Here is a 288358-nt window from a genome sequence, read left to right on the forward strand (position 1 = left end):
AATTTTCAGGAGAAACGAGACAGACATCCCCTCCCTCTGCCTCCCACCCGCCCAACTGACAGCCAGCCATTAGACATGCACAGATAGTTCTGAGGGTCTTTCTGTGATGTCATAAAGGGCCTGCTGATCAATGGGCAGCTTTCTGATTGGCTGCTGTATTTGATTGACAGGTGGAAGCTGGCAGCTGATTGGCTGTCTAGCCTAAAGTGCTTTACACACCTCCCTGATGGTACCACTGGCTAAGACTCCACCTCAGCTCATTGGGTAATGAAAAATTTAGAACAATTGATGGATGAAAGCAGGCAGGCCGGCCATTTTGGGACACTCAGTGGACTTGTTTAATGCAATGTACCTTTGTATATTCACATGCATTCGCTTCATGCTGTAACCACTGTGCATAAAAATTTGTAAACACGGCAAACAGTGTATCATTTGCTGTCTAAGTCATGTTTCCCATATTTTCCCTTCCCAGATACAAGCCCGTTTGAGTGTTTGGGGCACTTTTTAGCTAAAATCATCCTACGGGGCCTAACTGCATATGCTAAAGCCTGCCTATTTTGAATGGTGTAGTGGCCCCTGCAACCTCCAAAAATATCAGGACTTACTTCCCCAATAACCTGCTAACTCACCCCTGAAAACATACTTATTCATCCTATTTTGTTCATTGGACTCATTTCTCATTTGAAATGCCCATTTTTGGGGGGCCAGAAATGTGCGTCTTTAAAAGGTGATTTCTACGATACCCCACTTTTGCGCGTCGGACCTCAACTTTTCCCGTAAACGCAGAAAAAGCGCAATTTTCAGGAGAAACGAGACAGACATCCCCTCCCTCTGCCACCCACCCACCCAACTGACAGCCAGCCATTAGACATGCACAGATAGTTCTGAGGGTCTGTCTGTGATGTCATAAAGGGCCTGCTGATCAATGGGCAGCTTTCTGATTGGCTGCTGTATTTGATTGACAGATGGAAGCTGGCAGCTGTTTGGCTGTCTAGCCTAAAGTGCTTTACACACCTCCCTGATGGTACCACTGGCTAAGACTCCACCTCAGCTCATTGGGTAATGAAAAATTTAGAACAATTGATGGATGAAAGCAGGCAGGCCGGCCATTTTGGGACACTCAGTGGACTTGTTTAATGCAATGCACCTTTGTATATTCACATGCATTCGCTTCATGCTGTAACCACTGTGCATAAAAATTTGGAAACATGGCATTTAGTGTATCTTTTGGTGTCTAAGTCATGTTTCCCATATTTTCCCTTCCCAGATGCAAGCCCGTTTGAGTGTTTGGGGCACTTTTTAGCTAAAATCATCCTACGGGGCCTAACTGCATATGCTAAAGCCTGCCTATTTTGAATGGTGTAGTGGCCCCTGCAACCTCCAAAAATATCAGGACTTACTTCCCCAATAACCTGCTAACTCACCCCTGAAATACATACTTATTCATCCTATTTTGTTCATTGGACTCATTTCTCATTTGAAATGCCCATTTTTGGGGGGCCAGAAATGTGCGTCTTTAAAAGGTGATTTCTACGATACCCCACTTTTGCGCGTCGGACCTCAACTTTTCCCGTAAACGCAGAAAAAGCGCAATTTTTAGGAGAAACGAGACAGACATCCCCTCCCTCTGCCACCCACCCACCCAACTGACAGCCAGCCATTAGACATGCACAGATAGTTCTGAGGGTCTGTCTGTGATGTCATAAAGGGCCTGCTGATCAATGGGCAGCTTTCTGATTGGCTGCTGTATTTGATTGACAGATGGAAGCTGGCAGCTGATTGGCTGTCTAGCCTAAAGTGCTTTACACACCTCCCTGATGGTACCACTGGCTAAGACTCCACCTCAGCTCATTGGGTAATGAAAAATTTAGAACAATTGATGGATGAAAGCAGGCAGGCCGGCCATTTTGGGACACTCAGTGGACTTGTTTAATGCAATTTACCTTTGTATATTCACATGCATTCGCTTTATGCTGTAACCACTGTGCATAAAAATTTGTAAACATGGCAAACAGTGTATCATTTGCTGTCTAAGTCATGTTTCCCATATTTTCCCTTCCCAGATACAAGCCCGTTTGAGTGGTTGGGGCACTTTTTAGCTAAAATCATCCTACGGGGCCTAACTGCATATGCTAAAGCCTGCCTATTTTGAATGGTGTAGTGGCCCCTGCAACCTCCAAAAATATCAGGACTTACTTCCCCAATAACCTGCTAACTCACCCCTGAAATACATACTTATTCATACTTTTTTGTTCATTGGACTCATTTCTCATTTGAAATGCCCATTTTTGGGGGGCCAGAAATGTGCGTCTTTAAAAGGTGATTTCTACGATACCCCACTTTTGCGCGTCGGACCTCAACTTTTCCCGTAAACGCAGAAAAAGCGCAATTTTCAGGAGAAACGAGACAGACATCCCCTCCCTCTGCCACCCACCCACCCAACTGACAGCCAGCCATTAGACATGCACAGATAGTTCTGAGGGTCTTTCTGTGATGTCATAAAGGGCCTGCTGATCAAGGGGCAGCTTTCTGATTGGCTGCTGTATTTGATTGACAGATGGAAGCTGGCAGCTGATTGGCTGTCTAGCCTAAAGTGCTTTACACACCTCCCTGATGGTACCACTGGCTAAGACTCCACCTCAGCTCGTTGGGAAATGAAAAATTTAGAACAATTGATGGATGAAAGCAGGCAGGCCGGCCATTTTGGGACACTCATTGGACTTGTTTAATGCAATGCACCTTTGTATATTCACATGCATTCGCTTCATGCTGTAACCGCTGTGCATAAAAATTTGGAAACATGGCAAACAGTGTATAATTTGGTGTCTAAGTCATGTTTCCCATTTTTTTCCTTCCCAGATACAAGCCCGTTTGAGTGTTTGGGGCACTTTTTAGCTAAAATCATCCTACGGGGCCTAACTGCATATGCTAAAACCTGCCTATTTTGAATGGTGTAGTGGCCCCTGCAACCTCCAAAAAATATCAGGACTTACTTCCCCAATAACCTGCTAACTCACCCCTGAAATACATACTTATTCACCCTATTTTGTACATTGGACTCATTTCTTATTTGAAATGCCCATTTTTGGGGGCCAGAAATGTGCGTCTTTAAAAGGTGATTTCTACGAAACCCCACTTTTGCGTGTCGGACCTCAACTTTTCCCGTAAACGCAGAAAAACCGCAATTTCAAGGAGAAACGAGACAGACATCCCCTCCCTCTGCCACCCACCCGCCCAACTGACAGCCAGCCATTAGACATGCACAGATAGTTCTGAGGGTCTTTCTGTGATGTCATAAAGGGCCTGCTGATCAATGGGCAGCTTTCTGATTGGCTGCTGTATTTGATTGACAGATGGAAGCTGGCAGCTGATTGGCTATCTAGCCTAAAGTGCTCTACACACCTCCCTGATGGTACCACTGGCTAAGACTCCACCTCAGCTCATTGGGTAATGAAAAATTTAGAACAATTGATGGATGAAAGCAGGCAGGCCGGCCATTTTGGGACACTCAGTGGACTTGTTTAATGCAATGCACCTTTGTATATTCACATGCATTCGCTTCATGCTGTAACCACTGTGCATAAAAATTTGGAAACATGGCATATAGTGTATCATTTGGTGTCTAAGTCATGGGTCCCATATTTTCCCTTCCCAGATACAAGCCCGTTTGAGTGTTTGGGGCACTTTTTAGCTAAAATCATCCTACGGGGCCTAACTGCATATGCTAAAACCTGCCTATTTTGAATGGTGTAGTGGCCCCTGCAACCTCCAAAAAATATCAGGACTTACTTCCCCAATAACCTGCTAACTCACCCCTGAAATACATACTTATTCACCCTATTTTGTACATTGGACTCATTTCTTATTTGAAATGCCCATTTTTGGGGGCCAGAAATGTGCATCTTTAAAAGGTGATTTCTACGATACCTCACTTTTGCGTGTCGGACCTCAACTTTTCCCGTAAACGCAGAAAAACCGCAATTTTAAGGAGAAACGAGACAGACATCCCCTCCCTCTGCCTCCCACCCGCCCAACTGACAGCCAGCCATTAGACATGCACAGATAGTTCTGAGGGTCTTTCTGTGATGTCATAAAGGGCCTGCTGATCAATGGGCAGCTTTCTGATTGGCTGCTGTATTTGATTGACAGGTGGAAGCTGGCAGCTGATTGGCTGTCTAGCCTAAAGTGCTTTACACACCTCCCTGATGGTACCACTGGCTAAGACTCCACCTCAGCTCATTGGGTAATGAAAAATTTAGAACAATTGATGGATGAAAGCAGGCAGGCCGGCCATTTTGGGACACTCAGTGGACTTGTTTAATGCAATGCACATTTGTATATTCACATGCATTCGCTTCATGCTGTAACCACTGTGCATAAAAATTTGGAAACATGGCATATAGGTCCTTATTCTGGTTGGTGCGGGCGGGCCGTACGCGTACGTCCCGGGGTTTTTCATGATCTGCGCATGTGCAGATACGCTAATGCGCAGGCGCGACCACTGACTAACGTTTACGGACGGGTCTCAACGTGCGAAAAAACCTGTACGCGAGTGTACGGGTATTGGGGGCGGCATAGGGGCGTGTTGATGGGAGCGGCCGAAATAATGAGGGAAAATGGGCGTAAATATGGGCGTACACGGGGGTGTGCACCAAAAATGAGCGGTGCTACTACCGCACGATCGCCTAAAGCACCGTTCATTTCGGACACCAGACAGGCGCCCGGCAACCGCCAGCTCAGACCACCCCTACAGATACCGCATGCCAGCGTGCGCCTGGGTTTGCTAATTAACGCTGATTCCTACTCAAACACATACACCTGAATGTAATAAGCAATGCTGCAGTCTATTAAGTCCAAACCATTATTTCACTACCTGCAAGCCACACACAGCACGCAAACACATTGGAAGCTTATTTTTCTTTACTTCTCCACATTTAAAGGTTTGTTTAATTTAAGGTAAGAATCTTTTTAAGACCTGCTTATATACGCTAAGGTAGCTATTTGCTAAACAGTTAGACACATTCACTACGTGCTTTCATAGACTTTACACAGTAGCACACTCAATCTACACAAGTCGACATGTGTCAACGTGTTCACTGTAATACAAACATAGGTTTTGTATTTAGGATACAATAACATAAACCACATCTAACACCTACAAAGGATGTTTCAGCAATGTTTTAAGGCCATGACCACTATTTTGCACACAATCTTTGTATAGTACCCAAAATACTGAACTGTACCACTATCTTATCTGCTATGAATTGGATTTGACTACACTCTGGATGTAAGATGCCACCAATCACATTATTGCACTCACATCTCTCTAACAAAGGATTCCTACATCTGCTTATGACACTGTCAAATCATATATATTTAAAAAGTTATGCATGTTTGTTCACAAGCTATTTTATCATGTTTGGCCCATTCACACATCTTTTTTTAGGGAGGACACATATGCATTCCTACACAAATGTACCTTTTCACCCTTGTTTGTCTGCCTCACCCACTCCATGAGGAAAGCATTGTTCTGGACCTGCTTTTACCTACTACTGTAGGAGCTACCTCACCTGCACACAAACTGCTTTCTCACCTATGAAGTTGCTCTGCACATGTGCTGACACAAACTAATTAGCTGGGAAAAGTTGGATAGGAACATGGTAATGGCCATGGAGAGGGTTACACATGGGAAACTTCTACCACACTTCAACAAATGTTCAAAAATACCCTGGTCAGTAAGTACACATAAATCTAGTATTTGTTTCACACCAGAAATTACACATACCACAATTTTGATTTAATTGGGAAAATATATTTATTTGCTGTTCAGCATCACAGCTTATTTCACACTTTAATGTAAGAAATCAAATAAACAAATAAAATAGACACAAAAATAAAAAAAACTGCCAGAACAAGAGGTTGCATATCTCCAAACATGTGTTACCCTGCAAATGCAATGGTGAAAGAAATGGGGACACCAGAATACATACTGCAACAACCAGGGTGAATACTAAGCAAGATACACACCACCCAAAAAAAATATCCTGCATTTGTAGAGGTCAAAATACGAACTTTCATGCCCATGGCACGCAAATGGATCGATGGCCAACTCAGGAAGCGGATGTCCAGTGCAATTTAAACCTTTGGGGTCCAACCACAGAGGAAGTGAACCAGGTCTCATTTGGGCCCTTTTTTGCCCCTTTTAGATGGGGCCTTGGGGACAGGGGCCTTTGGCTCAGCTGGCTTGCGGCGTCTTCCCCTAGTCGACACAGGAGGGTCAGCAGAGGTGGAAGGTTGGGGAGCAGCTTGGGGTGGGGCAGCAGATGGGGGATTGTCCCTTAGGGACCTGGCGGTGGACAGCTGCTCCGCAAGAAGTTCATTCTGGCGGCTGAGGTGTTGGCCAATGCTTACTATGCCAGCCGCCAGAGTTTCATTAATGCGGTTCAAGGCCTCAACCTGCAGCCTGTTTGTGGCCTTCCACTCCGCCATAAATTCCCCCACCTGCTGCTGACGGATCGCAGCATCCAACCCTTGCTGCTCGATCCTCTCCAGCATTGCCAACATACTCTCATCCCATGTCTCCTGTGGCTGGGGCTGGGGGCGACGTCTTGGTGGAGGCTGGACCACTTGCTCCACCTGTGGCTCTGCAGAGGAAGATGCTGCCGGTACATCCTGGGTTTCTGCTTCTTCTAGGATAAGAATTGAAAACAATGTCACCATCACATACGCACTAAAAAATATCTTTCTAAATACAATGCATTACTGTGACTTACCATCAAAAGCAGCAGCAAAGACCTCCGCCGGGAGCTCACTGTCCATATTGGAGATCCCCCTGACCTCGCCCACATCTATCACGTCCAAGGAGTCCTCCTCCAGGGGGGTATACTCCAAATGGTCGGGCATAGGACCTCTCCCGGTGGACATGCTGTGGTTGTACCGGTCAGTCATCTTCCTCTTCATTGCCGTTTTGAAGTCAGTCCACCTACAAGTTTAAAAATACAAATATCACCATGAGATATGTGCACCACTGTGCTACGTGTAGGGTTACCACCTAGTCCCTTAAATTCCGGACACATGTTAATTACACAGGTTCTGTGGCAGTTTAAAATTAGGTGAAGTGGAGTCTTGAAGTCAGCCAGCCACAGAACCTGTGTAATTAATATGTGTCCGGAATTAAAGGGACTAGGTGGTACCCCTAGCTACGTGACATTTCCTAGTGTGGGTGATCTTATGTTTTTTTGCCATATGTGTCCCACACACACACTCATGTCTCCATTAGGAGGCATTTCAGTGTCTCATCTCATTCATTAGGCCACTAAATGCACATACATACATCACTATGCAGAAATGACATCATCCATGGCCAAATTATGCACCTCCACCTGGTGTGAAACTACACATTCCACCATAGCTTGACAATGTGGTTATTATGGAGTCATTTAACTATGGGATGGCATACTGGGATGTGTAGTTTCTCACCAGCTACATGTGCACAGTTTGGTCATTCTTGTTTCAGTAGCATCATATGGAACATGTTACAACAACTCTTTCAAAAAAACACTTTCTCTTGTCCCATCACATACTTCACATGAGCAGAACTGTGCCTATAACCTCACATCACACCAATGGTGCATGTTTCATATATCAATGTGGGTTATTAGACATGGTTGTGTTCACATGTGACATTGAAGTGTAGCACTATCTACAAACACACCTTTCTATTATTCTCAAAACATACATGTAACATATGTACACACGTATGACATCAGGGGGACAAAGACCAGGGCAATTTTTCAGCAGTCTTCAGCAGGAACTGAGGCCCTTATTCTAGTTCACTCTTTCTGCCCAAATATTTCTTTGATGGACAAAACCATGTGCACTGCAGGTGAGGCAGGTGTAAAACCCCACCCAAATCTGATTATCTCTGCACAAGTAACACCTGCCTCACCTGCAGTGCACATGGTTTTGTCCATCTAAGAAATATTTGGGCAGAAAGAGTGAACTAGAATAAGGGCCTCAGTTCCTGCTGGAGACTGCTGAAAAATTGCCCTGACAAACACACTAACCTTTTCTTCACCGCGTCCCAATTTCTGACCACTGGTGCCACCTGGTTCACTTCCTCTGTGATCTTCTCCCAAAGTTGTCTCCTTGCACTGGCACCCGGCTTCCTGGATAGCAATTCAATCCATTCGCGTGCCCTGGGCACTAGAAATCACATTTCGGCCTCTACAAATGCAGGGTTTCTCTTTCTGGTGGTGGTATCCTGCTCAGTCCTCACCCTCGATGTTGCAGCTTGCTTTCTGGTGGCCCCAGTTCTCTCACCATGCACCTGCTGGGTCACACCTGTTTGGAGAGATGCAACCTCTTGTTCTGGCTGGTTGCTTGGCCCTTGTGGAGCTGGTGGAGGTTCAACAGGGCCTGTTACTGAGGGGCCCGCCTGGTCTTGCAGGCTACTCCTCTCTTGGGCCCTCCTTCTCCGCTCCTGTTCCCTCTTGTTCAGTGCATCAAGCAGGGATTGTGCTGTAGCTCTCTGCAGAGCGTCCTCAGCTGCGGAATCGTCTGAGTCAGACATGTTTGCAGCAATTGTGGGCTGCATCTGACTGAATATTTATATGTTAATCTCCCGCCATGAACAAGGGGGCGTATATTTTTCTACGCAATGTAGATGCAAATTTACGCCGATATTTCCCGCCGATAATTCCCGCTTAAATTACGCAGGTCTCAACGCACCTGATCAATCACCTGTATATGCACATACACAGGTTGTGGAGCATTGTGAGCTACATCGTGAAATGTGTGCACCTGTCATTCCTATGATGAGTGTTGTCAGCTGGTATCTGTTGGAGTTCGTGTATGCTTTCCTTACATATGTCATGAGTATGAAATTGTCATACACCAACATGTTGCATTGTGCCCCCTTTAACCAGCGTATTTATAAGTAGATGGTTGCGTGCATTATTTTCCGCCTCTGTATATACAGTACTTCTCTCCATGGAAATCGGTGTATTGTGCCCCCTTTAAGCAGCGTAGTTATAAGTAGACGGTTGCGTGTATTATTTTCCGCACACTGTATATACAGTACTTCTCTATACATTGAATGCTTGCTGTTGGTTTTGGTCTGTGTATATCGAAACGGTCCGAGTAAGTTTCTATTCGCATCCAGTTTGTTAATGTAAGAAGGATTAATAAAGTTAATACCAAACAAACAATTTTTTAGACCAATCAGCAAGCACCAAAAGTGATATATGTACCTGCAATTATTAACTGCGCCATAGGCACTATGACTACTACCAGGGCTAGGCCGTTTTCCACACCGGAGCTGTTGGCCCTGGTTCACGTAATGGACCGTCACCTGGGGCCCAGGGGCCCATATGTCTCAAATATGGACAAGCGGCGGGCGTATACTGCTGCCCGCCGCCTGATCTACTCCACGACCGGCGTCCGCAGGAGCCTGGGGCAAGTTGAGCGGCGCTGGTCTGACCTGCGCCGGCGGCAGCCAGTTTTGCCAGGAGTATGGGGGTATATATGGGGGTGTATATGGGTGTATATGGGGGTGTATATGGGTGTATAGGGGGGGGTATATGGGTGTATATGGGGGTGTATATGGGGGTGTATATGGGTGTATATGGGGGGTATATGGGTGTATAGGGGGGTATATGGGTGTATATGGGGGTGTATATGGGTGTATATGGGGGTGTATATGGGTGTATATGGGGGGTATATGGGTGTATATGGGGGTGTATATGGGGGTGTATATGGGTGTATATGGGGGGTATATGGGTGTATATGGGGGTGTATATGGGTGTATATGGGGGTGTATATGGGTGTATATGGGGGGTATATGGGTGTATAGGGGGGTATATGGGTGTATAGGGGGTGTATAGGGGGGGGTTTAAGTAGTTGCTCAGTTTTTGGGTGTAGGATATCAATTAGTTTGCATGATAAATGTCTGAAATATCACAGCAATGATAATTTTGAAGGTTATGAGCATGACTAATGTGAATTTTTTTACCCCCTTTTTTATGAAACCCAATCTTCGATTTCTATGCCATCAACATGAACATTTCAGCACGGGCAACAGCCCGCAGAGAAGCCCGGGAGCAGGCACGCCGGGACCAGGCAGCCCAGGAGCAGCCGGAAGAGGAGGAGGAAGAGGAGGAGGAAGAGGAGGAGGAAGAGGAGAAGAAAGAGGAGGAGGAAGAGGAGGAGGAAGAGGAGAAGAAAGAGGAGGAGGAAGAGGAGGAGGAAGAAGAGGAGGAAGAAGAAGAGGAGGAGGAAGAAGAGGAGACACTGGCTGAAGCTGGGGCCCACCCAATTTCCCCATCCCCTTCCCCCTCCCCAACCCCCACCCCCACCCCCTCCCCAACCCCCACCCCCACCCCCTCCCCCTCCCCAACACTGGAGACACTGGGTGAAGCTGGGGCCCACCCAATTTCCCCATCCCCTTCCCCCTCCCCAACCCCCACCCCCACCCCCTCCCCAACCCCCACCCCCACCCCCTCCCCAACACTGGAGACACTGGGTGAAGCTGGGGCCCACCCAATTTCCCCATCCCCTTCCCCCTCCCCAACCCCCACCCCCACCCCCTCCCCAACCCCCACCCCCACCCCCTTGCTCATGACCCCCCCAAACACCGCACAGCCAACCAGCGGGGACCAGGATGGCTCAAGTAGCCGTAAGTAAATAATGTGTATAATGTTGACCTACACATTTCTACACATCAACAATCACAACAACCACATATGTGTATCCAACATCAACATTAGTTGCAACATATCACTGCAGGGCGACCATGAGGTGTGTCCTGTCCTTCTCCAGGAACAAGGGTCCCCTTGGTGGTTTTTTTGAGTGTGGCCATGCCTCACCCCTTGAATAATTGACATAACAGTACATCCAATGAGATATCCGACATTAGTGGTGTGGTAGTTATGTGGCTCCAGGTGTTGGGTAACTCCAGTTCCCAGCATGATGTGCAACACTGCAACATAAATGTAGAGATTGTTTTGTTAATAGTGTGTGAGGCCATGCGGATGCATGCTTTACAAACATAGCTGTAGGCCTATAATTTATACAGCAATGTCCTAAATTTAAAATAGTAAGGAGTGCTTAAGCCAAAACAATGTCATAACCCTTAAATAGCACAGCCTAATTGTGAGGTTAGAGGACAGTCCCCCAAAACCAAAGTACCAATTGGGATACAGCATACATTCATCCATGAAGGAGTAATTGAATTAATGTTATTTACTATGTACAGTATGTGTGTGTTAACATATAATTTTGTAGTACTGTGTTTACAGCAGACCCATCTTCAATGTAGTTTAAAAATGTATGTGGCCTTCACACATAACTCTGAACTTTTTATTATGTACAAATACAACAAACATTTGTTATATATTAATTTTTTTTTTTTATCCCTTCACTACAGACACTGAACAGCAGCAGGAGGAGGTGGCAGCCCTAATGCGGGAGATTGTACTGACCCTCCTGTACCTCCAGATACTGTTTGGACTTCTGGAGGCCCGAATTTAATTTTTTTTTATCCCCCCCCCCCCCTTATTATTTTTGCCCGAAATAAAAGTTTATGTACAGTTCGAAATTGCCTGTGTTTTTACTAATAAATATGTTAGAGGGCTTGTAAGGGTAGGTACATACAGATGTGTACTGTACGTTATACTTGTAATTTGAGGTGAGGGGTAATGATTGATGTGTGAATGTGTGTGTTTTTGATTAAAATAACACATAGTGAAAATGCATGAATGTTTAATGTTGTTAGATTAAAACATCACACATAACATCAGGGTAGGTATACATGTTACACATTGTGGACAAAGTAATTATGGACATAATTTAGTACATATACAGAAACACCAACATAACTTGATGTAAAAGTAACAGCAATATGGGGACACATAGATAGTGATTAAAATGCCACATTAGAACATAACAAATATACATGTAATGAGGGTTCAAATGTTGTTTTATTAGGTCTTTATTAAGGTAGACAATTGAGTTAATAGAAAACAATAATTGAATAACAAATAGATTAATTAATCAATTGTCAGATTTGTAGTTGAAAGGCAAGATTTGCAGGTCCATATATGTGAAGGGTATGGCAGCGTACACGGACGTACGCTCACTCTCACGAGCGGTGACATAAGCTGTGTTTTCCATTGAAAACAATAGGGACCCGTCCGTGCAAGCTGGCGTACGCTCAGATCTCCGCAAGAAGTCGGTGGGAAGACGGACGAAAGAAGTCCGTAAACGGCGCCGTACGCTCGGTTGTACGCCTGTTGTCGGAGTGCAAGGGCTGGCCCGTCCGCGTACGTTGCCGTACGCTCATCTGTACGCCACTCCCCTTCTACGGTATTTCTGCCCGTACGTAAGCGGCTGATTTGTGGGAGGACTTAACCCTAACGGCCGCGTACGGCTAGCGTACGGTAATAGCGAACGTACGCACGTTTGGCCGCTCCGATCAGAATAACCTCCATAGTGTATCATTTGGTGTCTAAGTCATAGGTCCCATATTTTCCCTTCCCAGATACAAGCCCGTTTGAGTGTTTGGGGCACTTTTTAGCTAAAATCATCCTACGGGGCCTAACTGCATATGCTCAAGCCTGCCTATTTTTAATGGTGTAGTGGCCCCTGCAACCTCCAAAAATATCAGGACTTACTTCCCCAATAATCTGCTAACTCACCCCTGAAATACATACTTATTCATCCTTTTTTGTTCATTGGACTCATTTCTCATTTGAAATGCCCATATTTTAGGGGCCATAAATGTGCGTCTTTAAAAAGTGATTTCTACGATACCCCACTTTTGCGCGTCGGACCTCAACTTTTCCCGTAAACGCAGAAAAACCGCAATTTTCAGGAGAAACGAGACAGACATCCCCTCCCTCTGCCACCCACCCGCCCAACTGACAGCCAGCCATTAGACATGCACAGATAGTTCTGAGGGTCTGTTTGTGATGTCATAAAGGGCCTGCTGATCAATGGGCAGCTTTCTGATTGGCTGCTGTATTTGATTGACAGATGGAAGCTGGCAGCTGATTGGCTGTCTAGCCTAAAGTGCTTTACACACCTCCCTGATGGTACCACTGGCTAAGACTCCACCCCAGCTCATTGGGTAATGAAAAATTTAGAACAATTGATGGATGAAAGCAGGCAGGCCGGCCATTTTGGGACGCTCATTGGACTTGTTTAATGCAATGCACCTTTGTATATTCACATGCATTCGCTTCATGCTGTAACCACTGTGCATAAAAATTTGGAAACATGGCATACAGTGTATCATTTGCTGTCTAAGTCATGTTTCCCATATTTTCCCTTCCCAGATACAAGCCCGTTTGAGTGTTTGGGGCACTTTTTAGCTAAAATCAACCTACGGGGCCTAACTGCATATGCTAAAGCCTGCCTATTTTGAATGGTGTAGTGGCCCCTGCAACCTCCAAAAATATCAGGACATACTTCCCCAATAACCTGCTAACTCACCCCTGAAATACATACTTATTCACCCTATTTTGTTCATTGGACTCATTTCTCATTTGAAATGCCCATTGTTGGGGGGCCAGAAATGTGCGTCTATAAAAGGTGATTTCTACGATACCCCACTTTTGCGCGTCGGACCTCAACTTTTCCCGTAAACGCAGAAAAAACGCAATTTTAGGGAGAAACGAGACAGACATCCCCCCCCTCTGCCACCCACCCGCCCAACTGACAGCCAGCCATTAGACATGCACAGATAGTTCTGAGGGTCTTTCTGTGATGTCATAAAGGGCCTGCTGATCAATGGGCAGCTTTCTGATTGGCTGCTGTATTTGATTGACAGATGGAAGCTGGCAGCTGATTAGCTGTCTAGCCTAAAGTGCTTTACACACCTCCCTGATGGTACCACTGGCTAAGACTCCACCTCAGCTCATTGGGTAATGAAAAATTTAGAACAATTGATGGATGAAAGCAAGCAGGCCGGCCATTTTGGGACACTCAGTGGACTTGTTTAATGCAATGCACCTTTGTATATTCACATGCATTCGCTTCATGCTGTAACCACTGTGCATAAAAATTTGTAAACATGGCAAACAGTGTATCATTTGGTGTCTAAGTCATGTTTACCATATTATCCCTTCCCAGATACAAGCCCGTTTGAGTGTTTGGGGCACTTTTTAGCTAAAATCAACGTACGGGGCCTAACTGCATATGCTAAAGCCTGCCTATTTTGAATGGTGTAGTGGCCCCTGCAACCTCCAAAAATATCAGGACTTACTTCCCCAATAACCTGCTAACTCACCCCTGAAATACATACTTATTCACCCTATTTTGTTCATTGGACTCATTTCTCATTTGAAATGCCCATTTTTGGGGGGGGGCAGAAATGTGCGTCTTTAAAAGGTGATTTCTACGATACCCCACTTTTGCGCGTCGGACCTCAACTTTTCCCGTAAACGCAGAAAAAACGCAATTTTAGGGAGAAACGAGACAGACATCCCCTCCCTCTGCCACCCACCCGCCCAACTGACAGCCAGCCATTAGACATGCACAGATAGTTCTGAGGGTCTTTCTGTGATGTCATAAAGGGCCTGCTGATCAATGGGCAGCTTTCTGATTGGCTGCTGTATTTGATTGACAGATGGAAGCTGGCAGCTGATTAGCTGTCTAGCCTAAAGTGCTTTACACACCTCCCTGATGGTACCACTGGCTAAGACTCCACCTCAGCTCATTGGGTAATGAAAAATTTAGAACAATTGATGGATGAAAGCAAGCAGGCCGGCCATTTTGGGACACTCAGTGGACTTGTTTAATGCAATGCACCTTTGTATATTCACATGCATTCGCTTCATGCTGTAACCACTGTGCATAAAAATTTGTAAACATGGCAAACAGTGTATCATTTGGTGTCTAAGTCATGTTTACCATATTATCCCTTCCCAGATACAAGCCCGTTTGAGTGTTTGGGGCACTTTTTAGCTAAAATCAACGTACGGGGCCTAACTGCATATGCTAAAGCCTGCCTATTTTGAATGGTGTAGTGGCTCCTGCAACCTCCAAAAATATCAGGACTTACTTCCCCAATAACCTGCTAACTCACCCCTGAAATACATACTTATTCACCCTATTTTGTTCATTGGACTCATTTCTCATTTGAAATGCCCATTTTTGGGGGGGGGGCAGAAATGTGCGTCTTTAAAAGGTGATTTCTACGATACCCCACTTTTGCGCGTCGGACCTCAACTTTTCCCGTAAACGCAGAAAAAGCGCAATTTTCAGGAGAAATGAGACAGACATCCCCTCCCTCTGCCACCCACCCGCCCAGCTGACAGCCAGCCATTAGACATGCACAGATAGTTCTGAGGGTCTGTTTGTGATGTCATAAAGGGCCTGCTGATCAATGGGCAGCTTTCTGATTGGCTGCTGTATTTGATTGACAGATGGAAGCTGGCAGCTGATTGGCTGTCTAGCCTAAAGTGCTTTACACATCTCCCTGATGGTACCACTGGCTAAGACTCCACCTCAGCTCATTTGGTAATGAAAAATTTAGAACAATTGATGGATGAAAGCAGGCAGGCCGGCCATTTTGGGACGCTCATTGGACTTGTTTAATGCAATGCACCTTTGTATATTCACATGCATTCGCTTCATGCTGTAACCACTGTGCATAAAAATTTGGAAACATGGCATACAGTGTATCATTTGCTGTCTAAGTCATGTTTCCCATATTTTCCCTTCCCAGATACAAGCCCGTTTGAGTGTTTGGGGCACTTTTTAGCTAAAATCAACCTACGGGGCCTAACTGCATATGCTAAAGCCTGCCTATTTTGAATGGTGTAGTGGCCCCTGCAACCTCCAAAAATATCAGGACTTACTTCCCCAATAACCTTCTAACTCACCCCTGAAATACATACTTATTCACCCTATTTTGTTCATTGGACTCATTTCTCATTTGAAATGCCCATTTTTGGGGGGCCAGAAATGTGCGTCTTTAAAAGGTGATTTCTACGATACCCCACTTTTGCGCGTCGGACCTCAACTTTTCCCGTAAACGCAGAAAAAAACGCAATTTTTGGGAGAAACGAGACAGACATCCCCTCCCTCTGCCACCCACCCGCCCAACTGACAGCCAGCCATTAGACATGCACAGATAGTTCTGAGGGTCTTTCTGTGATGTCAAAAAGGGCCTGCTGATCAATGGGCAGCTTTCTGATTGGCTGCTGTATTTGATTGACAGATGGAAGCTGGCAGCTGATTGGCTGTCTAGCCTAAAGTGCTTTACACACCTCCCTGATGGTACCACTGGCTAAGACTCCACCTCAGCTCATTGGGTAATGAAAAATTTAGAACAATTGATGGATAAAAGCAAGCAGGCCGGCCATTTTGGGACACTCAGTGGACTTGTTTAATGCAATGCACCTTTGTATATTCACATGCATTCGCTTCATGCTGTAACCACTGTGCATAAAAAATTGTAAACATGGCAAACAGTGTATCATTTGGTGTCTAAGTCATGTTTCCCATATTTTCCCTTCCCAGATACAAGCCCGTTTGAGTGTTTGGGGCACTTTTTAGCTAAAATCATCCTACGGGGCCTAACTGCATATGCTAAAGCCTGCCTATTTTGAATGGTGTAGTGGCCCCTGCAACCTCCAAAAATATCAGGACTTACTTCCCCAATAACCTGCTAACTCACCCCTGAAATACATACTTATTCACCCTATTTTGTTCATTGGACTCATTTCTCATTTGAAATGCCCATTTTTGGGGGGGGCAGAAATGTGCGTCTTTAAAAGGTTATTTCTACGATACCCCACTTTTGTGCGTCGGACCTCAACTTTTCCCGTAAACGCAGAAAAAACGCAATTTTCAGGAGAAATGAGACAGACATCCCCTCCCTCTGCCACCCACCCACCCAACTGACAGCCAGCCATTAGACATGCACAGATAGTTCTGAGGGTCTGTCTGTGATGTCATAAAGGGCCTGCTGATCAATGGGCAGCTTTCTGATTGGCTGCTGTATTTGATTGACAGATGGAAGCTGGCAGCTGATTGGCTGTCTAGCCTAAAGTGCTTTACACACCTCCCTGATGGTACCACTGGCTAAGACTCCACCTCAGCTCGTTGGGAAATGAAAAATTTAGAACAATTGATGGATGAAAGCAGGCAGGCCAGCCATTTTGGGACACTCATTGGACTTGTTTAATGCAATGCACCTTTGTATATTCACATGCATTCGCTTCATGCTGTAACCACTGTGCATAAAAATTTGGAAACATGGCATTTAGTGTATCTTTTGGTGTCTAATTCATGTTTCCCATATTTTCCCTTCCCAGATGCAAGCCCGTTTGAGTGTTTGGGGCACTTTTTAGCTAAAATCATCCTATGGGGCCTAACTGCATATGCTAAAACCTGCCTATTTTGAATGGTGTAGTGGCCCCTGCAACCTCCAAAAAATATCAGGACTTACTTCCCCAATAACCTGCTAACTCACCCCTGAAATACATCCTTATTCACCCTATTTTGTACATTGGACTCATTTCTTATTTGAAATGCCCATTTTGGGGGGCCAGAAATGTGCGTCTTTAAAAGGTGATTTCTACGATACCCCACTTTTGCGTGTCGGACCTCAACTTTTCCCGTAAACGCAGAAAAAACGCAATTTTAAGGAGAAACGAGACAGACTTCCCCTCCCTCTGCCACCCACCCGCCCAACTGACAGCCAGCCATTAGACATGCACAGATAGTTCTGAGGGTCTTTCTGTGATGTCATAAAGGGCCTGCTGATCAATGGGCAGCTTTCTGATTGGCTGCTGTATTTGATTGACAGATGGAAGCTGGCAGCTGATTGACTGTCTAGCCTAAAGTGCTTTACACACCTCCCTGATGGTACCACTGGCTAAGACTCCACCTCAGCTCATTGGGTAATGAAAAATTTAGAACAATTGATGGATGAAAGCAGGCAGGCCGGCCATTTTGGGACACTCAGTGGACTTGTTTAATGCAATGCACCTTTGTATATTCACATGCATTCGCTTCATGCTGTAACCACTGTGCATAAAAATTTGGAAACATGGCATATAGTGTATCATTTGGTGTCTAAGTCATGGGTCCCATATTTTCCCTTCCCAGATACAAGCCCGTTTGAGTGTTTGGGGCACTTTTTAGCTAAAATCATCCTACGGGGCCTAACTGCATATGCTAAAACCTGCCTATTTTGAATGGTGTAGTGGCCCCTGCAACCTCCAAAAAATATCAGGACTTACTTCCCCAATAACCTGCTAACTCACCCCTGAAATACATACTTATTCACCCTATTTTGTACATTGGACTCATTTCTTATTTTAAAATGCCCATTTTTGGGGGGCCAGAAATGTGCGTCTTTAAAAGGTGATTTCTACGATACCCCACTTTTGCGCGTCGGACCTCAACTTTTCCCGTAAACGCAGAAAAAGCGCAATTTTCAGGAGAAACGAGACAGACATCCCCTCCCTCTGCCACCCACCCACCCAACTGACAGCCAGCCATTAGACATGCACAGATAGTTCTGAGGGTCTGTCTGTGATGTCATAAAGGGCCTGCTGATCAATGGGCAGCTTTCTGATTGGCTGCTGTATTTGATTGACAGATGGAAGCTGGCAGCTGATTGGCTGTCTAGCCGAAAGTGCTTTACACACCTCCCTGATGGTACCACTGGCTAAGACTCCACCTCAGCTCATTGGGTAATGAAAAATTTAGAACAATTGATGGATGAAAGCAGGCAGGCCGGCCATTTTGGGACACTCAGTGGACTTGTTTAATGCAATGTACCTTTGTATATTCACATGCATTTGCTTCATGCTGTAACCACTGTGCATAAAAAATTGTAAACATGGCAAACAGTGTATCATTTGCTGTCTAAGTCATGTTTCCCATATTTTCCCTTCCCAGATACAAGCCCGTTTGAGTGTTTGGGGCACTTTTTAGCTAAAATCATCCTACGGGGCCTAACTGCATATGCTAAAGCCTGCCTATTTTGAATGGTGTAGTGGCCCCTGCAACCTCCAAAAATATCAGGACTTACTTCCCCAATAACCTGCTAACTCACCCCTAAAATACATACTTATTCATCCTATTTTGTTCATTGGACTCATTTCTCATTTGAAATGGCCATTTTTGGGGAGCCAGAAATGTGCGTCTTTAAAATGTGATTTCTACGATACCCCACTTTTGCGCGTCGGACCTCAACTTTTCCCATAAACGCAGAAAAACCGCAATTTCCAGGAGAAACGAGACAGACATCCCCTCCCTCTGCCACCCACCCGCCCAACTGACAGCCAGCCATTAGACATGCACAGATAGTTCTGAGGGTCTGTTTGTGATGTCATAAAGGGCCTGCTGATCAATGGGCAGCTTTCTGATTGGCTGCTGTATTTGATTGACAGATGGAAGCTGGCAGCTGATTGGCTGTCTAGCCTAAAGTGCTTTACACACCTCCCTGATGGTACCACTGGCTAAGACTCCACCTCAGCTCATTGGGTAATGAAAAATTTAGAACAATTGATGGATGAAAGCAGGCAGGCCGGCCATTTTGGGACGCTCATTGGACTTGTTTAATGCAATGCACCTTTGTATATTCACATGCATTCGCTTCATGCTGTAACCACTGTGCATAAAAATTTGGAAACATGGCATACAGTGTATCATTTGCTGTCTAAGTCATGTTTCCCATATTTTCCCTTCCCAGATACAAGCCCGTTTGAGTGTTTGGGGCACTTTTTAGCTAAAATCAACGTACGGGGCCTAACTGCATATGCTAAAGCCTGCCTATTTTGAATGGTGTAGTGGCCCCTGCAACCTCCAAAAATATCAGGACTTACTTCCCCAATAACCTGCTAACTCACCCCTGAAATACATACTTATTCACCCTATTTTGTTCATTGGACTCATTTCTCATTTGAAATGCCCATTTTTGGGGGGGCAGAAATGTGCATCTTTAAAAGGTGATTTCTACGATACCCCACTTTTGCGCGTCGGATCTCAACTTTTCCCGTAAACGCAGAAAAAGCGCAATTTTCAGGAGAAACGAGACAGACATCCCCTCCCTCTGCCACCCACCCACCCAACTGACAGCCAGCCATTAGACATGCACAGATAGTTCTGAGAGTCTTTCTGTGATGTCATAAAGGGCCTGCTGATCAATGGGCAGCTTTCTGATTGGCTGCTGTATTTGATTGACAGATGGAAGCTGGCAGCTGATTGGCTGTCTAGCCTAAAGTGCTTTACACACCTCCCTGATGGTACCACTGGCTAAGACTCCACCTCAGCTCATTGGGTAATGAAAAATTTAGAACAATTGATGGATGAAAGCAGGCAGGCCGGCCATTTTGGGACACTCAGTGGACTTGTTTAATGCAATGCACCTTTGTATATTCACATGCATTCGCTTCATGCTGTAACCACTGTGCATAAAAATTTGGAAACATGGCAATCAGTGTATCATTTGCTGTCTAAGTCATGTTTCCCATATTTTCCCTTCCCAGATACAAGCCCGTTTGAGTGATTGGGGCACTTTTTAGCTAAAATCATCCTACGAGGCCTAACTGCATATGCTAAAGCCTGCCTATTTTGAATGGTGTAGTGGCCCCTGCAACCTCCAAAAATATCAGGACTTACTTCCCCAATAACCTGCTAACTCACCCCTGAAATACATACTTATTCACCCTATTTTGTTCATTGGACTCATTTCTCATTTGAAATGCCCATTTTTGGGGGGCCAGAAATGTGCGTCTTTAAAATGTGATTTCTACGATACCCCACTTTTGCGCGTCGGACCTCAACTTTTCCCGTAAACGCAGAAAAACCGCAATTTTCAGGAGAAACGAGACAGACATCCCCTCCCTCTGCCACCCACCCGCCCAACTGACAGCCAGCCATTAGACATGCACAGATAGTTCTGAGGGTCTGTTTGTGATGTCATAAAGGGCCTGCTGATCAATGGGCAGCTTTCTGATTGGCTGCTGTATTTGATTGACAGATGGAAGCTGGCAGCTGATTGGCTGTCTAGCATAAAGTGCTTTACACACCTCCCTGATGGTACCACTGGCTAAGACTCCACCTCAGCTCATTGAGTAATGAAAAATTTAGAACAATTGATGGATGAAAGCAGGCAGGCCGGCCATTTTGGGACACTCAGTGGACTTGTTTAATGCAATGCACCTTTGTATATTCACATGCATTCGCTTCATGCTGTAACCACTGTGCATAAAAATTTGGAAACATGGCATATAGTGTATCATTTGGTGTCTAAGTCATGGGTCCCATATTTTCCCTTCCCAGATACAAGCCCGTTTGAGTGTTTGGGGCACTTTTTAGCTAAAATCATCCTACGGGGCCTAACTGCATATGCTAAAACCTGCCTATTTTGAATGGTGTAGTGGCCCCTGCAACCTCCAAAAAATATCAGGACTTACTTCCCCAATAACCTGCTAACTCACCCCTGAAATACATACTTATTCACCCTATTTTGTACATTGGACTCATTTCTTATTTTAAAATGCCCATTTTTGGGGGGCCAGAAATGTGCGTCTTTAAAAGGTGATTTCTACGATACCCCACTTTTGCGCGTCGGACCTCAACTTTTCCCGTAAACGCAGAAAAAGCGCAATTTTCAGGAGAAACGAGACAGACATCCCCTCCCTCTGCCACCCACCCACCCAACTGACAGCCAGCCATTAGACATGCACAGATAGTTCTGAGGGTCTGTCTGTGATGTCATAAAGGGCCTGCTGATCAATGGGCAGCTTTCTGATTGGCTGCTGTATTTGATTGACAGATGGAAGCTGGCAGCTGATTGGCTGTCTAGCCGAAAGTGCTTTACACACCTCCCTGATGGTACCACTGGCTAAGACTCCACCTCAGCTCATTGGGTAATGAAAAATTTAGAACAATTGATGGATGAAAGCAGGCAGGCCGGCCATTTTGGGACACTCAGTGGACTTGTTTAATGCAATGTACCTTTGTATATTCACATGCATTTGCTTCATGCTGTAACCACTGTGCATAAAAAATTGTAAACATGGCAAACAGTGTATCATTTGCTGTCTAAGTCATGTTTCCCATATTTTCCCTTCCCAGATACAAGCCCGTTTGAGTGTTTGGGGCACTTTTTAGCTAAAATCATCCTACGGGGCCTAACTGCATATGCTAAAGCCTGCCTATTTTGAATGGTGTAGTGGCCCCTGCAACCTCCAAAAATATCAGGACTTACTTCCCCAATAACCTGCTAACTCACCCCTAAAATACATACTTATTCATCCTATTTTGTTCATTGGACTCATTTCTCATTTGAAATGGCCATTTTTGGGGGGCCAGAAATGTGCGTCTTTAAAATGTGATTTCTACGATACCCCACTTTTGCGCGTCGGACCTCAACTTTTCCCATAAACGCAGAAAAACCGCAATTTCCAGGAGAAACGAGACAGACATCCCCTCCCTCTGCCACCCACCCGCCCAACTGACAGCCAGCCATTAGACATGCACAGATAGTTCTGAGGGTCTGTTTGTGATGTCATAAAGGGCCTGCTGATCAATGGGCAGCTTTCTGATTGGCTGCTGTATTTGATTGACAGATGGAAGCTGGCAGCTGATTGGCTGTCTAGCCTAAAGTGCTTTACACACCTCCCTGATGGTACCACTGGCTAAGACTCCACCTCAGCTCATTGGGTAATGAAAAATTTAGAACAATTGATGGATGAAAGCAGGCAGGCCGGCCATTTTGGGACGCTCATTGGACTTGTTTAATGCAATGCACCTTTGTATATTCACATGCATTCGCTTCATGCTGTAACCACTGTGCATAAAAATTTGGAAACATGGCATACAGTGTATCATTTTCTGTCTAAGTCATGTTTCCCATATTTTCCCTTCCCAGATACAAGCCCGTTTGAGTGTTTGGGGCACTTTTTAGCTAAAATCAACGTACGGGGCCTAACTGCATATGCTAAAGCCCGCCTATTTTGAATGGTGTAGTGGCCCCTGCAACCTCCAAAAATATCATGACTTACTTCCCCAATAACCTGCTAACTCACCCCTGAAATACATACTTATTCACCCTATTTTGTTCATTGGACTCATTTCTCATTTGAAATGCCCATTTTTGGGGGGGCAGAAATGTGCATCTTTAAAAGGTGATTTCTACGATACCCCACTTTTGCGCGTCGGATCTCAACTTTTCCCGTAAACGCAGAAAAAGCGCAATTTTCAGGAGAAACGAGACAGACATCCCCTCCCTCTGCCACCCACCCACCCAACTGACAGCCAGCCATTAGACATGCACAGATAGTTCTGAGAGTCTTTCTGTGATGTCATAAAGGGCCTGCTGATCAATGGGCAGCTTTCTGATTGGCTGCTGTATTTGATTGACAGATGGAAGCTGGCAGCTGATTGGCTGTCTAGCCTAAAGTGCTTTACACACCTCCCTGATGGTACCACTGGCTAAGACTCCACCTCAGCTCATTGGGTAATGAAAAATTTAGAACAATTGATGGATGAAAGCAGGCAGGCCGGCCATTTTGGGACACTCAGTGGACTTGTTTAATGCAATGCACCTTTGTATATTCACATGCATTCGCTTCATGCTGTAACCACTGTGCATAAAAATTTGGAAACATGGCAATCAGTGTATCATTTGCTGTCTAAGTCATGTTTCCCATATTTTCCCTTCCCAGATACAAGCCCGTTTGAGTGATTGGGGCACTTTTTAGCTAAAATCATCCTACGAGGCCTAACTGCATATGCTAAAGCCTGCCTATTTTGAATGGTGTAGTGGCCCCTGCAACCTCCAAAAATATCAGGACTTACTTCCCCAATAACCTGCTAACTCACCCCTGAAATACATACTTATTCACCCTATTTTGTTCATTGGACTCATTTCTCATTTGAAATGCCCATTTTTTGGGGGCCAGAAATGTGCGTCTTTAAAATGTGATTTCTACGATACCCCACTTTTGCGCGTCGGACCTCAACTTTTCCCGTAAACGCAGAAAAACCGCAATTTTCAGGAGAAACGAGACAGACATCCCCTCCCTCTGCCACCCACCCGCCCAACTGACAGCCAGCCATTAGACATGCACAGATAGTTCTGAGGGTCTGTTTGTGATGTCATAAAGGGCCTGCTGATCAATGGGCAGCTTTCTGATTGGCTGCTGTATTTGATTGACAGATGGAAGCTGGCAGCTGATTGGCTGTCTAGCCTAAAGTGCTTTACACACCTCCCTGATGGTACCACTGGCTAAGACTCCACCTCAGCTCATTGGGTAATGAAAAATTTAGAACAATTGATGGATGAAAGCAGGCAGGCCGGCCATTTTGGGACGCTCATTGAACTTGTTTAATGCAATGCACCTTTGTATATTCACATGCATTCGCTTCATGCTGTAACCACTGTGCATAAAAATTTGGAAACATGGCATACAGTGTATCATTTTCTTTCTAAGTCATGTTTCCCATATTTTCCCTTCCCAGATACAAGCCCGTTTGAGTGTTTGGGGCACTTTTTAGCTAAAATCATCCTACGGGGCCTAACTGCATATGCTAAAGCCTGCCTATTTTGAATGGTGTAGTGGCCCCTGCAACCTCCAAAAATATCAGGACTTACTTCCCCAATAACCTGCTAACTCACCCCTAAAATACATACTTATTCATCCTATTTTGTTCATTGGACTCATTTCTCATTTGAAATGGCCATTTTTGGGGGGCCAGAAATGTGCGTCTTTAAAATGTGATTTCTACGATACCCCACTTTTGCGCGTCGGACCTCAACTTTTCCCATAAACGCAGAAAAACCGCAATTTCCAGGAGAAACGAGACAGACATCCCCTCCCTCTGCCACCCACCCGCCCAACTGACAGCCAGCCATTAGACATGCACAGATAGTTCTGAGGGTCTGTTTGTGATGTCATAAAGGGCCTGCTGATCAATGGGCAGCTTTCTGATTGGCTGCTGTATTTGATTGACAGATGGAAGCTGGCAGCTGATTGGCTGTCTAGCCTAAAGTGCTTTACACACCTCCCTGATGGTACCACTGGCTAAGACTCCACCTCAGCTCATTGGGTAATGAAAAATTTAGAACAATTGATGGATGAAAGCAGGCAGGCCGGCCATTTTGGGACGCTCATTGGACTTGTTTAATGCAATGCACCTTTGTATATTCACATGCATTCGCTTCATGCTGTAACCACTGTGCATAAAAATTTGGAAACATGGCATACAGTGTATCATTTGCTGTCTAAGTCATGTTTCCCATATTTTCCCTTCCCAGATACAAGCCCGTTTGAGTGTTTGGGGCACTTTTTAGCTAAAATCAACGTACGGGGCCTAACTGCATATGCTAAAGCCTGCCTATTTTGAATGGTGTAGTGGCCCCTGCAACCTCCAAAAATATCAGGACTTACTTCCCCAATAACCTGCTAACTCACCCCTGAAATACATACTTATTCACCCTATTTTGTTCATTGGACTCATTTCTCATTTGAAATGCCCATTTTTGGGGGGGCAGAAATGTGCATCTTTAAAAGGTGATTTCTACGATACCCCACTTTTGCGCGTCGGATCTCAACTTTTCCCGTAAACGCAGAAAAAGCGCAATTTTCAGGAGAAACGAGACAGACATCCCCTCCCTCTGCCACCCACCCACCCAACTGACAGCCAGCCATTAGACATGCACAGATAGTTCTGAGAGTCTTTCTGTGATGTCATAAAGGGCCTGCTGATCAATGGGCAGCTTTCTGATTGGCTGCTGTATTTGATTGACAGATGGAAGCTGGCAGCTGATTGGCTGTCTAGCCTAAAGTGCTTTACACACCTCCCTGATGGTACCACTGGCTAAGACTCCACCTCAGCTCATTGGGTAATGAAAAATTTAGAACAATTGATGGATGAAAGCAGGCAGGCCGGCCATTTTGGGACACTCAGTGGACTTGTTTAATGCAATGCACCTTTGTATATTCACATGCATTCGCTTCATGCTGTAACCACTGTGCATAAAAATTTGGAAACATGGCAATCAGTGTATCATTTGCTGTCTAAGTCATGTTTCCCATATTTTCCCTTCCCAGATACAAGCCCGTTTGAGTGATTGGGGCACTTTTTAGCTAAAATCATCCTACGAGGCCTAACTGCATATGCTAAAGCCTGCCTATTTTGAATGGTGTAGTGGCCCCTGCAACCTCCAAAAATATCAGGACTTACTTCCCCAATAACCTGCTAACTCACCCCTGAAATACATACTTATTCACCCTATTTTGTTCATTGGACTCATTTCTCATTTGAAATGCCCATTTTTGGGGGGCCAGAAATGTGCGTCTTTAAAATGTGATTTCTACGATACCCCACTTTTGCGCGTCGGACCTCAACTTTTCCCGTAAACGCAGAAAAACCGCAATTTTCAGGAGAAACGAGACAGACATCCCCTCCCTCTGCCACCCACCCGCCCAACTGACAGCCAGCCATTAGACATGCACAGATAGTTCTGAGGGTCTGTTTGTGATGTCATAAAGGGCCTGCTGATCAATGGGCAGCTTTCTGATTGGCTGCTGTATTTGATTGACAGATGGAAGCTGGCAGCTGATTGGCTGTCTAGCATAAAGTGCTTTACACACCTCCCTGATGGTACCACTGGCTAAGACTCCACCTCAGCTCATTGAGTAATGAAAAATTTAGAACAATTGATGGATGAAAGCAGGCAGGCCGGCCATTTTGGGACACTCAGTGGACTTGTTTAATGCAATGCACCTTTGTATATTCACATGCATTCGCTTCATGCTGTAACCACTGTGCATAAAAATTTGGAAACATGGCATATAGTGTATCATTTGGTGTCTAAGTCATGGGTCCCATATTTTCCCTTCCCAGATACAAGCCCGTTTGAGTGTTTGGGGCACTTTTTAGCTAAAATCATCCTACGGGGCCTAACTGCATATGCTAAAACCTGCCTATTTTGAATGGTGTAGTGGCCCCTGCAACCTCCAAAAAATATCAGGACTTACTTCCCCAATAACCTGCTAACTCACCCCTGAAATACATACTTATTCACCCTATTTTGTACATTGGACTCATTTCTTATTTTAAAATGCCCATTTTTGGGGGGCCAGAAATGTGCGTCTTTAAAAGGTGATTTCTACGATACCCCACTTTTGCGCGTCGGACCTCAACTTTTCCCGTAAACGCAGAAAAAGCGCAATTTTCAGGAGAAACGAGACAGACATCCCCTCCCTCTGCCACCCACCCACCCAACTGACAGCCAGCCATTAGACATGCACAGATAGTTCTGAGGGTCTGTCTGTGATGTCATAAAGGGCCTGCTGATCAATGGGCAGCTTTCTGATTGGCTGCTGTATTTGATTGACAGATGGAAGCTGGCAGCTGATTGGCTGTCTAGCCGAAAGTGCTTTACACACCTCCCTGATGGTACCACTGGCTAAGACTCCACCTCAGCTCATTGGGTAATGAAAAATTTAGAACAATTGATGGATGAAAGCAGGCAGGCCGGCCATTTTGGGACACTCAGTGGACTTGTTTAATGCAATGTACCTTTGTATATTCACATGCATTTGCTTCATGCTGTAACCACTGTGCATAAAAAATTGTAAACATGGCAAACAGTGTATCATTTGCTGTCTAAGTCATGTTTCCCATATTTTCCCTTCCCAGATACAAGCCCGTTTGAGTGTTTGGGGCACTTTTTAGCTAAAATCATCCTACGGGGCCTAACTGCATATGCTAAAGCCTGCCTATTTTGAATGGTGTAGTGGCCCCTGCAACCTCCAAAAATATCAGGACTTACTTCCCCAATAACCTGCTAACTCACCCCTAAAATACATACTTATTCATCCTATTTTGTTCATTGGACTCATTTCTCATTTGAAATGGCCATTTTTGGGGGGCCAGAAATGTGCGTCTTTAAAATGTGATTTCTACGATACCCCACTTTTGCGCGTCGGACCTCAACTTTTCCCATAAACGCAGAAAAACCGCAATTTCCAGGAGAAACGAGACAGACATCCCCTCCCTCTGCCACCCACCCGCCCAACTGACAGCCAGCCATTAGACATGCACAGATAGTTCTGAGGGTCTGTTTGTGATGTCATAAAGGGCCTGCTGATCAATGGGCAGCTTTCTGATTGGCTGCTGTATTTGATTGACAGATGGAAGCTGGCAGCTGATTGGCTGTCTAGCCTAAAGTGCTTTACACACCTCCCTGATGGTACCACTGGCTAAGACTCCACCTCAGCTCATTGGGTAATGAAAAATTTAGAACAATTGATGGATGAAAGCAGGCAGGCCGGCCATTTTGGGACGCTCATTGGACTTGTTTAATGCAATGCACCTTTGTATATTCACATGCATTCGCTTCATGCTGTAACCACTGTGCATAAAAATTTGGAAACATGGCATACAGTGTATCATTTGCTGTCTAAGTCATGTTTCCCATATTTTCCCTTCCCAGATACAAGCCCGTTTGAGTGTTTGGGGCACTTTTTAGCTAAAATCAACGTACGGGGCCTAACTGCATATGCTAAAGCCCGCCTATTTTGAATGGTGTAGTGGCCCCTGCAACCTCCAAAAATATCATGACTTACTTCCCCAATAACCTGCTAACTCACTCCTGAAATACATACTTATTCACCCTATTTTGTTCATTGGACTCATTTCTCATTTGAAATGCCCATTTTTGGGGGGGCAGAAATGTGCATCTTTAAAAGGTGATTTCTACGATACCCCACTTTTGCGCGTCGGATCTCAACTTTTCCCGTAAACGCAGAAAAAGCGCAATTTTCAGGAGAAACGAGACAGACATCCCCTCCCTCTGCCACCCACCCACCCAACTGACAGCCAGCCATTAGACATGCACAGATAGTTCTGAGAGTCTTTCTGTGATGTCATAAAGGGCCTGCTGATCAATGGGCAGCTTTCTGATTGGCTGCTGTATTTGATTGACAGATGGAAGCTGGCAGCTGATTGGCTGTCTAGCCTAAAGTGCTTTACACACCTCCCTGATGGTACCACTGGCTAAGACTCCACCTCAGCTCATTGGGTAATGAAAAATTTAGAACAATTGATGGATGAAAGCAGGCAGGCCGGCCATTTTGGGACACTCAGTGGACTTGTTTAATGCAATGCACCTTTGTATATTCACATGCATTCGCTTCATGCTGTAACCACTGTGCATAAAAATTTGGAAACATGGCAATCAGTGTATCATTTGCTGTCTAAGTCATGTTTCCCATATTTTCCCTTCCCAGATACAAGCCCGTTTGAGTGATTGGGGCACTTTTTAGCTAAAATCATCCTACGAGGCCTAACTGCATATGCTAAAGCCTGCCTATTTTGAATGGTGTAGTGGCCCCTGCAACCTCCAAAAATATCAGGACTTACTTCCCCAATAACCTGCTAACTCACCCCTGAAATACATACTTATTCACCCTATTTTGTTCATTGGACTCATTTCTCATTTGAAATGCCCATTTTTGGGGGGCCAGAAATGTGCGTCTTTAAAATGTGATTTCTACGATACCCCACTTTTGCGCGTCGGACCTCAACTTTTCCCGTAAACGCAGAAAAACCGCAATTTTCAGGAGAAACGAGACAGACATCCCCTCCCTCTGCCACCCACCCGCCCAACTGACAGCCAGCCATTAGACATGCACAGATAGTTCTGAGGGTCTGTTTGTGATGTCATAAAGGGCCTGCTGATCAATGGGCAGCTTTCTGATTGGCTGCTGTATTTGATTGACAGATGGAAGCTGGCAGCTGATTGGCTGTCTAGCCTAAAGTGCTTTACACACCTCCCTGATGGTACCACTGGCTAAGACTCCACCTCAGCTCATTGGGTAATGAAAAATTTAGAACAATTGATGGATGAAAGCAGGCAGGCCGGCCATTTTGGGACGCTCATTGAACTTGTTTAATGCAATGCACCTTTGTATATTCACATGCATTCGCTTCATGCTGTAACCACTGTGCATAAAAATTTGGAAACATGGCATACAGTGTATCATTTTCTTTCTAAGTCATGTTTCCCATATTTTCCCTTCCCAGATACAAGCCCGTTTGAGTGTTTGGGGCACTTTTTAGCTAAAATCATCCTACGGGGCCTAACTGCATATGCTAAAACCTGCCTATTTTGAATGGTGTAGTGGCTCCTGCAACCTCCAAAAATATCAGGACTTACTTCCCCAATAATCTGCTAACTCACCCCTGAAATACATACTTATTCACCCTATTTTGTTCATTGGACTCATTTCTCATTTGAAATGCCCATTTTTGGGGGGCCAGAAATGTGCGTCTTTAAAATGTGATTTCTACGATACCCCACTTTTGCGCGTCGGACCTCAACTTTTCCCGTAAACGCAGAAAAAGCGCAATTTTCAGGAGAAACGAGACAGACATCCCCTCCCTCTGCCACCCACCCGCCCAACTGACAGCCAGCCATTAGACATGCACAGATAGTTCTGAGGGTCTGTTTGTGATGTCATAAAGGGCCTGCTGATCAATGGGCAGCTTTCTGATTGGCTGCTGTATTTGATTGACAGATGGAAGCTGGCAGCTGATTGGCTGTCTAGCCTAAAGTGCTTTACACACCTCCCTGATGGTACCACTGGCTAAGACTCTACCTCAGCTCATTGGGTAATGAAAAATTTAGAACAATTGATGGATGAAAGCAGGCAGGCCGGCCATTTTGGGACACTCAGTGGACTTGTTTAATGCAATGCACCTTTGTATATTCACATGCATTCGCTTCATGCTGTAACCACTGTGCATAAAAATTTGGAAACATGGCAAACAGTGTATCATTTGCTGTCTAAGTTATGTTTCCCATATTTTCCCTTCCCAGATACAATCCTGTTTGAGTGATTGGGGCACTTTTTAGCTAAAATCATCCTACGAGGCCTAACTGCATATGCTAAAGCCTGCCTATTTTGAATGGTGTAGTGGCCCCTGCAACCTCCAAAAATATCAGGACTTACTTCCCCAATAACCTGCTAACTCACCCCTGAAATACATACTTATTCATCCTATTTTGTTCATTGGACTCATTTCTCATTTGAAATGCCCATTTTTGGGGGGCCAGAAATGTGCGTCTTTAAAATGTGATTTCTACGATACCCCACTTTTGCGCGTCGGACCTCAACTTTTCCCGTAAACGCAGAAAAACCGCAATTTTCAGGAGAAACGAGACAGACATCCCCTCCCTCTGCCACCCACCCGCCCAACTGACAGCCAGCCATTAGACATGCACAGATAGTTCTGAGGGTCTGTTTGTGATGTCATAAAGGGCCTGCTGATCAATGGGCAGCTTTCTGATTGGCTGCTGTATTTGATTGACAGATGGAAGCTGGCAGCTGATTGGCTGTCTAGCATAAAGTGCTTTACACACCTCCCTGATGGTACCACTGGCTAAGACTCCACCTCAGCTCATTGAGTAATGAAAAATTTAGAACAATTGATGGATGAAAGCAGGCAGGCCGGCCATTTTGGGACACTCAGTGGACTTGTTTAATGCAATGCACCTTTGTATATTCACATGCATTCGCTTCATGCTGTAACCACTGTGCATAAAAATTTGGAAACATGGCATATAGTGTATCATTTGGTGTCTAAGTCATGGGTCCCATATTTTTCCTTCCCAGATACAAGCCCGTTTGAGTGTTTGGGGCACTTTTTAGCTAAAATCATCCTACGGGGCCTAACTGCATATGCTAAAACCTGCCTATTTTGAATGGTGTAGTGGCCCCTGCAACCTCCAAAAAATATCAGGACTTACTTCCCCAATAACCTGCTAACTCACCCCTGAAATACATACTTATTCACCCTATTTTGTACATTGGACTCATTTCTTATTTTAAAATGCCCATTTTTGGGGGGCCAGAAATGTGCGTCTTTAAAAGGTGATTTCTACGATACCCCACTTTTGCGCGTCGGACCTCAACTTTTCCCGTAAACGCAGAAAAAGCGCAATTTTCAGGAGAAACGAGACAGACATCCCCTCCCTCTGCCACCCACCCACCCAACTGACAGCCAGCCATTAGACATGCACAGATAGTTCTGAGGGTCTGTCTGTGATGTCATAAAGGGCCTGCTGATCAATGGGCAGCTTTCTGATTGGCTGCTGTATTTGATTGACAGATGGAAGCTGGCAGCTGATTGGCTGTCTAGCCGAAAGTGCTTTACACACCTCCCTGATGGTACCACTGGCTAAGACTCCACCTCAGCTCATTGGGTAATGAAAAATTTAGAACAATTGATGGATGAAAGCAGGCAGGCCGGCCATTTTGGGACACTCAGTGGACTTGTTTAATGCAATGTACCTTTGTATATTCACATGCATTTGCTTCATGCTGTAACCACTGTGCATAAAAAATTGTAAACATGGCAAACAGTGTATCATTTGCTGTCTAAGTCATGTTTCCCATATTTTCCCTTCCCAGATACAAGCCCGTTTGAGTGTTTGGGGCACTTTTTAGCTAAAATCATCCTACGGGGCCTAACTGCATATGCTAAAGCCTGCCTATTTTGAATGGTGTAGTGGCCCCTGCAACCTCCAAAAATATCAGGACTTACTTCCCCAATAACCTGCTAACTCACCCCTAAAATACATACTTATTCATCCTATTTTGTTCATTGGACTCATTTCTCATTTGAAATGGCCATTTTTGGGGGGCCAGAAATGTGCGTCTTTAAAATGTGATTTCTACGATACCCCACTTTTGCGCGTCGGACCTCAACTTTTCCCATAAACGCAGAAAAACCGCAATTTCCAGGAGAAACGAGACAGACATCCCCTCCCTCTGCCACCCACCCGCCCAACTGACAGCCAGCCATTAGACATGCACAGATAGTTCTGAGGGTCTGTTTGTGATGTCATAAAGGGCCTGCTGATCAATGGGCAGCTTTCTGATTGGCTGCTGTATTTGATTGACAGATGGAAGCTGGCAGCTGATTGGCTGTCTAGCCTAAAGTGCTTTACACACCTCCCTGATGGTACCACTGGCTAAGACTCCACCTCAGCTCATTGGGTAATGAAAAATTTAGAACAATTGATGGATGAAAGCAGGCAGGCCGGCCATTTTGGGACGCTCATTGGACTTGTTTAATGCAATGCACCTTTGTATATTCACATGCATTCGCTTCATGCTGTAACCACTGTGCATAAAAATTTGGAAACATGGCATACAGTGTATCATTTGCTGTCTAAGTCATGTTTCCCATATTTTCCCTTCCCAGATACAAGCCCGTTTGAGTGTTTGGGGCACTTTTTAGCTAAAATCATCCTACGAGGCCTAACTGCATATGCTAAAGCCCGCCTATTTTGAATGGTGTAGTGGCCCCTGCAACCTCCAAAAATATCATGACTTACTTCCCCAATAACCTGCTAACTCACCCCTGAAATACATACTTATTCACCCTATTTTGTTCATTGGACTCATTTCTCATTTGAAATGCCCATTTTTGGGGGGGCAGAAATGTGCATCTTTAAAAGGTGATTTCTACGATACCCCACTTTTGCGCGTCGGATCTCAACTTTTCCCGTAAACGCAGAAAAAGCGCAATTTTCAGGAGAAACGAGACAGACATCCCCTCCCTCTGCCACCCACCCACCCAACTGACAGCCAGCCATTAGACATGCACAGATAGTTCTGAGAGTCTTTCTGTGATGTCATAAAGGGCCTGCTGATCAATGGGCAGCTTTCTGATTGGCTGCTGTATTTGATTGACAGATGGAAGCTGGCAGCTGATTGGCTGTCTAGCCTAAAGTGCTTTACACACCTCCCTGATGGTACCACTGGCTAAGACTCCACCTCAGCTCATTGGGTAATGAAAAATTTAGAACAATTGATGGATGAAAGCAGGCAGGCCGGCCATTTTGGGACACTCAGTGGACTTGTTTAATGCAATGCACCTTTGTATATTCACATGCATTCGCTTCATGCTGTAACCACTGTGCATAAAAATTTGGAAACATGGCAATCAGTGTATCATTTGCTGTCTAAGTCATGTTTCCCATATTTTCCCTTCCCAGATACAAGCCCGTTTGAGTGATTGGGGCACTTTTTAGCTAAAATCATCCTACGAGGCCTAACTGCATATGCTAAAGCCTGCCTATTTTGAATGGTGTAGTGGCCCCTGCAACCTCCAAAAATATCAGGACTTACTTCCCCAATAACCTGCTAACTCACCCCTGAAATACATACTTATTCACCCTATTTTGTTCATTGGACTCATTTCTCATTTGAAATGCCCATTTTTGGGGGGCCAGAAATGTGCGTCTTTAAAATGTGATTTCTACGATACCCCACTTTTGCGCGTCGGACCTCAACTTTTCCCGTAAACGCAGAAAAACCGCAATTTTCAGGAGAAACGAGACAGACATCCCCTCCCTCTGCCACCCACCCGCCCAACTGACAGCCAGCCATTAGACATGCACAGATAGTTCTGAGGGTCTGTTTGTGATGTCATAAAGGGCCTGCTGATCAATGGGCAGCTTTCTGATTGGCTGCTGTATTTGATTGACAGATGGAAGCTGGCAGCTGATTGGCTGTCTAGCCTAAAGTGCTTTACACACCTCCCTGATGGTACCACTGGCTAAGACTCCACCTCAGCTCATTGGGTAATGAAAAATTTAGAACAATTGATGGATGAAAGCAGGCAGGCCGGCCATTTTGGGACGCTCATTGAACTTGTTTAATGCAATGCACCTTTGTATATTCACATGCATTCGCTTCATGCTGTAACCACTGTGCATAAAAATTTGGAAACATGGCATACAGTGTATCATTTTCTTTCTAAGTCATGTTTCCCATATTTTCCCTTCCCAGATACAAGCCCGTTTGAGTGTTTGGGGCACTTTTTAGCTAAAATCATCCTACGGGGCCTAACTGCATATGCTAAAACCTGCCTATTTTGAATGGTGTAGTGGCTCCTGCAACCTCCAAAAATATCAGGACTTACTTCCCCAATAATCTGCTAACTCACCCCTGAAATACATACTTATTCACCCTATTTTGTTCATTGGACTCATTTCTCATTTGAAATGCCCATTTTTGGGGGGCCAGAAATGTGCGTCTTTAAAATGTGATTTCTACGATACCCCACTTTTGCGCGTCGGACCTCAACTTTTCCCGTAAACGCAGAAAAAGCGCAATTTTCAGGAGAAACGAGACAGACATCCCCTCCCTCTGCCACCCACCCGCCCAACTGACAGCCAGCCATTAGACATGCACAGATAGTTCTGAGGGTCTGTTTGTGATGTCATAAAGGGCCTGCTGATCAATGGGCAGCTTTCTGATTGGCTGCTGTATTTGATTGACAGATGGAAGCTGGCAGCTGATTGGCTGTCTAGCCTAAAGTGCTTTACACACCTCCCTGATGGTACCACTGGCTAAGACTCTACCTCAGCTCATTGGGTAATGAAAAATTTAGAACAATTGATGGATGAAAGCAGGCAGGCCGGCCATTTTGGGACACTCAGTGGACTTGTTTAATGCAATGCACCTTTGTATATTCACATGCATTCGCTTCATGCTGTAACCACTGTGCATAAAGATTTGGAAACATGGCAAACAGTGTATCATTTGCTGTCTAAGTTATGTTTCCCATATTTTCCCTTCCCAGATACAATCCTGTTTGAGTGATTGGGGCACTTTTTAGCTAAAATCATCCTACGAGGCCTAACTGCATATGCTAAAGCCTGCCTATTTTGAATGGTGTAGTGGCCCCTGCAACCTCCAAAAATATCAGGACTTACTTCCCCAATAACCTGCTAACTCACCCCTGAAATACATACTTATTCATCCTATTTTGTTCATTGGACTCATTTCTCATTTGAAATGCCCATTTTTGGTGGGCCAGAAATGTGCGTCTTTAAAAGGTTATTTCTACGATACCCCACTTTTGCGCGTCGGACTTCAACTTTTCCCGTAAACGCAGAAAAAGCGCAATTTTCAGGAGAAACGAGACAGACATACCCTCCCTCTGCCACCCACCCACCCAACTGACAGCCAGCCATTAGACATGCACAGATAGTTCTGAGGGTCTGTCTGTGATGTCATAAAGGGCCTGCTGATCAATGGGCAGCTTTCTGATTGGCTGCTGTATTTGATTGACAGATGGAAGCTGGCAGCTGATTGGCTGTCTAGCCTAAAGTGCTTTACACACCTCCCTGATGGTACCACTGGCTAAGACTCCACCTCAGCTCATTTGGTAATGAAAAATTTAGAACAATTGATGGATGAAAGCAGGCAGGCCGGCCATTTTGGGACACTCAGTGGACTTGTTTAATGCAATGCACCTTTGTATATTCACATGCATTCGCTTCATGCTGTAACCACTGTGCATAAAAATTTGGAAACATGGCATATAGTGTATCATTTGGTGTCTAAGTCATGTTTCCCATATTTTCCCTTCCCAGATACAAGCCCGTTTGAGTGTTTGGGGCACTTTTTAGCTAAAATCATCCTACGGGGCCTAACTGCATATGCTAAAACCTGCCTTTTTTGAATGGTGTAGTGGCCCCTGCAACCTCCAAAAATATCAGGACTTACTTCCCCAATAATCTGCTAACTCACCCCTGAAATACATACTTATTCACCCTATTTTGTTCATTGGACTCATTTCTCATTTGAAATGCCCATTTTTGGGGGGCCAGAAATGTGCGTCTTTAAAATGTGATTTCTACGATACCCCACTTTTGCGCGTCGGACCTCAACTTTTCCCGTAAACGCAGAAAAACCGCAATTTTCAGGAGAAACGAGACAGACATCCCCTCCCTCTGCCACCCACCCGCCCAACTGACAGCCAGCCATTAGACATGCACAGATAGTTCTGAGGGTCTGTTTGTGATGTCATAAAGGGCCTGCTGATCAATGGGCAGCTTTCTGATTGGCTGCTGTATTTGATTGACAGATGGAAGCTGGCAGCTGATTGGCTGTCTAGCCTAAAGTTCTTTACACACCTCCCTGATGGTACCAGTGGCTAAGACTCCACCTCAGCTCATTGGGTAATGAAAAATTTAGAACAATTGATGGATGAAAGCAGGCAGGCCGGCAATTTTGGGACACTCAGTGGACTTGTTTAATGCAATGCACCTTTGTATATTCACATGCATTCGCTTCATGCTGTAACCACTGTGCATAAAAATTTGGAAACATGGCATACAGTGTATCATTTTCTGTCTAAGTCATGTTTCCCATATTTTCCCTTCCCAGATACAAGCCCGTTTGAGTGTTTGGGGCACTTTTTAGCTAAAATCATCCTACGGGGCCTAACTGCATATGCTAAAACCTGCCTATTTTGAATGGTGTAGTGGCTCCTGCAACCTCCAAAAATATCAGGACTTACTTCCCCAATAATCTGCTAACTCACCCCTGAAATACATACTTATTCACCCTATTTTGTTCATTGGACTCATTTCTCATTTGAAATGCCCATTTTTGGGGGGCCAGAAATGTGCGTCTTTAAAATGTGATTTCTACGATACCCCACTTTTGCGCGTCGGACCTCAACTTTTCCCGTAAACGCAGAAAAAGCGCAATTTTCAGGAGAAACGAGACAGACATCCCCTCCCTCTGCCACCCACCCGCCCAACTGACAGCCAGCCATTAGACATGCACAGATAGTTCTGAGGGTCTGTTTGTGATGTCATAAAGGGCCTGCTGATCAATGGGCAGCTTTCTGATTGGCTGCTGTATTTGATTGACAGATGGAAGCTGGCAGCTGATTGGCTGTCTAGCCTAAAGTGCTTTACACACCTCCCTGATGGTACCACTGGCTAAGACTCTACCTCAGCTCATTGGGTAATGAAAAATTTAGAACAATTGATGGATGAAAGCAGGCAGGCCGGCCATTTTGGGACACTCAGTGGACTTGTTTAATGCAATGCACCTTTGTATATTCACATGCATTCGCTTCATGCTGTAACCACTGTGCATAAAAATTTGGAAACATGGCAAACAGTGTATCATTTGCTGTCTAAGTCATGTTTCCCATATTTTCCCTTCCCAGATACAAGCCTGTTTGAGTGATTGGGGCACTTTTTAGCTAAAATCATCCTACGAGGCCTAACTGCATATGCTAAAGCCTGCCTATTTTGAATGGTGTAGTGGCCCCTGCAACCTCCAAAAATATCAGGACTTACTTCCCCAATAACCTGCTAACTCACCCCTGAAATACATACTTATTCATCCTATTTTGTTCATTGGACTCATTTCTCATTTGAAATGCCCATTTTTGGTGGGCCAGAAATGTGCGTCTTTAAAAGGTTATTTCTACGATACCCCACTTTTGCGCGTCGGACCTCAACTTTTCCCGTAAACGCAGAAAAAGCGCAATTTTCAGGAGAAACGAGACAGACATCCCCTCCCTCTGCCACCCACCCACCCAACTGACAGCCAGCCATTAGACATGCACAGATAGTTCTGAGGGTCTGTCTGTGATGTCATAAAGGGCCTGCTGATCAATGGGCAGCTTTCTGATTGGCTGCTGTATTTGATTGACAGATGGAAGCTGGCAGCTGATTGGCTGTCTAGCCTAAAGTGCTTTACACACCTCCCTGATGGTACCACTGGCTAAGACTCTACCTCAGCTCATTGGGTAATGAAAAATTTAGAACAATTGATGGATGAAAGCAGGCAGGCCGGCCATTTTGGGACACTCAGTGGACTTGTTTAATGCAATGCACCTTTGTATATTCACATGCATTCGCTTCATGCTGTAACCACTGTGCATAAAAATTTGGAAACATGGCAAACAGTGTATCATTTGCTGTCTAAGTCATGTTTCCCATATTTTCCCTTCCCAGATACAAGCCTGTTTGAGTGATTGGGGCACTTTTTAGCTAAAATCATCCTACGAGGCCTAACTGCATATGCTAAAGCCTGCCTATTTTGAATGGTGTAGTGGCCCCTGCAACCTCCAAAAATATCAGGACTTACTTCCCCAATAACCTGCTAACTCACCCCTGAAATACATACTTATTCATCCTATTTTGTTCATTGGACTCATTTCTCATTTGAAATGCCCATTTTTGGTGGGCCAGAAATGTGCGTCTTTAAAAGGTTATTTCTACGATACCCCACTTTTGCGCGTCGGACCTCAACTTTTCCCGTAAACGCAGAAAAAGCGCAATTTTCAGGAGAAACGAGACAGACATCCCCTCCCTCTGCCACCCACCCACCCAACTGACAGCCAGCCATTAGACATGCACAGATAGTTCTGAGGGTCTGTCTGTGATGTCATAAAGGGCCTGCTGATCAATGGGCAGCTTTCTGATTGGCTGCTGTATTTGATTGACAGATGGAAGCTGGCAGCTGATTGGCTGTCTAGCCTAAAGTGCTTTACACACCTCCCTGATGGTACCACTGGCTAAGACTCCACCTCAGCTCATTGGGTAATGAAAAATTTAGAACAATTGATGGATGAAAGCAGGCAGGCCGGCCATTTTGGGACACTCAGTGGACTTGTTTAATGCAATGCACCTTTGTATATTCACATGCATTCGCTTCATGCTGTAACCACTGTGCATAAAAATTTGGAAACATGGCATATAGTGTATCATTTGGTGTCTAAGTCATGTTTCCCATATTTTCCCTTCCCAGATACAAGCCCGTTTGAGTGTTTGGGGCACTTTTTGGCTAAAATCATCCTACGGGGCCTAACTGCATATGCTAAAACCTGCCTTTTTTGAATGGTGTAGTGGCCCCTGCAACCTCCAAAAATATCAGGACTTACTTCCCCAATAATCTGCTAACTCACCCCTGAAATACATACTTATTCACCCTATTTTGTTCATTGGACTCATTTCTCATTTGAAATGCCCATTTTTGGGGGGCCAGAAATGTGCGTCTTTAAAATGTGATTTCTACGATACCCCACTTTTGCGCGTCGGACCTCAACTTTTCCCGTAAACGCAGAAAAACCGCAATTTTCAGGAGAAACGAGACAGACATCCCCTCCCTCTGCCACCCACCCGCCCAACTGACAGCCAGCCATTAGACATGCACAGATAGTTCTGAGGGTCTGTTTGTGATGTCATAAAGGGCCTGCTGATCAATGGGCAGCTTTCTGATTGGCTGCTGTATTTGATTGACAGATGGAAGCTGGCAGCTGATTGGCTGTCTAGCCTAAAGTTCTTTACACACCTCCCTGATGGTACCAGTGGCTAAGACTCCACCTCAGCTCATTGGGTAAGGAAAAATTTAGAACAATTGATGGAGTGAAAGCAGGCAGGCCGGCAATTTTGGGACACTCAGTGGACTTGTTTAATGCAATGCACCTTTGTATATTCACATTCATTCGCTTCATGCTGTAACCACTGTGCATAAAAATTTGGAAACATGGCATACAGTGTATCATTTTCTTTCTAAGTCATGTTTCCCATATTTTCCCTTCCCAGATACAAGCCCGTTTGAGTGTTTGGGGCACTTTTTAGCTAAAATCATCCTACGGGGCCTAACTGCATATGCTAAAACCTGCCTATTTTGAATGGTGTAGTGGCCCCTGCGATCTCCAAAAATATCAGGACTTACTTCCCCAATAATCTGCTAACTCACCCCTGAAATACATACTTATTCACCCTATTTTGTTCATTGGACTCATTTCTCATTTGAAATGCCCATTTTTGGGGGGGGGGCAGAAATGTGCATCTTTAAAAGGTGATTTCTACGATACCCCACTTTTGCGCGTCGGATCTCAACTTTTCCCGTAAACGCAGAAAAAGCGCAATTTTCAGGAGAAACGAGACAGACATCCCCTCCCTCTGCCACCCACGCACCCAACTGACAGCCAGCCATTAGACATGCACAGATAGTTCTGAGAGTCTTTCTGTGATGTCATAAAGGGCCTGCTGATCAATGGGCAGCTTTCTGATTGGCTGCTGTATTTGATTGACAGATGGAAGCTGGCAGCTGATTGGCTGTCTAGCCTAAAGTGCTTTACACACCTCCCTGATGGTACCACTGGCTAAGACTCCACCTCAGCTCATTGGGTAATGAAAAATTTAGAACAATTGATGGATGAAAGCAGGCAGGCCGGCCATTTTGGGACACTCAGTGGACTTGTTTAATGCAATGCACCTTTGTATATTCACATGCATTCGCTTCATGCTGTAACCACTGTGCATACAAATTTGGAAACATGGCAAACAGTGTATCATTTGCTGTCTAAGTCATGTTTCCCATATTTTCAATTCCCAGATACAAGCCCGTTTGAGTGATTGGGGCACTTTTTAGCTAAAATCATCCTATGAGGCCTAACTGCATATGCTAAAGCGTGCCTATTTTGAATGGTGTAGTGGCCCCTGCAACCTCCAAAAATATCAGGACTTACTTCCCCAATAACCTGCTAACTCACCCCTGAAATACATACTTATTCACCCTATTTTGTTCATTGGACTCATTTCTCATTTGAAATGCCCATTTTTGGGGGGCCAGAAATGTGCGTCTTTAAAATGTGATTTCTACGATACCCCACTTTTGCGCGTCGGACCTCAACTTTTCCCGTAAACGCAGAAAAACCGCAATTTTCAGGAGAAACGAGACAGACATCCCCTCCCTCTGCCACCCACCCGCCCAACTGACAGCCAGCCATTAGACATGCACAGATAGTTCTGAGAGTCTTTCTGTGATGTCATAAAGGGCCTGCTGATCAATGGGCAGCTTTCTGATTAGCTGCTGTATTTGATTGACAGATGAAAGCTGGCAGCTGATTGGCTGTCTAGCCTAAAGTGCTTTACACACCTCCCTGATGGTACCACTGGCTAAGACTCCACCTCAGCTCATTGGGTAATGAAAAATTTAGAACAATTGATGGATGAAAGCAGGCAGGCCGGCCATTTTGGGACACCCAGTGGACTTGTTTAATGCAATGCACCTTTGTATATTCACATGCATTCGCTTCATGCTGTAACCACTGTGCATAAAAATTTGGAAACATGGCAAACAGTGTATCATTTGCTGTCTAAGTCATGTTTCCCATATTTTCAATTCCCAGATACAAGCCCGTTTGAGTGATTGGGGCACTTTTTAGCTAAAATCATCCTACGAGGCCTAACTGCATATGCTAAAGCCTGCCTAGTTTGAATGGTGTAGTGGCCCCTGCAACCTCCAAAAATATCAGGACTTACTTCCCCAATAACCTGCTAACTCACCCCTGAAATACATACTTATTCACCCTATTTTGTTCATTGGACTCATTTCTCATTTGAAATGCCCATTTTTGGGGGGCCAGAAATGTGCGTCTTTAAAATGTGATTTCTACGATACCCCACTTTTGCGCGTCGGACCTCAACTTTTCCCGTAAACGCAGAAAAAACGCAATTTTCAGGAGAAACGAGACAGACATCCCCTCCCTCTGCCACCCACCCGCCCAACTGACAGCCAGCCATTAGACATGCACAGATAGTTCTGAGAGTCTTTCTGTGATGTCATAAAGGGCCTGCTGATCAATGGGCAGCTTTCTGATTGGCTGCTGTATTTGATTGACAGATGAAAGCTGGCAGCTGATTGGCTGTCTAGCCTAAAGTGCTTTACACACCTCCCTGATGGTACCACTGGCTAAGACTCCACCTCAGCTCATTGGGTAATGAAAAATTTAGAACAATTGATGGATGAAAGCAGGCAGGCCGGCCATTTTGGGACACTCAGTGGACTTGTTTAATGCAATGCACCTTTGTATATTCACATGCATTCGCTTCATGCTGTAACCACTGTGCATAAAAATTTGGAAACATGGCAAACAGTGTATCATTTGCTGTCTAAGTCATGTTTCCCATATTTTCAATTCCCAGATACAAGCCCGTTTGAGTGATTGGGGCACTTTTTAGCTAAAATCATCCTACGAGGCCTAACTGCATATGCTAAAGCCTGCCTAGTTTGAATGGTGTAGTGGCCCCTGCAACCTCCAAAAATATCAGGACTTACTTCCCCAATAACCTGCTAACTCACCCCTGAAATACATACTTATTCACCCTATTTTGTTCATTGGACTCATTTCTCATTTGAAATGCCCATTTTTGGGGATCCAGAAATGTGCGTCTTTAAAATGTGATTTCTACGATACCCCACTTTTGCGCGTCGGACCTCAACTTTTCCCGTAAACGCAGAAAAACCGCAATTTTCAGGAGAAACGAGACAGACATCCCCTCCCTCTGCCACCCACCCGCCCAACTGACAGCCAGCCATTAGACATGCACAGATAGTTCTGAGGGTCTGCTTGTGATGTCATAAAGGGCCTGCTGATCAATGGGCAGCTTTCTGATTGGCTGCTGTATTTGATTGACAGATGGAAGCTGGCAGCTGATTGGCTGTCTAGCCTAAAGTGCTTTACACACCTCCCTGATGGTACCACTGGCTAAGACTCCACCTCAGCTCATTGGGTAATGAAAAATTTAGAACAATTGATGGATGAAAGCAGGCAGGCCGGCCATTTTGGGACGCTCATTGGACTTGTTTAATGCAATGCACCTTTGTATATTCACATGCATTCGCTTCATGCTGTAACCACTGTGCATAAAAATTTGGAAACATGGCATACAGTGTATCATTTTCTGTCTAAGTCATGTTTCCCATATTTTCCCTTCCCAGATACAAGCCCGTTTGAGTGATTGGGGCACTTTTTAGCTAAAATCATCCTACGAGGCCTAACTGCATATGCTAAAGCCTGCCTATTTTGAATGGTGTAGTGGCCCCTGCAACCTCCAAAAATATCAGGACTTACTTCCCCAATAACCTGCTAACTCACCCCTGAAATACATACTTATTCATCCTTTGTTCATTGGACTCATTTCTCATTTGAAATGCCCATTTTTGGGGGGCCAGAAATGTGCGTCTTTAAAAGGTTATTTCTACGATATCCCACTTTTGCGCGTCGGACCTCAACTTTTCCCGTAAACGCAGAAAAAGCGCAATTTTCAGGAGAAACGAGACAGACATCCCCTCCCTCTGCCACCCACCCAACTGACAGCCAGCCATTAGACATGCACAGATAGTTCTGAGGGTCTGTCTGTGATGTCATAAAGGGCCTGCTGATCAATGGGCAGCTTTCTGATTGGCTGCTGTATTTGATTGACAGATGGAAGCTGGCAGCTGATTGGCTGTCTAGCCTAAAGTGCTTTACACACCTCCCTGATGGTACCACTGGCTAAGACTCCACCTCAGCTCATTGGGTAATGAAAAATTTAGAACAATTGATGGATGAAAGCAGGCAGGCCGGCCATTTTGGGACACTCAGTGGAGTTGTTTAATGCAATGCACCTTTGTATATTCACATGCATTCGCTTCATGCTGTAACCACTGTGCATAAAAATTTGGAAACATGGCATATAGTGTATCATTTGGTGTCTAAGTCATGTTTCCCATATTTTCCCTTCCCAGATACAAGCCCGTTTGAGTGTTTGGGGCACTTTTTAGCTAAAATCATCCTACGAGGCCTAACTGCATATGCTAAAGCCTGCCTATTTTGAATGGTGTAGTGGCCCCTGCAACCTCCAAAAATATCAGGACTTACTTCCCCAATAACCTGCTAACTCACCCCTGAAATACATACTTATTCATCCTATTTTGTTCATTGGACTCATTTCTCATTTGAAATGCCCATTTTTGGTGGGCCAGAAATGTGCGTCTTTAAAAGGTTATTTCTACGATACCCCACTTTTGCGCGTCGGACCTCAACTTTTCCCGTAAACGCAGAAAAAGCGCAATTTTCAGGAGAAACGAGACAGACATCCCCTCCCTCTGCCACCCACCCACCCTACTGACAGCCAGCCATTAGACATGCACAGATAGTTCTGAGGGTCTGTCTGTGATGTCATAAAGGGCCTGCTGATCAATGGGCAGCTTTCTGATTGGCTGCTGTATTTGATTGACAGATGGAAGCTGGCAGCTGATTGGCTGTCTAGCCTAAAGTGCTTTACACACCTCCCTGATGGTACCACTGGCTAAGACTCCACCTCAGCTCATTGGGTAATGAAAAATTTAGAACAATTGATGGATGAAAGCAGGCAGGCCGGCCATTTTGGGACACTCAGTGGACTTGTTTAATGCAATGCACCTTTGTATATTCACATGCATTCGCTTCATGCTGTAACCACTGTGCATAAAAATTTGGAAACATGGCATATAGTGTATCATTTGCTGTCTAAGTCATGTTTCCCATATTTTCAATTCCCAGATACAAGCCCGTTTGAGTGATTGGGGCACTTTTTAGCTAAAATCATCCTATGAGGCCTAACTGCATATGCTAAAGCCTGCCTATTTTGAATGGTGTAGTGGCCCCTGCAACCTCCAAAAATATCAGGACTTACTTCCCCAATAACCTGCTAACTCACCCCTGAAATACATACTTATTCACCCTATTTTGTTCATTGGACTCATTTCTCATTTGAAATGCCCATTTTTGGGGGGCCAGAAATGTGCGTCTTTAAAATGTGATTTCTACGATACCCCACTTTTGCGCGTCGGACCTCAACTTTTCCCGTAAACGCAGAAAAACCGCAATTTTCAGGAGAAACGAGACAGACATCCCCTCCCTCTGCCACCCACCCGCCCAACTGACAGCCAGCCATTAGACATGCACAGATAGTTCTGAGAGTCTTTCTGTGATGTCATAAAGGGCCTGCTGATCAATGGGCAGCTTTCTGATTGGCTGCTGTATTTGATTGACAGATGAAAGCTGGCAGCTGATTGGCTGTCTAGCCTAAAGTGCTTTACACACCTCCCTGATGGTACCACTGGCTAAGACTCCACCTCAGCTCATTGGGTAATGAAAAATTTAGAACAATTGATGGATGAAAGCAGGCAGGCCGGCCATTTTGGGACACTCAGTGCAGGGCCGGTGCTAGGGTGTCTGGCGCCTCCCTGCAAACTGAAATTTTGCGCCCTTCCTTCCATAGCCCATACAGGAAAAACTCATGCTTCAAGAAAAGGTGCGCCCTATCATTTTCGATTCACGCTGGACATCAGACCGGGAAAGTGACACAGAGAAGAACACATTCAACATCACAAGATAGTGACCTGTCACTACTTTTACTTTCCTGATCTAACGTCTGGCGTGAATTAAAACTGCACGATAGGACGCACCGCAGGAGGGAAATCCTAAAATATACACCTTTAAATCCTATTTTCACAGAGGTAAGGGTGAGTTTTACCTTACTTAAGATACTGTATACTTGAATATATTTTTAGCATCCGGGAAGCACAGGTCTTATGTACACTAAATAACATTTTCCTATTTTCCCATTTAAAATAAATAAATAAGTGAGTGCTATGGGGGAGTTCATCAGATAGATAAATAGACAGAAAGACAGAGATAGATATCAACAGACAGACAAATCTAGATATTAGACACAGATATTGATAGATATAGACAGTCTAATATCTATCTATTTCTGTCTGTCTAATATATATGTCTCAGTCTGACATAGATAGATAGATAGATAGATAGATAGATAGATAGATAGATAGATAGATAGATATTAGACAGACAGGCAGATATAGATAGATATTAGACAGACAGGCAGATATAGATAGATATTAGACAGACAGGCAGATATAGATAGATATTAGACAGACAGGCAGATATAGATAGATATTAGACAGGCAGATATAGATAGATATTAGACAGGCAGATATAGATAGATATTAGACAGACAGGCAGATATAGATAGATATTAGACAGACAGGCAGATATAGATAGATATTAGACAGATAGGCAGATATAGATAGATATTAGACAGATAGGCAGATATAGATAGATATTAGACAGATAGGCAGACAGATATTAGAGAGACAGCCAGACATAGATAGATATTGGAGAGACAGGCAGACATAGATAGATATTAGAGAGACAGGCAGACATAGATAGATATTAGAGAGACAGGCAGACATAGATAGATATTAGAGAGACAGGCAGATATAGATAGATATTAGAGAGACAGCCAGACATAGATAGATATTGGAGAGACAGGCAGACATAGATAGATATTAGAGAGACAGCCAGACATAGATAGATATTGGAGAGACAGGCAGACATAGATAGATATTAGACAGACAGGCAGATATAGATAGATATTAGACAGATAGGCAGATATAGATAGATATTAGACAGATAGGCAGCTATAGATAGATATTAGACAGATAGGCAGACAGATATTAGAGAGACAGCCAGACATAGATAGATAGATATTGGAGAGACAGGCAGACATGAATAGATATTGGAGAGACAGGCAGACATAGATAGATATTAGAGAGACAGGCAGACATAGATAGATATTAGTGAGATACACACACATAAAACACTCACTCAGCTCCTCTGTAGGGTCCCGGGCCATCTCCATTGATCATGGCACGGCATAGCTCCACAGCACTGGGATCAGCTGGGGGCATCTAGTGGCACCTGGCAGTACTGCAGTCAGCAGTAACTCCAGAGCCGTCCACAGATCACTGTCTGCCTCCCCCGACCCTCACGCTTCCCGCAGCGCTGGTAAGTGCTTCATGTTGCCGGCGCTGCTGCAGTTTGACAGACAGCGGCAGCCAGCAGTAAGAGGGTGCAGAGCGGGGAGAGCGCCTCTACTAGCCAGCGCCTCCCTGCTTTGCATCCCTCGCTGAGCGGGTTCCGCCGGCCCTGACTCAGTGGACTTGTTTAATGCAATGCACCTTTGTATATTCACATGCATTCGCTTCATGCTGTAACCACTGTGCATAAAAATTTGGAAACATGGCAAACAGTGTATCATTTGCTGTCTAAGTCATGTTTCCCATATTTTCAATTCCCAGATACAAGCCCGTTTGAGTGATTGGGGCACTTTTTAGCTAAAATCATCCTACGAGGCCTAACTGCATATGCTAAAGCCTGCCTATTTTGAATGGTGTAGTGGCCCCTGCAACCTCCAAAAATATCAGGACTTACTTCCCCAATAACCTGCTAACTCACCCCTGAAATACATACTTATTCACCTTATTTTGTTCATTGGACTCATTTCTCATTTGAAATGCCCATTTTTGGGGGGCCAGAAATGTGCGTCTTTAAAAGGTTATTTCTACGATACCCCACTTTTGCGCGTCGGACCTCAACTTTTCCCGTAAACGCAGAAAAACCGCAATTTTCAGGAGAAACGAGACAGATATCCCCTCCCTCTGCCACCCACCCGCCCAACTGACAGCCAGCCATTAGACATGCACAGATAGTTCTGAGGGTCTGTCTGTGATGTCATAAAGGGCCTGCTGATCAATGGGCAGCTTTCTGATTGGCTGCTGTATTTGATTGACAGATGGAAGCTGGCAGCTGATTGGCTGTCTAGCCTAAAGTGCATTACACACCTCCCTGATGGTACCACTGGCTAAGACTCCACCTCAGCTCATTGGGTAATGAAAAATTTAGAACAATTGATGGATGAAAGCAGGCAGGCCGGCCATTTTGGGACGCTCATTGGACTTGTTTAATGCAATGCACCTTTGTATATTCACATGCATTCGCTTCATGCTGTAACCACTGTGCATAAAAATTTGGAAACATGGCATTTAGTGAATCTTTTGGTGTCTAAGTCATGTTTCCCATATTTTCCCTTCCCAGATGCAAGCCCGTTTGAGTGTTTGGGGCACTTTTTAGCTAAAATCATCCTACAGGGCCTAACTGCATATGCTAAAGCCTGCCTATTTTGAATGGTGTAGTGGCCCCTGCAACCTCCAAAAATATCAGGACTTACTTCCCCAATAACCTGCTAACTCACCCCTGAAATACATACTTATTCATCCTATTTTGTTCATTGGACTCATTTCTCATTTGAAATGCCCATTTTTGGGGGGCCAGAAATGTGCGTCTTTAAAAGGTGATTTCTACGATACCCCACTTTTGCGCGTCGGACCTCAACTTTTCCCGTAAACGCAGAAAAAATGCAATTTTCAGGAGAAACGAGACAGACATCCCCTCCCTCTGCCACCCACCCGCCCAACTGACAGCCAGCCATTAGACATGCACAGATAGTTCTGAGAGTCTTTCTGTGATGTCATAAAGGGCCTGCTGATCAATGGGCAGCTTTCTGATTGGCTGCTGTATTTGATTGACAGATGAAAGCTGGCAGCTGATTGGCTGTCTAGCCTAAAGTGCTTTACACACCTCCCTGATGGTACCACTGGCTAAGACTCCACCTCAGCTCATTGGGTAATGAAAAATTTAGAACAATTGATGGATGAAAGCAGGCAGGCCGGCCATTTTGGGACACTCAGTGGACTTGTTTAATGCAATGCACCTTTGTATATTCACATGCATTCGCTTCATGCTGTAACCACTGTGCATAAAAATTTGGAAACATGGCAAACAGTGTATCATTTGCTGTCTAAGTCATGTTTCCCATATTTTCAATTCCCAGATACAAGCCCGTTTGAGTGATTGGGGCACTTTTTAGCTAAAATCATCCTACGAGGCCTAACTGCATATGCTAAAGCCTGCCTAGTTTGAATGGTGTAGTGGCCCCTGCAACCTCCAAAAATATCAGGACTTACTTCCCCAATAACCTGCTAACTCACCCCTGAAATACATACTTATTCACCCTATTTTGTTCATTGGACTCATTTCTCATTTGAAATGCCCATTTTTGGGGATCCAGAAATGTGCGTCTTTAAAATGTGATTTCTACGATACCCCACTTTTGCGCGTCGGACCTCAACTTTTCCCGTAAACGCAGAAAAACCGCAATTTTCAGGAGAAACGAGACAGACATCCCCTCCCTCTGCCACCCACCCGCCCAACTGACAGCCAGCCATTAGACATGCACAGATAGTTCTGAGGGTCTGCTTGTGATGTCATAAAGGGCCTGCTGATCAATGGGCAGCTTTCTGATTGGCTGCTGTATTTGATTGACAGATGGAAGCTGGCAGCTGATTGGCTGTCTAGCCTAAAGTGCTTTACACACCTCCCTGATGGTACCACTGGCTAAGACTCCACCTCAGCTCATTGGGTAATGAAAAATTTAGAACAATTGATGGATGAAAGCAGGCAGGCCGGCCATTTTGGGACGCTCATTGGACTTGTTTAATGCAATGCACCTTTGTATATTCACATGCATTCGCTTCATGCTGTAACCACTGTGCATAAAAATTTGGAAACATGGCATACAGTGTATCATTTTCTGTCTAAGTCATGTTTCCCATATTTTCCCTTCCCAGATACAAGCCCGTTTGAGTGATTGGGGCACTTTTTAGCTAAAATCATCCTACGAGGCCTAACTGCATATGCTAAAGCCTGCCTATTTTGAATGGTGTAGTGGCCCCTGCAACCTCCAAAAATATCAGGACTTACTTCCCCAATAACCTGCTAACTCACCCCTGAAATACATACTTATTCATCCTTTGTTCATTGGACTCATTTCTCATTTGAAATGCCCATTTTTGGGGGGCCAGAAATGTGCGTCTTTAAAAGGTTATTTCTACGATATCCCACTTTTGCGCGTCGGACCTCAACTTTTCCCGTAAACGCAGAAAAAGCGCAATTTTCAGGAGAAACGAGACAGACATCCCCTCCCTCTGCCACCCACCCAACTGACAGCCAGCCATTAGACATGCACAGATAGTTCTGAGGGTCTGTCTGTGATGTCATAAAGGGCCTGCTGATCAATGGGCAGCTTTCTGATTGGCTGCTGTATTTGATTGACAGATGGAAGCTGGCATCTGATTGGCTGTCTAGCCTAAAGTGCTTTACACACCTCCCTGATGGTACCACTGGCTAAGACTCCACCTCAGCTCATTGGGTAATGAAAAATTTAGAACAATTGATGGATGAAAGCAGGCAGGCCGGCCATTTTGGGACACTCAGTGGAGTTGTTTAATGCAATGCACCTTTGTATATTCACATGCATTCGCTTCATGCTGTAACCACTGTGCATAAAAATTTGGAAACATGGCATATAGTGTATCATTTGGTGTCTAAGTCATGTTTCCCATATTTTCCCTTCCCAGATACAAGCCCGTTTGAGTGTTTGGGGCACTTTTTAGCTAAAATCATCCTACGAGGCCTAACTGCATATGCTAAAGCCTGCCTATTTTGAATGGTGTAGTGGCCCCTGCAACCTCCAAAAATATCAGGACTTACTTCCCCAATAACCTGCTAACTCACCCCTGAAATACATACTTATTCATCCTATTTTGTTCATTGGACTCATTTCTCATTTGAAATGCCCATTTTTGGTGGGCCAGAAATGTGCGTCTTTAAAAGGTTATTTCTACGATACCCCACTTTTGCGCGTCGGACCTCAACTTTTCCCGTAAACGCAGAAAAAGCGCAATTTTCAGGAGAAACGAGACAGACATCCCCTCCCTCTGCCACCCACCCACCCTACTGACAGCCAGCCATTAGACATGCACAGATAGTTCTGAGGGTCTGTCTGTGATGTCATAAAGGGCCTGCTGATCAATGGGCAGCTTTCTGATTGGCTGCTGTATTTGATTGACAGATGGAAGCTGGCAGCTGATTGGCTGTCTAGCCTAAAGTGCTTTACACACCTCCCTGATGGTACCACTGGCTAAGACTCCACCTCAGCTCATTGGGTAATGAAAAATTTAGAACAATTGATGGATGAAAGCAGGCAGGCCGGCCATTTTGGGACACTCAGTGGACTTGTTTAATGCAATGCACCTTTGTATATTCACATGCATTCGCTTCATGCTGTAACCACTGTGCATAAAAATTTGGAAACATGGCATATAGTGTATCATTTGCTGTCTAAGTCATGTTTCCCATATTTTCAATTCCCAGATACAAGCCCGTTTGAGTGATTGGGGCACTTTTTAGCTAAAATCATCCTATGAGGCCTAACTGCATATGCTAAAGCCTGCCTATTTTGAATGGTGTAGTGGCCCCTGCAACCTCCAAAAATATCAGGACTTACTTCCCCAATAACCTGCTAACTCACCCCTGAAATACATACTTATTCACCCTATTTTGTTCATTGGACTCATTTCTCATTTGAAATGCCCATTTTTGGGGGGCCAGAAATGTGCGTCTTTAAAATGTGATTTCTACGATACCCCACTTTTGCGCGTCGGACCTCAACTTTTCCCGTAAACGCAGAAAAACCGCAATTTTCAGGAGAAACGAGACAGACATCCCCTCCCTCTGCCACCCACCCGCCCAACTGACAGCCAGCCATTAGACATGCACAGATAGTTCTGAGAGTCTTTCTGTGATGTCATAAAGGGCCTGCTGATCAATGGGCAGCTTTCTGATTGGCTGCTGTATTTGATTGACAGATGAAAGCTGGCAGCTGATTGGCTGTCTAGCCTAAAGTGCTTTACACACCTCCCTGATGGTACCACTGGCTAAGACTCCACCTCAGCTCATTGGGTAATGAAAAATTTAGAACAATTGATGGATGAAAGCAGGCAGGCCGGCCATTTTGGGACACTCAGTGCAGGGCCGGTGCTAGGGTGTCTGGCGCCTCCCTGCAAACTGAAATTTTGCGCCCTTCCTTCCATAGCCCATACAGGAAAAACTCATGCTTCAAGAAAAGGTGCGCCCTATCATTTTCGATTCACGCTGGACATCAGACCGGGAAAGTGACACAGAGAAGAACACATTCAACATCACAAGATAGTGACCTGTCACTACTTTTACTTTCCTGATCTAACGTCTGGCGTGAATTAAAACTGCACGATAGGACGCACCGCAGGAGGGAAATCCTAAAATATACACCTTTAAATCCTATTTTCACAGAGGTAAGGGTGAGTTTTACCTTACTTAAGATACTGTATACTTGAATATATTTTTAGCATCCGGGAAGCACAGGTCTTATGTACACTAAATAACATTTTCCTATTTTCCCATTTAAAATAAATAAATAAGTGAGTGCTATGGGGGAGTTCATCAGATAGATAAATAGACAGAAAGACAGAGATAGATATCAACAGACAGACAAATCTAGATATTAGACACAGATATTGATAGATATAGACAGTCTAATATCTATCTATTTCTGTCTGTCTAATATATATGTCTCAGTCTGACATAGATAGATAGATAGATAGATAGATAGATAGATAGATAGATAGATAGATAGATAGATATTAGACAGACAGGCAGATATAGATAGATATTAGACAGACAGGCAGATATAGATAGATATTAGACAGACAGGCAGATATAGATAGATATTAGACAGACAGGCAGATATAGATAGATATTAGACAGGCAGATATAGATAGATATTAGACAGGCAGATATAGATAGATATTAGACAGACAGGCAGATATAGATAGATATTAGACAGACAGGCAGATATAGATAGATATTAGACAGATAGGCAGATATAGATAGATATTAGACAGATAGGCAGATATAGATAGATATTAGACAGATAGGCAGACAGATATTAGAGAGACAGCCAGACATAGATAGATATTGGAGAGACAGGCAGACATAGATAGATATTAGAGAGACAGGCAGACATAGATAGATATTAGAGAGACAGGCAGACATAGATAGATATTAGAGAGACAGGCAGATATAGATAGATATTAGAGAGACAGCCAGACATAGATAGATATTGGAGAGACAGGCAGACATAGATAGATATTAGAGAGACAGCCAGACATAGATAGATATTGGAGAGACAGGCAGACATAGATAGATATTAGACAGACAGGCAGATATAGATAGATATTAGACAGATAGGCAGATATAGATAGATATTAGACAGATAGGCAGCTATAGATAGATATTAGACAGATAGGCAGACAGATATTAGAGAGACAGCCAGACATAGATAGATAGATATTGGAGAGACAGGCAGACATGAATAGATATTGGAGAGACAGGCAGACATAGATAGATATTAGAGAGACAGGCAGACATAGATAGATATTAGTGAGATACACACACATAAAACACTCACTCAGCTCCTCTGTAGGGTCCCGGGCCATCTCCATTGATCATGGCACGGCATAGCTCCACAGCACTGGGATCAGCTGGGGGCATCTAGTGGCACCTGGCAGTACTGCAGTCAGCAGTAACTCCAGAGCCGTCCACAGATCACTGTCTGCCTCCCCCGACCCTCACGCTTCCCGCAGCGCTGGTAAGTGCTTCATGTTGCCGGCGCTGCTGCAGTTTGACAGACAGCGGCAGCCAGCAGTAAGAGGGTGCAGAGCGGGGAGAGCGCCTCTACTAGCCAGCGCCTCCCTGCTTTGCATCCCTCGCTGAGCGGGTTCCGCCGGCCCTGACTCAGTGGACTTGTTTAATGCAATGCACCTTTGTATATTCACATGCATTCGCTTCATGCTGTAACCACTGTGCATAAAAATTTGGAAACATGGCAAACAGTGTATCATTTGCTGTCTAAGTCATGTTTCCCATATTTTCAATTCCCAGATACAAGCCCGTTTGAGTGATTGGGGCACTTTTTAGCTAAAATCATCCTACGAGGCCTAACTGCATATGCTAAAGCCTGCCTATTTTGAATGGTGTAGTGGCCCCTGCAACCTCCAAAAATATCAGGACTTACTTCCCCAATAACCTGCTAACTCACCCCTGAAATACATACTTATTCACCTTATTTTGTTCATTGGACTCATTTCTCATTTGAAATGCCCATTTTTGGGGGGCCAGAAATGTGCGTCTTTAAAAGGTTATTTCTACGATACCCCACTTTTGCGCGTCGGACCTCAACTTTTCCCGTAAACGCAGAAAAACCGCAATTTTCAGGAGAAACGAGACAGATATCCCCTCCCTCTGCCACCCACCCGCCCAACTGACAGCCAGCCATTAGACATGCACAGATAGTTCTGAGGGTCTGTTTGTGATGTCATAAAGGGCCTGCTGATCAATGGGCAGCTTTCTGATTGGCTGCTGTATTTGATTGACAGATGGAAGCTGGCAGCTGATTGGCTGTCTAGCCTAAAGTGCTTTACACACCTCCCTGATGGTACCACTGGCTAAGACTCCACCTCAGCTCATTGGGTAATGAAAAATTTAGAACAATTGATGGATGAAAGCAGGCAGGCCGGCCATTTTGGGACGCTCATTGGACTTGTTTAATGCAATGCACCTTTGTATATTCACATGCATTCGCTTCATGCTGTAACCACTGTGCATAAAAATTTGGAAACATGGCATACAGTGTATCATTTTCTGTCTAAGTCATGTTTCCCATATTTTCCCTTCCCAGATACAAGCCCGTTTGAGTGATTGGGGCACTTTTTAGCTAAAATCATCCTACGAGGCCTAACTGCATATGCTAAAGCCTGCCTATTTTGAATGGTGTAGTGGCCCCTGCAACCTCCAAAAATATCAGGACTTACTTCCCCAATAACCTGCTAACTCACCCCTGAAATACATACTTATTCACCCTATTTTGTTCATTGGACTCATTTCTCATTTGAAATGCCCATTTTTGGGGGGCCAGAAATGTGCGTCTTTAAAAGGTTATTTCTACGATATCCCACTTTTGCGCGTCGGACCTCAACTTTTCCCGTAAACGCAGAAAAAGCGCAATTTTCAGGAGAAACGAGACAGACATCCCCTCCCTCTGCCACCCACCCACCCAACTGACAGCCAGCCATTAGACATGCACAGATAGTTCTGAGGGTCTGTCTGTGATGTCATAAAGGGCCTGCTGATCAATGGGCAGCTTTCTGATTGGCTGCTGTATTTGATTGACAGATGGAAGCTGGCAGCTGATTGGCTGTCTAGCCTAAAGTGCTTTACACACCTCCCTGATGGTACCACTGGCTAAGACTCCACCTCAGCTCATTGGGTAATGAAAAATTTAGAACAATTGATGGATGAAAGCAGGCAGGCCGGCCATTTTGGAACACTCAGTGGAGTTGTTTAATGCAATGCACCTTTGTATATTCACATGCATTCGCTTCATGCTGTAACCACTGTGCATAAAAATTTGGAAACATGGCATATAGTGTATCATTTGGTGTCTAAGTCATGTTTCCCATATTTTCCCTTCCCAGATACAAGCCCGTTTGAGTGTTTGGGGCACTTTTTAGCTAAAATCATCCTACGAGGCCTAACTGCATATGCTAAAGCCTGCCTATTTTGAATGGTGTAGTGGCCCCTGCAACCTCCAAAAATATCAGGACTTACTTCCCCAATAACCTGCTAACTCACCCCTGAAATACATACTTATTCATCCTATTTTGTTCATTGGACTCATTTCTCATTTGAAATGCCCATTTTTGGTGGGCCAGAAATGTGCGTCTTTAAAAGGTTATTTCTACGATACCCCACTTTTGCGCGTCGGACCTCAACTTTTCCCGTAAACGCAGAAAAAGCGCAATTTTCAGGAGAAACGAGACAGACATCCCCTCCCTCTGCCACCCACCCACCCTACTGACAGCCAGCCATTAGACATGCACAGATAGTTCTGAGGGTCTGTCTGTGATGTCATAAAGGGCCTGCTGATCAATGGGCAGCTTTCTGATTGGCTGCTGTATTTGATTGACAGATGGAAGCTCGCAGCTGATTGGCTGTCTAGCCTAAAGTGCTTTACACACCTCCCTGATGGTACCACTGGCTAAGACTCCACCTCAGCTCATTGGGTAATGAAAAATTTAGAAAAATTGATGGATGAAAGCAGGCAGGCCGGCCATTTTGGGACACTCAGTGGACTTGTTTAATGCAATGCACCTTTGTATATTCACATGCATTCGCTTCATGCTGTAACCACTGTGCATAAAAATTTGGAAACATGGCATATAGTGTATCATTTGGTGTCTAAGTCATGTTTCCCATATTTTCCCTTCCCAGATACAAGCCCGTTTGAGTGTTTGGGGCACTTTTTAGCTAAAATCATCCTACGGGGCCTAACTGCATATGCTAAAACCTGCCTTTTTTGAATGGTGTAGTGGCCCCTGCAACCTCCAAAAATATCAGGACTTACTTCCCCAATAATCTGCTAACTCACCCCTGAAATACATACTTATTCACCCTATTTTGTTCATTGGACTCATTTCTCATTTGAAATGCCCATTTTTGGGGGGCCAGAAATGTGCGTCTTTAAAATGTGATTTCTACGATACCCCACTTTTGCGCGTCGGACCTCAACTTTTCCCGTAAACGCAGAAAAACCGCAATTTTCAGGAGAAACGAGACAGACATCCCCTCCCTCTGCCACCCACCCGCCCAACTGACAGCCAGCCATTAGACATGCACAGATAGTTCTGAGGGTCTGTTTGTGATGTCATAAAGGGCCTGCTGATCAATGGGCAGCTTTCTGATTGGCTGCTGTATTTGATTGACAGATGGAAGCTGGCAGCTGATTGGCTGTCTAGCCTAAAGTGCTTTACACACCTCCCTGATGGTACCAGTGGCTAAGACTCCACCTCAGCTCATTGGGTAATGAAAAATTTAGAACAATTGATGGATGAAAGCAGGCAGGCCGGCAATTTTGGGATACTCAGTGGACTTGTTTAATGCAATGCACCTTTGTATATTCACATGCATTCGCTTCATGCTGTAACCACTGTGCATAAAAATTTGGAAACATGGCATTTAGTGTATCTTTTGGTGTCTAAGTCATGTTTCCCATATTTTCCCTTCCCAGATGCAAGCCCGTTTGAGTGTTTGGGGCACTTTTTAGCTAAAATCATCCTACGGGGCCTAACTGCATATGCTAAAGCCTGCCTATTTTGAATGGTGTAGTAGCCCCTGCAACCTCCAAAAATATCAGGACTTACTTCCCCAATAACCTGCTAACTCACCCCTGAAATACATACTTATTCATTCTATTTTGTTCATTGGACTCATTTCTCATTTGAAATGCCCATTTTTGGGGGGCCAGAAATGTGCGTCTTTAAAAGGTGATTTCTACGATACCCCACTTTTGCGCGTCGGACCTCAACTTTTCCCGTAAACGCAGAAAAAGCGAAATTTTCAGGAGAAACGAGACAGACATCCCCTCCCTCTGCCACCCACCCACCCAACTGACAGCCAGCCATTAGACATGCACAGATAGTTCTGAGGGTCTGTCTGTGATGTCATAAAGGGCCTGCTGATCAATGGGCAGCTTTCTGATTGGCTGCTGTATTTGATTGACAGATGGAAGCTGGCAGCTGATTGGCTGTCTAGCCTAAAGTGCATTACACACCTCCCTGATGGTACCACTGGCTAAGACTCCACCTCAGCTCATTGGGTAATGAAAAATTTAGAACAATTGATGGATGAAAGCAGGCAGGCCGGCCATTTTGGGACGCTCATTGGACTTGTTTAATGCAATGCACCTTTGTATATTCACATGCATTCGCTTCATGCTGTAACCACTGTGCATAAAAATTTGGAAACATGGCATTTAGTGAATCTTTTGGTGTCTAAGTCATGTTTCCCATATTTTCCCTTCCCAGATGCAAGCCCGTTTGAGTGTTTGGGGCACTTTTTAGCTAAAATCATCCTACAGGGCCTAACTGCATATGCTAAAGCCTGCCTATTTTGAATGGTGTAGTGGCCCCTGCAACCTCCAAAAATATCAGGACTTACTTCCCCAATAACCTGCTAACTCACCCCTGAAATACATACTTATTCATCCTATTTTGTTCATTGGACTCATTTCTCATTTGAAATGCCCATTTTTGGGGGGCCAGAAATGTGCGTCTTTAAAAGGTGATTTCTACGATACCCCACTTTTGCGCGTCGGACCTCAACTTTTCCCGTAAACGCAGAAAAAATGCAATTTTCAGGAGAAACGAGACAGACATCCCCTCCCTCTGCCACCCACCCGCCCAACTGACAGCCAGCCATTAGACATGCACAGATAGTTCTGAGAGTCTTTCTGTGATGTCATAAAGGGCCTGCTGATCAATGGGCAGCTTTCTGATTGGCTGCTGTATTTGATTGACAGATGAAAGCTGGCAGCTGATTGGCTGTCTAGCCTAAAGTGCTTTACACACCTCCCTGATGGTACCACTGGCTAAGACTCCACCTCAGCTCATTGGGTAATGAAAAATTTAGAACAATTGATGGATGAAAGCAGGCAGGCCGGCCATTTTGGGACACTCAGTGGACTTGTTTAATGCAATGCACCTTTGTATATTCACATGCATTCGCTTCATGCTGTAACCACTGTGCATAAAAATTTGGAAACATGGCAAACAGTGTATCATTTGCTGTCTAAGTCATGTTTCCCATATTTTCAATTCCCAGATACAAGCCCGTTTGAGTGATTGGGGCACTTTTTAGCTAAAATCATCCTACGAGGCCTAACTGCATATGCTAAAGCCTGCCTAGTTTGAATGGTGTAGTGGCCCCTGCAACCTCCAAAAATATCAGGACTTACTTCCCCAATAACCTGCTAACTCACCCCTGAAATACATACTTATTCACCCTATTTTGTTCATTGGACTCATTTCTCATTTGAAATGCCCATTTTTGGGGATCCAGAAATGTGCGTCTTTAAAATGTGATTTCTACGATACCCCACTTTTGCGCGTCGGACCTCAACTTTTCCCGTAAACGCAGAAAAACCGCAATTTTCAGGAGAAACGAGACAGACATCCCCTCCCTCTGCCACCCACCCGCCCAACTGACAGCCAGCCATTAGACATGCACAGATAGTTCTGAGGGTCTGTTTGTGATGTCATAAAGGGCCTGCTGATCAATGGGCAGCTTTCTGATTGGCTGCTGTATTTGATTGACAGATGGAAGCTGGCAGCTGATTGGCTGTCTAGCCTAAAGTGCTTTACACACCTCCCTGATGGTACCAGTGGCTAAGACTCCACCTCAGCTCATTGGGTAATGAAAAATTTAGAACAATTGATGGATGAAAGCAGGCAGGCCGGCAATTTTGGGATACTCAGTGGACTTGTTTAATGCAATGCACCTTTGTATATTCACATGCATTCGCTTCATGCTGTAACCACTGTGCATAAAAATTTGGAAACATGGCATTTAGTGTATCTTTTGGTGTCTAAGTCATGTTTCCCATATTTTCCCTTCCCAGATGCAAGCCCGTTTGAGTGTTTGGGGCACTTTTTAGCTAAAATCATCCTACGGGGCCTAACTGCATATGCTAAAGCCTGCCTATTTTGAATGGTGTAGTAGCCCCTGCAACCTCCAAAAATATCAGGACTTACTTCCCCAATAACCTGCTAACTCACCCCTGAAATACATACTTATTCATTCTATTTTGTTCATTGGACTCATTTCTCATTTGAAATGCCCATTTTTGGGGGGCCAGAAATGTGCGTCTTTAAAAGGTGATTTCTACGATACCCCACTTTTGCGCGTCGGACCTCAACTTTTCCCGTAAACGCAGAAAAAGCGAAATTTTCAGGAGAAACGAGACAGACATCCCCTCCCTCTGCCACCCACCCACCCAACTGACAGCCAGCCATTAGACATGCACAGATAGTTCTGAGGGTCTGTCTGTGATGTCATAAAGGGCCTGCTGATCAATGGGCAGCTTTCTGATTGGCTGCTGTATTTGATTGACAGATGGAAGCTGGCAGCTGATTGGCTGTCTAGCCTAAAGTGCATTACACACCTCCCTGATGGTACCACTGGCTAAGACTCCACCTCAGCTCATTGGGTAATGAAAAATTTAGAACAATTGATGGATGAAAGCAGGCAGGCCGGCCATTTTGGGACGCTCATTGGACTTGTTTAATGCAATGCACCTTTGTATATTCACATGCATTCGCTTCATGCTGTAACCACTGTGCATAAAAATTTGGAAACATGGCATTTAGTGAATCTTTTGGTGTCTAAGTCATGTTTCCCATATTTTCCCTTCCCAGATGCAAGCCCGTTTGAGTGTTTGGGGCACTTTTTAGCTAAAATCATCCTACAGGGCCTAACTGCATATGCTAAAGCCTGCCTATTTTGAATGGTGTAGTGGCCCCTGCAACCTCCAAAAATATCAGGACTTACTTCCCCAATAACCTGCTAACTCACCCCTGAAATACATACTTATTCATCCTATTTTGTTCATTGGACTCATTTCTCATTTGAAATGCCCATTTTTGGGGGGCCAGAAATGTGCGTCTTTAAAAGGTGATTTCTACGATACCCCACTTTTGCGCGTCGGACCTCAACTTTTCCCGTAAACGCAGAAAAAATGCAATTTTCAGGAGAAACGAGACAGACATCCCCTCCCTCTGCCACCCACCCGCCCAACTGACAGCCAGCCATTAGACATGCACAGATAGTTCTGAGAGTCTTTCTGTGATGTCATAAAGGGCCTGCTGATCAATGGGCAGCTTTCTGATTGGCTGCTGTATTTGATTGACAGATGAAAGCTGGCAGCTGATTGGCTGTCTAGCCTAAAGTGCTTTACACACCTCCCTGATGGTACCACTGGCTAAGACTCCACCTCAGCTCATTGGGTAATGAAAAATTTAGAACAATTGATGGATGAAAGCAGGCAGGCCGGCCATTTTGGGACACTCAGTGGACTTGTTTAATGCAATGCACCTTTGTATATTCACATGCATTCGCTTCATGCTGTAACCACTGTGCATAAAAATTTGGAAACATGGCAAACAGTGTATCATTTGCTGTCTAAGTCATGTTTCCCATATTTTCAATTCCCAGATACAAGCCCGTTTGAGTGATTGGGGCACTTTTTAGCTAAAATCATCCTACGAGGCCTAACTGCATATGCTAAAGCCTGCCTAGTTTGAATGGTGTAGTGGCCCCTGCAACCTCCAAAAATATCAGGACTTACTTCCCCAATAACCTGCTAACTCACCCCTGAAATACATACTTATTCACCCTATTTTGTTCATTGGACTCATTTCTCATTTGAAATGCCCATTTTTGGGGATCCAGAAATGTGCGTCTTTAAAATGTGATTTCTACGATACCCCACTTTTGCGCGTCGGACCTCAACTTTTCCCGTAAACGCAGAAAAACCGCAATTTTCAGGAGAAACGAGACAGACATCCCCTCCCTCTGCCACCCACCCGCCCAACTGACAGCCAGCCATTAGACATGCACAGATAGTTCTGAGGGTCTGCTTGTGATGTCATAAAGGGCCTGCTGATCAATGGGCAGCTTTCTGATTGGCTGCTGTATTTGATTGACAGATGGAAGCTGGCAGCTGATTGGCTGTCTAGCCTAAAGTGCTTTACACACCTCCCTGATGGTACCACTGGCTAAGACTCCACCTCAGCTCATTGGGTAATGAAAAATTTAGAACAATTGATGGATGAAAGCAGGCAGGCCGGCCATTTTGGGACGCTCATTGGACTTGTTTAATGCAATGCACCTTTGTATATTCACATGCATTCGCTTCATGCTGTAACCACTGTGCATAAAAATTTGGAAACATGGCATACAGTGTATCATTTTCTGTCTAAGTCATGTTTCCCATATTTTCCCTTCCCAGATACAAGCCCGTTTGAGTGATTGGGGCACTTTTTAGCTAAAATCATCCTACGAGGCCTAACTGCATATGCTAAAGCCTGCCTATTTTGAATGGTGTAGTGGCCCCTGCAACCTCCAAAAATATCAGGACTTACTTCCCCAATAACCTGCTAACTCACCCCTGAAATACATACTTATTCATCCTTTGTTCATTGGACTCATTTCTCATTTGAAATGCCCATTTTTGGGGGGCCAGAAATGTGCGTCTTTAAAAGGTTATTTCTACGATATCCCACTTTTGCGCGTCGGACCTCAACTTTTCCCGTAAACGCAGAAAAAGCGCAATTTTCAGGAGAAACGAGACAGACATCCCCTCCCTCTGCCACCCACCCAACTGACAGCCAGCCATTAGACATGCACAGATAGTTCTGAGGGTCTGTCTGTGATGTCATAAAGGGCCTGCTGATCAATGGGCAGCTTTCTGATTGGCTGCTGTATTTGATTGACAGATGGAAGCTGGCATCTGATTGGCTGTCTAGCCTAAAGTGCTTTACACACCTCCCTGATGGTACCACTGGCTAAGACTCCACCTCAGCTCATTGGGTAATGAAAAATTTAGAACAATTGATGGATGAAAGCAGGCAGGCCGGCCATTTTGGGACACTCAGTGGAGTTGTTTAATGCAATGCACCTTTGTATATTCACATGCATTCGCTTCATGCTGTAACCACTGTGCATAAAAATTTGGAAACATGGCATATAGTGTATCATTTGGTGTCTAAGTCATGTTTCCCATATTTTCCCTTCCCAGATACAAGCCCGTTTGAGTGTTTGGGGCACTTTTTAGCTAAAATCATCCTACGAGGCCTAACTGCATATGCTAAAGCCTGCCTATTTTGAATGGTGTAGTGGCCCCTGCAACCTCCAAAAATATCAGGACTTACTTCCCCAATAACCTGCTAACTCACCCCTGAAATACATACTTATTCATCCTATTTTGTTCATTGGACTCATTTCTCATTTGAAATGCCCATTTTTGGTGGGCCAGAAATGTGCGTCTTTAAAAGGTTATTTCTACGATACCCCACTTTTGCGCGTCGGACCTCAACTTTTCCCGTAAACGCAGAAAAAGCGCAATTTTCAGGAGAAACGAGACAGACATCCCCTCCCTCTGCCACCCACCCACCCTACTGACAGCCAGCCATTAGACATGCACAGATAGTTCTGAGGGTCTGTCTGTGATGTCATAAAGGGCCTGCTGATCAATGGGCAGCTTTCTGATTGGCTGCTGTATTTGATTGACAGATGGAAGCTGGCAGCTGATTGGCTGTCTAGCCTAAAGTGCATTACACACCTCCCTGATGGTACCACTGGCTAAGACTCCACCTCAGCTCATTGGGTAATGAAAAATTTAGAACAATTGATGGATGAAAGCAGGCAGGCCGGCCATTTTGGGACGCTCATTGGACTTGTTTAATGCAATGCACCTTTGTATATTCACATGCATTCGCTTCATGCTGTAACCACTGTGCATAAAAATTTGGAAACATGGCATTTAGTGAATCTTTTGGTGTCTAAGTCATGTTTCCCATATTTTCCCTTCCCAGATGCAAGCCCGTTTGAGTGTTTGGGGCACTTTTTAGCTAAAATCATCCTACAGGGCCTAACTGCATATGCTAAAGCCTGCCTATTTTGAATGGTGTAGTGGCCCCTGCAACCTCCAAAAATATCAGGACTTACTTCCCCAATAACCTGCTAACTCACCCCTGAAATACATACTTATTCATCCTATTTTGTTCATTGGACTCATTTCTCATTTGAAATGCCCATTTTTGGGGGGCCAGAAATGTGCGTCTTTAAAAGGTGATTTCTACGATACCCCACTTTTGCGCGTCGGACCTCAACTTTTCCCGTAAACGCAGAAAAAATGCAATTTTCAGGAGAAACGAGACAGACATCCCCTCCCTCTGCCACCCACCCGCCCAACTGACAGCCAGCCATTAGACATGCACAGATAGTTCTGAGAGTCTTTCTGTGATGTCATAAAGGGCCTGCTGATCAATGGGCAGCTTTCTGATTGGCTGCTGTATTTGATTGACAGATGAAAGCTGGCAGCTGATTGGCTGTCTAGCCTAAAGTGCTTTACACACCTCCCTGATGGTACCACTGGCTAAGACTCCACCTCAGCTCATTGGGTAATGAAAAATTTAGAACAATTGATGGATGAAAGCAGGCAGGCCGGCCATTTTGGGACACTCAGTGGACTTGTTTAATGCAATGCACCTTTGTATATTCACATGCATTCGCTTCATGCTGTAACCACTGTGCATAAAAATTTGGAAACATGGCAAACAGTGTATCATTTGCTGTCTAAGTCATGTTTCCCATATTTTCAATTCCCAGATACAAGCCCGTTTGAGTGATTGGGGCACTTTTTAGCTAAAATCATCCTACGAGGCCTAACTGCATATGCTAAAGCCTGCCTAGTTTGAATGGTGTAGTGGCCCCTGCAACCTCCAAAAATATCAGGACTTACTTCCCCAATAACCTGCTAACTCACCCCTGAAATACATACTTATTCACCCTATTTTGTTCATTGGACTCATTTCTCATTTGAAATGCCCATTTTTGGGGATCCAGAAATGTGCGTCTTTAAAATGTGATTTCTACGATACCCCACTTTTGCGCGTCGGACCTCAACTTTTCCCGTAAACGCAGAAAAACCGCAATTTTCAGGAGAAACGAGACAGACATCCCCTCCCTCTGCCACCCACCCGCCCAACTGACAGCCAGCCATTAGACATGCACAGATAGTTCTGAGGGTCTGCTTGTGATGTCATAAAGGGCCTGCTGATCAATGGGCAGCTTTCTGATTGGCTGCTGTATTTGATTGACAGATGGAAGCTGGCAGCTGATTGGCTGTCTAGCCTAAAGTGCTTTACACACCTCCCTGATGGTACCACTGGCTAAGACTCCACCTCAGCTCATTGGGTAATGAAAAATTTAGAACAATTGATGGATGAAAGCAGGCAGGCCGGCCATTTTGGGACGCTCATTGGACTTGTTTAATGCAATGCACCTTTGTATATTCACATGCATTCGCTTCATGCTGTAACCACTGTGCATAAAAATTTGGAAACATGGCATACAGTGTATCATTTTCTGTCTAAGTCATGTTTCCCATATTTTCCCTTCCCAGATACAAGCCCGTTTGAGTGATTGGGGCACTTTTTAGCTAAAATCATCCTACGAGGCCTAACTGCATATGCTAAAGCCTGCCTATTTTGAATGGTGTAGTGGCCCCTGCAACCTCCAAAAATATCAGGACTTACTTCCCCAATAACCTGCTAACTCACCCCTGAAATACATACTTATTCATCCTTTGTTCATTGGACTCATTTCTCATTTGAAATGCCCATTTTTGGGGGGCCAGAAATGTGCGTCTTTAAAAGGTTATTTCTACGATATCCCACTTTTGCGCGTCGGACCTCAACTTTTCCCGTAAACGCAGAAAAAGCGCAATTTTCAGGAGAAACGAGACAGACATCCCCTCCCTCTGCCACCCACCCAACTGACAGCCAGCCATTAGACATGCACAGATAGTTCTGAGGGTCTGTCTGTGATGTCATAAAGGGCCTGCTGATCAATGGGCAGCTTTCTGATTGGCTGCTGTATTTGATTGACAGATGGAAGCTGGCATCTGATTGGCTGTCTAGCCTAAAGTGCTTTACACACCTCCCTGATGGTACCACTGGCTAAGACTCCACCTCAGCTCATTGGGTAATGAAAAATTTAGAACAATTGATGGATGAAAGCAGGCAGGCCGGCCATTTTGGGACACTCAGTGGAGTTGTTTAATGCAATGCACCTTTGTATATTCACATGCATTCGCTTCATGCTGTAACCACTGTGCATAAAAATTTGGAAACATGGCATATAGTGTATCATTTGGTGTCTAAGTCATGTTTCCCATATTTTCCCTTCCCAGATACAAGCCCGTTTGAGTGTTTGGGGCACTTTTTAGCTAAAATCATCCTACGAGGCCTAACTGCATATGCTAAAGCCTGCCTATTTTGAATGGTGTAGTGGCCCCTGCAACCTCCAAAAATATCAGGACTTACTTCCCCAATAACCTGCTAACTCACCCCTGAAATACATACTTATTCATCCTATTTTGTTCATTGGACTCATTTCTCATTTGAAATGCCCATTTTTGGTGGGCCAGAAATGTGCGTCTTTAAAAGGTTATTTCTACGATACCCCACTTTTGCGCGTCGGACCTCAACTTTTCCCGTAAACGCAGAAAAAGCGCAATTTTCAGGAGAAACGAGACAGACATCCCCTCCCTCTGCCACCCACCCACCCTACTGACAGCCAGCCATTAGACATGCACAGATAGTTCTGAGGGTCTGTCTGTGATGTCATAAAGGGCCTGCTGATCAATGGGCAGCTTTCTGATTGGCTGCTGTATTTGATTGACAGATGGAAGCTGGCAGCTGATTGGCTGTCTAGCCTAAAGTGCTTTACACACCTCCCTGATGGTACCACTGGCTAAGACTCCACCTCAGCTCATTGGGTAATGAAAAATTTAGAACAATTGATGGATGAAAGCAGGCAGGCCGGCCATTTTGGGACACTCAGTGGACTTGTTTAATGCAATGCACCTTTGTATATTCACATGCATTCGCTTCATGCTGTAACCACTGTGCATAAAAATTTGGAAACATGGCATATAGTGTATCATTTGCTGTCTAAGTCATGTTTCCCATATTTTCAATTCCCAGATACAAGCCCGTTTGAGTGATTGGGGCACTTTTTAGCTAAAATCATCCTATGAGGCCTAACTGCATATGCTAAAGCCTGCCTATTTTGAATGGTGTAGTGGCCCCTGCAACCTCCAAAAATATCAGGACTTACTTCCCCAATAACCTGCTAACTCACCCCTGAAATACATACTTATTCACCCTATTTTGTTCATTGGACTCATTTCTCATTTGAAATGCCCATTTTTGGGGGGCCAGAAATGTGCGTCTTTAAAATGTGATTTCTACGATACCCCACTTTTGCGCGTCGGACCTCAACTTTTCCCGTAAACGCAGAAAAACCGCAATTTTCAGGAGAAACGAGACAGACATCCCCTCCCTCTGCCACCCACCCGCCCAACTGACAGCCAGCCATTAGACATGCACAGATAGTTCTGAGAGTCTTTCTGTGATGTCATAAAGGGCCTGCTGATCAATGGGCAGCTTTCTGATTGGCTGCTGTATTTGATTGACAGATGAAAGCTGGCAGCTGATTGGCTGTCTAGCCTAAAGTGCTTTACACACCTCCCTGATGGTACCACTGGCTAAGACTCCACCTCAGCTCATTGGGTAATGAAAAATTTAGAACAATTGATGGATGAAAGCAGGCAGGCCGGCCATTTTGGGACACTCAGTGCAGGGCCGGTGCTAGGGTGTCTGGCGCCTCCCTGCAAACTGAAATTTTGCGCCCTTCCTTCCATAGCCCATACAGGAAAAACTCATGCTTCAAGAAAAGGTGCGCCCTATCATTTTCGATTCACGCTGGACATCAGACCGGGAAAGTGACACAGAGAAGAACACATTCAACATCACAAGATAGTGACCTGTCACTACTTTTACTTTCCTGATCTAACGTCTGGCGTGAATTAAAACTGCACGATAGGACGCACCGCAGGAGGGAAATCCTAAAATATACACCTTTAAATCCTATTTTCACAGAGGTAAGGGTGAGTTTTACCTTACTTAAGATACTGTATACTTGAATATATTTTTAGCATCCGGGAAGCACAGGTCTTATGTACACTAAATAACATTTTCCTATTTTCCCATTTAAAATAAATAAATAAGTGAGTGCTATGGGGGAGTTCATCAGATAGATAAATAGACAGAAAGACAGAGATAGATATCAACAGACAGACAAATCTAGATATTAGACACAGATATTGATAGATATAGACAGTCTAATATCTATCTATTTCTGTCTGTCTAATATATATGTCTCAGTCTGAGATAGATAGATAGATAGATAGATAGATAGATAGATAGATAGATAGATAGATAGATAGATAGATAGATAGATAGATAGATATTAGACAGACAGGCAGATATAGATAGATATTAGACAGACAGGCAGATATAGATAGATATTAGACAGACAGGCAGATATAGATAGATATTAGACAGACAGGCAGATATAGATAGATATTAGACAGGCAGATATAGATAGATATTAGACAGGCAGATATAGATAGATATTAGACAGACAGGCAGATATAGATAGATATTAGACAGACAGGCAGATATAGATAGATATTAGACAGATAGGCAGATATAGATAGATATTAGACAGATAGGCAGATATAGATAGATATTAGACAGATAGGCAGACAGATATTAGAGAGACAGCCAGACATAGATAGATATTGGAGAGACAGGCAGACATAGATAGATATTAGAGAGACAGGCAGACATAGATAGATATTAGAGAGACAGGCAGACATAGATAGATATTAGAGAGACAGGCAGATATAGATAGATATTAGAGAGACAGCCAGACATAGATAGATATTGGAGAGACAGGCAGACATAGATAGATATTAGAGAGACAGCCAGACATAGATAGATATTGGAGAGACAGGCAGACATAGATAGATATTAGACAGACAGGCAGATATAGATAGATATTAGACAGATAGGCAGATATAGATAGATATTAGACAGATAGGCAGCTATAGATAGATATTAGACAGATAGGCAGACAGATATTAGAGAGACAGCCAGACATAGATAGATAGATATTGGAGAGACAGGCAGACATGAATAGATATTGGAGAGACAGGCAGACATAGATAGATATTAGAGAGACAGGCAGACATAGATAGATATTAGTGAGATACACACACATAAAACACTCACTCAGCTCCTCTGTAGGGTCCCGGGCCATCTCCATTGATCATGGCACGGCATAGCTCCACAGCACTGGGATCAGCTGGGGGCATCTAGTGGCACCTGGCAGTACTGCAGTCAGCAGTAACTCCAGAGCCGTCCACAGATCACTGTCTGCCTCCCCCGACCCTCACGCTTCCCGCAGCGCTGGTAAGTGCTTCATGTTGCCGGCGCTGCTGCAGTTTGACAGACAGCGGCAGCCAGCAGTAAGAGGGTGCAGAGCGGGGAGAGCGCCTCTACTAGCCAGCGCCTCCCTGCTTTGCATCCCTCGCTGAGCGGGTTCCGCCGGCCCTGACTCAGTGGACTTGTTTAATGCAATGCACCTTTGTATATTCACATGCATTCGCTTCATGCTGTAACCACTGTGCATAAAAATTTGGAAACATGGCAAACAGTGTATCATTTGCTGTCTAAGTCATGTTTCCCATATTTTCAATTCCCAGATACAAGCCCGTTTGAGTGATTGGGGCACTTTTTAGCTAAAATCATCCTACGAGGCCTAACTGCATATGCTAAAGCCTGCCTATTTTGAATGGTGTAGTGGCCCCTGCAACCTCCAAAAATATCAGGACTTACTTCCCCAATAACCTGCTAACTCACCCCTGAAATACATACTTATTCACCTTATTTTGTTCATTGGACTCATTTCTCATTTGAAATGCCCATTTTTGGGGGGCCAGAAATGTGCGTCTTTAAAATGTGATTTCTACGATACCCCACTTTTGCGCGTCGGACCTCAACTTTTCCCGTAAACGCAGAAAAACCGCAATTTTCAGGAGAAACGAGACAGATATCCCCTCCCTCTGCCACCCACCCGCCCAACTGACAGCCAGCCATTAGACATGCACAGATAGTTCTGAGGGTCTGTTTGTGATGTCATAAAGGGCCTGCTGATCAATGGGCAGCTTTCTGATTGGCTGCTGTATTTGATTGACAGATGGAAGCTGGCAGCTGATTGGCTGTCTAGCCTAAAGTGCTTTACACACCTCCCTGATGGTACCACTGGCTAAGACTCCACCTCAGCTCATTGGGTAATGAAAAATTTAGAACAATTGATGGATGAAAGCAGGCAGGCCGGCCATTTTGGGACGCTCATTGGACTTGTTTAATGCAATGCACCTTTGTATATTCACATGCATTCGCTTCATGCTGTAACCACTGTGCATAAAAATTTGGAAACATGGCATACAGTGTATCATTTTCTGTCTAAGTCATGTTTCCCATATTTTCCCTTCCCAGATACAAGCCCGTTTGAGTGATTGGGGCACTTTTTAGCTAAAATCATCCTACGAGGCCTAACTGCATATGCTAAAGCCTGCCTATTTTGAATGGTGTAGTGGCCCCTGCAACCTCCAAAAATATCAGGACTTACTTCCCCAATAACCTGCTAACTCACCCCTGAAATACATACTTATTCACCCTATTTTGTTCATTGGACTCATTTCTCATTTAAAATGCCCATTTTTGGGGGGCCAGAAATGTGCGTCTTTAAAAGGTTATTTCTACGATATCCCACTTTTGCGCGTCGGACCTCAACTTTTCCCGTAAACGCAGAAAAAGCGCAATTTTCAGGAGAAACGAGACAGACATCCCCTCCCTCTGCCACCCACCCACCCAACTGACAGCCAGCCATTAGACATGCACAGATAGTTCTGAGGGTCTGTCTGTGATGTCATAAAGGGCCTGCTGATCAATGGGCAGCTTTCTGATTGGCTGCTGTATTTGATTGACAGATGGAAGCTGGCAGCTGATTGGCTGTCTAGCCTAAAGTGCTTTACACACCTCCCTGATGGTACCACTGGCTAAGACTCCACCTCAGCTCATTGGGTAATGAAAAATTTAGAACAATTGATGGATGAAAGCAGGCAGGCCGGCCATTTTGGGACGCTCATTGGACTTGTTTAATGCAATGCACCTTTGTATATTCACATGCATTCGCTTCATGCTGTAACCACTGTGCATAAAAATTTGGAAACATGGCATACAGTGTATCATTTTCTGTCTAAGTCATGTTTCCCATATTTTCCCTTCCCAGATACAAGCCCGTTTGAGTGATTGGGGCACTTTTTAGCTAAAATCATCCTACGAGGCCTAACTGCATATGCTAAAGCCTGCCTATTTTGAATGGTGTAGTGGCCCCTGCAACCTCCAAAAATATCAGGACTTACTTCCCCAATAACCTGCTAACTCACCCCTGAAATACATACTTATTCACCCTATTTTGTTCATTGGACTCATTTCTCATTTGAAATGCCCATTTTTGGGGGGCCAGAAATGTGCGTCTTTAAAAGGTTATTTCTACGATATCCCACTTTTGCGCGTCGGACCTCAACTTTTCCCGTAAACGCAGAAAAAGCGCAATTTTCAGGAGAAACGAGACAGACATCCCCTCCCTCTGCCACCCACCCACCCAACTGACAGCCAGCCATTAGACATGCACAGATAGTTCTGAGGGTCTGTCTGTGATGTCATAAAGGGCCTGCTGATCAATGGGCAGCTTTCTGATTGGCTGCTGTATTTGATTGACAGATGGAAGCTGGCAGCTGATTGGCTGTCTAGCCTAAAGTGCTTTACACACCTCCCTGATGGTACCACTGGCTAAGACTCCACCTCAGCTCATTGGGTAATGAAAAATTTAGAACAATTGATGGATGAAAGCAGGCAGGCCGGCCATTTTGGGACACTCAGTGGAGTTGTTTAATGCAATGCACCTTTGTATATTCACATGCATTCGCTTCATGCTGTAACCACTGTGCATAAAAATTTGGAAACATGGCATATAGTGTATCATTTGGTGTCTAAGTCATGTTTCCCATATTTTCCCTTCCCAGATACAAGCCCGTTTGAGTGTTTGGGGCACTTTTTAGCTAAAATCATCCTACGAGGCCTAACTGCATATGCTAAAGCCTGCCTATTTTGAATGGTGTAGTGGCCCCTGCAACCTCCAAAAATATCAGGACTTACTTCCCCAATAACCTGCTAACTCACCCCTGAAATACATACTTATTCATCCTATTTTGTTCATTGGACTCATTTCTCATTTGAAATGCCCATTTTTGGTGGGCCAGAAATGTGCGTCTTTAAAAGGTTATTTCTACGATACCCCACTTTTGCGCGTCGGACCTCAACTTTTCCCGTAAACGCAGAAAAAGCGCAATTTTCAGGAGAAACGAGACAGACATCCCCTCCCTCTGCCACCCACCCACCCTACTGACAGCCAGCCATTAGACATGCACAGATAGTTCTGAGGGTCTGTCTGTGATGTCATAAAGGGCCTGCTGATCAATGGGCAGCTTTCTGATTGGCTGCTGTATTTGATTGACAGATGGAAGCTCGCAGCTGATTGGCTGTCTAGCCTAAAGTGCTTTACACACCTCCCTGATGGTACCACTGGCTAAGACTCCACCTCAGCTCATTGGGTAATGAAAAATTTAGAAAAATTGATGGATGAAAGCAGGCAGGCCGGCCATTTTGGGACACTCAGTGGACTTGTTTAATGCAATGCACCTTTGTATATTCACATGCATTCGCTTCATGCTGTAACCACTGTGCATAAAAATTTGGAAACATGGCATATAGTGTATCATTTGGTGTCTAAGTCATGTTTCCCATATTTTCCCTTCCCAGATACAAGCCCGTTTGAGTGTTTGGGGCACTTTTTAGCTAAAATCATCCTACGGGGCCTAACTGCATATGCTAAAACCTGCCTTTTTTGAATGGTGTAGTGGCCCCTGCAACCTCCAAAAATATCAGGACTTACTTCCCCAATAATCTGCTAACTCACCCCTGAAATACATACTTATTCACCCTATTTTGTTCATTGGACTCATTTCTCATTTGAAATGCCCATTTTTGGGGGGCCAGAAATGTGCGTCTTTAAAATGTGATTTCTACGATACCCCACTTTTGCGCGTCGGACCTCAACTTTTCCCGTAAACGCAGAAAAACCGCAATTTTCAGGAGAAACGAGACAGACATCCCCTCCCTCTGCCACCCACCCGCCCAACTGACAGCCAGCCATTAGACATGCACAGATAGTTCTGAGGGTCTGTTTGTGATGTCATAAAGGGCCTGCTGATCAATGGGCAGCTTTCTGATTGGCTGCTGTATTTGATTGACAGATGGAAGCTGGCAGCTGATTGGCTGTCTAGCCTAAAGTGCTTTACACACCTCCCTGATGGTACCAGTGGCTAAGACTCCACCTCAGCTCATTGGGTAATGAAAAATTTAGAACAATTGATGGATGAAAGCAGGCAGGCCGGCAATTTTGGGATACTCAGTGGACTTGTTTAATGCAATGCACCTTTGTATATTCACATGCATTCGCTTCATGCTGTAACCACTGTGCATAAAAATTTGGAAACATGGCATTTAGTGTATCTTTTGGTGTCTAAGTCATGTTTCCCATATTTTCCCTTCCCAGATGCAAGCCCGTTTGAGTGTTTGGGGCACTTTTTAGCTAAAATCATCCTACGGGGCCTAACTGCATATGCTAAAGCCTGCCTATTTTGAATGGTGTAGTAGCCCCTGCAACCTCCAAAAATATCAGGACTTACTTCCCCAATAACCTGCTAACTCACCCCTGAAATACATACTTATTCATTCTATTTTGTTCATTGGACTCATTTCTCATTTGAAATGCCCATTTTTGGGGGGCCAGAAATGTGCGTCTTTAAAAGGTGATTTCTACGATACCCCACTTTTGCGCGTCGGACCTCAACTTTTCCCGTAAACGCAGAAAAAGCGAAATTTTCAGGAGAAACGAGACAGACATCCCCTCCCTCTGCCACCCACCCACCCAACTGACAGCCAGCCATTAGACATGCACAGATAGTTCTGAGGGTCTGTCTGTGATGTCATAAAGGGCCTGCTGATCAATGGGCAGCTTTCTGATTGGCTGCTGTATTTGATTGACAGATGGAAGCTGGCAGCTGATTGGCTGTCTAGCCTAAAGTGCATTACACACCTCCCTGATGGTACCACTGGCTAAGACTCCACCTCAGCTCATTGGGTAATGAAAAATTTAGAACAATTGATGGATGAAAGCAGGCAGGCCGGCCATTTTGGGACGCTCATTGGACTTGTTTAATGCAATGCACCTTTGTATATTCACATGCATTCGCTTCATGCTGTAACCACTGTGCATAAAAATTTGGAAACATGGCATTTAGTGAATCTTTTGGTGTCTAAGTCATGTTTCCCATATTTTCCCTTCCCAGATGCAAGCCCGTTTGAGTGTTTGGGGCACTTTTTAGCTAAAATCATCCTACAGGGCCTAACTGCATATGCTAAAGCCTGCCTATTTTGAATGGTGTAGTGGCCCCTGCAACCTCCAAAAATATCAGGACTTACTTCCCCAATAACCTGCTAACTCACCCCTGAAATACATACTTATTCATCCTATTTTGTTCATTGGACTCATTTCTCATTTGAAATGCCCATTTTTGGGGGGCCAGAAATGTGCGTCTTTAAAAGGTGATTTCTACGATACCCCACTTTTGCGCGTCGGATCTCAACTTTTCCCGTAAACGCAGAAAAACCGCAATTTTAGGGAGAAACGAGACAGACATCCCCTCCCTCTGCCACCCACCCGCCCAACTGACAGCCAGCCATTAGACATGCACAGATAGTTCTGAGGGTCTTTCTGTGATGTCATAAAGGGCCTGCTGATCAATGGGCAGCTTTCTGATTGGCTGCTGTATTTGATTGACAGATGGAAGCTGGCAGCTGATTGGCTGTCTAGCCTAAAGTGCTTTACACACCTCCCTGATGGTACCACTGGCTAAGACTCCACCTCAGCTCATTGGGTAATGAAAAATTTAGAACAATTGATGGATGAAAGCAGGCAGGCCGGCCATTTTGGGACACTCAGTGGACTTGTTTAATGCAATGCACCTTTGTATATTCACATGCATTCGCTTCATGCTGTAACCACTGTGCATAAAAATTTGTAAACATGGCAAACAGTGTATCATTTGCTGTCTAAGTCATGTTTCCCATATTTTCCCTTCCCAGATACAAGCCCGTTTGAGTGTTTGGGGCACTTTTTAGCTAAAGTCATCCTACGGGGCCTAACTGCATATGCTAAAGCCTGCCTATTTTGAATGGTGTAGTGGCCCTGCAACCTGCAAAAATATCAGGACTTACTTCCCCAATAACCTGCTAACTCACCCCTGAAATACATACTTATTCACTATATTTTGTTCATTGGACTCATTTCTCATTTGAAATGCCCATTTTTGGGGGGGCAGAAATGTGCGTCTTTAAAAGGTGATTTCTACGATACCCCACTTTTGCGCGTCGGACCTCAACTTTTCCCGTAAACGCAGAAAAAGCGCAATTTTCAGGAGAAACGAGACAGACATCCCCTCCCTCTGCCACCCACCCGCCCAACTGACAGACAGCCATTAGACATGCACAGATAGTTCTGAGGGTCTTTCTGTGATGTCATAAAGGGCCTGCTGATCAATGGGCAGCTTTCTGATTGGCTGCTGTATTTGATTGACAGATGGAAGCTGGCAGCTGAGTGGCTGTCTAGCCTAAAGTGCTTTACACACCTCCCTGATGGTACCACTGGCTAAGACTCCACCTCAGCTCATTTGGTAATGAAAAATTTAGAACAATTGATGGATGAAAGCAGGCAGGCCGGCCATTTTGGGACGCTCATTGGACTTGTTTAATGCAATGCACCTTTGTATATTCACATGCATTCGCTTCATGCTGTAACCACTGTGCATAAAAATTTGGAAACATGGCATACAGTGTATCATTTGCTGTCTAGGTCATGTTTCCCATATTTTCCCTTCCCAGATACAAGCCCGTTTCAGTGTTTGGGGCACTTTTTAGCTAAAATCAACCTACGGGGCCTAACTGCATATGCTAAAGCCTGCCTATTTTGAATGGTGTAGTGACCCCTGCAACCTCCAAAAATATCAGAACTTACTTCCCCAATAACCTGCTAACTCACCCCTGAAATACATACTTATTCACCCTATTTTGTTCATTGGACTCATTTCTCATTTGAAATGCCCATTTTTGGGGGGGCCAGAAATGTGCGTCTTTAAAAGGTGATTTCTACGATACCCCACTTTTGCGCGTCGGACCTCAACTTTTCCCGTAAACTCAGAAAAACCACAATTTTCAGGAGAAACGAGACAGACATCCCCTCCCTCTGCCACCCACCCGCCCAACTGACAGCCAGCCATTAGACATGCACAGATAGATCTGAGGGTCTTTCTGTGATGTCATAAAGGGCCTGCTGATCAATGGGCAGCTTTCTGATTGGCTGCTGTATTTGATTGACAGATGGAAGCTGGCAGCTGATTGGCTGTCTAGCCTAAAGTGCTTTACACACCTCCCTGATGGTACCACTGGCTAAGACTCCACCTCAGCTCATTGGGTAATGAAAAATTTAGAACAATTGATGGATGAAAGCAGGCAGGCCGGCCATTTTGGGACACTCAGTGGACTTGTTTAATGCAATGCACCTTTGTATATTCACATGCATTCGCTTCATGCTGTAACCACTGTGCATAAAAATTTGTAAACATGGCAAACAGTGTATCATTTGCTGTCTAAGTCATGTTTCCCATATTTTCCCTTCCCAGATACAAGCCCGTTTGAGTGTTTGGGGCACTTTTTAGCTAAAATCATCCTACGGGGCCTAACTGCATATGCTAAAGCCTGCCTATTTTGAATGGTGTAGTGTCCCTGCAACCTCCAAAAATATCAGGACTTACTTCCCCAATAACCTGCTAACTCACCCCTGAAATACATACTTATTCACCCTATTTTGTTCATTGGACTCATTTCTCATTTGAAATGCCCATTTTTTTTTGGGGGGGGGGCAGAAATGTGCGTCTTCAAAAGGTGATTTCTACGATACCCCACTTTTGCGCGTCGGACCTCAACTTTTCCCGTAAACGCAGAAAAAGCGCAATTTTCAGGTGAAACGAGACAGACATCCCCTCCCTCTGCCACCCACCCGCCCAACTGACAGCCAGCCATTAGACATGCACAGATAGTTCTGAGGGTCTGTTTGTGATGTCATAAAGGGCCTGCTGATCAATGGGGAGCTTTCTGATTGGCTGCTGTATTTGCTTGACAGATGGAAGCTGGCAGCTGATTGGCTGTCTAGCCTAAAGGGCTTTACACACCTCCCTGATGGTACCACTGGCTAAGACTCCACCTCAGCTCATTGGGTAATGAAAAATTTAGAACAATTGATGGATGAAAGCAGGCAGGCCGGCCATTTTGGGACGCTCATTGGACTTGTTTAATGCAATGCACCTTTGTATATTCACATGCATTCGCTTCATGCTGTAACCACTGTGCATAAAAATTTGGAAACATGGCATACAGTGTATCATTTGCTGTCAAGGTCATGTTTCCCATATTTTCCCTTCCCAGATACAAGCCCGTTTCAGTGTTTGGGGCACTTTTTAGCTAAAATCAACCTACGGGGCCTAACTGCATATGCTAAAGCCTGCCTATTTTGAATGGTGTAGTGACCCCTGCAACCTCCAAAAATATCAGAACTTACTTCCCCAATAACCTGCTAACTCACCCCTGAAATACATACTTATTCACCCTATTTTGTTCATTGGACTCATTTCTCATTTGAAATGCCCATTTTTGGGGGGCCAGAAATGTGCGTCTTTAAAATGTGATTTCTACGATACCCCACTTTTGCGCGTCAGACCTCAACTTTTGCCGTAAACGCAGAAAAACCGCAATTTTAGGGAGAAACGAGACAGACATCGCCTCCCTCTGCCACCCACCCGCCCAACTGACAGCCAGCCATTAGACATGCACAGATAGTTCTGAGGGTCTTTCTGTGATGTCATAAAGGGCCTGCTGATCAATGGGCAGCTTTCTGATTGGCTGCTGTATTTGATTGACAGATGGAAGCTGGCAGCTGATTGGCTGTCTAGCCTAAAGTGCTTTACACACCTCCCTGATGGTACCACTGGCTAAGACTCCACCTCAGCTCATTGGGTAATGAAAAATTTAGAACAATTGATGGATGAAAGCAGGCAGGCCGGCCATTTTGGGACGCTCATTGGACTTGTTTCATGCAATGCACCTTTTGTATATTCACATGCATTCGCTTCATGCTGTAACCACTGTGCATAAAAATTTGGAAACATGGCAAACAGTGTATCATTTGCTGTCTAGGTCATGTTTCCCATATTTTCCCTTCCCAGATACAAGCCCGTTTCAGTGTTTGGGGCACTTTTTAGCTAAAATCAACCTACGGGGCCTAACTGCATATGCTAAAGCCTGCCTATTTTGAATGGTGTAGTGACCCCTGCAACCTCCAAAAATATCAGAACTTACTTCCCCAATAACCTGCTAACTCACCCCTGAAATACATACTTATTCACCCTATTTTGTTCATTGGACTCATTTCTCATTTGAAATGCCCATTTTTGGGGGGGCCAGAAATGTGCGTCTTTAAAAGGTGATTTCTACGATACCCCACTTTTGCGCGTCGGACCTCAACTTTTCCCGTAAACTCAGAAAAACCGCAATTTTAGGGAGAAACGAGACAGACATCCCCTCCCTCTGCCACCCACCCGCCCAACTGACAGCCAGCCATTAGACATGCACAGATAGTTCTGAGGGTCTTTCTGTGATGTCATAAAGGGCCTGCTGATCAATGGGCAGCTTTCTGATTGGCTGCTGTATTTGATTGACAGATGGAAGCTGGCAGCTGATTGGCTGTCTAGCCTAAAGTGCTTTACACACCTCCCTGATGGTACCACTGGCTAAGACTCCACCTCAGCTCATTGGGTAATGAAAAATTTAGAACAATTGATGGATGAAAGCAGGCAGGCCGGCCATTTTGGGACGCTCATTGGACTTGTTTAATGCAATGCACCTTTTGTATATTCACATGCATTCGCTTCATGCTGTAACCACTGTGCATAAAAATTTGGAAACATGGCATACAGTGTATCATTTGCTGTCTAAGTCATGTTTCCCATATTTTCCCTTCCCAGATACAAGCCCGGTTGAGTGTTTGGGGCACATTTAGCTAAAATCAACCTACGGGGCCTAACTGCATATGCTAAAGCCTGCCTATTTTGAATGGTGTAGTGGCCCCTGCAAGCTCCAAAAATATCAGGACTTATTTCCCCAATAACCTGCTAACTCACGCCTGAAATACATACTTATTCACCCTATTTTGTTCATTGGACTCATTTCTCATTTGAAATGCCCATTTTTGGGGGGACAGAAATGTGCGTCTTTAAAAGGTGATTTCTACGATACCCCAGTTTTGCGCGTCGGACCTCAACTTTTCCCGTAAACGCAGAAAAAGCGCAATTTTCAGGAGAAACGAGACAGACATCCCCTCCCTCTGCCACCCACCCACCCAACTGACAGCCAGCCATTAGACATGCACAGATAGTTCTGAGGGTCTTTCTGTGATGTCATAAAGGGCCTGCTGATCAATGGGCAGCTTTCTGATTGGCTGCTGTATTTGATTGACAGATGGAAGCTGGCAGCTGATTGGCTGTCTAGCCTAAAGTGCTTTACACACCTCCCTGATGGTACCACTGGCTAAGACTCCACCTCAGCTCATTGGGTAATGAAAAATTTAGAACAATTGATGGATGAAAGCAGGCAGGCCGGCCATTTTGGGACACTCAGTGGACATGTTTAATGCAATGCACCTTTGTATATTCACATGCATTCGCTTCATGCTGTAACCACTGTGCATAAAAATTTGGAAACATGGCAAACAGTGTATCATTTGCTGTCTAAGTCATGTTTCCCATATTTTCCCTTCCCAGATACAAGCCCGTTTGAGTGTTTGGGGCACTTTTTAGCTAAAATCATCCTACGGGGCCTAACTGCATATGCTAAAGCCTGCCTATTTTGAATGGTGTAGTGGCCCCTGCAACCTCCAAAAATATCAGGACTTACTTCCCCAATAACCTGCTAACTCACCCCTGAAATACATACTTATTCACCCTATTTTGTTCATTGGACTCATTTCTCATTTGAAATGCCCATTTTTGGGGGGCAGAAATGTGCGTCTTTAAAAGGTGATTTCTACGATACCCCAGTTTTGCGCGTCGGACCTCAACTTTTCCCGTAAACGCAGAAAAAGCGCAATTTTCAGGAGAAACGAGACAGACATCCCCTCCCTCTGCCACCCACCCACCCAACTGACAGCCAGCCATTAGACATGCACAGATAGTTCTGAGGGTCTTTCTGTGATGTCATAAAGGGCCTGCTGATCAATGGGCAGCTTTCTGATTGGCTGCTGTATTTGATTGACAGATGGAAGCTGGCAGCTGATTGGCTGTCTAGCCTAAAGTGCTTTACACACCTCCCTGATGGTACCACTGGCTAAGACTCCACCTCAGCTCATTGGGTAATGAAAAATGTAGAACAATTGATGGATGAAAGCAGGCAGGCCGGCCATTTTGGGACACTCAGTGGACATGTTTAATGCAATGCACCTTTGTATATTCACATGCATTCGCTTCATGCTGTAACCACTGTGCATAAAAATTTGGAAACATGGCAAACAGTGTATCATTTGCTGTCTAAGTCATGTTTCCCATATTTTCCCTTCCCAGATACAAGCCCGTTTGAGTGTTTGGGGCACTTTTTAGCTAAAATCATCCTACAGGGCCTAACTGCATATGCTAAAACCTGCCTATTTTAAATGGTGTAGTGGCCCCTGCAACCTCCAAAAATATCAGGACTTACTTCCCCAATAACCTGCTAACTCACCCCTGAAATACATACTTATTAACCCTATTTTGTTCATTGGACTCATTTCTCATTTGAAATGCCCATTTTTGGGGGGCTGGAAATGTGCGACTTTAAAAGGTGATTTCTACGATACCCCACTTTTGCGCGTCGGACCTCAACTTTTCCCGTAAACGCAGAAAAACTGCAATTTTCAGGAGAAACGAGACAGACATCCCCTCCCTCTGCCACCCACCCGCCCAACTGACAGCCAGCCATTAGACATGCACAGATAGTTCTGAGGGTATGTCTGTGATGTCATAAAGGGCCTGCTGATCAATGGGCAGCTTTCTGATTGGTTGCTGTATTTGATTGACAGATGGAAGCTGGCAGCTGATTGGCTGTCTAGCCTAAAGTGCTTTACACACCTCCCTGATGGTACCAGTGGCTAAGACTCCACCTCAGCTCATTGGGTAATGAAAAATTTAGAACAATTGATGGATGAAAGCAGGCAGGCCGGCAATTTTGGGACACTCAGTGGACTTGTTTAATGCAATGCACCTTTGTATATTCACATGCATTCGCTTCATGCTGTAACCACTGTGCATAAAAATTTGGAAACATGGCATATAGTGTATCTTTTGGTGTCTAAGTCATGTTTCCCATATTTTCCCTTCCCAGATGCAAGCCCGTTTGAGTGTTTGGGGCACTTTTTAGCTAATATCATCCTACGGGGCCTAACTGCATATGTTAAAGCCTGCCTATTTTGAATGGTGTAGTGGCCCCTGCAACCTCCAAAAATATCAGGACTTACTTCCCCAATAACCTCCTAACTCACCCCTGAAATACATACTTATTCACCCTATTTTGTTCATTGGACTCATTTCTCATTTGAAATGCCCATTTTTGGGGGGCCCAGAAATGTGCGTCTTTAAAAGGTGATTTCTACGATACCCCACTTTTGCGCGTCGGACCTCAACTTTTCCCGTAAACGCAGAAAAAGCGCAATTTTCAGGAGAAACGAGACAGACATCCCCTCCCTCTGCCACCCACCCACCCAACTGACAGCCAGCCATTAGACATGCACAGATAGTTCTGAGGGTCTTTCTGTGATGTCATAAAGGGCCTGCTGATCAATGGGCAGCTTTCTGATTGGCTGCTGTATTTGATTGACAGATGGAAGCTGGCAGCTGATTGGCTGTCTAGCCTAAAGTGCTTTACACACCTCCCTGATGGTACCACTGGCTAAGACTCCACCTCAGCTCATTGGGTAATGAAAAATTTAGAACAATTGATGGATGAAAGCAGGCAGGCCGGCCATTTTGGGACACTCAGTGGACATGTTTAATGCAATGCACCTTTGTATATTCACATGCATTCGCTTCATGCTGTAACCACTGTGCATAAAAATTTGGAAATATGGCAAACAGTGTATCATTTGCTGTCTAAGTCATGTTTCCCATATTTTCCCTTCCCAGATACAAGCCCGTTTGAGTGTTTGGGGCACTTTTTAGCTAAAATCATCCTACAGGGCCTAACTGCATATGCTAAAACCTGCCTATTTTAAATGGTGTAGTGGCCCCTGCAACCTCCAAAAATATCAGGACTTACTTCCCCAATAACCTGCTAACTCACCCCTGAAATACATACTTATTAACCCTATTTTGTTCATTGGACTCATTTCTCATTTGAAATGCCCATTTTTGGGGGGCTGGAAATGTGCGACTTTAAAAGGTGATTTCTACGATACCCCACTTTTGCGCGTCGGACCTCAACTTTTCCCGTAAACGCAGAAAAACTGCAATTTTCAGGAGAAACGAGACAGACATCCCCTCCCTCTGCCACCCACCCGCCCAACTGACAGCCAGCCATTAGACATGCACAGATAGTTCTGAGGGTATGTCTGTGATGTCATAAAGGGCCTGCTGATCAATGGGCAGCTTTCTGATTGGTTGCTGTATTTGATTGACAGATGGAAGCTGGCAGCTGATTGGCTGTCTAGCCTAAAGTGCTTTACACACCTCCCTGATGGTACCAGTGGCTAAGACTCCACCTCAGCTCATTGGGTAATGAAAAATTTAGAACAATTGATGGATGAAAGCAGGCAGGCCGGCAATTTTGGGACACTCAGTGGACTTGTTTAATGCAATGCACCTTTGTATATTCACATGCATTCGCTTCATGCTGTAACCACTGTGCATAAAAATTTGGAAACATGGCATATAGTGTATCTTTTGGTGTCTAAGTCATGTTTCCCATATTTTCCCTTCCCAGATGCAAGCCCGTTTGAGTGTTTGGGGCACCTTTTAGCTAATATCATCCTTCGGGGCCTAACTGCATATGTTAAAGCCTGCCTATTTTGAATGGTGTAGTGGCCCCTGCAACCTCCAAAAATATCAGGACTTACTTCCCCAATAACCTGCTAACTCACCCCTGAAATACATACTTATTCACCCTATTTTGTTCATTGGACTCATTTCTCATTTGAAATGCCCATTTTTGGGGGGCCCAGAAATGTGCGTCTTTAAAAGGTGATTTCTACGATACCCCACTTTTGCGCGTCGGACCTCAACTTTTCCCGTAAACGCAGAAAAACCGCAATTTTAGGGAGAAACGAGACAGACATCCCCTCCCTCTGCCACCCACCCGCCCAACTGACAGCCCGCCATTAGACATGCACAGATAGTTCTGAGGGTCTGTCTGTGATGTCATAAAGGGCCTGCTGATCAATGGGCAGCTTTCTGATTGGCTGCTGTATTTGATTGACAGATGGAAGCTGGCAGCTGATTGGCTGTCTAGCCTAAAGTGCTTTACACACCTCCCTGATGGTACCACTGGCTAAGACTCCACCTCAGCTCGTTGGGAAATGAAAAATTTAGAACAATTGATGGATGAAAGCAGGCAGGCCGGCCATTTTGGGATGCTCATTGGACTTGTTTAATGAAATGCACCTTTGTATATTAACATGCATTCGCTTCATGCTGTAACCGCTGTGCATAAAAATTTGGAAACATGGCAAACAGTGTATCATTTGGTGTCTAAGTCATGTTTCCCATTTTTTCCCTTCCCAGATACAAGCCCATTTGAGTGTTTGGGGCACTTTTTAGCTAAAATCATCCTACAGGGCCTAACTGCATATGCTAAAACCTGCCTATTTTAAATGGTGTAGTGGCCCCTGCAACCTCCAAAAATATCAGGACTTACTTCCCCAATAACCTGCTAACTCACCCCTGAAATACATACTTATTAACCCTATTTTGTTCATTGGACTCATTTCTCATTTGAAATGCCCATTTTTGGGGGGTCAGAAATGTGCGTCTTTAAAAGCTGATTTCTACGATACCCCACTTTTGCGCGTCGGACCTCAACTTTTCCCGTAAACGCAGAAAAAGCGCAATTTTCAGGAGAAACGAGACAGACATCCCCTCCCTCTGCCACCCACCCATCCAACTGACAGCCAGCCATTAGACATGCACAGATAGTTCTGAGGGTCTGTTTGTGATGTCATAAAGGGCCTGCTGATCAATGGGCAGCTTTCTGATTGGCTGCTGTATTTGATTGACAGATGGAAGCTGGCAGCTGATTGGCTGTCTAGCCTAAAGTGCTTTACACACCTCCCTGATGGTACCACTGGCTAAGACTCCACCTCAGCTCATTGGGTAATGAAAAATTTAGAACAATTGATGGATGAAAGCAGGCAGGCCGGCCATTTTGGGACACTCAGTGGACATGTTTTATGCAATGCACCTTTGTATATTCACATGCATTCGCTTCATGCTGTAACCACTGTGCATAAAAATTTGGAAACATGGCAAACAGTGTATCATTTGCTGTCTAAGTCATGTTTCCCATATTTTCCCTTCCCAGATACAAGCCCGTTTGAGTGTTTGGGGAACTTTTTAGCTAAAATCATCCTACGGGGCCTAACTGCATATGCTAAAGCCTGCCTATTTTGAATGGTGTAGTGGCCCCTGCAACCTCCAAAAATATCAGGACTTACTTCCCCAATAACCTGCTAACTCACCCCTGAAATACATACTTATTAACCCTATTTTGTTCATTGGACTCATTTCTCATTTGAAATGCCCATTTTTGGGGGGCTGGAAATGTGCGACTTTAAAAGGTGATTTCTACGATACCCCACTTTTGCGCGTCGGACCTCAACTTTTCCCGTAAACGCAGAAAAAGCGCAATTTTCAGGAGAAACGAGACAGACATCCCCTCCCTCTGCCACCCACCCACCCAACTGACAGCCAGCCATTAGACATGCACAGATAGTTCTGAGGGTCTGTTTGTGATGTCATAAAGGGCCTGCTGATCAATGGGCAGCTTTCTGATTGGCTGCTGTATTTGATTGACAGATGGAAGCTGGCAGCTGATTGGCTGTCTAGCCTAAAGTGCTTTACACACCTCCCTGATGGTACCACTGGCTAAGACTCCACCTCAGCTCATTGGGTAATGAAAAATTTAGAACAATTGATGGATGAAAGCAGGCAGGCCGGCCATTTTGGGACACTCAGTGGACATGTTTAATGCAATGCACCTTTGTATATTCACATGCATTCGCTTCATGCTGTAACCACTGTGCATAAAAATTTGGAAACATGGCAAACAGTGTATCATTTGCTGTCTAAGTCATGTTTCCCATATTTTCCCTTCCCAGATACAAGCCCGTTTGAGTGTTTGGGGCACTTTTTAGCTAAAATCATCCTACGGGGCCTAACTGCATATGCTAAAGCCTGCCTATTTTGAATGGTGTAGTGGCCCCTGCAACCTCCAAAAATATCAGGACTTACTTCCCCAATAACCTGCTAACTCACCCCTGAAATACATACTTATTAACCCTATTTTGTTCATTGGACTCATTTCTCATTTGAAATGCCCATTTTTGGGGGGCTGGAAATGTGCGACTTTAAAAGGTGATTTCTACGATACCCCACTTTTGCGCGTCGGACCTCAACTTTTCCCGTAAACGCAGAAAAACTGCAATTTTCAGGAGAAACGAGACAGACATCCCCTCCCTCTGCCACCCACCCGCCCAACTGACAGCCAGCCATTAGACATGCACAGATAGTTCTGAGGGTATGTCTGTGATGTCATAAAGGGCCTGCTGATCAATGGGCAGCTTTCTGATTGGTTGCTGTATTTGATTGACAGATGGAAGCTGGCAGCTGATTGGCTGTCTAGCCTAAAGTGCTTTACACACCTCCCTGATGGTACCAGTGGCTAAGACTCCACCTCAGCTCATTGGGTAATGAAAAATTTAGAACAATTGATGGATGAAAGCAGGCAGGCCGGCAATTTTGGGACACTCAGTGGACTTGTTTAATGCAATGCACCTTTGTATATTCACATGCATTCGCTTCATGCTGTAACCACTGTGCATAAAAATTTGGAAACATGGCATATAGTGTATCTTTTGGTGTCTAAGTCATGTTTCCCATATTTTCCCTTCCCAGATGCAAGCCCGTTTGAGTGTTTGGGGCACCTTTTAGCTAATATCATCCTACGGGGCCTAACTGCATATGTTAAAGCCTGCCTATTTTGAATGGTGTAGTGGCCCCTGCAACCTCCAAAAATATCAGGACTTACTTCCCCAATAACCTGCTAACTCACCCCTGAAATACATACTTATTCACCCTATTTTGTTCATTGGACTCATTTCTCATTTGAAATGCCCATTTTTGGGGGGCCCAGAAATGTGCGTCTTTAAAAGGTGATTTCTACGATACCCCACTTTTGCGCGTCGGACCTCAACTTTTCCCGTAAACGCAGAAAAACCGCAATTTTAGGGAGAAACGAGACAGACATCCCCTCCCTCTGCCACCCACCCGCCCAACTGACAGCCCGCCATTAGACATGCACAGATAGTTCTGAGGGTCTGTCTGTGATGTCATAAAGGGCCTGCTGATCAATGGGCAGCTTTCTGATTGGCTGCTGTATTTGATTGACAGATGGAAGCTGGCAGCTGATTGGCTGTCTAGCCTAAAGTGCTTTACACACCTCCCTGATGGTACCACTGGCTAAGACTCCACCTCAGCTCGTTGGGAAATGAAAAATTTAGAACAATTGATGGATGAAAGCAGGCAGGCCGGCCATTTTGGGATGCTCATTGGACTTGTTTAATGAAATGCACCTTTGTATATTAACATGCATTCGCTTCATGCTGTAACCGCTGTGCATAAAAATTTGGAAACATGGCAAACAGTGTATCATTTGGTGTCTAAGTCATGTTTCCCATTTTTTCCCTTCCCAGATACAAGCCCATTTGAGTGTTTGGGGCACTTTTTAGCTAAAATCATCCTACAGGGCCTAACTGCATATGCTAAAACCTGCCTATTTTAAATGGTGTAGTGGCCCCTGCAACCTCCAAAAATATCAGGACTTACTTCCCCAATAACCTGCTAACTCACCCCTGAAATACATACTTATTAACCCTATTTTGTTCATTGGACTCATTTCTCATTTGAAATGCCCATTTTTGGGGGGTCAGAAATGTGCGTCTTTAAAAGCTGATTTCTACGATACCCCACTTTTGCGCGTTGGACCTCAACTTTTCCCGTAAACGCAGAAAAAGCGCAATTTTCAGGAGAAACGAGACAGACATCCCCTCCCTCTGCCACCCACCCACCCAACTGACAGCCAGCCATTAGACATGCACAGATAGTTCTGAGGGTCTGTTTGTGATGTCATAAAGGGCCTGCTGATCAATGGGCAGCTTTCTGATTGGCTGCTGTATTTGATTGACAGATGGAAGCTGGCAGCTGATTGGCTGTCTAGCCTAAAGTGCTTTACACACCTCCCTGATGGTACCACTGGCTAAGACTCCACCTCAGCTCATTGGGTAATGAAAAATTTAGAACAATTGATGGATGAAAGCAGGCAGGCCGGCCATTTTGGGACACTCAGTGGACATGTTTAATGCAATGCACCTTTGTATATTCACATGCATTCGCTTCATGCTGTAACCACTGTGTATAAAAATTTGGAAACATGGCAAACAGTGTATCATTTGCTGTCTAAGTCATGTTTCCCATATTTTCCCTTCCCAGATACAAGCCCGTTTGAGTGTTTGGGGAACTTTTTAGCTAAAATCATCCTACGGGGCCTAACTGCATATGCTAAAGCCTGCCTATTTTGAATGGTGTAGTGGCCCCTGCAACCTCCAAAAATATCAGGACTTACTTCCCCAATAACCTGCTAACTCACCCCTGAAATACATACTTATTCACCCTATTTTGTTCATTGGACTCATTTCTCATTTTAAATGCCCATATTTGGGGGGGTAGAAATGTGCGTCTTTAAAAGGTGATTTCTACGATACCCCAGTTTTGCGCGTCGGACCTCAACTTTTCCCGTAAACGCAGAAAAAGCGCAATTTTCAGGAGAAACGAGACAGACATCCCCTCCCTCTGCCACCCACCCACCCAACTGACAGCCAGCCATTAGACATGCACAGATAGTTCTGAGGGTCTTTCTGTGATGTCATAAAGGGCCTGCTGATCAATGGGCAGCTTTCTGATTGGCTGCTGTATTTGATTGACAGATGGAAGCTGGCAGCTGATTGGCTGTCTAGCCTAAAGTGCTTTACACACCTCCCTGATGGTACCACTGGCTAAGACTCCACCTCAGCTCATTGGGTAATGAAAAATTTAGAACAATTGATGGATGAAAGCAGGCAGGCCGGCCATTTTGGGACACTCAGTGGACATGTTTAATGCAATGCACCTTTGTATATTCACATGCATTCGCTTCATGCTGTAACCACTGTGCATAAAAATTTGGAAACATGGCAAACAGTGTATCATTTGCTGTCTAAGTCATGTTTCCCATATTTTCCCTTCCCAGATACTGTACAAGCCCGTTTGAGTGTTTGGGGCACTTTTTAGCTAAAATCATCCTACAGGGCCTAACTGCATATGCTAAAACCTGCCTATTGTAAATGGTGTAGTGGCCCCTGCAACCTCCAAAAATATCAGGACTTACTTCCCCAATAACCTGCTAACTCACCCCTGAAATACATACTTATTAACCCTATTTTGTTCATTGGACTCATTTCTCATTTGAAATGCCCATTTTTGGGGGGCTGGAAATGTGCGACTTTAAAAGGTGATTTCTACGATACCCCACTTTTGCGCGTCGGACCTCAACTTTTCCCGTAAACGCAGAAAAACTGCAATTTTCAGGAGAAACGAGACAGACATCCCCTCCCTCTGCCACCCACCCGCCCAACTGACAGCCAGCCATTAGACATGCACAGATAGTTCTGAGGGTATGTCTGTGATGTCATAAAGGGCCTGCTGATCAATGGGCAGCTTTCTGATTGGCTGCTGTATTTGATTGACAGATGGAAGCTGGCAGCTGATTGGCTGTCTAGCCTAAAGTGCTTTACACACCTCCCTGATGGTACCACTGGCTAAGACTCCACCTCAGCTCATTGGGTAATGAAAAATTTAGAACAATTGATGGATGAAAGCAGGCAGGCCGGCCATTTTGGGACGCTCATTGGACTTGTTTAATGCAATGCACCTTTTGTATATTCACATGCATTCGCTTCATGCTGTAACCACTGTGCATAAAAATTTGGAAACATGGCATACAGTGTATCATTTGCTGTCTAAGTCATGTTTCCCATATTTTCCCTTCCCAGATACAAGCCCGGTTGAGTGTTTGGGGCACATTTAGCTAAAATCAACCTACGGGGCCTAACTGCATATGCTAAAGCCTGCCTATTTTGAATGGTGTAGTGGCCCCTGCAAGCTCCAAAAATATCAGGACTTATTTCCCCAATAACCTGCTAACTCACGCCTGAAATACATACTTATTCACCCTATTTTGTTCATTGGACTCATTTCTCATTTGAAATGCCCATTTTTGGGGGGACAGAAATGTGCGTCTTTAAAAGGTGATTTCTACGATACCCCAGTTTTGCGCGTCGGACCTCAACTTTTCCCGTAAACGCAGAAAAAGCGCAATTTTCAGGAGAAACGAGACAGACATCCCCTCCCTCTGCCACCCACCCACCCAACTGACAGCCAGCCATTAGACATGCACAGATAGTTCTGAGGGTCTTTCTGTGATGTCATAAAGGGCCTGCTGATCAATGGGCAGCTTTCTGATTGGCTGCTGTATTTGATTGACAGATGGAAGCTGGCAGCTGATTGGCTGTCTAGCCTAAAGTGCTTTACACACCTCCCTGATGGTACCACTGGCTAAGACTCCACCTCAGCTCATTGGGTAATGAAAAATTTAGAACAATTGATGGATGAAAGCAGGCAGGCCGGCCATTTTGGGACACTCAGTGGACATGTTTAATGCAATGCACCTTTGTATATTCACATGCATTCGCTTCATGCTGTAACCACTGTGCATAAAAATTTGGAAACATGGCAAACAGTGTATCATTTGCTGTCTAAGTCATGTTTCCCATATTTTCCCTTCCCAGATACAAGCCCATTTGAGTGTTTGGGGCACTTTTTAGCTAAAATCATCCTACAGGGCCTAACTGCATATGCTAAAACCTGCCTATTTTAAATGGTGTAGTGGCCCCTGCAACCTCCAAAAATATCAGGACTTACTTCCCCAATAACCTGCTAACTCACCCCTGAAATACATACTTATTAACCCTATTTTGTTCATTGGACTCATTTCTCATTTGAAATGCCCATTTTTGGGGGGACAGAAATGTGCGTCTTTAAAAGCTGATTTCTACGATACCCCACTTTTGCGCGTCGGACCTCAACTTTTCCCGTAAACGCAGAAAAAGCGCAATTTTCAGGAGAAACGAGACAGACATCCCCTCCCTCTGCCACCCACCCACCCAACTGACAGCCAGCCATTAGACATGCACAGATAGTTCTGAGGGTCTGTTTGTGATGTCATAAAGGGCCTGCTGATCAATGGGCAGCTTTCTGATTGGCTGCTGTATTTGATTGACAGATGGAAGCTGGCAGCTGATTGGCTGTCTAGCCTAAAGTGCTTTACACACCTCCCTGATTAGGGAGGCCAATCCCGGGATCGGGATCGGCGGGATCCCGGGATTTAAGGCCAAAATGTGCGGGATTTGAATCCCGGGATTGTACTCTTCAATCCCGGGATTTCGGGATTTGCTGTACCTGCACCAGCGCCGCCATTTCACATCTCCGGGTCTCTGCTGTGAAGCCGGAGCAGCGCTTCAGTATGTACGCGGCTGAGCGGGGCGGGGCTGAGCACTGCGTGACGTCAGAGGGTCAAGCGGCGCAGCCCCATGATGACAGTCCGCCCCTTCAGCCGCGCCCGCCCGCCATTTTAAGCGCGGAGGAGGACTCGCCGCGTGACAGCAAGACTGGGGGGATCGTCGTCGTGCTGCCGCGTGACAGGCAGCAGGCAGAGGCGGCAGACGGTGGAGGACGGACGCTGTGCACAACAAGGGCTGCTGGACTCGGAGCTGCTGGAGTGTAGGAACCGCTGCTGCCAGCCTGCCACTCTGATTACTGCAGTGCTGCTGCTAGTGCCTGCCGACTGGGGAGACTGCATTTGGGGACTGGTGAGCGTTGTGCTGAGGGGCTTAGTTGGGCCTTTCTTTGGGGACTGCTGCTGAGGGGCTGCTAAGTGGGCCTGACGGGCCTTCATTTGGGCAGGCAGCTCTAGTTGGGAGTGGGTCTTGGAAGTTGGGAGCACTTACAGACCCCCATACTGCAGTGCTGAAGCTTGGCTGGTGAGAGGGCCAGAACCTGAGGACTTTCATTGGGGAGCTGGGAGGCATTAGGGCACTGCTGCCAGTGCCAACACACACAGACCCACCACCACTGAATTGGGCCTAGTACAGTACTCAATCTTGGGTACTGGCTGCAGACAGTGCTCATGATGTGACCGAGAATTTAGACTTAATCTGCTGCCATTTGTGATTGACCAGTTGGTGTGTTTCCGCACACAGCCAAGAAGAGCCAGCGAGCCAACCCCTTATTGACTGGGCCCAGCACGAAGGAGGCGGAGTGAAGACTGAGTCTGCTGCAGGTGGAACTGTATCCTGAGTCCGACCCGGACCCAAACTGTGAACAGGACTGGACTGGAGACCGTGACCTGACCCGGGCCATCACCCAACCCCACCCCCCCCCTGTTCTTTTGGAGAAGTTGAAGGGGCTGGTGAGTTTGTGAATATTTAATATTTATTATTTTATTTGCTAAAACCCCGTACACACTGGGCGACTTTCATGTGAAAGCCGCCCAGTGTGTACGGGCAGGGCAGCGATGTGCTGTGCAGTGACGTGAGCGCCTGCATCATTAATGTTTAATCAATGTCTTGGTTTTTTTTTTCAGTGGGACTGTGCAACAGTACTCAAACTTGGGTACTTGCTGCAGTGCTCATGATGTGACTGAGAAATTAGACTGCTGCCTGCTGTGACTGAGTGACCCAGCAGCAAGTCTGGCCAAGAAAATCTGCTGCCAGTCTGATTGACCAGTTGGTGTGTTACCGAACACAGCCAAGAAGAGCCAGCGAGCCAACCCCTTATTGACTGGTCCCAGCACGAAGGAGGCGGAGCGAAGACGGAGTCTGCTGCAGGTGGAACTGTATCCTGAGTCCGACCCGGACCCAAACTGTGAACAGGACTGGACTGGAGACCGTGACTTGACCCCGGCCATCACCCAACCCCCCCCCCTGTTCTTTTGGAGAAGTTGAAGGGGCTGGTGAGTTTGTGAATATTTAATATTTATTATTTTATTTGCTAATACCCCGTACACACTGGGCGACTTTCATGTGAAAGCCGCCCAGTGTGTACGGGGCAGCGATGTGCGGTGACGTGAGTGCCTGCATCATTAATGTTTAATCAATGTCTTGTTTAGGCCGAGGGCCTTAAAGATGTTTGTTTTTTTCCAGTGGGACTGTGCAAGGGCCTTAAATGTTGTTCAGTTTTGTGCACCTGTGGTGGTCTTGCTGGTCCTCCCACACCACAAGAATAGAACAACATTCATGGCCCAGCACAGGCCTACAAGAAAAATACTTATTTGTATTTTATTTCATTTTTTCTGTGGCTCTGTGCAGCGCCGCCTGCATCATTAATGTTTAATCAATGTCTTGTTTAGGCCGAGGGCCTTAAAGATGTTTTTTTTTTTTTCAGTGGGACTGTGCAAGGGCCTTAAATGTTGTTCAGTTTTGTGCACCTGTGGTGGTCTTGCTGGTCCTCCCACACCACAAGAATAGAACAACATTCATGGCCCAGCACAGGCCTACAAGAAAAATACTTATTTGTATTTTATTTCATTTTTTCTGTGGCTCTGTGCAGCGCCGCCTGCATCATTAATGTTTAATCAATGTCTTGTTTAGGCCGAGGGCCTTAAAGATGTTTGTTTTTTTTCCAGTGGGACTGTGCAAGGGCCTTAAATGTTGTTCAGTTTTGTGCACCTGTGGTGGTCTTGCTGGTCCTCCCACACCACAAGAATAGAACAACATTCATGGCCCAGCACAGGCCTACAAGAAAAATACTTATTTGTATTTTATTTCATTTTTTCTGTGGCTCTGTGCAGCGCCGCCTGCATCATTAATGTTTAATCAATGTCTTGTTTAGGCCGAGGGCCTTAAAGATGTTTTTTTTTTTTTCAGTGGGACTGTGCAAGGGCCTTAAATGTTGTTCAGTTTTGTGCACCTGTGGTGGTCTTGCTGGTCCTCCCACACCACAAGAATAGAACAACATTCATGGCCCAGCACAGGCCTACAAGAAAAATACTTATTTGTATTTTATTTCATTTTTTCTGTGGCTCTGTGCAGCGCCGCCTGCATCATTAATGTTTAATCAATGTCTTGTTTAGGCCGAGGGCCTTAAAGATGTTTGTTTTTTTCCAGTGGGACTGTGCAAGGGCCTTAAATGTTGTTCAGTTTTGTGCACCTGTGGTGGTCTTGCTGGTCCTCCCACACCACAAGAATAGAACAACATTCATGGCCCAGCACAGGCCTACAAGAAAAATACTTATTTGTATTTTATTTCATTTTTTCTGTGGCTCTGTGCAGCGCCGCCTGCATCATTAATGTTTAATCAATGTCTTGTTTAGGCCGAGGGCCTTAAAGATGTTTTTTTTTTTTTCAGTGGGACTGTGCAAGGGCCTTAAATGTTGTTCAGTTTTGTGCACCTGTGGTGGTCTTGCTGGTCCTCCCACACCACAAGAATAGAACAACATTCATGGCCCAGCACAGGCCTACAAGAAAAATACTTATTTGTATTTTATTTCATTTTTTCTGTGGCTCTGTGCAGCGCCGCCTGCATCATTAATGTTTAATCAATGTCTTGTTTAGGCCGAGGGCCTTAAAGATGTTTGTTTTTTTCCAGTGGGACTGTGCAAGGGCCTTAAATGTTGTTCAGTTTTGTGCACCTGTGGTGGTCTTGCTGGTCCTCCCACACCACAAGAATAGAACAACATTCATGGCCCAGCACAGGCCTACAAGAAAAATACTTATTTGTATTTTATTTCATTTTTTCTGTGGCTCTGTGCAGCGCCGCCTGCATCATTAATGTTTAATCAATGTCTTGTTTAGGCCGAGGGCCTTAAAGATGTTTGTTTTTTTTTCAGTGGGACTGTGCTGGGGCAAAACACTTTCAAATATTTTCATTTTATGTTTGTCAGGATGACACAGAATTTGGAGTTAGAAAGAGGAGCATCGGATGTGTTCTGCTGTGGATGCCTGAGCATTTTGCCAGCTGTGGATGTCTGTTACTGGCTACTGGAAGCTGACTCTGTCCTGACTCCTCCTTGATTGACATCACTTCTTCCCACCTCCTAAGCCCCCCCTGGGGCCCTAGTTCACTACTTCCACCACCACCACCACCAAGTCCACCGCCAATTGTACTCTGTTGACCTGCACGCACCTTTTGCCAGCCTCAATGACGACCCCAAACACAAAAAAAACAACCACGGAATATGTGGTTTATAAATCTGAAGGGGTTTGGAATTATTTTTTACGGGACAAAGCCACTGGAGAAGCAGCTCAGTGTAAAGATTGCGGAAAAATTTTAAAATGCGGTGGCGGCTCTACAAAAGGCCTGCATGTACATCTCAAGACAATGCACAAAATTTATTTACATAGTCAAAAACGGTCAAATGAGTCTGACACAACGAGTCAAAGTTCAACAGAGTCTGCATGGACTACTGCAGCCAAAAAAAAAAATGCTGCAGATGGCGGGCCTATGTTGAAATTTCTTGTAAAAAATGTTGAAAATTCACTACAGGCTACTCTTTCCAGGATGGTTGCCTGTGATGGACTGTCATTCCGTATATTTATAATGTCACCTGATATTCGAAAAGGTCTTGAGATGCAGGGCTTTACGCCACTACCAAAATCAAAAGAAACAATAAAACAACTTGTTATGGAACATGGAGAGATGACAAGAAGGTTCGTAACAAGTAAACTTGTGAAGCTAAAGGAAGATGGTAAACGCTTCAGTTTAACTTTTGATGAGTGGACATCGAGTCGCAACCGACGTTACATGAATGTCAATGTACATGTTGGTCAATCTTTGTTCTGGAGCCTCGGTATGGTTCGGGTCTTTGGATCAATGCCTGCTGAGAAATGTGTGAACCTGCTTGAAATGAAACTCTCTGAGTTTGGACTTTCGCTCCAAGATGATATAGTGGCAATTTGTACGGATGGTGCAAGTGTCATGAAAAAGGTGGGTCGACTTATAACCGTCAAACAACAGCTATGCTATGCTCATGGCATTCATCTAGCTGTTATGGATGTATTGTACAAGCGTCCTGAAAGTCCAGCTTTAACAGTTAACATACAATCTGATGATTCTGATGATGAAGATGAAGAGGATGAATTTAAGGTCAATGACCACAATATTGATGACATCGCTGAACTTTCAGATGACTACTTGCACCTGATCCAGAAGGTTAGGAAAGTCGTAAAAATCTTCAGACGGTCACCAACAAGGAATGACGAGGTGCTACAAAAGTATGTAAGAGCTGAACTTGGCCAGGAGTTAAACTTGATACTGGACTGTAAGACACGGTGGAATAGCCTCTTTGAAATGCTAAGTCGATTTGCACGTTTGAGGAGCTGTATCCTGAAGGCCATGATCGATGTAAAGTCTCAAGTTCATTTAACAGATGCTGATTTTGAGAGTGTGCTAGAAATTGTGTCAGCGATGCAGCCAGTCAAACTTGTTGTAGAAGCTCTATGTCGTCGAGACATTAACCTCATCACAGCTGATGCTGCAATGAAATTTGCACTTCAACAACTGGAAAAACAATCTTCGTCAATGGCAAAGAACCTCGCTGATGCGATGCGTAAAAGGATTATTGAACGAAGAAATGAATATTCAGGCATTCTACAATACTTAAACAATCCAAGGGCCATAAATGACACAATATTCACAGTTGCAAACTCAGCAGAGGTCAAAAGAACTGTGGTAGCATTGTTGCTACGTCTCCATTATTTAAATCTGTCTACGTCTCAAGGTGGTGGTGGTGGTGGTGACGACTCATCATGTGAATGTGATCAAGTCACAGAAGCTTGTTCTTTAAGAAATCTCAACAACCATTCGGAAGATGGACAGTCCTGTGAAGTGGAACTAAGTCTACAAGAGCAACTTGAATTGGCAATGAAAGATTCTTTGACACAACCTTCTTTTCAACAGAGTCAGACTGATGAGGAGAAGGATCTAATAAAAGCTGTTAAAACAGAGATGGTTTTATTTGAAAGTAATGGAAAGCGTGGCTTGTGTCTTCAAAAGGCGTATGAGTTCATGATGACTGTACCAGCTACTTCTGTTGAGGCAGAGCGGGCATTCTCTGCAGCTGGCATCATCTGCACTAAAGTACGCACACGTCTGGGAGATGATACTATAGACACACTTTGTTTTCTACGCTCCTATTATAAGGACTTGCGCAGTAAATAGTCTTACCATCCATGCTTGATTGCATTTTTTGTCTTTAATTCTTTTTAGTCTTTAGAAGCTGTTTAACAGTATTGCTGACACAGTGTTGGGGACAGAGCGGGCTCAGTTACTCAGGCCAGGGCCTGTAAACCATAGTCCACTCAAATCTTGATTGCACTTTTTGTCTTTAAATCTTTTTGGTCTTTAGAAGCTGTTTAACAGTATTGCTGACGGGGACAGAGGGGGCTCAGTTACTCAGGCCAGGGCCTGCAAACTTTAGTCAAGTCCATTCTTGATTGCATTTTTTGTCTTTAAAACTTTTTGGTCTTTAGAAGCTGTTTAACAGTATATTGCTGACACAGTGACGGGGGGGCTCAGTTACTCAGGCCAGGGCCTGTAAACCATAGTCCACTCAAATCTTGATTGCACTTTTTGTCTTTAAATCTTTTTGGTCTTTATGGTCTTTAGAAGCTGTTTAACAGTATTGCTGACAGGGACAGAGGGGGCTCAGTTACTCAGGCCAGGGCCTGTAAACCATAGTCCACTCAAATCTTGATTGCACTTTTTGTCTTTAAATCTTTTTGGTCTTTATGGTCTTTAGAAGCTGTTTAACAGTATTGCTGACGGGGACAGAGGGGGCTCAGTTACTCAGGCCAGGGCCTGCAAACTTTAGTCAAGTCCATTCTTGATTGCATTTTTTGTCTTTAAAACTTTTTGGTCTTTAGAAGCTGTTTAACAGTATATTGCTGACACAGTGACGGGGGGGCTCAGTTACTCAGGCCAGGGCCTGTAAACCATAGTCCACTCAAATCTTGATTGCACTTTTTGTCTTTAAATCTTTTTGGTCTTTATGGTCTTTAGAAGCTGTTTAACAGTATTGCTGACAGGGACAGAGGGGGCTCAAGTTACTCAGGCCAGGGCCTGTAAACCATAGTCCACTCAAATCTTGATTGCACTTTTTGTCTTTAAATCTTTTTGGTCTTTAGAAGCTGTTTAACAGTATTGCTGACAGGGACAGAGGGGGCTCAGTTACTCAGGCCAGGGCCTGTAAACCATAGTCCACTCAAATCTTGATTGCACTTTTTGTCTTTAAATCTTTTTGGTCTTTAGAGTCTGACACAACGAGTCAAAGTTCAACAGAGTCTGCATGGACTACTGCAGCCAAAAAAAAAAATGCTGCAGATGGCGGGCCTATGTTGAAATTTCTTGTAAAAAATGTTGAAAATTCACTACAGGCTACTCTTTCCAGGATGGTTGCCTGTGATGGACTGTCATTCCGTATATTTATAATGTCACCTGATATTCGAAAAGGTCTTGAGATGCAGGGCTTTACGCCACTACCAAAATCAAAAGAAACAATAAAACAACTTGTTATGGAACATGGAGAGATGACAAGAAGGTTCGTAACAAGTAAACTTGTGAAGCTAAAGGAAGATGGTAAACGCTTCAGTTTAACTTTTGATGAGTGGACATCGAGTCGCAACCGACGTTACATGAATGTCAATGTACATGTTGGTCAATCTTTGTTCTGGAGCCTCCACTCAAATCTTGATTGCACTTTTTGTCTTTAAATCTTTTTGGTCTTTAGAAGCTGTTTAACAGTATTGCTGACAGGGACAGAGGGGGCTCAGTTACTCAGGCCAGGGCCTGTAAACCATAGTCCACTCAAATCTTGATTGCACTTTTTGTCTTTAAATCTTTTTGGTCTTTAGAAGCTGTTTAACAGTATTGCTGACGGGGACAGAGGGGGCTCAGTTACTCAGGCCAGGGCCTGCAAACTTTAGTCAAGTCCATTCTTGATTGCATTTTTTGTCTTTAAATCTTTTTGGTCTTTAGAAGCTGTTTAACAGTATTGCTGACGGGGACAGAGGGGGCTCAGTTACTCAGGCCATGGCTTGCAAACTTTAGTCAAGTCCATTCTTGATTGCATTTTTTGTCTTTAAATCTTTTTGGTCTTTAGAAGCTGTTTAACAGTATATTGCTGACACAGTGACGGGGGGCTCAGTTACTCAGGCCAGGGCCTGTAAACCATAGTCCACTCAAATCTTGGATGCACTTTTTGTCTTTAAATCTTTTTGGTCTTTAGAAGCTGTTTAACAGTATTGCTGACGGGGACAGAGGGGGCTCAGTTACTCAGGCCAGGGCTTGCAAACTTTAGTCAAGTCCTTTCTTGATTGCATTTTTTGTCTTTAAATCTTTTTAGTCTTTAGAAGCTGTTTAACAGTATTGCTGACACAGTGTTGGGGACAGAGGGGGCTCAGTTACTCAGGCCAGGGCCTGCAAACTGTAGTCAAGTCCATTCTTGATTGCATTTTTTGTCTTTAAATCTTTTTGGTCTTTAGAAGCTGTTTAACAGTATATTGCTGACACAGTGACGGGGGGGCTCAGTTACTCAGGCCATGGCCTGTAAACCATAGTCCACTCAAATCTTGATTGCACTTTTTGTCTTTAAATCTTTTTGGTCTTTAGAAGCTGTTTAACAGTATTGCTGACGGGGACAGAGGGGGCTCAGTTACTCAGGCCAGGGCTTGCAAACTTTAGTCAAGTCCATTCTTGATTGCATTTTTTGTCTTTAAATCTTTTTGGTCTTTAGAAGCTGTTTAACAGTATATTGCTGACACAGTGACGGGGGGCTCAGTTACTCAGGCCAGGGCCTGTAAACCATAGTCCACTCAAATCTTGGATGCACTTTTTGTCTTTAAATCTTTTTGGTCTTTAGAAGCTGTTTAACAGTATTGCTGACGGGGACAGAGGGGGCTCAGTTACTCAGGCCAGGGCTTGCAAACTTTAGTCAAGTCCTTTCTTGATTGCATTTTTTGTCTTTAAATCTTTTTAGTCTTTAGAAGCTGTTTAACAGTATTGCTGACACAGTGTTGGGGACAGAGGGGGCTCAGTTACTCAGGCCAGGGCCTGCAAACTGTAGTCAAGTCCATTCTTGATTGCATTTTTTGTCTTTAAATCTTTTTGGTCTTTAGAAGCTGTTTAACAGTATATTGCTGACACAGTGACGGGGGGGCTCAGTTACTCAGGCCATGGCCTGTAAACCATAGTCCACTCAAATCTTGATTGCACTTTTTGTCTTTAAATCTTTTTGGTCTTTAGAAGCTGTTTAACAGTATTGCTGACGGGGACAGAGGGGGCTCAGTTACTCAGGCCAGGGCTTGCAAACTTTAGTCAAGTCCATTCTTGATTGCATTTTTTGTCTTTAAATCTTTTTGGTCTTTAGAAGCTGTTTAACAGTATATTGCTGACACAGTGACGGGGGGCTCAGTTACTCAGGCCAGGGCCTGTAAACCATAGTCCACTCAAATCTTGGATGCACTTTTTGTCTTTAAATCTTTTTGGTCTTTAGAAGCTGTTTAACAGTATTGCTGACGGGGACAGAGGGGGCTCAGTTACTCAGGCCAGGGCTTGCAAACTTTAGTCAAGTCCATTCTTGATTGCATTTTTTGTCTTTAAATCTTTTTGGTCTTTAGAAGCTGTTTAACAGTATATTGCTGACACAGTGACGGGGGGCTCAGTTACTCAGGCCAGGGCCTGTAAACCATAGTCCACTCAAATCTTGGATGCACTTTTTGTCTTTAAATCTTTTTGGTCTTTAGAAGCTGTTTAACAGTATTGCTGACGGGGACAGAGGGGGCTCAGTTACTCAGGCCAGGGCTTGCAAACTTTAGTCAAGTCCTTTCTTGATTGCATTTTTTGTCTTTAAATCTTTTTAGTCTTTAGAAGCTGTTTAACAGTATTGCTGACACAGTGTTGGGGACAGAGGGGGCTCAGTTACTCAGGCCAGGGCCTGCAAACTGTAGTCAAGTCCATTCTTGATTGCATTTTTTGTCTTTAAATCTTTTTGGTCTTTAGAAGCTGTTTAACAGTATATTGCTGACACAGTGACGGGGGGGCTCAGTTACTCAGGCCATGGCCTGTAAACCATAGTCCACTCAAATCTTGATTGCACTTTTTGTCTTTAAATCTTTTTGGTCTTTAGAAGCTGTTTAACAGTATTGCTGACGGGGACAGAGGGGGCTCAGTTACTCAGGCCAGGGCTTGCAAACTTTAGTCAAGTCCTTTCTTGATTGCATTTTTTGTCTTTAAATCTTTTTAGTCTTTAGAAGCTGTTTAACAGTATTGCTGACACAGTGTTGGGGACAGAGGGGGCTCAGTTACTCAGGCCAGGGCCTGCAAACTGTAGTCAAGTCCATTCTTGATTGCATTTTTTGTCTTTAAATCTTTTTAGTCTTTAGAAGCTGTTTAACAGTATTGCTGACACAGTGTTGGGGACAGAGGGGGCTCAGTTACTCAGGCCAGGGCCTGTAAACCATAGTCCACTCAAATCTTGATTGCACTTTTTGTCTTTAAATCTTTTTGGTCTTTAGAAGCTGTTTAACAGTATTGCTGACAGGGACAGAGGCGGCTCAGTTACTCAGGCCAGGGCCTGCAAACTTTAGTCAAGTCCATTGTTGATTGCATTTTTTGTCTTTAAATGTTTTTGGTCTTTAGAAGCTGTTTAACAGTATTGCTTTGACAGCTTTAAAACTTGTATTTTGAGAATGTTAATAAAAACAAGCTATTTTCACAACTTTATTTGTACTGGTCACTCATTTTTACATTGGAAAAAGTACAGAATAAATAATATTTTCATTGACCAACTCAATCCCGGGAATCCCGGGAATCCCGGGATTGAGATTTTTTCAATCCCGAATCCCGGGATTGAAAAAATGACACGGGATTGGCATCCCTATCCCTGATGGTACCACTGGCTAAGACTCCACCTCAGCTCATTGGGTAATGAAAAATTTAGAACAATTGATGGATGAATGCAGGCAGGCCGGCCATTTTGGGACGCTCATTGGACTTGTTTAATGCAATGCACCTTTGTATATTCACATGCATTCGCTTCATGCTGTAACCACTGTGCATAAAAATTTGGAAATATGGCATACAGTGTATCATTTGCTGTCTAAGTCATGTTTCCCATATTTTCCCTTCCCAGATACAAGCCCGTTTGAGTGTTTGGGGCACTTTTTAGCTAAAATTAACCTACGGGGCCTAACTGCATATGCTAAAGCCTGCCTATTTTGAATGGTGTAGTGGCCCCTGCAACCTCCAAAAATATCAGGACTTACTTCCGCAATAACCTGCTAACTCACCCCTGAAATACATACTTATTCACCCTATTTTGTTCATTGGACTCATTTCTCATTTAAAATGCCCATTTTTGGGGGGGCAGAAATGTGCGTCTTTATAAGGTGATTTCTACGATACCCCACTTTTGCGCGTCGGACCTCAACTTTTCCCGTAAACGCAGAAAAATCGTAATTTTAGGGAGAAACGAGACAGACATCCCCTCCCTCTGCCACACACCCGCCCAACTGACAGCCAGCCATTAGACATGCACAGATAGTTCTGAGGGTCTTTCTGTGATGTCATAAAGGGCCTGCTGATCAATGGGCAGCTTTCTGATTGGCAGCTGTATTTGATTGACAGATGGAAGCTGGCAGCTGATTGGCTGTCTAGCCTAAAGTGCTTTACACACCTCCCTGATGGTACCACTGGCTAAGACTCCACCTCAGGTCATTGGGTAATGAAAAATTTAGAACAATTGATGGATGAAAGCAGGCAGGTAGGCCATTTTGGGACACTCAGTGGACTTGTTTAATGCAATGCACCTTTGTATATTCACATGCATTCGCTTCATGCTGTAACCACTGTGCATACAAATTTGGAAACATGACAAACAGTGTATCATTTGCTGTCTAAGTCATGTTTCCCATATTTTCCCTTCCCAGATACAAGCCCGTTTGAGTGTTTGGGGCACTTTTTAGCTAAAATCAACCTACGGGGCCTTACTGCATATGCTAAAGCCTGCCTATTTTGAATGGTGTAGTGGCCCCTGCAACCTCCAAAAATATCAGGACTTACTTCCCCAATAACCTGCTAACTGACCCCTGAAATACATACTTATTCACCCTATTTTGTTCATTGGACTCATTTCTCATTTGAAATGCCCATTTTTGGGGGGGGCAGAAATGTGCGTCTTTAAAAGGTGATTTCTACGATACCCCACTTTTGCGCGTCGGACCTCAACTTTTCCCGTAAACGCAGAAAAACCGCAATTTTAGTGAGAAACGAGACAGACATCCCCTCCCTCTGCCACCCACCCGCCCAACTGACAGCCCGCCATTAGACATGCACAGATAGTTCTGAGGGTCTGTCTGTGATGTCATAAAGGGCCTGCTGATCAATGGGCAGCTTTCTGATTGGCTGCTGTATTTGATTGACAGATGGAAGCTGGCAGCTGATTGGCTGTCTAGCCTAAAGTGCATTACACACCTCCCTGATGGTACCACTGGCTAAGACTCCACCTCAGCTCGTTGGGAAATGAAAAATTTAGAACAATTGATGGATGAAAGCAGGCAGGCCGGCCATTTTGGGATGCTCATTGGACTTGTTTAATGAAATGCACCTTTGTATATTAACATGCATTCGCTTCATGCTGTAACCCAGTGGTGGGGAACCTCAGGCCCGGGGGCCGTATGCGGCCCCCGTAGCCGGTCTGAGTGGCCCTCCTACCGACCCGGTGGCTTTGCCGGGAGTCAAGTACAGGGGACTTCTTGCGAGAGGTCGGTAGTTCTTGCGAGTTTCCTCTTAATTAACAGCAGCCGGACACTGTCAGTCCTATTCAGCGTCAGCCGCCGGAGCGTGGGACGGCTGCAGCAGGACAATTTGTAAGAGAAATTTTTACATATGGCCCCCAAAGGATTTTTCCACCATACAATTGGCCCTTGGCAAAAAAAGGTTCCCCACCCCTGCTGTAACCGCTGTGCATAAAAATTTGGAAACATGGCAAACAGTGTATCATTTGGTGTCTAAGTCATGTTTCCCATTTTTTCCCTTCCCAGATACAAGCCCATTTGAGTGTTTGGGGCACTTTTTAGCTAAAATCATCCTACAGGGCCTAACTGCATATGCTAAAACCTGCCTATTTTAAATGGTGTAGTGGCCCCTGCAACCTCCAAAAATATCAGGACTTACTTCCCCAATAACCTGCTAACTCACCCCTGAAATACATACTTATTAACCCTATTTTGTTCATTGGACTCATTTCTCATTTGAAATGCCCATTTTTGGGGGGTCAGAAATGTGCGTCTTTAAAAGCTGATTTCTACGATACCCCACTTTTGCGCGTCGGACCTCAACTTTTCCCGTAAACGCAGAAAAAGCGCAATTTTCAGGAGAAACGAGACAGACATCCCCTCCCTCTGCCACCCACCCACCCAACTGACAGCCAGCCATTAGACATGCACAGATAGTTCTGAGGGTCTGTTTGTGATGTCATAAAGGGCCTGCTGATCAATGGGCAGCTTTCTGATTGGCTGCTGTATTTGATTGACAGATGGAAGCTGGCAGCTGATTGGCTGTCTAGCCTAAAGTGCTTTACACACCTCCCTGATGGTACCACTGGCTAAGACTCCACCTCAGCTCATTGGGTAATGAAAAATTTAGAACAATTGATGGATGAATGCAGGCAGGCCGGCCATTTTGGGACGCTCATTGGACTTGTTTAATGCAATGCACCTTTGTATATTCACATGCATTCGCTTCATGCTGTAACCACTGTGCATAAAAATTTGGAAACATGGCATACAGTGTATCATTTGCTGTCTAAGTCATGTTTCCCATATTTTCCCTTCCCAGATACAAGCCCGTTTGAGTGTTTGGGGCACTTTTTAGCTAAAATCAACCTACGGGGCCTAACTGCATATGCTAAAGCCTGCCTATTTTGAATGGTGTAGTGGCCCCTGCAACCTCCAAAAATATCAGGACTTACTTCCGCAATAACCTGCTAACTCACCCCTGAAATACATACTTATTCACCCTATTTTGTTCATTGGACTCATTTCTCATTTAAAATGCCCATTTTTGGGGGGGCAGAAATGTGCGTCTTTAAAAGGTGATTTCTACGATACCCCACTTTTGCGCGTCGGACCTCAACTTTTCCCGTAAACGCAGAAAAACCGTAATTTTAGGGAGAAACGAGACAGACATCCCCTCCCTCTGCCACCCACCCGCCCAACTGACAGCCAGCCATTAGACATGCACAGATAGTTCTGAGGGTCTTTCTGTGATGTCATAAAGGGCCTGCTGATCAATGGGCAGCTTTCTGATTGGCAGCTGTATTTGATTGACAGATGGAAGCTGGCAGCTGATTGGCTGTCTAGCCTAAAGTGCTTTACACACCTCCCTGATGGTACCACTGGCTAAGACTCCACCTCAGCTCATTGGGTAATGAAAAATTTAGAACAATTGATGGATGAAAGCAGGCAGGTAGGCCATTTTGGGACACTCAGTGGACTTGTTTAATGCAATGCACCTTTGTATATTCACATGCATTCGCTTCATGCTGTAACCACTGTGCATAAAAATTTGGAAACATGACAAACAGTGTATCATTTGCTGTCTAAGTCATGTTTCCCATATTTTCCCTTCCCAGATACAAGCCCGTTTGAGTGTTTGGGGCACTTTTTAGCTAAAATCATCCTACGGGGCCTAACTGCATATGCTAAAGTCTGCCTATTTTGAATGGTGTAGTGGCCCCTGCAACCTCCAAAAATATCAGGACATACTTCCCCAATAACCTTCTAACTCACCCCTGAAATACATACTTATTCACCCTATTTTGTTCATTGGACTCATTTCTCATTTGAAATGCCATTTTTGGGGGGGGAAGAAATGTGCGTCTTTAAAAGGTGATTTCTACGATACCCCACTTTTGCGCGTCGGACCTCAACTTTTCCCGTAAACGCAGAAAAAGCGCAATTTTCAGGAGAAACGAGACAGACATCCCCTCCCTCTGCCACCCACCCGCCCAACTGACAGCCCGCCATTAGACATGCACAGATAGTTCTGAGGGTCTGTCTGTGATGTCATAAAGGGCCTACTGATCAATGGGCAGCTTTCTGATTGGCTGCTGTATTTGATTGAAGAATGGAAGCTGGCAGCTGATTGGCTGTCTAGCCTAAAGTGCTTTACACACCTCCCTGATGGTACCACTGGCTAAGACTCCACCTCAGCTCGTTGGGAAATGAAAAATTTAGAACAATTGATGGATGAAAGCAGGCAGGCCGGCCATTTTGGGATGCTCATTGGACTTGTTTAATGAAATGCACCTTTGTATATTCACATGCATTCGCTTCATGCTGTAACCACTGTGCATAAAAATTTGGAAACATGGCATACAGTGTATCATTTGCTGTCTAAGTCATGTTTCCCATATTTTCCCTTCCCAGATACAAGCCCGTTTGAGTGTTTGGGGCACTTTTTAGCTAAAATCAACCTACGGGGCCTAACTGCATATGCTAAAGCCTGCCTATTTTGAATGGTGTAGTGGCCCCTGCAACCTCCAAAAATATCAGGACTTACTTCCCCAATAACCTGCTAACTCACCCCTGAAATACATACTTATTCACCCTATTTTGTTCATTGGACTCATTTCTCATTTGAAATGCCCATTTTTGGGGGGGCAGAAATGTGCGTCTTTAAAAGGTGATTTCTACGATACCCCACTTTTGCGCGTCGGACCTCAACTTTTCCCGTAAACGCAGAAAAAACGCAATTTTAGGGAGAAACGAGACAGACATCCCCTCCCTCTGCCACCCACCCGCCCAACTAACAGCCAGCCATTAGACATGCACAGGTAGTTCTGAGGGTCTTTCTGTGATGTCATAAAGGGCCTGCTAATCAATGGGCAGCTTTCTGATTGGCTGCTGTATTTGATTGACAGATGGAAGCTGGCAGCTGATTGGCTGTCTAGCCTAAAGTGCTTTAGGTACTTCTTTACTTTCACGGCGCCAGTAGATTAGGACAGATAGGATATCGCGGTCATCGCGGGCATTGAATGCATTAAAAAATCGGGTGCGACGCGATGCCCGCGATGCCCGCGATTTCCCATAGGGACCAATGTTAAATTTCTCAATGGACACGATTTTCTGTTCAATGCCTCAATTGACACGATTTTTCCATAGGAAACAATGTTAAATGGCCCACAGAGGCCAAATAGGCACCCTCAAGTTGTTAACGCCACCCCACGATCAACGTCAACCCGAAGCGTGGCGAGCGCAGCGAGCCCGCGAGGGGCGGCGGTACGCGTCCTCCGACCTTTTCATGCCCTACTATCCACTAGGGCGTGGAGTGAGAATAGAATAGTGTGGCGAGCGCAGCGAGCCACCGAGCCCGAAGCGTGGCGAGCACAGATAGTTTTGAGGGTCTGTCTGTGATGTCATAAAGGGCCTGCTGATCAATGGGCAGCTTTCTGATTGGTTGCTGTATTTGATTGACAGATGGAAGCTGGCAGCTGATTGGCTGTCTAGCCTAAAGTGCTTTACACACCTCCCTGATGGTACCACTGGCTAAGACTCCACCTCAGCTCATTGGGTAATGAAAAATTTAGAACAATTGATGGATGAAAGCAGGCAGGCCAGCCATTTTGTGACACTCAGTGGACTTGTTTAATGCAATGCACCTTTGTATATTCACATGCATTCGCTTCATGCTGTAACCACTGTGCATAAAAATTTGGAAACATGGCAAACAGTGTATCATTTGCTGTCTAAGTCATGTTTCTCATATTTTCCCTTCCCAGATACAAGCCCGTTTGAGTGTTTGGGGCACTTTTTAGCTAAAATCATCCTACGGGGCCTAACTGCATATGCTAAAGCCTGCCTATTTTGAATGGTGTAGTGGCCCCTGCAACCTCTAAAAATATCAGGACTTACTTCCCCAATAACCTGCTAACTCACCCCTGAAATACATACTTATTAACCCTATTTTGTTCATTGGACTCATTTCTCATTTGAAATGCCCATTTTTGGGGGGCCAGAAATGTGCGTCTTTAAAAGGTGATTTCTACGATACCCCATTTTTGCGCGTCGGACCTCAACTTTTCCCGTAAACGCAGAAAAAGCGCAATTTTCAGGAGAAACGAGACAGACATCCCCTCCCTCCGCCACCCACCCACCCAACTGACAGCCAGCCATTAGACATGCACAGATAGTTCTGAGGGTCTTTCTGTGATGTCATAAAGGGCCTGCTGATCACTGGGCAGCTTTCTGATTGGCTGCTGTATTTGATTGACAGATGGAAGCTGGCAGCTGATTGGCTGTCTAGCCTAAAGTGCTTTACACACCTCCCTGATGGTACCACTGGCTAAAGGTGGCCATACACACGCAGATTTATCTGCAGATCTGTCTGGTTGGAACAAAAACCTGGTCATGGATGAGAGCAAATGACAGTTGACCATTAGTTTGGAAATGCTGGAAAACTGACAAACTGTCACTCATCCATAACCATGTTTTTATTCCAACCAGCCAGATCTGAAGATAAATCTTACTAGTGTATGGGCACCTTAAGACTCCACCTCAGCTCATTGGGTAATGAAAAATTTAGAACAATTGATGGATGAAAGCAGGCAGGCCGGCCATTTTGGGATGCTCATTGGACTTGTTTAATGCAATGCACCTTTGTATATTCACATGCATTCGCTTCATGCTGAAACCACTGTGCATAAAAATTTGGAAACATGGCAAACAGTGTATCATTTGCTGTCTAAGTCATGTTTCCCATATTTTCCCTTCCCAGATACAAGCCCGTTTGAGTGTTTGGGGCACTTTTTAGCTAAAATCAACCTACGGGGCCTAACTGCATATGCTAAAGCCTGCCTATTTTGAATGGTGTAGTGGCCCCTGCAACCTCCAAAAATATCAGGACTTACTTCCCCAATAACCTGCTAACTCACCCCTGAAATACATAATTTTCTCCCCCATATTTTGTTCATTGGACTCATTTCTCATTTCAAATGCCCATTTTTGGGGGGCCAGAAATGTGCTTCTTTAAAAGGTGATTTCTACGATACCCCAGTTTTGCGCGTCGGACCTCAACTTTTCCCGTAAACGCAGAAAAAACGCAATTTTCAGGAGAAACGAGACAGACATCCCCTCCCTCTGCCACCCACCCGCCCAACTGACAGCCAGCCATTAGACATGCACAGATAGTTCTGAGGGTTTTTCTGTGATGTCATAAAGGGCCTGCTGATTAAGGGGCAGCTTTCTGATTGGCTGCTGTATTTGATTGACAGATAGAAGCTGGCAGCTGATTGGCAGTCTAGCCTAAAGTGCTTTACACACCTCCCTGATGGTACCACTGGCTAAGACTCCACATCAGCTCGTTGGGAAATGAAAAATTTAGAACAATTGATGGATGAAAGCAGGCAGGCCGGCCATTTTGGGACGCTCATTGGACTTGTTTAATGCAATGCACCTTTGTATATTCACATGCATTCGCTTCATGCTGTAACCGCTGTGCATAAAAATTTGGAAACATGGCAAACAGTGTATCATTTGGTGTCTAAGTCATGTTTCCCATTTTTTCCCTTCCCAGATACAAGCCCATTTGAGTGTTTGGGGCACTTTTTAGCTAAAATCATCCTACAGGGCCTAACTGCATATGCTAAAACCTGCCTATTTTAAATGGTGTAGTGGCCCCTGCAACCTCCAAAAATATCAGGACTTACTTCCCCAATAACCTGCTAACTCACCCCTGAAATACATACTTATTCACTCTATTTTGTTCATTGGACTCATTTCTCATTTGAAATGCCCATTTTTGGGGGGCTGGAAATGTGCGACTTTAAAAGGTGATTTCTACGATACCCCACTTTTGCGCGTCGGACCTCAACTTTTCCCATAAACGCAGAAAAACTGCAATTTTCAGGAGAAACGAGACAGACATCCCCTCCCTCTGCCACCCACCCGCCCAACTGACAGCCAGCCATTAGACATGCACAGATAGTTTTGAGGGTCTGTCTGTGATGTCATAAAGGGCCTGCTGATCAATGGGCAGCTTTCTGATTGGTTGCTGTATTTGATTGACAGATGGAAGCTGGCAGCTGATTGGCTGTCTAGCCTAAAGTGCTTTACACACCTCCCTGATGGTACCACTGGCTAAGACTCCACCTCAGCTCATTGGGTAATGAAAAATTTAGAACAATTGATGGATGAAAGCAGGCAGGCCAGCCATTTTGTGACACTCAGTGGACTTGTTTAATGCAATGCACCTTTGTATATTCACATGCATTCGCTTCATGCTGTAACCACTGTGCATAAAAATTTGGAAACATGGCAAACAGTGTATCATTTGCTGTCTAAGTCATGTTTCTCAGATTTTCCCTTCCCAGATACAAGCCCGTTTGAGTGTTTGGGGCACTTTTTAGCTAAAATCATCCTACGGGGCCTAACTGCATATGCTAAAGCCTGCCTATTTTGAATGGTGTAGTGGCCCCTGCAACCTCCAAAAATATCAGGACTTACTTCCCCAATAACCTGCTAACTCACCCCTGAAATACATACTTATTAACCCTATTTTGTTCATTGGACTCATTTCTCATTTGAAATGCCCATTTTTGGGGGGCCAGAAATGTGCGTCTTTAAAAGGTGATTTCTACGATACCCCATTTTTGCGCGTCGGACCTCAACTTTTCCCGTAAACGCAGAAAAAGCGCAATTTTCAGGAGAAACGAGACAGACATCCCCTCCCTCCGCCACCCACCCACCCAACTGACAGCCAGCCATTAGACATGCACAGATAGTTCTGAGGGTCTTTCTGTGATGTCATAAAGGGCCTGCTGATCACTGGGCAGCTTTCTGATTGGCTGCTGTATTTGAAGCGTGGCGAGCGCAGCGGGCCCCGCGAGGGGACGCGGATAACTGTGAAGCCCGCGAAGGGACGCGTTTACCTGTGAAGGTATCCGCGTCCCCTCGCGGGGCTCGCTGCGCTCGCCACGCTTCGGGCTCGGTGGCTCGCTGCGCTCGCCACACTATTCTATTCTCACTCCACGCCCTAGTGGATAGTAGGGCATGAAAAGGTCGGAGGACGCGTACCGCCGCCCCTCGCGGGCTCGCTGCGCTCGCCACGCTTCGGGTTGACGTTGATCGTGGGGTGGCGTTAACAATTGTGGGGGCCATTTCACACTTTAGGGTGCCTATTTGGCCTCTGTGGGCCATTTAACATTGTTTCCTATGGAAAAATCGTGTCAATTAAGGCATTGAACAGAAAATCGTGTCCATTGAGAAATTTAACATTGGTCCCTATGGGAAATCGCGGGCATCGCGGACATCGCGTCGCACCCGATTTTTTAGTGCATTCAATGCCCGCGATGACCGCGATTTCTAGTGGCGCCGTGAAAGTCAAGAAGTACCGTGCTTTACACACCTCCCTGATGGTACCACTGGCTAAGACTCCACCTCAGCTCATTGGGTAATGAACAATTTAGAACAATTGATGGATGAAAGCAGGCAGGTAGGCCATTTTGGGACACTCAGTGGACTTGTTTAATGCAATGCACCTTTGTATATTCACATGCATTCGCTTCATGCTGTAACCACTGTGCATAAAAATTTGGAAACATGGCAAACAGTGTATCATTTGCTGTCTAAGGGCCTTATTTTGGTTCATTCTTTCTGACAAAATCCTTCTTAGATGGGCAAAACCATGTGCACTGCAGGTGGGGCAGGTGTTACTTGTGCAGAGAGAATTAGATTTGGGTGGGGTTTTACTTCAAAGTGAGATCTATATTGCAGTGTAAAAATAAAGCAATCAGTATTTTCCCTGCACAGAAACAAAATTACTCACCCAAATCTAATTCTCTCTGCACATGTTACATCTGCCCCCCCTGCAGTGCACATGGTTTTGTCCATCTAAGAAGGATTTTGTCAGACAGAATGAACCAAAATAAGGCCCTTTAAGTCATGTTTCCCATATTTTCCCTTCCCAGATACAAGCCCGTTTGAGTGTTTGGGGCACTTTTTAGCTAAAATCATCCTACGGGGCCTAACTGCATATGCTAAAGCCTGCCTATTTTGAATGGTGTAGTGGCCCCTGCAACCTCCAAAATTATCAGGACATACTTCCCCAATAACCTGCTAACTCACCCCTGAAATACATACTTATTCACCCTATTTTGTTCATTGGACTCATTTCTCATTTGAAATGCCCATTTTTGGGGGGGCAGAAATGTGCGTCTTTAAAAGGTGATTTCTACGATACCCCACTTTTGCGCGTCGGACCTCAACTTTTCCCGTAAACGCAGAAAAAGCGCAATTTTCAGGAGAAACGAGACAGACATCCCCTCCCTCTGCCACCCACCCGCCAAACTGACAGCCCGCCATTAGACATGCACAGATAGTTCTGAGGGTCTGTCTGTGATGTCATAAAGGGCCAACTGATCAATGGGCAGCTTTCTGATTGGCTGCTGTATTTGATTGAAGAATGGAAGCTGGCAGCTGATTGGCAGTCTAGCCTAAAGTGCTTTACACACCTCCCTGATGGTACCACTGGCTAAGACTCCACCTCAGCTCGTTGGGAAATTAAAAATTTAGAACAATTGATGGATGAAAGCAGGCAGGCCGGCCATTTTGGGATGCTCATTGGACTTGTTTAATGAAATGCACCTTTGTATATTCACATGCATTCGCTTCATGCTGTAACCGCTGTGCATAAAAATTTGGAAACATGGCAAACAGTGTATCATTTGCTGTCTAAGTCATGTTTCCCATTTTTTCCTTTCCCAGATACAAGCCCATTTGAGTGTTTGGGGCACTTTTTAGCTAAAATCATCCTACAGGGCCTAACTGCATATGCTAAAACCTGCCTATTTTAAATGGTGTAGTGGCCCATGCAACCTCCAAAAATATCAGGACTTACTTCCCCAATAACCTGCTAACTCACCCCTGAAATACATACTTATTCACTCTATTTTGTTCATTGGACTCATTTCTCATTTGAAATGCCCATTTTTGGGGGGCTGGAAATGTGCGACTTTAAAAGGTGATTTCTACGATACCCCACTTTTGCGCGTCGGACCTCAACTTTTCCCATAAACGCAGAAAAACTGCAATTTTCAGGAGAAACGAGACAGACATCCCCTCCCTCTGCCACCCACCCGCCCAACTGACAGCCAGCCATTAGACATGCACAGATAGTTTTGAGGGTCTGTCTGTGATGTCATAAAGGGCCTGCTGATCAATGGGCAGCTTTCTGATTGGTTGCTGTATTTGATTGACAGATGGAAGCTGGCAGCTGATTGGCTGTCTAGCCTAAAGTGCTTTACACACCTCCCTGATGGTACCACTGGCTAAGACTCCACCTCAGCTCATTGGGTAATGAAAAATTTAGAACAATTGATGGATGAAAGCAGGCAGGCCAGCCATTTTGTGACACTCAGTGGACTTGTTTAATGCAATGCACCTTTGTATATTCACATGCATTCGCTTCATGCTGTAACCACTGTGCATAAAAATTTGGAAACATGGCAAACAGTGTATCATTTGCTGTCTAAGTCATGTTTCTCATATTTTCCCTTCCCAGATACAAGCCCGTTTGAGTGTTTGGGGCACTTTTTAGCTAAAATCATCCTACGGGGCCTAACTGCATATGCTAAAGCCTGCCTATTTTGAATGGTGTAGTGGCCCCTGCAACCTCCAAAAATATCAGGACTTACTTCCCCAATAACCTGCTAACTCACCCCTGAAATACATACTTATTAACCCTATTTTGTTCATTGGACTCATTTCTCATTTGAAATGCCCATTTTTGGGGGGCCAGAAATGTGCGTCTTTAAAAGGTGATTTCTACGATACCCCATTTTTGCGCGTCGGACCTCAACTTTTCCCGTAAACGCAGAAAAAGCGCAATTTTCAGGAGAAACGAGACAGACATCCCCTCCCTCCGCCACCCACCCACCCAACTGACAGCCAGCCATTAGACATGCACAGATAGTTCTGAGGGTCTTTCTGTGATGTCATAAAGGGCCTGCTGATCACTGGGCAGCTTTCTGATTGGCTGCTGTATTTGATTGACAGATGGAAGCTGGCAGCTGATTGGCTGTCTAGCCTAAAGTGCTTTACACACCTCCCTGATGGTACCACTGGCTAAAGGTGGCCATACACACGCAGATTTATCTGCAGATCTGTCTGGTTGGAACAAAAACCTGGTCATGGATGAGAGCAAATGACAGTTGACCATTAGTTTGGAAATGCTGGAAAACTGACAAACTGTCACTCATCCATAACCATGTTTTTATTCCAACCAGCCAGATCTGAAGATAAATCTTACTAGTGTATGGGCACCTTAAGACTCCACCTCAGCTCATTGGGTAATGAAAAATTTAGAACAATTGATGGATGAAAGCAGGCAGGCCGGCCATTTTGGGATGCTCATTGGACTTGTTTAATGCAATGCACCTTTGTATATTCACATGCATTCGCTTCATGCTGAAACCACTGTGCATAAAAATTTGGAAACATGGCAAACAGTGTATCATTTGCTGTCTAAGTCATGTTTCCCATATTTTCCCTTCCCAGATACAAGCCCGTTTGAGTGTTTGGGGCACTTTTTAGCTAAAATCAACCTACGGGGCCTAACTGCATATGCTAAAGCCTGCCTATTTTGAATGGTGTAGTGGCCCCTGCAACCTCCAAAAATATCAGGACTTACTTCCCCAATAACCTGCTAACTCACCCCTGAAATACATAATTTTCTCCCCCATATTTTGTTCATTGGACTCATTTCTCATTTCAAATGCCCATTTTTGGGGGGCCAGAAATGTGCTTCTTTAAAAGGTGATTTCTACGATACCCCAGTTTTGCGCGTCGGACCTCAACTTTTCCCGTAAACGCAGAAAAAACGCAATTTTCAGGAGAAACGAGACAGACATCCCCTCCCTCTGCCACCCACCCGCCCAACTGACAGCCAGCCATTAGACATGCACAGATAGTTCTGAGGGTTTTTCTGTGATGTCATAAAGGGCCTGCTGATTAAGGGGCAGCTTTCTGATTGGCTGCTGTATTTGATTGACAGATAGAAGCTGGCAGCTGATTGGCAGTCTAGCCTAAAGTGCTTTACACACCTCCCTGATGGTACCACTGGCTAAGACTCCACATCAGCTCGTTGGGAAATGAAAAATTTAGAACAATTGATGGATGAAAGCAGGCAGGCCGGCCATTTTGGGACGCTCATTGGACTTGTTTAATGCAATGCACCTTTGTATATTCACATGCATTCGCTTCATGCTGTAACCGCTGTGCATAAAAATTTGGAAACATGGCAAACAGTGTATCATTTGGTGTCTAAGTCATGTTTCCCATTTTTTCCCTTCCCAGATACAAGCCCATTTGAGTGTTTGGGGCACTTTTTAGCTAAAATCATCCTACAGGGCCTAACTGCATATGCTAAAACCTGCCTATTTTAAATGGTGTAGTGGCCCCTGCAACCTCCAAAAATATCAGGACTTACTTCCCCAATAACCTGCTAACTCACCCCTGAAATACATACTTATTCACTCTATTTTGTTCATTGGACTCATTTCTCATTTGAAATGCCCATTTTTGGGGGGCTGGAAATGTGCGACTTTAAAAGGTGATTTCTACGATACCCCACTTTTGCGCGTCGGACCTCAACTTTTCCCATAAACGCAGAAAAACTGCAATTTTCAGGAGAAACGAGACAGACATCCCCTCCCTCTGCCACCCACCCGCCCAACTGACAGCCAGCCATTAGACATGCACAGATAGTTTTGAGGGTCTGTCTGTGATGTCATAAAGGGCCTGCTGATCAATGGGCAGCTTTCTGATTGGTTGCTGTATTTGATTGACAGATGGAAGCTGGCAGCTGATTGGCTGTCTAGCCTAAAGTGCTTTACACACCTCCCTGATGGTACCACTGGCTAAGACTCCACCTCAGCTCATTGGGTAATGAAAAATTTAGAACAATTGATGGATGAAAGCAGGCAGGCCAGCCATTTTGTGACACTCAGTGGACTTGTTTAATGCAATGCACCTTTGTATATTCACATGCATTCGCTTCATGCTGTAACCACTGTGCATAAAAATTTGGAAACATGGCAAACAGTGTATCATTTGCTGTCTAAGTCATGTTTCTCAGATTTTCCCTTCCCAGATACAAGCCCGTTTGAGTGTTTGGGGCACTTTTTAGCTAAAATCATCCTACGGGGCCTAACTGCATATGCTAAAGCCTGCCTATTTTGAATGGTGTAGTGGCCCCTGCAACCTCCAAAAATATCAGGACTTACTTCCCCAATAACCTGCTAACTCACCCCTGAAATACATACTTATTAACCCTATTTTGTTCATTGGACTCATTTCTCATTTGAAATGCCCATTTTTGGGGGGCCAGAAATGTGCGTCTTTAAAAGGTGATTTCTACGATACCCCATTTTTGCGCGTCGGACCTCAACTTTTCCCGTAAACGCAGAAAAAGCGCAATTTTCAGGAGAAACGAGACAGACATCCCCTCCCTCCGCCACCCACCCACCCAACTGACAGCCAGCCATTAGACATGCACAGATAGTTCTGAGGGTCTTTCTGTGATGTCATAAAGGGCCTGCTGATCACTGGGCAGCTTTCTGATTGGCTGCTGTATTTGATTGACAGATGGAAGCTGGCAGCTGATTGGCTGTCTAGCCTAAAGTGCTTTACACACCTCCCTGATGGTACCACTGGCTAAGACTCCACCTCAGCTCATTGGGTAATGAAAAATTTAGAACAATTGATGGATGAAAGCAGGCAGGCCGGCCATTTTGGGATGCTCATTGGACTTGTTTAATGCAATGCACCTTTGTATATTCACATGCATTCGCTTCATGCTGAAACCACTGTGCATAAAAATTTGGAAACATGGCAAACAGTGTATCATTTGCTGTCTAAGTCATGTTTCCCATATTTTCCCTTCCCAGATACAAGCCCGTTTGAGTGTTTGGGGCACTTTTTAGCTAAAATCAACCTACGGGGCCTAACTGCATATGCTAAAGCCTGCCTATTTTGAATGGTGTAGTGGCCCCTGCAACCTCCAAAAATATCAGGACTTACTTCCCCAATAACCTGCTAACTCACCCCTGAAATACATAATTTTCTCCCCCATATTTTGTTCATTGGACTCATTTCTCATTTCAAATGCCCATTTTTGGGGGGCCAGAAATGTGCTTCTTTAAAAGGTGATTTCTACGATACCCCAGTTTTGCGCGTCGGACCTCAACTTTTCCCGTAAACGCAGAAAAAACGCAATTTTCAGGAGAAACGAGACAGACATCCCCTCCCTCTGCCACCCACCCGCCCAACTGACAGCCAGCCATTAGACATGCACAGATAGTTCTGAGGGTTTTTCTGTGATGTCATAAAGGGCCTGCTGATTAAGGGGCAGCTTTCTGATTGGCTGCTGTATTTGATTGACAGATAGAAGCTGGCAGCTGATTGGCAGTCTAGCCTAAAGTGCTTTACACACCTCCCTGATGGTACCACTGGCTAAGACTCCACATCAGCTCGTTGGGAAATGAAAAATTTAGAACAATTGATGGATGAAAGCAGGCAGGCCGGCCATTTTGGGACGCTCATTGGACTTGTTTAATGCAATGCACCTTTGTATATTCACATGCATTCGCTTCATGCTGTAACCGCTGTGCATAAAAATTTGGAAACATGGCAAACAGTGTATCATTTGGTGTCTAAGTCATGTTTCCCATTTTTTCCCTTCCCAGATACAAGCCCATTTGAGTGTTTGGGGCACTTTTTAGCTAAAATCATCCTACAGGGCCTAACTGCATATGCTAAAACCTGCCTATTTTAAATGGTGTAGTGGCCCCTGCAACCTCCAAAAATATCAGGACTAACTTCCCCAATAATCTGCTAAATCACCCCTGAAATACATACTTATTCACCCTATTTTGTTCATTGGACTCATTTCTCATTTGAAATGCCCATTTTTGGGGGGCCGGAAATGAGCCACTTTAAAAGGTGATTTCTACGATACCCCACTTTTGCGCGTCGGACCTCAACTTTTCCCGTAAACGCCGAAAAACTGCAATTTTCAGGAGAAACGAGACAGACATCCCCCCCCCTATGCCACCCACCCGCCCAACTGACAGCCAGCAATTAGACGTGCACAGATAGTTCTGAGGGTCTGTCTGTGATGTCATAAAGGGCCTGCTGATCAATGGGCAGCTTTCTGATTGGTTGCTGTCAGAGCCGGCCCTAGCCTAAATGATGCCCTAGGCAAGATTTTGGCTGGTGCCCCCTAGCACCGCCACTAGTTCCGCCTCTGACACTGCTCCCCTTTCCCAGCACCATCAACCCTCATCATAGCAGTCATCATTTTGGTGCTCCTACCTGCAATATTTTAAATAGAAACAGTGCACACATTTGGTGCGCAGCCCAAATAGGGGTGTGTTCTTGCTGGGAAGGGGCATGGCCACACAATTTTACCCCAAATTCAAATTATGCCACACAGTAGTGCAACTTTATTCACATTATATCATGTGAGAGTGTCCCTTATTCATGTTACATCACATTGTAGTACCACTTTACCTTATATACATTACTCATCAAATTATACCCTTAGAAAAAAATCCTGAGAAAATATTGTATTTTAACCACCTCCATGGCCACACTGCAACCCAGCACAAAGCAGTGTGTGCTGGGCAGAGGAGAAGAGCTGCAGCTGTTGCTGTCACTTAAGGGGAGGGGGCCCAGGGCCCCCACTGGGCCCTCCCATCAGGCTTTGGCCTGGGTAATTTGTACCCCCTACCCCTTTCTCTCGGCACCCCTGATAATACCACACAGTAATGCCCCTTACACATGACACACATTATTTATGTCCTTATAAACGTAATGCCCCTTACACATTATGCCAACCTTTATTAATGCCCTTCATACACATGACACACATAATGCCCCTTACACATATGTTTCACATTATTAATGCCCTTATACACATGACACACAAAATGCCCATTACACATGTCGCACATTATTAATGCCCTTATACACATGACACACATAATGCTTGTTACACATATGTCGCACATTATTAATGCATTTATACATGACACACATAATGCCCCTTACACATATGCCGAACACTATTGCACAACCAACCCACCCGCAGACCGCACTCGCACAGCCGCTAATACTGTGACCTCTGCCTCTGCTTGGATTCAGATGTTTCCTCATACATCTTGTCTCAATAGGCCATGCAGCTCCTGGCCCTTCTGCTAACGTTGGGTGCCTTTTTTGCTGAAAATTCGTCTTATTTGCATTGTTATGACCAGCACACACAAGGAGCTTCCGATGATTAAAATTATATGCGGCATGCCTATATTTTGTGTGCGACTGTGGCTGTACCTGCATACGGAATGCTATGTTACAGTGATTTCCATGAATACACTATTTCATATGCAGATACAGCCTCACTCACACAGAATATAGGCATGCTGCATATCATTTTAATCAGCAGAAGCTGCTGATGCCCCTAGGAATTCCAAATGCCCTAGGCAATTGCCTAGTGTGCCTATGCCTAAGGCCGGCCCTGGTTGCTGTATTTGATTGACAGATGGAAGCTGGCAGCTGATTGGCTGTCTAGCCTAAAGTGCTTTACACACCTCCCTGATGGTACCACTGGCTAAGACTCCACCTCAGCTCATTGGGTAATGAAAAATTTAGAACAATTGATGGATGAAAGCAGGCAGGCCGGCCATTTTGGGACGCTCATTGGACTTGTTTAATGCAATGCACCTTTGTATATTCACATGCATTCGCTTCATGCTGTAACCACTGTGCATAAAAATTTGGAAACATGGCATACAGTGTATCATTTGCTGTCTAAGTCATGTTTCCCATATTTTCCCTTCCAATATACAAGCCCGTTTGAGTGTTTGGGGCACTTTTTAGCTAAAATTAACCTACGGGGCCTAACTGCATATGCTAAAGCCCGCCTATTTTGAATGGTGTAGTGGCCCCTGCAACCTCCAAAAATATCAGGACTTACTTCCCCAATAACCTGCTAACTCACCCCTGAAATACATACTTATTCACCCTATTTTGTTCATTGGACTCATTTCTCATTTGAAATGCCCATTTTTGGGGGGGCAGAAATGTGCATCTTTAAAAGGTGATTTCTACGTTACCCCACTTTTGCGCGTCGGATCTCAACTTTTCCCGTAAACGCAGAAAAAGCGCAATTTTCAGGAGAAACGAGACAGACATCCCCTCCCTCTGCCACCCACCCACCCAACTGACAGCCAGCCATTAGACATGCACAGATAGTTCTGAGAGTCTTTCTGTGATGTCATAAAGGGCCTGCTGATCAATGGGCAGCTTTCTGATTGGCTGCTGTATTTGATTGACAGATGGAAGCTGGCAGCTGATTGGCTGTCTAGCCTAAAGTGCTTTACACACCTCCCTGATGGTACCACTGGCTAAGACTCCACCTCAGCTCATTGGGTAATGAAAAATTTAGAACAATTGATGGATGAAAGCAGGCAGGCCGGCCATTTTGGGACACTCAGTGGACTTGTTTAATGCAATGCACCTTTGTATATTCACATGCATTCGCTTCATGCTGTAACCACTGTGCATAAAAATTTGAAAACATGGCATATAGTGTATCATTTGGTGTCTAAGTCATGTTTCCCATATTTTCCCTTCCCAGATACAAGCCCGTTTGAGTGTTTGGGGCACTTTTTAGCTAAAATCATCCTACGGGGCCTAACTGCATATGCTAAAACCTGCCTTTTTTGAATGGTGTAGTGGCCCCTGCAACCTCCAAAAATATCAGGACTTACTTCCCCAATAATCTGCTAACTCACCCCTGAAATACATACTTATTCACCCTATTTTGTTCATTGGACTCATTTCTCATTTGAAATGCCCATTTTTGGGGGGCCAGAAATGTGCGTCTTTAAAATGTGATTTCTACGATACCCCACTTTTGCGCGTCGGACCTCAACTTTTCCCGTAAACGCAGAAAAACCGCAATTTTCAGGAGAAACGAGACAGACATCCCCTCCCTCTGCCACCCACCCGCCCAACTGACAGCCAGCCATTAGACATGCACAGATAGTTCTGAGGGTCTGTTTGTGATGTCATAAAGGGCCTGCTGATCAATGGGCAGCTTTCTGATTGGCTGCTGTATTTGATTGACAGATGGAAGCTGGCAGCTGATTGGCTGTCTAGCCTAAAGTGCTTTACACACCTCCCTGATGGTACCAGTGGCTAAGACTCCACCTCAGCTCATTGGGTAATGAAAAATTTAGAACAATTGATGGATGAAAGCAGGCAGGCCGGCAATTTTGGGACACTCAGTGGACTTGTTTAATGCAATGCACCTTTGTATATTCACATGCATTCGCTTCATGCTGTAACCACTGTGCATAAAAATTTGGAAACATGGCATTTAGTGTATCTTTTGGTGTCTAAGTCATGTTTCCCATATTTTCCCTTCCCAGATGCAAGCCCGTTTGAGTGTTTGGGGCACTTTTTAGCTAAAATCATCCTACGGGGCCTAACTGCATATGCTAAAACCTGCCTATTTTGAATGGTGTAGTGGCCCCTGCAACCTCCAAAAAATATCAGGACTTACTTCCCCAATAACCTGCTAACGCACCCCTGAAATACATACTTATTCACCCTATTTTGTACATTGGACTCATTTCTTATTTGAAATGCCCATTTTTGGGGGGCCAGAAATGTGCGTCTTTAAAAGGTGATTTCTACGATACCCCACTTTTGCGCGTCGGACCTCAACTTTTCCCGTAAACGCAGAAAAAGCGCAATTTTCAGGAGAAACGAGACAGACATCCCCTCCCTCTGCCACCCACCCGCCCAACTGACAGCCAGCCATTAGACATGCACAGATAGTTCTGAGGGTCTTTATGTGATGTCATAAAGGGCCTGCTGATCAATGGGCAGCTTTCTGATTGGCTGCTGTATTTGATTGACAGATGGAAGCTGGCAGCTGATTGGCTGTCTAGCCTAAAGTGCTTTACACACCTCCCTGATGGTACCACTGGCTAAGACTCCACCTCAGCTCATTGGGTAATGAAAAATTTAGAACAATTGATGGATGAAAGCAGGCAGGCCGGCCATTTTGGGACACTCATTGGACTTGTTTAATGCAATGCACCTTTGTATATTCACATGCATTCGCTTCGTGCTGTAACCACTGTGCATAAAAATTTGGAAACATGGCATACAGTGTATCATTTTCTGTCTAAGTCATGTTTCCCATATTTTCCCTTCCCAGATACAAGCCCGTTTGAGTGTTTGGGGCAGTTTTTAGCTAAAATCATCCTACGGGGCCTAACTGCATATGCTAAAACCTGCCTATTTTGAATGGTGTAGTGGCCCCTGCAACCTCCAAAAATATCAGGACTTACTTCCCCAATAATCTGCTAACTCACCCCTGAAATACATACTTATTCACCCTATTTTGTTCATTGGACTCATTTCTCATTTGAAATGCCCATTTTTGGGGGGCCAGAAATGTGCTTCTTTAAAAGGTGATTTCTACGATACCCCAGTTTTGCGCGTCGGACCTCAACTTTTCCCGTAAACGCAGAAAAAACGCAATTTTCAGGAGAAACGAGACCGACATCCCCTCCCTCTGCCACCCACCCGCCCAACTGACAGCCAGCCATTAGACATGCACAGATAGTTCTGAGGGTTTTTCTGTGATGTCATAAAGGGCCTGCTGATTAAGGGGCAGCTTTCTGATTGGCTGCTGTATTTGATTGACAGATAGAAGCTGGCAGCTGATTGGCAGTCTAGCCTAAAGTGCTTTACACACCTCCCTGATGGTACCACTGGCTAAGACTCCACCTCAGCTCGTTGGGAAATGAAAAATTTAGAACAATTGATGGATGAAAGCAGGCAGGCCGGCCATTTTGGGACGCTCATTGGACTTGTTTAATGCAATGCACCTTTGTATATTCACATGCATTCGCTTCATGCTGTAACCGCTGTGCATAAAAATTTGGAAACATGGCAAACAGTGTATCATTTGGTGTCTAAGTCATGTTTCCCATTTTTTCCCTTCCCAGATACAAGCCCATTTGAGTGTTTGGGGCACTTTTTAGCTAAAATCATCCTACAGGGCCTAACTGCATATGCTAAAACCTGCCTATTTTAAATGGTGTAGTGGCCCCTGCAACCTCCAAAAATATCAGGACTAACTTCCCCAATAATCTGCTAAATCACCCCTGAAATACATACTTATTCACCCTATTTTGTTCATTGGACTCATTTCTCATTTGAAATGCCCATTTTTGGGGGGCCGGAAATGAGCCACTTTAAAAGGTGATTTCTACGATACCCCACTTTTGCGCGTCGGACCTCAACTTTTCCCGTAAACGCCGAAAAACTGCAATTTTCAGGAGAAACGAGACAGACATCCCCCCCCTATGCCACCCACCCGCCCAACTGACAGCCAGCCATTAGACATGCACAGATAGTTCTGAGAGTCTTTCTGTGATGTCATAAAGGGCCTGCTGATCAATGGGCAGCTTTCTGATTGGCTGCTGTATTTGATTGACAGATGGAAGCTGGCAGCTGATTGGCTGTCTAGCCTAAAGTGCTTTACACGCCTCCCTGATGGTACCACTGGCTAAGACTCCACCTCAGCTCATTGGGTAATGAAAAATTTAGAACAATTGATGGATGAAAGCAGGCAGGCCGGCCATTTTGGGATACTCAGTGGACTTGTTTAATGCAATGCACCTTTGTATATTCACATGCATTCGCTTCATGCTGTAACCACTGTGCATAAAAATTTGGAAACATGGCAAACAGTGTATCATTTGCTGTCTAATGCTGGCCACACATCAGAAAGATATCGTTCCAACCAGCCAACTTTTGGCTGGTTGGAATGATAATCTTTCTAGTGTGTGGGAGCAAACGATTATCAGCCGTTTGCTCCCACACGGACAAAAACGCTGATCAACGGCCCAAAACGGTCGTTCCAACTAGCTGGGAAAAATCAAACCTGTTTGATTTTTCCCAGCTAATCGTTCTGGTGTAGGGGGAAAGTTCCCCCAACCGAACTATATGTAGACGGACAGTGACAAGCTGTGCCCGCCTACATCTGTCACTGCTGCCCCCGAAGCATCCCGTGTCCTGTCCGCCCCCCCCCCCCCTTCAGCATCCCATGTCCTCTCCCTGCGGGCTGACGCTCACCTGCCGGGAGCAGAGCTTGAGTGATCACTCCTGCCTGTGGGCGCTGCGGGAGCACAACGGGCTGCTGCAGGCGAAGTTCTCCGGGCTGGGGACGGAGTTGAAGAAGAGGGCGCTGCGGGCCGGCCGTCGGGCGAAGTCGCTGGTGTCCCGGCTCTCCGCCGTGCAGAACGAGCTGCAGATGACGGTGCTGCACTACCAGACAGGGGAGACAGGCACCGTCGAGAGAGGCGGCCTGTATATGTGTATCACCCGGCTCTCACCTTGCCCGGCTCTCTTCACGCTGCGGGTGTATACCCGGAGCCCGGCTTCCCTCGTCCTCCCGCTGCCACTGCCGCTGAAGCTATTCTTGAAAAGTAAGTGCTTCAGCCGTCTGTCACTGTCCCCATGTCCCCGCTGTACCTGTCCTGCATTCCCCGCTGCCTGTCACTCTCCCCGCTGTCCCTGTGCCCACATCCTCCTCTGCCACTGTCCCTGTGTGATATTACTATTACTAATACTATTGGTTCTGCTGTGGAACTAAGAGTCCCAGCAAGCCCATTAATGGGCCGCATGCTGGGACCTGTGGTTCTCCAAGTCCCAGTATGCAGTGCAGGCTTGTTGGGACTCATAGTTCCACAGCAGAACCCAATGGTTTGTCTATCTTTTACAAAAAAAATCAGCACCGGACCAGGATGCAGGACCCCGGACCAGGATGCCAGACCAGGACGCCGGAACTCAAGACCAGGATCCCAGGACACAAGACCAGGACACCAGACCAGGACCGAGGGCTACCTACGGGCTCAAGATAGGTAAGTATCAGTATGTATGGGCTCCGTATGTATTAAAGTTTTATTTTTTTTTATGTGTCAGTGTGCTTTTATTTAACTATTGGTTTTGTTGTGGAACTAAGAGTCACAACATGGCCATTAATGGGCCGCATGCTGGGACTTGTGGTACTCCAAGTCCCAGTATGTGTTCCAGGCTTGCTGGGACTCATAGTTGCACAACAAAACCCAATGGTTTAATCTATGATTTTTTAATACCAGCCCGGCTCTTTTTATCATTTATTTTTCTATTTTTACACTGAAGCCTGCAAGAAGAAAAGCAAAAGTTCACTGAAATAAAGACACTTAAAAAAAAAAAAAATCTTCAAAACAGGCAGACACTGCCTGCCCACTTCTATGACATCAGAGGTTGGACAGAAGTTGGCTGGACTTAAAAAAAAAAAAAGAAGTTTGCTGGTTGGAAGAAAAGTTGGTTAGATGTGTGGGGAATGGTTTTAGTTGGACTGTCAAGTTGGATGGTTGGAGGTTTCAAGGGTTTTAAAAAAGTTGGTCGGAAGTTGGTCTGATGTGTGGCCAGCATAAGTCATGTTTCCCATATTTTCCCTTCCCAGATACAAGCCCGTTTGAGTGATTGGGGCACTTTTTAGCTAAAATCATCCTACGAGGCCTAACTGCATATGCTAAAGCCTGCCTATTTTGAATGGTGTAGTGGCCCCTGCAACCTCCAAAAATATCAGGACTTACTTCCCCAATAACCTGCTAACTCACCCCTGAAATACATACTTATTCACCCTATTTTGTTCATTGGACTCATTTCTCATTTGAAATGCCCATTTTTGGGGGGCCAGAAATGTGCGTCTTTAAAATGTGATTTCTACGATACCCCACTTTTGCGCGTCGGACCTCAACTTTTCCCGTAAACGCAGAAAAACCGCAATTTTCAGGAGAAACGAGACAGACATCCCCTCCCTCTGCCACCCACCCGCCCAACTGACAGCCAGCCATTAGACATGCACAGATAGTTCTGAGGGTCTGTTTGTGATGTCATAAAGGGCCTGCTGATCAATGGGCAGCTTTCTGATTGGCTGCTGTATTTGATTGACAGATGGAAGCTGGCAGCTGATTGGCTGTCTAGCCTTAAGTGCTTTACACACCTCCCTGATGGTACCACTGGCTAAGACTCCACCTCAGCTCATTGGGTAATGAAAAATTTAGAACAATTGATGGATGAAAGCAGGCAGGCCGGCCATTTTGGGACACTCATTGGACTTGTTTAATGCAATGCACCTTTGTATATTCACATGCATTCGCTTCGTGCTGCAACCACTGTGCATAAAAATTTGGAAACATGGCATACAGTGTATCATTTTCTGTCTAAGTCATGTTTCCCATATTTTCCCTTCCCAGATACAAGCCCGTTTGAGTGTTTGGGGCAGTTTTTAGCTAAAATCATCCTACGGGGCCTAACTGCATATGCTAAAACCTGCCTATTTTGAATGGTGTAGTGGCCCCTGCAACCTCCAAAAATATCAGGACTTACTTCCCCAATAATCTGCTAACTCACCCCTGAAATACATACTTATTCACCCTATTTTGTTCATTGGACTCATTTCTCATTTGAAATGCCCATTTTTGGGGGGCCAGAAATGTGCGTCTTTAAAATGTGATTTCTACGATACCCCACTTTTGCGCGTCGGACCTCAACTTTTCCCGTAAACGCAGAAAAAGCGCAATTTTCAGGAGAAACGAGACAGACATCCCCTCCCTCTGCCACCCACCCGCCCAACTGACAGCCAGCCATTAGACATGCACAGATAGTTCTGAGGGTCTGTTTGTGATGTCATAAAGGGCCTGCTGATCAATGGGCAGCTTTCTGATTGGCTGCTGTATTTGAGTGACAGATGGAAGCTGGCAGCTGATTGGCTGTCTAGCCTAAAGTGCTTTACACACCTCCCTGATGGTTCCACTGGCTAAGACTCCACCTCAGCTCATTGGGTAATGAAAAATTTAGAACAATTGATGGATGAAAGCAGGCAGGCCGGCCATTTTGGGACACTCAGTGGACTTGTTTAATGCAATGCACCTTTGTATATTCACATGCATTCGCTTCATGCTGTAACCACTGTGCATAAAAATTTGGAAACATGGCATATAGTGTATCATTTGGTGTCTAAGTCATGTTTCCCATATTTTCCCTTCCCAGATACAAGCCCGTTTGAGTGTTTGGGGCACTTTTTAGCTAAAATCATCCTACGGGGCCTAACTGCATATGCTAAAACCTGCCTATTTTGAATGGTGTAGTGGCCCCTGCAACCTCCAAAAATATCAGGACTTACTTCCCCAATAATCTGCTAACTCACCCCTGAAATACATACTTATTCACCCTATTTTGTTCATTGGACTCATTTCTCATTTGAAATGCCCATTTTTGGGGGGCCAGAAATGTGCGTCTTTAAAATGTGATTTCTACGATACCCCACTTTTGCGCGTCGGACCTCAACTTTTCCCGTAAACGCAGAAAAAGCGCAATTTTCAGGAGAAACGAGACAGACATCCCCTCCCTCTGCCACCCACCCGCCCAACTGACAGCCAGCCATTAGACATGCACAGATAGTTCTGAGGGTCTGTTTGTGATGTCATAAAGGGCCTGCTGATCAATGGGCAGCTTTCTGATTGGCTGCTGTATTTGAGTGACAGATGGAAGCTGGCAGCTGATTGGCTGTCTAGCCTAAAGTGCTTTACACACCTCCCTGATGGTTCCACTGGCTAAGACTACACCTCAGCTCATTGGGTAATGAAAAATTTAGAACAATTGATGGATAAAAGCAGGCAGGCCGGCCATTTTGGGACACTCAGTGGACTTGTTTAATGCAATGCACCTTTGTATATTCACATGCATTCGCTTCATGCTGTAACCACTGTGCATAAAAATTTGGAAACATGGCATATAGTGTATCATTTGGTGTCTAAGTCATGTTTCCCATATTTTCCCTTCCCAGATACAAGCCCGTTTGAGTGTTTGGGGCACTTTTTAGCTGAAATCATCCTACAGGGCCTAACTGCATATGCTAAAACCTGCTTTTTTTGAATGGTGTAGTGGCCCCTGCAACCTCCAAAAATATCAGGACTTACTTCCCCAATAATCTGCTAACTCACCCCTGAAATACATACTTATTCACCCTATTTTGTTCATTGGACTCATTTCTCATTTGAAATGCCCATTTTTGGGGGGCCAGAAATGTGCGTCTTTAAAATGTGATTTCTACGATACCCCACTTTTGCGCGTCGGACCTCAACTTTTCCCGAAAACGCAGAAAAAGCGCAATTTTCAGGAGAAACGAGACAGACATCCACTCCCTCTGCCACCCACCCGCCCAACTGACAGCCAGCCATTAGACATGCACAGATAGTTCTGAGGGTCTGTTTGTGATGTCATAAAGGGCCTGCTGATCAATGGGCAGCTTTCTGATTGGCTGCTGTATTTGATTGACAGATGGAAGCTGGCAGCTGATTGGCTGTCTAGCCTAAAGTGCTTTACACACCTCCCTGATGGTACCAGTGGCTAAGACTCCACCTCAGCTCATTGGGTAATGAAAAATTTAGAACAATTGATGGATGAAAGCAGGCAGGCCGGCCATTTTGGGACACTCATTGGACTTGTTTAATGCAATGCACCTTTGTATATTCACATGCATTCGCTTCGTGCTGTAACCACTGTGCATAAAAATTTGGAAACATGGCATACAGTGTATCATTTTCTGTCTAAGTCATGTTTCCCATATTTTCCCTTCCCAGATACAAGCCCGTTTGAGTGTTTGGGGCAGTTTTTAGCTAAAATCATCCTACGGGGCCTAACTGCATATGCTAAAACCTGCCTATTTTGAATAGTGTAGTGGCCCCTGCAACCTCCAAAAATATCAGGACTTACTTCCCCAATAATCTGCTAACTCACCCCTGAAATACATACTTATTCACCCTATTTTGTTCATTGGACTCATTTCTCATTTGAAATGCCCATTTTTGGGGGGCCAGAAATGTGCGTCTTTAAAATGTGATTTCTACGATACCCCACTTTTGCGCGTCGGACCTCAACTTTTCCCGTAAACGCAGAAAAAGCGCAATTTTCAGGAGAAACGAGACAGACATCCCCTCCCTCTGCCACCCACCCGCCCAACTGACAGCCAGCCATTAGACATGCACAGATAGTTCTGAGGGTCTGTTTGTGATGTCATAAAGGGCCTGCTGATCAATGGGCAGCTTTCTGATTGGCTGCTGTATTTGAGTGACAGATGGAAGCTGGCAGCTGATTGGCTGTCTAGCCTAAAGTGCTTTACACACCTCCCTGATGGTACCACTGGCTAAGACTCCACCTCAGCTCATTGGGTAATGAAAAATTTAGAACAATTGATCTATGAAAGCAGGCAGGCCGGCCATTTTGGGACACTCAGTGGACTTGTTTAATGCAATGCACCTTTGTATATTCACATGCATTCGCTTCATGCTGTAACCACTGTGCATAAAAATTTGGAAACATGGCATATAGTGTATCATTTGGTGTCTAAGTCATGTTTCCCATATTTTCCCTTCCCAGATACAAGCCCGTTTGAGTGTTTGGGGCACTTTTTAGCTAAAATCATCCTACGGGGCCTAACTGCATATGCTAAAACCTGCCTTTTTTGAATGGTGTAGTGGCCCCTGCAACCTCCAAAAATATCAGGACTTACTTCCCCAATAATCTGCTAACTCACCCCTGAAATACATACTTATTCACCCTATTTTGTTCATTGGACTCATTTCTCATTTGAAATGCCCATTTTTGGGGGGCCAGAAATGTGCGTCTTTAAAATGTGATTTCTACGATACCCCACTTTTGCGCGTCGGACCTCAACTTTTCCCGTAAACGCAGAAAAACCGCAATTTTCAGGAGAAACGAGACAGACATCCCCTCCCTCTGCCACCCACCCGCCCAACTGACAGCCAGCCATTAGACATGCACAGATAGTTCTGAGGGTCTGTTTGTGATGTCATAAAGGGCCTGCTGATCAATGGGCAGCTTTCTGATTGGCTGCTGTATTTGATTGACAGATGGAAGCTGGCAGCTGATTGGCTGTCTAGCCTAAAGTGCTTTAAACACCTCCCTGATGGTACCACTGGCTAAGACTCCACCTCAGCTCATTGGGTAATGAAAAATTTAGAACAATTGATGGATGAAAGCAGGCAGGCCGGCCATTTTGGGACGCTCATTGGACTTGTTTAATGCAATGCACCTTTGTATATTCACATGCATTCGCTTCATGCTGAAACCACTGTGCATAAAAATTTGGAAACATGGCAAACAGTGTATCATTTGCTGTCTAAGTCATGTTTCCCATATTTTCCCTTCCCAGATACAAGCCCGTTTGAGTGTTTGGGGCACTTTTTAGCTAAAATCAACCTACGGGGCCTAACTGCATATGCTAAAGCCTGCCTATTTTGAATGGTGTAGTGGCCCCTGCAACCTCCAAAAATATCAGGACTTACTTCCCCAATAACCTGCTAACTCACCCCTGAAATACATACTTATTCACCCTATTTTGTTCATTGGACTCATTTCTCATTTCAAATGCCCATTTTTGGGGGGCCAGAAATGAGCTTCTTTAAAAGGTGATTTCTACGATACCCCAGTTTTGCGCGTCGGACCTCAACTTTTCCCGTAAACGCAGAAAAAACGCAATTTTCAGGAGAAACGAGACAGACATCCCCTCCCTCTGCCACCCACCCGCCCAACTGACAGCCAGCCATTAGACATGCACAGATAGTTCTGAGGGTTTTTCTGTGATGTCATAAAGGGCCTGCTGATTAAGGGGCAGCTTTCTGATTGGCTGCTGTATTTGATTGACAGATAGAAGCTGGCAGCTGATTGGCAGTCTAGCCTAAAGTGCTTTACACACCTCCCTGATGGTACCACTGGCTAAGACTCCACCTCAGCTCGTTGGGAAATGAAAAATTTAGAACAATTGATGGATGAAAGCAGGCAGGCCGGCCATTTTGGGACGCTCATTGGACTTGTTTAATGCAATGCACCTTTGTATATTCACATGCATTCGCTTCATGCTGTAACCACTGTGCATAAAAATTTGGAAACATAGCAAACAGTGTATCATTTGCTGTCTAAGTCATGTTTCTCATATTTTCCCTTCCCAGATACAAGCCCGTTTGAGTGTTTGGGGCACTTTTTAGCTAAAATCATCCTACGGGGCCTAACTGCATATGCTAAAGCCTGCCTATTTTGAATGGTGTAGTGGCCCCTGCAACCTCCAAAAATATCAGGACTTACTTCCCCAATAACCTGCTAACTCACCCCTGAAATACATACTTATTAACCCTATTTTGTTCATTGGACTCATTTCTCATTTGAAATGCCCATTTTTGGGGGGCCAGAAATGTGCGTCTTTAAAAGGTGATTTCTACGATACCCCATTTTTGCGCGTCGGACCTCAACTTTTCCCGTAAACGCAGAAAAAGCGCAATTTTCAGGAGAAACGAGACAGACATCCCCTCCCTCCGCCACCCACCCACCCAACTGACAGCCAGCCATTAGACATGCACAGATAGTTCTGAGGGTCTTTCTGTGATGTCATAAAGGGCCTGCTGATCACTGGGCAGCTTTCTGATTGGCTGCTGTATTTGATTGACAGATGGAAGCTGGCAGCTGATTGGCTGTCTAGCCTAAAGTGCTTTACACACCTCCCTGATGGTACCACTGGCTAAGACTCCACCTCAGCTCATTGGGTAATGAAAAATTTAGAACAATTGATGGATGAAAGCAGGCAGGCCGGCCATTTTGGGACGCTCATTGGACTTGTTTAATGCAATGCACCTTTGTATATTCACATGCATTCGCTTCATGCTGAAACCACTGTGCATAAAAATTTGGAAACATGGCAAACAGTGTATCATTTGCTGTCTAAGTCATGTTTCCCATATTTTCCCTTCCCAGATACAAGCCCGTTTGAGTGTTTGGGGCAGTTTTTAGCTAAAATCAACCTACGGGGCCTAACTGCATATGCTAAAGCCTGCCTATTTTGAATGGTGTAGTGGCCCCTGCAACCTCCAAAAATATCAGGACTTACTTCCCCAATAACCTGCTAACTCACCCCTGAAATACATACTTATTCACCCTATTTTGTTCATTGGACTCATTTCTCATTTCAAATGCCCATTTTTGGGGGGCCAGAAATGTGCTTCTTTAAAAGGAGATTTCTACGATACCCCAGTTTTGCGCGTCGGACCTCAACTTTTCCCGTAAACGCAGAAAAAACGCAATTTTCAGGAGAAACGAGACAGACATCCCCTCCCTCTGCCACCCACCCGCCCAACTGACAGCCAGCCATTAGACATGCACAGATAGTTCTGAGGGTTTTTCTGTGATGTCATAAAGGGCCTGCTGATTAAGGGGCAGCTTTCTGATTGGCTGCTGTATTTGATTGACAGATAGAAGCTGGCAGCTGATTGGCAGTCTAGCCTAAAGTGCTTTACACACCTCCCTGATTGTACCACTGGCTAAGACTCCACCTCAGCTCGTTGGGAAATGAAAAATTTAGAACAATTGATGGATGAAAGCAGGCAGGCCGGCCATTTTGGGACGCTCATTGGACTTGTTTAATGCAATGCACCTTTGTATATTCACATGCATTCGCTTCATGCTGTAACCGCTGTGCATAAAAATTTGGAAACATGGCAAACAGTGTATCATTTGGTGTCTAAGTCATGTTTCCCATTTTTTCCCTTCCCAGATACAAGCCCATTTGAGTGTTTGGGGCACTTTTTAGCTAAAATCATCCTACAGGGCCTAACTGCATATGCTAAAACCTGCCTATTTTAAATGGTGTAGTGGCCCCTGCAACCTCCAAAAATATCAGGACTAACTTCCCCAATAATCTGCTAATTCACCCCTTAAATACATACTTATTCACCCTATTTTGTTCATTGGACTCATTTCTCATTTGAAATGCCCATTTTTGGGGGGCCGGAAATGAGCCACTTTAAAAGGTGATTTCTACGATACCCCACTTTTGCGCGTCGGACCTCAACTTTTCCCGTAAACGCCGAAAAACTGCAATTTTGAGGAGAAACGAGACAGACATCCCCCCCCCTATGCCACCCACCCGCCCAACTGACAGCCAGCAATTAGACATGCACAGATAGTTCTGAGGGTCTGTCTGTGATGTCATAAAGGGCCTGCTGATCAATGGGCAGCTTTCTGATTGGTTGCTGTATTTGATTGACAGATGGAAGCTGGCAGCTGATTGGCTGTCTAGCCTAAAGTGCTTTACACACCTCCCTGATGGTACCACTGGCTAAGACTCCACCTCAGCTCATTGGGTAATGAAAAATTTAGAACAATTGATGGATGAAAGCAGGCAGGCCGGCCATTTTGGGACGCTCATTGGACTTGTTTAATGCAATGCACCTTTGTATATTCACATGCATTCGCTTCATGCTGTAACCACTGTGCATAAAAATTTGGAAACATGGCATATAGTGTATCATTTGGTGTCTAAGTCATGTTTCCCATATTTTCCCTTCCCAGATACAAGCCCGTTTGAGTGTTTGGGGCACTTTTTAGCTAAAATCATCCTACGGGGCCTAACTGCATATGCTAAAACCTGCCTATTTTGAATGGTGTAGTGGCCCCTGCAACCTCCAAAAATATCAGGACTTACTTCCCCAATAATCTGCTAACTCACCCCTGAAATACATACTTATTCACCCTATTTTGTTCATTGGACTCATTTCTCATTTGAAATGCCCATTTTTGGGGGGCCAGAAATGTGCGTCTTTAAAATGTGATTTCTACGATACCCCACTTTTGCGCGTCGGACCTCAACTTTTCCCGTAAACGCAGAAAAAGCGCAATTTTCAGGAGAAACGAGACAGACATCCCCTCCCTCTGCCACCCACCCGCCCAACTGACAGCCAGCCATTAGACATGCACAGATAGTTCTGAGGGTCTGTTTGTGATGTCATAAAGGGCCTGCTGATCAATGGGCAGCTTTCTGATTGGCTGCTGTATTTGAGTGACAGATGGAAGCTGGCAGCTGATTGGCTGTCTAGCCTAAAGTGCTTTACACACCTCCCTGATGGTTCCACTGGCTAAGACTACACCTCAGCTCATTGGGTAATGAAAAATTTAGAACAATTGATGGATAAAAGCAGGCAGGCCGGCCATTTTGGGACACTCAGTGGACTTGTTTAATGCAATGCACCTTTGTATATTCACATGCATTCGCTTCATGCTGTAACCACTGTGCATAAAAATTTGGAAACATGGCATATAGTGTATCATTTGGTGTCTAAGTCATGTTTCCCATATTTTCCCTTCCCAGATACAAGCCCGTTTGAGTGTTTGGGGCACTTTTTAGCTGAAATCATCCTACGGGGCCTAACTGCATATGCTAAAACCTGCTTTTTTTGAATGGTGTAGTGGCCCCTGCAACCTCCAAAAATATCAGGACTTACTTCCCCAATAATCTGCTAACTCACCCCTGAAATACATACTTATTCACCCTATTTTGTTCATTGGACTCATTTCTCATTTGAAATGCCCATTTTTGGGGGGCCAGAAATGTGCGTCTTTAAAATGTGATTTCTACGATACCCCACTTTTGCGCGTCGGACCTCAACTTTTCCCGAAAACGCAGAAAAAGCGCAATTTTCAGGAGAAACGAGACAGACATCCCCTCCCTCTGCCACCCACCCGCCCAACTGACAGCCAGCCATTAGACATGCACAGATAGTTCTGAGGGTCTGTTTGTGATGTCATAAAGGGCCTGCTGATCAATGGGCAGCTTTCTGATTGGCTGCTGTATTTGATTGACAGATGGAAGCTGGCAGCTGATTGGCTGTCTAGCCTAAAGTGCTTTACACACCTCCCTGATGGTACCAGTGGCTAAGACTCCACCTCAGCTCATTGGGTAATGAAAAATTTAGAACAATTGATGGATGAAAGCAGGCAGGCCGGCCATTTTGGGACACTCATTGGACTTGTTTAATGCAATGCACCTTTGTATATTCACATGCATTCGCTTCGTGCTGTAACCACTGTGCATAAAAATTTGGAAACATGGCATACAGTGTATCATTTTCTGTCTAAGTCATGTTTCCCATATTTTCCCTTCCCAGATACAAGCCCGTTTGAGTGTTTGGGGCAGTTTTTAGCTAAAATCATCCTACGGGGCCTAACTGCATATGCTAAAACCTGCCTATTTTGAATAGTGTAGTGGCCCCTGCAACCTCCAAAAATATCAGGACTTACTTCCCCAATAATCTGCTAACTCACCCCTGAAATACATACTTATTCACCCTATTTTGTTCATTGGACTCATTTCTCATTTGAAATGCCCATTTTTGGGGGGCCAGAAATGTGCGTCTTTAAAATGTGATTTCTACGATACCCCACTTTTGCGCGTCGGACCTCAACTTTTCCCGTAAACGCAGAAAAAGCGCAATTTTCAGGAGAAACGAGACAGACATCCCCTCCCTCTGCCACCCACCCGCCCAACTGACAGCCAGCCATTAGACATGCACAGATAGTTCTGAGGGTCTGTTTGTGATGTCATAAAGGGCCTGCTGATCAATGGGCAGCTTTCTGATTGGCTGCTGTATTTGAGTGACAGATGGAAGCTGGCAGCTGATTGGCTGTCTAGCCTAAAGTGCTTTACACACCTCCCTGATGGTACCACTGGCTAAGACTCCACCTCAGCTCATTGGGTAATGAAAAATTTAGAACAATTGATCTATGAAAGCAGGCAGGCCGGCCATTTTGGGACACTCAGTGGACTTGTTTAATGCAATGCACCTTTGTATATTCACATGCATTCGCTTCATGCTGTAACCACTGTGCATAAAAATTTGGAAACATGGCATATAGTGTATCATTTGGTGTCTAAGTCATGTTTCCCATATTTTCCCTTCCCAGATACAAGCCCGTTTGAGTGTTTGGGGCACTTTTTAGCTAAAATCATCCTACGGGGCCTAACTGCATATGCTAAAACCTGCCTTTTTTGAATGGTGTAGTGGCCCCTGCAACCTCCAAAAATATCAGGACTTACTTCCCCAATAATCTGCTAACTCACCCCTGAAATACATACTTATTCACCCTATTTTGTTCATTGGACTCATTTCTCATTTGAAATGCCCATTTTTGGGGGGCCAGAAATGTGCGTCTTTAAAATGTGATTTCTACGATACCCCACTTTTGCGCGTCGGACCTCAACTTTTCCCGTAAACGCAGAAAAACCGCAATTTTCAGGAGAAACGAGACAGACATCCCCTCCCTCTGCCACCCACCCGCCCAACTGACAGCCAGCCATTAGACATGCACAGATAGTTCTGAGGGTCTGTTTGTGATGTCATAAAGGGCCTGCTGATCAATGGGCAGCTTTCTGATTGGCTGCTGTATTTGATTGACAGATGGAAGCTGGCAGCTGATTGGCTGTCTAGCCTAAAGTGCTTTAAACACCTCCCTGATGGTACCACTGGCTAAGACTCCACCTCAGCTCATTGGGTAATGAAAAATTTAGAACAATTGATGGATGAAAGCAGGCAGGCCGGCCATTTTGGGACGCTCATTGGACTTGTTTAATGCAATGCACCTTTGTATATTCACATGCATTCGCTTCATGCTGAAACCACTGTGCATAAAAATTTGGAAACATGGCAAACAGTGTATCATTTGCTGTCTAAGTCATGTTTCCCATATTTTCCCTTCCCAGATACAAGCCCGTTTGAGTGTTTGGGGCACTTTTTAGCTAAAATCAACCTACGGGGCCTAACTGCATATGCTAAAGCCTGCCTATTTTGAATGGTGTAGTGGCCCCTGCAACCTCCAAAAATATCAGGACTTACTTCCCCAATAACCTGCTAACTCACCCCTGAAATACATACTTATTCACCCTATTTTGTTCATTGGACTCATTTCTCATTTCAAATGCCCATTTTTGGGGGGCCAGAAATGAGCTTCTTTAAAAGGTGATTTCTACGATACCCCAGTTTTGCGCGTCGGACCTCAACTTTTCCCGTAAACGCAGAAAAAACGCAATTTTCAGGAGAAACGAGACAGACATCCCCTCCCTCTGCCACCCACCCGCCCAACTGACAGCCAGCCATTAGACATGCACAGATAGTTCTGAGGGTTTTTCTGTGATGTCATAAAGGGCCTGCTGATTAAGGGGCAGCTTTCTGATTGGCTGCTGTATTTGATTGACAGATAGAAGCTGGCAGCTGATTGGCAGTCTAGCCTAAAGTGCTTTACACACCTCCCTGATGGTACCACTGGCTAAGACTCCACCTCAGCTCGTTGGGAAATGAAAAATTTAGAACAATTGATGGATGAAAGCAGGCAGGCCGGCCATTTTGGGACGCTCATTGGACTTGTTTAATGCAATGCACCTTTGTATATTCACATGCATTCGCTTCATGCTGTAACCACTGTGCATAAAAATTTGGAAACATAGCAAACAGTGTATCATTTGCTGTCTAAGTCATGTTTCTCATATTTTCCCTTTCCAGATACAAGCCCGTTTGAGTGTTTGGGGCACTTTTTAGCTAAAATCATCCTACGGGGCCTAACTGCATATGCTAAAGCCTGCCTATTTTGAATGGTGTAGTGGCCCCTGCAATCTCCAAAAATATCAGGACTTACTTCCCCAATAACCTGCTAACTCACCCCTGAAATACATACTTATTAACCCTATTTTGTTCATTGGACTCATTTCTCATTTGAAATGCCCATTTTTGGGGGGCCAGAAATGTGCGTCTTTAAAAGGTGATTTCTACGATACCCCATTTTTGCGCGTCGGACCTCAACTTTTCCCGTAAACGCAGAAAAAGCGCAATTTTCAGGAGAAACGAGACAGACATCCCCTCCCTCCGCCACCCACCCACCCAACTGACAGCCAGCCATTAGACATGCACAGATAGTTCTGAGGGTCTTTCTGTGATGTCATAAAGGGCCTGCTGATCACTGGGCAGCTTTCTGATTGGCTGCTGTATTTGATTGACAGATGGAAGCTGGCAGCTGATTGGCTGTCTAGCCTAAAGTGCTTTACACACCTCCCTGATGGTACCACTGGCTAAGACTCCACCTCAGCTCATTGGGTAATGAAAAATTTAGAACAATTGATGGATGAAAGCAGGCAGGCCGGCCATTTTGGGACGCTCATTGGACTTGTTTAATGCAATGCACCTTTGTATATTCACATGCATTCGCTTCATGCTGAAACCACTGTGCATAAAAATTTGGAAACATGGCAAACAGTGTATCATTTGCTGTCTAAGTCATGTTTCCCATATTTTCCCTTCCCAGATACAAGCCCGTTTGAGTGTTTGGGGCACTTTTTAGCTAAAATCAACCTACGGGGCCTAACTGCATATGCTAAAGCCTGCCTATTTTGAATGGTGTAGTGGCCCCTGCAACCTCCAAAAATATCAGGACTTACTTCCCCAATAACCTGCTAACTCACCCCTGAAATACATACTTATTCACCCTATTTTGTTCATTGGACTCATTTCTCATTTCAAATGCCCATTTTTGGGGGGCCAGAAATGTGCTTCTTTAAAAGGTGATTTCTACGATACCCCAGTTTTGCGCGTCGGACCTCAACTTTTCCCGTAAACGCAGAAAAAACGCAATTTTCAGGAGAAACGAGACAGACATCCCCTCCCTCTGCCACCCACCCGCCCAACTGACAGCCAGCCATTAGACATGCACAGATAGTTCTGAGGGTTTTTCTGTGATGTCATAAAGGGCCTGCTGATTAAGGGGCAGCTTTCTGATTGGCTGCTGTATTTGATTGACAGATAGAAGCTGGCAGCTGATTGGCAGTCTAGCCTAAAGTGCTTTACACACCTCCCTGATTGTACCACTGGCTAAGACTCCACCTCAGCTCGTTGGGAAATGAAAAATTTAGAACAATTGATGGATGAAAGCAGGCAGGCCGGCCATTTTGGGACGCTCATTGGACTTGTTTAATGCAATGCACCTTTGTATATTCACATGCATTCGCTTCATGCTGTAACCGCTGTGCATAAAAATTTGGAAACATGGCAAACAGTGTATCATTTGGTGTCTAAGTCATGTTTCCCATTTTTTCCCTTCCCAGATACAAGCCCATTTGAGTGTTTGGGGCACTTTTTAGCTAAAATCATCCTACAGGGCCTAACTGCATATGCTAAAACCTGCCTATTTTAAATGGTGTAGTGGCCCCTGCAACCTCCAAAAATATCAGGACTAACTTCCCCAATAATCTGCTAATTCACCCCTTAAATACATACTTATTCACCCTATTTTGTTCATTGGACTCATTTCTCATTTGAAATGCCCATTTTTGGGGGGCCGGAAATGAGCCACTTTAAAAGGTGATTTCTACGATACCCCACTTTTGCGCGTCGGACCTCAACTTTTCCCGTAAACGCCGAAAAACTGCAATTTTGAGGAGAAACGAGACAGACATCCCCCCCCTATGCCACCCACCCGCCCAACTGACAGCCAGCAATTAGACATGCACAGATAGTTCTGAGGGTCTGTCTGTGATGTCATAAAGGGCCTGCTGATCAATGGGCAGCTTTCTGATTGGTTGCTGTATTTGATTGACAGATGGAAGCTGGCAGCTGATTGGCTGTCTAGCCTAAAGTGCTTTACACACCTCCCTGATGGTACCACTGGCTAAGACTCCACCTCAGCTCATTGGGTAATGAAAAATTTAGAACAATTGATGGATGAAAGCAGGCAGGCCGGCCATTTTGGGACGCTCATTGGACTTGTTTAATGCAATGCACCTTTGTATATTCACATGCATTCGCTTCATGCTGTAACCACTGTGCATAAAAATTTGGAAACATGGCATACAGTGTATCATTTGCTGTCTAAGTCATGTTTCCCATATTTTCCCTTCCCATATACAAGCCTGTTTGAGTGTTTGGGGCACTTTTTAGCTAAAATTAACCTACGGGGCCTAACTGCATATGCTAAAGCCCGCCTATTTTGAATGGTGTAGTGGCCCCTGCAACCTCCAAAAATATCAGGACTTACTTCCCCAATAACCTGCTAACTCACCCCTGAAATACATACTTATTCACCCTATTTTGTTCATTGGACTCATTTCTCATTTGAAATGCCCATTTTTGGGGGGGCAGAAATGTGCATCTTTAAAAGGTGATTTCTACGTTACCCCACTTTTGCGCGTCGGATCTCAACTTTTCCCGTAAACGCAGAAAAAGCGCAATTTTCAGGAGAAACGAGACAGACATCCCCTCCCTCTGCCACCCACCCACCCAACTGACAGCCAGCCATTAGACATGCACAGATAGTTCTGAGAGTCTTTCTGTGATGTCATAAAGGGCCTGCTGATCAATGGGCAGCTTTCTGATTGGCTGCTGTATTTGATTGACAGATGGAAGCTGGCAGCTGATTGGCTGTCTAGCCTAAAGTGCTTTACACACCTCCCTGATGGTACCACTGGCTAAGACTCCACCTCAGCTCATTGGGTAATGAAAAATTTAGAACAATTGATGGATGAAAGCAGGCAGGCCGGCCATTTTGGGACACTCAGTGGACTTGTTTAATGCAATGCACCTTTGTATATTCACATGCATTCGCTTCATGCTGTAACCACTGTGCATAAAAATTTGGAAACATGGCAAACAGTGTATCATTTGCTGTCTAATGCTGGCCACACATCAGAAAGATATCGTTCCAACCAGCCAACTTTTGGCTGGTTGGAATGATAATCTTTCTAGTGTGTGGGAGCAAACGAATATCAGCCGTTTGCTCCCACACGGACAAAAACGCTGATCAACGGCCCAAAACGGTCGTTCCAACTAGCTGGGAAAAATCAAACCTGTTTGATTTTTCCCAGCTAATCGTTCTGGTGTAGGGGGAAAGTTCCCCCAACCGAACGATATGTAGACGGACAGTGACAAGCAGTGCCCGCCTACATCTGTCACTGCTGCCCCCGAAGCATCCCGTGTCCTGTCCGTCCCCCCCCCCTTCAGCATCCCATGTCCTCTCCCTGCGGGCTGACGCTCACCTGCCGGGAGCAGAGCTTGGGTGATCACTCCTGCCTGTGGGCGCTGCGGGAGCACAACGGGCTGCTGCAGGCGAAGTTCTCCGGGCTGGGGACGGAGTTGAAGAAGAGGGCGCTGCGGGCCGGCCGTCGGGCGAAGTCGCTGGTGTCCCGGCTCTCCGCCGTGCAGAACGAGCTGCAGATGACGGTGCTGCACTACCAGACAGGGGAGACAGGCACCGTCGAGAGAGGCGGCCTGTATATGTGTATCACCCGGCTCTCACCTTGCCCGGCTCTCTTCACGCTGCGGGTGTATACCCGGAGCCCGGCTTCCCTCGTCCTCCCGCTGCCACTGCCGCTGAAGCTATTCTTGAAAAGTAAGTGCTTCAGCCGTCTGTCACTGTCCCCATGTCCCCGCTGTACCTGTCCTGCATTCCCCGCTGCCTGTCACTCTCCCCGCTGTCCCTGTGCCCACATCCTCCTCTGCCACTGTCCCTGTGTGATATTACTATTACTAATACTATTGGTTCTGCTGTGGAACTAAGAGTCCCAGCAAGCCCATTAATGGGCCGCATGCTGGGACCTGTGGTTCTCCAAGTCCCAGTATGCAGTGCAGGCTTGTTGGGACTCATAGTTCCACAGCAGAACCCAATGGTTTGTCTATCTTTTACAAAAAAAATCAGCACCGGACCAGGATGCAGGACCCCCGGACCAGGATGCCAGACCAGGACGCCGGAACTCAAGACCAGGATCCCAGGACACAAGACCAGGACACCAGACCAGGACCGAGGGCTACCTACGGGCTCAAGATAGGTAAGTATCAGTATGTATGGGCTCCGTATGTATTAAAGTTTTATTTTTTTTTATGTGTCAGTGTGCTTTTATTTAACTATTGGTTTTGTTGTGGAACTAAGAGTCCCAACATGGCCATTAATGGGCCGCATGCTGGGACTTGTGGTACTCCAAGTCCCAGTATGTGTTCCAGGCTTGCTGGGACTCATAGTTGCACAACAAAACCCAATGGTTTAATCTATGATTTTTTAATACCAGCCCGGCTCTTTTTATCATTTATTTTTCTATTTTTACACTGAAGCCTGCAAGAAGAAAAGCAAAAGTTCACTGAAATAAAGACACTTAAAAAAAAAAAAAATCTTCAAAACAGGCAGACACTGCCTGCCCACTTCTATGACATCAGAGGTTGGACAGAAGTTGGCTGGACTTAAAAAAAAAAAAAGAAGTTTGCTGGTTGGAAGAAAAGTTGGTTAGATGTGTGGGGAATGGTTTTAGTTGGACTGTCAAGTTGGATGGTTGGAGGTTTCAAGGGTTTTAAAAAAGTTGGTCGGAAGTTGGTCTGATGTGTGGCCAGCATAAGTCATGTTTCCCATATTTTCCATTCCCAGATACAAGCCCGTTTGAGTGATTGGGGCACTTTTTAGCTAAAATCATCCTACGAGGCCTAACTGCATATGCTAAAGCCTGCCTATTTTGAATGGTGTAGTGGCCCCTGCAACCTCCAAAAATATCAGGACTTACTTCCCCAATAACCTGCTAACTCACCCCTGAAATACATACTTATTCACCCTATTTTGTTCATTGGACTCATTTCTCATTTGAAATGCCCATTTTTGGGGGGCCAGAAATGTGCGTCTTTAAAATGTGATTTCTACGATACCCCACTTTTTCGCGTCGGACCTCAACTTTTCCCGTAAACGCAGAAAAACCGCAATTTTCAGGAGAAACGAGACAGACATCCCCTCCCTCTGCCACCCACCCGCCCAACTGACAGCCAGCCATTAGACATGCACAGATAGTTCTGAGGGTCTGTTTGTGATGTCATAAAGGGCCTGCTGATCAATGGGCAGCTTTCTGATTGGCTGCTGTATTTGATTGACAGATGGAAGCTGGCAGCTGATTGGCTGTCTAGCCTTAAGTGCTTTACACACCTCCCTGATGGTACCACTGGCTAAGACTCCACCTCAGCTCATTGGGTAATGAAAAATGTAGAACAATTGATGGATGAAAGCAGGCAGGCCGGCCATTTTGGGACACTCATTGGACTTGTTTAATGCAATGCACCTTTGTATATTCACATGCATTCGCTTCGTGCTGTAACCACTGTGCATAAAAATTTGGAAACATGGCATACAGTGTATCATTTTCTGTCTAAGTCATGTTTCCCATATTTTCCCTTCCCAGATACAAGCCCGTTTGAGTGTTTGGGGCAGTTTTTAGCTAAAATCATCCTACGGGGCCTAACTGCATATGCTAAAACCTGCCTATTTTGAATGGTGTAGTGGCCCCTGCAACCTCCAAAAATATCAGGACTTACTTCCCCAATAATCTGCTAACTCACCCCTGAAATACATACTTATTCACCCTATTTTGTTCATTGGACTCATTTCTCATTTGAAATGCCCATTTTTGGGGGGCCAGAAATGTGCGTCTTTAAAATGTGATTTCTACGATACCCCACTTTTGCGCGTCGGACCTCAAATTTTCCCGTAAACGCAGAAAAAGCGCAATTTTCAGGAGAAACGAGACAGACATCCCCTCCCTCTGCCACCCACCCGCCCAACTGACAGCCAGCCATTAGACATGCACAGATAGTTCTGAGGGTCTTTATGTGATGTCATAAAGGGCCTGCTGATCAATGGGCAGCTTTCTGATTGGCTGCTGTATTTGATTGACAGATGGAAGCTGGCAGCTGATTGGCTGTCTAGCCTAAAGTGCTTTACACACCTCCCTGATGGTACCACTGGCTAAGACTCCACCTCAGCTCATTGGGTAATGAAAAATTTAGAACAATTGATGGATGAAAGCAGGCAGGCCGGCCATTTTGGGACACTCAGTGGACTTGTTTAATGCAATGCACCTTTGTATATTCACATGCATTCGCTTCATGCTGTAACCACTGTGCATAAAAATTTGGAAACATGGCATATAGTGTATCATTTGGTGTCTAAGTCATGTTTCCCATATTTTCCCTTCCCAGATACAAGCCCGTTTGAGTGTTTGGGGCACTTTTTAGCTAAAATCATCCTACAGGGCCTAACTGCATATGCTAAAACCTTCCTTTTTTGAATGGTGTAGTGGCCCCTGCAACCTCCAAAAATATCAGGACTTACTTCCCCAATAATCTGCTAACTCACCCCTGAAATACATACTTATTCACCCTATTTTGTTCATTGGACTCATTTCTCATTTGAAATGCCCATTTTTGGGGGGCCAGAAATGTGCGTCTTTAAAATGTGATTTCTACGATACCCCACTTATGCACGTCGGACCTCAACTTTTCCCGTAAACGCAGAAAAACCGCAATTTTCAGGAGAAACGAGACAGACATCCCCTCCCTCTGCCACCCACCCGCCCAACTGACAGCCAGCCATTAGACATGCACAGATAGTTCTGAGGGTCTGTTTGTGATGTCATAAAGGGCCTGCTGATCAATGGGCAGCTTTCTGATTGGCTGCTGTATTTGATTGACAGATGGAAGCTGGCAGCTGATTGGCTGTCTAGCCTAAAGTGCTTTACACACCTCCCTGATGGTACCAGTGGCTAAGACTCCACCTCAGCTCATTGGGTAATGAAAAATTTAGAACAATTGATGGATGAAAGCAGGCAGGCCGGCAATTTTGGGACACTCAGTGGACTTGTTTAATGCAATGCACCTTTGTATATTCACATGCATTCGCTTCATGCTGTAACCACTGTGCATAAAAATTTGGAAACATGGCATTTAGTGTATCTTTTGGTGTCTAAGTCATGTTTCCCATATTTTCCCTTCCCAGATGCAAGCCCGTTTGAGTGTTTGGGGCACTTTTTAGCTAAAATCATCCTACGGGGCCTAACTGCATATGCTAAAACCTGCCTATTTTGAATGGTGTAGTGGCCCCTGCAACCTCCAAAAAATATCAGGACTTACTTCCCCAATAACCTGCTAACTCACCCCTGAAATACATACTTATTCACCCTATTTTGTACATTGGACTCATTTCTTATTTGAAATGCCCATTTTTGGGGGGCCAGAAATGTGCGTCTTTAAAAGGTGATTTCTACGATACCCCACTTTTGCGCGTCGGACCTCAACTTTTCCCGTAAACGCAGAAAAAGCGCAATTTTCAGGAGAAACGAGACAGACATCCCCTCCCTCTGCCACCCACCCGCCCAACTGACAGCCAGCCATTAGACATGCACAGATAGTTCTGAGGGTCTTTATGTGATGTCATAAAGGGCCTGCTGATCAATGGGCAGCTTTCTGATTGGCTGCTGTATTTGATTGACAGATGGAAGCTGGCAGCTGATTGGCTGTCTAGCCTAAAGTGCTTTACACACCTCCCTGATGGTACCACTGGCTAAGACTCCACCTCAGCTCATTGGGTAATGAAAAATTTAGAACAATTGATGGATGAAAGCAGGCAGGCCGGCCATTTTGGGACACTCATTGGACTTGTTTAATGCAATGCACCTTTGTATATTCACATGCATTCGCTTCGTGCTGTAACCACTGTGCATAAAAATTTGGAAACATGGCATACAGTGTATCATTTTCTGTCTAAGTCATGTTTCCCATATTTTCCCTTCCCAGATACAAGCCCGTTTGAGTGTTTGGGGCAGTTTTTAGCTAAAATCATCCTACGGGGCCTAACTGCATATGCTAAAACCTGCCTATTTTGAATGGTGTAGTGGCCCCTGCAACCTCCAAAAATATCAGGACTTACTTCCCCAATAATCTGCTAACTCACCCCTGAAATACATACTTATTCACCCTATTTTGTTCATTGGACTCATTTCTCATTTGAAATGCCCATTTTTGGGGGGCCAGAAATGTGCGTCTTTAAAATGTGATTTCTACGATACCCCACTTTTGCGCGTCGGACCTCAACTTTTCCCGTAAACGCAGAAAAAGCGCAATTTTCAGGAGAAACGAGACAGACATCCCCTCCCTCTGCCACCCACACGCCCAACTGACAGCCAGCCATTAGACATGCACAGATAGTTCTTAGGGTCTGTTTGTGATGTCATAAAGGGCCTGCTGATCAATGGGCAGCTTTCTGATTGGCTGCTGTATTTGAGTGACAGATGGAAGCTGGCAGCTGATTGGCTGTCTAGCCTAAAGTGCTTTACACACCTCCCTGATGGTACCACTGGCTAAGACTCCACCTCAGCTCATTGGGTAATGAAAAATTTAGAACAATTGATGGATGAAAGCAGGCAGGCCGGCCATTTTGGGACACTCAGTGGACTTGTTTAATGCAATGCACCTTTGTATATTCACATGCATTCGCTTCATGCTGTAACCACTGTGCATAAAAATTTGGAAACATGGCATATAGTGTATCATTTGGTGTCTAAGTCATGTTTCCCATATTTTCCCTTCCCAGATACAAGCCCGTTTGAGTGTTTGGGGCACTTTTTAGCTAAAATCATCCTACGGGGCCTAACTGCATATGCTAAAACCTGCCTTTTTTGAATGGTGTAGTGGCCCCTGCAACCTCCAAAAATATCAGGACTTACTTCCCCAATAATCTGCTAACTCACCCCTGAAATACATACTTATTCACCCTATTTTGTTCATTGGACTCATTTCTCATTTGAAATGCCCATTTTTGGGGGGCCAGAAATGTGCGTCTTTAAAATGTGATTTCTACGATACCCCACTTATGCACGTCGGACCTCAACTTTTCCCGTAAACGCAGAAAAACCGCAATTTTCAGGAGAAACGAGACAGACATCCCCTCCCTCTGCCACCCACCCGCCCAACTGACAGCCAGCCATTAGACATGCACAGATAGTTCTGAGGGTCTTTATGTGATGTCATAAAGGGCCTGCTGATCAATGGGCAGCTTTCTGATTGGCTGCTGTATTTGATTGACAGATGGAAGCTGGCAGCTGATTGGCTGTCTAGCCTAAAGTGCTTTACACACCTCCCTGATGGTACCACTGGCTAAGACTCCACCTCAGCTCATTGGGTAATGAAAAATTTAGAACAATTGATGGATGAAAGCAGGCAGGCCGGCCATTTTGGGACACTCATTGGACTTGTTTAATGCAATGCACCTTTGTATATTCACATGCATTCGCTTCGTGCTGTAACCACTGTGCATAAAAATTTGGAAACATGGCATACAGTGTATCATTTTCTGTCTAAGTCATGTTTCCCATATTTTCCCTTCCCAGATACAAGCCCGTTTGAGTGTTTGGGGCAGTTTTTAGCTAAAATCATCCTACGGGGCCTAACTGCATATGCTAAAACCTGCCTATTTTGAATGGTGTAGTGGCCCCTGCAACCTCCAAAAATATCAGGACTTACTTCCCCAATAATCTGCTAACTCACCCCTGAAATACATACTTATTCACCCTATTTTGTTCATTGGACTCATTTCTCATTTGAAATGCCCATTTTTGGGGGGCCAGAAATGTGCGTCTTTAAAATGTGATTTCTACGATACCCCACTTTTGCGCGTCGGACCTCAACTTTTCCCGTAAACGCAGAAAAAGCGCAATTTTCAGGAGAAACGAGACAGACATCCCCTCCCTCTGCCACCCACCCGCCCAACTGACAGCCAGCCATTAGACATGCACAGATAGTTCTTAGGGTCTGTTTGTGATGTCATAAAGGGCCTGCTGATCAATGGGCAGCTTTCTGATTGGCTGCTGTATTTGAGTGACAGATGGAAGCTGGCAGCTGATTGGCTGTCTAGCCTAAAGTGCTTTACACACCTCCCTGATGGTACCACTGGCTAAGACTCCACCTCAGCTCATTGGGTAATGAAAAATTTAGAACAATTGATGGATGAAAGCAGGCAGGCCGGCCATTTTGGGACACTCAGTGGACTTGTTTAATGCAATGCACCTTTGTATATTCACATGCATTCGCTTCATGCTGTAACCACTGTGCATAAAAATTTGGAAACATGGCATATAGTGTATCATTTGGTGTCTAAGTCATGTTTCCCATATTTTCCCTTCCCAGATACAAGCCCGTTTGAGTGTTTGGGGCACTTTTTAGCTAAAATCATCCTACGGGGCCTAACTGCATATGCTAAAACCTGCCTTTTTTGAATGGTGTAGTGGCCCCTGCAACCTCCAAAAATATCAGGACTTACTTCCCCAATAATCTGCTAACTCACCCCTGAAATACATACTTATTCACCCTATTTTGTTCATTGGACTCATTTCTCATTTGAAATGCCCATTTTTGGGGGGCCAGAAATGTGCGTCTTTAAAATGTGATTTCTACGATACCCCACTTTTGCGCGTCGGACCTCAACTTTTCCCGTAAACGCAGAAAAACCGCAATTTTCAGGAGAAACGAGACAGACATCCCCTCCCTCTGCCACCCACCCGCCCAACTGACAGCCAGCCATTAGACATGCACAGATAGTTCTGAGGGTCTGTTTGTGATGTCATAAAGGGCCTGCTGATCAATGGGCAGCTTTCTGATTGGCTGCTGTATTTGATTGACAGATGGAAGCTGGCAGCTGATTGGCTGTCTAGCCTAAAGTGCTTTACACACCTCCCTGATGGTACCACTGGCTAAGACTCCACCTCAGCTCATTGGGTAATGAAAAATTTAGAACAATTGATGGATGAAAGCAGGCAGGCCGGCCATTTTGGGACGCTCATTGGACTTGTTTAATGCAATGCACCTTTGTATATTCACATGCATTCGCTTCATGCTGAAACCACTGTGCATAAAAATTTGGAAACATGGCAAACAGTGTATCATTTGCTGTCTAAGTCATGTTTCCCATATTTTCCCTTCCCAGATACAAGCCCGTTTGAGTGTTTGGGGCACATTTTAGCTAAAATCAACCTACGGGGCCTAACTGCATATGCTAAAGCCTGCCTATTTTGAATGGTGTAGTGGCCCCTGCAACCTCCAAAAATATCAGGACTTACTTCCCCAATAACCTGCTAACTCACCCCTTAAATACATACTTATTCACCCTATTTTGTTCATTGGACTCATTTCTCATTTCAAATGCCAATTTTTGGGGGGCCAGAAATGTGCTTCTTTAAAAGGTGATTTCTACGATACCCCAGTTTTGCGCGTCGGACCTCAACTTTTCCCGTAAACGCAGAAAAAACGCAATTTTCAGGAGAAACGAGACAGACATCCCCTCCCTCTGCCACCCACCCGCCCAACTGACAGCCAGCCATTAAACATGCACAGATAGTTCTGAGGGTTTTTCTGTGATGTCATAAAGGGCCTGCTGATTAAGGGGCAGCTTTCTGATTGGCTGCTGTATTTGATTGACAGATAGAAGCTGGCAGCTGATTGGCAGTCTAGCCTAAAGTGCTTTACACACCTCCCTGATGGTACCACTGGCTAAGACTCCACCTCAGCTCGTTGGGAAATGAAAAATTTAGAACAATTGATGGATGAAAGCAGGCAGGCCGCCCATTTTGGGACGCTCATTGGACTTGTTTAATGCAATGCACCTTTGTATATTCACATGCATTCGCTTCATGCTGTAACCGCTGTGCATAAAAATTTGGAAACATGGCAAACAGTGTATCATTTGTTGTCTAAGTCATATTTCCCATTTTTTCCCTTCCCAGATACAAGCCCATTTGAGTGTTTGGGGCACTTTTTAGCTAAAATCATCCTACAGGGCCTAACTGCATATGCTAAAACCTGCCTATTTTAAATGGTGTAGTGGCCCCTGCAACCTCCAAAAATATCAGGACTAACTTCCCCAATAATCTGCTAAATCACCCCTGAAATACATACTTATTCACCCTATTTTGTTCATTGGACTCATTTCTCATTTGAAATGCCCATTTTGGGGGGGGGGGGGGGGCAGAAATGTGCGTCTTTAAAAGGTGATTTCTACGATACCCCACTTTTGCGCGTCGGACCTCGACTTTTCCCGTAAACGCAGAAAAAGCGCAATTTTCAGGAGAAACGAGACAGACATCCCCTCCATCTGCCACCCACCCGCCCAACTGACAGCCCGCCATTAGACATGCACAGATAGTTCTGAGGGTCTGTCTGTGATGTCATAAAGGGCCTGCTGATCAATGGGCAGCTTTCTGATTGGCTGTTGTATTTGATTGACAGATGGAAGCTGGCAGCTGATTGGCTGTCTAGCCTAAAGTGCTTTACACACCTCCCTGATGGTACCACTGGCTAAGACTCCACCTCAGCTCGTTGGGAAATGAAAAATTTAGAACAATTGATGGATGAAAGCAGGCAGGCCGGCCATTTTGGGATGCTCATTGGACTTGTTTAATGCAATGCACCTTTGTATATTCACATGCATTCGCTTCATGCTGTAACCGCTGTGAATAAAAATTTGGAAACATGGCAAACAGTGTATCATTTGGTGTCTAAGTCATGTTTCCCATTTTTTTCCTTCCCAGATACAAGCCCATTTGAGTTTTTGGGGCACTTTTTAGCTAAAATCATCCTACAGGGCCTAACTGCATATGCTAAAACCTGCCTATTTTAAATGGTGTAGTGGCCCCTGCAACCTCCAAAAATATCAGTACTTACTTCCCCAATAACCTGCTAACTCACCCCTGAAATACATACTTATTCACCCTATTTTGTTCATTGGACTCATTTCTCATTTGAAATGCCCATTTTTGGGGGGGCAGAAATGTGCATCTTTAAAAGGTGATTTCTACGTTACCCCACTTTTGCGCGTCGGATCTCAACTTTTCCCGTAAACGCAGAAAAAACGCAATTTTCAGGAGAAACGAGACAGACATCCCCTCCCTCTGCCACCCACCCACCCAACTGACAGCCAGCCATTAGACATGCACAGATAGTTCTGAGAGTCTTTCTGTGATGTCATAAAGGGCCTGCTGATCAATGGGCAGCTTTCTGATTGGCTGCTGTATTTGATTGACAGATGGAAGCTGGCAGCTGATTGGCTGTCTAGCCTAAAGTGCTTTACACACCTCCCTGATGGTACCACTGGCTAAGACTCCACCTCAGCTCATTGGGTAATGAAAAATTTAGAACAATTGATGGATGAATGCAGGCAGGCCGGCAATTTTGGGACACTCAGTGGACTTGTTTAATGCAATGCACCTTTGTATATTCACATGCATTCGCTTCATGCTGTAACCACTGTGCATAAAAATTTGGAAACATGGCATTTAGTGTATCTTTTGGTGTCTAAGTCATGTTTCCCATATTTTCCCTTCCCAGATGCAAGCCCGTTTGAGTGTTTGGGGCACTTTTTAGCTAAAATCATCCTACGGGGCCTAACTGCATATGCTAAAGCCTGCCTATTTTGAATGGTGTAGTGGCCCCTGCAACCTCCAAAAATATCAGGACTTACTTCACCAATAACCTGCTAACTCACCCCTGAAATACATACTTATTCATCCTATTTTGTTCATTGGACTCATTTCTCATTTGAAATGCCCATTTTTGGGGGGCCAGAAATGTGCGTCTTTAAAAGGTGATTTCTACGATACCCCACTTTGGCGCGTCGGACCTCAACTTTTCCCGTAAACGCAGAAAAAGCGCAATTTTCAGGAGAAACGAGACAGACATCCCCTCCCTCTGCCACCCACCCGCCCAACTGACAGCCAGCCATTAGACATGCACAGATAGTTCTGAGGGTCTGTTTGTGATGTCATAAAGGGCCTGCTGATCAATGGGAAGCTTTCTGATTGGCTGCTGTATTTGATTGACAGATGGAAGCTGGCAGCTGATTGGCTGTCTAGCCTAAAGTGCTTTACACACCTCCCTGATGGTACCACTGGCTAAGACTCCACCTCAGCTCATTGGGTAATGAAAAATTTAGAACAATTGATGGATGAAAGCAGGCAGGCCGGCCATTTTGGGACACTCAGTGGACTTGTTTAATGCAATGCACCTTTGTATATTCACATGCATTCGCTTCATGCTGTAACCACTGTGCATAAAAATTTGGAAACATGGCAAACAGTGTATCATTTGCTGTCTAAGTCACGTTTCCCATATTTTCCCTTCCCAGATACAAGCCCGTTTGAGTGTTTGGGGCACTTTTTAGCTAAAATCATCCTACGGAGCCTAACTGCATATGCTAAAACCTGCCTATTTTGAATGGTGTAGTGGCCGCTGCAACCTCCAAAAATATCAGGACTTACTTCCCCAATAACCTGCTAACTCACCCCTGAAATACATACTTATTCACCCTATTTTGTTCATTGGACTCATTTCTCATTTGAAATGCCCATTTTGGGGGGGGGGGGGGGCAGAAATGTGCGTCTTTAAAAGGTGATTTCTACGATACCCCACTTTTGCGCGTCGGACCTCGACTTTTCCCGTAAACGCAGAAAAAGCGCAATTTTCAGGAGAAACGAGACAGACATCCCCTCCATCTGCCACCCACCCGCCCAACTGACAGCCCGCCATTAGACATGCACAGATAGTTCTGAGGGTCTGTCTGTGATGTCATAAAGGGCCTGCTGATCAATGGGCAGCTTTCTGATTGGCTGTTGTATTTGATTGACAGATGGAAGCTGGCAGCTGATTGGCTGTCTAGCCTAAAGTGCTTTACACACCTCCCTGATGGTACCACTGGCTAAGACTCCACCTCAGCTCATTGGGTAATGAAAAATTTAGAACAATTGATGGATGAAAGCAGGCAGGCCGGCCATTTTGGGACGCTCATTGGACTTGTTTAATGCAATGCACCTTTGTATATTCACATGCATTCGCTTCATGCTGTAACCACTGTGCATAAAAATTTGGAAACATGGCAAACAGTGTATCATTTGCTGTCTAAGTCATGTTTCCCATATTTTCCCTTCCCAGATACAAGCCCGTTTGAGTGTTTGGGGCACTTTTTAGCTAAAATCAACCTACGGGGCCTAACTGCATATGCTAAACCCTGCCTATTTTGAATGGTGTAGTGGCCCCTGCAACCTCCAAAAATATCAGGACTTACTTCCCCAATAACCTGCTAACTCACCCCTGAAATACATACTTATTCACCCTATTTTGTTCATTGGACTCATTTCTCATTTGAAATGCCCATTTTTGGGGGGCCAGAAATGTGCGTCTTTAAAAGGTGATTTCTACGATACCCCACTTTTGCGCGTCGGACCTCAACTTTTCCCGTAAACGCAGAAAAACCGCAATTTTCAGGAGAAACGAGACAGACATCCCCTCCCTCTGCCACCCACCCGCCCAACTGACAGCCAGCCATTAGACATGCACAGATAGTTCTGAGGGTCTGTTTGTGATGTCATAAAGGGCCTGCTGATCAATGGGCAGCTTTCTGATTGGCTGCTGTATTTGATTGACAGATGGAAGCTGGCAGCTGATTGGCTGTCTAGCCTAAAGTGCTTTACACACCTCCCTGATGGTACCACTGGCTAAGACTCCACCTCAGCTCGTTGGGAAATGAAAAATTTAGAACAATTGATGGATGAAAGCAGGCAGGCCGGCCATTTTGGGATGCTCATTGGACTTGTTTAATGCAATGCACCTTTGTATATTCACATGCATTCGCTTCATGCTGTAACCGCTGTGAATAAAAATTTGGAAACATGGCAAACAGTGTATCATTTGGTGTCTAAGTCATGTTTCCCATTTTTTTCCTTCCCAGATACAAGCCCATTTGAGTTTTTGGGGCACTTTTTAGCTAAAATCATCCTACAGGGCCTAACTGCATATGCTAAAACCTGCCTATTTTAAATGGTGTAGTGGCCCCTGCAACCTCCAAAAATATCAGTACTTACTTCCCCAATAACCTGCTAACTCACCCCTGAAATACATACTTATTCACCCTATTTTGTTCATTGGACTCATTTCTCATTTGAAATGCCCATTTTTGGGGGGGCAGAAATGTGCATCTTTAAAAGGTGATTTCTACGTTACCCCACTTTTGCGCGTCGGATCTCAACTTTTCCCTGTAAACGCAGAAAAAACGCAATTTTCAGGAGAAACGAGACAGACATCCCCTCCCTCTGCCACCCACCCACCCAACTGACAGCCAGCCATTAGACATGCACAGATAGTTCTGAGAGTCTTTCTGTGATGTCATAAAGGGCCTGCTGATCAATGGGCAGCTTTCTGATTGGCTGCTGTATTTGATTGACAGATGGAAGCTGGCAGCTGATTGGCTGTCTAGCCTAAAGTGCTTTACACACCTCCCTGATGGTACCACTGGCTAAGACTCCACCTCAGCTCATTGGGTAATGAAAAATTTAGAACAATTGATGGATGAAAGCAGGCAGGCCGGCCATTTTGGGACACTCAGTGGACTTGTTTAATGCAATGTAGGAGCCGGACTGGAGGCAAAAGCCTGGGGGTAGGCTCCCCTGACAGGGTTTGGAGGGAGCTACTAGCTAGACAGTCATAGAAGGGGTGTCTAAGGAGAGGGTCATAGGGGGAGGGGCTTAACGGGGTGTAGTAAGGGTATATAAGCTGAGTGCAGGCAGGAAATAGGGGTCACTGGGAGATTTTTCTGAACAGCTAAGCAGCACTGCATCTCCCATGGCTTCCCCAAACGCTGAAGCTGAGGTATCTGCAGCGCTGGCTGCCCTCAGGGAGGCAGCAGGTACCAGAGGGACAGAGTGGCTGCAGCAGCAGATGTCAGGTCTGCTGGGGGGACTGGGAGCAGCAACGCAGGAGGCTGCTCCAGCGGGCGCACGGCCTCGGAGGTCCAGGCCTCCGGAGCGCTTCAGCCCATCTGTGTCCCCCAGGGTTCAGCGCCGTTCAAGGAGCCCCGTCAGGGACCCTCCAGGCCAGGCTGCGGGCCGGGCACCTTCCGCCCGCAGGACCAGGTCTGGGAGGAATCCTACATGCAGGCGGAACCCTCCGCGTGGGGGGGATCCCCCCCACGTGCGCGAAGATCCGGCGGTGCGTGGTTCTGGACCGGGAGCGGCGGGGCATGCGGGGCATGCTGCTGCCCAGCGCGGGGTGAGTCGTGCCAGGGGGGCAGAAGTACAGGCTGCGGACCGCAGGCCTGGTACACGGAGCGAGAGACGCACAGCTGGCTCCGCCCCCAACGCGGTCGCGCCGGCTGGTGCTGTACCTGAGGGTCGAGATGACAGGAGAAGAGAGATGGCAGCGTCTGCAGATGATGGAGAGATGCCTGGTCCTTCCCCATTGGCTGGGAATCGTCAGGACACTGGACCTGCGGCTGCTGGGTTCACAGCCTCCAGGCAGCCTGGTGAGTCTGTCTCTATGTCTATTAATGCTTTAGCACAAAGTCAGGGGGGGGGGAGGGTTAGCCCTCCAAGGGGAGATGAATAGGGGCTTTACTGAGCTATTGAGTGGTTTTGCAGATTGGTTGGTGGGTTTGCGGCAGGGGGCGGGGCCGTCGCCGGCGGCGGCATGGGCGCCACAGAATTCGGGCACACCAGCTAACATTAGTGTGCCAGTCAGTAGTAGTGTGCCGGTTAGCAGTGGGGCGCCGGTTAGCAGCGGGGTGCCGGTTAGCAGTGTGGTGACGGTTAGCAGTGTGGTGCCAGTTAGCAGCGGGATGCCGGTTAGCAGTGTGGTGCTTGGGAGCAGTGGGCCTGGGGCTGAAGGAGGTAGTGTGGTGACGCAGGAGGAGAGTGGAAGGCTTAGTGACACTGCAAAAGGGGAGGTGTATGTATGCTTTGAGGGGCCATTGGGGGCACACCTGAGGCAGGAGGTGAGGGAGAAGATTTGGAAAGGGGAATACGTGGATATATTTTCACTGCTCCCATTAGAGCGTTTTAATCTGGATAGGCCCCGCAAGGAGGAGAAAAAAGAGGAGGAGGAACGGCGGCGGTATCGGCTGATACCGCGGTCATTCACGAATTGGTTACAAGCCTTTGCTATTTTAGCCAGCGTGATTGGGGAGAAGGCACCTGACAATTGTTCAGGCTTATTTTGTTACATGGATGCGATAGGGGAGGCATATAGGGTGTACGGGGGCTTGGCCTGGCTCAGGTATGATGAACAGTTCAGGCAGAGGAAGGCGGTTCGCCCCAACATTCGTTGGGATCATAAAGACATTGCTTTATGGTTGAAGGTAACGGCCCCCATAAAAAGTGGGCAGCCCTTTCGTGGGGATGGGGGGGGGCCGAGAGAGACCACAAGTGGGATGGCCGTGCAGAAGGGGCTCTGCTTTGCCTTTAATGATGGGGCATGCCGGTTTGGAGCAAAATGCAAATTTAAACATGAATGCTCCTCCTGTGGAGGGAACCATGGGGCAAATAAATGCTTTAGAGGGAAGTCACGAGACGGTAGTTCCAAAGGGGGCGACACCGGTTCGGCTGGAAAGGATGCTGGGTTATCTGCGTAGGTATCCTGACCAGCAGACAGCCTCCTTGTTGGAGGAGGGGTTTAGGGAAGGTTTTAAGATACCTTCTGAGGTGCAGGTTTCAGGGAGTTTTAGGAGGAATTTGAAGTCTGCTAGGGAGCATCCTGAAGTGGTACAAGAAAAACTGCTTAAGGAAGTGCAGCTGGGTCGTATGGCGGGACCGTTTAAGGCGGCACCATGGCCAGATTTGATAGTCTCTCCGTTGGGGGTGGTGCCAAAGAAGGAGGCGAACAAATTTCGTCTTATTCACCATTTGTCCTTCCCAAAAGGGGCGTCGGTCAATGATGGCATTGACCCCGACATATGCTCGGTGGTTTATACATCGTTTGACGCGGCTGTTCAGTGGGTGAAGCGGTTTGGGAAAGGGGCCATGTTGGCAAAGACGGATATTGAATCGGCATTCCGTTTGCTGCCTGTTCATCCAACTAGTTTGCGTTTGTTGGGTTGTTGTTGGGATGGGGAGTTTTTTGTTGATCGATGTTTACCGATGGGGTGCTCCTTGTCGTGTGCTTATTTTGAGGCCTTTAGTTCCTTTTTGGAGTGGGTGGTTAAGGATGTCTCTGGGTGCAGTTCAGTTATTCATTACCTAGATGACTTCTTATGTATCGGTCCTGGGGGGACCGGGGTATGTGACTTATTGTTGAGGACTGTTGAAAGGGTGTCGGCAGACTTTGGGGTCCCGCTTGCTCCAGGCAAGACGGAGGGCCCTGCGACGGTGATCAGTTTTTTGGGTATAGTCATTGATACTGTGAATATGGAGTGCCGCTTGCCTGAGAAAAAATTGTTGGGTCTGAAGGCCGAAGTTAGGAGGGCGTTGCTGGTGAAGAAAATTAGATTGAGGGAATTACAGTCCTTGCTGGGTAAGTTGAATTTTGCGTGTCGCATTATGCCGATGGGCCGCATTTTCAGCAGGAGGCTGGCAGCAGCAACAGCAGGGGTGGTACTTCCTCATCATTTTGTCAGGTTAGGCAGTGAGTTGAAAGGGGACTTGCGGGTGTGGGCATCTTTTCTGGAAACCTTTAACGGCAGGGCCTTGTGGATGTCAGACACTTGCGTGGCCACAGAGTTGGACCTTTTCACAGACGCTGCTGGGAGTGGCGGTTTTGGGGCTTATTGCCAGGGACATTGGTGTGTGGGCCAGTGGCCGGAGTCTTGGGTGCAGAGAGGCTTGGTAAAAAACTTAGCATTGCTGGAATTGTTTCCTATTCTGGTTGCAGTTGTCGTTTGGGGTGAACTGTTCCGCGATAGGAAGATTTGTTTCTACTGCGATAATTTAGGGGTTGTCATGGCTATCAACCAATTGTCGGCATCTTCACCGCCAGTGGTTACTATTTTGCAGCAGTTGGTATTGGAATGTCTGGCTTTGAATTTGTGGGTTGTGGCCAGGCACGTTCCCGGTGTCTCTAACGGCATTGCGGATTCTTTATCTCGTTCACAGTGGGATCGTTTCCGGGAGTTGGCGCCAGAGGCGGACAGGGAGAGGACCGGGTTCCCCAGTCGGCTCTGGGCTCTGCTGGACGGGTAGTCGATCAGCTCATCAGGGAATCCTTGGCCCCAAATACATGGTCGGCATACAACCAGGAATGGTGTAGCTGGATAGAATGGCGTGAGGTAGTAGGTCTTAGAGAGGAGGATGATGAATTGGCTGTCTTGTTATACATAGGCCATTGTAAGGAGATTGGTTGGTCAGTGGCAAAGATCACGCGCTGTATGGCAGGCTTAGCTTTTGGGTTTCGTGCAGGTGGGAGGCCTGATGTCACAAAGAATTTCCTGATTGCGCAGGCTTTAAAAGGCTGGAGGAAAGGGCATGTAGTGCAGGATCAGAGGAGGCCGGTGTCCTTCCAGTTGTTGCAGAATATGGGCAGTAAGCTAAGAGAGGTCTGTAGTTCCAACTTTGAGGAAAGGTTGTTTGGGGCAGCTTTTTCGCTTGCCTTCTTTGGGGCACTGCGGATTGGTGAGCTCGTGAGTCCAAGCGTCTCCAGGCCAGGAGGTTTGTTAGGAGAGGATGTGGATTTATATGTGGATAGGGTGGAGCTAGTGGTGAGGAGGTCTAAGACGGATCAATTAGGGAGGGGGAAGAAGTTAGTTCTTTTCTCTGTGCCGGGCTCGGAAATGTGCCCGGTGGCTCGGGTACGGGTATTTAAGGAAGTCAGAGTGGGCAGAGAGAGGGATCCTCTGCTGATGCATGTGAATGGGTCCTTTTTATCTCGGTTCCAGTTCACTAGCGTGTTCAGAGCAGTCCTGCGGACGTTGGGCCTCAAGGGGGAGGACTACGCGGGTCACTCTTTTCGCATTGGGGCCGCAACTGAGGCTGCTAGGATGGGTTTGGGAGATGAGATAATCAAGCGTATTGGGCGGTGGGAATCATCTCGTTTTCGTTCCTATGTTCGGTTAGGTGATTGTTGAGGCTGACGGTGTTCTTTCTATTTCAGGGCATTCCCCGTGCCTGATTTGGATTCTAGGACATTCATATGTCTTTTGGGGAGCTTTGCGGGCTGATGTCAGACCGAACGGCCGCCAGCTAGGTTTGGATAGAGAGGAGGCAGTGGTTCGCTGGCTGGGGAAGCGCGGTATGGTATGGAGTGGAGTGTTGCAGGAATTTCATCGTTTTGTTCGGCTCGATAGGGCTCCCGACATACTAGTGTTGCATGTGGGAGGGAATGATCTTGGGGGCAGACCATTTAGGGAGTTGATACGGGATATCAAGTTTGATTTCTTACGTTTATGGGCAATGTTCCCGGAAGTGATCACGGTTTGGTCGGATATTGTGCCGCGCCGTTATTGGAGAGATGCAAGGTCGGCTGACAAGATCAATAAGGCACGGATAAAAGTCAACAGGGCAATTGGGCGTTTTATGGCTAGAAACGGCGCGGTGGTGGTGAGGCACAGGGAACTCGAGTCTGGTACCGGTGCCTTTTGGAGAGGGGACGGTGTGCATTTGAACGCTGTAGGGATAGATGTGTGGTCCTTAGGACTACAGGAAGGAATAGAAACAGCGTTCCGGATGTGGGGGGGTCGCCCGGGGTCAAGGGTTTAACCCCGTGCTTGGTGGCGGAGGGGGGTCCTCGAGGTTGGTGGCATTGAGGCTTAATTATGCGGCGGGGAGGGCCCCATGAGGGGGCTGGACTCCCCTGGGTGAGATTAATTAATGAGCACTGGGTGTTGACAATTGGTGCCCTCGAGCCAATCGCTATCGGCTGGGGGTAACAACTCCTGGAAGTGCTCAGAGGTGTGGAGAGATTTATTGAGGGCCTCGGGGACCACCTTCCGTGGGAAATGTTTTGGTTTATTGTTAAATTTGTATGGTTTAAATAAAGATGGCTGCTGTGGCCAATTTTATCCAACAAGAGAGTTATGTCATTTGTGGGGGGATAATTGGGCACAGCGATTGGACAATACCCTGTCATGTAGGAGCCGGACTGGAGGCAAAAGCCTGGGGGTAGGCTCCCCTGACAGGGTTTGGAGGGAGCTACTAGCTAGACAGTCATAGAAGGGGTGTCTAAGGAGAGGGTCATAGGGGGAGGGGCTTAACGGGGTGTAGTAAGGGTATATAAGCTGAGTGCAGGCAGGAAATAGGGGTCACTGGGAGATTTTTCTGAACAGCTCCCACCCACCCTCCCTAATTTTATAGTTTTTTAGGAAGAATTATTGATAGGATGTCTTTTTGTCACAGTGGCCTGTGCGGAGGGGGGTCCTCGAGGTTGGTGGCATTGAGGCTTAATTATGCGGCGGGGAGGGCCCCATGAGGGGGCTGGACTCCCCTGGGTGAGATTAATTAATGAGCACTGGGTGTTGACAATTGGTGCCCTCGAGCCAATCGCTATCGGCTGGGGGTAACAACTCCTGGAAGTGCTCAGAGGTGTGGAGAGATTTATTGAGGGCCTCGGGGACCACCTTCCGTGGGAAATGTTTTGGTTTAATGTTAAATTTGTATGGTTTAAATAAAGATGGCTGCTGTGGCCAATTTTATCCAACAAGAGAGTTATGTCATTTGTGGGGGGATAATTGGGCACAGCGATTGGACAATACCCTGTCATGCACCTTTGTATATTCACATGCATTCGCTTCATGCTGTAACCACTGTGCATAAAAATTTGGAAACATGGCAAACAGTGTATCATTTGCTGTCTAATGCTGGCCACACATCAGAAAGATATCGTTCCAACCAGCCAACTTTTGGCTGGTTGGAATGATAATCTTTCTAGTGTGTGGGAGCAAACGATTATCAGCCGTTTGCTCCCACACGGACAAAAACGCTGATCAACGGCCCAAAACGGTCGTTCCAACTAGCTGGGAAAAATCAAACCTGTTTGATTTTTCCCAGCTAATCGTTCTGGTGTAGGGGGAAAGTTCCCCCAACCGAACGATATGTAGACGGACAGTGACAAGCAGTGCCCGCCTACATCTGTCACTGCTGCCCCCTTCAGCATCCCATGTCCTCTCCCTGCGGGCTGACGCTCACCTGCCGGGAGCAGAGCTTGGGTGATCACTCCTGCCTGTGGGCGCTGCGGGAGCACAACGGGCTGCTGCAGGCGAAGTTCTCCGGGCTGGGGACGGAGTTGAAGAAGAGGGCGCTGCGGGCCGGCCGTCGGGCGAAGTCGCTGGTGTCCCGGCTCTCCGCCGTGCAGAACGAGCTGCAGATGACGGTGCTGCACTACCAGACAGGGGAGACAGGCACCGTCGAGAGAGGCGGCCTGTATATGTGTATCACCCGGCTCTCACCTTGCCCGGCTCTCTTCGCACTGCGGGTGTATACCCGGAGCCCGGCTTCCCTCGTCCTCCCGCTGCCACTGCCGCTGAAGCTATTCTTGAAAAGTAAGTGCTTCAGCCGTCTGTCACTGTCCCCATGTCCCCGCTGTACCTGTCCTGCATTCCCCGCTGCCTGTCACTCTCCCCGCTGTCCCTGTGCCCACATCCTCCTCTGCCACTGTCCCTGTGTGATATTACTATTACTAATACTATTGGTTCTGCTGTGGAACTAAGAGTCCCAGCAAGCCCATTAATGGGCCGCATGCTGGGACCTGTGGTTCTCCAAGTCCCAGTATGCAGTGCAGGCTTGTTGGGACTCATAGTTCCACAGCAGAACCCAATGGTTTGTCTATCTTTTACAAAAAAAATCAGCACCGGACCAGGATGCAGGACCCCGGACCAGGATGCCAGACCAGGACGCCGGAACTCAAGACCAGGATCCCAGGACACAAGACCAGGACACAAGACCAGGACCGAGGGCTACCTACGGGCTCAAGATAGGTAAGTATCAGTATGTATGGGCTCCGTATGTATTAAAGTTTTATTTTTTTTTATGTGTCAGTGTGCTTTTATTTAACTATTGGTTTTGTTGTGGAACTAAGAGTCCCAACATGGCCATTAATGGGCCGCATGCTGGGACTTGTGGTACTCCAAGTCCCAGTATGTGTTCCAGGCTTGCTGGGACTCATAGTTGCACAACAAAACCCAATGGTTTAATCTATGATTTTTTAATACCAGCCCGGCTCTTTTTATCATTTATTTTTCTATTTTTACACTGAAGCCTGCAAGAAGAAAAGCAAAAGTTCACTGAAATAAAGACACTTAAAAAAAAAAAAATCTTCAAAACAGCCTGCCCACTTCTATGACATCAGAGGTTGGACAGAAGTTGGCTGGACTTAAAAAAAAAAAAAGAAGTTTGCTGGTTGGAAGAAAAGTTGGTTAGATGTGTGGGGAATGGTTTTAGTTGGACTGTCAAGTTGGATGGTTGGAGGTTTCAAGGGTTTTAAAAAAGTTGGTCGGAAGTTGGTCTGATGTGTGGCCAGCATAAGTCATGTTTCCCATATTTTCCCTTCCCAGATACAAGCCCGTTTGAGTGATTGGGGCACTTTTTAGCTAAAATCATCCTACGAGGCCTAACTGCATATGCTAAAGCCTGCCTATTTTGAATGGTGTAGTGGCCCCTGCAACCTCCAAAAATATCAGGACTTACTTCCCCAATAACCTGCTAACTCACCCCTGAAATACATACTTATTCACCCTATTTTGTTCATTGGACTCATTTCTCATTTGAAATGCCCATTTTTGGGGGGCCAGAAATGTGCGTCTTTAAAATGTGATTTCTACGATACCCCACTTTTGCGCGTCGGACCTCAACTTTTCCCGTAAACGCAGAAAAACCGCAATTTTCAGGAGAAACGAGACAGACATCCCCTCCCTCTGCCACCCACCCGCCCAACTGACAGCCAGCCATTAGACATGCACAGATAGTTCTGAGGGTCTGTTTGTGATGTCATAAAGGGCCTGCTGATCAATGGGCAGCTTTCTGATTGGCTGCTGTATTTGATTGACAGATGGAAGCTGGCAGCTGATTGGCTGTCTAGCCTAAAGTGCTTTACACACCTCCCTGATGGTACCACTGGCTAAGACTCCACCTCAGCTCATTGGGTAATGAAAAATTTAGAACAATTAATGGATGAAAGCAGGCAGGCCGGCCATTTTGGGACGCTCATTGGACTTGTTTAATGCAATGCACCTTTGTATATTCACATGCATTCGCTTCATGCTGTAACCACTGTGCATAAAAATTTGGAAACATGGCATACACTGTATCATTTGCTGTCTAAGTCATGTTTCCCATATTTTCCCTTCCCAGATACAAGCCCGTTTGAGTGTTTGGGGCACTTTTTAGCTAAAATCAACCTACGGGGCCTAACTGCATATGCTAAAGCCCGCCTATTTTGAATGGTGTAGTGGCCCCTGCAACCTCCAAAAATATCAGGACTTACTTCCCCAATAACCTGCTAACTCACCCCTGAAATACATACTTATTCACCCTATTTTGTTCATTGGACTCATTTCTCATTTGAAATGCCCATTTTTGGGGGGGGCAGAAATGTGCATCTTTAAAAGGTGATTTCTACGATACCCCACTTTTGCGCGTCGGATCTCAACTTTTCCCGTAAACGCAGAAAAAGCGCAATTTTCAGGAGAAACGAGACAGACATCCCCTCCCTCTGCCACCCACCCACCCAACTGACAGCCAGCCATTAGACATGCACAGATAGTTCTGAGAGTCTTTCTGTGATGTCATAAAGGGCCTGCTGATCAATGGGCAGCTTTCTGATTGGCTGCTGTATTTGATTGACAGATGGAAGCTGGCAGCTGATTGGCTGTCTAGCCTAAAGTGCTTTACACACCTCCCTGATAGTACCACTGGCTAAGACTCCACCTCAGCTCATTGGTTAATGAAAAATTTAGAACAATTGATGGATGAAAGCAGGCAGGCCGGCCATTTTGGGACACTCAGTGGACTTGTTTAATGCAATGCACCTTTGTATATTCACATGCATTCGCTTCATGCTGTAACCACTGTGCATAAAAATTTGGAAACATGGCAAACAGTGTATCATTTGCTGTCTAAGTCATGTTTCCCATATTTTCCCTTCCCAGATACAAGCCCGTTTGAGTGATTGGGGCACTTTTTAGCTAAAATCATCCTACGAGGCATAACTGCATATGCTAAAGCCTGCCTATTTTGAATGGTGTAGTGGCCCCTGCAACCTCCAAAAATATCAGGACTTACTTCCCCAATAACCTGCTAACTCACCCCTGAAATACATACTTATTCACCCTATTTTGTTCATTTGACTCATTTCTCATTTGAAATGCCCATTTTTTTGGGGGGGGCAGAAATGTGCGTCTTTAAAAGGTGATTTCTACGATACCCCACTTTTGCGCGTCGGACCTCAACTTTTCCCGTAATCGCAGAAAAACCGCAATTTTCAGGAGAAACGAGACAGACATCCCCTCCCTCTGCCACCCACCCGCCCAACTGACAGCCAGCCATTAGACATGCACAGATAGTTCTGAGGGTCTGTCTGTGATGTCATAAAGGGCCTGCTGATCAATGGGCAGCTTTCTGATTGGCTGCTGTATTTGATTGACAGATGGAAGCTGGCAGCTGATTGGCTGTCTAGCCTAAAGTGCTTTACACACCTCCCTGATGGTACCACTGGCTAAGACTCCACCTCAGCTCATTGGGTAATGAAAAATTTAGAACAATTGATGGATGAAAGCAGGCAGGCCGGCCATTTTGGGACACTCAGTGGACTTGTTTAATGCAATGCACCTTTGTATATTCACATGCATTCGCTTCATGCTGTAACCACTGTGCATAAAAATTTGTAAACATGGCAAACAGTGTATCATTTGCTGTCTAAGTCATGTTTCCCATATTTTCCCTTCCCAGATACAAGCCCGTTTGAGTGTTTGGGGCACTTTTTAGCTAAAATCATCCTACGGGGCCTAACTGCATATGCTAAAGCCTGCCTATTTTGAATGGTGTAGTGGCCCCTGCAACCTCCAAAAATATCAGGACTTACTTCCCCAATAACCTGCTAACTCACCCCTGAAATACATACTTATTCATCCTATTTTGTTCATTGGACTCATTTCTCATTTGAAATGCCCATTTTTGGGGGGCCAGAAATGTGCGTCTTTAAAATGTGATTTCTACGATACCCCACTTTTGCGCGTCGGACCTCAACTTTTCCCGTAAACGCAGAAAAACCGCAATTTTCAGGAGAAACGAGACAGACATCCCCTCCCTCTGCCACCCACCCACCCAACTGACAGCCAGCCATTAGACATGCACAGATAGTTCTGAGGGTCTGTCTGTGATGTCATAAAGGGCCTGCTGATCAATGGGCAGCTTTCTGATTGGCTGCTGTATTTGATTGACAGATGGAAGCTGGCAGCTGATTGGCTGTCTAGCCTAAAGTGCTTTACACACCTCCCTGATGGTACCACTGGCTAAGACTCCACCTCAGCTCATTGGGTAATGAAAAATTTAGAACAATTGATGGATGAAAGCAGGCAGGCCGGCCATTTTGGGACACTCAGTGGACTTGTTTAATGCAATGCACCTTTGTATATTCACATGCATTCGCTTCATGCTGTAACCACTGTGCATAAAAATTTGGAAACATGGCATATAGTGTATCATTTGGTGTCTAAGTCATGTTTCCCATATTTTCCCTTCCCAGATACAAGCCCGTTTGAGTGTTTGGGGCACTTTTTAGCTAAAATCATCCTACGGGGCCTAACTGCATATGCTAAAACCTGCCTTTTTTGAATGGTGTAGTGGCCCCTGCAACCTCCAAAAATATCAGGACTTACTTCCCCAATAACCTGCTAACTCACCCCTGAAATACATACTTATTCACCCTATTTTGTTCATTGGACTCATTTTTCATTTGAAATGCCCATTTTTGGGGGGCCAGAAATGTGCGTCTTTAAAATGTGATTTCTACGATACCCCACTTTTGCGCGTCGGACCTCAACTTTTCCCGTAAACGCAGAAAAACCGCAATTTTCAGGAGAAACGAGACAGACATCCCCTCCCTCTGCCACCCACCCGCCCAACTGACAGCCAGCCATTAGACATGCACAGATAGTTCTGAGGGTCTGTTTGTGATGTCATAAAGGGCCTGCTGATCAATGGGCAGCTTTCTGATTGGCTGCTGTATTTGATTGACAGATGGAAGCTGGCAGCTGATTGGCTGTCTAGCCTAAAGTGCTTTACACACCTCCCTGATGGTACCAGTGGCTAAGACTCCACCTCAGCTCATTGGGTAATGAAAAATTTAGAACAATTGATGGATGAAAGCAGGCAGGCCGGCAATTTTGGGACACTCAGTGGACTTGTTTAATGCAATGCACCTTTGTATATTCACATGCATTCGCTTCATGCTGTAACCACTGTGCATAAAAATTTGGAAACATGGCATACAGTGTATCATTTTCTGTCTAAGTCATGTTTCCCATATTTTCCCTTCCCAGATACAAGCCCGTTTGAGTGTTTGGGGCACTTTTTAGCTAAAATCATCCTACGGGGCCTAACTGCATATGCTAAAACCTGCCTATTTTGAATGGTGTAGTGGCCCCTGCAACCTCCAAAAATATCAGGACTTACTTCCCCAATAATCTGCTAACTCATCCCTGAAATACATACTTATTCACCCTATTTTGTTCATTGGACTCATTTCTCATTAGAAATGCCCATTTTTGGGGCGCCAGAAATGTGCGTCTTTAAAATGTGATTTCTACGATACCCCACTTTTGCGCGTCGGACCTCAACTTTTCCCGTAAACGCAGAAAAACCGCAATTTTCAGGAGAAACGAGACAGACATCCCCTCCCTCTGCCACCCACCCGCCCAACTGACAGCCAGCCATTAGACATGCACAGATAGTTCTGAGGGTCTGTTTGTGATGTCATAAAGGGCCTGCTGATCAATGGGCAGCTTTCTGATTGGCTGCTGTATTTGATTGACAGATGGAAGCTGGCAGCTGATTGGCTGTCTAGCCTAAAGTGCTTTACACACCTCCCTGATGGTACCACTGGCTAAGACTCCACCTCAGCTCATTGGGTAATGAAAAATTTAGAACAATTGATGGATGAAAGCAGGCAGGCCGGCCATTTTGGGACGCTCATTGGACTTGTTTAATGCAATGCACCTTTGTATATTCACATGCATTCGCTTCATGCTGTAACCACTGTGCATAAAAATTTGGAAACATGGCATACACTGTATCATTTGCTGTCTAAGTCATGTTTCCCATATTTTCCCTTCCCAGATACAAGCCCGTTTGAGTGTTTGGGGCACTTTTTAGCTAAAATCAACCTACGGGGCCTAACTGCATATGCTAAAGCCCGCCTATTTTGAATGGTGTAGTGGCCCCTGCAACCTCCAAAAATATCAGGACTTACTTCCCCAATAACCTGCTAACTCACCCCTGAAATACATACTTATTCACCCTATTTTGTTCATTGGACTCATTTCTCATTTGAAATGCCCATTTTTGGGGGGGCAGAAATGTGCATCTTTAAAAGGTGATTTCTACGATACCCCACTTTTGCGCGTCGGATCTCAACTTTTCCCGTAAACGCAGAAAAAGCGCAATTTTCAGGAGAAACGAGACAGACATCCCCTCCCTCTGCCACCCACCCACCCAACTGACAGCCAGCCATTAGACATGCACAGATAGTTCTGAGAGTCTTTCTGTGATGTCATAAAGGGCCTGCTGATCAATGGGCAGCTTTCTGATTGGCTGCTGTATTTAATTGACAGATGGAAGCTGGCAGCTGATTGGCTGTCTAGCCTAAAGTGCTTTACACACCTCCCTGATGGTACCACTGGCTAAGACTCCACCTCAGCTCATTGGTTAATGAAAAATTTAGAACAATTGATGGATGAAAGCAGGCAGGCCGGCCATTTTGGGACACTCAGTGGACTTGTTTAATGCAATGCACCTTTGTATATTCACATGCATTCGCTTCATGCTGTAACCACTGTGCATAAAAATTTGGAAACATGGCAAACAGTGTATCATTTGCTGTCTAAGTCATGTTTCCCATATTTTCCCTTCCCAGATACAAGCCCGTTTGAGTGATTGGGGCACTTTTTAGCTAAAATCATCCTACGAGGCCTAACTGCATATGCTAAAGCCTGCCTATTTTGAATGGTGTAGTGGCCCCTGCAACCTCCAAAAATATCAGGACTTACTTCCCCAATAACCTACTAACTCACCCCTGAAATACATACTTATTCACCCTATTTTGTTCATTTGACTCATTTCTCATTTGAAATGCCCATTTTTTTTGGGGGGGGGGGCAGAAATGTGCGTCTTTAAAAGGTGATTTCTACGATACCCCACTTTTGCGCGTCGGACCTCAACTTTTCCCGTAATCGCAGAAAAACCGCAATTTTCAGGAGAAACGAGACAGACATCCCCTCCCTCTGCCACCCACCCGCCCAACTGACAGCCAGCCATTAGACATGCACAGATAGTTCTGAGGGTCTGTCTGTGATGTCATAAAGGGCCTGCTGATCAATGGGCAGCTTTCTGATTGGCTGCTGTATTTGATTGACAGATGGAAGCTGGCAGCTGATTGGCTGTCTAGCCTAAAGTGCTTTACACACCTCCCTGATGGTACCACTGGCTAAGACTCCACCTCAGCTCATTGGGTAATGAAAAATTTAGAACAATTGATGGATGAAAGCAGGCAGGCCGGCCATTTTGGGACACTCAGTGGACTTGTTTAATGCAATGCACCTTTGTATATTCACATGCATTCGCTTCATGCTGTAACCACTGTGCATAAAAATTTGTAAACATGGCAAACAGTGTATCATTTGCTGTCTAAGTCATGTTTCCCATATTTTCCCTTCCCAGATACAAGCCCGTTTGAGTGTTTGGGGCACTTTTTAGCTAAAATCATCCTACGGGGCCTAACTGCATATGCTAAAGCCTGCCTATTTTGAATGGTGTAGTGGCCCCTGCAACCTCCAAAAATATCAGGACTTACTTCCCCAATAACCTGCTAACTCACCCCTGAAATACATACTTATTCATCCTATTTTGTTCATTGGACTCATTTCTCATTTGAAATGCCCATTTTTGGGGGGCCAGAAATGTGCGTCTTTAAAATGTGATTTCTACGATACCCCACTTTTGCGCGTCGGACCTCAACTTTTCCCGTAAACGCAGAAAAAGCGCAATTTTCAGGAGAAACGAGACAGACATCCCCTCCCTCTGCCACCCACCCGCCCAACTGACAGCCAGCCATTAGACATGCACAGATAGTTCTGAGGGTCTGTTTGTGATGTCATAAAGGGCCTGCTGATCAATGGGCAGCTTTCTGATTGGCTGCTGTATTTGATTGACAGATGGAAGCTGGCAGCTGATTGGCTGTCTAGCCTAAAGTGCTTTACACACCTCCCTGATGGTACCACTGGCTAAGACTCTACCTCAGCTCATTGGGTAATGAAAAATTTAGAACAATTGATGGATGAAAGCAGGCAGGCCGGCCATTTTGGGACACTCAGTGGACTTGTTTAATGCAATGCACCTTTGTATATTCACATGCATTCGCTTCATGCTGTAACCACTGTGCATAAAAATTTGGAAACATGGCAAACAGTGTATCATTTGCTGTCTAAGTCATGTTTCCCATATTTTCCCTTCCCAGATACAAGCCCGTTTGAGTGATTGGGGCACTTTTTAGCTAAAATCATCCTACGAGGCCTAACTGCATATGCTAAAGCCTGCCTATTTTGAATGGTGTAGTGGCCCCTGCAACCTCCAAAAATATCAGGACTTACTTCCCCAATAACCTGCTAACTCACCCCTGAAATACATACTTATTCATCCTATTTTGTTCATTGGACTCATTTCTCATTTGAAATGCCCATTTTTGGTGGGCCAGAAATGTGCGTCTTTAAAAGGTTATTTCTACGATACCCCACTTTTGCGCGTCGGACCTCAACTTTTCCCGTAAACGCAGAAAAAGCGCAATTTTCAGGAGAAACGAGACAGACATCCCCTCCCTCTGCCACCCACCCACCCAACTGACAGCCAGCCATTAGACATGCACAGATAGTTCTGAGGGTCTGTCTGTGATGTCATAAAGGGCCTGCTGATCAATGGGCAGCTTTCTGATTGGCTGCTGTATTTGATTGACAGATGGAAGCTGGCAGCTGATTGGCTGTCTAGCCTAAAGTGCTTTACACACCTCCCTGATGGTACCACTGGCTAAGACTCCACCTCAGCTCATTGGGTAATGAAAAATTTAGAACAATTGATGGATGAAAGCAGGCAGGCCGGCCATTTTGGGACACTCAGTGGACTTGTTTAATGCAATGCACCTTTGTATATTCACATGCATTCGCTTCATGCTGTAACCACTGTGCATAAAAATTTGGAAACATGGCATATAGTGTATCATTTGGTGTCTAAGTCATGTTTCCCATATTTTCCCTTCCCAGATACAAGCCCGTTTGAGTGTTTGGGGCACTTTTTAGCTAAAATCATCCTACGGGGCCTAACTGCATATGCTAAAACCTGCCTTTTTTGAATGGTGTAGTGGCCCCTGCAACCTCCAAAAATATCAGGACTTACTTCCCCAATAATCTGCTAACTCACCCCTGAAATACATACTTATTCACCCTATTTTGTTCATTGGACTCATTTTTCATTTGAAATGCCCATTTTTGGGGGGCCAGAAATGTGCGTCTTTAAAATGTGATTTCTACGATACCCCACTTTTGCGCGTCGGACCTCAACTTTTCCCGTAAACGCAGAAAAACCGCAATTTTCAGGAGAAACGAGACAGACATCCCCTCCCTCTGCCACCCACCCGCCCAACTGACAGCCAGCCATTAGACATGCACAGATAGTTCTGAGGGTCTGTTTGTGATGTCATAAAGGGCCTGCTGATCAATGGGCAGCTTTCTGATTGGCTGCTGTATTTGATTGACAGATGGAAGCTGGCAGCTGATTGGCTGTCTAGCCTAAAGTGCTTTACACACCTCCCTGATGGTACCAGTGGCTAAGACTCCACCTCAGCTCATTGGGTAATGAAAAATTTAGAACAATTGATGGATGAAAGCAGGCAGGCCGGCAATTTTGGGACACTCAGTGGACTTGTTTAATGCAATGCACCTTTGTATATTCACATGCATTCGCTTCATGCTGTAACCACTGTGCATAAAAATTTGGAAACATGGCATACAGTGTATCATTTTCTGTCTAAGTCATGTTTCCCATATTTTCCCTTCCCAGATACAAGCCCGTTTGAGTGTTTGGGGCACTTTTTAGCTAAAATCATCCTACGGGGCCTAACTGCATATGCTAAAACCTGCCTATTTTGAATGGTGTAGTGGCCCCTGCAACCTCCAAAAATATCAGGACTTACTTCCCCAATAATCTGCTAACTCATCCCTGAAATACATACTTATTCACCCTATTTTGTTCATTGGACTCATTTCTCATTAGAAATGCCCATTTTTGGGGCGCCAGAAATGTGCGTCTTTAAAATGTGATTTCTACGATACCCCACTTTTGCGCGTCGGACCTCAACTTTTCCCGTAAACGCAGAAAAACCGCAATTTTCAGGAGAAACGAGACAGACATCCCCTCCCTCTGCCACCCACCCGCCCAACTGACAGCCAGCCATTAGACATGCACAGATAGTTCTGAGGGTCTGTTTGTGATGTCATAAAGGGCCTGCTGATCAATGGGCAGCTTTCTGATTGGCTGCTGTATTTGATTGACAGATGGAAGCTGGCAGCTGATTGGCTGTCTAGCCTAAAGTGCTTTACACACCTCCCTGATGGTACCACTGGCTAAGACTCCACCTCAGCTCATTGGGTAATGAAAAATTTAGAACAATTGATGGATGAAAGCAGGCAGGCCGGCCATTTTGGGACGCTCATTGGACTTGTTTAATGCAATGCACCTTTGTATATTCACAGGCATTCGCTTCATGCTGTAACCACTGTGCATAAAAATTTGGAAACATGGCATACACTGTATCATTTGCTGTCTAAGTCATGTTTCCAATATTTTCCCTTCCCAGATACAAGCCCGTTTGAGTGTTTGGGGCACTTTTTAGCTAAAATCAACCTACGGGGCCTAACTGCATATGCTAAAGCCCGCCTATTTTGAATGGTGTAGTGGCCCCTGCAACCTCCAAAAATATCAGGACTTACTTCCCCAATAACCTGCTAACTCACCCCTGAAATACATACTTATTCACACTATTTTGTTCATTGGACTCATTTCTCATTTGAAATGCCCATTTTTGGGGGGGCAGAAATGTGCATCTTTAAAAGGTGATTTCTACGATACCCCACTTTTGCGCGTCGGATCTCAACTTTTCCCGTAAACGCAGAAAAAGCGCAATTTTCAGGAGAAACGAGACAGACATCCCCTCCCTCTGCCACCCACCCGCCCAACTGACAGCCAGCCATTAGACATGCACAGGTAGTTCTGAGGGTCTTTCTGTGATGTCATAAAGGGCCTGCTAATCAATGGGCAGCTTTCTGATTGGCTGCTGTATTTGATTGACAGATGGAAGCTGGCAGCTGATTGGCTGTCTAGCCTAAAGTGCTTTACACACCTCCCTGATGGTACCACTGGCTAAGACTCCACCTCAGCTCATTGGGTAATGAAAAATTTAGAACAATTGATGGATGAAAGCAGGCAGGTAGGCCATTTTGGGACACTCAGTGGACTTGTTTAATGCAATGCACCTTTGTATATTCACATGCATTCGCTTCATGCTGTAACCACTGTGCATAAAAATTTGGAAACATGGCAAACAGTGTATCATTTGCTGTCTAAGTCATGTTTCCCATATTTTCCCTTCCCAGATACAAGCCCGTTTGAGTGTTTGGGGCACTTTTTAGCTAAAATCATCCTACGGGGCCTAACTGCATATGCTAAAGCCTGCCTATTTTGAATGGTGTAGTGGCCCCTGCAACCTCCAAAAATATCAGGACATACTTCCCCAATAACCTGCTAACTCACCCCTGAAATACATACTTATTCACCCTATTTTGTTCATTGGACTCATTTCTCATTTGAAATGCCCATTTTTGGGGGGGCAGAAATGTGCGTCTTTAAAAGGTGATTTCTACGATACCCCACTTTTGCGCGTCGGACCTCAACTTTTCCCGTAAACGCAGAAAAAGCGCAATTTTCAGGAGAAACGAGACAGACATCCCCTCCCTCTGCCACCCACCCGCCAAACTGACAGCCCGCCATTAGACATGCACAGATAGTTCTGAGGGTCTGTCTGTGATGTCATAAAGGGCCTACTGATCAATGGGCAGCTTTCTGATTGGCTGCTGTATTTGATTGAAGAATGGAAGCTGGCAGCTGATTGGCTGTCTAGCCTAAAGTGCTTTACACACCTCCCTGATGGTACCACTGGCTAAGACTCCACCTCAGCTCGTTAGGAAATGAAAAATTTAGAACAATTGATGGATGAAAGCAGGCAGGCCGGCCATTTTGGGATGCTCATTGGACTTGTTTAATGAAATGCACCTTTGTATATTCACATGCATTCGCTTCATGCTGTAACCGCTGTGCATAAAAATTTGGAAACATGGCAAACAGTGTATCATTTGGTGTCTAAGTCATGTTTCCCATTTTTTCCTTTCCCAGATACAAGCCCATTTGAGTGTTTGGGGCACTTTTTAGCTAAAATCATCCTACAGGGCCTAACTGCATATGCTAAAACCTGCCAATTTTAAATGGTGTAGTGGCCCCTGCAACCTCCAAAAATATCAGGACTTACTTCCCCAATAACCTGCTAACTCACCCCTGAAATACATACTTATTCACTCTATTTTGTTCATTGGACTCATTTCTCATTTGAAATGCCCATTTTTGGGGGGCTGGAAATGTGCGACTTTAAAAGGTGATTTCTACGATACCCCACTTTTGCGCGTCAGACCTCAACTTTTCCCGTAAACGCAGAAAAACTGCAATTTTCAGGAGAAACGAGACAGACATCCCCTCCCTCTGCCACCCACCCGCCCAACTGACAGCCAGCCATTAGACATGCACAGATAGTTTTGAGGGTCTGTCTGTGATGTCATAAAGGGCCTGCTGATCAATGGGCAGCTTTCTGATTTGTTGCTGTATTTGATTGACAGATGGAAGCTGGCAGCTGATTGGCTGTCTAGCCTAAAGTGCTTTACACACCTCCCTGATGGTACCACTGGCTAAGACTCCACCTCAGCTCATTGGGTAATGAAAAATTTAGAACAATTGATGGATGAAAGCAGGCAGGCCAGCCATTTTGGGACACTCAGTGGACTTGTTTAATGCAATGCACCTTTGTATATTCACATGCATTCGCTTCATGCTGTAACCACTGTGCATAAAAATTTGGAAACATGGCAAACAGTGTATCATTTGCTGTCTAAGTCATGTTTCTCATATTTTCCCTTCCCAGATACAAGCCCGTTTGAGTGTTTGGGGCACTTTTTAGCTAAAATCATCCTACGGGGCCTAACTGCATATGCTAAAGCCTGCCTATTTTGAATGGTGTAGTGGCCCCTGCAACCTCCAAAAATATCAGGACTTACTTCCCCAATAACCTGCTAACTCACCCCTGAAATACATACTTATAAACCCTATTTTGTTCATTGGACTCATTTCTCATTTGAAATGCCCATTTTTGGGGGGCCAGAAATGTGCGTCTTTAAAAGGTGATTTCTACGATACCCCACTTTTGCGCGTCGGACCTCAACTTTTCCCGTAAACGCAGAAAAAGCGCAATTTTCAGGAGAAACGAGACAGACATCCCCTCCCTCTGCCACCCACCCACCCAACTGACAGCCAGCCATTAGACATGCACAGGTAGTTCTGAGGGTCTGTTTGTGATGTCATAAAGGGCCTGCTGATCACTGGGCAGCTTTCTGATTGGCTGCTGTATTTGATTGACAGATGGAAGCTGGCAGCTGATTGGCTGTCTAGCCTAAAGTGCTTTACACACCTCCCTGATGGTACCACTGGCTAAGACTCCACCTCAGCTCATTGGGTAATGAACAATTTAGAACAATTGATGGATGAAAGCAGGCAGGCCGGCCATTTTGGGACGCTCATTGGACTTGTTTAATGCAATGCACCTTTGTATATTCACATGCATTCGCTTCATGCTGTAACCACTGTGCATAAAAATTTGGAAACATGGCAAACAGTGTATCATTTGCTGTCTAAGTCATGTTTCTCATATTTTCCCTTCCCAGATACAAGCCCGTTTGAGTGTTTGGGGCACTTTTTAGCTAAAATCAACCTACGGGGCCTAACTGCATATGCTAAACCCTGCCTATTTTGAATGGTGTAGTGGCCCCTGCAACCTCCAAAAATATCAGGACTTACTTCCCCAATAACCTTCTAACTCACCCCTGAAATACATACTTATTCACCCTATTAAGTTCATTGGACTCATTTCTCATTTGAAATGCCCATTTTTGGGGGGCCAGAAATGTGCTTCTTTAACCCCTTCCTGACAGAGCCAGTTTTTGCGTTCCTGACAGAGCCCTTTTTTTCAAATCTGACATGTCTCACTTAAGTGGGGATAACTTTTTTTTGCTTTTACTTATCCCAGTGATTTTGAGATTGTTTTTTCGTGACACATTGTACTTCAAATTAGTGGTAAATTTGGGTCGATACAGTCTGTGTTTTTTTGTGAAAAATACCAAAATATCGTGAAAAAATGGAAAATTTAGCGATTTGCAAAATGTTAAATTTTCTGCTTGTGAGACAAATAATCTTACCACTCAAAATAGTGAATAACTAACATAGACCATATGTCTACTTTATGTTGACATCATTATTTCAACTTCCTTTTAATTTTTTGGGACACTAGGAGGCTTACAATATGAATAGCAAATTCTCAAATTTTCAAGAAAATTTCAAACACTGATTTTTTTAGGGACCAGTTCAGTTCTGATGTGACTTTGAGGGACTTGTATGTGAGACACCCCCATAAATGATGCCATTTCAAAAACTGCACCCCTCACAGTATTCAAAACAGCATTTTGGAAGTTTGTTAACCCTTTAGGTGTTTCACAGGAATTAAAACAAAGTGTAGGTGAAATTTCAAAATTTCTTTTTTTTTGCAGATTTGCAATTTTAATACATTTTTCTAAGGAACACAGTACATTTTACTAGAGAAATGTGACTAAAAATTGATTCCCCCAATTCTTTTGTTTTCATAAATATCCTATATGTGGCCCTAGTGTGCACGGTGACCAAACCACAGGCTTCATAATAGAAGGAGCACCTACTTGATTTTGGAGCCTCCTTTTTATGAGATTATTTTTTAGGCACCATGTAGGTTTCAAGGCACCATAAGATGCTAAAAGTTAGGAACCCCCCCACAAGTGACCCCATTTTGCAAACTACACCCCTCAGGGAATTCATCTAGGGGTATAGTGTACATTTCAAACCCCCAGGGGTTTCACCAATTGTGGTACAACTGGGCAGTGAAAATGAAAAATTATTTTTTTTACACAAAAATGCAGTTCTGGCTCCAAATTTGTCATTTTCAGAAGGTATGAAGGAGACAAAGCACCCCATAATCTGTGCCCCAATTTCTCCCGAGTACGGCAATGCCTCACATGTGACCAAAAAATACCAGTTGGGTGCATGGCAGGACTCAGAAGGGAAGGAGTGATTTTTGGATTTTGCAGCTCAGATTCTGGTGGAATTTTGGTGGGTGCTATGTCGCATTAGCAAGACCCCCCAAGCACCAATACAGTGGAACCCCCCCACAAGTCACCCCATTTTGCAAACTACACCCCTCAGGGAATTCATCTAGGGGTATAGTGTACATTTCAAACCCCCAGGGGTTTCACCAATTTTGATACAAGTGGGCAGTGAAAATGAAAAATTACATTTTTTTACACAAAAATGCAGTTCTGGCTCAAAATTTTTTATTTTCAGAAGGTATGAAGGAGAAAAAGCACCCCAAAATCTGTGCCCCAATTTCTCCCGAGTACGGCAATGCCTCACATGTGACCAAAAAATACCAGTTGGGTGCATGGCAGGACTCAGAAGGGAAGGAGTGATTTTTGGATTTTGCAGCACAGATTCTGGTGGAATGAATGGTGGGTGCTATGTTGCACCAATACAGTGGAACCCCCCCACAAGTCACCCCATTTTGCAAAGTACACCCCTCAGGGAATTCATCTAGGGGTATAGTGTACATTTCAAACCCCCAGGGGTTTCACCAATTTTGATACAAGTGGGCAGTGAAAATGAAAAATTACATTTTTTTTACACAAAAATGCAGTTCTGGCTCAAATTTTTTCATTTTCAGAAGGTATGAAGGAGAAAAAGCACCCCAAAATATGTGCCCCATTTTCTCCCGAGTACGGAAATGCCTCACATGTGACCAAAAAATACCAGTTGGGTGCATGGCAGGACTCAGAACGGAAGGAGTGATTTTTGGATTTTGCGGCTCAGATTCTGGTGGAATTTTGGTGGGTGCTATGTCGCATTAGCAAGACCCCCCAAGCACCAATACAGTGGAACCCCCCCACAAGTCACCCCATTTTGAAAACTACACCCCTCAGGGAATTCATCTAGGGGTATAGTGTACATTTCAAACCCCCAGGGGTTTCACCAATTTTGATACAAGTGGGCAGTGAAAATGAAAAATTACATTTTTTACACAAAAATGCAGTTCTGGCTCGAAATTTTTCATTTTCAGAAGGTATGAAGGAGAAAAAGCACCCCAAAATCTGTGCCCCAATTTCTCCCGAGTACGGCAATGCCTCACATGTGACCAAAAAATACCAGTTGGGTGCATGGCAGGACTCAGAACGGAAGGAGTGATTTTTGGATTTTGCAGCTCAGATTCTGGTGGAATTTTGGTGGGTGCTATGTCGCATTAGCAAGACCCCCCAAGCACCAATACAGTGGAACCCCCCCACAAGTCACCCCATTTTGAAAACTACACTCCTCAGGGAATTCATCTAGGGGTATAGTGTACATTTCAAACCCCCAGGGGTTTCACCAATTTTGATACAAGTGGGCAGTGAAAATGAAAAATTACATTTTTTTACACAAAAATGCAGTTCTGGCTCAAAATTTTTCATTTTCAGAAGGTATGAAGGAGAAAAAGCACCCCAAAATATGTGCCTCAATTTCTCCCGAGTACGGCAATGCCTCACATGTGACCAAAAAATACCAGTTGGGTGCATGGCAGGACTCAGAACGGAAGGAGTGATTTTTGGATTTTGCAGCACAGATTTTGGTGGAATGAATGGTGGGTGCTATGTTGCACCAATACAGTGGAACCCCCCCACAAGTCACCCCATTTTGCAAAGTACACCCCTCAGGGAATTCATCTAGGGGTATAGTGTACATTTCAAACCCCCAGGGGTTTCACCAATTTTGATACAAGTGGGCAGTGAAAATGAAAAATTAAATTTTTTTACACAAAAATGCAGTTCTGGCTCAAAATTTTTCATTTTCAGAAGGTATGAAGGAGACAAAGCACCCCAAAATCTGTGCCCCAATTTCTCCCGAGTACGGCAATGCCTCACATGTGACCAAAAAATACCAGTTGGGTGCATGGCAGGACTCAGAAGGGAAGGAGTGATTTTTGGATTTTGCAGCTCAGATTCTTTTGGAATTTTGGTGGGTGCTATGTTGCATTAGCAAGACCCCCCAAGCACCAATACAGTGGAACCCCCCCACAAGTGACCCCATTTTGCAAACTACACCCCTCAGGGAATTCATCTAGGGGTATAGTGTACATTTCAAACCCCCAGGGGTTTCACCAATTTTGATACAAGTGGGCAGTGAACATGAAAAATTACATTTTTTACACAAAAATGCAGTTCTGGCTCAAAATTTTTCATTTTCAGAAGGTATGAAGGAGAAAAAGCACCCCAAAATCTGTGCCCCAATTTCTCCCGAGTACGGCAATGCCTCACATGTGACCAGAAAATACCAGTTGGGTGCATGGCAGGACTCAAAAGGGAAGGAGTGATTTTTGGATTTTGCAGCTCAGATTCTGGTGGAATTTTGGTGGGTGCTATGTCGCATTAGCAAGACCCCCCAAGCACCAATACAGTGGAACCCCCCCACAAGTGACCCCATTTTGCAAACTACACCCCTCAGGGAATTCATCTAGGGGTATAGTGTACATTTAAAACCCCCAGGGGTTTCACCAATTTTGATACAAGTGGGCAGTGAAAAAGAAAAATTACATTTTTTACACAAAAATGCAGTTCTGGCTCAAAATTTTTCATTTTCAGAAGGTATGAAGGAGAAAAAGCACCCCAAAATCTGTGCCCCAATTTCTCCCGAGTACGGCAATGCCTCACATGTGACCAAAAAATACCAGTTGGGTGCATGGCAGGACTCAGAACGGAAGGAGTGATTTTTGGATTTTGCAGCACAGATTCTGGTGGAATGAATGGTGGGTGCTATGTTGCACCAATACAGTGGAACCCCCCCACAAGTCACCCCATTTTGCAAACTACACCCCTCAGGGAATTCATCTAGGGGTATAGTGTACATTTCAAACCCCCAGGGGTTTCACCAATTTTGATACAAGTGGGCAGTGAAAATGAAAAATTACATTTTTTTACACAAAAATGCAGTTCTGGCTCAAAATTTTTCATTTTCAGAAGGAATGAAGGAGACAAAGCACCCCAAAATCTGTGCCCCAATTTCTCCCGAGTACGGCAATGCCTCATGTGTGACCAAAAAGTGGCAGGACTCAGAAGGGAAGGAGTGATATTTGGATTTTGCAGCACAAATTCTGGTGGAATGATGGTGGGTGCTATGTCGCATTAGCAAGACCCCCAAAGCACCAATACAGTGGAACCCCCCCACAAGTCACCCCATTTTGCAAACTACACCCCTCAGGGAATTCATCTAGGGGTATAGTGTACATTTCAAACCCCCAGGGGTTTCACCAATTTTGATACAAGTGGGCAGTGAAAATGAAAAATTACATTTTTTTACACAAAAATGCAGTTCTGGCTCAAAATTTTTCATTTTCAGAAGGAATGAAGGAGACAAAGCACCCCAAAATCTGTGCCCCAATTTCTCCCGAGTACGGCAATGCCTCACATGTGACCAAAAAATACCAGTTGGGTGCATGGCAGGACTCAGAAGGGAAGGAGTGATTTTTGGATTTTGCGGCTCAGATTCTGGTGGAATGAATGGTGGGTGCTATGTGGCATTAGCAAGACCCCCGAAGCACGGTGAAATTATGAACCTAATATTCCATAGATGTGTGGTATATTTTAAAACACTCCTTTATACATAGGCCGGGTTTGTCGGGGCAAGTGTCACACTGGAAAATAGTTTGCTTTCTTATTCCCTTTTTATAGCAAACTTTGCACCTTTTTTGTGTCCTGCCCTTTTTTCCAGTGGAGGGGATTTCATCAGGAAAATGCTGCCCTGGTACAATACGGGGGCCAGTACTAGAAGTACTGGGGCCCTCTGCCTGCTGGTTCCCAAATATTAGGCCCTTTATGACTTCCTCTTGAAAGTGCATAAATGTCCCCCTCTGGCCGGTAGAACGGAATAGCACGTAAGCGTTATACAGTGCCATCTGGATGATATACACGGCCACCTTCTTGTACCAGATTTTTGTTTTCCGCAGGGCACTGTACGGCTTCAGTACCTGATCTGAAAGATCCACTCCGCCCATGTACCTATTGTAATCCAGGATACAATTAGGTTTTGAGGTGTGGGTACTGGTACCTCGTACAGGGACGGAGGTGGTACTGTCTCCGTGAATTGTTGTCAGTATAAGGACATCCCTCTTGTCCTTATATTTGACCAACAACATATTTTCGTTGCATATTCCCCTGCTTTCACCCCTTCTCATTACTTGGGCAATGTGCGTTTTTGGGAGGCCTCTTTGGTTCTTGCGCACAGTACCGCAAGCTGCTGTACCTCTTGAACCAAGGGCCTTAAACAGGGGGATGCTAGTGTAAAAGTTATCCACATAGAGGTGATAACCTTTATCCAGGAAGGGGTGCACTAAATCCCAGACAATTTTCCCACTAACACCTACGAGGGAGGGGGGGCATTCTGGCGGTTCAATTCTAGAATCCTTCCCTTCATAAACCCTAAACCTGTGGGTGTACCCTGAGGTGCTTTCACACAGTTTATACATTTTTATGCCATACCTTGCCCTCTTACTGGGAAGGTACTGGCGGAATTTAACCCTTCCTTTAAAATGTATAAGGGACTCGTCGATACAAATAAATTTTTCAGGGATGTACACCTCTTCAAATTTGGCACTGAAATGATCAATGACCGGCCTGACTTTGAATAGCCGGTCAAAGGTGGGATCATCTCTGGGTGGGCACTGTGCATTATCGGTGTAATGTATAAATTTAAGAATTGTCTCAAATCGAGTCCGGGTCATGGCCATACGGTAAAATGGAGTACTGTACAGAACATCTGTACTCCAATATTGCCTAATTTCTGGCTTTTTTACTATGCCCATATGAAACACCAGACCCCAAAACGTCATCATCTCTACTGCATCTACAGGGGTCCACCTAGCAAATGATGACGTGGGGTTTTGAGCAATAAACTGCTGGGCATATAAATTAGTTTGGTCCACCATTAAATTTATAAAATCATCAGAGAAAAATAATTTGAAAAAGTCAATTTCTCTGAGACCTGTGGAATCAAATTGGATTCCTGGCATGCCCAAAAACTCAGGAACCTGGGGCTCAAAATTGTCTGGTGGTGGGGTCCATACTAGATCAATTATTGGGGGGGGAATCTCAGCTGATCTACGGGGGCGTCTTTGAGGGGGTCCCTCATCAGCAGAGGAGGAAGAGGAGCTTAAGGCAAATCCTTCAAATTCCCCGCTTGCATCACTGCCTGTGTCAGAGTCAGAAGCAAGCATGGCATATGCCTCCTCCACTGAATACATTCTCCTGGATGATTGGGAGGACATTTGGGAGGACATTTGGGAGGACATTTGGGATGCCATTTTTATTTTTGTGTTACCGGTAGTGAAATGTTTCAACACGTGTATAGTGTAGGGGGGGGCACAAACTTTATTTCAATCCGGGGGGTATGTAGTGTGTAGTGTGTATGTGGTGCAGAAAAAAAAAAAAATGCTTTATACCAATAAAAAAAAAAAAAATGAAGGGGTTAAAAAAAAAAAAAAATGAAGGGGTTAAAAAAAAAAAAAAGGAAGGGGTTAAAAAAAAAAAAGGTCCTGCGCCAAAAATTGAGCACAGATGTTGGTCAGTAACGTCTGTCACTGAACAGCGCTCAAAGGCAACAGGAATTTGATCAAAAAAAAAAAAAAAATAGATCAACCCTGTGCCGAAAAAGATGATCAGTGATGTACGTCACTGATCAGCGCACAGCGGCCACAGGACACCCACAAAATCACAGTGTGTGTAAAAAAAAAAATTAAAAAAATACCCCACAGCACACACACAAAAAAAAAAGGTGATCAGTGATGCGACACTGATTACCAGTGAGGTGCAGCAGGTGCACAACCTTTGGTGCAACTGACAGGTATATATAAAAAAAAAAAAACCTCTGTACCCCCAAAAAAGTTGCTGATCACCTCAGATATAGTGATCAGCACAAAAGGCGGGGACAGCAGACACAAAATTTAGCACTCTCTATCACTATCTCTCTCTATCTCTCTATCTCTCACTATCTAACACTATCTAACACTCTATGACACTGCAGCAGCAGCACTCACAGGTATATCTATATATAAAAAAAAACCTGCGCCCCCAAAAAGTTACTGATCAGTTAATTTATACTGATCAGCACAAAAGGAGGGGGCAGCAGTCAGTTATATAAAAAATATATAGCACAATCTGTCACTATCTCTCTCTATCTCTCTCTATCTCTCTCTCTCTATCTCTCTCTATCTCTCTATAACTATCACACTGCAGCAGCACAAAATATAGCACTCTGTCAGTAGGCCTCTCTCTCTATCTCTCTCTCTCTATCTCTCTCTCTCTATCTATAACTATATCACACTGCAGCAGCACAAAATATAGCACTCTCTGACACTATCTCTCTCTCTATCTCTCTCTATCTCTCTCTATCTCTCTCTATCTCTCTCTATCTCTCTCTCTCTATCTCTCTCTATCTCTCTCTATCTATCTCTATCTATCTCTCTATCTATCTAGCTAATACTAATACAGTGCAGCAGCACAATATCACAGTATGGCACAATTATTGCACAGGATCCAGGAAGCAATCAGCAGCGATCAGGTAAGTATTGCAGCAAGTATTTCTGGTCAGTATGGCGGCAGGGGGGTACGGTGACCGCACTGCACGCTTTCCAGACCGGAATGGCGTCTGCAGTGCAGTCACCGTTAGTTTAAATCTCCCTCCTTGGCTGTGATTGGTCCGTCGGTCCGACGGACCAATCACGGCCTTTGGGGGCGGGCGGGGTGAGGTGGGGTGACACCAGTGTCACCCTTACACCCCGCGGTGATTGGTGCTGTACTTTACAGCACCAATCACCTCTGATCCCGTGTCACCGGCGAACGTTATTCGCCGGTGACACAGGAAAACGCTGTGAATGGCTGTTCACACTGAACAGCCAATCACAGCGATCGCCGACGGGGGGGCGGCATCGCAGCCCCCCCGGGGCATGCACGGACATGTCTGCTGTCAGGGACAGCAGACATGTTGAAACTGTCACCGCGTCTATAGACGCGGTGACAGTTTAAATCCATGACGTACATTTACGCCATGTGTCGGGAAGTGCTTCCCGACCATGACGTAAATGTACGTCAAATGTCGGGAAGGGGTTAAAAGGTGATTTCTACGATACCCCACTTTTGCGCGTCGGACCTCAACTTTTCCCGTAAACGCAGAAAAACTGCAATTTTCAGGAGAAACGAGACAGACATCCCCTCCCTCTGCCACCCACCCACCCAACTGACAGCCAGCCATTAGACATGCACAGATAGTTCTGAGGGTCTGTTTGTGATGTCATAAAGGGCCTGCTGATCAATGGGCAGCTTTCTGATTGGCTGCTGTATTTGATTGACAGATGGAAGCTGGCAGCTGATTGGCTGTCTAGCCTAAAGTGCTTTACACACCTCCCTGATGGTACCACTGGCTAAGACTCCACCTCAGCTCATTGGGTAATGAAAAATTTAGAACAATTGATGGATGAAAGCAGGCAGGCCGGCCATTTTGGGACGCTCATTGGACTTGTTTAATGCAATGCACCTTTGTATATTCACATGCATTCGCTTCATGCTGTAACCACTGTGCATAAAAATTTGGAAACATGGCAAACAGTGTATCATTTGCTGTCTAAGTCATGTTTCCCATATTTTCCCTTCCCAGATACAAGCCCGTTTGAGTGTTTGTGGCACTTTTTAGCTAAAATCAACCTACGGGGCCTAACTGCATATGCTAAAGCCTGCCTATTTTTAATGGTGTAGTGGCCCCTGCAACCTCCAAAAATATCAGGACTTACTTCCCCAATAACCTGCTAACTCACCCCTGAAATACATACTTATTCACACTATTTTGTTCATTGGACTCATTTCTCATTTGAAATGCCCATTTTTGGGGGGCCAGAAATGTGCGTCTTTAAATGGTGATTTCTACGATACCCCATTTTTGCGCGTCGGACCTCAACTTTTCCCGTAAACGCAGAAAAAGCGCAATTTTCAGGAGAAACGAGACAGACATCCCCTCCCTCTGCCACCCACCCGCCCAACTGACAGCCAGCAATTAGACATGCACAGATAGTTCTGAGGGTCTGTCTGTGATGTCATAAAGGGCCTGCTGATCAATGGGCAGCTTTCTGATTGGTTGCTGTATTTGATTGACAGATGGAAGCTGGCAGCTGATTGGCTGTCTAGCCTAAAGTGCTTTACACACCTCCCTGATGGTACCAGTGGCTAAGACTCCTCCTCAGCTCATTGGGTAATGAAAAATTTAGAACAATTGATGGATGAATGCAGGCAGGCCGTCAATTTTGGGACACTCAGTGGACTTGTTTAATGCAATGCACCTTTGTATATTCACATGCATTCGCTTCATGCTGTAACCACTGTGCATAAAAATTTGGAAACATGGCAAACAGTGTATCATTTGCTGTCTAAGTCATGTTTCCCATATTTTCCCTTCCCAGATACAAGCCCGTTTGAGTGTTTGGGGCACTTTTTAGCTAAAATCATCCTACGGGGCATAACTGCATATGCTAAAGCGTGCCTATTTTGAATGGTGTAGTGGCCCCTGCAACCTCCAAAAATATCAGGACTTACTTCACCAATAACCTGCTAACTCACCCCTGAAATACATACTTATTCATCCTATTTTGTTCATTGGACTCATTTCTCATTTGAAATGCCCATTTTTGGGGGGCCAGAAATGTGCGTCTTCAAAAGGTGATTTCTACGATACCCCACTTTTGCGCGTCGGACCTCAACTTTTCCCGTAAACGCAGAAAAAGCGCAATTTTCAGGAGAAACGAGACAGACATCCCCTCCCTCTGCCACCCACCCACCCAACTGACAGCCAGCCATTAGACATGCACAGATAGTTCTGAGGGTCTGTTTGTGATGTCATAAAGGGCCTGCTGATCAATGGGCAGCTTTCTGATTGGCTGCTGTATTTGATTGACAGATGGAAGCTGGCAGCTGATTGGCTGTCTAGCCTAAAGTGCTTTACACACCTCCCTGATGGTACCACTGGCTAAGACTCCACCTCAGCTCATTGGGTAATGAACAATTTAGAACAATTGATGGATGAAAGCAGGCAGGCCGGCCATTTTGGGACGCTCATTGGACTTGTTTAATGCAATGCACCTTTGTATATTCACATGCATTCGCTTCATGCTGTAACCGCTGTGCATAAAAATTTGGAAACATGGCAAACAGTGTATCATTTGGTGTCTAAGTCATGTTTCCCATTTTTTCCCTTCCCAGATACAAGCCCATTTGAGTGTTTGGGGCACTTTTTAGCTAAAATCATCCTACAGGGCCTAACTGCATATGCTAAAACCTGCCTATTTTAAATGGTGTAGTGGCCCCTGCAACCTCCAAAAATATCAGGACTTACTTCCCCAATAATCTGCTAAATCACCCCTGAAATACATACTTATTCACCCTATTTTGTTCATTCGACTCATTTCTCATTTGAAATGCCCATTTTTGGGGCGCCGGAAATGTGCGACTTTAAAAGGTGATTTCTACGATACCCCACTTTTGCGTGTCGGACCTCAACTTTTCCCGTAAACGCAGAAAAACTGCAATTTTCAGGAGAAACGAGACAGACATCCCCCCCCCCCTATGCCACCCACCCGCCCAACTGACAGCCAGCAATTAGACATGCACAGATAGCTCTGAGGGTCTGTCTGTTATTGTCATAAAGGGCCTGCTGATCAATGGGCAGCTTTCTGATTGGTTGCTGTATTTGATTGACAGATGGAAGCTGGCAGCTGATTGGCTGTCTAGCCTAAAGTGCTTTACACACCTCCCTGATGGTACCACTGGCTAAGACTCCACCTCAGCTCATTGGGTAATGAAAAATTTAGAACAATTAATGGATGAATGCAGGCAGGCCGGCAATTTTGGGACACTCAGTGGACTTGTTTAATGCAATGCACCTTTGTATATTCACATGCATTCACTTCATGCTGTAACCACTGTGCATAAAAATTTGGAAACATGGCAAACAGTGTATCATTTGCTGTCTAAGTCATGTTTCCCATATTTTCCCTTCCCAGATACAAGCCCGTTTGAGTGTTTGGGGCACTTTTTAGCTAAAATCATCCTACGGGGCCTAACTGCATATGCTAAAGCCTGCCTATTTTGAATGGTGTAGTGGCCCCTGCAACCTCCAAAAATATCAGGACTTACTTCCCCAATAATCTGCTAAATCACCCCTGAAATACATACTTATTCACCCTATTTTGTTCATTGGACTCATTTCTCATTTGAAATGCCCATTTTTGGGGGGCCAGAAATGTGCGTCTTTAAAAAGTGATTTCTACGATACCCCACTTTTGCGCGTCGGACCTCAACTTTTCCCGTAAACTCAGAAAAAGCGCAATTTTCAGGAGAAACGAGACAGACATCCCCTCCCTCTGCCACCCACCCGCCCAACTGACAGCCAGCAATTAGACATGCACAGATAGTTCTGAGGGTCTGTCTGTGATGTCATAAAGGGCCTGCTGATCAATGGGCAGCTTTCTGATTGGTTGCTGTATTTGATTGACAGATGGAAGCTGGCAGCTGATTGGCTGTCTAGCCTAAAGTGCTTTACACACCTCCCTGATGGTACCACTGGCTAAGACTCCACCTCAGCTCATTGGGTAATGAAAAATTTAGAACAATTGATGGATGAAAGCAGGCAGGCCAGCCATTTTGGGACACTCAGTGGACTTGTTTAATGCAATGCACCTTTGTATATTCACATGCATTCGCTTCATGCTGTAACCACTGTGCATAAAAATTTGGAAACATGACAAACAGTGTATCATTTGCTGTCTAAGTCATGTTTCTCATATTTTGCCTTCCCAGATACAAGCCCGTTTGAGTGTTTGGGGCACTTTTTAGCTAAAATCATCCTACGGGGCCTAACTGCATATGCTAAAGCCTGCCTATTTTGAATGGTGTAGTGGCCCCTGCAACCTTCAAAAATATCAGGACTTACTTCCCCAATAACCTGCTAACTCACCCCTGAAATACATACTTATTAACCCTATGTTGTTCATTGGACTCATTTCTCATTTGAAATGCCCATTTTTGGGGGGCCAGAAATGTGCGTCTTTAAAAGGTGATTTCTACGATACCCCACTTTTGCGCATCGGACCTCAACTTTTCCCGTAAACGCAGAAAAAACGCAATTTTCAGGAGAAACGAGACAGACATCCCCTCCCTCTGCCACCCACCCGCCCAACTGACAGCCAGCCATTAGACATGCACAGATAGTTCTGAGGGTCTTTCTGTGATGTCATAAAGGGCCTGCTGATTAAGGGGCAGCTTTCTGATTGGCTGCTGTATTTGATTGACAGATAGAAGCTGGCAGCTGATTGGCAGTCTAGCCTAAAGTGCTTTACACACCTCCCTGATGGTACCACTGGCTAAGACTCCACCTCAGCTCGTTGGGAAATGAAAAATTTAGAACAATTGATGGATGAAAGCAGGCAGGCCGGCCATTTTGGGACGCTCATTGGACTTGTTTAATGCAATGCACCTTTGTATATTCACATGCATTCGCTTCATGCTGTAACCACTGTGCATAAAAATTTGGAAACATGGCAAACAGTGTATCATTTGGTGTCTAAGTCATGTTTCCCATTTTTTCCCTTCCCAGATACAAGCCCATTTGAGTGTTTGGGGCACTTTTTAGCTAAAATCATCCTACAGGGCCTAACTGCATATGCTAAAACCTGCCTATTTTAAATGGTGTAGTGGCCCCTGCAACCTCCAAAAATATCAGGACTTACTTCCCCAATAATCTGCTAAATCACCCCTGAAATACATACTTATTCACCCTATTTTGTTCATTGGACTCATTTCTCATTTGAAATGCCCATTTTTGGGGGGCCGGAAATGTGCGACTTTAAAAGGTGATTTCTACGATACCCCACTTTTGCGCGTCGGACCTCAACTTTTCCCGTAAACGCAGAAAAACTGCAATTTTCAGGAGAAACGAGACAGACATCCCCTCCCTCTGCCACCCACCCGCCCAACTGACAGCCAGCAATTAGACATGCACAGATAGTTCTGAGGGTCTGTCTGTGATGTCATAAAGGGCCTGCTGATCAATGGGCAGCTTTCTGATTGGTTGCTGTATTTGATTGACAGATGGAAGCTGGCAGCTGATTGGCTGTCTAGCCTAAAGTGCTTTACACACCTCCCTGATGGTACCAGTGGCTAAGACTCCACCTCAGCTCATTGGGTAATGAAAAATTTAGAACAATTGATGGATGAATGCAGGCAGGCCGGCAATTTTGGGACACTCAGTGGACTTGTTTAATGCAATGCACCTTTGTATATTCACATGCATTCACTTCATGCTGTAACCACTGTGCATAAAAATTTGGAAACATTGCAAACAGTGTATCATTTGCTGTCTAAGTCATGTTTCCCATATTTTCCCTTCCCAGATACAAGCCCGTTTGAGTGTTTGGGGCACTTTTTAGCTAAAATCATCCTACGGGGCCTAACTGCATATGCTAAAGCCTGCCTATTTTGAATGGTGTAGTGGCCCCTGCAACCTCCAAAAATATCAGGACTTACTTCCCCAATAATCTGCTAAATCACCCCTGAAATACATACTTATTCACCCTATTTTGTTCATTGGACTCATTTCTCATTTGAAATGCCCATTTTTGGGGGGCCAGAAATGTGCGTCTTTAAAAGGTGATTTCTACGATACCCCACTTTTGCGCGTGGGACCTCAACTTTTCCCGTAAACGCAGAAAAAGCCCAATTTTCAGGAGAAACGAGACAGACATCCCCTCCCTCTGCCACCCACCCGCCCAACTGACAGCCAGCAATTAGACATGCACAGATAGTTCTGAGGGTCTGTCTGTGATGTCATAAAGGGCCTGCTGATTAAGGGGCAGCTTTCTGATTGGCTGCTGTATTTGATTGACAGATAGAAGCTGGCAGCTGATTGGCAGTCTAGCCTAAAGTGCTTTACACACCTCCCTGATGGTACCACTGGCTAAGACTCCACCTCAGCTCGTTGGGAAATTAAAAATTTAGAACAATTGATGGATGAAAGCAGGCAGGCCGGCCATTTTGGGACGCTCATTGGACTTGTTTAATGCAATGCACCTTTGTATATTCACATGCATTCGCTTCATGCTGTAACCACTGTGCATAAAAATTTGGAAACATGGCAAACAGTCTATCATTTGCTGTCTAAGTCATGTTTCCCATATTTTCCCTTCCCAGATACAAGCCTGTTTGAGTGTTTGTGGCACTTTTTAGCTAAAATCAACCTACGGGGCCTAACTGCATATGCTAAACCCTGCCTATTTTGAATGGTGTAGTGGCCCCTGCAACCTCCAAAAATATCAGGACTTACTTCCCCAATAACCTGCTAACTCACCCCTGAAATACATACTTATTCACCCTATTTTGTTCATTGGACTCATTTCTCATTTGAAATGCCCATTTTTGGGGGGCCAGAAATGTGCTTCTTTAAAAGGTGATTTCTACGATACCCCACTTTTGCGCGTCGGACCTCAACTTTTCCCGTAAACGCAGAAAAAACGCAATTTTCAGGAGAAACGAGACAGACATCCCCTCCCTCTGCCACCCACCCGCCCAACTGACAGCCAGCCATTAGACATGCACAGATAGTTCTGAGGGTCTTTCTGTGATGTCATAAAGGGCCTGCTGATTAAGGGGCAGCTTTCTGATTGGTTGCTGTATTTGATTGACAGATGGAAGCTGGCAGCTGATTGGCTGTCTAGCCTAAAGTGCTTTACACACCTCCCTGATGGTACCACTGGCTAAGACTCCACCTCAGCTCATTGGGTAATGAAAAATTTAGAACAATTAATGGATGAATGCAGGCAGGCCGGCAATTTTGGGACACTCAGTGGACTTGTTTAATGCAATGCACCTTTGTATATTCACATGCATTCACTTCATGCTGTAACCACTGTGCATAAAAATTTGGAAACATGGCAAACAGTGTATCATTTGCTGTCTAAGTCATGTTTCCCATATTTTCCCTTCCCAGATACAAGCCCGTTTGAGTGTTTGGGGCACTTTTTAGCTAAAATCATCCTACGGGGCCTAACTGCATATGCTAAAGCCTGCCTATTTTGAATGGTGTAGTGGCCCCTGCAACCTCCAAAAATATCAGGACTTACTTCCCCAATAATCTGCTAAATCACCCCTGAAATACATACTTATTCACCCTATTTTGTTCATTGGACTCATTTCTCATTTGAAATGCCCATTTTTGGGGGGCCAGAAATGTGCGTCTTTAAAAAGTGATTTCTACGATACCCCACTTTTGCGCGTCGGACCTCAACTTTTCCCGTAAACTCAGAAAAAGCGCAATTTTCAGGAGAAACGAGACAGACATCCCCTCCCTCTGCCACCCACCCGCCCAACTGACAGCCAGCAATTAGACATGCACAGATAGTTCTGAGGGTCTGTCTGTGATGTCATAAAGGGCCTGCTGATCAATGGGCAGCTTTCTGATTGGTTGCTGTATTTGATTGACAGATGGAAGCTGGCAGCTGATTGGCTGTCTAGCCTAAAGTGCTTTACACACCTCCCTGATGGTACCACTGGCTAAGACTCCACCTCAGCTCATTGGTTAATGAAAAATTTAGAACAATTGATGGATGAAAGCAGGCAGGCCGGCCATTTTGGGACACTCAGTGGACTTGTTTAATGCAATGCACCTTTGTATATTCACATGCATTCGCTTCATGCTGTAACCACTGTGCATAAAAATTTGGAAACATGGCAAACAGTGTATCATTTGCTGTCTAAGTCATGTTTCCCATATTTTCCCTTCCCAGATACAAGCCCGTTTGAGTGATTGGGGCACTTTTTAGCTAAAATCATCCTACGAGGCCTAACTGCATATGCTAAAGCCTGCCTATTTTGAATGGTGTAGTGGCCCCTGCAACCTCCAAAAATATCAGGACTTACTTCCCCAATAACCTACTAACTCACCCCTGAAATACATACTTATTCACCCTATTTTGTTCATTTGACTCATTTCTCATTTGAAATGCCCATTTTTTTGGGGGGGGGCAGAAATGTGCGTCTTTAAAAGGTGATTTCTACGATACCCCACTTTTGCGCGTCGAAACTCAACTTTTCCCGTAATCGCAGAAAAACCGCAATTTTCAGGAGAAACGAGACAGACATCCCCTCCCTCTGCCACCCACCCGCCCAACTGACAGCCAGCCATTAGACATGCACAGATAGTTCTGAGGGTCTGTCTGTGATGTCATAAAGGGCCTGCTGATCAATGGGCAGCTTTCTGATTGGCTGCTGTATTTGATTGACAGATGGAAGCTGGCAGCTGATTGGCTGTCTAGCCTAAAGTGCTTTACACACCTCCCTGATGGTACCACTGGCTAAGACTCCACCTCAGCTCATTGGGTAATGAAAAATTTAGAACAATTGATGGATGAAAGCAGGCAGGCCGGCCATTTTGGGACACTCAGTGGACTTGTTTAATGCAATGCACCTTTGTATATTCACATGCATTCGCTTCATGCTGTAACCACTGTGCATAAAAATTTGTAAACATGGCAAACAGTGTATCATTTGCTGTCTAAGTCATGTTTCCCATATTTTCCCTTCCCAGATACAAGCCCGTTTGAGTGTTTGGGGCACTTTTTAGCTAAAATCATCCTACGGGGCCTAACTGCATATGCTAAAGCCTGCCTATTTTGAATGGTGTAGTGGCCCCTGCAACCTCCAAAAATATCAGGACTTACTTCCCCAATAACCTGCTAACTCACCCCTGAAATACATACTTATTCATCCTATTTTGTTCATTGGACTCATTTCTCATTTGAAATGCCCATTTTTGGGGGGCCAGAAATGTGCGTCTTTAAAATGTGATTTCTACGATACCCCACTTTTGCGCGTCGGACCTCAACTTTTCCCGTAAACGCAGAAAAAGCGCAATTTTCAGGAGAAACGAGACAGACATCCCCTCCCTCTGCCACCCACCCGCCCAACTGACAGCCAGCCATTAGACATGCACAGATAGTTCTGAGGGTCTGTTTGTGATGTCATAAAGGGCCTGCTGATCAATGGGCAGCTTTCTGATTGGCTGCTGTATTTGATTGACAGATGGAAGCTGGCAGCTGATTGGCTGTCTAGCCTAAAGTGCTTTACACACCTCCCTGATGGTACCACTGGCTAAGACTCTACCTCAGCTCATTGGGTAATGAAAAATTTAGAACAATTGATGGATGAAAGCAGGCAGGCCGGCCATTTTGGGACACTCAGTGGACTTGTTTAATGCAATGCACCTTTGTATATTCACATGCATTCGCTTCATGCTGTAACCACTGTGCATAAAAATTTGGAAACATGGCAAACAGTGTATCATTTGCTGTCTAAGTCATGTTTCCCATATTTTCCCTTCCCAGATACAAGCCCGTTTGAGTGATTGGGGCACTTTTTAGCTAAAATCATCCTACGAGGCCTAACTGCATATGCTAAAGCCTGCCTATTTTGAATGGTGTAGTGGCCCCTGCAACCTCCAAAAATATCAGGACTTACTTCCCCAATAACCTGCTAACTCACCCCTGAAATACATACTTATTCATCCTATTTTGTTCATTGGACTCATTTCTCATTTGAAATGCCCATTTTTGGTGGGCCAGAAATGTGCGTCTTTAAAAGGTTATTTCTACGATACCCCACTTTTGCGCGTCGGACCTCAACTTTTCCCGTAAACGCAGAAAAAGCGCAATTTTCAGGAGAAACGAGACAGACATCCCCTCCCTCTGCCACCCACCCACCCAACTGACAGCCAGCCATTAGACATGCACAGATAGTTCTGAGGGTCTGTCTGTGATGTCATAAAGGGCCTGCTGATCAATGAGCAGCTTTCTGATTGGCTGCTGTATTTGATTGACAGATGGAAGCTGGCAGCTGATTGGCTGTCTAGCCTAAAGTGCTTTACACACCTCCCTGATGGTACCACTGGCTAAGACTCCACCTCAGCTCATTGGGTAATGAAAAATTTAGAACAATTGATGGATGAAAGCAGGCAGGCCGGCCATTTTGGGACACTCAGTGGACTTGTTTAATGCAATGCACCTTTGTATATTCACATGCATTCGCTTCATGCTGTAACCACTGTGCATAAAAATTTGGAAACATGGCATATAGTGTATCATTTGGTGTCTAAGTCATGTTTCCCATATTTTCCCTTCCCAGATACAAGCCCGTTTGAGTGTTTGGGGCACTTTTTAGCTAAAATCATCCTACGGGGCCTAACTGCATATGCTAAAACCTGCCTTTTTTGAATGGTGTAGTGGCCCCTGCAACCTCCAAAAATATCAGGACTTACTTCCCCAATAATCTGCTAACTCACCCCTGAAATACATACTTATTCACCCTATTTTGTTCATTGGACTCATTTTTCATTTGAAATGCCCATTTTTGGGGGGCCAGAAATGTGCGTCTTTAAAATGTGATTTCTACGATACCCCACTTTTGCGCGTCGGACCTCAACTTTTCCCGTAAACGCAGAAAAACCGCAATTTTCAGGAGAAACGAGACAGACATCCCCTCCCTCTGCCACCCACCCGCCCAACTGACAGCCAGCCATTAGACATGCACAGATAGTTCTGAGGGTCTGTTTGTGATGTCATAAAGGGCCTGCTGATCAATGGGCAGCTTTCTGATTGGCTGCTGTATTTGATTGACAGATGGAAGCTGGCAGCTGATTGGCTGTCTAGCCTAAAGTGCTTTACACACCTCCCTGATGGTACCAGTGGCTAAGACTCCACCTCAGCTCATTGGGTAATGAAAAATTTAGAACAATTGATGGATGAAAGCAGGCAGGCCGGCAATTTTGGGACACTCAGTGGACTTGTTTAATGCAATGCACCTTTGTATATTCACATGCATTCGCTTCATGCTGTAACCACTGTGCATAAAAATTTGGAAACATGGCATACAGTGTATCATTTTCTGTCTAAGTCATGTTTCCCATATTTTCCCTTCCCAGATACAAGCCCGTTTGAGTGTTTGGGGCACTTTTTAGCTAAAATCATCCTACGGGGCCTAACTGCATATGCTAAAACCTGCCTATTTTGAATGGTGTAGTGGCCCCTGCAACCTCCAAAAATATCAGGACTTACTTCCCCAATAATCTGCTAACTCATCCCTGAAATACATACTTATTCACCCTATTTTGTTCATTGGACTCATTTCTCATTAGAAATGCCCATTTTTGGGGCGCCAGAAATGTGCGTCTTTAAAATGTGATTTCTACGATACCCCACTTTTGCGCGTCGGCTCTCAACTTTTCCCGTAAACGCAGAAAAACCGCAATTTTCAGGAGAAACGAGACAGACATCCCCTCCCTCTGCCACCCACCCGCCCAACTGACAGCCAGCCATTAGACATGCACAGATAGTTCTGAGGGTCTGTTTGTGATGTCATAAAGGGCCTGCTGATCAATGGGCAGCTTTCTGATTGGCTGCTGTATTTGATTGACAGATGGAAGCTGGCAGCTGATTGGCTGTCTAGCCTAAAGTGCTTTACACACCTCCCTGATGGTACCACTGGCTAAGACTCCACCTCAGCTCATTGGGTAATGAAAAATTTAGAACAATTGATGGATGAAAGCAGGCAGGCCGGCCATTTTGGGACGCTCATTGGACTTGTTTAATGCAATGCACCTTTGTATATTCACATGCATTCGCTTCATGCTGTAACCACTGTGCATAAAAATTTGGAAACATGGCATACACTGTATCATTTGCTGTCTAAGTCATGTTTCCCATATTTTCCCTTCCCAGATACAAGCCCGTTTGAGTGTTTGGGGCACTTTTTAGCTAAAATCAACCTACGGGGCCTAACTGCATATGCTAAAGCCCGCCTATTTTGAATGGTGTAGTGGCCCCTGCAACCTCCAAAAATATCAGGACTTACTTCCCCAATAACCTGCTAACTCACCCCTGAAATACATACTTATTCACCCTATTTTGTTCATTGGACTCATTTCTCATTTGAAATGCCCATTTTTGGGGGGGCAGAAATGTGCATCTTTAAAAGGTGATTTCTACGATACCCCACTTTTGCGCGTCGGATCTCAACTTTTCCCGTAAACGCAGAAAAAGCGCAATTTTCAGGAGAAACGAGACAGACATCCCCTCCCTCTGCCACCCACCCACCCAACTGACAGCCAGCCATTAGACATGCACAGATAGTTCTGAGAGTCTTTCTGTGATGTCATAAAGGGCCTGCTGATCAATGGGCAGCTTTCTGATTGGCTGCTGTATTTGATTGACAGATGGAAGCTGGCAGCTGATTGGCTGTCTAGCCTAAAGTGCTTTACACACCTCCCTGATAGTACCACTGGCTAAGACTCCACCTCAGCTCATTGGTTAATGAAAAATTTAGAACAATTGATGGATGAAAGCAGGCAGGCCGGCCATTTTGGGACACTCAGTGGACTTGTTTAATGCAATGCACCTTTGTATATTCACATGCATTCGCTTCATGCTGTAACCACTGTGCATAAAAATTTGGAAACATGGCAAACAGTGTATCATTTGCTGTCTAAGTCATGTTTCCCATATTTTCCCTTCCCAGATACAAGCCCGTTTGAGTGATTGGGGCACTTTTTAGCTAAAATCATCCTACGAGGCATAACTGCATATGCTAAAGCCTGCCTATTTTGAATGGTGTAGTGGCCCCTGCAACCTCCAAAAATATCAGGACTTACTTCCCCAATAACCTGCTAACTCACCCCTGAAATACATACTTATTCACCCTATTTTGTTCATTTGACTCATTTCTCATTTGAAATGCCCATTTTTTTTTGGGGGGGGGCAGAAATGTGCGTCTTTAAAAGGTGATTTCTACGATACCCCACTTTTGCGCGTCGGACCTCAACTTTTCCCGTAAACGCAGAAAAACCGCAATTTTCAGGAGAAACGAGACAGACATCCCCTCCCTCTGCCACCCACCCGCCCAACTGACAGCCAGCCATTAGACATGCACAGATAGTTCTGAGGGTCTGTTTGTGATGTCATAAAGGGCCTGCTGATCAATGGGCAGCTTTCTGATTGGCTGCTGTATTTGATTGACAGATGGAAGCTGGCAGCTGATTGGCTGTCTAGCCTAAAGTGCTTTACACACCTCCCTGATGGTACCACTGGCTAAGACTCCACCTCAGCTCATTGGGTAATGAAAAATTTAGAACAATTGATGGATGAAAGCAGGCAGGCCGGCCATTTTGGGACGCTCATTGGACTTGTTTAATGCAATGCACCTTTGTATATTCACATGCATTCGCTTCATGCTGTAACCACTATGCATAAAAATTTGGAAACATGGCATACAGTGTATCATTTTCTGTCTAAGTCATGTTTCCCATATTTTCCCTTCCCAGATACAAGCCCGTTTGAGTGTTTGGGGCACTTTTTAGCTAAAATCATCCTACGGGGCCTAACTGCATATGCTAAAACCTGCCTATTTTGAATGGTGTAGTGGCCCCTGCAACCTCCAAAAATATCAGGACTTACTTCCCCAATAACCTGCTAACTCACCCCTGAAATACATACTTATTCACCCTATTTTGTTCATTGGACTCATTTCTCATTTGAAATGCCCATTTTTGGGGGGCCAGAAATGTGCGTCTTTAAAATGTGATTTCTACGATACCCCACTTTTGCGCGTCGGACCTCAACTTTTCCCGTAAACGCAGAAAAACCGCAATTTTCAGGAGAAACGAGACAGACATCCCCTCCCTCTGCCACCCACCCGCCCAACTGACAGCCAGCCATTAGACATGCACAGATAGTTCTGAGGGTCTGTTTGTGATGTCATAAAGGGCCTGCTGATCAATGGGCAGCTTTCTGATTGGCTGCTGTATTTGATTGACAGATGGAAGCTGGCAGCTGATTGGCTGTCTAGCCTAAAGTGCTTTACACACCTCCCTGATGGTACCACTGGCTAAGACTCCACCTCAGCTCATTGGGTAATGAAAAATTTAGAACAATTGATGGATGAAAGCAGGCAGGCCGGCCATTTTGGGACGCTCATTGGACTTGTTTAATGCAATGCACCTTTGTATATTCACAGGCATTCGCTTCATGCTGTAACCACTGTGCATAAAAATTTGGAAACATGGCATACACTGTATCATTTGCTGTCTAAGTCATGTTTCCCATATTTTCCCTTCCCAGATACAAGCCCGTTTGAGTGTTTGGGGCACTTTTTAGCTAAAATCAACCTACGGGGCCTAACTGCATATGCTAAAGCCCGCCTATTTTGAATGGTGTAGTGGCCCCTGCAACCTCCAAAAATATCAGGACTTACTTCCCCAATAACCTGCTAACTCACCCCTGAAATACATACTTATTCACACTATTTTGTTCATTGGACTCATTTCTCATTTGAAATGCCCATTTTTGGGGGGGCAGAAATGTGCATCTTTAAAAGGTGATTTCTACGATACCCCACTTTTGCGCGTCGGATCTCAACTTTTCCCGTAATCGCAGAAAAACCGCAATTTTCAGGAGAAACGAGACAGACATCCCCTCCCTCTGCCACCCACCCGCCCAACTGACAGCCAGCCATTAGACATGCACAGATAGTTCTGAGGGTCTGTTTGTGATGTCATAAAGGGCCTGCTGATCAATGGGCAGCTTTCTGATTGGCTGCTGTATTTGATTGACAGATGGAAGCTGGCAGCTGATTGGCTGTCTAGCCTAAAGTGCTTTACACACCTCCCTGATGGTACCACTGGCTAAGACTCCACCTCAGCTCATTGGGTAATGAAAAATTTAGAACAATTGATGGATGAAAGCAGGCAGGCCGGCCATTTTGGGACACTCAGTGGACTTGTTTAATGCAATGCACCTTTGTATATTCACATGCATTCGCTTCATGCTGTAACCACTGTGCATTAAAATTTGGAAACATGGCAAACAGTGTATCATTTGCTGTCTAAGTCATGTTTCCCATATTTTCCCTTCCCAGATACAAGCCCGTTTAAGTGATTGGGGCACTTTTTAGCTAAAATCATCCTACGAGGCCTAACTGCATATGCTAAAGCCTGCCTATTTTGAATGGTGTAGTGGCCCCTGCAACCTCCAAAAATATCAGGACTTACTTCCCCAATAACCTGCTAACTCACCCCTGAAATACATACTTATTCATCCTATTTTGTTCATTGGACTCATTTCTCATTTGAAATGCCCATTTTTGGTGGGCCAGAAATGTGCGTCTTTAAAAGGTTATTTCTACGATACCCCACTTTTGCGCGTCGGACCTCAACTTTTCCCGTAAACGCAGAAAAAGCGCAATTTTCAGGAGAAACGAGACAGACATCCCCTCCCTCTGCCACCCACCCACCCAACTGACAGCCAGCCATTAGACATGCACAGATAGTTCTGAGGGTCTGTCTGTGATGTCATAAAGGGCCTGCTGATCAATGGGCAGCTTTCTGATTGGCTGCTGTATTTGATTGACAGATGGAAGCTGGCAGCTGATTGGCTGTCTAGCCTAAAGTGCTTTACACACCTCCCTGATGGTACCACTGGCTAAGACTCCACCTCAGCTCATTGGGTAATGAAAAATTTAGAACAATTGATGGATGAAAGCATGCAGGCCGGCCATTTTGGGACACTCAGTGGACTTGTTTAATGCAATGCACCTTTGTATATTCACATGCATTCGCTTCATGCTGTAACCACTGTGCATAAAAATTTGGAAACATGGCATATAGTGTATCATTTGGTGTCTAAGTCATGTTTCCCATATTTTCCCTTCCCAGATACAAGCCCGTTTGAGTGTTTGGGGCACTTTTTAGCTAAAATCATCCTACGGGGCCTAACTGCATATGCTAAAACCTGCCTTTTTTGAATGGTGTAGTGGCCCCTGCAACCTCCAAAAATATCAGGACTTACTTCCCCAATAATCTGCTAACTCACCCCTGAAATACATACTTATTCACCCTATTTTGTTCATTGGACTCATTTCTCATTTGAAATGCCCATTTTTGGGGGGCCAGAAATGTGCGTCTTTAAAATGTGATTTCTACGATACCCCACTTTTGCGCGTCGGACCTCAACTTTTCCCGTAAACGCAGAAAAACCGCAATTTTCAGGAGAAACGAGACAGACATCCCCTCCCTCTGCCACCCACCCGCCCAACTGACAGCCAGCCATTAGACATGCACAGATAGTTCTGAGGGTCTGTTTGTGATGTCATAAAGGGCCTGCTGATCAATGGGCAGCTTTCTGATTGGCTGCTGTATTTGATTGACAGATGGAAGCTGGCAGCTGATTGGCTGTCTAGCCTAAAGTGCTTTACACACCTCCCTGATGGTACCAGTGGCTAAGACTCCACCTCAGCTCATTGGGTAATGAAAAATTTAGAACAATTGATGGATGAAAGCAGGCAGGCCGGCCATTTTGGGACGCTCATTGGACTTGTTTAATGCAATGCACCTTTGTATATTCACATGCATTCGCTTCATGCTGTAACCACTGTGCATAAAAATTTGGAAACATGGCATACAGTGTATCATTTGCTGTCTAAGTCATGTTTCCCATATTTTCCCTTCCCAGATACAAGCCCGTTTGAGTGTTTGGGGCACTTTTTAGCTAAAATCAACCTACGGGGCCTAACTGCATATGCTAAAGCCCGCCTATTTTGAATGGTGTAGTGGCCCCTGCAACCTCCAAAAATATCAGGACTTACTTCCCCAATAACCTGCTAACTCACCCCTGAAATACATACTTATTCACCCTATTTTGTTCATTGGACTCATTTCTCATTTGAAATGCCCATTTTTGGGGGGGCGGAAATGTGCATCTTTAAAAGGTGATTTCTACGATACCCCACTTTTGCGCGTCGGCTCTCAACTTTTCCCGTAAACGCAGAAAAAGCGCAATTTTCAGGAGAAACGAGACAGACATCCCCTCCCTCTGCCACCCACCCACCCAACTGACAGCCAGCCATTAGACATGCACAGATAGTTCTGAGAGTCTTTCTGTGATGTCATAAAGGGCCTGCTGATCAATGGGCAGCTTTCTGATTGGCTGCTGTATTTGATTGACAGATGGAAGCTGGCAGCTGATTGGCTGTCTAGCCTAAAGTGCTTTACACACCTCCCTGATGGTACCACTGGCTAAGACTCCACCTCAGCTCATTGGGTAATGAAAAATTTAGAACAATTGATGGATGAAAGCAGGCAGGCCGGCCATTTTGGGACACTCAGTGGACTTGTTTAATGCAATGCACCTTTGTATATTCACATGCATTCGCTTCATGCTGTAACCACTGTGCATAAAAATTTGGAAACATGGCAAACAGTGTATCATTTGCTGTCTAAGTCATGTTTCCCATATTTTCAATTCCCAGATACAAGCCCGTTTGAGTGATTGGGGCACTTTTTAGCTAAAATCATCCTACGGGGCCTAACTGCATATGCTAAAGCCTGCCTATTTTGAATGGTGTAGTGGCCCCTGCAACCTCCAAAAATATCAGGACTTACTTCCCCAATAACCTGCTAACTCACCCCTGAAATACATACTTATTCACCCTATTTTGTTCATTGGACTCATGTCTCATTTGAAAAGCCCATTTTTGGGGGGGCAGAAATGTGCATCTTTAAAAGGTGATTTCTACGATACCCCTCTTTTGCGCGTCGGCTCTCAACTTTTCCCGTAAACGCAGAAAAAGCGCAATTTTCAGGAGAAACGAGACAGACATCCCCTCCCTCTGCCACCCACCCACCCAACTGACAGCCAGCCATTAGACATGCACAGATAGTTCTGAGAGTCTTTCTGTGATGTCATAAAGGGCCTGCTGATCAATGGGCAGCTTTCTGATTGGCTGCTGTATTTGATTGACAGATGGAAGCTGGCAGCTGATTGGCTGTCTAGCCTAAAGTGCTTTACACACCTCCCTGATGGTACCACTGGCTAAGACTCCACCTCAGCTCATTGGGTAATGAAAAATTTAGAACAATTGATGGATGAAAGCAGGCAGGCCGGCCATTTTGGGACACTCAGTGGACTTGTTTAATGCAATGCACCTTTGTATATTCACATGCATTCGCTTCATGCTGTAACCACTGTGCATAAAAATTTGTAAACATGGCAAACAGTGTATCATTTGCTGTCTAAGTCATGTTTCCCATATTTTCCCTTCCCAGATACAAGCCCGTTTGAGTGTTTGGGGCACTTTTTAGCTAAAATCATCCTACGGGGCCTAACTGCATATGCTAAAGCCTGCCTATTTTGAATGGTGTAGTGGCCCCTGCAACCTCCAAAAATATCAGGACTTACTTCCCCAATAACCTGCTAACTCACCCCTGAAATACATACTTATTCATCCTATTTTGTTCATTGGACTCATTTCTCATTTGAAATGCCCATTTTTGGGGGGCCAGAAATGTGCGTCTTTAAAATGTGATTTCTACGATACCCCACTTTTGCGCGTCGGACCTCAACTTTTCCCGTAAACGCAGAAAAACCGCAATTTTCAGGAGAAACGAGACAGACATCCCCTCCCTCTGCCACCCACCCGCCCAACTGACAGCCAGCCATTAGACATGCACAGATAGTTCTGAGGGTCTGTTTGTGATGTCATAAAGGGCCTGCTGATCAATGGGCAGCTTTCTGATTGGCTGCTGTATTTGATTGACAGATGGAAGCTGGCAGCTGATTGGCTGTCTAGCCTAAAGTGCTTTACACACCTCCCTGATGGTACCACTGGCTAAGACTCCACCTCAGCTCATTGGGTAATGAAAAATTTAGAACAATTGATGGATGAAAGCAGGCAGGCCGGCCATTTTAGGACACTCAGTGGACTTGTTTAATGCAATGCACCTTTGTATATTCACATGCATTCGCTTCATGCTGTAACCAATGTGCATAAAAATTTGGAAACATGGCAAACAGTGTACCATTTGCTGTATAAGTCATGTTTCCCATATTTTCCCTTCCCAGATACAAGCCCGTTTGAGTGTTTGGGGCACTTTTTAGCTAAAATCATCCTACGGGGCCTAACTGCATATGCTAAAGCCTGCCTATTTTGAATGGTGTAGTGGCCCCTGCAACCTCCAAAAATATCAGGACTTACTTCCCCAATAACCTGCTAACTCACCCCTGAAATACATACTTATTCATCCTATTTTGTTCATTGGACTCATTTCTCATTTGAAATGGCCATTTTTGGGGGGCCAGAAATGTGCGTCTTTAAAATGTGATTTCTACGATACCCCACTTTTGCGCGTCGGACCTCAACTTTTCCCGTAAACGCAGAAAAACCGCAATTTTCAGGAGAAACGAGACAGACATCCCCTCCCTCTGCCACCCACCCGCCCAACTGACAGCCAGCCATTAGACATGCACAGATAGTTCTGAGGGTCTGTTTGTGATGTCATAAAGGGCCTGCTGATCAATGGGCAGCTTTCTGATTGGCTGCTGTATTTGATTGACAGATGGAAGCTGGCAGCTGATTGGCTGTCTAGCCTAAAGTGCTTTACACACCTCCCTGATGGTACCACTGGCTAAGACTCCACCTCAGCTCATTGGGTAATGAAAAATTTAGAACAATTGATGGATGAAAGCAGGCAGGCCGGCCATTTTGGGATGCTCATTGGACTTGTTTAATGCAATGCACCTTTGTATATTCACATGCATTCGCTTCATGCTGTAACCACTGTGCATAAAAATTTGGAAACATGGCATACAGTGTATCATTTGCTGTCTAAGTCATGTTTCCCATATTTTCCCTTCCCAGATACAAGCCCGTTTGAGTGTTTGGGGCACTTTTTAGCTAAAATCAACCTACGGGGCCTAACTGCATATGCTAAAGCCCGCCTATTTTGAATGGTGTAGTGGCCCCTGCAACCTCCAAAAATATCAGGACTTACTTCCCCAATAACCTGCTAACTCACCCCTGAAATACATACTTATTCACCCTATTTTGTTCATTGGACTCATTTCTCAGTTGAAATGCCCATTTTTGGGGGGGCAGAAATGTGCATCTTTAAAAGGTGATTTCTACGATACCCCACTTTTGCGCGTCGGATCTCAACTTTTCCCGTAAACGCAGAAAAAGCGCAATTTTCAGGAGAAACGAGACAGACATCCCCTCCCTCTGCCACCCACCCACCCAACTGACAGCCAGCCATTAGACATGCACAGATAGTTCTGAGAGTCTTTCTGTGATGTCATAAAGGGCCTGCTGATCAATGGGCAGCTTTCTGATTGGCTGCTGTATTTGATTGACAGATGGAAGCTGGCAGCTGATTGGCTGTCTAGCCTAAAGTGATTTACACACCTCCCTGATGGTACCACTGGCTAAGACTCCACCTCAGCTCATTGGGTAATGAAAAATTTAGAACAATTGATGGATGAAAGCAGGCAGGCCGGCCATTTTGGGACACTCAGTGGACTTGTTTAATGCAATGCACCTTTGTATATTCACATGCATTCGCTTCATGCTGTAACCACTGTGCATAAAAATTTGGAACCATGGCAAACAGTGTATCATTTGCTGTCTAAGTCATGTTTCCCATATTTTCCCTTCCCAGATACAAGCCCGTTTGAGTGATTGGGGCACTTTTTAGCTAAAATCATCCTACGAGGCCTAACTGCATATGCTAAAGCCTGCCTATTTTGAATGGTGTAGTGGCCCCTGCAACCTCCAAAAATATCAGGACTTACTTCCCCAATAACATGCTAACTCACCCCTGAAATACATACTTATTCACCCTATTTTGTTCATTGGACTCATTTCTCATTTGAAATGCCCATTTTTGGGGGTCCAGAAATGTGCGTCTTTAAAAGGTGATTTCTACGATACCCCACTTTTGCGCGTCGGACCTCAACTTTTCCCGTAAACGCAGAAAAACCGCAATTTTCAGGAGAAACGAGACAGACATCCCCTCCCTCTGCCACCCACCCACCCAACTGACAGCCAGCCATTAGACATGCACAGATAGTTCTGGGGGTCTGTTTGTGATGTCATAAAGGGCCAGCTGATCAATGGGCAGCTTTCTGATTGGCTGCTGTATTTGATTGACAGATGGAAGCTGGCAGCTGATTGGCTGTCTAGCCTAAAGTGCTTTACACACCTCCCTGATGGTACCACTGGCTAAGACTCCACCTCAGCTCATTGGGTAATGAAAAATTTAGAACAATTGATGGATGAAAGCAGGCAGGCCGGCCATTTTGGGACGCTCATTGGACTTGTTTAATGCAATGCACCTTTGTATATTCACATGCATTCGCTTCATGCTGTAACCACTGTGCATAAAAATTTGGAAACATGGCATACAGTGTATCATTTTCTTTCTAAGTCATGTTTCCCATATTTTCCCTTCCCAGATACAAGCCCGTTTGAGTGTTTGGGGCACTTTTTAGCTAAAATCATCCTACGGGGCCTAACTGCATATGCTAAAACCTGCATATTTTGAATGGTGTAGTGGCTCCTGCAACCTCCAAAAATATCAGGACTTACTTCCCCAATAATCTGCTAACTCACCCCTGAAATACATACTTATTCACCCTATTTTGTTCATTGGACTCATTTCTCATTTGAAATGCCCATTTTTGGGGGGCCAGAAATGTGCGTCTTTAAAATGTGATTTCTACGATACCCCACTTTTGCGCGTCGGACCTCAACTTTTCCCGTAAACGCAGAAAAAGCGCAATTTTCAGGAGAAACGAGACAGACATCCCCTCCCTCTGCCACCCACCCGCCCAACTGACAGCCAGCCATTAGACATGCACAGATAGTTCTGAGGGTCTGTCTGTGATGTCATAAAGGGCCTGCTGATCAATGGGCAGCTTTCTGATTGGCTGCTGTATTTGATTGACAGATGGAAGCTGGCAGCTGATTGGCTGTCTAGCCTAAAGTGCTTTACACACCTCCATGATGGTACCACTGGCTAAGACTCTACCTCAGCTCATTGGGTAATGAAAAATTTAGAACAATTGATGGATGAAAGCAGGCAGGCCGGCCATTTTGGGACGCTCATTGGACTTGTTTAATGCAATGCACCTTTGTATATTCACATGCATTCGCTTCATGCTGTAACCACTGTGCTTAAAAATTTGGAAACATGGCATACAGTGTATCATTTGCTGTCTAAGTCATGTTTCCCATATTTTCCCTTCCCAGATACAAGCCCGTTTGAGTGATTGGGGCACTTTTTAGCTAAAATCATCCTACGAGGCCTAACTGCATATGCTAAAGCCTGCCTATTTTGAATGGTGTAGTGGCCCCTGCAACCTCCAAAAATATCAGGACTTACTTCCCCAATAACCTGCTAACTCACCCCTGAAATACATACTTATTCATCCTATTTTGTTCATTGGACTCATTTCTCATTTGAAATGCCCATTTTTGGTGGGCCAGAAATGTGCGTCTTTAAAAGGTTATTTCTACGATACCCCACTTTTGCGCGTCGGACCTCAACTTTTCCCGTAAACGCAGAAAAAGCGCAATTTTCAGGAGAAACGAGACAGACATCCCCTCCCTCTGCCACCCACCCACCCAACTGACAGCCAGCCATTAGACATGCACAGATAGTTCTGAGGGTCTGTCTGTGATGTCATAAAGGGCCTGCTGATCAATGGGCAGCTTTCTGATTGGCTGCTGTATTTGATTGACAGATGGAAGCTGGCAGCTGATTGGCTGTCTAGCCTAAAGTGCTTTACACACCTCCCTGATGGTACCACTGGCTAAGACTCCACCTCAGCTCATTGGGTAATGAAAAATTTAGAACAATTGATGGATGAAAGCAGGCAGGCCGGCCATTTTGGGACACTCAGTGGACTTGTTTAATGCAATGCACCTTTGTATATTCACATGCATTCGCTTCATGCTGTAACCACTGTGCATAAAAATTTGGAAACATGGCATATAGTGTATCATTTGGTGTCTAAGTCATGTTTCCCATTTTTTCCCTTCCCAGATACAAGCCCGTTTGAGTGTTTGGGGCACTTTTTAGCTAAAATCATCCTACGGGGCCTAACTGCATATGCTAAAACCTGCCTTTTTTGAATGGTGTAGTGGCCCCTGCAACCTCCAAAAATATCAGGACTTACTTCCCCAATAATCTGCTAACTCACCCCTGAAATACATACTTATTCACCCTATTTTGTTCATTGGACTCATTTTTCATTTGAAATGCCCATTTTTGGGGGGCCAGAAATGTGCGTCTTTAAAATGTGATTTCTACGATACCCCACTTTTGCGCGTCGGACCTCAACTTTTCCCGTAAACGCAGAAAAACCGCAATTTTCAGGAGAAACGAGACAGACATCCCCTCCCTCTGCCACCCACCCGCCCAACTGACAGCCAGCCATTAGACATGCACAGATAGTTCTGAGGGTCTGTTTGTGATGTCATAAAGGGCCTGCTGATCAATGGGCAGCTTTCTGATTGGCTGCTGTATTTGATTGACAGATGGAAGCTGGCAGCTGATTGGCTGTCTAGCCTAAAGTGCTTTACACACCTCCCTGATGGTACCAGTGGCTAAGACTCCACCTCAGCTCATTGGGTAATGAAAAATTTAGAACAATTGATGGATGAAAGCAGGCAGGCCGGCAATTTTGGGACACTCAGTGGACTTGTTTAATGCAATGCACCTTTGTATATTCACATGCATTCGCTTCATGCTGTAACCACTGTGCATAAAAATTTGGAAACATGGCATACAGTGTATCATTTTCTGTCTAAGTCATGTTTCCCATATTTTCCCTTCCCAGATACAAGCCCGTTTGAGTGTTTGGGGCACTTTTTAGCTAAAATCATCCTACGGGGCCTAACTGCATATGCTAAAACCTGCCTATTTTGAATGGTGTAGTGGCCCCTGCAACCTCCAAAAATATCAGGACTTACTTCCCCAATAATCTGCTAACTCATCCCTGAAATACATACTTATTCACCCTATTTTGTTCATTGGACTCATTTCTCATTAGAAATGCCCATTTTTGGGGCGCCAGAAATGTGCGTCTTTAAAATGTGATTTCTACGATACCCCACTTTTGCGCGTCGGCTCTCAACTTTTCCCGTAAACGCAGAAAAACCGCAATTTTCAGGAGAAACGAGACAGACATCCCCTCCCTCTGCCACCCACCCGCCCAACTGACAGCCAGCCATTAGACATGCACAGATAGTTCTGAGGGTCTGTTTGTGATGTCATAAAGGGCCTGCTGATCAATGGGCAGCTTTCTGATTGGCTGCTGTATTTGATTGACAGATGGAAGCTGGCAGCTGATTGGCTGTCTAGCCTAAAGTGCTTTACACACCTCCCTGATGGTACCACTGGCTAAGACTCCACCTCAGCTCATTGGGTAATGAAAAATTTAGAACAATTGATGGATGAAAGCAGGCAGGCCGGCCATTTTGGGACGCTCATTGGACTTGTTTAATGCAATGCACCTTTGTATATTCACATGCATTCGCTTCATGCTGTAACCACTGTGCATAAAAATTTGGAAACATGGCATACACTGTATCATTTGCTGTCTAAGTCATGTTTCCCATATTTTCCCTTCCCAGATACAAGCCCGTTTGAGTGTTTGGGGCACTTTTTAGCTAAAATCAACCTACGGGGCCTAACTGCATATGCTAAAGCCCGCCTATTTTGAATGGTGTAGTGGCCCCTGCAACCTCCAAAAATATCAGGACTTACTTCCCCAATAACCTGCTAACTCACCCCTGAAATACATACTTATTCACCCTATTTTGTTCATTGGACTCATTTCTCATTTGAAATGCCCATTTTTGGGGGGGCAGAAATGTGCATCTTTAAAAGGTGATTTCTACGATACCCCACTTTTGCGCGTCGGATCTCAACTTTTCCCGTAAACGCAGAAAAAGCGCAATTTTCAGGAGAAACGAGACAGACATCCCCTCCCTCTGCCACCCACCCACCCAACTGACAGCCAGCCATTAGACATGCACAGATAGTTCTGAGAGTCTTTCTGTGATGTCATAAAGGGCCTGCTGATCAATGGGCAGCTTTCTGATTGGCTGCTGTATTTGATTGACAGATGGAAGCTGGCAGCTGATTGGCTGTCTAGCCTAAAGTGCTTTACACACCTCCCTGATAGTACCACTGGCTAAGACTCCACCTCAGCTCATTGGTTAATGAAAAATTTAGAACAATTGATGGATGAAAGCAGGCAGGCCGGCCATTTTGGGACACTCAGTGGACTTGTTTAATGCAATGCACCTTTGTATATTCACATGCATTCGCTTCATGCTGTAACCAATGTGCATAAAAATTTGGAAACATGGCAAACAGTGTACCATTTGCTGTATAAGTCATGTTTCCCATATTTTCCCTTCCCAGATACAAGCCCGTTTGAGTGTTTGGGGCACTTTTTAGCTAAAATCATCCTACGGGGCCTAACTGCATATGCTAAAGCCTGCCTATTTTGAATGGTGTAGTGGCCCCTGCAACCTCCAAAAATATCAGGACTTACTTCCCCAATAACCTGCTAACTCACCCCTGAAATACATACTTATTCATCCTATTTTGTTCATTGGACTCATTTCTCATTTGAAATGGCCATTTTTGGGGGGCCAGAAATGTGCGTCTTTAAAATGTGATTTCTACGATACCCCACTTTTGCGCGTCGGACCTCAACTTTTCCCGTAAACGCAGAAAAACCGCAATTTTCAGGAGAAACGAGACAGACATCCCCTCCCTCTGCCACCCACCCGCCCAACTGACAGCCAGCCATTAGACATGCACAGATAGTTCTGAGGGTCTGTTTGTGATGTCATAAAGGGCCTGCTGATCAATGGGCAGCTTTCTGATTGGCTGCTGTATTTGATTGACAGATGGAAGCTGGCAGCTGATTGGCTGTCTAGCCTAAAGTGCTTTACACACCTCCCTGATGGTACCACTGGCTAAGACTCCACCTCAGCTCATTGGGTAATGAAAAATTTAGAACAATTGATGGATGAAAGCAGGCAGGCCGGCCATTTTGGGATGCTCATTGGACTTGTTTAATGCAATGCACCTTTGTATATTCACATGCATTCGCTTCATGCTGTAACCACTGTGCATAAAAATTTGGAAACATGGCATACAGTGTATCATTTGCTGTCTAAGTCATGTTTCCCATATTTTCCCTTCCCAGATACAAGCCCGTTTGAGTGTTTGGGGCACTTTTTAGCTAAAATCAACCTACGGGGCCTAACTGCATATGCTAAAGCCCGCCTATTTTGAATGGTGTAGTGGCCCCTGCAACCTCCAAAAATATCAGGACTTACTTCCCCAATAACCTGCTAACTCACCCCTGAAATACATACTTATTCACCCTATTTTGTTCATTGGACTCATTTCTCAGTTGAAATGCCCATTTTTGGGGGGGCAGAAATGTGCATCTTTAAAAGGTGATTTCTACGATACCCCACTTTTGCGCGTCGGATCTCAACTTTTCCCGTAAACGCAGAAAAAGCGCAATTTTCAGGAGAAACGAGACAGACATCCCCTCCCTCTGCCACCCACCCACCCAACTGACAGCCAGCCATTAGACATGCACAGATAGTTCTGAGAGTCTTTCTGTGATGTCATAAAGGGCCTGCTGATCAATGGGCAGCTTTCTGATTGGCTGCTGTATTTGATTGACAGATGGAAGCTGGCAGCTGATTGGCTGTCTAGCCTAAAGTGATTTACACACCTCCCTGATGGTACCACTGGCTAAGACTCCACCTCAGCTCATTGGGTAATGAAAAATTTAGAACAATTGATGGATGAAAGCAGGCAGGCCGGCCATTTTGGGACACTCAGTGGACTTGTTTAATGCAATGCACCTTTGTATATTCACATGCATTCGCTTCATGCTGTAACCACTGTGCATAAAAATTTGGAACCATGGCAAACAGTGTATCATTTGCTGTCTAAGTCATGTTTCCCATATTTTCCCTTCCCAGATACAAGCCCGTTTGAGTGATTGGGGCACTTTTTAGCTAAAATCATCCTACGAGGCCTAACTGCATATGCTAAAGCCTGCCTATTTTGAATGGTGTAGTGGCCCCTGCAACCTCCAAAAATATCAGGACTTACTTCCCCAATAACATGCTAACTCACCCCTGAAATACATACTTATTCACCCTATTTTGTTCATTGGACTCATTTCTCATTTGAAATGCCCATTTTTGGGGGTCCAGAAATGTGCGTCTTTAAAAGGTGATTTCTACGATACCCCACTTTTGCGCGTCGGACCTCAACTTTTCCCGTAAACGCAGAAAAACCGCAATTTTCAGGAGAAACGAGACAGACATCCCCTCCCTCTGCCACCCACCCACCCAACTGACAGCCAGCCATTAGACATGCACAGATAGTTCTGGGGGTCTGTTTGTGATGTCATAAAGGGCCAGCTGATCAATGGGCAGCTTTCTGATTGGCTGCTGTATTTGATTGACAGATGGAAGCTGGCAGCTGATTGGCTGTCTAGCCTAAAGTGCTTTACACACCTCCCTGATGGTACCACTGGCTAAGACTCCACCTCAGCTCATTGGGTAATGAAAAATTTAGAACAATTGATGGATGAAAGCAGGCAGGCCGGCCATTTTGGGACGCTCATTGGACTTGTTTAATGCAATGCACCTTTGTATATTCACATGCATTCGCTTCATGCTGTAACCACTGTGCATAAAAATTTGGAAACATGGCATACAGTGTATCATTTTCTTTCTAAGTCATGTTTCCCATATTTTCCCTTCCCAGATACAAGCCCGTTTGAGTGTTTGGGGCACTTTTTAGCTAAAATCATCCTACGGGGCCTAACTGCATATGCTAAAACCTGCATATTTTGAATGGTGTAGTGGCTCCTGCAACCTCCAAAAATATCAGGACTTACTTCCCCAATAATCTGCTAACTCACCCCTGAAATACATACTTATTCACCCTATTTTGTTCATTGGACTCATTTCTCATTTGAAATGCCCATTTTTGGGGGGCCAGAAATGTGCGTCTTTAAAATGTGATTTCTACGATACCCCACTTTTGCGCGTCGGACCTCAACTTTTCCCGTAAACGCAGAAAAAGCGCAATTTTCAGGAGAAACGAGACAGACATCCCCTCCCTCTGCCACCCACCCGCCCAACTGACAGCCAGCCATTAGACATGCACAGATAGTTCTGAGGGTCTGTCTGTGATGTCATAAAGGGCCTGCTGATCAATGGGCAGCTTTCTGATTGGCTGCTGTATTTGATTGACAGATGGAAGCTGGCAGCTGATTGGCTGTCTAGCCTAAAGTGCTTTACACACCTCCATGATGGTACCACTGGCTAAGACTCTACCTCAGCTCATTGGGTAATGAAAAATTTAGAACAATTGATGGATGAAAGCAGGCAGGCCGGCCATTTTGGGACGCTCATTGGACTTGTTTAATGCAATGCACCTTTGTATATTCACATGCATTCGCTTCATGCTGTAACCACTGTGCTTAAAAATTTGGAAACATGGCATACAGTGTATCATTTGCTGTCTAAGTCATGTTTCCCATATTTTCCCTTCCCAGATACAAGCCCGTTTGAGTGATTGGGGCACTTTTTAGCTAAAATCATCCTACGAGGCCTAACTGCATATGCTAAAGCCTGCCTATTTTGAATGGTGTAGTGGCCCCTGCAACCTCCAAAAATATCAGGACTTACTTCCCCAATAACCTGCTAACTCACCCCTGAAATACATACTTATTCATCCTATTTTGTTCATTGGACTCATTTCTCATTTGAAATGCCCATTTTTGGTGGGCCAGAAATGTGCGTCTTTAAAAGGTTATTTCTACGATACCCCACTTTTGCGCGTCGGACCTCAACTTTTCCCGTAAACGCAGAAAAAGCGCAATTTTCAGGAGAAACGAGACAGACATCCCCTCCCTCTGCCACCCACCCACCCAACTGACAGCCAGCCATTAGACATGCACAGATAGTTCTGAGGGTCTGTCTGTGATGTCATAAAGGGCCTGCTGATCAATGGGCAGCTTTCTGATTGGCTGCTGTATTTGATTGACAGATGGAAGCTGGCAGCTGATTGGCTGTCTAGCCTAAAGTGCTTTACACACCTCCCTGATGGTACCACTGGCTAAGACTCCACCTCAGCTCATTGGGTAATGAAAAATTTAGAACAATTGATGGATGAAAGCAGGCAGGCCGGCCATTTTGGGACACTCAGTGGACTTGTTTAATGCAATGCACCTTTGTATATTCACATGCATTCGCTTCATGCTGTAACCACTGTGCATAAAAATTTGGAAACATGGCATATAGTGTATCATTTGGTGTCTAAGTCATGTTTCCCATTTTTTCCCTTCCCAGATACAAGCCCGTTTGAGTGTTTGGGGCACTTTTTAGCTAAAATCATCCTACGGGGCCTAACTGCATATGCTAAAACCTGCCTTTTTTGAATGGTGTAGTGGCCCCTGCAACCTCCAAAAATATCAGGACTTACTTCCCCAATAATCTGCTAACTCACCCCTGAAATACATACTTATTCACCCTATTTTGTTCATTGGACTCATTTTTCATTTGAAATGCCCATTTTTGGGGGGCCAGAAATGTGCGTCTTTAAAATGTGATTTCTACGATACCCCACTTTTGCGCGTCGGACCTCAACTTTTCCCGTAAACGCAGAAAAACCGCAATTTTCAGGAGAAACGAGACAGACATCCCCTCCCTCTGCCACCCACCCGCCCAACTGACAGCCAGCCATTAGACATGCACAGATAGTTCTGAGGGTCTGTTTGTGATGTCATAAAGGGCCTGCTGATCAATGGGCAGCTTTCTGATTGGCTGCTGTATTTGATTGACAGATGGAAGCTGGCAGCTGATTGGCTGTCTAGCCTAAAGTGCTTTACACACCTCCCTGATGGTACCAGTGGCTAAGACTCCACCTCAGCTCATTGGGTAATGAAAAATTTAGAACAATTGATGGATGAAAGCAGGCAGGCCGGCAATTTTGGGACACTCAGTGGACTTGTTTAATGCAATGCACCTTTGTATATTCACATGCATTCGCTTCATGCTGTAACCACTGTGCATAAAAATTTGGAAACATGGCATACAGTGTATCATTTTCTGTCTAAGTCATGTTTCCCATATTTTCCCTTCCCAGATACAAGCCCGTTTGAGTGTTTGGGGCACTTTTTAGCTAAAATCATCCTACGGGGCCTAACTGCATATGCTAAAACCTGCCTATTTTGAATGGTGTAGTGGCCCCTGCAACCTCCAAAAATATCAGGACTTACTTCCCCAATAATCTGCTAACTCATCCCTGAAATACATACTTATTCACCCTATTTTGTTCATTGGACTCATTTCTCATTAGAAATGCCCATTTTTGGGGCGCCAGAAATGTGCGTCTTTAAAATGTGATTTCTACGATACCCCACTTTTGCGCGTCGGCTCTCAACTTTTCCCGTAAACGCAGAAAAACCGCAATTTTCAGGAGAAACGAGACAGACATCCCCTCCCTCTGCCACCCACCCGCCCAACTGACAGCCAGCCATTAGACATGCACAGATAGTTCTGAGGGTCTGTTTGTGATGTCATAAAGGGCCTGCTGATCAATGGGCAGCTTTCTGATTGGCTGCTGTATTTGATTGACAGATGGAAGCTGGCAGCTGATTGGCTGTCTAGCCTAAAGTGCTTTACACACCTCCCTGATGGTACCACTGGCTAAGACTCCACCTCAGCTCATTGGGTAATGAAAAATTTAGAACAATTGATGGATGAAAGCAGGCAGGCCGGCCATTTTGGGACGCTCATTGGACTTGTTTAATGCAATGCACCTTTGTATATTCACATGCATTCGCTTCATGCTGTAACCACTGTGCATAAAAATTTGGAAACATGGCATACACTGTATCATTTGCTGTCTAAGTCATGTTTCCCATATTTTCCCTTCCCAGATACAAGCCCGTTTGAGTGTTTGGGGCACTTTTTAGCTAAAATCAACCTACGGGGCCTAACTGCATATGCTAAAGCCCGCCTATTTTGAATGGTGTAGTGGCCCCTGCAACCTCCAAAAATATCAGGACTTACTTCCCCAATAACCTGCTAACTCACCCCTGAAATACATACTTATTCACCCTATTTTGTTCATTGGACTCATTTCTCATTTGAAATGCCCATTTTTGGGGGGGCAGAAATGTGCATCTTTAAAAGGTGATTTCTACGATACCCCACTTTTGCGCGTCGGATCTCAACTTTTCCCGTAAACGCAGAAAAAGCGCAATTTTCAGGAGAAACGAGACAGACATCCCCTCCCTCTGCCACCCACCCACCCAACTGACAGCCAGCCATTAGACATGCACAGATAGTTCTGAGAGTCTTTCTGTGATGTCATAAAGGGCCTGCTGATCAATGGGCAGCTTTCTGATTGGCTGCTGTATTTGATTGACAGATGGAAGCTGGCAGCTGATTGGCTGTCTAGCCTAAAGTGCTTTACACACCTCCCTGATAGTACCACTGGCTAAGACTCCACCTCAGCTCATTGGTTAATGAAAAATTTAGAACAATTGATGGATGAAAGCAGGCAGGCCGGCCATTTTGGGACACTCAGTGGACTTGTTTAATGCAATGCACCTTTGTATATTCACATGCATTCGCTTCATGCTGTAACCACTGTGCATAAAAATTTGGAAACATGGCAAACAGTGTATCATTTGCTGTCTAAGTCATGTTTCCCATATTTTCCCTTCCCAGATACAAGCCCGTTTGAGTGATTGGGGCACTTTTTAGCTAAAATCATCCTACGAGGCATAACTGCATATGCTAAAGCCTGCCTATTTTGAATGGTGTAGTGGCCCCTGCAACCTCCAAAAATATCAGGACTTACTTCCCCAATAACCTGCTAACTCACCCCTGAAATACATACTTATTCACCCTATTTTGTTCATTTGACTCATTTCTCATTTGAAATGCCCATTTTTTTTTGGGGGGGGGGCAGAAATGTGCGTCTTTAAAAGGTGATTTCTACGATACCCCACTTTTGCGCGTCGGACCTCAACTTTTCCCGTAAACGCAGAAAAACCGCAATTTTCAGGAGAAACGAGACAGACATCCCCTCCCTCTGCCACCCACCCGCCCAACTGACAGCCAGCCATTAGACATGCACAGATAGTTCTGAGGGTCTGTTTGTGATGTCATAAAGGGCCTGCTGATCAATGGGCAGCTTTCTGATTGGCTGCTGTATTTGATTGACAGATGGAAGCTGGCAGCTGATTGGCTGTCTAGCCTAAAGTGCTTTACACACCTCCCTGATGGTACCACTGGCTAAGACTCCACCTCAGCTCATTGGGTAATGAAAAATTTAGAACAATTGATGGATGAAAGCAGGCAGGCCGGCCATTTTGGGACGCTCATTGGACTTGTTTAATGCAATGCACCTTTGTATATTCACATGCATTCGCTTCATGCTGTAACCACTATGCATAAAAATTTGGAAACATGGCATACAGTGTATCATTTTCTGTCTAAGTCATGTTTCCCATATTTTCCCTTCCCAGATACAAGCCCGTTTGAGTGTTTGGGGCACTTTTTAGCTAAAATCATCCTACGGGGCCTAACTGCATATGCTAAAACCTGCCTATTTTGAATGGTGTAGTGGCCCCTGCAACCTCCAAAAATATCAGGACTTACTTCCCCAATAACCTGCTAACTCACCCCTGAAATACATACTTATTCACCCTATTTTGTTCATTGGACTCATTTCTCATTTGAAATGCCCATTTTTGGGGGGCCAGAAATGTGCGTCTTTAAAATGTGATTTCTACGATACCCCACTTTTGCGCGTCGGACCTCAACTTTTCCCGTAAACGCAGAAAAACCGCAATTTTCAGGAGAAACGAGACAGACATCCCCTCCCTCTGCCACCCACCCGCCCAACTGACAGCCAGCCATTAGACATGCACAGATAGTTCTGAGGGTCTGTTTGTGATGTCATAAAGGGCCTGCTGATCAATGGGCAGCTTTCTGATTGGCTGCTGTATTTGATTGACAGATGGAAGCTGGCAGCTGATTGGCTGTCTAGCCTAAAGTGCTTTACACACCTCCCTGATGGTACCACTGGCTAAGACTCCACCTCAGCTCATTGGGTAATGAAAAATTTAGAACAATTGATGGATGAAAGCAGGCAGGCCGGCCATTTTGGGACGCTCATTGGACTTGTTTAATGCAATGCACCTTTGTATATTCACAGGCATTCGCTTCATGCTGTAACCACTGTGCATAAAAATTTGGAAACATGGCATACACTGTATCATTTGCTGTCTAAGTCATGTTTCCCATATTTTCCCTTCCCAGATACAAGCCCGTTTGAGTGTTTGGGGCACTTTTTAGCTAAAATCAACCTACGGGGCCTAACTGCATATGCTAAAGCCCGCCTATTTTGAATGGTGTAGTGGCCCCTGCAACCTCCAAAAATATCAGGACTTACTTCCCCAATAACCTGCTAACTCACCCCTGAAATACATACTTATTCACACTATTTTGTTCATTGGACTCATTTCTCATTTGAAATGCCCATTTTTGGGGGGGCAGAAATGTGCATCTTTAAAAGGTGATTTCTACGATACCCCACTTTTGCGCGTCGGATCTCAACTTTTCCCGTAATCGCAGAAAAACCGCAATTTTCAGGAGAAACGAGACAGACATCCCCTCCCTCTGCCACCCACCCGCCCAACTGACAGCCAGCCATTAGACATGCACAGATAGTTCTGAGGGTCTGTTTGTGATGTCATAAAGGGCCTGCTGATCAATGGGCAGCTTTCTGATTGGCTGCTGTATTTGATTGACAGATGGAAGCTGGCAGCTGATTGGCTGTCTAGCCTAAAGTGCTTTACACACCTCCCTGATGGTACCACTGGCTAAGACTCCACCTCAGCTCATTGGGTAATGAAAAATTTAGAACAATTGATGGATGAAAGCAGGCAGGCCGGCCATTTTGGGACACTCAGTGGACTTGTTTAATGCAATGCACCTTTGTATATTCACATGCATTCGCTTCATGCTGTAACCACTGTGCATTAAAATTTGGAAACATGGCAAACAGTGTATCATTTGCTGTCTAAGTCATGTTTCCCATATTTTCCCTTCCCAGATACAAGCCCGTTTAAGTGATTGGGGCACTTTTTAGCTAAAATCATCCTACGAGGCCTAACTGCATATGCTAAAGCCTGCCTATTTTGAATGGTGTAGTGGCCCCTGCAACCTCCAAAAATATCAGGACTTACTTCCCCAATAACCTGCTAACTCACCCCTGAAATACATACTTATTCATCCTATTTTGTTCATTGGACTCATTTCTCATTTGAAATGCCCATTTTTGGTGGGCCAGAAATGTGCGTCTTTAAAAGGTTATTTCTACGATACCCCACTTTTGCGCGTCGGACCTCAACTTTTCCCGTAAACGCAGAAAAAGCGCAATTTTCAGGAGAAACGAGACAGACATCCCCTCCCTCTGCCACCCACCCACCCAACTGACAGCCAGCCATTAGACATGCACAGATAGTTCTGAGGGTCTGTCTGTGATGTCATAAAGGGCCTGCTGATCAATGGGCAGCTTTCTGATTGGCTGCTGTATTTGATTGACAGATGGAAGCTGGCAGCTGATTGGCTGTCTAGCCTAAAGTGCTTTACACACCTCCCTGATGGTACCACTGGCTAAGACTCCACCTCAGCTCATTGGGTAATGAAAAATTTAGAACAATTGATGGATGAAAGCATGCAGGCCGGCCATTTTGGGACACTCAGTGGACTTGTTTAATGCAATGCACCTTTGTATATTCACATGCATTCGCTTCATGCTGTAACCACTGTGCATAAAAATTTGGAAACATGGCAAACAGTGTATCATTTGCTGTCTAAGTCATGTTTCCCATATTTTCAATTCCCAGATACAAGCCCGTTTGAGTGATTGGGGCACTTTTTAGCTAAAATCATCCTACGGGGCCTAACTGCATATGCTAAAGCCTGCCTATTTTGAATGGTGTAGTGGCCCCTGCAACCTCCAAAAATATCAGGACTTACTTCCCCAATAACCTGCTAACTCACCCCTGAAATACATACTTATTCACCCTATTTTGTTCATTGGACTCATGTCTCATTTGAAAAGCCCATTTTTGGGGGGGCAGAAATGTGCATCTTTAAAAGGTGATTTCTACGATACCCCTCTTTTGCGCGTCGGCTCTCAACTTTTCCCGTAAACGCAGAAAAAGCGCAATTTTCAGGAGAAACGAGACAGACATCCCCTCCCTCTGCCACCCACCCACCCAACTGACAGCCAGCCATTAGACATGCACAGATAGTTCTGAGAGTCTTTCTGTGATGTCATAAAGGGCCTGCTGATCAATGGGCAGCTTTCTGATTGGCTGCTGTATTTGATTGACAGATGGAAGCTGGCAGCTGATTGGCTGTCTAGCCTAAAGTGCTTTACACACCTCCCTGATGGTACCACTGGCTAAGACTCCACCTCAGCTCATTGGGTAATGAAAAATTTAGAACAATTGATGGATGAAAGCAGGCAGGCCGGCCATTTTGGGACACTCAGTGGACTTGTTTAATGCAATGCACCTTTGTATATTCACATGCATTCGCTTCATGCTGTAACCACTGTGCATAAAAATTTGTAAACATGGCAAACAGTGTATCATTTGCTGTCTAAGTCATGTTTCCCATATTTTCCCTTCCCAGATACAAGCCCGTTTGAGTGTTTGGGGCACTTTTTAGCTAAAATCATCCTACGGGGCCTAACTGCATATGCTAAAGCCTGCCTATTTTGAATGGTGTAGTGGCCCCTGCAACCTCCAAAAATATCAGGACTTACTTCCCCAATAACCTGCTAACTCACCCCTGAAATACATACTTATTCATCCTATTTTGTTCATTGGACTCATTTCTCATTTGAAATGCCCATTTTTGGGGGGCCAGAAATGTGCGTCTTTAAAATGTGATTTCTACGATACCCCACTTTTGCGCGTCGGACCTCAACTTTTCCCGTAAACGCAGAAAAACCGCAATTTTCAGGAGAAACGAGACAGACATCCCCTCCCTCTGCCACCCACCCGCCCAACTGACAGCCAGCCATTAGACATGCACAGATAGTTCTGAGGGTCTGTTTGTGATGTCATAAAGGGCCTGCTGATCAATGGGCAGCTTTCTGATTGGCTGCTGTATTTGATTGACAGATGGAAGCTGGCAGCTGATTGGCTGTCTAGCCTAAAGTGCTTTACACACCTCCCTGATGGTACCACTGGCTAAGACTCCACCTCAGCTCATTGGGTAATGAAAAATTTAGAACAATTGATGGATGAAAGCAGGCAGGCCGGCCATTTTAGGACACTCAGTGGACTTGTTTAATGCAATGCACCTTTGTATATTCACATGCATTCGCTTCATGCTGTAACCAATGTGCATAAAAATTTGGAAACATGGCAAACAGTGTACCATTTGCTGTATAAGTCATGTTTCCCATATTTTCCCTTCCCAGATACAAGCCCGTTTGAGTGTTTGGGGCACTTTTTAGCTAAAATCATCCTACGGGGCCTAACTGCATATGCTAAAGCCTGCCTATTTTGAATGGTGTAGTGGCCCCTGCAACCTCCAAAAATATCAGGACTTACTTCCCCAATAACCTGCTAACTCACCCCTGAAATACATACTTATTCATCCTATTTTGTTCATTGGACTCATTTCTCATTTGAAATGGCCATTTTTGGGGGGCCAGAAATGTGCGTCTTTAAAATGTGATTTCTACGATACCCCACTTTTGCGCGTCGGACCTCAACTTTTCCCGTAAACGCAGAAAAACCGCAATTTTCAGGAGAAACGAGACAGACATCCCCTCCCTCTGCCACCCACCCGCCCAACTGACAGCCAGCCATTAGACATGCACAGATAGTTCTGAGGGTCTGTTTGTGATGTCATAAAGGGCCTGCTGATCAATGGGCAGCTTTCTGATTGGCTGCTGTATTTGATTGACAGATGGAAGCTGGCAGCTGATTGGCTGTCTAGCCTAAAGTGCTTTACACACCTCCCTGATGGTACCACTGGCTAAGACTCCACCTCAGCTCATTGGGTAATGAAAAATTTAGAACAATTGATGGATGAAAGCAGGCAGGCCGGCCATTTTGGGATGCTCATTGGACTTGTTTAATGCAATGCACCTTTGTATATTCACATGCATTCGCTTCATGCTGTAACCACTGTGCATAAAAATTTGGAAACATGGCATACAGTGTATCATTTGCTGTCTAAGTCATGTTTCCCATATTTTCCCTTCCCAGATACAAGCCCGTTTGAGTGTTTGGGGCACTTTTTAGCTAAAATCAACCTACGGGGCCTAACTGCATATGCTAAAGCCCGCCTATTTTGAATGGTGTAGTGGCCCCTGCAACCTCCAAAAATATCAGGACTTACTTCCCCAATAACCTGCTAACTCACCCCTGAAATACATACTTATTCACCCTATTTTGTTCATTGGACTCATTTCTCAGTTGAAATGCCCATTTTTGGGGGGGCAGAAATGTGCATCTTTAAAAGGTGATTTCTACGATACCCCACTTTTGCGCGTCGGATCTCAACTTTTCCCGTAAACGCAGAAAAAGCGCAATTTTCAGGAGAAACGAGACAGACATCCCCTCCCTCTGCCACCCACCCACCCAACTGACAGCCAGCCATTAGACATGCACAGATAGTTCTGAGAGTCTTTCTGTGATGTCATAAAGGGCCTGCTGATCAATGGGCAGCTTTCTGATTGGCTGCTGTATTTGATTGACAGATGGAAGCTGGCAGCTGATTGGCTGTCTAGCCTAAAGTGATTTACACACCTCCCTGATGGTACCACTGGCTAAGACTCCACCTCAGCTCATTGGGTAATGAAAAATTTAGAACAATTGATGGATGAAAGCAGGCAGGCCGGCCATTTTGGGACACTCAGTGGACTTGTTTAATGCAATGCACCTTTGTATATTCACATGCATTCGCTTCATGCTGTAACCACTGTGCATAAAAATTTGGAACCATGGCAAACAGTGTATCATTTGCTGTCTAAGTCATGTTTCCCATATTTTCCCTTCCCAGATACAAGCCCGTTTGAGTGATTGGGGCACTTTTTAGCTAAAATCATCCTACGAGGCCTAACTGCATATGCTAAAGCCTGCCTATTTTGAATGGTGTAGTGGCCCCTGCAACCTCCAAAAATATCAGGACTTACTTCCCCAATAACATGCTAACTCACCCCTGAAATACATACTTATTCACCCTATTTTGTTCATTGGACTCATTTCTCATTTGAAATGCCCATTTTTGGGGGTCCAGAAATGTGCGTCTTTAAAAGGTGATTTCTACGATACCCCACTTTTGCGCGTCGGACCTCAACTTTTCCCGTAAACGCAGAAAAACCGCAATTTTCAGGAGAAACGAGACAGACATCCCCTCCCTCTGCCACCCACCCACCCAACTGACAGCCAGCCATTAGACATGCACAGATAGTTCTGGGGGTCTGTTTGTGATGTCATAAAGGGCCAGCTGATCAATGGGCAGCTTTCTGATTGGCTGCTGTATTTGATTGACAGATGGAAGCTGGCAGCTGATTGGCTGTCTAGCCTAAAGTGCTTTACACACCTCCCTGATGGTACCACTGGCTAAGACTCCACCTCAGCTCATTGGGTAATGAAAAATTTAGAACAATTGATGGATGAAAGCAGGCAGGCCGGCCATTTTGGGACGCTCATTGGACTTGTTTAATGCAATGCACCTTTGTATATTCACATGCATTCGCTTCATGCTGTAACCACTGTGCATAAAAATTTGGAAACATGGCATACAGTGTATCATTTTCTTTCTAAGTCATGTTTCCCATATTTTCCCTTCCCAGATACAAGCCCGTTTGAGTGTTTGGGGCACTTTTTAGCTAAAATCATCCTACGGGGCCTAACTGCATATGCTAAAACCTGCATATTTTGAATGGTGTAGTGGCTCCTGCAACCTCCAAAAATATCAGGACTTACTTCCCCAATAATCTGCTAACTCACCCCTGAAATACATACTTATTCACCCTATTTTGTTCATTGGACTCATTTCTCATTTGAAATGCCCATTTTTGGGGGGCCAGAAATGTGCGTCTTTAAAATGTGATTTCTACGATACCCCACTTTTGCGCGTCGGACCTCAACTTTTCCCGTAAACGCAGAAAAAGCGCAATTTTCAGGAGAAACGAGACAGACATCCCCTCCCTCTGCCACCCACCCGCCCAACTGACAGCCAGCCATTAGACATGCACAGATAGTTCTGAGGGTCTGTCTGTGATGTCATAAAGGGCCTGCTGATCAATGGGCAGCTTTCTGATTGGCTGCTGTATTTGATTGACAGATGGAAGCTGGCAGCTGATTGGCTGTCTAGCCTAAAGTGCTTTACACACCTCCATGATGGTACCACTGGCTAAGACTCTACCTCAGCTCATTGGGTAATGAAAAATTTAGAACAATTGATGGATGAAAGCAGGCAGGCCGGCCATTTTGGGACGCTCATTGGACTTGTTTAATGCAATGCACCTTTGTATATTCACATGCATTCGCTTCATGCTGTAACCACTGTGCTTAAAAATTTGGAAACATGGCATACAGTGTATCATTTTCTTTCTAAGTCATGTTTCCCATATTTTCCCTTCCCAGATACAAGCCCGTTTGAGTGTTTGGGGCACTTTTTAGCTAAAATCATCCTACGGGGCCTAACTGCATATGCTAAAACCTGCCTATTTTGAATGGTGTAGTGGCTCCTGCAACCTCCAAAAATATCAGGACTTACTTCCCCAATAATCTGCTAACTCACCCCTGAAATACATACTTATTCACCCTATTTTGTTCATTGGACTCATTTCTCATTTGAAATGCCCATTTTTGGGGGGCCAGAAATGTGCGTCTTTAAAATGTGATTTCTACGATACCCCACTTTTGCGCGTCGGACCTCAACTTTTCCCGTAAACGCAGAAAAAGCGCAATTTTCAGGAGAAACGAGACAGACATCCCCTCCCTCTGCCACCCACCCGCCCAACTGACAGCCAGCCATTAGACATGCACAGATAGTTCTGAGGGTCTGTTTGTGATGTCATAAAGGGCCTGCTGATCAATGGGCAGCTTTCTGATTGGCTGCTGTATTTGATTGACAGATGGAAGCTGGCAGCTGATTGGCTGTCTAGCCTAAAGTGCTTTACACACCTCCCTGATGGTACCACTGGCTAAGACTCTACCTCAGCTCATTGGGTAATGAAAAATTTAGAACAATTGATGGATGAAAGCAGGCAGGCCGGCCATTTTGGGACACTCAGTGGACTTGTTTAATGCAATGCACCTTTGTATATTCACATGCATTCGCTTCATGCTGTAACAAATGTGCATAAAAATTTGGAAACATGGCAAACAGTGTATCATTTGCTGTCTAAGTCATGTTTCCCATATTTTCCCTTCCCAGATACAAGCCCGTTTGAGTGATTGGGGCACTTTTTAGCTAAAATCATCCTACGAGGCCTAACTGCATATGCTAAAGCCTGCCTATTTTGAATGGTGTAGTGGCCCCTGCAACCTCCAAAAATATCAGGACTTACTTCCCCAATAACCTGCTAACTCACCCCTGAAATACATACTTATTCATCCTATTTTGTTCATTGGACTCATTTCTCATTTGAAATGCCCATTTTTGGTGGGCCAGAAATGTGCGTCTTTAAAAGGTTATTTCTACGATACCCCACTTTTGCGCGTCGGACCTCAACTTTTCCCGTAAACGCAGAAAAAGCGCAATTTTCAGGAGAAACGAGACAGACATCCCCTCCCTCTGCCACCCACCCACCCAACTGACAGCCAGCCATTAGACATGCACAGATAGTTCTGAGGGTCTGTCTGTGATGTCATAAAGGGCCTGCTGATCAATGGGCAGCTTTCTGATTGGCTGCTGTATTTGATTGACAGATGGAAGCTGGCAGCTGATTGGCTGTCTAGCCTAAAGTGCTTTACACACCTCCCTGATGGTACCACTGGCTAAGACTCCACCTCAGCTCATTGGGTAATGAAAAATTTAGAACAATTGATGGATGAAAGCAGGCAGGCCGGCCATTTTGGGACACTCAGTGGACTTGTTTAATGCAATGCACCTTTGTATATTCACATGCATTCGCTTCATGCTGTAACCACTGTGCATAAAAATTTGGAAACATGGCATATAGTGTATCATTTGGTGTCTAAGTCATGTTTCCCATATTTTCCCTTCCCAGATACAAGCCCGTTTGAGTGTTTGGGGCACTTTTTAGCTAAAATCATCCTACGGGGCCTAACTGCATATGCTAAAACCTGCCTTTTTTGAATGGTGTAGTGGCCCCTGCAACCTCCAAAAATATCAGGACTTACTTCCCCAATAATCTGCTAACTCACCCCTGAAATACATACTTATTCACCCTATTTTGTTCATTGGACTCATTTTTCATTTGAAATGCCCATTTTTGGGGGGCCAGAAATGTGCGTCTTTAAAATGTGATTTCTACGATACCCCACTTTTGCGCGTCGGACCTCAACTTTTCCCGTAAACGCAGAAAAAACGCAATTTTCAGGAGAAACGAGACAGACATCCCCTCCCTCTGCCACCCACCCGCCCAACTGACAGCCAGCCATTAGACATGCACAGATAGTTCTGAGGGTCTGTTTGTGATGTCATAAAGGGCCTGCTGATCAATGGGCAGCTTTCTGATTGGCTGCTGTATTTGATTGACAGATGGAAGCTGGCAGCTGATTGGCTGTCTAGCCTAAAGTGCTTTACACACCTCCCTGATGGTACCAGTGGCTAAGACTCCACCTCAGCTCATTGGGTAATGAAAAATTTAGAACAATTGATGGATGAAAGCAGGCAGGCCGGCAATTTTGGGACACTCAGTGGACTTGTTTAATGCAATGCACCTTTGTATATTCACATGCATTCGCTTCATGCTGTAACCACTGTGCATAAAAATTTGGAAACATGGCATACAGTGTATCATTTTCTGTCTAAGTCATGTTTCCCATATTTTCCCTTCCCAGATACAAGCCCGTTTGAGTGTTTGGGGCACTTTTTAGCTAAAATCATCCTACGGGGCCTAACTGCATATGCTAAAACCTGCCTATTTTGAATGGTGTAGTGGCCCCTGCAACCTCCAAAAATATCAGGACTTACTTCCCCAATAATCTGCTAACTCATCCCTGAAATACATACTTATTCACCCTATTTTGTTCATTGGACTCATTTCTCATTAGAAATGCCCATTTTTGGGGCGCCAGAAATGTGCGTCTTTAAAATGTGATTTCTACGATACCCCACTTTTGCGCGTCGGACCTCAACTTTTCCCGTAAACGCAGAAAAACCGCAATTTTCAGGAGAAACGAGACAGACATCCCCTCCCTCTGCCACCCACCCGCCCAACTGACAGCCAGCCATTAGACATGCACAGATAGTTCTGAGGGTCTGTTTGTGATGTCATAAAGGGCCTGCTGATCAATGGGCAGCTTTCTGATTGGCTGCTGTATTTGATTGACAGATGGAAGCTGGCAGCTGATTGGCTGTCTAGCCTAAAGTGCTTTACACACCTCCCTGATGGTACCACTGGCTAAGACTCCACCTCAGCTCATTGGGTAATGAAAAATTTAGAACAATTGATGGATGAAAGCAGGCAGGCCGGCCATTTTGGGACGCTCATTGGACTTGTTTAATGCAATGCACCTTTGTATATTCACATGCATTCGCTTCATGCTGTAACCACTGTGCATAAAAATTTGGAAACATGGCATACACTGTATCATTTGCTGTCTAAGTCATGTTTCCCATATTTTCCCTTCCCAGATACAAGCCCGTTTGAGTGTTTGGGGCACTTTTTAGCTAAAATCAACCTACGGGGCCTAACTGCATATGCTAAAGCCCGCCTATTTTGAATGGTGTAGTGGCCCCTGCAACCTCCAAAAATATCAGGACTTACTTCCCCAATAACCTGCTAACTCACCCCTGAAATACATACTTATTCACCCTATTTTGTTCATTGGACTCATTTCTCATTTGAAATGCCCATTTTGGGGGGGGGCAGAAATGTGCATCTTTAAAAGGTGATTTCTACGATACCCCACTTTTGCGCGTCGGATCTCAACTTTTCCCGTAAACGCAGAAAAAGCGCAATTTTCAGGAGAAACGAGACAGACATCCCCTCCCTCTGCCACCCACCCACCCAACTGACAGCCAGCCATTAGACATGCACAGATAGTTCTGAGAGTCTTTCTGTGATGTCATAAAGGGCCTGCTGATCAATGGGCAGCTTTCTGATTGGCTGCTGTATTTGATTGACAGATGGAAGCTGGCAGCTGATTGGCTGTCTAGCCTAAAGTGCTTTACACACCTCCCTGATAGTACCACTGGCTAAGACTCCACCTCAGCTCATTGGTTAATGAAAAATTTAGAACAATTGATGGATGAAAGCAGGCAGGCCGGCCATTTTGGGACACTCAGTGGACTTGTTTAATGCAATGCACCTTTGTATATTCACATGCATTCGCTTCATGCTGTAACCACTGTGCATAAAAATTTGGAAACATGGCAAACAGTGTATCATTTGCTGTCTAAGTCATGTTTCCCATATTTTCCCTTCCCAGATACAAGCCCGTTTGAGTGATTGGGGCACTTTTTAGCTAAAATCATCCTACGAGGCATAACTGCATATGCTAAAGCCTGCCTATTTTGAATGGTGTAGTGGCCCCTGCAACCTCCAAAAATATCAGGACTTACTTCCCCAATAACCTGCTAACTCACCCCTGAAATACATACTTATTCACCCTATTTTGTTCATTTGACTCATTTCTCATTTGAAATGCCCATTTTTTTGGGGGGGGGGGCAGAAATGTGCGTCTTTAAAAGGTGATTTCTACGATACCCCACTTTTGCGCGTCGGACCTCAACTTTTCCCGTAAACGCAGAAAAACCGCAATTTTCAGGAGAAACGAGACAGACATCCCCTCCCTCTGCCACCCACCCGCCCAACTGACAGCCAGCCATTAGACATGCACAGATAGTTCTGAGGGTCTGTTTGTGATGTCATAAAGGGCCTGCTGATCAATGGGCAGCTTTCTGATTGGCTGCTGTATTTGATTGACAGATGGAAGCTGGCAGCTGATTGGCTGTCTAGCCTAAAGTGCTTTACACACCTCCCTGATGGTACCACTGGCTAAGACTCCACCTCAGCTCATTGGGTAATGAAAAATTTAGAACAATTGATGGATGAAAGCAGGCAGGCCGGCCATTTTGGGACGCTCATTGGACTTGTTTAATGCAATGCACCTTTGTATATTCACAGGCATTCGCTTCATGCTGTAACCACTGTGCATAAAAATTTGGAAACATGGCATACACTGTATCATTTGCTGTCTAAGTCATGTTTCCAATATTTTCCCTTCCCAGATACAAGCCCGTTTGAGTGTTTGGGGCACTTTTTAGCTAAAATCAACCTACGGGGCCTAACTGCATATGCTAAAGCCCGCCTATTTTGAATGGTGTAGTGGCCCCTGCAACCTCCAAAAATATCAGGACTTACTTCCCCAATAACCTGCTAACTCACCCCTGAAATACATACTTATTCACACTATTTTGTTCATTGGACTCATTTCTCATTTGAAATGCCCATTTTTGGGGGGGCAGAAATGTGCATCTTTAAAAGGTGATTTCTACGATACCCCACTTTTGCGCGTCGGATCTCAACTTTTCCCGTAAACGCAGAAAAAGCGCAATTTTCAGGAGAAACGAGACAGACATCCCCTCCCTCTGCCACCCACCCACCCAACTGACAGCCAGCCATTAGACATGCACAGATAGTTCTGAGAGTCTTTCTGTGATGTCATAAAGGGCCTGCTGATCAATGGGCAGCTTTCTGATTGGCTGCTGTATTTAATTGACAGATGGAAGCTGGCAGCTGATTGGCTGTCTAGCCTAAAGTGCTTTACACACCTCCCTGATGGTACCACTGGCTAAGACTCCACCTCAGCTCATTGGTTAATGAAAAATTTAGAACAATTGATGGATGAAAGCAGGCAGGCCGGCCATTTTGGGACACTCAGTGGACTTGTTTAATGCAATGCACCTTTGTATATTCACATGCATTCGCTTCATGCTGTAACCACTGTGCATAAAAATTTGGAAACATGGCAAACAGTGTATCATTTGCTGTCTAAGTCATGTTTCCCATATTTTCCCTTCCCAGATACAAGCCCGTTTGAGTGATTGGGGCACTTTTTAGCTAAAATCATCCTACGAGGCCTAACTGCATATGCTAAAGCCTGCCTATTTTGAATGGTGTAGTGGCCCCTGCAACCTCCAAAAATATCAGGACTTACTTCCCCAATAACCTACTAACTCACCCCTGAAATACATACTTATTCACCCTATTTTGTTCATTTGACTCATTTCTCATTTGAAATGCCCATTTTTTTGGGGGGGGCAGAAATGTGCGTCTTTAAAAGGTGATTTCTACGATACCCCACTTTTGCGCGTCGGACCTCAACTTTTCCCGTAATCGCAGAAAAACCGCAATTTTCAGGAGAAACGAGACAGACATCCCCTCCCTCTGCCACCCACCCGCCCAACTGACAGCCAGCCATTAGACATGCACAGATAGTTCTGAGGGTCTGTCTGTGATGTCATAAAGGGCCTGCTGATCAATGGGCAGCTTTCTGATTGGCTGCTGTATTTGATTGACAGATGGAAGCTGGCAGCTGATTGGCTGTCTAGCCTAAAGTGCTTTACACACCTCCCTGATGGTACCACTGGCTAAGACTCCACCTCAGCTCATTGGGTAATGAAAAATTTAGAACAATTGATGGATGAAAGCAGGCAGGCCGGCCATTTTGGGACACTCAGTGGACTTGTTTAATGCAATGCACCTTTGTATATTCACATGCATTCGCTTCATGCTGTAACCACTGTGCATAAAAATTTGTAAACATGGCAAACAGTGTATCATTTGCTGTCTAAGTCATGTTTCCCATATTTTCCCTTCCCAGATACAAGCCCGTTTGAGTGTTTGGGGCACTTTTTAGCTAAAATCATCCTACGGGGCCTAACTGCATATGCTAAAGCCTGCCTATTTTGAATGGTGTAGTGGCCCCTGCAACCTCCAAAAATATCAGGACTTACTTCCCCAATAACCTGCTAACTCACCCCTGAAATACATACTTATTCATCCTATTTTGTTCATTGGACTCATTTCTCATTTGAAATGCCCATTTTTGGGGGGCCAGAAATGTGCGTCTTTAAAATGTGATTTCTACGATACCCCACTTTTGCGCGTCGGACCTCAACTTTTCCCGTAAACGCAGAAAAACCGCAATTTTCAGGAGAAACGAGACAGACATCCCCTCCCTCTGCCACCCACCCACCCAACTGACAGCCAGCCATTAGACATGCACAGATAGTTCTGAGGGTCTGTTTGTGATGTCATAAAGGGCCTGCTGATCAATGGGCAGCTTTCTGATTGGCTGCTGTATTTGATTGACAGATGGAAGCTGGCAGCTGATTGGCTGTCTAGCCTAAAGTGCTTTACACACCTCCCTGATGGTACCACTGGCTAAGACTCCACCTCAGCTCATTGGGTAATGAAAAATTTAGAACAATTGATGGATGAAAGCAGGCAGGCCGGCCATTTTAGGACACTCAGTGGACTTGTTTAATGCAATGCACCTTTGTATATTCACATGCATTCGCTTCATGCTGTAACCACTGTGCATAAAAATTTGGAAACATGGCAAACAGTGTATCATTTGCTGTATAAGTCATGTTTCCCATATTTTCCCTTCCCAGATACAAGCCCGTTTGAGTGTTTGGGGCACTTTTTAGCTAAAATCATCCTACGGGGCCTAACTGCATATGCTAAAGCCTGCCTATTTTGAATGGTGTAGTGGCCCCTGCAACCTCCAAAAATATCAGGACTTACTTCCCCAATAACCTGCTAACTCACCCCTGAAATACATACTTATTCATCCTATTTTGTTCATTGGACTCATTTCTCATTTGAAATGGCCATTTTTGGGGGGCCAGAAATGTGCGTCTTTAAAATGTGATTTCTACGATACCCCACTTTTGCGCGTCGGACCTCAACTTTTCCCGTAAACGCAGAAAAACCGCAATTTTCAGGAGAAACGAGACAGACATCCCCTCCCTCTGCCACCCACCCGCCCAACTGACAGCCAGCCATTAGACATGCACAGATAGTTCTGAGGGTCTATTTGTGATGTCATAAAGGGCCTGCTGATCAATGGGCAGCTTTCTGATTGGCTGCTGTATTTGATTGACAGATGGAAGCTGGCAGCTGATTGGCTGTCTAGCCTAAAGTGCTTTACACACCTCCCTGATGGTACCACTGGCTAAGACTCCACCTCAGCTCATTGGGTAATGAAAAATTTAGAACAATTGATGGATGAAAGCAGGCAGGCCGGCCATTTTGGGACGCTCATTGGACTTGTTTAATGCAATGCACCTTTGTATATTCACATGCATTCGCTTCATGCTGTAACCACTGTGCATAAAAATTTGGAAACATGGCATACAGTGTATCATTTTCTTTCTAAGTCATGTTTCCCATATTTTCCCTTCCCAGATACAAGCCCGTTTGAGTGTTTGGGGCACTTTTTAGCTAAAATCATCCTACGGGGCCTAACTGCATATGCTAAAACCTGCATATTTTGAATGGTGTAGTGGCTCCTGCAACCTCCAAAAATATCAGGACTTACTTCCCCAATAATCTGCTAACTCACCCCTGAAATACATACTTATTCACCCTATTTTGTTCATTGGACTCATTTCTCATTTGAAATGCCCATTTTTGGGGGGCCAGAAATGTGCGTCTTTAAAATGTGATTTCTACGATACCCCACTTTTGCGCGTCGGACCTCAACTTTTCCCGTAAACGCAGAAAAAGCGCAATTTTCAGGAGAAACGAGACAGACATCCCCTCCCTCTGCCACCCACCCGCCCAACTGACAGCCAGCCATTAGACATGCACAGATAGTTCTGAGGGTCTGTTTGTGATGTCATAAAGGGCCTGCTGATCAATGGGCAGCTTTCTGATTGGCTGCTGTATTTGATTGACAGATGGAAGCTGGCAGCTGATTGGCTGTCTAGCCTAAAGTGCTTTACACACCTCCCTGATGGTACCACTGGCTAAGACTCTACCTCAGCTCATTGGGTAATGAAAAATTTAGAACAATTGATGGATGAAAGCAGGCAGGCCGGCCATTTTGGGACACTCAGTGGACTTGTTTAATGCAATGCACCTTTGTATATTCACATGCATTCGCTTCATGCTGTAACCACTGTGCATAAAAATTTGGAAACATGGCAAACAGTGTATCATTTGCTGTCTAAGTCATGTTTCCCATATTTTCCCTTCCCAGATACAAGCCCGTTTGAGTGATTGGGGCACTTTTTAGCTAAAATCATCCTACGAGGCCTAACTGCATATGCTAAAGCCTGCCTATTTTGAATGGTGTAGTGGCCCCTGCAACCTCCAAAAATATCAGGACTTACTTCCCCAATAACCTGCTAACTCACCCCTGAAATACATACTTATTCATCCTATTTTGTTCATTGGACTCATTTCTCATTTGAAATGCCCATTTTTGGTGGGCCAGAAATGTGCGTCTTTAAAAGGTTATTTCTACGATACCCACTTTTGCGCGTCGGACCTCAACTTTTCCCGTAAACGCAGAAAAAGCGCAATTTTCAGGAGAAACGAGACAGACATCCCCTCCCTCTGCCACCCACCCACCCAACTGACAGCCAGCCATTAGACATGCACAGATAGTTCTGAGGGTCTGTCTGTGATGTCATAAAGGGCCTGCTGATCAATGGGCAGCTTTCTGATTGGCTGCTGTATTTGATTGACAGATGGAAGCTGGCAGCTGATTGGCTGTCTAGCCTAAAGTGCTTTACACACCTCCCTGATGGTACCACTGGCTAAGACTCCACCTCAGCTCATTGGGTAATGAAAAATTTAGAACAATTGATGGATGAAAGCAGGCAGGCCGGCCATTTTGGGACACTCAGTGGACTTGTTTAATGCAATGCACCTTTGTATATTCACATGCATTCGCTTCATGCTGTAACCACTGTGCATAAAAATTTGGAAACATGGCATATAGTGTATCATTTGGTGTCTAAGTCATGTTTCCCATATTTTCCCTTCCCAGATACAAGCCCGTTTGAGTGTTTGGGGCACTTTTTAGCTAAAATCATCCTACGGGGCCTAACTGCATATGCTAAAACCTGCCTTTTTTGAATGGTGTAGTGGCCCCTGCAACCTCCAAAAATATCAGGACTTACTTCCCCAATAATCTGCTAACTCACCCCTGAAATACATACTTATTCACCCTATTTTGTTCATTGGACTCATTTTTCATTTGAAATGCCCATTTTTGGGGGGCCAGAAATGTGCGTCTTTAAAATGTGATTTCTACGATACCCCACTTTTGCGCGTCGGACCTCAACTTTTCCCGTAAACGCAGAAAAACCGCAATTTTCAGGAGAAACGAGACAGACATCCCCTCCCTCTGCCACCCACCCGCCCAACTGACAGCCAGCCATTAGACATGCACAGATAGTTCTGAGGGTCTGTTTGTGATGTCATAAAGGGCCTGCTGATCAATGGGCAGCTTTCTGATTGGCTGCTGTATTTGATTGACAGATGGAAGCTGGCAGCTGATTGGCTGTCTAGCCTAAAGTGCTTTACACACCTCCCTGATGGTACCAGTGGCTAAGACTCCACCTCAGCTCATTGGGTAATGAAAAATTTAGAACAATTGATGGATGAAAGCAGGCAGGCCGGCAATTTTGGGACACTCAGTGGACTTGTTTAATGCAATGTACCTTTGTATATTCACATGCATTCGCTTCATGCTGTAACCACTGTGCATAAAAATTTGGAAACATGGCATACAGTGTATCATTTTCTGTCTAAGTCATGTTTCCCATATTTTCCCTTCCCAGATACAAGCCCGTTTGAGTGTTTGGGGCACTTTTTAGCTAAAATCATCCTACGGGGCCTAACTGCATATGCTAAAACCTGCCTATTTTGAATGGTGTAGTGGCCCCTGCAACCTCCAAAAATATCAGGACTTACTTCCCCAATAATCTGCTAACTCATCCCTGAAATACATACTTATTCACCCTATTTTGTTCATTGGACTCATTTCTCATTAGAAATGCCCATTTTTGGGGTGCCAGAAATGTGCGTCTTTAAAATGTGATTTCTACGATACCCCACTTTTGCGCGTCGGACCTCAACTTTTCCCGTAAACGCAGAAAAACCGCAATTTTCAGGAGAAACGAGACAGACATCCCCTCCCTCTGCCACCCACCCGCCCAACTGACAGCCAGCCATTAGACATGCACAGATAGTTCTGAGGGTCTGTTTGTGATGTCATAAAGGGCCTGCTGATCAATGGGCAGCTTTCTGATTGGCTGCTGTATTTGATTGACAGATGGAAGCTGGCAGCTGATTGGCTGTCTAGCCTAAAGTGCTTTACACACCTCCCTGATGGTACCACTGGCTAAGACTCCACCTCAGCTCATTGGGTAATGAAAAATTTAGAACAATTGATGGATGAAAGCAGGCAGGCCGGCCATTTTGGGACGCTCATTGGACTTGTTTAATGCAATGCACCTTTGTATATTCACATGCATTCGCTTCATGCTGTAACCACTGTGCATAAAAATTTGGAAACATGGCATACACTGTATCATTTGCTGTCTAAGTCATGTTTCCAATATTTTCCCTTCCCAGATACAAGCCCGTTTGAGTGTTTGGGGCACTTTTTAGCTAAAATCAACCTACGGGGCCTAACTGCATATGCTAAAGCCCGCCTATTTTGAATGGTGTAGTGGCCCCTGCAACCTCCAAAAATATCAGGACTTACTTCCCCAATAACCTGCTAACTCACCCCTGAAATACATACTTATTCACACTATTTTGTTCATTGGACTCATTTCTCATTTGAAATGCCCATTTTTGGGGGGGCAGAAATGTGCATCTTTAAAAGGTGATTTCTACGATACCCCACTTTTGCGCGTCGGATCTCAACTTTTCCCGTAAACGCAGAAAAAGCGCAATTTTCAGGAGAAACGAGACAGACATCCCCTCCCTCTGCCACCCACCCACCCAACTGACAGCCAGCCATTAGACATGCACAGATAGTTCTGAGAGTCTTTCTGTGATGTCATAAAGGGCCTGCTGATCAATGGGCAGCTTTCTGATTGGCTGCTGTATTTAATTGACAGATGGAAGCTGGCAGCTGATTGGCTGTCTAGCCTAAAGTGCTTTACACACCTCCCTGATGGTACCACTGGCTAAGACTCCACCTCAGCTCATTGGTTAATGAAAAATTTAGAACAATTGATGGATGAAAGCAGGCAGGCCGGCCATTTTGGGACACTCAGTGGACTTGTTTAATGCAATGCACCTTTGTATATTCACATGCATTCGCTTCATGCTGTAACCACTGTGCATAAAAATTTGGAAACATGGCAAACAGTGTATCATTTGCTGTCTAAGTCATGTTTCCCATATTTTCCCTTCCCAGATACAAGCCCGTTTGAGTGATTGGGGCACTTTTTAGCTAAAATCATCCTACGAGGCCTAACTGCATATGCTAAAGCCTGCCTATTTTGAATGGTGTAGTGGCCCCTGCAACCTCCAAAAATATCAGGACTTACTTCCCCAATAACCTACTAACTCACCCCTGAAATACATACTTATTCACCCTATTTTGTTCATTTGACTCATTTCTCATTTGAAATGCCCATTTTTTTGGGGGGGGCAGAAATGTGCGTCTTTAAAAGGTGATTTCTACGATACCCCACTTTTGCGCGTCGGACCTCAACTTTTCCCGTAATCGCAGAAAAACCGCAATTTTCAGGAGAAACGAGACAGACATCCCCTCCCTCTGCCACCCACCCGCCCAACTGACAGCCAGCCATTAGACATGCACAGATAGTTCTGAGGGTCTGTCTGTGATGTCATAAAGGGCCTGCTGATCAATGGGCAGCTTTCTGATTGGCTGCTGTATTTGATTGACAGATGGAAGCTGGCAGCTGATTGGCTGTCTAGCCTAAAGTGCTTTACACACCTCCCTGATGGTACCACTGGCTAAGACTCCACCTCAGCTCATTGGGTAATGAAAAATTTAGAACAATTGATGGATGAAAGCAGGCAGGCCGGCCATTTTGGGACACTCAGTGGACTTGTTTAATGCAATGCACCTTTGTATATTCACATGCATTCGCTTCATGCTGTAACCACTGTGCATAAAAATTTGTAAACATGGCAAACAGTGTATCATTTGCTGTCTAAGTCATGTTTCCCATATTTTCCCTTCCCAGATACAAGCCCGTTTGAGTGTTTGGGGCACTTTTTAGCTAAAATCATCCTACGGGGCCTAACTGCATATGCTAAAGCCTGCCTATTTTGAATGGTGTAGTGGCCCCTGCAACCTCCAAAAATATCAGGACTTACTTCCCCAATAACCTGCTAACTCACCCCTGAAATACATACTTATTCATCCTATTTTGTTCATTGGACTCATTTCTCATTTGAAATGCCCATTTTTGGGGGGCCAGAAATGTGCGTCTTTAAAATGTGATTTCTACGATACCCCACTTTTGCGCGTCGGACCTCAACTTTTCCCGTAAACGCAGAAAAACCGCAATTTTCAGGAGAAACGAGACAGACATCCCCTCCCTCTGCCACCCACCCACCCAACTGACAGCCAGCCATTAGACATGCACAGATAGTTCTGAGGGTCTGTTTGTGATGTCATAAAGGGCCTGCTGATCAATGGGCAGCTTTCTGATTGGCTGCTGTATTTGATTGACAGATGGAAGCTGGCAGCTGATTGGCTGTCTAGCCTAAAGTGCTTTACACACCTCCCTGATGGTACCACTGGCTAAGACTCCACCTCAGCTCATTGGGTAATGAAAAATTTAGAACAATTGATGGATGAAAGCAGGCAGGCCGGCCATTTTAGGACACTCAGTGGACTTGTTTAATGCAATGCACCTTTGTATATTCACATGCATTCGCTTCATGCTGTAACCACTGTGCATAAAAATTTGGAAACATGGCAAACAGTGTATCATTTGCTGTATAAGTCATGTTTCCCATATTTTCCCTTCCCAGATACAAGCCCGTTTGAGTGTTTGGGGCACTTTTTAGCTAAAATCATCCTACGGGGCCTAACTGCATATGCTAAAGCCTGCCTATTTTGAATGGTGTAGTGGCCCCTGCAACCTCCAAAAATATCAGGACTTACTTCCCCAATAACCTGCTAACTCACCCCTGAAATACATACTTATTCATCCTATTTTGTTCATTGGACTCATTTCTCATTTGAAATGGCCATTTTTGGGGGGCCAGAAATGTGCGTCTTTAAAATGTGATTTCTACGATACCCCACTTTTGCGCGTCGGACCTCAACTTTTCCCGTAAACGCAGAAAAACCGCAATTTTCAGGAGAAACGAGACAGACATCCCCTCCCTCTGCCACCCACCCGCCCAACTGACAGCCAGCCATTAGACATGCACAGATAGTTCTGAGGGTCTATTTGTGATGTCATAAAGGGCCTGCTGATCAATGGGCAGCTTTCTGATTGGCTGCTGTATTTGATTGACAGATGGAAGCTGGCAGCTGATTGGCTGTCTAGCCTAAAGTGCTTTACACACCTCCCTGATGGTACCACTGGCTAAGACTCCACCTCAGCTCATTGGGTAATGAAAAATTTAGAACAATTGATGGATGAAAGCAGGCAGGCCGGCCATTTTGGGACGCTCATTGGACTTGTTTAATGCAATGCACCTTTGTATATTCACATGCATTCGCTTCATGCTGTAACCACTGTGCATAAAAATTTGGAAACATGGCATACAGTGTATCATTTTCTTTCTAAGTCATGTTTCCCATATTTTCCCTTCCCAGATACAAGCCCGTTTGAGTGTTTGGGGCACTTTTTAGCTAAAATCATCCTACGGGGCCTAACTGCATATGCTAAAACCTGCATATTTTGAATGGTGTAGTGGCTCCTGCAACCTCCAAAAATATCAGGACTTACTTCCCCAATAATCTGCTAACTCACCCCTGAAATACATACTTATTCACCCTATTTTGTTCATTGGACTCATTTCTCATTTGAAATGCCCATTTTTGGGGGGCCAGAAATGTGCGTCTTTAAAATGTGATTTCTACGATACCCCACTTTTGCGCGTCGGACCTCAACTTTTCCCGTAAACGCAGAAAAAGCGCAATTTTCAGGAGAAACGAGACAGACATCCCCTCCCTCTGCCACCCACCCGCCCAACTGACAGCCAGCCATTAGACATGCACAGATAGTTCTGAGGGTCTGTTTGTGATGTCATAAAGGGCCTGCTGATCAATGGGCAGCTTTCTGATTGGCTGCTGTATTTGATTGACAGATGGAAGCTGGCAGCTGATTGGCTGTCTAGCCTAAAGTGCTTTACACACCTCCCTGATGGTACCACTGGCTAAGACTCTACCTCAGCTCATTGGGTAATGAAAAATTTAGAACAATTGATGGATGAAAGCAGGCAGGCCGGCCATTTTGGGACACTCAGTGGACTTGTTTAATGCAATGCACCTTTGTATATTCACATGCATTCGCTTCATGCTGTAACCACTGTGCATAAAAATTTGGAAACATGGCAAACAGTGTATCATTTGCTGTCTAAGTCATGTTTCCCATATTTTCCCTTCCCAGATACAAGCCCGTTTGAGTGATTGGGGCACTTTTTAGCTAAAATCATCCTACGAGGCCTAACTGCATATGCTAAAGCCTGCCTATTTTGAATGGTGTAGTGGCCCCTGCAACCTCCAAAAATATCAGGACTTACTTCCCCAATAACCTGCTAACTCACCCCTGAAATACATACTTATTCATCCTATTTTGTTCATTGGACTCATTTCTCATTTGAAATGCCCATTTTTGGTGGGCCAGAAATGTGCGTCTTTAAAAGGTTATTTCTACGATACCCACTTTTGCGCGTCGGACCTCAACTTTTCCCGTAAACGCAGAAAAAGCGCAATTTTCAGGAGAAACGAGACAGACATCCCCTCCCTCTGCCACCCACCCACCCAACTGACAGCCAGCCATTAGACATGCACAGATAGTTCTGAGGGTCTGTCTGTGATGTCATAAAGGGCCTGCTGATCAATGGGCAGCTTTCTGATTGGCTGCTGTATTTGATTGACAGATGGAAGCTGGCAGCTGATTGGCTGTCTAGCCTAAAGTGCTTTACACACCTCCCTGATGGTACCACTGGCTAAGACTCCACCTCAGCTCATTGGGTAATGAAAAATTTAGAACAATTGATGGATGAAAGCAGGCAGGCCGGCCATTTTGGGACACTCAGTGGACTTGTTTAATGCAATGCACCTTTGTATATTCACATGCATTCGCTTCATGCTGTAACCACTGTGCATAAAAATTTGGAAACATGGCATATAGTGTATCATTTGGTGTCTAAGTCATGTTTCCCATATTTTCCCTTCCCAGATACAAGCCCGTTTGAGTGTTTGGGGCACTTTTTAGCTAAAATCATCCTACGGGGCCTAACTGCATATGCTAAAACCTGCCTTTTTTGAATGGTGTAGTGGCCCCTGCAACCTCCAAAAATATCAGGACTTACTTCCCCAATAATCTGCTAACTCACCCCTGAAATACATACTTATTCACCCTATTTTGTTCATTGGACTCATTTTTCATTTGAAATGCCCATTTTTGGGGGGCCAGAAATGTGCGTCTTTAAAATGTGATTTCTACGATACCCCACTTTTGCGCGTCGGACCTCAACTTTTCCCGTAAACGCAGAAAAACCGCAATTTTCAGGAGAAACGAGACAGACATCCCCTCCCTCTGCCACCCACCCGCCCAACTGACAGCCAGCCATTAGACATGCACAGATAGTTCTGAGGGTCTGTTTGTGATGTCATAAAGGGCCTGCTGATCAATGGGCAGCTTTCTGATTGGCTGCTGTATTTGATTGACAGATGGAAGCTGGCAGCTGATTGGCTGTCTAGCCTAAAGTGCTTTACACACCTCCCTGATGGTACCAGTGGCTAAGACTCCACCTCAGCTCATTGGGTAATGAAAAATTTAGAACAATTGATGGATGAAAGCAGGCAGGCCGGCAATTTTGGGACACTCAGTGGACTTGTTTAATGCAATGTACCTTTGTATATTCACATGCATTCGCTTCATGCTGTAACCACTGTGCATAAAAATTTGGAAACATGGCATACAGTGTATCATTTTCTGTCTAAGTCATGTTTCCCATATTTTCCCTTCCCAGATACAAGCCCGTTTGAGTGTTTGGGGCACTTTTTAGCTAAAATCATCCTACGGGGCCTAACTGCATATGCTAAAACCTGCCTATTTTGAATGGTGTAGTGGCCCCTGCAACCTCCAAAAATATCAGGACTTACTTCCCCAATAATCTGCTAACTCATCCCTGAAATACATACTTATTCACCCTATTTTGTTCATTGGACTCATTTCTCATTAGAAATGCCCATTTTTGGGGTGCCAGAAATGTGCGTCTTTAAAATGTGATTTCTACGATACCCCACTTTTGCGCGTCGGACCTCAACTTTTCCCGTAAACGCAGAAAAACCGCAATTTTCAGGAGAAACGAGACAGACATCCCCTCCCTCTGCCACCCACCCGCCCAACTGACAGCCAGCCATTAGACATGCACAGATAGTTCTGAGGGTCTGTTTGTGATGTCATAAAGGGCCTGCTGATCAATGGGCAGCTTTCTGATTGGCTGCTGTATTTGATTGACAGATGGAAGCTGGCAGCTGATTGGCTGTCTAGCCTAAAGTGCTTTACACACCTCCCTGATGGTACCACTGGCTAAGACTCCACCTCAGCTCATTGGGTAATGAAAAATTTAGAACAATTGATGGATGAAAGCAGGCAGGCCGGCCATTTTGGGACGCTCATTGGACTTGTTTAATGCAATGCACCTTTGTATATTCACATGCATTCGCTTCATGCTGTAACCACTGTGCATAAAAATTTGGAAACATGGCATACACTGTATCATTTGCTGTCTAAGTCATGTTTCCCATATTTTCCCTTCCCAGATACAAGCCCGTTTGAGTGTTTGGGGCACTTTTTAGCTAAAATCAACCTACGGGGCCTAACTGCATATGCTAAAGCCCGCCTATTTTGAATGGTGTAGTGGCCCCTGCAACCTCCAAAAATATCAGGACTTACTTCCCCAATAACCTGCTAACTCACCCCTGAAATACATACTTATTCACCCTATTTTGTTCATTGGACTCATTTCTCATTTGAAATGCCCATTTTTGGGGGGGGGCAGAAATGTGCATCTTTAAAAGGTGATTTCTACGATACCCCACTTTTGCGCGTCGGATCTCAACTTTTCCCGTAAACGCAGAAAAAGCGCAATTTTCAGGAGAAACGAGACAGACATCCCCTCCCTCTGCCACCCACCCACCCAACTGACAGCCAGCCATTAGACATGCACAGATAGTTCTGAGAGTCTTTCTGTGATGTCATAAAGGGCCTGCTGATCAATGGGCAGCTTTCTGATTGGCTGCTGTATTTGATTGACAGATGGAAGCTGGCAGCTGATTGGCTGTCTAGCCTAAAGTGCTTTACACACCTCCCTGATAGTACCACTGGCTAAGACTCCACCTCAGCTCATTGGTTAATGAAAAATTTAGAACAATTGATGGATGAAAGCAGGCAGGCCGGCCATTTTGGGACACTCAGTGGACTTGTTTAATGCAATGCACCTTTGTATATTCACATGCATTCGCTTCATGCTGTAACCACTGTGCATAAAAATTTGGAAACATGGCAAACAGTGTATCATTTGCTGTCTAAGTCATGTTTCCCATATTTTCCCTTCCCAGATACAAGCCCGTTTGAGTGATTGGGGCACTTTTTAGCTAAAATCATCCTACGAGGCATAACTGCATATGCTAAAGCCTGCCTATTTTGAATGGTGTAGTGGCCCCTGCAACCTCCAAAAATATCAGGACTTACTTCCCCAATAACCTGCTAACTCACCCCTGAAATACATACTTATTCACCCTATTTTGTTCATTTGACTCATTTCTCATTTGAAATGCCCATTTTTTTTGGGGGGGGGGCAGAAATGTGCGTCTTTAAAAGGTGATTTCTACGATACCCCACTTTTGCGCGCCGGACCTCAACTTTTCCCGTAAACGCAAATAAAAAACGGAATTTTCAGGAGAAACGAGACAGACATCCCCTCCCTCTGCCACCCACCCGCCCAACTGACAGCCAGCCATTAGACATGCACAGATAGTTCTGAGGGTCTGTTTGTGATGTCATAAAGGGCCTGCTGATCAATGGGCAGCTTTCTGATTGGCTGCTGTATTTGATTGACAGATGGAAGCTGGCAGCTGATTGGCTGTCTAGCCTAAAGTGCTTTACACACCTCCCTGATGGTACCACTGGCTAAGACTCCACCTCAGCTCATTGGGTAATGAAAAATTTAGAACAATTGATGGATGAAAGCAGGCAGGCCGGCCATTTTGGGACGCTCATTGGACTTGTTTAATGCAATGCACCTTTGTATATTCACATGCATTCGCTTCATGCTGTAACCACTATGCATAAAAATTTGGAAACATGGCATACAGTGTATCATTTTCTGTCTAAGTCATGTTTCCCATATTTTCCCTTCCCAGATACAAGCCCGTTTGAGTGTTTGGGGCACTTTTTAGCTAAAATCATCCTACGGGGCCTAACTGCATATGCTAAAACCTGCCTATTTTGAATGGTGTAGTGGCCCCTGCAACCTCCAAAAATATCAGGACTTACTTCCCCAATAATCTGCTAACTCACCCCTGAAATACATACTTATTCACCCTATTTTGTTCATTGGACTCATTTCTCATTTGAAATGCCCATTTTTGGGGGGCCAGAAATGTGCGTCTTTAAAATGTGATTTCTACGATACCCCACTTTTGCGCGTCGGACCTCAACTTTTCCCGTAAACGCAGAAAAACCGCAATTTTCAGGAGAAACGAGACAGACATCCCCTCCCTCTGCCACCCACCCGCCCAACTGACAGCCAGCCATTAGACATGCACAGATAGTTCTGAGGGTCTGTTTGTGATGTCATAAAGGGCCTGCTGATCAATGGGCAGCTTTCTGATTGGCTGCTGTATTTGATTGACAGATGGAAGCTGGCAGCTGATTGGCTGTCTAGCCTAAAGTGCTTTACACACCTCCCTGATGGTACCACTGGCTAAGACTCCACCTCAGCTCATTGGGTAATGAAAAATTTAGAACAATTGATGGATGAAAGCAGGCAGGCCGGCCATTTTGGGACGCTCATTGGACTTGTTTAATGCAATGCACCTTTGTATATTCACAGGCATTCGCTTCATGCTGTAACCACTGTGCATAAAAATTTGGAAACATGGCATACACTGTATCATTTGCTGTCTAAGTCATGTTTCCCATATTTTCCCTTCCCAGATACAAGCCCGTTTGAGTGTTTGGGGCACTTTTTAGCTAAAATCAACCTACGGGGCCTAACTGCATATGCTAAAGCCCGCCTATTTTGAATGGTGTAGTGGCCCCTGCAACCTCCAAAAATATCAGGACTTACTTCCCCAATAACCTGCTAACTCACCCCTGAAATACATACTTATTCACACTATTTTGTTCATTGGACTCATTTCTCATTTGAAATGCCCATTTTTGGGGGGGCAGAAATGTGCATCTTTAAAAGGTGATTTCTACGATACCCCACTTTTGCGCGTCGGATCTCAACTTTTCCCGTAAACGCAGAAAAAGCGCAATTTTCAGGAGAAACGAGACAGACATCCCCTCCCTCTGCCACCCACCCACCCAACTGACAGCCAGCCATTAGACATGCACAGATAGTTCTGAGAGTCTTTCTGTGATGTCATAAAGGGCCTGCTGATCAATGGGCAGCTTTCTGATTGGCTGCTGTATTTAATTGACAGATGGAAGCTGGCAGCTGATTGGCTGTCTAGCCTAAAGTGCTTTACACACCTCCCTGATGGTACCACTGGCTAAGACTCCACCTCAGCTCATTGGTTAATGAAAAATTTAGAACAATTGATGGATGAAAGCAGGCAGGCCGGCCATTTTGGGACACTCAGTGGACTTGTTTAATGCAATGCACCTTTGTATATTCACATGCATTCGCTTCATGCTGTAACCACTGTGCATAAAAATTTGGAAACATGGCAAACAGTGTATCATTTGCTGTCTAAGTCATGTTTCCCATATTTTCCCTTCCCAGATACAAGCCCGTTTGAGTGATTGGGGCACTTTTTAGCTAAAATCATCCTACGAGGCCTAACTGCATATGCTAAAGCCTGCCTATTTTGAATGGTGTAGTGGCCCCTGCAACCTCCAAAAATATCAGGACTTACTTCCCCAATAACCTACTAACTCACCCCTGAAATACATACTTATTCACCCTATTTTGTTCATTTGACTCATTTCTCATTTGAAATGCCCATTTTTTTGGGGGGGGGGGCAGAAATGTGCGTCTTTAAAAGGTGATTTCTACGATACCCCACTTTTGCGCGTCGGACCTCAACTTTTCCCGTAATCGCAGAAAAACCGCAATTTTCAGGAGAAACGAGACAGACATCCCCTCCCTCTGCCACCCACCCGCCCAACTGACAGCCAGCCATTAGACATGCACAGATAGTTCTGAGGGTCTGTTTGTGATGTCATAAAGGGCCTGCTGATCAATGGGCAGCTTTCTGATTGGCTGCTGTATTTGATTGACAGATGGAAGCTGGCAGCTGATTGGCTGTCTAGCCTAAAGTGCTTTACACACCTCCCTGATGGTACCACTGGCTAAGACTCCACCTCAGCTCATTGGGTAATGAAAAATTTAGAACAATTGATGGATGAAAGCAGGCAGGCCGGCCATTTTGGGACACTCAGTGGACTTGTTTAATGCAATGCACCTTTGTATATTCACATGCATTCGCTTCATGCTGTAACCACTGTGCATAAAAATTTGGAAACATGGCAAACAGTGTATCATTTGCTGTCTAAGTCATGTTTCCCATATTTTCAATTCCCAGATACAAGCCCGTTTGAGTGATTGGGGCACTTTTTAGCTAAAATCATCCTACGAGGCCTAACTGCATATGCTAAAGCCTGCCTATTTTGAATGGTGTAGTGGCCCCTGCAACCTCCAAAAATATCAGGACTTACTTCCCCAATAACCTGCTAACTCACCCCTGAAATACATACTTATTCATCCTATTTTGTTCATTGGACTCATGTCTCATTTGAAAAGCCCATTTTTGGGGGGGCAGAAATGTGCATCTTTAAAAGGTGATTTCTACGATACCCCTCTTTTGCGCGTCGGCTCTCAACTTTTCCCGTAAACGCAGAAAAAGCGCAATTTTCAGGAGAAACGAGACAGACATCCCCTCCCTCTGCCACCCACCCACCCAACTGACAGCCAGCCATTAGACATGCACAGATAGTTCTGAGAGTCTTTCTGTGATGTCATAAAGGGCCTGCTGATCAATGGGCAGCTTTCTGATTGGCTGCTGTATTTGATTGACAGATGGAAGCTGGCAGCTGATTGGCTGTCTAGCCTAAAGTGCTTTACACACCTCCCTGATGGTACCACTGGCTAAGACTCCACCTCAGCTCATTGGGTAATGAAAAATTTAGAACAATTGATGGATGAAAGCAGGCAGGCCGGCCATTTTGGGACACTCAGTGGACTTGTTTAATGCAATGCACCTTTGTATATTCACATGCATTCGCTTCATGCTGTAACCACTGTGCATAAAAATTTGGAAACATGGCAAACAGTGTATCATTTGCTGTCTAAGTCATGTTTCCCATATTTTCAATTCCCAGATACAAGCCCGTTTGAGTGATTGGGGCACTTTTTAGCTAAAATCATCCTACGAGGCCTAACTGCATATGCTAAAGCCTGCCTATTTTGAATGGTGTAGTGGCCCCTGCAACCTCCAAAAATATCAGGACTTACTTCCCCAATAACCTGCTAACTCACCCCTGAAATACATACTTATTCACCCTATTTTGTTCATTGGACTCATTTCTCATTTGAAATGCCCATTTTTGGGGGGCCAGAAATGTGCGTCTTTAAAATGTGATTTCTACGATACCCCACTTTTGCGCGTCGGACCTCAACTTTTCCCGTAAACGCAGAAAAACCGCAATTTTCAGGAGAAACGAGACAGACATCCCCTCCCTCTGCCACCCACCCGCCCAACTGACAGCCATGCATTAGACATGCACAGATAGTTCTGAGAGTATTTCTGTGATGTCATAAAGGGCCTGCTGATCAATGGGCAGCTTTCTGATTGGCTGCTGTATTTGATTGACAGATGGAAGCTGGCAGCTGATTGGCTGTCTAGCCTAAAGTGCTTTACACACCTCCCTGATGGTACCACTGGCTAAGACTCCACCTCAGCTCATTGGGTAATGAAAAATTTAGAACAATTGATGGATGAAAGCAGGCAGGCCGGCCATTTTGGGACACTCAGTGGACTTGTTTAATGCAATGCACCTTTGTATATTCACATGCATTCGCTTCATGCTGTAACCACTGTGCATAAAAATTTGGAAACATGGCAAACAGTGTATCATTTGCTGTCTAAGTCATGTTTCCCATATTTTCAATTCCCAGATACAAGCCCGTATGAGTGATTGGGGCACTTTTTAGCTAAAATCATCCTACGAGGCCTAACTGCATATGCTAAAGCCTGCCTATTTTGAATGGTGTAGTGGCCCCTGCAACCTCCAAAAATATCAGGACTTACTTCCCCAATAACCTGCTAACTCACCCCTGAAATACATACTTATTCACCCTATTTTGTTCATTGGACTCATTTCTCATTTGAAATGCCCATTTTTGGGGGGCCAGAAATGTGCGTCTTTAAAATGTGATTTCTACGATACCCCACTTTTGCGCGTCGGACCTCAACTTTTCCCGTAAACGCAGAAAAACCACAATTTTCAGGAGAAACGAGACAGACATCCCCTCCCTCTGCCACCCACCCGCCCAACTGACAGCCAGCCATTAGACATGCACAGATAGTTCTGAGAGTCTTTCTGTGATGTCATAAAGGGCCTGCTGATCAATGGGCAGCTTTCTGATTGGCTGCTGTATTTGATTGACAGATGGAAGCTGGCAGCTGATTGGCTGTCTAGCCTAAAGTGCTTTACACACCTCCCTGATGGTACCACTGGCTAAGACTCCACCTCAGCTCATTGGGTAATGAAAAATTTAGAACAATTGATGGATGAAAGCAGGCAGGCCGGCCATTTTGGGACGCTCATTGGACTTGTTTAATGCAATGCACCTTTGTATATTCACATGCATTCGCTTCATGCTGTAACCACTGTGCATAAAAATTTGGAAACATGGCATACAGTGTATCATTTTCTGTCTAAGTCATGTTTCCCATATTTTCCCTTCCCAAATACAAGCCCGTTTGAGTGATTGCGGCACTTTTTAGCTAAAATCATCCTACGAGGCCTAACTGCATATGCTAAAGCCTGCCTATTTTGAATGGTGTAGTGGCCCCTGCAACCTCCAAAAATATCAGGACTTACTTCCCCAAAAACCTGCTAACTCACCCCTGAAATACATACTTATTCATCCTATTTTGTTCATTGGACTCATTTCTCATTTGAAATGCCCATTTTTGGGAGGCCAGAAATGTGCGTCTTTAAAATGTGATTTCTACGATACCCCACGTTTGCGCGTCGGACCTCAACTTTTCCCGTAAACGCAGAAAAACCGCAATTTTCAGGAGAAACGAGACAGACATCCCCTCCCTCTGCCACCCACCCACCCTACTGACAGCCAGCCATTAGACATGCACAGATAGTTCTGAGGGTCTGTTTGTGATGTCATAAAGGGCCTGCTGATCAATGGGCAGCTTTCTGATTGGCTGCTGTATTTGATTGACAGATGGAAGCTGGCAGCTGATTGGCTGTCTAGCCTAAAGTGCTTTACACACCTCCCTGATGGTACCAGTGGCTAAGACTCCACCTCAGCTCATTGGGTAATGAAAAATTTAGAACAATTGATGGATGAAAGCAGGCAGGCCGGCAATTTTGGGACACTCAGTGGATTTGTTTAATGCAATGCACCTTTGTATATTCACATGCATTCGCTTCATGCTGTAACCACTGTGCATAAAAATTTGGAAACATGGCATTTAGTGTATCTTTTGGTGTCTAAGTCATGTTTCCCATATTTTCCCTTCCCAGATGCAAGCCCGTTTGAGTGTTTGGGGCACTTTTTAGCTAAAATCATCCTATGGGTCCTAACTGCATATGCTAAAACCTGCCTATTTTGAATGGTGTAGTGGCCCCTGCAACCTCCAAAAAATATCAGGACTTACTTCCCCAATAACCTGCTAACTCACCCCTGAAATACATACTTATTCACCCTATTTTGTACATTGGACTCATTTCTTATTTGAAATGCCCATTTTTGGGGGGCCATAAATGTCCGTCTTTAAAAGGTGATTTCTACGATACCCCACTTTTGCGCGTCGGACCTCAACTTTTCCCGTAAACGCAGAAAAAGCGAAATTTTCAGGAGAAACGAGACAGACATCCCCTCCCTCTGCCACCCACCCGCCCAACTGACAGCCAGCCATTAGACATGCACAGATAGTTCTGAGGGTCTTTATGTGATGTCATAAAGGGCCTGCTGATCAATGGGCAGCTTTCTGATTGGCTGCTGTATTTGATTGACAGATGGAAGCTGGCAGCTGATTGGCTGTCTAGCCTAAAGTGCTTTACACACCTCCCTGATGGTACCACTGGCTAAGACTCCACCTCAGCTCATTGGGTAATGAAAAATTTAGAACAATTGATGGATGAAAGCAGGCAGGCCGGCCATTTTGGGACACTCAGTGGACTTGTTTAATGCAATGCACCTTTGTATATTCACATGCATTCGCTTCATGCTGTAACCACTGTGCATAAAAATTTGGAAACATGGCAAACAGTGTATCATTTGCTGTCTAAGTCATGTTTCCCATATTTTCCCTTCCCAGATACAAGCCCGTTTGAGTGTTTGGGGCACTTTTTAGCTAAAATCATCCTACGGGGCCTAACTGCATATGCTAAAGCCTGCCTATTTTGAATGGTGTAGTAGCCCCTGCAACCTCCAAAAATATCAGGACTTACTTCCCCAATAACCTGCTAACTCACCCCTGAAATACATACTTATTCATTCTATTTTGTTCATTGGACTCATTTCTCATTTCAAATGCCCATTTTTGGGGGGCCAGAAATGTGCGTCTTTAAAAGGTGATTTCTACGATACCCCACTTTTGCGCGTCGGACCTCAACTTTTCCCGTAAACGCAGAAAAAGCGAAATTTTCAGGAGAAACGAGACAGACATCCCCTCCCTCTGCCACCCACCCACCCAACTGACAGCCAGCCATTAGACATGCACAGATAGTTCTGAGGGTCTGTCTGTGATGTCATAAAGGGCCTGCTGATCAATGGGCAGCTTTCTGATTGGCTGCTGTATTTGATTGACAGATGGAAGCTGGCAGCTGATTGGCTGTCTAGCCTAAAGTGCATTACACACCTCCCTGATGGTACCACTGGCTAAGACTCCACCTCAGCTCATTGGGTAATGAAAAATTTAGAACAATTGATGGATGAAAGCAGGCAGGCCGGCCATTTTGGGACGCTCATTGGACTTGTTTAATGCAATGCACCTTTGTATATTCACATGCATTCGCTTCATGCTGTAACCACTGTGCATAAAAATTTGGAAACATGGCATTTAGTGAATCTTTTGGTGTCTAAGTCATGTTTCCCATATTTTCCCTTCCCAGATGCAAGCCCGTTTGAGTGTTTGGGGCACTTTTTAGCTAAAATCATCCTACAGGGCCTAACTGCATATGCTAAAGCCTGCCTATTTTGAATGGTGTAGTGGCCCCTGCAACCTCCAAAAATATCAGGACTTACTTCCCCAATAACCTGCTAACTCACCCCTGAAATACATACTTATTCATCCTATTTTGTTCATTGGACTCATTTCTCATTTGAAATGCCCATTTTTGGGGGGCCAGAAATGTGCGTCTTTAAAAGGTGATTTCTACGATACCCCACTTTTGCGCGTCGGATCTCAACTTTTCCCGTAAACGCAGAAAAACCGCAATTTTAGGGAGAAACGAGACAGACATCCCCTCCCTCTGCCACCCACCCGCCCAACTGACAGCCAGCCATTAGACATGCACAGATGGAAGCTGGCAGCTGATTGGCTGTCTAGCCTAAAGTGCTTTACACACCTCCCTGATGGTACCACTGGCTAAGACTCCACCTCAGCTCATTGGGTAATGAAAAATTTAGAACAATTGATGGATGAAAGCAGGCAGGCTGGCCATTTTGGGACACTCAGTGGACATGTTTAATGCAATGCACCTTTGTATATTCACATGCATTCGCTTCATGCTGTAACCACTGTGCATAAAAATTTGGAAACATGGCAAACAGTGTATCATTTGCTGTCTAAGTCATGTTTCCCATATTTTCCCTTCCCAGATACAAGCCCGTTTGAGTGTTTGGGGCACTTTTTAGCTAAAATCATCCTACAGGGCCTAACTGCATATGCTAAAGCCTGCCTATTTTGAATGGTGTAGTGGCCCCTGCAACCTCCAAAAATATCAGGACTTACTTCCCCAATAACCTGCTAACTCCCCCCTGAAATACATACTTATTCATTCTATTTTGTTCATTGGACTCATTTCTCATTTGAAATGACCATTTTTGGGGGGCCAGAAATGTGCGTCTTTAAAAGGTGATTTCTACGATACCCCACTTTTGCGCGTCGGACCTCAACTTTTCCCGTAAACGCAGAAAAAGCGAAATTTTCAGGAGAAACGAGACAGACATCCCCTCCCTCTGCCACCCACCCACCCAACTGACAGCCAGCCATTAGACATGCACAGATAGTTCTGAGGGTCTGTCTGTGATGTCATAAAGGGCCTGCTGATCAATGGGCAGCTTTCTGATTGGCTGCTGTATTTGATTGACAGATGGAAGCTGGCAGCTGATTGGCTGTCTAGCCTAAAGTGCATTACACACCTCCCTGATGGTACCACTGGCTAAGACTCCACCTCAGCTCATTGGGTAATGAAAAATTTAGAACAATTGATGGATGAAAGCAGGCAGGCCGGCCATTTTGGGACGCTCATTGGACTTGTTTAATGCAATGCACCTTTGTATATTCACATGCATTCGCTTCATGCTGTAACCACTGTGCATAAAAATTTGGAAACATGGCATTTAGTGAATCTTTTGGTGTCTAAGTCATGTTTCCCATATTTTCCCTTCCCAGATGCAAGCCCGTTTGAGTGTTTGGGGCACTTTTTAGCTAAAATCATCCTACAGGGCCTAACTGCATATGCTAAAGCCTGCCTATTTTGAATGGTGTAGTGGCCCCTGCAACCTCCAAAAATATCAGGACTTACTTCCCCAATAACCTGCTAACTCACCCCTGAAATACATACTTATTCATCCTATTTTGTTCATTGGACTCATTTCTCATTTGAAATGCCCATTTTTGGGGGGCCAGAAATGTGCATCTTTAAAAGGTGATTTCTACGATACCCCACTTTTGCGCGTCGGACCTCAACTTTTCCCGTAAACGCAGAAAAAGCGAAATTTTCAGGAGAAACGAGACAGACATCCCCTCCCTCTGCCACCCACCCACCCAACTGACAGCCAGCCATTAGACATGCACAGATAGTTCTGAGGGTCTGTCTGTGATGTCATAAAGGGCCTGCTGATCAATGGGCAGCTTTCTGATTGGCTGCTGTATTTGATTGACAGATGGAAGCTGGCAGCTGATTGGCTGTCTAGCCTAAAGTGCATTACACACCTCCCTGATGGTACCACTGGCTAAGACTCCACCTCAGCTCATTGGGTAATGAAAAATTTAGAACAATTGATGGATGAAAGCAGGCAGGCCGGCCATTTTGGGACGCTCATTGGACTTGTTTAATGCAATGCACCTTTGTATATTCACATGCATTCGCTTCATGCTGTAACCACTGTGCATAAAAATTTGGAAACATGGCATTTAGTGAATCTTTTGGTGTCTAAGTCATGTTTCCCATATTTTCCCTTCCCAGATGCAAGCCCGTTTGAGTGTTTGGGGCACTTTTTAGCTAAAATCATCCTACAGGGCCTAACTGCATATGCTAAAGCCTGCCTATTTTGAATGGTGTAGTGGCCCCTGCAACCTCCAAAAATATCAGGACTTACTTCCCCAATAACCTGCTAACTCACCCCTGAAATACATACTTATTCATCCTATTTTGTTCATTGGACTCATTTCTCATTTGAAATGCCCATTTTTGGGGGGCCAGAAATGTGCATCTTTAAAAGGTGATTTCTACGATACCCCACTTTTGCGCGTCGGATCTCAACTTTTCCCGTAAACGCAGAAAAACCGCAATTTTAGGGAGAAACGAGACAGACATCCACTCCCTCTGCCACCCACCCGCCCAACTGACAGCCAGCCATTAGACATGCACAGATAGTTCTGAGGGTCTTTCTGTGATGTCATAAAGGGCCTGCTGATCAATGGGCAGCTTTCTGATTGGCTGCTGTATTTGATTGACAGATGGAAGCTGGCAGCTGATTGGCTGTCTAGCCTAAAGTGCTTTACACACCTCCCTGATGGTACCACTGGCTAAGACTCCACCTCAGCTCATTGGGTAATGAAAAATTTAGAACAATTGATGGATGAAAGCAGGCAGGCCGGCCATTTTGGGACGCTCATTGGACTTGTTTAATGCAATGCACCTTTGTATATTCACATGCATTCGCTTCATGCTGTAACCACTGTGCATAAAAATTTGTAAACATGGCAAACAGTGTATCATTTGCTGTCTAAGTCATGTTTCCCATATTTTCCCTTCCCAGATACAAGCCCGTTTGAGTGTTTGGGGCACTTTTTAGCTAAAATCATCCTACGGGGCCTAACTGCATATGCTAAAGCCTGCCTATTTTGAATGGTGTAGTGGCCCTGCAACCTCCAAAAATATCAGGACTTACTTCCCCAATAACCTGCTAACTCACCCCTGAAATACATACTTATTCACCCTATTTTGTTCATTGGACTCATTTCTCATTTGAAATGCCCATTTTTGGGGGGGGGGCAGAAATGTGCGTCTTTAAAAGGTGATTTCTACGATACCCCACTTTTGCGCGTCGGACCTCAACTTTTCCCGTAAACGCAGAAAAAGCGAAATTTTCAGGAGAAACGAGACAGACATCCCCTCCCTCTGCCACCCACCCACCCAACTGACAGCCAGCCATTAGACATGCACAGATAGTTCTGAGGGTCTGTCTGTGATGTCATAAAGGGCCTGCTGATCAATGGGCAGCTTTCTGATTGGCTGCTGTATTTGATTGACAGATGGAAGCTGGCAGCTGATTGGCTGTCTAGCCTAAAGTGCATTACACACCTCCCTGATGGTACCACTGGCTAAGACTCCACCTCAGCTCATTGGGTAATGAAAAATTTAGAACAATTGATGGATGAAAGCAGGCAGGCCGGCCATTTTGGGACGCTCATTGGACTTGTTTAATGCAATGCACCTTTGTATATTCACATGCATTCGCTTCATGCTGTAACCACTGTGCATAAAAATTTGCAAACATGGCATTTAGTGAATCTTTTGGTGTCTAAGTCATGTTTCCCATATTTTCCCTTCCCAGATGCAAGCCCGTTTGAGTGTTTGGGGCACTTTTTAGCTAAAATCATCCTACAGGGCCTAACTGCATATGCTAAAGCCTGCCTATTTTGAATGGTGTAGTGGCCCCTGCAACCTCCAAAAATATCAGGACTTACTTCCCCAATAACCTGCTAACTCACCCCTGAAATACATACTTATTCATCCTATTTTGTTCATTGGACTCATTTCTCATTTGAAATGCCCATTTTTGGGGGGCCAGAAATGTGCATCTTTAAAAGGTGATTTCTACGATACCCCACTTTTGCGCGTCGGATCTCAACTTTTCCCGTAAACGCAGAAAAACCGCAATTTTAGGGAGAAACGAGACAGACATCCACTCCCTCTGCCACCCACCCGCCCAACTGACAGCCAGCCATTAGACATGCACAGATAGTTCTGAGGGTCTTTCTGTGATGTCATAAAGGGCCTGCTGATCAATGGGCAGCTTTCTGATTGGCTGCTGTATTTGATTGACAGATGGAAGCTGGCAGCTGATTGGCTGTCTAGCCTAAAGTGCTTTACACACCTCCCTGATGGTACCACTGGCTAAGACTCCACCTCAGCTCATTGGGTAATGAAAAATTTAGAACAATTGATGGATGAAAGCAGGCAGGCCGGCCATTTTGGGACGCTCATTGGACTTGTTTAATGCAATGCACCTTTGTATATTCACATGCATTCGCTTCATGCTGTAACCACTGTGCATAAAAATTTGTAAACATGGCAAACAGTGTATCATTTGCTGTCTAAGTCATGTTTCCCATATTTTCCCTTCCCAGATACAAGCCCGTTTGAGTGTTTGGGGCACTTTTTAGCTAAAATCATCCTACGGGGCCTAACTGCATATGCTAAAGCCTGCCTATTTTGAATGGTGTAGTGGCCCTGCAACCTCCAAAAATATCAGGACTTACTTCCCCAATAACCTGCTAACTCACCCCTGAAATACATACTTATTCACCCTATTTTGTTCATTGGACTCATTTCTCATTTGAAATGCCCATTTTTGGGGGGGGGGCAGAAATGTGCGTCTTTAAAAGGTGATTTCTACGATACCCCACTTTTGCGCGTCGGACCTCAACTTTTCCCGTAAACGCAGAAAAAGCGCAATTTTCAGGAGAAACGAGACAGACGTCCCCTCCCTCTGCCACCCACCCGCCCAACTGACAGCCAGCCATTAGACATGCACAGATAGTTCTGAGGGTCTTTCTGTGATGTCATAAAGGGCCTGCTGATCAATGGGCAGCTTTCTGATTGGCTGCTGTATTTGATTGACAGATGGAAGCTGGCAGCTGAGTGGCTGTCTAGCCTAAAGTGCTTTACACACCTCCCTGATGGTACCACTGGCTAAGACTCCACCTCAGCTCATTGGGTAATGAAAAATTTAGAACAATTGATGGATGAAAGCAGGCAGGCCGGCCATTTTGGGACGCTCATTGGACTTGTTTAATGCAATGCACCTTTGTATATTCACATGCATTCGCTTCATGCTGTAACCACTGTGCATAAAAATTTGGAAACATGGCATACAGTGTATCATTTGCTGTCTAGGTCATGTTTCCCATATTTTCCCTTCCCAGATACAAGCCCGTTTCAGTGTTTGGGGCACTTTTTAGCTAAAATCAACCTACGGGGCCTAACTGCATATGCTAAAGCCTGCCTATTTTGAATGGTGTAGTGACCCCTGCAACCTCCAAAAATATCAGAACTTACTTCCCCAATAACCTGCTAACTCACCCCTGAAATACATACTTATTCACCCGATTTTGTTCATTGGACTCATTTCTCATTTGAAATGCCCATTTTTGGGGGGGCCAGAAATGTGCGTCTTTAAAAGGTGATTTCTACGATACCCCACTTTTGCGCGTCGGACCTCAACTTTTCCCGTAAACTCAGAAAAACCGCAATTTTAGGGAGAAACGAGACAGACATCCCCTCCCTCTGCCACCCACCCGCCCAACTGACAGCCAGCCATTAGACATGCACAGATAGTTCTGAGGGTCTTTCTGTGATGTCATAAAGGGCCTGCTGATCAATGGGCAGCTTTCTGATTGGCTGCTGTATTTGATTGACAGATGGAAGCTGGCAGCTGATTGGCTGTCTAGCCTAAAGTGCTTTACACACCTCCCTGATGGTACCACTGGCTAAGACTCCACCTCAGCTCATTGGGTAATGAAAAATTTAGAACAATTGATGGATAAAAGCAGGCAGGCCGGCCATTTTGGGACACTCAGTGGACTTGTTTAATGCAATGCACCTTTGTATATTCACATGCATTCGCTTCATGCTGTAACCACTGTGCATAAAAATTTGCAAACATGGCATTTAGTGAATCTTTTGGTGTCTAAGTCATGTTTCCCATATTTTCCCTTCCCAGATGCAAGCCCGTTTGAGTGTTTGGGGCACTTTTTAGCTAAAATCATCCTACAGGGCCTAACTGCATATGCTAAAGCCTGCCTATTTTGAATGGTGTAGTGGCCCCTGCAACCTCCAAAAATATCAGGACTTACTTCCCCAATAACCTGCTAACTCACCCCTGAAATACATACTTATTCATCCTATTTTGTTCATTGGACTCATTTCTCATTTGAAATGCCCATTTTTGGGGGGCCAGAAATGTGCATCTTTAAAAGGTGATTTCTACGATACCCCACTTTTGCGCGTCGGATCTCAACTTTTCCCGTAAACGCAGAAAAACCGCAATTTTAGGGAGAAACGAGACAGACATCCACTCCCTCTGCCACCCACCCGCCCAACTGACAGCCAGCCATTAGACATGCACAGATAGTTCTGAGGGTCTTTCTGTGATGTCATAAAGGGCCTGCTGATCAATGGGCAGCTTTCTGATTGGCTGCTGTATTTGATTGACAGATGGAAGCTGGCAGCTGATTGGCTGTCTAGCCTAAAGTGCTTTACACACCTCCCTGATGGTACCACTGGCTAAGACTCCACCTCAGCTCATTGGGTAATGAAAAATTTAGAACAATTGATGGATGAAAGCAGGCAGGCCGGCCATTTTGGGACGCTCATTGGACTTGTTTAATGCAATGCACCTTTGTATATTCACATGCATTCGCTTCATGCTGTAACCACTGTGCATAAAAATTTGTAAACATGGCAAACAGTGTATCATTTGCTGTCTAAGTCATGTTTCCCATATTTTCCCTTCCCAGATACAAGCCCGTTTGAGTGTTTGGGGCACTTTTTAGCTAAAATCATCCTACGGGGCCTAACTGCATATGCTAAAGCCTGCCTATTTTGAATGGTGTAGTGGCCCTGCAACCTCCAAAAATATCAGGACTTACTTCCCCAATAACCTGCTAACTCACCCCTGAAATACATACTTATTCACCCTATTTTGTTCATTGGACTCATTTCTCATTTGAAATGCCCATTTTTGGGGGGGGGGGCAGAAATGTGCGTCTTTAAAAGGTGATTTCTACGATACCCCACTTTTGCGCGTCGGACCTCAACTTTTCCCGTAAACGCAGAAAAAGCGCAATTTTCAGGAGAAACGAGACAGACGTCCCCTCCCTCTGCCACCCACCCGCCCAACTGACAGCCAGCCATTAGACATGCACAGATAGTTCTGAGGGTCTTTCTGTGATGTCATAAAGGGCCTGCTGATCAATGGGCAGCTTTCTGATTGGCTGCTGTATTTGATTGACAGATGGAAGCTGGCAGCTGAGTGGCTGTCTAGCCTAAAGTGCTTTACACACCTCCCTGATGGTACCACTGGCTAAGACTCCACCTCAGCTCATTGGGTAATGAAAAATTTAGAACAATTGATGGATGAAAGCAGGCAGGCCGGCCATTTTGGGACGCTCATTGGACTTGTTTAATGCAATGCACCTTTGTATATTCACATGCATTCGCTTCATGCTGTAACCACTGTGCATAAAAATTTGGAAACATGGCATACAGTGTATCATTTGCTGTCTAGGTCATGTTTCCCATATTTTCCCTTCCCAGATACAAGCCCGTTTCAGTGTTTGGGGCACTTTTTAGCTAAAATCAACCTACGGGGCCTAACTGCATATGCTAAAGCCTGCCTATTTTGAATGGTGTAGTGACCCCTGCAACCTCCAAAAATATCAGAACTTACTTCCCCAATAACCTGCTAACTCACCCCTGAAATACATACTTATTCACCCGATTTTGTTCATTGGACTCATTTCTCATTTGAAATGCCCATTTTTGGGGGGGCCAGAAATGTGCGTCTTTAAAAGGTGATTTCTACGATACCCCACTTTTGCGCGTCGGACCTCAACTTTTCCCGTAAACTCAGAAAAACCGCAATTTTAGGGAGAAACGAGACAGACATCCCCTCCCTCTGCCACCCACCCGCCCAACTGACAGCCAGCCATTAGACATGCACAGATAGTTCTGAGGGTCTTTCTGTGATGTCATAAAGGGCCTGCTGATCAATGGGCAGCTTTCTGATTGGCTGCTGTATTTGATTGACAGATGGAAGCTGGCAGCTGATTGGCTGTCTAGCCTAAAGTGCTTTACACACCTCCCTGATGGTACCACTGGCTAAGACTCCACCTCAGCTCATTGGGTAATGAAAAATTTAGAACAATTGATGGATAAAAGCAGGCAGGCCGGCCATTTTGGGACACTCAGTGGACTTGTTTAATGCAATGCACCTTTGTATATTCACATGCATTCGCTTCATGCTGTAACCACTGTGCATAAAAATTTGTAAACATGGCAAACAGTGTATCATTTGCTGTCTAAGTCATGTTTCCCATATTTTCCCTTCCCAGATACAAGCCCGTTTGAGTGTTTGGGGCACTTTTTAGCTAAAATCATCCTACGGGGCCTAACTGCATATGCTAAAGCCTGCCTATTTTGAATGGTGTAGTGGCCCTGCAACCTCCAAAAATATCAGGACTTACTTCCCCAATAACCTGCTAACTCAACCCTGAAATACATACTTATTCACCCTATTTTGTTCATTGGACTCATTTCTCATTTGAAATGCCCATTTTTGGGGGGGCAGAAATGTGCGTCTTTAAAAGGTGATTTCTACAATACCCCAGTTTTGCGCGTCGGACCTCAACTTTTCCCGTAAACGCAGAAAAAGCGCAATTTTCAGGAGAAACGAGACAGACATCCCCTCCCTCTGCCACCCACCCACCCAACTGACAGCCAGCCACTAGACATGCACAGATAGTTCTGAGGGTCTTTCTGTGATGTCATAAAGGGCCTGCTGATCAATGGGCAGCTTTCTGATTGGCTGCTGTTTTTGATTGACAGATGGAAGCTGGCAGCTGATTGGCTGTCTAGCCTAAAGTGCTTTACACACCTCCCTGATGGTACCACTGGCTAAGACTCCACCTCAGCTCATTGGGTAATGAAAAATTTAGAACAATTGATGGATGAAAGCAGGCAGGCCGGCCATTTTGGGACACTCAGTGGACATGTTTAATGCAATGCACCTTTTGTATATTCACATGCATTCGCTTCATGCTGTAACCACTGTGCATAAAAATTTGGAAACATGGCATACAGTGTATCATTTGCTATCTAAGTCATGTTTCCCATATTTTCCCTTCCCAGTTACAAGCCCGTTTGAGTGTTTGGGGCACATTTAGCTAAAATCAACCTACGGGGCCTAACTGCATATGCTAAAGCCTGCCTATTTTGAATGGTGTAGTGGCCCCTGCAAGCTCCAAAAATATCAGGACTTACTTCCCCAATAACCTGCTAACTCACGCCTGAAATACATACTTATTCACCCTATTTTGTTCATTGGACTCATTTCTCATTTGAAATGCCCATTTTTGGGGTGACAGAAATGTGCGTCTTTAAAATGTGATTTCTACGATACCCCACTTTTGCGCGTCGGACCTCAACTTTTCCCGTAAACGCAGAAAAACCGCAATTTTAGGGAGAAACAAGACAGACATCCCCTCCCTCTGCCACCCACCCGCCCAACTGACAGCCAGCCATTAGACATGCACAGATAGTTCTGAGGGTCTTTCTGTGATGTCATAAAGGGCCTGCTGATCAATGGGCAGCTTTCTGTTTGGCTGCTGTATTTGATTGAAAGATGGAAGCTGGCAGCTGATTGGCTGTCTAGCCTAAAGTGCTTTACACACCTCCCTGATGGTACCACTGGCTAAGACTCCACCTCAGCTCATTGGGTAATGAAAAATTTAGAACAATTGATGGATGAAAGCAGGCAGGCCGGCCATTTTGGGACACTCAGTGGACTTGTTTAATGCAATGCACCTTTGTATATTCACATGCATTCGCTTCATGCTGTAACCACTGTGCATAAAAATTTGTAAACATGGCAAACAGTGTATCATTTGCTGTCTAAGTCAGTGGTTCCCAAACTTTTTCAGTCCAAGGCACCCTTTGGGTCTCCATGACGTTTTCAAGGCACCCCTAAGCCAAAATAATTACCGAACTGTCCCTTTTTTAAAGTAGTTGGAATAAAACAATGCTAAAATTATTATTAGCTTGCTTGTAAAAATAATAAACATAAATTCAAGAAAAAAATATATTTCTTTAATTTGATTTCTTTCAAAGAACAATTGACAGCACTCGTTAACAGGAATAATATCAAACAAAATAAACAACAATAACATTTATTAAAGAGTGATCAACAATGACAACACTTATTAATGGGATATGTGAGCCTGTTGTGCACTACACAACTTTTCAAACCTTGGGATCAGCTTGGACACGGCCACCCTCATTTCCTGTTCCACATTGATTTTTGAACGATACTTGCTTTTAATTACAGCAACTGCTGAAAACCCGGCTTCACACAAATATGTTGTGGCAAAAGGAACAAGGATTTGTTGTGCTTTAGCACTGAGCATCGGATATTCATCTTTAATGGATATCCAAAATTCTTGAAGTCCCATGCTGCTGAATTTTACTTTCAAGGTCTTGTCACAGGAAAGCTCAATTAGTTTTTCTTCTTCTACAGAAGTAAATTCTGTTGGGGCGCTAGTATTGAATGGATCTTGGATCCATACAAACTTTTCCATATTTTCAGGAAAATATTTTTCAAACCAGTCACTGAGGTTTTTTAGGTGCTGCTCAAAAACTGATTTAAGTTCATGTGTCAAACAAACATCATTGGATGTAACAAACTGATGCAACATGGGGAAACAGTCATCGTAACAGTCTTCATTTACTTTTCTTCTCCAAAGAAACAATTTTTTCCTGAATGCTGATACCTTCTCTGAGAGTTTCAGAATGTGGGTGTTGTTTCCCTGCAGTGAGAGATTCAGTGCATTCAGTTTGTCAAAGATATCACAAAGGTAGGCTAACTTGGACAAAAACCCGGTATCCAAGTAATTATTGGCACACTCGTGTTCTTCCTCAGCAAGATAGGAGTAGAGTTCCTGGTGTAATCTATAAACACGAGAAAGTACATTGCCACGGGAGAGCCATCGTGAGCTGCAGTAGTACAACAAAGATGTGTGCTCAGAGCCCATATCCTCACACATTTTTCTAAAAAACCTTGCCTTCTGTGGCCGAGTCTTTATAAAATTTACAGCTTTCAATACACTTTCCATCACTACATTCAGTGGAGGACTCAGATGCCTTGATGCAAGTGCTTCCCTGTGGATAATGCAGTGGGTCCACAGTGCATCAGCAGCTTTGCTTCGTATGAGTGCCTGCAATCCTCCGTAACAGCCAGACATAGAACGGCCACCATCAGTACAGACACCACAGCACTTTGTCCAGTCTAACTGGTTTTCACTCATAAAAGTGTCAATGATCTGAAACAAGTCTTGTGCCTTTATACCGGCGGTTATAGTTTTACAAAAGAGAAGGTCTTCCACAATATTGCCACAATCTATAAAGCGTGTGTAGCAAATCAGATGAGCATCCTTATTGCTGTCTGTTGCCTCATCTAGTTGCAGTGCAAAATCCTTCCCTTTCATTTTTTCAATTAACTGGTCCTGTAGATCTTCAGCCATATGTTGGATTCTGCGACTGATGGTACTGTTTGATAAAGGTACCTTCGAAAGCAGTTTTCCAGCTGATTCCCCAACCATAATGTTAACCAAATCCACTGCAGCCGGTAGAATCAGTTCTTCTGCGATGGTGTGAGGCTTTTTACACATCGCAATTCTATGTGCCACCTTGTAGGATGCAAGCAAAGCATTGCTTGGTATGGATGCTTGCTTAAAAAATGAGCCTTTTTGTTCTTTGAATTCTTTTAGCTTTCTGATGAAGAAATCACGCGGTTTCTTAGCCATGTTAGGGTGATTTGTCTCCAAATGGCGTCTTAGTTTGCTTGGAATCATGCTTTCTGCTGATAATATCTTCAGGCAAAGTACACACTGTGGACGCTCTTCATGGTTGACATCTACAGATGTAAAACCGATGTCTAGATAAGAATCGTCGTATCTGCGATGTTTCCTTTTCTTTCCAACTGCACCACTGGTCTGTGGTTCTTCATCCTTTTCTTCACTACCAGTCTTCTTTCCAGTGTTCAAAAACCTTTCCATTTTTTGTGCAACAAAATAATTCTGTACTGGAGCAATCACAATAAATGAATTTAAGTTGAAGGCAAATCCTTTGTAGCTTCTATCCGATAAGTTACTGTAAATTGTGCTTCCAAAAAGCAACACCATAAAAACAGGGGAAATGCTACAGGTTACAATTATAAAATCCATACACCCCCTTACTGATAATTTAGTCACACAATTAAGGCTGAGCAATGGATCATACGCAGTTGCTTAGCATACAAATATAGGTAACTAGGTGTTATAGCGAGGTTGGTGGTTTGTAGTAGGATGAAAGAAAAGACAGTTAATTTGTAGCCATTTCGAGTAGCTGAGCAAAACTGATCCTCTTAAGGGGCCTACACACGGGGAGATGCAGGTAAGCGTACTGACTGATGCTAGATCGCTCAGTAAGATTGCTCAGCACACAGCAAACACTGGCCCTGACCGATTAATATCCCACATGGTGGATATTAATCACTGGGCAATATCGGCGTGCAGGTCAATGCATCACTATCACTATGGTATTTTGTAAGCAATCTAGTGAGATCACTTAAAAAATGCCCCTAAAACACTACGTGTGAAGGCCCTGTTAGCCGTGACATATCGACGCAACCAGGGAAAGAACTCTAGGGGCCAAAAGTAAATTTTTAACATAGATTTCAAACAAAAAATACAATGTGCAATTGCAAATTAACAATTCGTCAGAAGCAGAGAACTTAATCTTACAATGGTACCTCATTTATCGATTTTGCTTAAAATGGGATTGACACCAAAAATCGCCTTCTATAAATAATAAAGTACAGGTTTGGTACGATTGGTAGGAATATGCATAAACTGGGTCAGCCCTTTTAAGCCACCGGAAACCCTTGCACTGTTGTTCCTACCTGACTAGGCAAATGTGATTTTACTTGTGAAAGCAGGCAGGATACTGGAATACTGACATCAACAGATATGCCAATTCCAAAATCCTGACTGCCGGCATCCTGACTGTAAGTATAGAGTGGCTTAGACTTCTCCAGTGGTACTCCAGCCCTGCGTCTGAATCGCATCACCATACTTTAGTATGGCGAGTGTGATTCATGAAGGAATGGAAAGTAATGCTTTCTACTCCATGGCGTTCAGATTCACCATCTCAGAAGGTGGAAATCTGTACATCAATGCAGAAAAGGCAAGAATGCTAAGTGCCCTATTAAGCAGCACCTAGACAACCCCCCTTTGCCAGCTTGTAAAAGTCACTTATAGCACTGTAGCTCACATACCCAGTGGTGCAACAAGTACATTTTTCTTGGTGGTACTCAAAGCACACGCTGTAGGTGTGGACACATGGCATGAGGGGGGTGTGGTGACACAAAGATTGAGGAGTAGCTACATGACAATAGGAGCGCAATGCCCATTACACATGACGCCACACACCATAATGTCCATTACACATAATGCCACACACCATAATACCTATTACACGACACCACACCGTAATGCCCATTACATGTTATGCCCCACATGTATAATACCTTGCAGATGAGGCTGGGTTCAGCGGCGGTAGTGTGGAGAAGGAGGCTGGATTCAGCGGCGGTAGTGTGAAGGAGGAGGCTGTGGTCAGCGGTGGTGTGGAAAAAGCTGTAATTGGCTTCTGCAGCTGTGAAGAGGAGGCTCTGGTCAGGACAGAGAGAGTGACAGCATGGACAGTCAGAGTGATGGCGGGGACAGTCAGAGTGACGGCATGGACAGTCAGAGTGACGGCATGGACAGTCAGAGTGACGGCATGGACAGTCAGAGTGACGGCATGGACAGTCAGAGTGACGGCGGGGACAGTCAGAGTGACGGCGGGGACAGTCAGAGTGACGGCGGGGACAGGCAGTGGGACGGCAGGGACACCAAGAGGGATGGCAGGGAAAGGCAGTAGGATGGCAGGGACACCAAGTGGGACAGCAGGGACACCAAGTGGGACGGCAGGGACAGGCAGTGGGATGTCAGGGACACCAAGAGGGACGGCAGGGACAGGCAGTGGGACGGCAGGGACAGTCAGTGGGACGGCAGGGACACCAAGAGGGACTAGGACATTTTTCAACACACCCTGTACGTTACCTCGTAATTTTTTTTGTTTGCTATGTACGGCGCTGCGGACACTTTGTGGCGCCTTATAAATAAAAAAACGTACTACTACTACTAGGACAGCAGGGACAGTCAGTGGGATGGCATGGACAGTCAGAGTGACGGCGGGGACAGTCAGAGTGACGGCATGGACAGTCAGAGTGACGGCATGGACAGTCAGAGTGACGGCATGGACAGTCAGAGTGACGGCATGGACAGTCAGAGTGACGGCGGGGACAGTCAGAGTGACGGCATGGACAGTCAGAGTGACGGCATGGACAGTCAGAGTGACGGCGGGGACAGTCAGAGTGACGGCATGGACAGTCAGAGTGACGGCATGGACAGTCAGAGTGACGGCATGGACAGTCAGAGTGACGGCATGGACAGTCAGAGTGACGGCGGGGACAGTCAGAGTGACGGCATGGACAGTCAGAGTGACGGCATGGACAGTCAGAGTGACGGCATGGACAGTCAGAGTGACGGCGGGGACAGTCAGAGTGACGGCGGGGACAGTCAGAGTGACGGCGGGGACAGGCAGTGGGACGGCAGGGACACCAAGAGGGATGGCAGGGACAGGCAGTAGGATGGCAGGGACACCAAGTGGGACAGCAGGGACACCAAGTGGGACGGCAGGGACAGGCAGTGGGACATCAGGGACACCAAGAGGGACGGCAGGGACAGTCAGTGGGACGGCAGGGACACCAAGAGGGACTAGGACATTTTTCAACACACCCTGTACGTTACCTCGTAATTTTTTTTGTTTGCTATGTACGGCGCTGCGGACACTTTGTGGCGCCTTATAAATAAATAAACGTACTACTACTACTAGGACAGCAGGGACAGTCAGTGGGATGGCAGGGACACCAAGAGGGACTAGGACAGCAGGGACAGTCAGTGGGATGGCAGGGACACCAAGAGGGACAAGGACAGCAGGGACATCACACCCCTGCTGTGGGCCTGGCACACAGCCCAGCACTCACAGCGTGGCTTTTACAAACCTCCTAGACACCCCCCCCCCCGTAGCACTTAAAGCAACTGTGTGGCTTTACAAACTCAGACATAACCCCCCTAACCCCCCTCCCCCCCCCCCCCCCCCCCACAACTGTCAAATGTACTGCCACTCACCAGATATGATCAGCAGCAGCCTTCAGGAAACACACAGGAACACAGACGCACCTCCAAGGAGCCCCGGATGTCCTGTGCAGTCTACCCATGTCCAGTGGCTGCACAATTGATTGACACCCTCCAGGGAGCCAATCCTGAGGGAGCGAGCGCAGGCAGTCCTCCCCCCTCCCCTCCTGCCGCGCTCACTCCTGCACCCGGGCCGTCCGGCGCACAGTGACCGGAGCTGCCTGTCACTCACTGACGGCACCCGCTACCGCTTCTAACTGCGGCTTTCGTGTGTAGGGACTCTGGCGCCGCGGCTCCCCTGTCACAGCATCGCGGCACACCAGGGAGCCGCGGCGCACAGTTTGAGAACCCCTGGTCTAAGTCATGTTTCCCATATTTTCCCTTCCCAGATACAAGCCCGTTTGAGTGTTTGGGGCACTTTTTAGCTAAAATCATCCTACGGGGCCTAACTGCATATGCTCAAGCCTGCCTATTTTGAATGGTGTAGTGGCCCTGCAACCTCCAAAAATATCAGGACTTACTTCCCCAATAACCTGCTAACTCACCCCTGAAATACATACTTATTCACCCTATTTTGTTCATTGGACTCATTTCTCATTTGAAATGCCCATTTTTGGGGGGGCAGAAATGTGCGTCTTTAAAAGGTGATTTCTACGATACCCCAGTTTTGCGCGTCGGACCTCAACTTTTCCCGTAAACGCAGAAAAAGCGCAATTTTCAGGAGAAACGAGACAGACATCCCCTCCCTCTGCCACCCACCCACCCAACTGACAGCCAGCCATTAGACATGCACAGATAGTTCTGAGGGTCTTTCTGTGATGTCATAAAGGGCCTGCTGATCAATGGGCAGCTTTCTGATTGGCTGCTGTATTTGATTGACAGATGGAAGCTGGCAGCTGATTGGCTGTCTAGCCTAAAGTGCTTTACACACCTCCCTGATGGTACCACTGGCTAAGACTCCACCTCAGCTCATTGGGTAATGAAAAATTTAGAACAATTGATGGATGAAAGCAGGCAGGCCGGCCATTTTGGGACACTCAGTGGACATGTTTAATGCAATGCACCTTTGTATATTCCCATGCATTCGCTTCATGCTGTAACCACTGTGCATAAAAATTTGGAAACATGGCAAACAGTGTATCATTTGCTGTCTAAGTCATGTTTCCCATATTTTCCCTTCCCAGATACAAGCCCGTTTGAGTGTTTGGGGCACTTTTTAGCTAAAATCATCCTACGGGGCCTAACTGCATATGCTCAAGCCTGCCTATTTTGAATGGTGTAGTGGCCCTGCAACCTCCAAAAATATCAGGACTTACTTCCCCAATAACCTGCTAACTCACCCCTGAAATACATACTTATTCACCCTATTTTGTTCATTGGACTCATTTCTCATTTGAAATGCCCATTTTTGGGGGGGGCAGAAATGTGCGTCTTTAAAAGGTGATTTCTACGATACCCCAGTTTTGCGCGTCGGACCTCAACTTTTCCCGTAAACGCAGAAAAAGCGCAATTTTCAGGAGAAACGAGACAGACATCCCCTCCCTCTGCCACCCACCCACCCAACTGACAGCCAGCCATTAGACATGCACAGATAGTTCTGAGGGTCTTTCTGTGATGTCATAAAGGGCCTGCTGATCAATGGGCAGCTTTCTGATTGGCTGCTGTATTTGATTGACAGATGGAAGCTGGCAGCTGATTGGCTGTCTAGCCTAAAGTGCTTTACACACCTCCCTGATGGTACCACTGGCTAAGACTCCACCTCAGCTCATTGGGTAATGAAAAATTTAGAACAATTGATGGATGAAAGCAGGCAGGCCGGCCATTTTGGGACACTCAGTGGACATGTTTAATGCAATGCACCTTTGTATATTCACATGCATTCGCTTCATGCTGTAACCACTGTGCATAAAAAATTTGGAAACATGGCAAACAGTGTATCATTTGCTGTCTAAGTCATGTTTCCCATATTTTCCCTTCCCAGATACAAGCCCGTTTGAGTGTTTGGGGCACTTTTTAGCTAAAATCATCCTACGGGGCCTAACTGCATATGCTAAAGCCTGCCTATTTTGAATGGTGTAGTGGCCCCTGCAACCTCCAAAAATATCAGGACTTACTTCCCCAATAACCTGCTAACTCACCCCTGAAATACATACTTATTCACCCTATTTTGTTCATTGGACTCATTTCTCATTTGAAATGCCCATTTTTGGGGGGGCAGAAATGTGCGTCTTTAAAAGGTGATTTCTACGATACCCCACTTTTGCGCGTCGGACCTCAACTTTTCCCGTAAACGCAGAAAAACCGCAATTTTAGGGAGAAACGAGACAGACATCCCCTACCTCTGCCACCCACCCGCCCAACTGACAGCCAGCCATTAGACATGCACAGATAGTTCTGAGGGTCTTTCTGTGATGTCATAAAGGGCCTGCTGATCAATGGGCAGCTTTCTGATTGGCTGCTGTATTTGATTGAAAGATGGAAGCTGGCAGCTGATTGGCTGTCTAGCCTAAAGTGCTTTACACACCTCCCTGATGGTACCACTGGCTAAGACTCCACCTCAGCTCATTGGGTAATGAAAAATTTAGAACAATTGATGGATGAAAGCAGGCAGGCCGGCCATTTTGGGACACTCAGTGGACTTGTTTAATGCAATGCACCTTTGTATATTCACATGAATTCGCTTCATGCTGTAACCACTGTGCATAAAAATTTGTAAACATGGCAAACAGTGTATCATTTGCTGTCTAAGTCATGTTTCCCATATTTTTCCTTCCCAGATACAAGCCTGTTTGAGTGTTTGGGGCACTTTTTAGCTAAAATCATCCTACGGGGCCTAACTGCATATGCTAAAGCCTGCCTATTTCGAATGGTGTAGTGGCCCCTGCAACCTCCAAAAATATCAGGACTTACTTCCCCAATAACCTGTTAACTCACCCCTGAAATACATACTTATTCACCCTATTTTGTTCATTGGACTCATTTCTCATTTGAAATGCCCATTTTTGGGGTGCCAGAAATGTGCGTCTTTAAAAGGTGATTTCTACGATACCCCACTTTTGCGCGTCGGACCTCAACTTTTCCCGTAAACGCAGAAAAAACGCAATTTTCAGGAGAAATGAGACAGACATCCCCTCCCTCTGCCACCCACCCGCCCAACTGACAGCCAGCCATTAGACATGCACAGATAGTTCTGAGGGTCTTTCTGTGATGTCATAAAGGGCCTGCTGATCAATGGGCAGCTTTCTGATTGGCTGCTGTATTTGATTGACAGATGAAAGCTGGCAGCTGATTGGCTGTCTAGCCTAAAATGCTTTACACACCTCCCTGATGGTACCACTGGCTAAGACTCCAGCTCAGCTCATTGGGTAATGAAAAATTTAGAACAATTGATGGATGAAAGCAGGCAGGCCGGCCATTTTGGGACGCTCATTGGACTTGTTTAATGCAATGCACCTTTGTATATTCACATGCATTCGCTTCATGCTGTAACCACTGTGCATAAAAATTTGTAAACATGGCAAACAGTGTATCATTTGCTGTCTAAGTCATGTTTCCCATATTTTTCCTTCCCAGATACAAGCCTGTTTGAGTGTTTGGGGCACTTTTTAGCTAAAATCATCCTACGGGGCCTAACTGCATATGCTAAAGCCTGCCTATTTCGAATGGTGTAGTGGCCCCTGCAACCTCCAAAAATATCAGGACTTACTTCCCCAATAACCTGTTAACTCACCCCTGAAATACATACTTATTCACCCTATTTTGTTCATTGGACTCATTTCTCATTTGAAATGCCCATTTTTGGGGTGCCAGAAATGTGCGTCTTTAAAAGGTGATTTCTACGATACCCCACTTTTGCGCGTCGGACCTCAACTTTTCCCGTAAACGCAGAAAAAACGCAATTTTCAGGAGAAATGAGACAGACATCCCCTCCCTCTGCCACCCACCCGCCCAACTGACAGCCAGCCATTAGACATGCACAGATAGTTCTGAGGGTCTTTCTGTGATGTCATAAAGGGCCTGCTGATCAATGGGCAGCTTTCTGATTGGCTGCTGTATTTGATTGACAGATGAAAGCTGGCAGCTGATTGGCTGTCTAGCCTAAAATGCTTTACACACCTCCCTGATGGTACCACTGGCTAAGACTCCAGCTCAGCTCATTGGGTAATGAAAAATTTAGAACAATTGATGGATGAAAGCAGGCAGGCCGGCCATTTTGGGACGCTCATTGGACTTGTTTAATGCAATGCACCTTTGTATATTCACATGCATTCGCTTCATGCTGTAACCACTGTGCATAAAAATTTGGAAACATGGCAAACAGTGTATCATTTGCTGTCTAAGTCATGTTTCCCATATTTTCCCTTCCCAGATACAAGCCCGTTTGAGTGTTTGGGGCACTTTTTAGCTAAAATCATCCTACGGGGCCTAACTGCATATGCTAAAGCCTGCCTATTTTGAATGGTGTAGTGGCCCCTGCAACCTCCAAAAATATCAGGACTTACTTCCCCAATAACCTGCTAACTCACCCCTGAAATACATACTTATTCACCCTATTTTGTTCATTGGACTCATTTCTCATTTGAAATGCCCATTTTTGGGGGGGCAGAAATGTGCGTCTTTAAAAGGTGATTTCTACGATACCCCACTTTTGCGCGTCGGACCTCAACTTTTCCCGTAAACGCAGAAAAACCGCAATTTTAGGGAGAAACGAGACAGACATCCCCTACCTCTGCCACCCACCCGCCCAACTGACAGCCAGCCATTAGACATGCACAGATAGTTCTGAGGGTCTTTCTGTGATGTCATAAAGGGCCTGCTGATCAATGGGCAGCTTTCTGATTGGCTGCTGTATTTGATTGAAAGATGGAAGCTGGCAGCTGATTGGCTGTCTAGCCTAAAGTGCTTTACACACCTCCCTGATGGTACCACTGGCTAAGACTCCACCTCAGCTCATTGGGTAATGAAAAATTTAGAACAATTGATGGATGAAAGCAGGCAGGCCGGCCATTTTGGGACACTCAGTGGACTTGTTTAATGCAATGCACCTTTGTATATTCACATGAATTCGCTTCATGCTGTAACCACTGTGCATAAAAATTTGTAAACATGGCAAACAGTGTATCATTTGCTGTCTAAGTCATGTTTCCCATATTTTTCCTTCCCAGATACAAGCCTGTTTGAGTGTTTGGGGCACTTTTTAGCTAAAATCATCCTACGGGGCCTAACTGCATATGCTAAAGCCTGCCTATTTCGAATGGTGTAGTGGCCCCTGCAACCTCCAAAAATATCAGGACTTACTTCCCCAATAACCTGTTAACTCACCCCTGAAATACATACTTATTCACCCTATTTTGTTCATTGGACTCATTTCTCATTTGAAATGCCCATTTTTGGGGTGCCAGAAATGTGCGTCTTTAAAAGGTGATTTCTACGATACCCCACTTTTGCGCGTCGGACCTCAACTTTTCCCGTAAACGCAGAAAAAACGCAATTTTCAGGAGAAATGAGACAGACATCCCCTCCCTCTGCCACCCACCCGCCCAACTGACAGCCAGCCATTAGACATGCACAGATAGTTCTGAGGGTCTTTCTGTGATGTCATAAAGGGCCTGCTGATCAATGGGCAGCTTTCTGATTGGCTGCTGTATTTGATTGACAGATGAAAGCTGGCAGCTGATTGGCTGTCTAGCCTAAAATGCTTTACACACCTCCCTGATGGTACCACTGGCTAAGACTCCAGCTCAGCTCATTGGGTAATGAAAAATTTAGAACAATTGATGGATGAAAGCAGGCAGGCCGGCCATTTTGGGACGCTCATTGGACTTGTTTAATGCAATGCACCTTTGTATATTCACATGCATTCGCTTCATGCTGTAACCGCTGTGCATAAAAATTTGGAAACATGGTAAACAGTGTATCATTTGGTGTCTAAGTCATGTTTCCCATTTTTTTCCTTCCCAGATACAAGCCCATTTGAGTGTTTGGGGCACTTTTTAGCTAAAATCATCCTACGGGGCCTAACTGCATATGCTAAAACCTGCCTATTTTGAATGGTGTAGTGGCCCCTGCAACCTCCAAAAATATCAGGACTTACTTCCCCAATAACCTGCTAACTCACCCCTGAAATACATACTTATTAACCCTATTTAGTTCATTGGACTCATTTCTCATTTGAAATGCCCATTTTTGGGGGGCCAGAAATGTGCGTCTTTAAAAGGTGATTTCTACGATACCCCACTTTTGCGCGTCGGACCTCAACTTTTCCCGTAAACGCAGAAAAAGCACAATTTTCAGGAGAAACGAGACAGACATCCCCTCCCTCTGCCACCCACCCACCCAACTGACAGCCAGCCATTAGACATGCACAGATAGTTCTGAGGGTCTGTTTGTGATGTCATAAAGGGCCTGCTGATCAATGGGCAGCTTTCTGATTGGCTGCTGTATTTGATTGACAGATGAAAGCTGGCAGCTGATTGGCTGTCTAGCCTAAAATGCTTTACACACCTCCCTGATGGTACCACTGGCTAAGACTCCAGCTCAGCTCATTGGGTAATGAAAAATTTAGAACAATTGATGGATGAAAGCAGGCAGGCCGGCCATTTTGGGACGCTCATTGGACTTGTTTAATGCAATGCACCTTTGTATATTCACATGCATTCGCTTCATGCTGTAACCACTGTGCATAAAAATTTGGAAACATGGCAAACAGTGTATCATTTGCTGTCTAAGTCATGTTTCCCATATTTTCCCTTCCCAGATACAAGCCCGTTTGAGTGTTTGGGGCACTTTTTAGCTAAAATCAACCTACGGGGCCTAACTGCATATGCTAAAGCCTGCCTATTTTGAATGGTGTAGTGGCCCCTGCAACCTCCAAAAATATCAGGACTTACTTCCCCAATAACCTGCTAACTCACCCCTGAAATACATACTTATTAACCCTATTTAGTTCATTGGACTCATTTCTCATTTGAAATGCCCATTTTTGGGGGGCCAGAAATGTGCGTCTTTAAAAGGTGATTTCTACGATACCCCACTTTTGTGCGTCGGACCTCAACTTTTCCCGTAAACGCAGAAAAAGCACAATTTTCAGGAGAAACGAGACAGACATCCCCTCCCTCTGCCACCCACCCACCCAACTGACAGCCAGCCATTAGACATGCACAGATAGTTCTGAGGGTCTGTTTGTGATGTCATAAAGGGCCTGCTGATCAATGGGCAGCTTTCTGATTGGCTGCTGTATTTGATTGACAGATGAAAGCTGGCAGCTGATTGGCTGTCTAGCCTAAAATGCTTTACACACCTCCCTGATGGTACCACTGGCTAAGACTCCAGCTCAGCTCATTGGGTAATGAAAAATTTAGAACAATTGATGGATGAAAGCAGGCAGGCCGGCCATTTTGGGACGCTCAGTGGACTTGTTTAATGCAATGCACCTTTGTATATTCACATGAATTCGCTTCATGCTGTAACCACTGTGCATAAAAATTTGTAAACATGGCAAACAGTGTATCATTTGCTGTCTAAGTCATGTTTCCCATATTTTTCCTTCCCAGATACAAGCCTGTTTGAGTGTTTGGGGCACTTTTTAGCTAAAATCATCCTACGGGGCCTAACTGCATATGCTAAAGCCTGCCTATTTTGAATGGTGTAGTGGCCCCTGCAACCTCCAAAAATATCAGGACTTACTTCCCCAATAACCTGTTAACTCACCCCTGAAATACATACTTATTCACCCTATTTTGTTCATTGGACTCATTTCTCATTTGAAATGCCCATTTTTGGGGTGCCAGAAATGTGCGTCTTTAAAAGGTGATTTCTACGATACCCCACTTTTGCGCGTCGGACCTCAACTTTTCCCGTAAACGCAGAAAAAACGCAATTTTCAGGAGAAATGAGACAGACATCCCCTCCCTCTGCCACCCACCCGCCCAACTGACAGCCAGCCATTAGACATGCACAGATAGTTCTGAGGGTCTTTCTGTGATGTCATAAAGGGCCTGCTGATCAAGGGGCAGATTTCTGATTGGCTGCTGTATTTGATTGACAGATGGAAGCTGGCAGCTGATTGGATGTTTAGCCTAAAGTGCTTTACACACCTCCCTGATGGTACCACTGGCTAAGACTCCACCTCAGCTCGTTGGGAAATGAAAAATTTAGAACAATTGATGGATGAAAGCAGGCAGGCCGGCCATTTTGGGACACTCATTGGACTTGTTTAATGCAATGCACCTTTGTATATTCACATGCATTCGCTTCATGCTGTAACCGCTGTGCATAAAAATTTGGAAACATGGTAAACAGTGTATCATTTGGTGTCTAAGTCATGTTTCCCATTTTTTTCCTTCCCAGATACAAGCCCATTTGAGTGTTTGGGGCACTTTTTAGCTAAAATCATCCTACGGGGCCTAACTGCATATGCTAAAACCTGCCTATTTTGAATGGTGTAGTGGCCCCTGCAACCTCCAAAAATATCAGGACTTACTTCCCCAATAACCTGCTAACTCACCCCTGAAATACATACTTATTAACCCTATTTAGTTCATTGGACTCATTTCTCATTTGAAATGCCCATTTTTGGGGGGCCAGAAATGTGCGTCTTTAAAAGGTGATTTCTACGATACCCCACTTTTGCGCGTCGGACCTCAACTTTTCCCGTAAACGCAGAAAAAGCACAATTTTCAGGAGAAACGAGACAGACATCCCCTCCCTCTGCCACCCACCCACCCAACTGACAGCCAGCCATTAGACATGCACAGATAGTTCTGAGGGTCTGTTTGTGATGTCATAAAGGGCCTGCTGATCAATGGGCAGCTTTCTGATTGGCTGCTGTATTTGATTGACAGATGAAAGCTGGCAGCTGATTGGCTGTCTAGCCTAAAATGCTTTACACACCTCCCTGATGGTACCACTGGCTAAGACTCCAGCTCAGCTCATTGGGTAATGAAAAATTTAGAACAATTGATGGATGAAAGCAGGCAGGCCGGCCATTTTGGGACGCTCATTGGACTTGTTTAATGCAATGCACCTTTGTATATTCACATGCATTCGCTTCATGCTGTAACCACTGTGCATAAAAATTTGGAAACATGGCAAACAGTGTATCATTTGCTGTCTAAGTCATGTTTCCCATATTTTCCCTTCCCAGATACAAGCCCGTTTGAGTGTTTGGGGCACTTTTTAGCTAAAATCAACCTACGGGGCCTAACTGCATATGCTAAAGCCTGCCTATTTTGAATGGTGTAGTGGCCCCTGCAACCTCCAAAAATATCAGGACTTACTTCCCCAATAACCTGCTAACTCACCCCTGAAATACATACTTATTAACCCTATTTAGTTCATTGGACTCATTTCTCATTTGAAATGCCCATTTTTGGGGGGCCAGAAATGTGCGTCTTTAAAAGGTGATTTCTACGATACCCCACTTTTGCGCGTCGGACCTCAACTTTTCCCGTAAACGCAGAAAAAGCACAATTTTCAGGAGAAACGAGACAGACATCCCCTCCCTCTGCCACCCACCCACCCAACTGACAGCCAGCCATTAGACATGCACAGATAGTTCTGAGGGTCTGTTTGTGATGTCATAAAGGGCCTGCTGATCAATGGGCAGCTTTCTGATTGGCTGCTGTATTTGATTGACAGATGAAAGCTGGCAGCTGATTGGCTGTCTAGCCTAAAATGCTTTACACACCTCCCTGATGGTACCACTGGCTAAGACTCCAGCTCAGCTCATTGGGTAATGAAAAATTTAGAACAATTGATGGATGAAAGCAGGCAGGCCGGCCATTTTGGGACGCTCAGTGGACTTGTTTAATGCAATGCACCTTTGTATATTCACATGAATTCGCTTCATGCTGTAACCACTGTGCATAAAAATTTGTAAACATGGCAAACAGTGTATCATTTGCTGTCTAAGTCATGTTTCCCATATTTTTCCTTCCCAGATACAAGCCTGTTTGAGTGTTTGGGGCACTTTTTAGCTAAAATCATCCTACGGGGCCTAACTGCATATGCTAAAGCCTGCCTATTTTGAATGGTGTAGTGGCCCCTGCAACCTCCAAAAATATCAGGACTTACTTCCCCAATAACCTGTTAACTCACCCCTGAAATACATACTTATTCACCCTATTTTGTTCATTGGACTCATTTCTCATTTGAAATGCCCATTTTTGGGGTGCCAGAAATGTGCGTCTTTAAAAGGTGATTTCTACGATACCCCACTTTTGCGCGTCGGACCTCAACTTTTCCCGTAAACGCAGAAAAAACGCAATTTTCAGGAGAAATGAGACAGACATCCCCTCCCTCTGCCACCCACCCGCCCAACTGACAGCCAGCCATTAGACATGCACAGATAGTTCTGAGGGTCTTTCTGTGATGTCATAAAGGGCCTGCTGATCAAGGGGCAGATTTCTGATTGGCTGCTGTATTTGATTGACAGATGGAAGCTGGCAGCTGATTGGATGTCTAGCCTAAAGTGCTTTACACACCTCCCTGATGGTACCACTGGCTAAGACTCCACCTCAGCTCGTTGGGAAATGAAAAATTTAGAACAATTGATGGATGAAAGCAGGCAGGCCGGCCATTTTGGGACACTCATTGGACTTGTTTAATGCAATGCACCTTTGTATATTCACATGCATTCGCTTCATGCTGTAACCGCTGTGCATAAAAATTTGGAAACATGGTAAACAGTGTATCATTTGGTGTCTAAGTCATGTTTCCCATTTTTTTCCTTCCCAGATACAAGCCCATTTGAGTGTTTGGGGCACTTTTTAGCTAAAATCATCCTACGGGGCCTAACTGCATATGCTAAAACCTGCCTATTTTGAATGGTGTAGTGGCCCCTGCAACCTCCAAAAATATCAGGACTTACTTCCCCAATAACCTGCTAACTCACCCCTGAAATACATACTTATTAACCCTATTTAGTTCATTGGACTCATTTCTCATTTGAAATGCCCATTTTTGGGGGGCCAGAAATGTGCGTCTTTAAAAGGTGATTTCTACGATACCCCACTTTTGCGCGTCGGACCTCAACTTTTCCCGTAAACGCAGAAAAAGCACAATTTTCAGGAGAAACGAGACAGACATCCCCTCCCTCTGCCACCCACCCACCCAACTGACAGCCAGCCATTAGACATGCACAGATAGTTCTGAGGGTCTGTTTGTGATGTCATAAAGGGCCTGCTGATCAATGGGCAGCTTTCTGATTGGCTGCTGTATTTGATTGACAGATGAAAGCTGGCAGCTGATTGGCTGTCTAGCCTAAAATGCTTTACACACCTCCCTGATGGTACCACTGGCTAAGACTCCAGCTCAGCTCATTGGGTAATGAAAAATTTAGAACAATTGATGGATGAAAGCAGGCAGGCCGGCCATTTTGGGACGCTCATTGGACTTGTTTAATGCAATGCACCTTTGTATATTCACATGCATTCGCTTCATGCTGTAACCACTGTGCATAAAAATTTGGAAACATGGCAAACAGTGTATCATTTGCTGTCTAAGTCATGTTTCCCATATTTTCCCTTCCCAGATACAAGCCCGTTTGAGTGTTTGGGGCACTTTTTAGCTAAAATCAACCTACGGGGCCTAACTGCATATGCTAAAGCCTGCCTATTTTGAATGGTGTAGTGGCCCCTGCAACCTCCAAAAATATCAGGACTTACTTCCCCAATAACCTGCTAACTCACCCCTGAAATACATACTTATTAACCCTATTTAGTTCATTGGACTCATTTCTCATTTGAAATGCCCATTTTTGGGGGGCCAGAAATGTGCGTCTTTAAAAGGTGATTTCTACGATACCCCACTTTTGCGCGTCGGACCTCAACTTTTCCCGTAAACGCAGAAAAAGCACAATTTTCAGGAGAAACGAGACAGACATCCCCTCCCTCTGCCACCCACCCACCCAACTGACAGCCAGCCATTAGACATGCACAGATAGTTCTGAGGGTCTGTTTGTGATGTCATAAAGGGCCTGCTGATCAATGGGCAGCTTTCTGATTGGCTGCTGTATTTGATTGACAGATGAAAGCTGGCAGCTGATTGGCTGTCTAGCCTAAAATGCTTTACACACCTCCCTGATGGTACCACTGGCTAAGACTCCAGCTCAGCTCATTGGGTAATGAAAAATTTAGAACAATTGATGGATGAAAGCAGGCAGGCCGGCCATTTTGGGACGCTCATTGGACTTGTTTAATGCAATGCACCTTTGTATATTCACATGCATTCGCTTCATGCTGTAACCACTATGCATAAAAATTTGGAAACATGGCAAACAGCGTATCATTTGCTGTCTAAGTCATGTTTCCCATATTTTCCCTTCCCAGATACAAGCCCGTTTGAGTGTTTGGGGCACTTTTTAGCTAAAATCAACCTACGGGGCCTAACTGCATATGCTAAAGCCTGCCTATTTTGAATGGTGTAGTGGCCCTGCAACCTCCAAAAATATCAGGACTTACTTCCCCAATAACCTGCTAACTCACCCCTGAAATACATACTTATTCACCCTATTTTGTTCATTGGACTCATTTCTCATTTGAAATGCCCATTTTTGGGGGGGGGGCAGAAATGTGCGTCTTTAAAAGGTGATTTCTACGATACCCCAGTTTTGCGCGTCGGACCTCAACTTTTCCCGTAAACGCAGAAAAAGCGCAATTTTCAGGAGAAACGAGACAGACATCCCCTCCCTCTGCCACCCACCCACCCAACTGACAGCCAGCCATTAGACATGCACAGATAGTTCTGAGGGTCTTTCTGTGATGTCATAAAGGGCCTGCTGATCAATGGGCAGCTTTCTGATTGGCTGCTGTATTTGATTGACAGATGGAAGCTGGCAGCTGATTGGCTGTCTAGCCTAAAGTGCTTTACACACCTCCCTGATGGTACCACTGGCTAAGACTCCACCTCAGCTCATTGGGTAATGAAAAATTTAGAACAATTGATGGATGAAAGCAGGCAGGCCGGCCATTTTGGGACACTCAGTGGACATGTTTAATGCAATGCACCTTTGTATATTCACATGCATTCGCTTCATGCTGTAACCACTGTGCATAAAAATTTGGAAACATGGCAAACAGTGTATCATTTGCTGTCTAATTCATGTTTCCCATATTTTCCCTTCCCAGATACAAGCTCGTTTGAGTGTTTGGGGCACTTTTTAGCTAAAATCATCCTACGGGGCCTAACTGCATATGCTAAAGCCTGCCTATTTTGAATGGTGTAGTGGCCCCTGCAACCTCCAAAAATATCATGACTTACTTCCCCAATAACCTGCTAACTCACCCCTGAAATACATACTTATTCACCCTATTTTGTTCATTGGACTCATTTCTCATTTGAAATGCCCATTTTTGGGGGGGCAGAAATGTGCGTCTTTAAAAGGTGATTTCTACGATACCCCAGTTTTGCGCGTCGGACCTCAACTTTTCCCGTAAACGCAGAAAAAGCGCAATTTTCAGGAGAAACGAGACAGACATCCCCTCCCTCTGCCACCCACCCACCCAACTGACAGCCAGCCATTAGACATGCACAGATAGTTCTGAGGGTCTTTCTGTGATGTCATAAAGGGCCTGCTGATCAATGGGCAGCTTTCTGATTGGCTGCTGTATTTGATTGACAGATGGAAGCTGGCAGCTGATTGGCTGTCTAGCCTAAAGTGCTTTACACACCTCCCTGATGGTACCACTGGCTAAGACTCCACCTCAGCTCATTGGGTAATGAAAAATTTAGAACAATTGATGGATGAAAGCAGGCAGGCCGGCCATTTTGGGACACTCAGTGGACATGTTTAATGCAATGCATCTTTGTATATTCACATGCATTCGCTTCATGCTGTAACCACTGTGCATAAAAATTTGGAAACATGGCAAACAGTGTATCATTTGCTGTCTAAGTCATGTTTCCCATATTTTCCCTTCCCAGATACAAGCCCGTTTGAGTGTTTGGGGCACTTTTTAGCTAAAATCATCCTACAGGGCCTAACTGCATATGCTAAAACCTGCCTATTTTAAATGGTGTAGTGGCCCCTGCAACCTCCAAAAATATCAGGACTTACTTCCCCAATAACCTGCTAACTTACCCCTGAAATACATACTTATTAACCCTATTTTGTTCATTGGACTCATTTCTCATTTGAAATGCCCATTTTTGGGGGGCTGGAAATGTGCGACTTTAAAAGGTGATTTCTACGATACCCCACTTTTGCGCGTCGGACCTCAACTTTTCCCGTAAACGCAGAAAAACTGCAATTTTCAGGAGAAACGAGACAGACATCCCCTCCCTCTGCCACCCACCCGCCCAACTGACAACCAGCCATTAGACATGCACAGATAGTTCTGAGGGTATGTCTGTGATGTCATTAAGGGCCTGCTGATCAATGGGCAGCTTTCTGATTGGTTGCTGTATTTGATTGACAGATGGAAGCTGGCAGCTGATTGGCTGTCTAGCCTAAAGTGCTTTACACACCTCCCTGATGGTACCAGTGGCTAAGACTCCACCTTAGCTCATTGGGTAATGAAAAATTTAGAACAATTGATGGATGAAAGCAGGCAGGCCGGCAATTTTGGGACACTCAGTGGACTTGTTTAATGCAATGCACCTTTGTATATTCACATGCATTCGCTTCATGCTGTAACCACTGTGCATAAAAATTTGGAAACATGGCATATAGTGTATCTTTTGGTGTCTAAGTCATGTTTCCCATATTTTCCCTTCCCAGATGCAAGCCCGTTTGAATGTTTGGGGCACTTTTTAGCTAAAATCATCCTACGGGGCCTAACTGCATATGCTAAAGCCTGCCTATTTTGAATGGTGTAGTGGCCCCTGCAACCTCCAAAAATATCAGGACTTACTTCCCTAATAACCTGCTAACTCACCCCTGAAATACATACTTATTCACCCTATTTTGTTCATTGGACTCATTTCTCATTTGAAATGCCCATTTTTGGGGGGGCAGAAATGTGCGTCTTTAAAAGGTGATTTCTACGATACCCCAGTTTTGCGCGTCGGACCTCAACTTTTCCCGTAAACGCAGAAAAAGCGCAATTTTCAGGAGAAACAAGACAGACATCCCCTCCCTCTGCCACCCACCCACCCAACTGACAGCCAGCCATTAGACATGCACAGATAGTTCTGAGGGTCTTTCTGTGATGTCATAAAGGGCCTGCTGATCAATGGGCAGCTTTCTGATTGGCTGCTGTATTTGATTGACAGATGGAAGCTGGCAGCTGATTGGCTGTCTAGCCTAAAGTGCTTTACACACCTCCCTGATGGTACCACTGGCTAAGACTCCACCTCAGCTCATTGGGTAATGAAAAATTTAGAACAATTGATGGATGAAAGCAGGCAGGCCGGCCATTTTGGGACACTCAGTGGACATGTTTAATGCAATGCATCTTTGTATATTCACATGCATTCGCTTCATGCTGTAACCACTGTGCATAAAAATTTGGAAACATGGCAAACAGTGTATCATTTGCTGTCTAAGTCATGTTTCCCATATTTTCCCTTCCCAGATACAAGCCCGTTTGAGTGTTTGGGGCACTTTTTAGCTAAAATCATCCTACAGGGCCTAACTGCATATGCTAAAACCTGCCTATTTTAAATGGTGTAGTGGCCCCTGCAACCTCCAAAAATATCAGGACTTACTTCCCCAATAACCTGCTAACTTACCCCTGAAATACATACTTATTAACCCTATTTTGTTCATTGGACTCATTTCTCATTTGAAATGCCCATTTTTGGGGAACTGGAAATGTGCGACTTTAAAAGGTGATTTCTACGATACCCCACTTTTGCGCGTCGGACCTCAACTTTTCCCGTAAACGCAGAAAAACTGCAATTTTCAGGAGAAACGAGACAGACATCCCCTCCCTCTGCCACCCACCCGCCCAACTGACAGCCAGCCATTAGACATGCACAGATAGTTCTGAGGGTATGTCTGTGATGTCATTAAGGGCCTGCTGATCAATGGGCAGCTTTCTGATTGGTTGCTGTATTTGATTGACAGATAGAAGCTGGCAGCTGATTGGCTGTCTAGCCTAAAGTGCTTTACACACCTCCCTGATGGTACCAGTGGCTAAGACTCCACCTCAGCTCATTGGGTAATGAAAAATTTAGAACAATTGATGGATGAAAGCAGGCAGGCCGGCAATTTTGGGACACTCAGTGGACTTGTTTAATGCAATGCACCTTTGTATATTCACATGCATTCGCTTCATGCTGTAACCACTGTGCATAAAAATTTGGAAACATGGCATATAGTGTATCTTTTGGTGTCTAAGTCATGTTTCCCATATTTTCCCTTCCCAGATGCAAGCCCGTTTGAGTGTTTGGGGCACTTTTTAGCTAAAATCAACCTACGGGGCCTAACTGCATATGCTAAAGCCTGCCTATTTTGAATGGTGTAGTGGCCCCTGCAACCTCCAAAATTATCAGGACATACTTCCCCAATAACCTGCTAACTCACCCCTGAAATACATACTTATTCACCCTATTTTGTTCATTGGACTCATTTCTCATTTGAAACGCCCATTTTTGGGGGGGGCAGAAATGTGCGTCTTTAAAAGGTGATTTCTACGATACCCCACTTTTGCGCGTCGGACATCAACTTTTCCCGTAAACGCAGAAAAAACGCAATTTTAGGGAGAAACGAGACAGACATCCCCTCCCTCTGCCACCCACCCGCCCAACTGACAGCCAGCCATTAGACATGCACAGGTAGTTCTGAGGGTCTTTCTGTGATGTCATAAAGGGCCTGCTAATCAATGGGCAGCTTTCTGATTGGCTGCTGTATTTGATTGACAGATGGAAGCTGGCAGCTGATTGGCTGTCTAGCCTAAAGTGCTTTACACACCTCCCTGATGGTACCACTGGCTAAGACTCCACCTCAGCTCATTGGGTAATGAAAAATTTAGAACAATTGATGGATGAAAGCAGGCAGGTAGGCCATTTTGGGACACTCAGTGGACTTGTTTAATGCAATGCACCTTTGTATATTCACATGCATTCGCTTCATGCTGTAACCACTGTGCATAAAAAATTGGAAACATGGCAAACAGTGTATCATTTGCTGTCTAAGTCATGTTTCCCATATTTTCCCTTCCCAGATACAAGCCCGTTTGAGTGTTTGGGGCACTTTTTAGCTAAAATCATCCTACGGGGCCTAACTGCATATGCTAAAGCCTGCCTATTTTGAATGGTGTAGTGGCCCCTGCAACCTCAAAATTATCAGGACATACTTCCCCAATACCCTGCTAACTCACCCCTGAAATACATACTTATTCACCCTATTTTGTTCATTGGACTCATTTCTCATTTGAAATGCCCATTTTTGGGGGGGCAGAAATGTGCGTCTTTAAAAGGTGATTTCTACGATACCCCACTTTTGCGCGTCGGACCTCAACTTTTCCCGTAAACGCAGAAAAAACGCAATTTTAGGGAGAAACGAGACAGACATCCCCTCCCTCTGCCACCCACCCGCCCAACTGACAGCCAGCCATTAGACATGCACAGGTAGTTCTGAGGGTTTTTCTGTGATGTCATAAAGGGCCTGCTAATCAATGGGCAGCTTTCTGATTGGCTGCTGTATTTGATTGACAGATGGAAGCTGGCAGCTGATTGGCTGTCTAGCCTAAAGTGCTTTACACACCTCCCTGATGGTACCACTGGCTAAGACTCCACCTCAGCTCATTGGGTAATGAAAAATTTAGAACAATTGATGGATGAAAGCAGGCAGGTAGGCCATTTTGGGACACTCAGTGGACTTGTTTAATGCAATGCACCTTTGTATATTCACATGCATTCGCTTCATGCTGTAACCACTGTGCATAAAAATTTGGAAACATGGCAAACAGTGTATCATTTGCTGTCTAAGTCATGTTTCCCATATTTTCCCTTCCCAGATACAAGCCCGTTTGAGTGTTTGGGGCACTTTTTAGCTAAAATCATCCTACGGGGCCTAACTGCATATGCTAAAGCCTGCCTATTTTGAATGGTGTAGTGGCCCCTGCAACCTCCAAAATTATCAGGACATACTTCCCCAATAACCTGCTAACTCACCCCTGATACATACATACTTATTCACCCTATTTTGTTCATTGGACTCATTTCTCATTTGAAATGCCCATTTTTGGGGGGGGGGGGCAGAAATGTGCGTCTTTAAAAGGTGATTTCTACGATACCCCACTTTTGCGCGTCGGACCTCAACTTTTCCCGTAAACGCAGAAAAAGCGCAATTTTCAGGAGAAACGAGACAGACATCCCCTCCCTCTGCCACCCACCCGCCAAACTGACAGCCCGCTATTAGACATGCACAGATAGTTCTGAGGGTCTGTCTGTGATGTCATAAAGGGCCTACTGATCAATGGGCAGCTTTCTGATTGGCTGCTGTATTTGATTGAAGAATGGAAGCTGGCAGCTGATTGGCTGTCTAGCCTAAAGTTCTTTACACACCTCCCTGATGTTACCACTGGCTAAGACTCCACCTCAGCTCGTTGGGAAATGAAAAATTTAGAACAATTGATGGATGAAAGCAGGCAGGCCGGCCATTTTGGGATGCTCATTGGACTTGTTTAATGAAATGCACCTTTGTATATTCACATGCATTCGCTTCATGCTGTAACCGCTGTGCATAAAAATTTGGAAACATGGCAAACAGTGTATCATTTGGTGTCTAAGTCATGTTTCCCATTTTTTCCTTTCCCAGATACAAGCCCATTTGAGTGTTTGGGGCACTTATTAGCTAAAATCATCCTACAGGGCCTAACTGCATATGCTAAAACCTGCCTATTTTAAATGGTGTAGTGGCCCCTGCAACCTCCAAAAATATCAGGACTTACTTCCCCAATAACCTGCTAACTCACCCCTGAAATACATACTTATTCACTCTATTTTGTTCATTGGACTCATTTTTCATTTGAAATGCCCATTTTTGGGGGGCTGGAAATGTGCGACTTTAAAAGGTGATTTCTACGATACCCCACTTTTGCGCGTCAGACCTCAACTTTTCCCGTAAACGCAGAAAAACTGCAATTTTCAGGAGAAACGAGACAGACATCCCCCCCCTCTGCCACCCACCCGCCCAACTGACAGCCAGCCATTAGACATGCACAGATAGTTTTGAGGGTCTGTCTGTGATGTCATAAAGGGCCTGCTGACCAATAGTCAGCTTTCTGATTGGTTGCTGTATTTGATTGACAGATGGAAGCTGGCAGCTGATTGGCTGTCTAGCCTAAAGTGCTTTACACACCTCCCTGATGGTACCACTGGCTAAGACTCCACCTCAGCTCATTGGGTAATGAAAAATTTAGAACAATTGATGGCTGAAAGCAGGCAGGCCAGCCATTTTGGGACACTCAGTGGACTTGTTTAATGCAATGCACCTTTGTATATTCACATGCATTCGCTTCATGCTGTAACCACTGTGCATAAAAATTTGGAAACATGGCAAACAGTGTATCATTTGCTGTCTAAGTCATGTTTCTCATATTTTCCCTTCCCAGATACAAGCCCGTTTGAGTGTTTGGGGCACTTTTTAGCTAAAATCATCCTACGGGGCCTAACTGCATATGCTAAAGCCTGCCTATTTTGAATGGTGTAGTGGCCCCTGCAACCTCCAAAAATATCAGGACTTACTTCCCCAATAACCTGCTAACTCACCCCTGAAATACATACTTATTAACCCTATTTTGTTCATTGGACTCATTTCTCATTTGAAATGCCCATTTTTGGGGGGCCAGAAATGTGCTTCTTTAAAAGGTGATTTCTACGATACCCCACTTTTGCGCGTCGGACCTCAACTTTTCCCGTAAACGCAGAAAAAACGCAATTTTCAGGAGAAACGAGACAGACATCCCCTCCCTCTGCCACCCACCCGCCCAACTGACAGCCAGCCATTAGACATGCACAGATAGTTCTGAGGGTTTTTCTGTGATGTCATAAAGGGCCTGCTGATTAAGGGGCAGCTTTCTGATTGGCTGCTGTATTTGATTGACAGATAGAAGCTGGCAGCTGATTGGCAGTCTAGCCTAAAGTGCTTTACACACCTCCCTGATGGTACCACTGGCTAAGACTCCACCTCAGCTCGTTGGGAAATGAAAAATTTAGAACAATTGATGGATGAAAGCAGGCAGGCCGGCCATTTTGGGACGCTCATTGGACTTGTTTAATGCAATGCACCTTTGTATATTCACATGCATTCGCTTCATGCTGTAACCGCTGTGCATAAAAATTTGGAAACATGGCAAACAGTGTATCATTTGGTGTCTAAGTCATGTTTCCCATTTTTTCCCTTCCCAGATACAAGCCCATTTGAGTGTTTGGAGCACTTTTTAGCTAAAATCATCCTACAGGGCCTAACTGCATATGCTAAAACCTGCCTATTTTAAATGGTGTAGTGGCCCCTGCAACCTCCAAAAATATCAGGACTAACTTCCCCAATAATCTGCTAAATCACCCCTGAAATACATACTTATTCACACTATTTTGTTCATTGGACTCATTTCTCATTTGAAATGCCCATTTTTGGGAGGCCGGAAATGTGCGACTTTAAAAGGTGATTTCTACGATACCCCACTTTTGCGCGTCGGACCTCAACTTTTCCCGTAAACGCAGAAAAACTGCAATTTTCAGGAGAAACGAGACAGACATCCCCCCCCTATGCCACCCACCCGCCCAACTGACAGCCAGCAATTAGACATGCACAGATAGTTCTGAGGGTCTGTCTGTGATGTCATAAAGGGCCTGCTGATCAATGGGCAGCTTTCTGATTGGTTGCTGTATTTGATTGACAGATGGAAGCTGGCAGCTGATTGGCTGTCTAGCCTAAAGTGCTTTACACACCTCCCTGATGGTACCACTGGCTAAGACTCCACCTCAGCTCATTGGGTAATGAAACATTTAGAACAATTGATGGATGAAAGCAGGCAGGCCAGCCATTTTGGGACACTCAGTGGACTTGTTTAATGCAATGCACCTTTGTATATTCACATGCATTCGCTTCATGCTGTAACCACTGTGCATAAAAATTTGGAAACATGGCATACAGTGTATCATTTTCTGTCTAAGTCATGTTTCCCATATTTTCCCTTCCCAGATACAAGCCCGTTTGAGTGTTTGGGGCACTTTTTAGCTAAAATCATCCTACGGGGCCTAACTGCATATGCTAAAACCTGCCTATTTTGAATGGTGTAGTGGCCCCTGCAACCTCCAAAAATATCAGGACTTACTTCCCCAATAATCTGCTAACTCACCCCTGAAATACATACTTATTCACCCTATTTTGTTCATTGGACTCATTTCTCATTTGAAATGCCCATTTTTGGGGGGCCAGAAATGTGCGTCTTTAAAATGTGATTTCTACGATACCCCACTTTTGCGCGTCGGACCTCAACTTTTCCCGTAAACGCAGAAAAAACGCAATTTTCAGGAGAAACGAGACAGACATCCCCTCCCTCTGCCACCCACCCGCCCAACTGACAGCCAGCCATTAGACATGCACAGATAGTTCTGAGGGTCTGTTTGTGATGTCATAAAGGGCCTGCTGATCAATGGGCAGCTTTCTGATTGGCTGCTGTATTTGATTGACAGATGGAAGCTGGCAGCTGATTGGCTGTCTAGCCTAAAGTGCTTTACACACCTCCCTGATGGTACCACTGGCTAAGACTCCACCTCAGCTCATTGGGTAATGAAAAATTTAGAACAATTGATGGATGAAAGCAGGCAGGCTGGCCATTTTGGGACGCTCATTGGACTTGTTTAATGCAATGCACCTTTGTATATTCACATGCATTCGCTTCATGCTGTAACCACTGTGCATAAAAATTTGGAAACATGGCATACAGTGTATCATTTGCTGTCTAAGTCATGTTTCCCATATTTTCCCTTCCCAGATACAAGCCCGTTTGAGTGTTTGGGGCACTTTTTAGCTAAAATCAACCTACGGGGCCTTACTGCATATGCTAAAGCCCGCCTATTTTGAATGGTGTAGTGGCCCCTGCAACCTCCAAAAATATCAGGACTTACTTCCCCAATAACCTGCTAACTCACCCCTGAAATACATACTTATTCACCCTATTTTGTTCATTGGACTCATTTCTCATTTGAAATGCCCATTTTTGGGGGGGCAGAAATGTGCATCTTTAAAAGGTGATTTCTACGATACCCCACTTTTGCGCGTCGGATCTCAACTTTTCCCGTAAACGCAGAAAAAGCGCAATTTTCAGGAGAAACGAGACAGACATCCCCTCCCTCTGCCACCCACCCACCCAACTGACAGCCAGCCATTAGACATGCACAGATAGTTCTGAGAGTCTTTCTGTGATGTCATAAAGGGCCTGCTGATCAATGGGCAGCTTTCTGATTGGCTGCTGTATTTGATTGACAGATGGAAGCTGGCAGCTGATTGGCTGTCTAGCCTAAAGTGCTTTACACACCTCCCTGATGGTACCACTGGCTAAGACTCCACCTCAGCTCATTGGGTAATGAAAAATTTAGAACAATTGATGGATTAAAGCAGGCAGGCCGGCCATTTTGGGACACTCAGTGGACTTGTTTAATGCAATGCACCTTTGTATATTCACATGCATTCGCTTCATGCTGTAACCACTGTGCATAAAAATTTGGAAACATGGCAAACAGTGTATCATTTGCTGTCTAAGTCATGTTTCCCATATTTTCCCTTCCCAGATACAAGCCCGTTTGAGTGATTGGGGCACTTTTTAGCTAAAATCATCCTACGAGGCCTAACTGCATATGCTAAAGCCTGCCTATTTTGAATGGTGTAGTGGCCCCTGCAACCTCCAAAAATATCAGGACTTACTTCCCCAATAACCTGCTAACTCACCCCTGAAATACATACTTATTCACCCTATTTTGTTCATTGGACTCATTTCTCATTTGAAATGCCCATTTTTGGGGGGCCAGAAATGTGCGTCTTTAAAATGTGATTTCTACGATACCCCACTTTTGCGCGTCGGACCTCAACTTTTCCCGTAAACGCAGAAAAACCGCAATTTTCAGGAGAAACGAGACAGACATCCCCTCCCTCGTCCACCCACCCGCCCAACTGACAGCCAGCCATTAGACATGCACAGATAGTTCTGAGGGTCTGTTTGTGATGTCATAAAGGGCCTGCTGATCAATGGGCAGCTTTCTGATTGGCTGCTGTATTTGATTGACAGATGGAAGCTGGCAGCTGATTGGCTGTCTAGCCTAAAGTGCTTTACACACCTCCCTGATGGTACCACTGGCTAAGACTCCACCTCAGCTCATTGGGTAATGAAAAATTTAGAACAATTGATGGATGAAAGCAGGCAGGCCGGCCATTTTGGGACGCTCATTGGACTTGTTTAATGCAATGCACCTATGTATATTCACATGCATTCGCTTCGTGCTGTAACCACTGTGCATAAAAATTTGGAAACATGGCAAACAGTGTATCATTTGCTGTCTAAGTCATGTTTCCCATATTTTCCCTTCCCAGATACAAGCCTGTTTGAGTGATTGGGGCACTTTTTAGCTAAAATCATCCTACGAGGCCTAACTGCATATGCTAAAGCCTGCCTATTTTGAATGGTGTAGTGGCCCCTGCAACCTCCAAAAATATCAGGACTTACTTCCCCAATAACCTGCTAACTCACCCCTGAAATACATACTTATTCACCCTATTTTGTTCATTGGACTCATTTCTCATTTGAAATGCCCATTTTTGGTGGGCCAGAAATGTGCGTCTTTAAAAGGTTATTTCTACGATACCCCACTTTTGCGCGTCGGACCTCAACTTTTCCCGTAAACGC

The 288358-nt window shown here is 45.0% G+C and overlaps 1 protein-coding gene across 1 annotated transcript; it reads right to left on the bottom strand.

Annotated features, from left to right (window-relative positions):
- Positions 1-259490: 259490 nt before the first annotated feature.
- On the bottom strand, positions 259491-261467 carry LOC146005758 (protein FAM200A-like). The gene has a single exon (XM_083145186.1). The coding sequence runs from the start codon at positions 261465-261467 to the stop codon at positions 259491-259493; it is 1977 nt and encodes a 658-aa protein (XP_083001312.1).
- Between the last annotated feature and the right edge of the window lie 26891 nt (positions 261468-288358).

Source organism: Crinia signifera, chromosome 5 (genome assembly GCF_055691185.1).
Source record: "Crinia signifera chromosome 5, ASM5569118v1, whole genome shotgun sequence".
Classification (NCBI taxonomy): Eukaryota; Metazoa; Chordata; class Amphibia; order Anura; family Myobatrachidae; genus Crinia; species Crinia signifera.

Excerpts from the sequence above, each read along its gene's own strand:
- LOC146005758 (XM_083145186.1), bottom strand. The coding sequence starts at position 261,467 with ATGGTGTTGCTTTTTGGAAGCACAATTTACAGTAACTTATCGGATAGA.